The sequence below is a fragment of the Centroberyx affinis genome, unplaced genomic scaffold (genome assembly GCF_046629955.1).
Source record: "Centroberyx affinis isolate AG114_WGS23_722 - 3 ecotype Tasmania unplaced genomic scaffold, CSIRO-AGI_Caff_v1 ptg001395l_1, whole genome shotgun sequence".
NCBI lineage: Eukaryota > Metazoa > Chordata > Actinopteri > Beryciformes > Berycidae > Centroberyx > Centroberyx affinis.
The window spans coordinates 212,051-476,204 of record NW_027279877.1 but is presented as its reverse complement, the minus strand read 5'-3'; the positions used below and the strand labels follow the sequence as shown (position 1 = coordinate 476,204).

Sequence of the window (264,154 nt, the reverse complement as noted above, 5' to 3'; positions counted from 1 at the left end):
TGTATATATTTGAGAGACAAAACTACATGCTCAGTTGTATTCAGAGGACATCTACTTACATAACTGTCATTTCACTGGCTATTATTTATTATATTTTCTACTTTGTTTACAGTAATGGCCTGGGTGAGTAGGTGCAAAGGGAAGGAGGGTTTATGCACACGCGTACACACACACACACACACACACACTCACACAGATAACCAGTCTCGCCGGATAAATTGGGGCATTTAAGTGACTTGTTCAAGGGCTCCTCCATGGCAACTGTTAAGGGTGGGAAATATTTAATGACGAGCTAATATAAGTGTTCATACTCCATTGTCTGTTTTTATTCTGTTTTCCAGTTCCCTTTTTAACATTCACTTTTTTCAGGATTCATGTCCGAATAGGCAACATGTGAAACGATATATAGGCATAACCGTTGAAATTGACACCTTATTCATTGCTGTCCAAAAAAAATGTAAACATTACATTGGTGTACAACAAATTGTGCACAAAATTGTTGTGCTGAGAATATCAATGAAATGAGAAATCAAACTGTAGCACACACCCTTAATCAATGTGAAGTGTGGTGGAAATTTAGATTATAGCAGAATTCTTTGGTTGTGTATACTTAACTTTTTTGCAGAAAAATTGCCCAATTGGGAAGGAAATTCATCTGGCTAAAAACACAACTGGAGTTGCTGGAGTAAGAGGTGAGATCAAAAAGGCCACAAGCTTATGTATTTGAAAAAGAAAAAAAAGACTGTTAGCTACCTAAAATATGGTAATTAGGGATATCATACAACAAATGTGAACAAAGTATTTGTGATTATGGTTCTTCATTCATGGCAGGCATAGGTGGTTACAATCTATTCCTAAGTAGTGCTTGCTTAATAGACTAAGTCAGTGGCTGTTATTGACCAAATATGTAAATTTGTAAAACAACTAAAAATAGCACATCCAAATATTGGCAGAGGCATGCAATAAAGTTGACCTAATAACCTTGTAAAGTTAAAGGGGAAGGAAAATGTGTAACTTACAGTAACAATATTTACTTCAGTCAGTAGAGATAAAGTTGTGACTAGCTAAGGGATGTCGAAACAATAGAGCAGGTCCTTCAATCTTTCCCAAGAGAGTGAGGTAAAGTATATTATATCAGTATTCAATATAATAGGCATTAAGAAGACGGAGAGACGGAGCTGTTGTTTTCAAAGGTTATAACATACCAGGAAAGGTTCTGAAATTTATGGAAAAGGGCATACAAACTCGTGTGATGCAATCTGGATTTTTAAAACTTAAAAGGCAATGTTTCTAGGACAGAATTCTCCCTGCATTGTGCTCTAGCGACTAGAGGCGTCTGTTTGAGGGAGATGAGGACAGAGCGCATCCGAGAGACATCCTTTGCCTGCTTGTTGGTTTCGGTTGAATCGAGTGGTCCTGGTCACGGCCGGCACTCTTTTTTCTGTAGGCCGCTGTCCTCCCGGATCTGTCCGCTTCCGCTGGCTCCACTATAGACGCTCTACAGGAGGGAGGGAGACCAGGGGAAGACATGGATGAGTCCCAGTATGAGAGGCATTAAAGAAGAATTTCCACACCAGCAAACCATGTCCGAGCAAAATTTGGTGCTCAACCACAAAGTTAAATCATGTGAATAGCATCTTTGTGTCCGCTACACAATACGTTCATGCATTTCTTGCCAATGATCACCATACAACCCGTCAGAGCCACGTTCAATGGATGCCAGAATTTATGAGCACTTAGGCCTATGTTAGCATTCACAGTAATCAAATGCAAACCGTATCAAACAATCTTTCAAAAACTGATTGTGGTATTTTTAGAGCTGGGGCATGCATCCAGTGATAATAAGGAACTAGTGGCAACTCATGTATGTGGGGCATATGACATTAAAAAGCATAAGAATTCTAAACCTACACAAAGCCTATAACATCAGAGTTGGGCTGTTTGTAGAAAGCCTTGTCAGCAATCCTAGTACGCAGGCAAGGCCAAGAAAGCAGGAAAGAGAGGGAGAAAGGAAAACAGTTTCAGTGTCAAACAACAAGCAGAGAGAAGTTAGGGCCAGCTTGAGAAAAGGATGATGTAAGCAATTGAGAGAAAGATAGCTCTAATGAGATGGAAATAAAAACTGACTACGGTTTAGGACTAAATACACAAAGCCAATACTACTGTAATGCACTGCAGCTGATAAACAAGTTTGGATGGGCTAAGCATTTTTTTTAGCCGAAGACAGGATGTCTTATGCCTAGACTGCAAAGTGAATGAAAACAGCAACATTTTCATTCTGCTGTTTGCATTCCGCCTTGCTAGCTTATTTCCTGTTTAGTTTTCTGGGTGTATTGACTGGAATCACAACACTAGACTAATGTCTCATCAGGGAATTCTCTCTCAGCGCTTACAAAGACACGGAGGCAGAAATTGGCCTAAACTAGAGTGATAGATGCAGAGTGATACCGTGCCAGACTTGGGCAGAGTCTGTTGGAAAGCGTGAGAGAAGAAGGGGTTAGCCTGGTCAAGAAAAGGAAAAACTGCAACATTTTCTTAAGCATAATGTACAACATAGACTGCTAGCAGACTAAAATAACTGGCTTTAAGTTGAAGGCATTAAGTAAAAAATGACAGATTGTCTTTACATAAGCAATATGCAACTCTGATTAGCATATTTCTTGTTTTTAATAATTAAAAATATCCATCTGTTAAATAAATCAGTCCAACAAACCATTTGATCCCTTGATGCAGTGAGGCCAAATGTAACTGCTCCAAATTTCCACATTGCTCAATGAGCATTCAGTCTCCAAAATATGAGTATAAATAGGCCTTCACCTGATCTGATAAAGTTTATGATTTTATTTGCCTTATCCTGTCTTGCTTCTTGTTGATATAAAGTGTCTCAGTTGATGTAAAGTGTGTTTGAGTGACCTGAAATGCACTATACAAATAAAATTGAAATGAAATTCGGAATTATTATTACTTTCGAAGTTACGCAAGGCTGTTGAGCTAATTGTGTAATTACTAAACATTAGTGGAACGTTACCACTGTGATTACAGCTCAGACAAAATGGATACACCAACTGTAGTTATGTCTCAGCATGTTAACAGGGGAGGAATCAGACACTAACCTGTTGTTGGCCTTGTTCTTCTCCATCTGCTCATTCTGGTGCACGTGCCAGTCCTCCAGCTCCTTCCTGGCCTTCTCTTTCCACTCTGCCTCCGCGGCCTTGGATGCTGTGTCTTATTACAGTGCAACAGCACAGAATAACATTGTTAGTGAATTCCCATGGTTAATACACAACAGGGAAAAGAGCTGATAAGATGGTTATATTGACATAATTTTATATCTTCAAAACAATCTTTCTCTGGTACAAAGACTATTTTCAGTTCTAAGAGTAAGAACATTCAAGTAGATGTTACATTATAGATCTTAAAAAGGTAAATAATACAAATGTAAATGACAAAATCCAAAAAACAAAATCACAGTGGCTCATTACACCTGCTAAGTAGGAAGTGGACAGGAATCTTTGCTCACCTAGCTCCTCCAGGCGTGTCTTTTGCTCCTCCCTCCACTTGCGAAGACTCTCTGGCTCTTGCCTCAGCTGATCCACCTGGGCGATGGCTGCATAGCTGTCTGTTGGGCCATTGGACTCCTTTTAGGAGGAAATAAAAACAATTACCCCCTTGCAAAAAACTGCCAGATCAAAATATTCTGCAGGTGATACATCTATTAAACAGATCACTGCCACTATAAAAACGAGTAAGAAATTATTAGATTTTTCAAAAAGTTGTTCAAAGTGAGGCTCAGACACACACAGAAAGAGAGAGAGAGAGACTTACCTAATCAATGAACAATTATGCTAAGGATACTGGAGAAACTCACCTGGAACATATCCCCGTTCACAGTGGCAGGCTCCTCTCCAAAATCGTCTATCAGAAAAAACACAAAGTTGTCTTTTAAGCAAAGTTTCTTGACGTTTTGCAGTTACCCTTCCTCCTCGTCTACTGTGTCACTTTGACAGAGGTGTTGTTTTAACTATACGACCATAGAAATGCAGGAGCACCTGTTTGGGCACTGATGTGATCTGGCCACTGTTGTCTGTGGAACTATTTTCGTTGCACTACAACAGGTTCTCCGAAAGAGTGTAAACAGTTCACATTAGTTATGTTACTACTATTTACTACTATGCTATTAGCTATTTACTTGCTAGCTCTTCGAATAATCAAGAACACATGTCACAACATCTGAGATGTTGTGCTGGTGTGACCTGGTTGCGCTAAAAGGACAGAAGGACAGGCTGTCAAACTACGTTGTAGGCTACAGCAAACGCGCTAGCGTTAGCTAGTCAGCTAACTATATGAGTAATGTTATGGCAAAGTTACCATGAACGAAACTGTCTGATGTTAGTAACACTATTGTTACTATTATGAGTGAATTGAGCTAGAGTTAATATTAGCTAACTAGCAGCACTACAGTGCCCAAGTACCAGTAAGTAGGTTAGTTAGTTTTTTTTAGTTATACTAACGTTAGCTCGTCGGCTTGCTAGCTGACGTTAGCTCATTCACAAACTTACCATAGTTGGGGGGATGCGTGGGAGACTGGTGGCCGTCCGTTCCTTCCATTTCTCCAAATCCTTCGCCGTCATTCTCAATCACCGCTATCTCACTCTCTTGTTGAGCCAGGAAAGCTGCGGCTGGGTCCTCTTCAGCTGGGTGTGCTCCATTGTCAGCCATGTTTCACAAAAGTCAAGTGCGTCTGTTTATAAGTTGGCAGCTAGCTAGGTAGGTTTAGCTAGCTAGCTAACGTCAGTCAGAGGCAGCTAAAGACCCAGACTAGGCCCCCAGTTCACCAACGTTAATTCAAATAACAGTGAAATATTTCACTTGGATAACAGCTATTCCAAATGACTAGCTTTAGCAACAGGGCGAGCAACTCACTTGTGTAACCGGCTTATAATGTCTAGCTTCGGTTATGGTCCTTAGTGATGATTCATGATTTCTTCACTTGCTCAACCACTGTGAAATCAGTGATGGAGCAGGGTAGTACCCCGAGGCATCACCTCCCTCTGTTACACTTTGTCCCCATCTGCTGGTGAATACAATTACACGTCCGTCTGCCTCCAGACAATGAGATACTAAGTTTTTACTGTTTAATCAAAAGCCCCACACAATCGTTAAAATTGATGTAGGAAAGTAGCGTAGGCTGATGTTGATTTAATTGCCTTTAATTCATTTCATTTATTTATTTTTTTCAATCAAAGTGAGAGATTATATCCACAGATCAGACAATAGGCCTAGATGTTTTTTCCATGTGATTTCAGATTTTAATGATTTATTTATTTTTGCCAGAGCAGTGTGTAAAAACCAACATGTTTCTCTAAATATTGTCACACAAATATTAGCAGCTTTACCTCCTTAACTCCCATTTATTTATTATTAGTGGTGACTAAAATTTAGCCACAGGGATACAGCTGTTATCAGAGAACTAAACCATGCCTGCCAGTTTCTCCTGGCTCTTTGACTTCTCTCAGACCAAGGAAATGTGATGATTACTTAAAAAAGTAAATATAATTTAATAATATCCAAATATTTCTTCATAAACAGGCATAGAGAATGTCCATCGAAATGCAGGATTATATTGCTGCATAGACCTAATAGGCCTAATGCATAGCTTCTTATCTCCCTTGAAACCTGTGTTGCATCTATTAGCCTACTTTTTGTTGGCAAGAAAGTTTCTCCCAGAAAAAAAACAGTAGGCGCACAGTCAAAGAGCATCCCACAAATGAAGACACAAATGAAGACAGACTGCTGAAGGAAAAAAACATAACGCTCATACAACATTTCCTCAGCTCTAACTCACTGAGTCACTTTCAAATCCGTTAAGTACCTGTGACCAAATAATAACTGAGATATAAGCAGATATATAATATAATGTAAATATTAATTCTCTAACCCAGTAGTTCTCAACTTGGGGTCCGGGGATCACCAGGGGTCCTTGAGGGGGTTCCAGGGGGTCCCCAGCAAATTGATGAATTGTTAAACTTCACCATATATTTCATTTACAAGAAGTTAACACAGTTAGAGAATGTAGAAGAATGACTGTTTTGACCATAGTTTATCTGTTATCTCTCTAACTACAATACAGATAGCCATGGAATTCTGGACAAAATCATAGCTAACAAAAAAAATATTTTCAGATTCCGTGGCCCAGTCCGTGGCCCTAAAGTGGACTAAATTAGGGGTCCTTGATATGAAAAAGGTTGAGAATCACTGCTTTAACCACACTCATCCGGGTACTTATGGGTCGCTTAGCAACCACCTCAGGTGCTGTTCAAGAACCTGGCGAAGAACTACTATTACTACTACTACTACTTACTACTACTACTACTACTAACGTTACTACTACTACTATTACTACCTCTTCTTCTACTTCTTCTTCTTTATTATTATCGATGAAAAAATTATCGATGAAAAATAACAGAATTATTGGACATTTTCGTTCTTATTCTTTAGAAGCAATGGTGTATTACCGCCGTTTTATAAATGCAATAACTCCCTCTACGACGTTCTTTACAGTTGCTCCAGAATCGCTGTAAAGCACGGCCTCTTCTGGCTTATTCCTTCATTACCGCAGTATGAAATGAACCGGGGACCCATGTGACTTCTGACGTTTCGGCGGAGTCCTACTAAAAGGAATTTCAGGGAATGATCGCCGCTGCTCACCAAGGGATCGACGGTGGCTTTCTGACGTCCGCTTTAAGGAAGTCCGAAGTTAAGGCTGGTCTAGCCTACTTGCCGATAGACTTTTTTGTCCGGTACACCGATTCACGATGTCTGGCGAGCAAAGGGAAGGACAAGAGGTAGGCTAATTCATTTGTCCAAACATCTTAATGCACTCTTGCCTGTGTGGTGAAACTTTTTAAGTCAACTTTTCATGTGTCTTCGTGTGTCTGTGAATAAGACACAGTACAGTTGGGCTATGCTGGGCTCGTACTTGTGCAGTTTGTAGTTTTAGCTGGTGTGAACCACTATGGGCCTGTAGCGGTTCAAACCACTTTGTGAGAGCAGAGAGTTTGTCCAGTTTTTGCGTCTCATCTTGCTTCTTCCCCTTGGTGAAATTCAAGGTGTGTAAGGTTTTCAAGGTCTGCCTGCAGTCTCCAGTTTGTTTACAAAGTACCCTTTAATTATCAGTTTCAAAATATTGTTTCAAGTCCATTCTTTAGGTGCTCATAAATACAAATTAACTACGGTCAAGAAAAATAACTATGGTAATCCCTTGACACTGTCTTATTGTGATATGTTTAAACATAGTGTTTCATTATCACCAGTATAGTATAATATTATATTTTCCCATTACCTGTTGCTACTATGTGTCTTTCCATTCATTTGCTCAAGTATGTGATAATAGTTGAGACTTTTGTTGCTTTTTGTGGCTTCTGGGCTTCTCTATAGGAGTTGTAGTCTGAGTAAAGTGACAATGAACTAGGGTAATAAGTATCTGGGCTGGGAAGTTTCCAAGCAGTTCTGCAGTAAGTCTGCATCTATTAGAACTTTGACTATATGTGCGTGGTATTTTGATACTTAAAGTTTGAATACTGAATATTATTCTTGCAAACACCAATGAAATGTGATGAAATATTATGCAAACACATTTCATCATATGATGGAGAAACTTCTCCTATCTGTGTAACATTTATACATGCCATTTGTTTTTATAAATAGAACAGACCATAGGCTTCTTGTTGACTTTCTCAATAAAAATGTCTGTAGGCTTTTAAGAATCCAGTATGCTAAAGCTTTTGATGCCTTTTGATATCTTTTAATGCCCCCAAATCTATATTGATACCAAAAATTGATATGGTACTGCTTGGCATTGTGTTTGTGATACACAGCAACATTACAATTGGTAGGACTAATAACCTTTCTTCACATTATGATAAGGTCTATTTATGTTTATGAAGATTATTATAAATATCATTATAGGTGATTGTAATGTTATGTAGAGTTCACTTGGAAATCTTAATAAATCTAGACCTAAGTTGTTAATACAATAATACAAAGGTTTGTTTTACCGACAATTGCAGTCTTGCACCTGCATATTATAAAAAGCTTTTAAGGGATTTGACCCCTTATAATTTATAATAAATGGTCTGAATTCCATGTTTTCTGCATGGGATCATTTTGGGTGCTGGGTAGACCTATAACATGCAGTTGGTTGGCTGCTTTACATATTTCTAACTTTTTATTAAATTACTTGAAAGCATAGCCTGATGTCAGTTTTTATTTTAATTGCAAGCGAGTTCCCTCTGTTGCTTTAAGGGCTTGATGTCATAACCTAATTGCTGGTTTGGTTGTACTGTGCTTCATGCCCTCTGGAAGGAATGTCGTATCCCATAGGCTTGACTTCAGTCGTGGCCTTCTGCTTCACAAGTATACTTATTTTAAATATCCATTGGCTTTTATGTGCAAAGCTGGTGCCAGAATATACGGGTAGTTGATGTTCCCTCTCTCCCTCTTTCTCTCCCCCCTCCTCTCTGTGACTCATGTGGGTGTTGGGCTGAAATAGTTTGGTGTAGTTTTACATTCCTTATATAGCCTCTGAGGAGTGTGGAGAGGCAAGGGCTTGCCTGTGTCACAGGCGGTTGGGGGGGGTTAGGGTTCGGGTTTGCCAACAGAGAGAGAATCTGCTTGCCTTAGCTCACCAGCTCTCTAGCTTTCTCCCAGGTTTGGGTTACCAGCCAGCCGTTGAAGACGAGGTAGGTTTGCATGGCAGCGTCACAGGTAGCTGTGTGTCACGAAGAGAAATGATACCTGTTAGTGAGGAGGGGGAGGAGCAAGAGGTGGAGTGGGGGGTGCAGGTACAGAGGTCAGTGGTACGCCGGTAACTCACTTGGTGAGAGCAAGTGACATAGCCCTCGATCTCAAGTTGCCCTTGGTTCTTAAAATTACATGGACTTGTTTTTTAGGTGCCATGCCAACTAATGTGAAAAATTTGTTCCAGTGAAGTTTAAAGCGTTTCACATCATGTTCCCTTTGTTTTACCTTTTTGCCTATATGCAAATGATGTAAAATATTCTCAAACATCAAGGCAAGTTTGTATATTGTGGACATGGTTCATTATAATTCTCTTTAATGATAGAATGATGCATTTAATGTGATGTGTTGGAATGCCAGTTGCAGTTCTGGCATTGTCTTACCTTGTGAAATGCGCAAGTACTTACAAATTGTCGGGTAGATAGATAATTTGTACCAAAAGGCACTATTAATGAACCATTGTAATATGGTTATTCTCATAGCAGAATTTTACACTGGTTAAATCTCATTTTCTCTGGAAGAATCCAACCCAAATATCAATTTCTGCAGGAAATGTGTGAGTTTGCTCCAAGCAAATGCCGATAACCAGCAACTTGGCTGCTTGGATGAAGCAGAAAAGAAAGTGTGGCCTTGTAAACCTCTATGAGGCTCTCCAAGTAATTAATGCACTGTCTGTTTCCTCCTTTCTCCTCCTCAAGGCCATGAATATATACTGTATAACCCTCGCTGGCCCAGCACCTTGGGGCTTCAGACTGCAGGGTGGCAAGGACTTCAGCATGCCCCTCACCGTGTCAAGGGTAAGAAACTGTGTGTCAGTGATGTATACTTATGTATTTCTCTGCATCTGCGATCTTTGTGGTCCTTATACTTTTTGCCTTTAAAACCATCCCAACAAATCATCATGTTGCCATATGTTTGTATGTAAAATCCTTGGCCTCTTCTCAAGGCATCTATTAGTGTTCAGTACAAGCTTTGTCACCACATGATGACCCTACCTGATCATCTTTATATCACCTTTTGTTTAGCTTGGATAGTAAATAATTCTTGTATGAAAAATTTGGCGAGAAAAGCAATGATTTTAATAAGATCCATATTTCTCTTCATTCTCAAGTTTGCGTTGCCAATCACATTCTCCTAATGCAAGTCAACACTCATCCACTTAGTCTCATTATTCAGTGTCTTTGCATTCATAATGTTGAATGCTCACAAGGACACGCTGGGGTTTGTTTAGCTCTGCTTTGGAACGGTAGCGCGCTCTCCATGTTAGGTAACTGCATCATTGTCGAATGGATTTTCAAATACTCTATAAACTACTGTCGCTATTGAAGAGAGCAACAACCAGTTTCCAAGCCTTATAAGTGCAGCGTTTCTTTGCTTGACACACATGCACACACACACAAACACACACACACACATAGCCATACACACATGCGCACACATAAAATCATTCCAACATTGCTGCCAGCTATTGCGCACACAGATCTGGCATTCTATTATGCACTCACTTTCCGTTGCTGGTGTTATATTGCTACCTTACAGGCTGGGATGACCTATAAATGTTGCATGGATTTGCATTTCTCAATTTCTCAATTTCGTTCAATGTTTGCAATTTCCTATTTCAGAGATGATTAGGAGGGAGTAGGTAATTGTGTATTGTGAGTCAGTCTTGAGCTTAGTCACCCCACATATTTTCAGTCATTCAAACAATTAACACTAAATACATTTCCATGGTGACAACATTGTTCTTAATTTGAACTATTGATTCTTTGCTCTTTTTTTTAGCAGCCAAAAAGTCACAGTTATAATGGCACAGTCATAATGGCACATCAAGATGAAAAGTGACAAACATGTAAACACAGTATTATGCATTGCTTTGTGTAGTATGGCTTATATAACTCTTATAAAAGGATTCTGCTCTTCACTGTGTTGTAAGCAAGATCCCTTAAAGGTGTGTGCATGTGTTTGTGTTTGTGTGTGTGTGTGTGTGTGTGTGTGTGTGAGTGTGTGAGAGAGAGAATTGTTGACGTAATCCTGTGGTGAGGGCAGCCGTTATCACCAGCCTGTCGGTACACGTCCTGTACCTGCCTTACTCTCTGGCAGGCCACAGTCAGAAAACAGAATGTTCCTCCTGGATGCAAGAGAAGAAATATTTTCTTCTACCCAACAAGACTGAACAGATGTAAAAACTTAATGTGATGAATAGCCAAAACAAAGCAGAATTTTTTGGTGGTGGGATGCAGGGGTTGAGTTAAAGGAATATCAGTCTGGGCCAGGATGAATGTCAGTAGTTGAGTCAAAAGCAGTAGTTGAAATATGTTAAGTAATCATCAGCTAGTGCAGAATGTCAGTTTCCCCACAGTCCAGGTACATTACGCATGCTGATTACTTTCCTTCCTGTCATAGAAATATGTCTCACATTTTCTGTACTACAAAGCCTTTCCCCACCAGTCTCTGTGCCTTCATGCATTCGTATTCATTGTTAGATACAGGCTACTGTGAGTAGCTTGGAGGAGGACTGATAATGGCTGCCATTCTGGAAAACAGTATTGTTATGAGTGGAAGCTTAACGACTGGTTAGTGGCTAATATCTACCTAGCTTGCTCCAGTGGTCCCTCAGGCCTTGGGGTAGAGGAGTTGTAAAAATGTCATAGGTTTTCTGTCTTCGCCTCTCCAGAGCTGTTGACTCTCCTCTCGGATGTCATAAAGGTCTGGCCAGTGAATCACACAGGATGGAAACAGCCCATCTAGGGGATTTAAACCTCAAACAAGAACAGTATCCCATATTGACAGGGAGAAAGTCGTGCCGAGGCCTGGACTGACTGGGCTTGCGTTGCATGCATTTAGTGGGTGGTCTTGACTGGCATAAAGCCCGTGAGATAAGCATCTCAACCCAGACAGTCAGTTAAAAGAGATTACACAACAAAGAACATGCAGAGTGACAGGACAAAAGGGTCTGTGAAATGCTGAGAGGCAACGAGATGACAAGCGATAACGCCTGAAAGATCAATGTGTCTGAAGTGTTTTTTTTGTAAAGAGGAGTTAGTGTTATTTGAGGTTAGATGTATTGGGGGGGGTTATGGTTATTTTGTTCATTTATGAGTTTGCTCAGGCTGATTTACTCATCATCAATAACTTAAAATCTGATAATTTATCCTGTATATGTTGTAAACTGTAGTTGTATTGATTTAGAAGGTGTAGGGCTGTGTCTTGTTTCCTCGTGTGTGAGCTGGAATATAGGCCTCGGCGGTCTGTGAATACTGTTTCCTTCCTCCCCTCTCTGCGAGCCTGGAAAGCTATGCTTTCTCAGCATTCCTGGGATTTTTCTCATATCCATCCTGTCGCTGCCAACAGACAACCCCATTGTCTCCTTTCTACACCCAATATGTCCTTCACACTTCATTTTCTCCACCAGATGATGATGATGGCCTTCTCCCATCTCAAAGGAATACTTTCCCAGTGAAACCAGTGGAAGGGAAACACCATGTCAAGACAAACTTAAGCCTAGTCTGCTACAGCTGGAACCCCCCCCCTTCTCCCCCTGGAGACGTCTCTGCATATATCTGCCCCAGATCTCCTGGCATTGTGATTCCATTGACATTATAATACTATAACGCTGAGCGCCATCTGGTTTCTATCGACAAACACATGCCACACCACTGAAATCAAATGTGTCTTAGGAGGAAATTACAGATGATGTCATGTTAATAAGTAAGTGGTGAGATTTGTGAATGTCTCTCCCCCACAGCTGTGTCATGGAGTCTTATTCCTGTTTTGCTGTGGGTGTGTCTGACTCGCTTCTAGACCATCTGTTGATTGCTTACTTCTAGCGCCTTAAACACACACACACACACACACACACACACACACACACACACACACACACACACACACACACACACACACACACTCAGAGAAAAGAGGCCTTGTTACAGAGGTGAATTAATAATTCAAGAGTAACTGATAGATTGCCTGCAGGGGGGATTTCTTCTGTGGCTAGTTTGATGTGAATGTCTTATGTTGCCATGAGTGCAGCAGTGTTTTAAGGTGAATTTGTGTGAGGTGTTCTTACTGCAGTCATTACTGCAGGACCGCATACTCACAGGTTTGGCTTTCCATTTCTCCGAGGGATATTTATGGCTTTGCATCAGCTGTGCTGTGCAAGTGATGTAAGGGCAGACTATCTCGCAGCCCCCAAATAGCTGCGGAAAGAATAAAAGTGTGCTGGTACAGAGTCAAATGGCTAGTATTTGTATCGGCCTGGATAAACTCAAGTGCATTATTAGTTTAACCAAGAAGAAGTGTAGCCAGCCTAGAGGTAGAGGTGTGGGACCATGCTCACCTGTAGGGTCAGTCGAGGGAAGCGCTTGAAAGATGAATTCGAGACGCTGCATTTTGAAAGGTTGGCTACTGCTTTGAAATTCTATAGCATACCAAAATATCTCTCTGAACGGCTCTGCTGCTCTAGTCTGTGGAAATGCCTTGAAACAGATTAGGCCACTAACTATTAGGCTGACCCCTCAATTATGGATAGCTTCAGTCACATAAATGATGTCATGCCATTAAAAACTGTCCACAGATATGGTGTGAAATGATCTACAATCATATTTGCTCTGAATCATTTATGATGATGTGTGATGATATATGATGTAGCTGTTACTAGTTTGTTACGTGGCCAAGACGAATTGGCCACATTAAAAAGCCATCTTTATTGTGTTGCCGCTACACCGGACCAGCATGTAAGACCTGTGGTTGTTGTGAGGTAGGGTGCAGTGTGCCGCATTCAAGAACATGTTTTCCACTGTCCTTCGCTGTATTGACAAACTGCTGGGGGGGTATAGGGTTTCTGCCCGCCCCCTCCCAACTAAAGGTCTGAGCACAGCAACTTTAACTGCTGCCTTCTCAAGTGAGGGAGCAGCTGCACTCTGAACCTGAGCCAGGAGCGCAGGTGTCTGTGTCCATCACTAACCCAACACACACACACACATGCATACACGCACTGGCCTCTACTACAGTCTTTAGGGCTTCTTACACCCATATACACACAACCTCCAGTTTTTCCTCTTTATCTCACCTTATTTTTTGTTGGATTACATTGGTATCCTGAAATGTTTTTTCCCAGTCATATCAGCTCTGTTGGCTCTAAGTGCCTCTCTCCTTGTGTACGGCCACGCTACCCTTCTCCTCTTTCCATAGAGTACCTCTCTGGCAGTAGGCCAGGCTGTGCCCCCACTCAGAATATAGTCGGTTTTCCTCCATAGTTGTTTTTCTCCCGTCTAAGCTATTTGAACTCTTTGAAGTTCATTCTTAACTGGAGAAATTATTGCTTTCTTGGCCACCCTAATTGCTTCCAGTGAGGGCGAATCAAAGGCAATTAAACTGATGTTTGAACTTGGCCGTAGAATAAAGGTGGCTTGAATGTCTTCTTAGGAATGCATAAACTTCTTATTTTTATGTTTTGATACACTCTGGACAGCATAGTTTTGAGACGAGGTATATGCTTGAGCAGTGCCTCTTTGTCTTTGTGGGGTACAGAGTAGTTTTCAGCTTGAGCTGTCATCAGTTTACAGAATGTATTACCTCGCTGCTCACACAAGTGTTTATGTTTAATGTGCAAAATCAAAGCAGCAAGTGTGATAGCTTAGCTGAACATGGCAGAAAACTATTGATTGAAGCGCTGAGTCCTGTGAGCCTTTTGATGAGCTAACGTTTGCAGGGATCCATGACATCAGAGAGTAATCCTGATAGGGTTTTTGCCAGAAATCCTGGCGCTCGCTCACTTATCTGATGCTGAACACTTTGTACTCCAGTTATCTGAGACTTTGACACAAGTCTTGAGTTTCATTAAGCCTCGGGGACAAGCTGACTAAGCCCTTACTAAACACGTTTTGGCATCTCCACTCTGTGTATATTAGTGGTTTGAAAGGACATAGACAGTGTGGTACGTGCACATGTATAAAGTGTTATTACCTATATAGGCTATGCCCTGTTCTTCCTGTTTTGTAATGAAACTCCAGCTCATAGCTCTGACTCAACATGTCTGCCGTCTGCATGACGGCTCAGGAGGATGATGTCATTCTTTTGTCAGTCAAACTGGTCAATGACTTGCCTGTCTGGATTGGTTAAGTAGATGGTTTGTTCCAGTAAGTGATGTACATATTTGTAACATATGGTCCATGTCTTTGACTTTTGTGAGTTCACTTGATAGTCTGAATCACATCTGCAGTAAATCATAGGCCGATGACTGGTGATATCATACAGGGAGATGACTTATAGTTCCCGTTGCAGATAGTGTTGAGTGGAATATCATGGCTAGCTTGTCAGAGCCAGACACGCAGACTCCCCTGGTTGATTACTGAGTGTCGGTAACAGACACTCAAGTGAACCCAAATGAACATGGCCTTTTGTGTATTCAGTTATTCCTGCAGATTGCTGTGAAAAGGCCCCAGAGGTGGACCAGCTAGTGATAAGTGCGAGATAATAGTTGCTGACATAGTGATTTAATAGTTTGCACATTAGAATTTGAAGTACTTAATTTTACCACTCTGGATTTCAAATTGTTTTCTGTTTGGTGAAATATGACGTGCCAATTGGAGAAATGGAAGCAAAGGTGAAATGGAAGCAAAGCTTTGAAAATGCACATTAGTGTTTTGAGATTTTATGTTTCATGCTTGTATTCAGACACAAGCATGAAAATATAAATGTATTTAGGCAGCTGATAAAAGGAATATCGTCTCAGTGTGATTTCCTAGGTAGTAAATGTGCACTTCTTTGCCTCATGTGACTATGATCCGTCGTTTTCTCCTGTCTTTTATTTTGACTCAGAGTGGTGGATGATTATCGTCTTATCCCTGCATGTTCCTCTAACTTCTTTCCCTATGTGTCCCCTCCAGCTGACCCCAGGGGGAAAGGCAGCTCAGGCCGGTGTTGGTGTGGGAGACTGGGTGGTGTCCATCTCTGACACCAACGCAGAGGACATGACCCACGTGGAGGCACAGAACAAGATCAGAGCAGCAACAGACTCTCTCACCCTCACCCTCAGCAAGTACGTCACCTGACAATGCATGATGCAATGTACATGCTCGCTCACCGAGCACATATCCTACTTTACCATAAGAGCCTTTGGGAGATGAGATGCTGTAATATCCTTGAAATTCTGCCCAATAAAACAAAGTTAAAGCATTAAAGTTGTTATCCATCACACATACCCCATTATTTCCCTTCCCCCAAGACATAGATTAGTTTTAGATTTAGAGTTAGACTTAGATTCCATTTAACCCCTAGTTCACAAACCCACTGGTAAACACTGTCAAAAAAGTAATTTAGTCCTTATCATCCTAAAGAAGCAAGTGCAGGGGTGAGTCGTTTGCACTCATCCGTGCCCACCACTCTCCGGCTGATACACTGGCCTTTGTTCTGTTGAAACAATGCCAGCCATTATTCAAAGAGCCAAGGGTGCCTCACATGATGCCTCAACTTTATAATGAAATTGGAGAAACTCTTTCCAGGGGATTAAAAACACTTTGTTGCTAAATGGAAGCCAGGAAAATTTAATTTTGCCCGAGTTATTTTAATCAGTATTGGATAACTTTCCCCCAGCCAGCGCTCATACCTGCTCACATAACTCCTGCCAGAAAATTCCTGACTGATTAAGTATCTCTCTAGAGCGCGAGCCAAAATGTTTCATCAGGAGCTTAATTATAACAAAAGATTTTCCACCCACCGTGAGATCGAATGTAACCATATAAGAATAAATAAGAGGCTATTGACGTATGGTGAAGTAATGAGGATGCACTTTGGTGCTGTCATGTGGCTCATTTTGCTTTTGTGGTGCTCAAATAAGCACTGGGGTTGTCAACTCAGCCATAACACACAGCTACTTTTTACTTCAAGGGAGTTCACCTTGTTATTGCCTGCCAAGAGACCCCACAGTTGAGCTCTGATAAATCTACTTTGTTCACTTTGTTTGTTGAGAGCGACTCCAAAAGCAGAGCCAGAACCTAAAATGAATAGTTTTGGGTTCAGAGATCCTGGTGAATATTTGCTGCATATTCCTCGGCAATGCCAGGCTCTGGTCTGTCTCACTAGACCCAGTGAGCAATTCCTGTTTTCCGTGACCCTAAAAAAAAGATAGATAGCTGACACTGCAATAGCTTTTTTCCTCCACAGAAAGAGGTCACATACTATAAACCAACATAAATGCCCAAAAAAGGAGCGTGTGTGCAACAAGAGGCAGAGAGAGAGTAGCCGACTCATTTGGCTTTGTGGTGAGTGTCAAGAGTGAGAGGCGGAGAAGCGGAGTGAGAAAGAAATCAGGGGAGAGGGGAAGAGAAGAAAAGAGAGACAGAGAGACTCGATGGCATTGTGGTTAGGGGACAAGAGAGGAGAAGAGTGATGTCATGCTCTCCACTGAGGGATGGACGAGGGTTAGTGAGTTGTTACACATGAGCCAGATGTACTCTCTCTGTCTCTGTCTGCTGCCTGGTCAGGGATCAGACTCCACATCATTGTTAAGATGTGACCAAGTTCATTCAAAGATATCGTATTGTTTTAGTCAACTTATTAGAGTTTGAGAATCTGGGACGACATTTAGTTTGTGAGGTCGGCTTATGTGGCAGGTATGTTATGCCAAATCTTGAAAATGAATCATGCAAGCACACTGGTATTCCTGCTATTTCACATGTATGTGGAAACAAAACAATATGGTGGCAAACAGACCATCATTAGTGTATTTGGCCTGTGTGTTAGAATTCAGCATGTTGAAAGCTTGCTGAAGTTGTTTCCTTTATGTCCATTGTTCATCCATCCGGTAGTCCAAAAGTCTATTTTTGTTTTCTTCTTCCAAGGATCTGCCTTGTGGAAGAAGATGAAATTAGGGTGTGAATGTGTGTTAGGGGGTATTATATGCCAAAACGAACCCTGTTTATGTCAGAAGATATTGTTATTGTGCATATACTGAAAGTGAATTGTAGTAATTTCTCTTGAGGCTGGGTTTTAGAAATGGGAAAAAAAAACACCTACAGTTGTAATAGAGCGAGACATCTAGTCTGTGTTCGGTTTTGTGATTGGAGAATGGAGGCAAGGCGAATCTTGGGGTGAAGCCTTTTAATGAGACTGAAATAACTCCCGACTTCACACGCAAAAAGCATTGTATCAAATTAAATTCTTAAACTTTTTGCTTAATCTGTTGTGAGTGGAATTAAATTTGAAAACAAACACATTTAAGCCTTTTTACTATTAGAATTGATTTATTTTTTTCCCTTTAATCTCATCCAAGGGGAGTGGTGTAATTGGTTTGACAGATGTGTAATAGCCAGCATGTTTACTTAACATCAGACATACTTCTCTTACTCTGTGTGGTTTCCCTCCCTTTATTTTTCGTCTCCTTGTGGAGGCCGGCTATTGTAAACACTTCACATTCCTCTTCTCTTTTTTACCCATGACACTTCCCGTGAATCCCCATCCACTTCTCTTCATCTCACCCTCTCTTACTGTTATTATGGTGTAAGACAAGCAAATATTGCTTTTTCCTGAAACACTAAAATCAGAGAGGAGCTGTTGTCATTTTTTACTTCTCATCTTGGCTGCCATCCACTGTTTCTAAGATAGGAGGACAGCTCCACATTTATGAGATATGGCATATTGTTTGGTTTAGTGTCTGTTTCGTTCAACACCAATGATCATCTCTTTGTCTTGTTTTTAATGGGAAAGGTTTAGGCTTTCTCCACAGCCTCTTAAAGGAAGTGTAATCACCAAAAGATTGGCAGTATAAGCCTACAATGAAAGGAAGAGCTCCACCTACTATCCTTTTGAAATTCGGGCCTACTGTGTCCCTCTTGATTATAATGTTCCACTGCCAGTGGCTGGCCTAGAGGGATGTGGTTTGAGCATGCCAATGATGTATGCGACCTTGACTAGACTGGCCTGGGTGGATTTTGGTGAAATTTCTGAGATCACTCCCAGCAGCTTGGAAGCCAAGCGAGCGTGTATCAGCTAGAATAAGAGACTCTTGAAATGCGGGGGGAAATGATTGCAGAAAGGGTAAGCATATCAAATTTCAGCCCAGGTCAAATGCAGTCCATAAAGCAAACTAACTTATTCCCAGAAGCAGTGACTTAATCATCTCTACATGTTTTCATTTTGGTCCAGTTTGCCAAAAGAAATACAGCACAGAGCAGCGCTATCTTAACTGCTTTTCATGAGGCCATCAGACACATGCCTTATATCCCACACTTAAGCCTGGCTTGTCAAAATGTGGGTTAACTCTTAAGACAATAGTCTAGCTGAAGTGCAATGAATGTCACACTGAGTTGTCATCTGTTTCCTACAAGTCTGACACACACAGGCATGTCAGTCAGCCTTCCCTTCGCTCCTCTCTCTCCCTCTTTCTATATCTAACAGCCCTGTTGTACTTTGTTGTCATTCTGTCTCTATCAGTGGTTGAGCAGGCCATGATATGAGTGGGTACTCACTTCTCATAGTCACAGGAAGCGATGCCAATTGTGTGTGTGTGTGTGTGTGTGTGTGTATGTTTATAGCCTGAAACAATGGGTGTAACTGCTGGGCTGGTTCATCCTTGCCTAACCCCACTGTAGCTTTCTGTAAGGATACAAACATAGGACAAGGGATGGAGATGGTTTATATGTAGTTACAGTAAGTACCAGTGGCAATTTGAACTATAAGTTCCCGTTTGTATAAAGTGTGAAATGATTTTAATGAGCAGCCTCCTATGTGTTGTTCCAGTCAACAAATTCAGTAATGCGATCCCTGGGATTGGAGTTTAGAAGTGCACAACATCGTGGCACTTGCAGTATGCTTAGCTTGAGTGAATTTGTAGTTCAGTGCCTATTGGGGGGAAAAAGACAAGACTGATATTGCTGATGGTTTGGTGTTTTGTCATAATTCCACAGACCAAACCAAAGTTATAACTGAAGACAAATTGTAAACCAGTGTCATGTATAATTCCAGGCAGGTTAGAGCCAGCTATTTGTCCTTTATGTGAAATAAGAAGTTGACAATTTGCATCCAATATCCACTTCAACATCCAGTTCAACAAGCAAATATTGTGCCTATTCAGAACAAAGTTTTTTTTTATATACATGTATTTTGTGATTGTATTTTGAATTGAAGGTGCACAAAACTGACAAAACATCATGGTGCAGTTTTATTTGCTGAATATTGCAGTTGCAGCATGCTTACAGTTTGTTCAGTGTACATATTATTGGAGATTATCTTGGCTAGGCATTATGCATAGAACCAGTATATCTTGTTCAGAAGGCTGTCTCAAATACCTGATTGAAACATTGCAACTTCAGTACTGTGATTTTATTTTTGTGAGTTTAATGTAACTTTGTTTACTGTAACTTCATGTTCTAATTACTGTTTGCTCACTCCCTCTTTCTTCCAGAGCTTTCCAAGCGGGAGGAGACCAGAAGGTAAGGCTGGATTTGTCTTGCACATTAATCTCACCTCTGTATGAAGACTGTGATGCTTTGACAATGGGGTCAACATTTCCAAAGTTTTGTTAAACCCTTAATGAATTGCTCTCTGCAGTTTGTCTCAGCTTACCCTGTCCCGCTTTAAAGCAAGACTTCTCTGTCCTCCATGGTCTGCTATTGGACTACGGTGACAGATGATGCAATTTGAAACTCCCTTTAAACTTTGCTCATGATGGGCCTCAACAATGTATTAAGTCATCTTGTTGTTTAAACTCATACTGATTCAGTTACTTCTCAAGCTCTCATGGGGTCCATGCAGTATCCATTAGCAAAGCATCAGTGAGTCACTAGACGATTGGTTTGCTGGATGGAGTGGTGTGAATGTTGCATATCCCTCAATGCCTTGCACAATCCCAATCCCACAATTCAAGAGTAATGGTGATATATTTAGTATCACTCTTAGAAACCTCCAGAAAGCTAATATCCCTATTCATTACAGGTTGAATACTATAATGGTGTCATTTACTGCCTTGTGCTCCACACTGTATTTTTTTGGTAAATGAGCTGGAACATAATATGTCCACAAAGGCAAACAGTTCCATTTTAGTAGCTGCACCTTCGGCACAATGCTCAGTAAGAAGTCTCATTAGTGAAACATGTCATTCAAATGTAACACTTCACACCTGTCATGTTGAGCGTTTTTCACCAGCAGTAGAAGATTATTTTGGATAGTCCTTGGGTGACTGCCAACATAAATATTTGTCAAACAATGGGCTACGTTCACACTTACGAAGCACTTCTTCCGTGTGCCGAGCAAAGTCAGCTGGCTTTGACAGAGCCAGTGTTGCAGCAAAGAGTGATCATTTATGAAAAAATATTAGACTTCACGGAGAAGATGTCTTTAAGATAAAGCCTGGGATTGTGCAACAGCAGAAAGAACATGGACTGTATGTCTAAAATGTGTAACTGCATGTTGTGTGCTGTGCTACTCTGTCTCCTTTCTCACACCCTTATAGGATTCGCTTGCCCCAGCCTCCAATCAGCCAAAGTACTCCTTTGCCCCCAGCACAGCCATTAACAAGATGGCGAGGCCATTTGCGGCAGGTGGTGGTAGTGCCAACTCAGGTCCTGTTATTAAGCCTGTGGCCTACTCACCTAAACTTAACGCTCCACGCTCACAGGGCCCTGCCAGCATGCAGCAGCCACACAATGGGTAGGTGGAAAAACAAATAAACACAGACTATTGCCTTTGGAAGCACAACGTGACCGATGTTGTTTTCGTGGTGTTTTAGTTGTTTGACTAGTCTGGATTTGCGTTAAAGAGAAAACATGAAAAAAAGAAAAGATTTCCAAACTAAATTATGTTGAGAATCTAACTACTATCCAAAAAACACAGAAATGTTATAAAAAGGAAAAAAAATAAATCACTGCTGCGAAATATTCCCAAAGTCATGTCAGAAATCTTAACAACAAACATGGGAAATTGAGGAAGTGTATGTTTACTAACTATTGAGGTGATCGGAAATGAATCCACTCTTCACCAAGAGTTCAAAACGCAACATGGGAACCATATTGATTTTTGTCTACAATTACTCACTTCATGGCTAAGCACACCAGCAATAAAAGCAAGATGCCTGATGTGTGCTTTCTGTGCCATGACAGACTCAACAAGTGATGAAACATAATAATCTCACTCATCAACAATGTTTCCTTCGCCATGACTGGTGCTAACCTTTCAAGAAAACAAGAGGAAATTGTCAAAGCTCTTATCGAAAAAGACCCAAGAGGGGCTGTATTTGGGCTGAGACAAAACATCTGAAATGTGCTTAAATCTTAGGATACGCAAACTGGAATATGTTCATTTCCTTGAGTGATATCCCTGCAGACCAAGTGTCTGCCGTCCAAGCTGGCTTGTCCAAGCTGAAATTCCTCTGCTATGGATCACACAGACGATAAAAATTGTGTTTTCACAAAGATCAGTGGAAGATGTGTTGCACAAGAAAAACTTTTTGTTTTTCCTTTTTTATCATAGTGCAGTAAATATCACAGGCACCCTTCCTCCACCCCACTTGTATTTTAGCTTCTAAAATTACCCAGTGTTTACTCTTTAAGGTGCTATTATTGTTTGACTCTCGGTGATGAAAGCCTTCACTGTTAAAACACACCTTGTGGCTCCTGTGACATTAGTGGCTCATGTGGTTTATCTTTATACTCCATGTTTAACCACTCTGCGGGAGAGAAATGTATGAATGAAAAGAATTTGATGGATCAAATGTTAAAATGATATCTTGGCTTTAGAGAGTCCCTTTTTTCCACTGTACAATCGTTATTCCTCAAATTAACATTCGGGCGGGAAAAGGCAATCTTCTTGTCTTTGAAAACTCCAGGGGTTAATTTGGCTTCTGATCTCTTGGTTCTTCATTTGTTTTTGAAAGAAAAGTATCCTGGTTTCAAAGCTGATTGTGTGTTTTGAAGCTGCTGTGTCTTACTGTTTTATCATCGCTGAACAGATGTTAATGTTGACTATTCCCATGACCAAACTAGAGTAAATCTTAGAAGAAGCTAGAACAACATGAGACAAAAGTCCCAATTCCCAAGCTTGTATTTTACCACACTCCACCAAAACCTTCAACTTAATTTTTACAGTCACCACAGAGAGGAAAATATAAAGATTTTTACAAGGTTTCCTGGGACAGATCAAAACACAATTTTAAATCAACTGGTTTTGGAGCAGTGTGACATGAAATGGTCAGTTTTTTAAGCGTCCCCTTGAAGTGGACAGGGTGGTCTTTAAGGGTAGGGCAGTCTGGTTCCTGTAATTTGGGGGATGGTAGCGGTCTGACTATTTGCATTGGCTAGATGTTGTCTGTTGCTGTATTTAGCTCCACTCAAGACTCATAAAATCTGCTGAGTTCTCAAAGCGCTTTTACTGCAGCGGTGCTGGATTACTTAAGCAGCCTTACTTAGAGAGACCTCACATGGATGTGAAGCTCTGCTGTCTGGGGGCCGGGACTCCTTCCTCCTGCCATCTTTGAATGGAACAGACCCCCGTTATATTATAAATTCAGTGAAGACATCACCGGACGGCTCCAGACTTTCTCGATAATACAGTTGGGTACACACAGAATGTGTCTAATATGTCTGTGGTTGTACTGAAACAGGTTTGGTGTAATGTTATTTATTCAGAGCTTACCTTGTCATCATGGCGCATCACTGCTGTGACATTTACCATTATTGACTGGGTATTGGAGCACAGATTGGAAATATTTGACTTGTTCGGGTTGCACAGAAATTAGGCTAGGTTTCTTTGGCAAATGCCACAGCTATTGACATAACTTTGAGCGGGATTTGTTGTACACGAGTGAGAGGAACAGAATGGCAAAGGTTTTGTGCTGAACCTGCTGAGTCATTTTGGGTCAGAGTGACAATCTAAAGAGAATAGAAAACATTTGACAGACCCACAATGCCGTCTTTCTCTCACAGAGCCTGTTGACAATAACAGCCTGTCTCTTTTGTCACCTCTTGCATGTTTTCTGCATCCTAGAGAATATTTTTTCTCCTATTGTGCACATCCGCTGTCATATTTTTGACATGTTCTGTTTCTCTTGTTCTCCAAAGCTGAACTCTGATCCTTTTCTCTTTACTTTCCCTCTCTCTTTTCTTTTAACTCTGCAGATGGAAACTCTTGACAAGTTAGTAAAACTCTCTTTCATTCACCTCGCTACAAAATAATGAATGCTTGTGTGCCTGTCAAATTATTATTCACTCTCATATAACTTCCATCCTCTATTAGAATCTGTGCAACTATTTTCTAATTGGCGAATCCCCATTAGCTTCACATTGTTTTGGACAAATTTAGAGATTATATGCAGGCCTCCAGGCAAACCAGAAATATTCTATTAGTCCTTCTCAAAACTCTATTAACCCAGCAAAATCTCTTCTCTTACTATTTATTAATTTCCTCTCTATATTCTGCTTGTCCTCTGTTCACTCTCCTTGCACAATCTGTCTATACTTTACTTGATCTGTGGTCTATTCTACAGGGGTGAAGCAGCTTTCTATGATGACATGTACCAAGTGTCCAAGTAAGGGGCAGCTGCATGCAGGCTGGCTTGTCTGCTTACTAGGTTATTACAGCCATGCTAGATATGGTAGGACAGAAGAGCTGATGCCCTTGGGTTGGCTAGATGAAAGAGTTCATGGACAGGATAGAGATGGAGAGTCCATCAGTAACCGTTCATCTTTCATCCTCTGTTTGCTTTTGGATGAATGCATGCTTCAGTTGATCTGCCGCTGCCTTGAAACAACATGTTTGAAATGAGATTAGAGCTACCTTTTCCACAAATACAAAGGCAGGTACTATAGTCTGACAGCTTTTCTCGCATTGATTCTAATGAGAGTTAAGTATGTGATCTCTAATGAAGTAGTGTCAATTTGTGTGTCTACAGCGTGCCCATGAGAAATCTTAGTAATGAGCATCCATTAGCTTGCATATGGTGTGACTGTAATTCTAAGCAATCTACACAAGCGTTGCATGATCTGTTCAGGATGCCCTTTATTTTCAAGGTCACCTGATTAGCTCGGCTGTAGTGAATGGGTGGGATGGGATTGTGTTAACCGGGCCTGCCGTGTGCTGCTGCTGGGTGTGTGTGCAGGCACGGCCTGAGGGCGGAGAACATGCCCTGTTTCATCCCCAACGACCGCAGCAAGAAGAGGCTGATCGAGGACACTCAGGACTGGCAGCCTCGCACCGGCACCACCCAGTCCCGCTCCTTCCGCATCCTGGCCCAGCTCACAGGCACCGACTTCAGTAAGTCAGGGACGAGGCCTGGCAGATGCATGAGAGAGGCGGGGAGCAAGGGGGGGAGGGTGGGGGAAGAGGTTAAGGTGTAGGCAAGTGCCAGAACAGGAGCTGATCTGATGATTATAGGGATCATCAGAGAGAGTGACTGGAGAGTGAGTGACACAGGAAAAATGGATAAAAAAGGGTGTCAAGTTTTCAGGCGTGAAGACGACTCTCAAACTTGACATTTTGTCATTCAGATGCTTTCTTCAGTGACAGCACACATTTTTTTCCTCATGACTATAACCATTCTGATGACAAAAGCACATGTACTTTACATGATGATTTTCATGCCGAACGTTGTGTAGCAAAAGAAGAGTCGTCTATGAGAATAGCACCATTTTATGAATGACTATTTATAATATTATTTATCGTGTTTGGGTTGGTATCAGCTGTTTATTAGTCTGTTAGTAGGCCTGCAGAGAGTATGAAAGTAAGTGGAGTGTCATGTTAATGTAAAGCAGTGAGGCATTCTGATGTGTCTCTCTCCTGGATCTCTCAGTGCAGGACCCAGATGATGAAAACATGAAGAGGGCCAGGTAAAGACTGAGTGCCGTTGATTTGAGCCATCTCATGCTCTGTCTCACTTCATCACAAGCCTGTGTGTTGTCGTGTTTATGCGCTTGCGTGTAGTTTGGCAATTATTTGAAAAATAGTTAAACTCAACTTTTAAATCCCCGTTTGTTGTTTATTACATTTAGCTGTCAATTATAGCGGCTTTGAACACAAGCATGCATGTTGTGAGTTGTACTCCATCCTTTGTATTTTTAGTACATGCGTATCTGCTTTATGGCATCATTAGCAGATTTCTTCCAGATTCACTGGTTTAATGCAGATCATAATTGACTGTTCTTTCATTTTCCATTTCAAACCTGTCCTAGCCTTATTCTGTCTATGCTGTTTGACCTGTTTTTTTTCCTCTCTAACTTTTCCTCCCTTTTGTGCATTTTCCCTCCACTTTCTACTCTCTCTCTCTCTCTCTCTCTCTCTCTCTCTCTCTCTCTCTCTCTCTCTCTCTCTCTCTCTCTCTCTCTCTCTCTCTCTCTCTCTCTCTTTTTACTCATTGTGTCCCTTCCAATCTATTCCCCTCCCTGTCTATCTCTGCTTCATATCTCTGCGTGTGGTTAGGGAAAAGTTCCTCACTGAGATTCAGAGTCCCCGCTATGCCCGTCTGAGGGATTGGCACCATGAGAGGTCTGCTCGTGCCCTCAATATCAAATCCTGAGCAACATCCTAGACGTCACGGGATGCAGAGCCCAGCCAGAGCCTGCTAGCGATAGCTACACCACAACGACTAAATGACAAAGACGACGACGATAGCCAACTATCCAGCGGCAGTTAACAAATTCACCCTCCAGATACAGATGGGATGAAAATGAAGTTTGGGGGGCAAAAAAAAGAGAAAAGAAAACCAAAAAATAGAAGTAACGCGGCCTAGATGACAAAGCCCAAAGTGGAACCTTGCATACTGAGCCTAAGTGTCAGATCTCCCTCTGAATTTTTGACTTGATGAGTGTTGTCAACACTTTGTGGAACACTGTGTCTGAAGCCCTATTTCCCATGTCACTCTGCGCTACCTGGAGTAATCTTAACCGGGGAGGTGGGAGGAGGGGTCTCGGCAGTGGGAAGAACCATTCTGTTCTTTATTCCGCTTTGATTGTGTAGTTCAGACCCTCCTTTGATCTGTGAGCTCCCTCTTTCTTGCTCTCTCTCCCTCTCTCTCCCTCTCTCTTTGCTCTGTGTTTCCATGTATTGAGTTCTTCATCTTTCACTGTTTTCATTTCTAAACCCCTCATCTTGTAGGCTTCTCCAACCATTAAGAAAGAAAGGGAAGATAAATCTGTACTTTTGTTTTTTTTCTGCTGTCATCAAAAATATAAAACATCTGAAAAAACAACTCTTCTGATTCTCTGTCCTTTCCTCTGTGTTTCTTCTTTCTTCTTTAACAATAGTGTGTTACCTGTAAGGATTCAATATTCAAACTTAAAAGGATGCATCTCCTCATATCTGACTCTTAGTTGTAGCCATCCTCCAGTTGACTCACGGGAATCATCTTAGGCCAAGAAAATATTGAATGCAAGCTACCTAGTGTACCAACAAATATGATTATCTAGAAACAGGGCTCTCCCTAGCTTTTAAAGTCTTAAGAGGGGATGTTTTTTTGCATCTGTTTTTACTGAGGAAGGCTAGGAAAACTGCACTCCTGAATTAATGAGGAACCCTCTAATGGCATGCTGCACACAAGACTGGGGAAAATAGCTGCACTCGGAATTTGGATAGAGAATGACTTTTCATTAATACCTGTGTTTTGATGGACAGGTGCCTTATAAGTAACCTGTCCATCAACAAATTGGCAAAGACAAAGTTTCACTCCATCTAAGAGTAAGTCTGTTTCGTTAGTTATGTAGTCCTGGATCTGTTTTATCAGGGATTGGGGGTTGAAAACTCAAATGACTCAGAACATTTTGAAAGAACACATGGACATAAGGACATTTGAAAGCAAACCAAAGGATTTTCAGATGGTTTGAGTGAAAAAGACTACTAGATAATTCAGAAACCTTATGCATGGGCAAGGTACAAAATCTAGCTTTGCCTTTAGACAAAATTAGTTGCTGGTAGCATGGTGATAGCCTGATGGTTTTGAGATATAAACTTGTGACCAGAAAATTGTCAGGTGAAATCCCTAAAGCAGCAGTGAAACTCTGGGCAGTGGAAGTGAATGAGAGGCACTCTACCTTGCTTTGTTTGAACAAATAATGAATTTCATGCCAGCAGAAAACCTGTGGTCATTGTTAGGATCAGGCTATAACAATTTGAACAGATAATGAATTTGCCTTGGAAAATGGAAGTAGGCATTAATTAAACAAATGGATAATTTAATTTGGAAAATGGAAATTTGGATTAGGCTATAATTTTGGCATTGTTAACTCAATGTAAATAGGTATTTTTAAACAAATACACCATTATTAATTAAACAAGTGGCCATATGTAGTGAGTGAACATGTGATCGCAGTTGAAAAGCAGTCAAAGGAAAATCCAAAAGGCCCATCTGCAAGACAGTATTCTGCCAGTGAGCCCCATCACCCAGTTGGAAAAATTGTCAAGTTGCCTGGAGTGCAACCAATTTTCAAAATAAGATAAGATAAAAAAACAAAAACAAAAAAAACAAACTTTAATGATCCCTGTGGGAAAATTGGGTTGTTGCAGCCGAAAACAGTAACAGAATACTGGGCCATGTGAATTATGTACATATGAAATAAGTGAAAATTGGAAAAAAGATCAATATGCCAACTGTGCATTACTCCTCCATTTCAAAAGCTCCAGATGAAGTACCAACATATGTACAGTGTAACATATATAGTGTTGCATACATATATATTGAAATATAAAGTGCAAGCGCCATATAGTGTAGAGCATAGAAATGCAAAGGTATTCCCCTCCATTTAGGTTTGATAGACAATACAGGCGCCCTGCTTCATCACCCTCCTATCTGGCTGACGCTGTTTTGACAGGAATCATTGTACAGGCTAATGGCTGTTTTCACAAAATGGCACCTGAAGCACTCAGAGTTGCACCTTGGGGAGACGAGGTGGAGGAGGAAGGTGCTCCGTAGCTGCATCACCTTACAACAGAGGGGGAGGGAGGTGTTGTCTAGGATGGACAGAACGGCGCACTGTCCAGAACTCATTGATCGAGCATGTAGAGCAGTCTGTTGTATAGATTGAAAGACCTGAGCCTCGTCAAGAGGACCTGTCTGCTCTGCCCTCTCTTGTACGGTGCCTCAGTTTTGTTGGATCAGTCTAGTTTGTTGTTGATGTGCTCACCAAGGTATTTATAGGACTGCACCATCTCTACCTCCTCACTCTGGATGGTGACGGGTGTCAGTGGCTTCTTGCTCCATCGGATATCAAAACCAGATGGTTCTCATTGCAGCACCCGACAAAGCTCTCCACCAGACTCCTATACTCCTGCTCCTTGTCATCACAGATGCATCCCACAGTAGGGGGAGTCTTAAGAGAACTTCTGGAGGTGGCAGGAACCAGAGTTCAATCAGAGGTGTAAAGAGAGTGAACGAGAAAGGTGACAGTTCAGTTCCCTGGGGCGCCGCTGTGCTACTCTGCAGCCTGTCCCACACAAACGGCGGCCTGTCTGTGAGCGAGTCTGTAATTCAGTAAAACCAATGGCGCTGTCCACCTGCATCACTTTGAGCCTATCCCTGATGATGGTGCTGTCCATGACTGGTATACGAACTGGGGGGTCCTCGTGTCAAACTTGTTAGAAAAACAGGTTTAAGTTCTTCGCTCCATCCTTGTTTCCCCTTCATTTGACCTGGCTGCCTATAGCCAGTGATCCTTATCATCCCACGCCTCCTTCACACTGTTTTGTTTTTAGCCCTCCATCCTTAATTCTCCTCTTCTGCTCACTCTGGGCAGACTTAACTTCCTCCCTGTCCCCAGCCCCGAAAGCCCTCTTCTTCCGATTGAGAAGGGATGTAATGTCCTTTGTTATCCAGGGTTTGTTGTTTGGCAAATGGCAAACTGTTTTCGTTCTGCTTCGTGCTGCACAGCTCCTGCCTCTGTAACCTCTTCTTGTGTCTACTTGCTTTGACAAATAAGGGCTATAATTGATAGAGATCTAATCCTGATAAAGTGAGAATAAGAGGCAGGTGCTGCTGTAGAACAAAGCAGCTGCAGGATCATTCGTTTCACATTCATTTTCTTCTTTTTCTCTGCAAATAAGAAATGATTTCATCACCTTTCATTAGTCTATTGTGGATGGCACAGTAGATGATGTAAACATGATAGGAGCCTGCGGCAGTGTTATATTTTTTCCCAAGATAAGACATCTCCAGAACTCACTGTCTCGGCTCACAATTGAAGTTCTTTTTGTTCGTCTCAGTCATGGTTTGAAGATTTTCTGAGTTTAGTGATGCTTGCTGCGGGTTACAAACTGTAACAGAACTTTGACACGTAGGAACTCGTTTATTCAACAGTTCTGTACATGCAGGCTTGAAGAGTGAAACTCTTCTCCGTCCAAATCTGACAGGATGATATGTCTCATGACTTGCCCTCTCTATAAGGTGTGGCGTAGCTTCTCAGTGATGTCAGTCAGTCCATGGAGTTGTCCAGGCTTCTTTCATTAGTAGGTGCAGAGGCAAAACAGCCTTTTCAGATGCACACCATTGTGCCCATTATCCATCATTGATTGTTTGAATTACATTATTGATTTCTTGAAAATGTCACACAAAGGCACGTGTGATCGTACAAGATGACCCGCAAACACAATGAGATGTTGGAGACAGCCCGCATTTCATTAACTTGGAAGAAAAGTCAGTAACAATGTTTTGACAGTATTTTTTTTTTTTTTTTTCCACACATCAGTTTTCCTTGCCGCAGCACGTGAGACTTGCTGTGTTCAAGAATGCGACACAATGCTAGCTTATTGCTGATAATGATGATGAGTCACACAGAAGGTAATCCATGACACTCCATAACGGAGATAGCCATGACTGCTAGCGTCTAAACATGAAGTTTCCTGAGCGGCTGGTAACCATGGTGACTGAGACTTGTGTGTACCTTTTCTAATGAGTCATTTTCTCCCCACAGCCTTGAGCCAACTCCCTCACCTGCCAAGGCCCAGGCAGCAGATAAACCAGATGGTGAGTTTCTGCTCCTGCTGATGTGTAAAAGGAACCCCAGCAGCATCCGATGCTGCGCTAATAGATTTTTATTAAGTGTCAGTACATGAACGACAACATGACACCTACACAAAACTGATGTCACACCACACAAGTGGAGCAGAATGTGTGTGTGAGATTGTGTATATTACATTACATCTTGAATAGTGTGTGAAAAGTGTACCCCCTTTGCCAAATTAGTCAAAGATAGAGTGGAGTTCTTGTAGTTGGTGTAATTCCAATACGGTTGCCTTGGTTTCTCTGGCCCAGGCTCTAAGACCCCGGAAGCAGCAGCAGCAGCAGCAACAGCAGGCGGCTCAGGCCCGTCCTGTCGACCACCGTGGGTCACTGACCCTAATTTTGCAGACCGTTATCGCCCGGACAAGACCAGTACAGTCCTGACCCAGCACCGGCAGCCGGCCCAGCCAACGCCTATGCAGAACCGCAGCTCCATCCTGCAGGCAGCGCAGCAGGCACCTGAAGACCCTGGGAGGACCCCTTTATGTGGCGCCTGCAACAAAATCATCAGGTGAGGCTTCGCTGTCCCATCTGTGCTGACTCCCACAGCTTTGTTATTACAGATTCTACAAAATGAAATACCACCAATGTTTATTCCTTTGAAACTCTATTTAGAGATGAGGCAGATCGTTAAAGTTCAAGACAACTGAATTTGTATACGCAACAAAAGTCATTATACCACCTGTAAATTTACTGGAGACACCCCATCGTTACTGAGGCGAGGCCATCAAATCATTTCAATCTCATTTCACATATTTCCTTGTTTCAGAGGTAACTGATGAGAACATAATTCCTATTGTGGTATTTCAACAAGTGATGGCTACGAAGTTGCTTGTAGAACTCTGAGGATGTCTCCTGAGAGCGTCCCATGCACTTTTGCTGTGCGTTGCTAGTCATGTGTGCCTTTGTTGGATCTGACATTTCCATTACAGCCGGCCTTGTTTTCCGTGCTGAAGTGGAAAACCGTGTAGCAGATCTCAATCACGCTTCGGATGCGTTGTTTACTTTGTGTGTGTGTGTGTGTGTGTGTGTGTGTGTGTGTGCGTGTGTCTTTCCAGGGGTCGGTACCTGGTAGCACTGGGGCGTTCTTGGCACCCGGAGGAGTTTACGTGTTCGCAGTGTAAGGTGGTCCTGGAGGAGGGGGGCTTCTTCGAGGAGAGAGGCTCTGTCTTCTGTACCAAGTGCTACGATAACCGCTACGCCCCCAACTGTGCCAAGTGCAAAAAGAAGATCACAGGGGTAAAATATTTAGGTTTAGCCTCTGTTTCCTAGCTTCTTAAGACTCCGGTGAGCTAAGCTGTAAGTCAAGCAATTTACAACCGTTCCTCCCCTCTTTAGGAAATCATGCATGCCCTGAAGATGACCTACCACGTCCAGTGTTTCAAGTGCGCTGCCTGTAAGACTCCCATCAGGAACCAAGCCTTTTACATGGAGGAGGGCGAACCCTACTGTGAGAGAGGTGAGGAGTGAATCGCTGCAATTAATCACACACACTTACCACTCGGGCAGTCCAAAAATCAAACCCTAAATGACAACTTTCCTTTTAAAACAGTGGCTGAAACTAACACACTGTACCATCCACTGTATATGTTTAGTGAACGGTACAAATTAGCTTTTTATAATATCAAAAACACTGTAGAATGCTACAGGGCTGATTCAGTCCTTGACTTAAGCGCCACACAGTGGTGCTTGAGTTGTTATTTATGTTTGGGCCCACTGTGCCGCTTCAAACCATGGAGTTACACGCAGGATAAGATGCAAATTTGAGATGATGACTATGTAAATCAAGGCGTGTCCACGGATTCTGACTCTGACCTAAGTCCATTTGAACGGTGCTTTCCATATGTACTCAACACCCTGAAATATGTCAAGTGCTCCCATTGGGTTCCTGATGTAAAACAAGAAACCTGCATAATAATGAACACCACAGACATCAAATACAATACTGTTGCATTAACCGGTATTATTAAAATGAACTAAAGGTTTAAAAAACAAACACAACTATCTCAGTCTACTAAATCCTTTATTGAAGTCTCATCTCACACCTCATACATACAAAGTTTAATCTCACACACATTTTTAAGGGATTATAAAGAAGATGGAAAAAGACGTCACAGTACTGGCCACACTGTTATACTGACAACTGATCTCTGGGAAGTGCAGTGCAGAAACACCACAGCAATGAGCACTTAGCACCAAAGATGCCACCGAAATAAAAAAAAAATAATAAAGTTTATTTTATTATGTTTTTATCCAATCAATTTCCCAAGGGCAAGTATCCAATTAAATTTTTGTGTGCAGTCGTTCTAAACCTTTTAAAGGCAGACGGTATTTAAAGGTAATGCCTCAGCAGAAAGACATGAAAAGGCAAACGGTGGCTGCCTGATTTTCACCCATAGTAATGGGAAAGAAAAAGAAGGTATTGAATAAACGTTTGCACAAGCAAAGGCACAAACAAAATCCTCAGTGTGCAGAATGAATAGTCCGAGTCCAGACAGGAACAGCTGAAACACAAAGATCTCAATCTGTGTAAGTAACTTAACGCATTAATCATGAATCTGAGTCTGAATTGAGTCTCAAGAACATGAACGGACAAGATGAAAGTTAGTGAAAGAGCTTATTTGCCAAAAAGTTGGTGTATAAAGTAATCAGATATCTGTATGTTTAGAAACTACTAATGATGGACTTCCCTTTACTTTGAACAGATAGCAAAGTCAAGTATAGTAACATAAGGTGTGGTGCGAAAACAGAATAATGCACCAGGTGATTGATTCAGTGTTATTGTTGAGTCCGGTATGATAAAGTTGAGTTTTTGCTGAAAAAGTACCAGCACACTGCATGGTGTTTCTCCAGTTTCGCTTGAAACCATCTGTTGCGGCAACATTTTCCAAGTGATGTATCAGTTTTCTTTATGAAACTATTTGTGAAATAATCCATTGTAGCATTATTGCTGTGGGGTTTTGGCCGGGCTTGCATCATGAATCTCTTGCCGTGTCCCGCAGTCCATCAAGATGCGTGATGTTTTCATCTGCTGTAATCTATTTAGCCCCAGTTTAGTTTATATGTTTCTCTATTGGTTTTTATGAATGGTGTGTGCCGTTCTATTGTGCTGTAAATGATTTAACGGGTCAGCGTGCCTCTCCCCCACTACTGAGGCTCAGAAGTGGATTGCTGCTTTATCAGAGGCGAAGCCAGAACCTGAGTACTCATACTCTGAATAATGCCTTTAGCGTTGATAAACATTCTGCCGCCTCAGCATCTTTCAGGGATTGTGCGGCTCTCACCCACTCGCTCTTGAGTAGCAGCATTACAGCCTGACACTTTCCCCCGAGTCACTGTAATGAAAAAACTGGTACAATCCAGTTAAGTATCTGGAGCAATTTCCCCTTATCCTAATCCCTCCCTTATACCCAGGAAGCACACTAATGCACAGGGGGTGGACAAAATAATGGAAACACCTAACAATTTATAAGTACTAAGTAGCTAACAAGGAGAAGGGTCAACTTCACTCCTCCTCCAGTCTTGAACTGTGAGTAGCAGGGCTTTTCTTCCAGAAGAAAAGCCCCCACTTCTTTGAGGGATGAAGGAGGTGAAAATCTACTTCGCACTCTACGCTCCAAAAATCCCATAAAGGATCAATGATGTTTAGATCTGGAGAACAGGGAGGCCATGGAAAATGTTTGACTTCATCCTGATGTTCATGAAACTTCTTTTGAATTTCATTGTTTGATTAGTCTGCTCAGACGCAGACCTTGCGATGATAGCATCTGCTGCTGAAACTTATGGTTATCTCACGTCCTTCTCCTCCCCTCGTCCCTCCCTCCCTCCCCCTCTCCGCCCCGCCCGTCACCTCTCCTCCCCTCACCTTTCTCTCTACAGACTATGAGAAGATGTTTGGCACTAAGTGCCACGGCTGTGACTTTAAGATTGATGCCGGGGATCGGTTTCTGGAGGCCTTGGGCTACAGCTGGCATGATACGTGCTTCGTCTGTGCTGTAAGTCATTTTGATTGATATGGCTCCCTGTGGGCCTGTCTCTGCCCCGTCTCTCCTGGCTGTCCCAGCACAATGCCGTCCCAAAGATCTGCTCCAAACTCTGAACCTGCAGCATTTCTCTCTCCCTCTGTCGCTTTCAACCTGTCACCTGCAGTCTGTCACTCTCTCCTTCTCTCTTTCACTCTGTGGAGAATACAGACGGTAAATAAAATCAAATACATAATACGCACCTGCTGGTCAGTAGAAATTGTTTTGTACGTTCACATTGGCAGTCATAAGGTCTAATATGCACTCTATCCCTCTACTCCTGTTTCTCAATCTCCCACTCTCTCTCTGTCTCTCTCTCCTCCTCCTTTCATCTCTAAAGCTCTGCCAAATCAACCTGGAGGGGAAGACGTTCTACTCGAAGAAAGATAAGCCCCTGTGCAAAGGCCATGCCTTCGCTCCAGTGTGAGAAAGAGACAGACAGAGAGAGCTTCATCTTCTTCTTCAGAGGAAGGAACACTCCTCTCTCCATCCTCCTTACCCCTCTCTGCCCGCTGGCACACACACATACACACTGACTGCATCTCCTCTCCTCTGCCAACCACACATCTAGTTACACTCAATCAAAAACATCCAGTATTTTTTCTCTTTTAGCCGTTTTGTTTCTGTATTTGAGACTCGACACCAGTTTCACATACTGCCACCTCCTGTTACCTGTAATACCAAGTGCAGTGTCGGAGGTGGAACTGGTCAGTGAGTCATTTCAAGTCATCACTAGCTGTAATAAATCACCTGTGGCTTGTTGAATATTAAGTCATTTTTAGATGGTTATTGTCATGCTATTGGGCGTTAAAGGTGGCTTCAGTTCATCTAGATTTGCTCGTACTTGTTAGTAAAGAATTGTTATCGCTTGACTAATCCCATCCTTGTTCAGTAGTAAGTTGAAGTAAGTATCCTCCAAGTTGAATGAGTCATTTAGTCTCTAATAGTCAAACATATTACTGTAATGATCTGCCACTACTGTACATTTAAAGCCCCATCCAGGACCCTGGCCTACTCATTGGCTCTTACCACAGTGCCGATTAATGTAATGGGGGTCTAGTCAAGCAGAAAGAGATGTCCCGCAACTCTCCACATAAGCAATAACTGCTTCACGCATCACTCTGGCTGTGGCAAATTGGAGCACATGCTTCATAACAGTAATGTTGAGTCATGTAATAATCCTTAATTGATCCAATTTCAATAAGTGCCCATGCAATGTGGGTGACGGTAATAGTGTATTATTAAATATGTTTTACATTCCACTATGGCAAGGAGATTGGTTGAAGCTTAGAAAAATTATTGGACATTTTGATATTTACGTAAGAAAAAAACTACAGTATGAAAGTCAACTGGTGTGTGTATCCCTCTTGTTATTATAATATGGTGAATGTTATCCCTGAAAGTACCTTAATGTCATGGTTGAATATGTATTTATATTGTTTCTAAATGGGCCTGCAAGTTGCTGTTTTATGGCAGAGAAGTTTCAAATAAAATAATTTGGTAATGCCATGTGTTTGGGGCAGAACGATGAGATAAAGCTTTTTGGATGTGAACCCAGCTGTAATATTTTCAAGTGATAGTGATGTTTTGGCCTTCTCTGCTCTCATTAACACCTGCTCCTGAAACAATAGGATTATGATAGATTTATTTTTAGGTTTTTTACTTGTTTTTGTATGAAAGTACAGTATATTAAGTGCCTTTTCAAAATCAAGCTTTGCAATAAAGACCCTAGTGAATCCCTTCAGTGTGTACATGTTCTAGATGTTGCAAGAAATAATTTGTGCAATTTATAGACGTAGGAGCAATACTGGTAGAGCCATGTAATCAATAAAGTTGTTTTTGTTTGATTTTCAACAGCATTATTCTAATTCTCATTCTCATTAAGCTAAACATTTTATAATGCAAGGACTTGGCAGTTTGTGATTAAAAGCACTGAGTGATCTTGAGTATTTAAGCTTGGAAATAATATAAACATAAATCAGTAATCTATAATTTATCGCTACATATTTATGTCCTTAAAATCTATTTTTAAGCATTGCAATGATGTAATATTCCAAGTAAAAGATCCAGTCCTTGATTTAACAATATATAATTTATTTACAACAATTTCAGGTTGAATTACTATACATACCTTTCTGAAATTTCATAGATAGATATATATACATAAGGCCAAGTAAATACTTGAAAGCACTTAGAAACGAATTTCCAAAATTCTACCCACAAATCCATATCATTGTCCAAAAAGTACAGAAAATCTCCCTTAGCAGAAGTTTTTCCATTGCCACAAAAGTTTTGACAACAATTTACATTGACGATAAGGAACACAAAAGGTTAAAAAACAAAAAAAACAATAAAAGAATTATACAATTGCATAAGCGCTGTGGCATGTTATAAATACAGCATTTTTGACTTGCAGAAAGGCAAGGAACATTGAATCAAGGAACTAAATAGAAAACCATTCACAAGTACAGAAGTCTATTATTCTCAGTTCAAAAAGAAAACTCACGTCAGTCAGAGTGACAGGTGGGTATGCGCACGCATGGGACATGCGCTTACCCCAAAAACATACACATACACACACACACACACACACACACACACATCCTTGACACTGAATAGTAATGAGTGACACAAAAAGAAGTACAATTGTGAAATGTAACAGTTTTTTTCCGCCCCCCATCACCTAGGGGTGAAATTATGAACCCTTGAACAAAGCATGTATGTTACTGACACTAAGTCTTACACAGAACTATCTGGCCAGGATTCTCATGTAGGGAATTGTAGTCATCCTACATAATCGCAGAGTGTTGTGATTTTGTTAGACAGGTTAGGTCTGCAGATAAATGTTGAATGTCCTGGCAGCTGGTGAATTACATTACGGAAATGTGCTTAGACAACACATCCAAGACGATGACAGGGTGATGAAATTTCACACACAATCTGACTGTACAACTGTCATGGCTCATCTAAACGTGCTGCGTTAACACTGGCTTGTCAGTGCCGGAGAATTTGTGTCCTCTGTCTCCAATTAGTTTCCACATAGTTCCAGTGTAGTGATTCACTAAGCATTAGTGACAATTTCCACCTTGTATTTAAATGCTTACAGTATATAGAAATAATCAGGTAGACGTATGCAGAGTAAGGACAAACAAAACATGTATAGAAACTTCTTGTAAAACAGTCTCTAAACCCTTAACACTGCAAAAAGTCTTCACTGCTAGATCGCCAAAGAACAGTATATAGGCAAACACGTCACGGTTTAGACTTGACAAATGTTGCGCCAGTTAAGTGTCTTTTTTTTTTGGCTTCATATTAAAATATAATTTACATTTCTTTACAAAGTGATAAAATAAACTTTGACATATATTACTGCTTGAACAAATAGCACGGGCTTGCCTCTAAGACAACAGCAAGGAAACGAGATAAAGTAACGAGTTTGATTTAAACTGCAATATAAGCGAGACACATAGGAATGCTGATTTATTCTGTGCTAGTTGCAAATAAAAAATAATGCTGAAACGATGTTGAAATGGATACAATATAAGATGTAGTGGCCTCAAATGGTATTCATAAAACTTTGGTTACCAATTCTGCTGATATACAGTATGTAAAGTGACAGCACACAGCTGGTATAGAAAAAGTATTTACATATTACATGTGTGGATGATCTATTTCAACATGAAAAATGCAAGATTTAAGGTGATATCACCATGGTATCTGAAAAGGGCTTGATCCAAGGGTTCCTCGGAACGAGGAAGTAGAAAGGTCCGATTGGTAATTTCATGGCATCTCTACAACGAATCCTATTGGTATAAGTTGCAGTCGGTCAGGGGGAGGCGAGTTGGGTGGAATGGAAAGAAGCAAAGGAGCGATACAGTTCACAGGTGCTGAGATGCCACACAAAACCAAGCGACTTTCAAGAAAGAGAGACAGAAAGAAAGAAAGACCCAATACATATTTTTTCCACACTGTGACTATAAGACAATGAAACATAAATGTACATTCCAAATATCTGACAATCATAAAATACGCTCCAGTTAGTCTTTCGCGGTTCGAGCCGTTTGCACTGGTAGCATGGAGCAGGCGAGCTGTTTCAGTAAGAAGGGTTTAATGGAGAGGGCTCTCTTTGACAGACAACTTCACATGCAACCCTGAGGCAGAGGGAGAGAGAACTATGGCTAATTTGGGATTACTCACAACTTTTGACTGCTAGTAGTGAACTAGTGGAATTAAAGATACACTGTGTTGTTGGGATGCCGACCTGACAGATCCATTAATAAACCGTGACCGAGCAAATTAATGCAAAGTAGCAAAATATTGAGAGCAAATAGCTGCAGTTTATGCTTTGTTGCATAAATTTGCTGGATCATTTTTTGCCGTCTTGGCAAAAAAATAACAAAAAAAAGTAAAAAAAAACGTTCTAAGCATTTTTGTAAGCAGAGGCATGACATTATGAATAAGCCACTCGAACTTTCTCTGAGCGGCAGGCATTTCACCGGCGTTAAAGAAGTGCGACCCAGTCTGCCACACAGCAAAAGTGGAGTTCCCACCAACAGTGCTTTATGAATTATAAAAACAAAGCTGCATAACTAGTCTTTGAATGTGAGTTATTTGGTGAAGATAATTTGTTGTTGTCAGATTTTCAGTGGGAAGTGCTCTGCATTATTCATACAGGAGAATAAAATCTCCTATATACTTCCCTTTTGGCTATGTTTCATGTTTAACATCCTTTCTCCCACAGAATTAATGTAATCAGGGGGAAATGTCATTTTAGAAATGAGTTTTGAAGACATTTACTATTCACATATATGCAGCTGCGACGCCTTTCGGCCCTATGGCTCCTTCATAAACTGTGGAATTCGAAACGGAAAACACTACGATGAAGCATTGGGTAATATAAGATCTGAAATAAACTGGATGGATCAAAGTCACAGGCTTTAAATAGAAATGGCTTCTGAAAATATGACTTTAGTGAAGATATTACTCACTCCTCCCTCAAAAGTTCAACGAACCCAAACCCCACATATCGATTTAGAGCCGCGAAAGCTGCAGAGCGTCTCACAGAATCAAGATGTTACATTCACAGTAGTGATACCGGCTGGACTTAAAAACAGACAAACAAGATGAGACGGGTTCTGGGGCTCTGACATAAAATCTATTTAAAACCTGCAGGTCCATGATGTGCTACAGCTTTTCCCTGTGTGTGTGTGTGTGTGTGTGTGTGTGTGTGTGTGTGTTTCGACAGATAGCGACACACATGTGAGACACACACCGATACCACGCCGCCGGGTTTAGACCCTGATGACCTTGTTGAGATGCGTTCCACGACTGAAGTGATGTCATCTAACGAAGCAGCCAATTGCATAAGTAGCCTGCTCTCTTCTACCTGAAATGACCGGCACAGGACTAGGTTGCTGAAACTCCAATCACATCACCTTCTGTCATTTCCCTTTTAATATCACCGAATCTCAAATTATTCATGGGATTTCTCTGTAATAATAGCATTATTTTTTTGCATATTGCTCCTTATTGGCCATTTTGTATAAAATGCATGAAGATAATTTGAAGTAAATCTTAAATCTCAAGTAGAACCGGGGGCTTGGACTAGCTTAATCTCTCATTGCCCCCCCCCAAAAAAACCAAAATGTCTCTTTGTCTTTTGGTTGAACATAAAGGGCTATTTACTGTTCAGCCTTATTGTGTTGCTTTTCCGAATACATTTCACACACACACGCGCACACACACACGCGCGCACGCGCACACGCGCACACACACACACACACACACACACACACACACACACACACACACACACACACACACAACACACACACACACACAACACACACACACACACACACTATATGAGGGAGGACTTACAGTATCTAATTCCTCCCACATTTAGTCTGGCATTTTAAGATTTTCTTTCCCAGGGGAAAGGGGGGCTTGAACCTACATGACCTTCCCTTTAGCTTCCTATCCTCTCATGTGGCGTAGAAGGGCGTTGGGTCAGCTCTGCTCTTATATTCTTCCCCCTGCTGCAGTTATTGTTGTGTTGTTGTTGTTTCTGCTGTTGTGTACTGCACTTTACTCTGTACCAGTCTCTCCCGCTTCTGGGTTAGCATTCGCCGTCCGACACCAGGAATATCATGGCTTCCTGTTTGCCAATGTCAGCCATGACGGTGGCCAGCTGGTTGATGTTCCCGCTGTGGAAATGTTGTGCCTCCCACAGGTCCAGAATCACAGAGGTTGGGCTCGCTTTGGATGCAAAGAAATTCATGTGTCTGCAGACGGGAAGAGAGACGAGAGCAGAGAGGAGAGAACAGAAGCAACAGTGAGAGAACAGCGAGACACTTTTATGAAATCATGTTATGCACACGTATCAAAAGTTACGGTCACTTCGTTTTTTTCCCTCTACACCCACATGGAGTCTTAGAAAACTGTTTCATCTATTATTTTATTGTGCAACTGCATCTTGTAACACTCTGTCAATGCCAGGTTTTATTGTGTTATATTGCTACATCCCCAGATGTTGTGTTGAAGCACTAAATAAAAAAATCGTAAAGGTACACAGCCTGGCCCTTGAAACGACCATCAAATACAGACTCTCAAGCAATTTTCATGTGAAGCCTCAGTGACGTCTAAGAGCATAAGCTTCATTCTTTTTCATTTGATGTTGAAATTGGCCCTAAATCCCATACAGTAAATCCTATACGGACTTTCACAGTTAAGTCGGAAGTGACCTTTTCCGTTTTAGGGGCAGAACCTTTACGATCAAACCCAGTCAATGACAACAAAGCAGCGGGCCCAGCCAGCTGTATATTTGATGTTGAGCGGGACCTGATCCCCGCGGTACCTGAAGATGCTTGTTCGATTTAATGGCCTTTTTCTGTTCTCCAAATGTCTGTGGCCTTAACTGTTATGTAGAGCACACGTGACACACACAAAAGAAACCCTGTATGAACCCGTAGCACAAAGGTAGATGTGTGTGTTGCAGGGTTTTGTGGGGTTGTGAAACAGACAGCAAAGAAGGCACCGAATCCTTTGATTTCACCTTGAGAAAGGGCAGAGAGAGAGTACAAGCTAAGTCCCTCACTTCCCCGTATCTTCTGTTTGCCGAGTGAAGCGTTCTGTGACGATTAGAAACACGTATGGCCGCTCTGGAGGCAGACAAGTGCTGAGAACATAATGTCACTCAGCTATTTTGTGCCAATTGGATTTTATAGCGCACGCCGTCTCCCCTCCGCATCGAGAGTGCACAACAAAGAAAGCGCTGGTCAAAAATTGCCTGTGAACAAACCTTTCTGTCATTACCGCACAAAAAAGGACAGAGCTTAGCGTCCAACGTGTCAGCCTCAGTTATTCACATTGCTGTGTGAAACATGAGCTTATCTGCTGTGGTTCAGAAACAGCCATTTGCACAGTCTTCGGAGAGACAAATCAAATACAAGGTTCTTGGCATTTTAAGTTTTATTGATTGGTCACGTTCCACTCAGTCGGAACACTTTCCACACAGAAACACATTCTGTCATGCAGTGTGTGTGTGTGTGTTTTTACTGCATGACAGAATGCCAAGGCGCTGCTGCGTTTTCAGTAAAACATGTTGTTAAGGACGGGTCAAACAACAGAGCAGTTGTTCCTTTCTAAGATATAAATGAGAATTGATTATGTTGAGCAAAACATTGCTAATTAAACCTGCACTGCATCAATTCAATTCGTAATTAATTGGGGTAAATAAAGTTGATGGGACAAATGAAGTGTACCTATTTGATTCCATTACGAGGAAGAAATTGAACTGGAGGATGAGTGATCAATATTTGGCTCCTATCTTTTGCAGGTACTCTGATGATAATACAGCAACTGTGAGAAAGAATCTGTTTCTTTGTCAAGGAAACAAGTCCAAGGTCGGCACAGACCCAAACCTTCTCCATCTTTTTTGCCTCTGATGGGCAGCTAGCTCGCTATCATTCCAATTACAGCTGTTAAGCAGAATGTGGAAGAAAGTATGGCAGGAGACTTAAGCTGCTTACCTGTTCCTGAGGAAAAATTGAAGAAGCTAGTGTGTTTTCTTAGAGAAATGATAGCTGTAACCATCAACCCACATTAATTCTATAATGTTAGCTGTGTCAGATGGGGATTAGCTTGCTAAGGTAGAGCCTTGTTTATCTGAACCTCACACTTCTGAAACAACCACTCCACTGAACTGTCCTTAAATACAGTGACACAAATATTTTCCGTTGATTATGTATAATTACTGGAATTTCCTAGCTGCAACTTAACACATTCAAACTGCACATTAGTATAGTACAGAGCACTTCAGAATGTGCATGATTGCACATTTCACATTTTAAACAAGCTGTGGTCTGGAATTTCAATACATTTCAAGTATTCTGAACATTGAATACTCCCGTGCAACTTCCATTCTCTAGGGGTTTGGATAAATGAGATTCCATTGTATTTCTGAACAGCCTTTGCGAAAGCTGCCTGTCCTGCTGTACTCATATCAGATCAGGCATTTTGATATTGTACAGCTGATATTTACCTCTCCAGTTTAAGTCTTTGTGCTAGCATTCTCCAGTCGGCTCCGTTGGGACAGGGGGCGTCCAGGCTGCTGCAGATCTTCTGCCTGATGAGGTATGGGATCTGAAAGGCGCTGGGCCCTGCCAGGGCCGTGGCATTACTGTCCATTAACAGAAACTCAGAGTCCACGGCTCGGGTGTCCTGTTTGGAACAGTGGTCACACACCATGGGTTTGATCCATGCACCGATACTCTTGTAAACAAATTGTTCCTAAATATTTAATTGACCACAAGCCTTAACTACAAGATTTGGGCCCAGATAGCTGTCTGCTGCAAACCTTTATCTCAGCCCCGTATTCAAAATCAGCCATTTGTGAAACATGTTGAATAACGGTGGTTGCATAATCAAGTAATGGGCCTGAGTTTTTGGGTATGCTAAATGTTACCTTGGCAATGTTAAAGTCGAGGCTAAAGCTCTGTCCCTCCCCCTCCACCTGCCACACGCACAGCTGGCAGGTGAGCTCGCAGGTGCTGAGGCTGAGCCGCTCCAGAGTGAACGTGCAGTGCAGGTACCGCTGGGAACCGTTCCAGATGTGGTAGAACGGGATCTCCTGCAGGAAACATGCAGCACACACAAACGGCGCCGCAGCGGCACAGTCAGACTGCATGTTTGAAACGCAGCGTAACAGGACCGCCTGCCTAGAATACATAACAATCATCATTAATTACACTGACACAGCCTATCGTCATCTGGCCAACACGGCTAAATATATCTGAGCGAGCAGACTGACAACATTCGTATAAGTTCAAGGGAAACATTGGGCGCTCACTGCCAATAGTTTCTTTATAGGGAGTTTTGAGCTGTCTGACTGTCTGAGTTCATTACAGAACCGATCAAACTTAGGCATTGTAGGAGATAAAACCTCATCACTACCTCTGGCAAGGGAAACTATTTCTCTTCTTCCATATTTGTTATTCGATTGATTGAGCCTCCTTTTGTAGGCATGCATGTACATTTGTTGGAGTCTGGGCAGCGCTACAATTGCTGCTTATATTAGCTGAAACATGGGGGCTCTACTCTGAATGTAAAGTACTTCATGTCATGGATATATATATATATATATATATATATATATATATATGTATGTATAATCGCTGTACAAGAGTACTATCACTGTACAGCACTAGCTTCTATCTAGCAAACAGCTATGGTACCAGGGAGTGTTTGGTAGAATTTATTCAAGCCTGACAATTTCTACATCTCTCTCTCTCTCTCTGTTGCTCCATATTCATGTCTCATTTGCATATCCCAAGAGAAGGGGAGAGGTAACTCTGACAAAACCAGGGCACACTAACTCCTCACTTCACCTCGGGTTCAACAGCTGACAAGAACTAATTTTGAGGGAGGATCGGGGCTGTGGTACACCCTGCTGGCCAAACGGGGGCACTGTTACCCAGGCAGACGGGACGGGGGAGGGTGCCGGGTGGAACGCGGAAAGTCTTCACGAGGCCCCGGGGAGACTAAAGGCCTTTTTTGACCGCACTGCTGAGAGGGGAATAACACTTCCAAATGAACAGGCACAGTCCAGAGGAATAAGCCTCTGTTCTGGGTGCATTGTTGCTGCCGCTGCTTGCTTGGCACTGCCTGTGTGCTCTCTTTGGGGACCCGGTGCTCAGCGCTCACATAGTTACAGCCAGAGCCTTTTCTAGGCCTCTCTGAACAGCCCTCGTCTCTCTGTCGCCGGGCTGCAGTGCAGTGGGCCGGGCAGGTGTGGGGGGGGTGTGGGCGTGCGGGAGCGGGGGAGAGGTGGAGAGGTTCCAAGATTCAGGTTGTGAAGTTCCACATATTTATATACTGTTCTATATTTCATCTGCGCTCCCTCTGAGAGAAGGGCGGCGAGTATAATCAATCAGCTTGGAGCTCTGGGTTACTGCACACACTAACGCAACCAACATATGTACATATACTGTATATGTACTGTATATACGCCTCAAACGGATATGTGTGTGTGTGTGTGTGTGCAAATGTGCATGTTTTTGTCCATGTATGCATGTGGGAAATATACACACACACATATTTGCATGCAGCACACACACAAACGGTTCCCTTTAGTTGAAACAATGACTTGAAGTTGCACACATTGCCAAGAATAGAGAGGTTATTGGACTGAAAAGTCCAGCACTAACTAACTGAAAAAGAATGTGAATCTTTAAAGTGATCAACCGGAGCAAAACTAAAACATGCTTAATTAAAACTCAAACCCAACTAAAATTAAAACAACTTTCCAGAAAGGGAACTAGACCATGAACCCTCATTAACAATAAAAATTTGGTCCTGAGGAACGTCTCATTACTCAGTAACCCAACATTTGCTGACACCTACTCTATTCTTCTATAATTTTTTGGGGGTTGCTAGTCTAAAAAACACTCTTGAGACAACATGGATTTTAAATGAGTAATAGCATATAAACACAACGCATAAAAAAAAAAAAAAACTAGTTATACACAAATTCGACAAATCCAGCCAGGCACTTGTATTACATCTCCCTGCTACCACTCTGATGTGGAGCGACTCCCTGCCCCTGCAGCCCCCCCGGGCCAACCAGCACACCTGGTAGCCGGCTAGCAGCTTGCTCCTCCAGTGGGCCTGGGGCATGTCGTGGATGGACAGGCGCAGGTTGTGGTAACTGTCTTTGAAAAGCAGGACGTGAGGCTCGTCAATCAGCCGACCCCCGAGCTGCCGCTCCATCTGCATCACCTCCTGATGGAGGCGAGAGAGAGAGGGAGGGAAAGAGAGAGACACATGCACATTCACCGTCACAATCACACCAAACATCACACAGGCAGGTGCAAAGGCGCAAAATAATCCTTAACTGTGTATGTACACATTGCCTTCATTCTGTTTATGAGTATTTTTTTAGTCCATAGCACACACAAACACAGTATGGATTATAAACAAAAAACGAATTGAAGCTGATGTGGACTCCAATGAACAGACACACTAAGGCTTGCGCACAAGCATTCGCGTGTACAGGCATGCACACACACACACACACACACCCCCACACACACACACCAGGAACATGGAGCAGGCATACATCTTAGGACAAGAAGATAGTGTCTCTGCATGAGGCCGCAGCAGGTTGGACCGAGTTGTCTCAACAGCGCTTTAATGTCACTACAAGGTTACTTCCCTGACTCAGTGTGTGTGTGCCCGCTCTCAGGAATTGCATTAGCATGCAAATACAGCAGCCAGCCAGGCCTACTAGCTACCTGGGCTGTGATGAAGTAAGTGAATAAGCCATTAGTCAACTGCTCATTGTTCTCGCATGGCGAATCTCCTTAATTTCATTTTTGTTTTTGTGCCAGGAGAGATTTGTAAATGCATGCTTAATATTTTAATCTCTGTGGGACTTGCTCAGTGGACCATTTGTTGCCATCCAAATGACCATCTGGAATGGCATGATAATATCCGCCGCATTTTCCTCTGATCTATCAATTTATTTTGAGCTGGATGCTTTACGCTGAAGGGGTCCTCCAGAATCCAATACTTTGGATGGGGTTCACATACACCACCTCACACTAAAATCAAAGGAACATATTACAACAGAGAAAAACAGATCTCTGAAATTAGTAGTAAGGGAGGACCTTGAAAATCGGATATGTTCTTTTCATCTCTCCGAAGAGGGAAACAAGATGACAGCAGAGGGAAAAAAGTCTGTGAGAATGTGCCTTGGAGTTTAGGAGACATTTCTCAAAGACAACAGCTCCAAGAGGGAGATGTGTGCATAGATAATGGCCATATGTTGAAGAACACTCCATGCCAGCATGGCTGCCCATGGTATGATTTGAGCAAAGACATCTAATTAAGATGGAGAATGGCAGCGATTTCTATCTGCACACCACTGATTCAATTTTCTGCACTCTTTCCCTGGAATGGGCTAGACTGATTCCAATTATAATGGAAAGGAAGCTGTTAATTATCCTTTTGGAATCTCTACCTGCCTTTGTTACTTGATTTCATCTCTCTGTCACTGACTGAGCACTTTTCAGTTCAGCCTGAGAATCTAATTTCCACGTTTGCTTAGTGCTTTGCTAATTTCCATGTTTGCTTAGTGCTTATCTCCTTGTTCACATAAATATTATTCCCTGTGTGGTTATCTTGATTTCTTGCATTTCCACTGGTTTATTCTATTCACCCAAACGTCACGGAATGAGAAAAATGTACGAGGAGCCAATTCAAAAGTGTGGCTCGGCTGGAATATTCTCCTTACTGTAGTGCCATGCTGAAGCCTTGTGTGGTTACCCAGCCCACTTACCCAGAGTGGGGAGGTCAGACGATGGCTCTGAATCAAAGCGCTGAGGTCTAATGAGTTAATAACAGAGGGCAGTGCATTCTCTACAGAAATAAAAGCCCTCTGCTATTATGGCTCTTACTCAGACAAAAGGCACATTATGGGGGCTTCCAGAGAGGTTCATTTAACATAGTTCTTAAGCACAATCATTCGTTGGGGGTGATTAGCATTGCAAATTGGGACTGGTGGACTTTGATCGGGACTTTGACCTAGCAGCAGATCTATAGGCCTGGCAGCAAGAGAAAGACAGCTGAATGCCAATTATCCTATTATCAACATCTAGCTACTAGCATGAATACTAACTCTCCCGTCTAGCAGTGGTCAGGTTCAGGGCGAACACGGCAGGATTACGATAAAAACAAGGTCTAGGACACGCCACTCTACCCACTCTACTGCGACAGGACTGGACATGACTGAGCCGGCTGGGTTCAAATGAGGAGCTACAACAGAGAGGGATAATATACTTGGTCCTGTCCTTAGGTGCATCGAAATGCATGTGTGTCCTCGCTTTGAAACTTGTCCTGCTTGTGTATTGTTTATGAGTGCCTGTGTGCGTGTGTGTGTGTGTGTGTGTGTGTGCAGGATTTCAGCATATGTTCTGGACTGAGAGAGTAATGGCCCTCTTTACGCCCCATTATCCTGTTAACAAATGACAATGTGAGGGAGCTAATAGATGAGAAGCTAAATTTGACCATATTATTTACTCTTTCTGGGGGAAACGATGCAAGGTTTGAATTAGTATATCAAATCACATATTAATCATCAACTGAGAGCCAAATTGTCTTTCCATTCACTGAGGATGAGAAGAGCACTTCTCTTAGACACCGTGACCCTTTACAACAGTGGAAACATTAAGATGCATGAGATGGGCAAGAAGTCCAAGTACTGCAGGAGAAAAACCCCTTTTGTTCTGACGGAATTAAAGATAGCCTGTGGTGTGTGTGAAGACTGTGAATTTAGAGCCAGGCGAAGCCAAGACCACCCCCTGACATTCAATGAGGCTGGCAAAAGAGAGTGAGAGAGAGCGAGAGGGAGTGAAAAGAGCGGAAGCATGAGAGAAGAGAGACAGAGGCAGCTTAACATTTGTGTCTTCAGGTCACTAGAGTGGCCAGCTTTAGTAGGAGAGATAACAGGATTACTGCAATCATGGCCACAGTTTTCCACGACTTCCACCCCCCTTCCATTCTCACTCATCCTCCCCCCCTCCCCCCATCCCCTCATCCTCTCTGCCTGGCCCAAAGACGCAGCTCAGTGCTGGGACTGTGATGGACTGGGGCCCGGTTCCACCGGGAAACAAGAGACACTCATACAGCTAATCTCTTCGGGCTGGTGCTGACAGAAAGAGGTTAGTAACTGCACCAAACTCTCTCACAACAAAACAGCCAGCCAATGGATGCAGAAAAAGAAACATGCCCTAAACAAATCAAAGTATTAGCAGAAGCCTACATAAAGAGGACGGAAAGGGTTGGAAGCTACAGATCAAAATATCCTAAACCCCCTGATGTTGCACTGTGACATTTTTGTCACAGCAAGGTCGAGCATTCGCAATGTGCTGCGTCTATTGTTCTGGCTTGGTTTCTAATGATCTGTCTGTTCTTAACTGTGACCATCTTAACTAGATCTGACAGGGATTATAGTCAGGGTTTAATCAGCTAATTAGTCAAGGTTATAAGTAATCTGAAACATAGAAAGATACATAAAGAATCACCGAGCATTAATATCCCCATAAACTCGCTCTCACCCCGCCACCCTTAGCAATGCCGTATCCCCATGTGTTTAAAAATGTGCATTCATAGCAACTATCCATTTTCAGAGCTGCTCTTTTTCAGGCAAATGCATTTGTATATAGAGAGTAGCCTGGCTATGTGGGCTCCATAAATCTGTGTATTTGTCAGCAGGATGTGACAGGCTTTTCCTCTCTGACTGAGAGTCTATCAGTCTGAGCTCCAGTGGCCATGCCCGCTACAGTCAACTCTGATTAATAACTACAAATAGAAGGGACTTGTCTGCCTGGTTATAAATGGGAACTCTGTTTGCTAGGGAAAAGATGCACATTCTGCCTGATAAATCACAGAGCAGGAACGGAGAGAACACTATACAGGAACACAGAAATATAATACGGAAACAATTTCTCAGCTGCGCAGTGATAAAGCGGACTGTCTTGTTTAACTTAATGCCAGCAATTACCAGGTTATGCACTCCTCCTTTTTGCTGGAATTCTTTGCCAGTAACTATTGACGCAGGGATCAGACCAATTGTTTGGATTACATTCTGTACAAAGTGGTTTCCTCCTCTCTGATAGATGCAAGAAAAGGTTTCAAATCATCAATGCACATAAGTAGTTTGCTGCCCAGGTGCTACCTAGCAAACCTTATTGTAAGAAGACTGTAAGAAACAGTTTGTGAGCCCTTTCAAACATAAATAAGAATCATAGCTTGAGGTCATGTACTGTAAAAAAGAATCAGGAGCCACTATTAAACTGACTGAGGACATCTATTGAATACTCATTTAATAGAAAATACATTTTTACGATTAGAAGACAAAAAAAAAGCTGAAACAATTGCCCTCATTACATGAATATTGATGAAAGCATGACTTTTGTAGTCTGAAATACAATGCTGGGAGTACAAAGGGAATTAATTGAACCATTTTCTTTCCATCTGAGCCCAAATGAAGCCCTGGGAATGTTATGGCTATTAAACGTCACTTTAAACTCACTTGAATTACCTAATAATGATGAAATGATGAATGATGAAACAATATTAAAATCCCAAAGAATTATTCATTACCAACTCTGCTAAGTCCGTATTTCTGACGGCCCTTCAAGAAGTCTACTGCTCAGTACAGAAGAATGGAGCTGTGCTTGAACCTCTGTAAAAATAAATCTGACAGTGAGTAGGTGGTTTATCAGGCATCCTGCATATTTCTCTACTGTAAGGCAATGCCCAACAACATAGCCCTTATAAATACACAGACATGTGGGTGTGCAGAGTAAACATTTGGCTATCAATATACACTGTGATATTTTATTATCATTCCACTATTCCAGTATAGACGACACGCGGTGGCACAGCTATCGCACATTTTATTCCTGATAACGGGAGCTGACAGATTCTGAACATCACAGTTAATGGTGCTAAATATATATATATATATATTTATAAAAAGTAACTCCAGCAGATTCCAAACCAAAAGATCCTTTGTCAGGCACCCTTCCAGTTTAATTAAACACTGGTTTTATGTCTGCCTCTGTACTGAGCTGGAGTCTTGGTCCACTGCAGGTGTTTCATTCAGATGTGGGATGGCAGAACATCAGTGATGCTCTCCCCAGAGGTCTAGCTGGGAACAACGTGGTGCACAGTGAGGGCGCCACCAAACGCCGATCATGTCTCCTCTGCTGCTGCGCCAGCGTTGGCCGGGCCCATCAAGAGTGGGACACACATTAAATATTAACTTAATTGGTCCCGGCAGAGCCCCGCTAACATACGGCAAGCATCAGACAGAAATGTCACCGTTTCCCCAGAGCCCCCGCACACTTAGGATCAAAGACAATAACATTGGTTCTAATCTGCTTTAATTGGGAGATAAGAGATAGCATGGTACAGCGTGAGCGGCCTAAGTGTAGGGTGCATGCATTTGTGTGTGTGTGTGTGTGTGTGTGTGTGTGTGTGTGTGTGTGTGTGCATGCGTCATTCTAGCTGATGGAGGCTTGTCACAGGAGACTGACAGCCAGCAATGGGGCTGGGGAGAAAAACTCAGCAGCCCTTATGGTTCTACAGCTCCTCCTGCCATTGAACAGCCAACAGGCGAGGCAGCCAAATGCACAGCACCGTCAAAACCCACAGAGGCACTTTCTCATCCCCCATCCAAAGTACAGAATCTGTTTTATACAGGGCAAGCTGACTTCCTGTCTGAAATGCTTTGCAGTGTCCAAAATCTGTTTAAAAATTTGCATGGGCTGGAGGTATACATCAATAAAATACTGCTGTGCCACACCACGGTACCACCGACTGCTAACCCCACTACTGTTACACACTACAATTAACTCTAATGGTAGCTATAGTGAAAGTCTAATCATAAATGGTGCATTTTAAAGATAGTGATTAGTGATTAGGCTGAACCTCTCCAGGGAAGTTTAATCTCCACTCAAAGTGGTTAATGTACTTGCTAAATGAACTGCTCCCTCCGTAATAGCACCAAGAGCAGTGTGAAGTCGAGATTACTAAACAGCGTGGGCCACGTTCTAAATCACTCACTAAAAACTACAAAACCCTGGAGACGCCGTGGCTTACCACAGGACCAGGTTGTGTGAGAGACGGGGAGCTAATGCACTCAAGGGCGTCAAGGGAGCCGCAGAGTATGGCAGCACAAGTGCTGGAGTCAACAAGCTCAGATGTCCTTTTCCTGGCTAAGAGAGCAAGAGAATAGGAGAGCAAGAATGAGCCAGAGGGAGAGACAGAGAGAGAGACAGAGAGAGAGAGAGAGAGAGAGAGAGAGAGAGAGAGAGAGAGAGAGAGAGAGAGAGACTTTTTGTGCACTAGCAGCCTTCCTGCATCCCACACAGGACATACAAGGTCATTTCAACAAACAGTCACACTGCAGCAAAACACCGCCGGGTCACCTGATGATCTGAATATATAAAGAGAACCCCATCATTACAACCGCTTTGATACCAAGTAAACATAAGGTGCAGTGTCTATTTGCAAGAAATACCACTTCCTCTGCAGAGCCGCATACTTCTCAGTTAAAGATTTGCCACCTCTTCAGTTATAGTCTTTATCTCCTGTATGTTACAGTACATTAACATACATACATACAGTATATGCATACATTTGAGTACAGTTGAATGTCAGCCAACCACTTCCCTAAGCATGTCTGCTATCATGCGATAGCTGTCAGAAACAGAGAAAGATAAAGGCGGGGCAAAATGGAAATATGGAGAGAGGTAAGAGAGAAGAGGTTTCAGTAATTCCCACCCATCACTACAGCCTGTGCAGAGTCCTCATCTCATCTCAGCTCCCTGAATGTGTGAGTGCTAATTTCAGACAAAGCCCCTACCACTTTCCATGGTTTATGTCCCGCAGCCATCCATAGATTGTGCTGGTGGCCCACCTCTGTACAAGGAGGTCAGCCATTATGGCAGGCAAGAGTGGACTCGAATGGGAAGTGGCACTTGTGGCTGTGGGTGGTGTCAGAGGAAGAGGAACAGCTTGGGAGTGGAGGAGAGGTGGGGAGACGGAGAGGTGGGGAGAGGGAGCACGGGGGTTGCAGGAAAAGGATTGGGAGAGGCTCTCCTTTTAATTTACTAATTAACCATGCAAATGAAATCTTAACAGGCTACTCAGAGGCAGTCCTCGGGGGAGGGAGGAAGGCATTAGCGCTTGATTATACTCCGTCCGTGTGGAGAGCAAAAAAGAGAAGGGAAATATGGTGTTGTGCAAAGTGATGGGAAACCTCTTGGCCCACGGCAGCCAGGCGGAACCACTGACTGCATGGAATGAATATATACCTATATGCATGCACACACGCACACACACATACACACACACACACAGTGATTCTATACAGTGATTAAGGTGGACATATGCATTGTTTCAATATACTTGGGAGAGAACATCAGCTGCACAAATCACACATCCTTGAATTTCACATGGTGTAATCAGGCCTGCAATATTGTTCAATTTACCATAGCTATGTCTAACTCCGACATGTCTGTGCTGATTTCTGCTAACCTTCCAAACGTGACAGACAATGCTATTATATATAATAGTCTACCTATCACTCAGTTGATGTGAAACCGCTCAATCCTTGCAATCTGAGGCTAGGAAACTGCCAGCCAAACAGAATTACCGGCAGCACTCCCATTTGTCACGATTTACCTTGAAGACGTCCTGCGTGTCGTCCATGCAATAGACCCTGATGTTGTACTCCAGCGTGGAGCAGTAGGCGTCAGAGAAGAGCACCAGCCTCAGGCGCTTGGCAGCGCCCATGTGGAGGGACTCTCCCACCAGGGCGAAGCGGCCCAGCTGCTCCGAGAACACTCGACACGTCTCCGCCTCCAGCTGGCAGTAGTAGGGCTCCGACACCAGCTCCTCCCCCATCACCAGGACATCCTGGAGGAGGGGAGGGGGGGAGAGACAACAAGGTGTGGGTGGCGGGTCAAGCACTCGATATATGAAGGAGGGCAGGGGTGATGTGTTTGATTGGATATTTGATGTATACATGTATGTGTGTGTTTATGAGGGGTTGTTAGGAAGGTAGTTTGGGGCAGTTGCATGGGTCAGGCACATGTATACATACGTAAAGTGTCTGGGTAACGCTTTAGGGTCGGGAAAAGGGAATGCTTTGTTCCTTCCTCAAATTCACTTTTCACTGCAGTATGCTTACTCCATACTGACATATAGACACATATCTTCACACAAAGAAACACATCCTATAGAACCCCATCAATTTACTAAATAATGCATGAACGAGGTACTCGATTGACATGAAAGGAGACTCGGATAGATTCCCGACAAGAATAGATGGTTCTAGAGGGAAAGAAATGGCCCTGGAAATCCAGTAAATATTGGATTATGGGGATTTCCGTCAGCCTTTGTAATTCCTTAACAAAGGTGGAAAGAACTTCCCAAATCACCTGCAAAATAATTGCCAGATGCCGAAGAGTCTTAAAAATGTTACAGCAGGCAGTCCAAGAATTAACTGGTCCTTTAATTTGCCAATGAGCACACAAAGTGACGAAGGAGAGATTTCCGAACAGCACCATCTTGCATTCAGCTTGCATTGTAACAGAACTTAAGCACTGCATCTGCATCACTCACTGTATCTCTAATAAAGATGACAGAGTTGCAAAAATATCACATCCAGTCACAGCAAGGAGCAGTTTTATCACATAATTCCACTCTGCTTTCCAGTCTAATTTGATGGGGACAAATTGGACCCAAGGTGACAACATTTTCTCTAAAATCCCATCATGCCAGTTAACTGACTCTTCCCATTAGCCAATCAACCTGAAGAGAGCATCCTGCCTGCCAAATGCCCAGCTAGCTCCATCAGCCCCCCTCTAGGATCGATCCAACCAGACACCATCTACATCAATAGAATTAGTATTGACACAATTCATTTCCTATGCAACCACAATGGAGTCCCGCTTTTTCATCATCTTAATATTTCTTCGGATGTAGCAGGGAGAGAGAGTTGGCTCAATTACGCCGCCACTTACTCAACCTGCACGCAATTCATTTCCCTCTCTCCTCCTGCTTCTCCATGTCTTTTCTCCCAGTTATCTATTTTCACTCTCTCTTCATGTCTTTCTCTCATTACCTGAGACTCTGTCTCATTTTCAATGTCCCACTCCCTCTAATCATTTCTCTTATATCCCAAGATCTACGCTACCTGCTCTTCTGCATCTACACTTCCTCTCTGTCATTCATTGTCTCCCTTTCTTTCTTTTCTGTCTTTTTCTCTCTCTATGGATGTTTGGACTCTCATTCCTTTGTCAACCTGGCAGTTTTTCCTGTGGTGGCCACGCAGGCAGGCCGTTGGGCTATATTTGGGCCAGCCGATGATTAAAAGTGCTGGTCTAACCTCTGCCTCAGACAGGCCAATCCATCCCACAGACACCCCACCGCCGCCACACACGGGGAGGCTGAATAATTTATGCACAATATCGAACATGAAAGAAGACCTACTAACACTCCAAAGCCCACCAGCACCCTTTCCAATCTCTCTGGATTGTTGAGATGGGTATACTGCCTCAAACTGCATTTGTTTGTGTGTGTGTGTGTGTGCGTGCGTGTGTGTATGTGCAAGCATGTATACATGTGTAGACAAAAAAAGAGGCTCTGCCAAACTCCGTCCGATTGGAGTCTTGCAGCTCTGGGTGCTTTCAAATTTCATGGATAGTAAATGTGGAGGGAACTCTGTAATTGGAAGCAGCGGTCAAAGATGGTCAAGGAGCACTCAGAAGAGTACTTTGAGGATCAGTAATTTGCTTACAGAACTAACAAATATTTCTGTTTCGAGAAACATGTTGCCTAGCAACTCTGCTGCTGGAAAGAGGCAGTGCACCCAGGCTTTTGTTCCAGCCCAACAGAAACACACCTGATAGTCGATATAATCTAAGCCCTATAGAGCGGATGTGTGCTGGGCTAGAACTGCCTCTCTATACAGCACCGATAGCTTTCCAGTGCAAGTTTCAAGTTGCTGCTGAGCAAGTTTCTACTTTCCATGAAAAGATTTGAGCAAGTCAGGTAAGACTTTCCAAATTCACTGGGTTGCAAATTTCTATAGAGGAGTTTTGCTGGAGATATAGTGCTGTCTCACCTCCCAAGTGCCCTCGTAGTTCTGCTTCTTGAGGCGGACGGCCCAGTTCTCGGGGCAGGCGTCGGAGCAGTGGTCCATGCTGAGGATAACTGGCCGGCTCAGGACCACCCCCGGGGGGCCGCAACTCACAATGGGGCTGAGCAGGGTCTGGCAGCCGGCCAGGGGCAACCTGTCCGGGGCGTAGGGAACAAGGTGGAGGGCCGCAAACGGACCAAGATGAATGGTAATGGACGATGAGAGAAGGGCTTTTACTCACTGAGGTATTTGTGAGAATTTACTGGTCTCTTATAAGCAGGCTATGATACTGTCACCTCTGCAACTTATCTAGCATCTGTGATAGAAAAAAAAATGACAGCCTGCTGAGCCCACCAACTTGGACCGAGTTGTGATGACTGAATACTAACATTACACACATGCTACATGAACTGTGCCTTCTGAGGCTGAATGTAGCAAGCCAGATAAACAGTGTTTTCCAAACAATTCATTTAACTTAAATAGTACACATCCTGGTAAAAGGGTACGTTATTTATTTACATCCCTCCTCCACAGTACTGGCACAGACTCTTAAGCCTTTCCTAATGGAACAGTAGAGCATCAAAACAAACAGCCTAGCAGCATCCAGGGAAGACTGCCAGTTAGGCAGTGTTAAAGAGACCCACCTTAAATCTTCCTTCCTCTGAACAGTGAGATAAATCTCATAGATCTTTCCTCTGGGGATGGCCTCGGGAGGAATGAGCAGACTGATTCCTAATGCAAATAACAACAAAGGGAGAGAGAGAGGGGTGGGGGGGGACAGGCTCATTTGTTCTGACTGAACAACGCTTTTGTCATCCCACAAAGGAAGCCAGCCCACTCAACAAAACTGTATGGCAGCAAAAACAAAAACAAATCTAGTCTGAAGGTCAGAGGCAGCCTCCGCCAGGTACAGTAGATGCAAATCTCTGCACCGGCAACCAAGGCGGCGCACGTCCCCACGGTCAACAATTAGCTGAGACAAAAGCGCACACTGAGACGCGCTTTAAATGTCCTCCGTCTGCCACCAAGTAGATAATTGAGACCATGGAACAGACTACTCCAGGAAAATTGCACTTCCCCAAGAGAGTGGCGATATGCACCTAGGAGAATAGTGAGAGCTATCTGAGGTAGTTTGAGTGTTTGTGGCATTTGTGCTGCGATTCTCATCGCAAAATTATCCACTTAGAATCCCATTTAAGACATAGTACAAACAGTGGATATGTGACACGCTCTTAAGTGTCCCCGGATTGTTAACCGGGTCTGTTCGCCATAAAAGCATCTGTTTGAATATGGAAAAGGTGCATGAGTGCTCACAGCCATGTCTGTATCCATAAACCATGTCTTCCATGTGTCTGCTCTAAACGGCGGTGCAGGGAGGGGATATCTCTTGTGAGTGGATGCATGCTAGTGCTGTTTTTTGTGTCTCCCAATGAGAAGATGGGTGCCAATGCGTGGTGTAGTCTACATGGCTTTCACTTAATCCATGCATACAATATCTGTAAGAGAGCGGAAGAGAGTGAGAAAGAGAGATAGAGAGAGAGAGATGGAAAAAGGAAAAAGACCTTTTCTCCCTCAAGACGCTGGCATATTGGCACTGTCATCTGCTAATCTGGACAGCCTACAAAAAGCCAAGTGAAAACACTGTCTTCCAGTGTAATTATATAAGCGCAGTACTCAGCTAATGTAGAGTGGGGAAGCAAAAGAGGGAACTGATGATGGTGGACTTTTATCTTTTATCAGAAGAATCCTTAATGGACTATCTCTATTCTATCTATGCTCTTAGCACACAACTGACACTTGTCCAAAACGCTGTGGGCATCAGCTATAAATTCAAACAGTGCAGTCATAAGTGAGGGGCCTAACTGGAATAATTTGTTCTAGTTTTTTTCTAGGAATCCTTTAGAGTACCATGTGTTTGCCACCACTCCTCATTTTATACTGTAGCAATCACTGCACTACTTTGCGTTCATATTGCTTATTTATGTGATAATGTATTACATAATAGCTTGGATACAGTAAATGGAAATGCCTTGTTTTCTGAATGAAAGTGGGGTGGATGTAAACAAAAGATGAACTGAATCGAGCACTTATATCTTATATGATATTTCCATTTACAATTTGGATTTTCCAGTAGTAGCTTTCAGTGTTAAAGACTCACTTTTTACTGAACAATAATATAAACGTAACACTTTTGTTTTTGCTCCCATTTGTCATGAGTTGAAATAAAAGATCTAAGACTTTCTCTATGCACACAAAAGGCTTATTTCTCTCAAATTTTGTTCACAAATTTGCTTAAATCCGTGTTAGTGAGCACTTCTCCTTTGCCAAGATAATCCATCCACCTGACAGGTGTGGCATATCAAGATGCTGATTAAACAGCATGATTATTGCACAGGTGTGCCTTGGGCAGCTCACAATAAAAGGCCACTCTAAAATGTGCAGTCTCAGACGATCTTGCAGGTGAAGAAGCCGGATGTGGAGGTCCTGGGCTGGCGTGGTTACACGTGGTCTGCGGTTGTGAGGCCGGTTGGATGTACTGCCAAATTCTCGGAAACGACATTGGAGACGGCTTATGGTAGTGAAATGAACATTCAATTCACGGGCAACAGCTCTGGTGGACATTCCTGCAGTCAGCATGCCAATTGCACGCTCCCTCAAAACTTGCGACATCTGTGGCATTGTGTTGTGTGATAAAACTGCACATTTTAGAGTGGCCTTTTATTGTGACCGGCCCAAGGCACACCTGTGCAATAATCATGCTGTTTAATCAGCATCTTGATATGCCACACCTGTCAGGTGGATGGATTATCTTGGCAAAGGAGAAGTGCTCACTAACACGGATTTAAGCAAATTTGTGAACAAAATTTGAGAGAAATAAGCCTTTTGCATAGAAAAAATCTTAGATCTTTTATTTCAACTCATGAAAAATGGGAGCAAAAACAAAAGTGTTGTGTTTAAATTTTTGTTCAGTATAGATAAACCAGCATCGTCCTTGTTTTATTCACCTACAATCCACTTTTATTATTATTATTAAGTCATCAAATTAAAACACTTTGTGTTAATAGCTGTTAAGAACAAGATTATATCTACTTGTGACACCATAAACATAATGTATTAATTAGTAATATAGACCAAAATGTAGCATGTGCACTAAACTATTATATATAAAGACACTACAGCATTTTTATGTGTCTTATCACAAACCTATTAACAAAGCCACATGCACAAGGTTTGAAGGCTAAATGCTCTGACTGGGTTGGTCTAAACGAGATGGTGAGACATTTATGGGACTGAGCTGCTATTGATAAATTCTCCACAGTAATGTCCAATGAGGGACACCGTGTCGATAAAGCAGGTCTCATAAACTTACTGCTCTTGTATGCGTTTTGTTGTGTTTGTTTTTATGTAAAAGCAATAAAAGCGCATGAAATGTGCTACACAAATAAAATTTGACTTGACTTATTTCTGCAGAAATTCTCCTTTTAGGAGCAGAAGGTAAATTGCTCAGACAGAACTTTTCTTGTTTGTGTGCAGTATTGCAGAATATAGGACATCCAACAGAGGATTATAGCAATCTCCCAGTCCGTACACAACACAGACTTCCAATGCTGTGTCTATTGAAGTAATGCCTGAATGAAATAAAAGCGCTCTTATAACGTCAGTGCCATAGAAAAACAATGTATACACTACCAGTCAAAAGTTTGGACACACCACATTTTTCTTTATTTTTACTATTTTCCACATTTTAGAATAATACTAAAGACATCAAAACTATGAATTATGCAGTGACCAAAAAAGTGTTAAAAAAATCAAAACTATCTTATATTTTAGATTCTTTAAAGTAGCCACCCTTGAAGCCCGTGAAGGCATTAACTTCACTATTTATATTTGTCTAAGAAACAAATTTCAAGCATTTAAGCATAAGCCTTTAGATCAAAATGGCTTTAAGATGATGAAAAAACACAGTACAATTCAATCAGGCGTGTCCAAACTTTTGACCGGTAGTGAATTTGCCTTCTCATCTAAAAGCTTTGATAACATACATTTCCAAGTCGGCAAGCAGCGAATTACACATCCCCTTTAGAAACCTGTTTTCACCAAAGTGAAGCACCCACCTGTGCTGGGGATGGTCAACCTGCCACCCAGGAAGTTGAAGGTTCCATAGGAGGTGTTGGCCACATCGCGGGGCAGCGTTTTGAAGTAGCTCTGAGTGGACAGCCTGCTCACAAACTCAGCAGGGTCAGAGTTCAGCTTGCCGTTGTGCAGAGTGTGGGAGCCGTTGGGCAGCGGGTCCAGCAGAGGCCCGTTGGTCATGGAGAACTTCCCAGTGGTGTCGTGGCGAGAGCGCAGGGTTCCTTGGTAGCTGGTGGTAGTAGTGGTTAGATCGGGCTGGATGGTGAGCAAATGGGAATTCTCTATTAGAATAAAAAAAAAACAGACAAACAGACAAAAGCAAATGTGTGAATCTCCATCAATGGCAGGGGTTCATACATCTAGACACTCACACACCACACAGACAGACCTCACACTCTCCAAAGCTGTCATGACACACACAAAACACTGAAACAAACAGAAAAAAAAAACACATGGCCCACCAAACAGATATTCACTCTCACAGGAATACAAACGCTCACGCACACTGACAATACATAAACACAAATTCCACCCAAAAGCCAGTCAATTTTCTCTTCCCCCTCGCTCTCTATCGCTGTCTGTCTCTTTAGCAACCACACAATCAATTCCAAACAGAACTCAGAAAGAGCTTAGTACCCAGAGTGTATAAAGGCTTTTTTCATGGTGAATCACAGGCACTGCAACCCAGTTCCCATCTCCATCCAACTCAGACAGTTGTATTTCTATTACTCGCTGTTAAATCTCAGAGGCTACACAGAGGCAGTAAACAGAGTGGGTACATTTCCTGACAATGAGGTGGTGGCGAAACATAATGTGTCATGCAGACAAATACACAGCGCACACACATACACACGCGCACATACACACACACACACAACACATAATACATCTTGTTCAGAATGCAAACCACTGTAAACAAATTCACACCACCACACCGCCACAACCACAAACAAACACAGGATCAATGGTACATGTAGATGAGCGCTGCACGGTCACAGTGGGCGGACTGACAGACCGATGGATGGACAGGAGGAGGGTAGAACAAAGAACAGTGTCCTACTGCTGTGGGGGGGAGGCCTGCGCGGCCGCGGTGCCCACACACCTGGCTTGCTGGGCTTGATGCCCATGGGCTGGAAGCCAGTGGTGAGGATGGAGGAGTCCGCCACGTCGGCATCCAGGCCCTCCTTCTTACGCCGGTAGACCAGCACCACCACGATCAGCAACAGAGTCAGACACAGAGCCACTGCCACCATGCCCACGTAGAGCGCCACATCCTCCGCCCCGCTCGCCGCTACAGGCCCCACGGAGGGCAGGGAGGAGGGTGGAGAAGGAGAATAAAAAGGGATGTATGGAGAGAACGACAGATCGGATTAGAAATTAATAATCATGACTGAATTATTCCTTCAAGTGTTGAATAGCTGTGCTGCGGCAAATATCTTTTATTCCCTTCGATGCGAAGGTCTCTCTTTAAAAATGTGTAAAAAACTGTTTAATAGCATGAAATCACTTCCAAATTCCTTGTTCAATGTCTAACACTGCTTGACTGTGTCCCTGACTGTTTGATACAAAGTTTCAAGAGGCAACATTAGCAAAGCAAATATTAGATAACTATCTTGTTTTTAACCATCTTTAAAAGCCTCGGCCTCAATGTCAAGTTATGGACAAGTGAAGAGCAGAAAAACACTACTTTCTTAAGCAGCTTCTCAGCATTAGCATACTTAAATATCGGGCTTATTACACAAATGCAGATACTGCATACACATTCACACACTTCTCTCTTACACACACAAACACACACACACCACTCCAGAGAGAGACAGTGGAAAAATGAAGGATTTGCTTATGAAATTCTAGCACCTCTTATTGACTGTCTCTCTCTCAAAGGCATGGAAGCGTCTTTCTCCCAAAAGTACAGTATAAAGATGACAGCTAAGCCCTGACAAACATCACTGTGTGCGTGCGCGCCTGTGTGCCTGTGTGTGTGTCTTGCAGGAGAATGGGATTTGCTACGGCTGTCTTCCTGGGCTGGGGGAATTTGGTGGCGGAGGTGGAGGATGCTCCTGGGGCCTTTGTGGAGGGCCATTGTCCCGGGGAGCCATGGGGGCGTAGTGCTGTCAACTAAACACAGTCACGGAGGGGACATATTCACCAGCGTGGCTTTGAGGGATGGAGAACCACACCAAAGGTTAAGCTACTGTAGGCTGGTGTGTGGTGAGCCAACAACAAGGGGAAGGAGACAGAAATAGAGAGACAAGGAGAGAAAAGGGGGAGAGACAGAGACGGAGAAGGCACAAGAATGAGAATGAAAAGACAGCATGAAAAAGACTAACAGAGAGACAGCATGTGTCTGTGAGTGACAGCATGTGGAATTTGCATTCCAGCAATCAGCAGCACTAACACGTCCAAGGGTTTGTGTCAGAATCAACCTGATTAGCATTGAATGTGACATATTTTGATGAATATCTCAAGACTATGACGGTGTCTTTCTGCCACTGTATACATCCTGCTGCTCGACAGGAACTGTGTGCCTAACCTCAGATACACCAATTTGACAAGTTTTAATTGGTGTTAATAATCTGTGACATAAGAATGGCACAATTTAATTAGTAGAATGCTAGGAGTCAAATAAGGAAACGGGAAAACGGTCAGAAGCAGTGAATTCTCGTCTCTTTGTCTTTCTCTCTCTCTGACTCTCTCTTACTCTCATTTCATCTCTTTTCATCCATTTGTCCTTGCCTTCTCTTTTTCCCTTGAAAAATCCATTTCTTTGGACAAAGCCTCCTGACATACAGCGGTCTTTAAGAGAAACGCCAGAATCTATTTCATGGGTGATTATCTCAGAACAATCTGATACCTTAAGTAGCAGGATTATACGCAGGCTGGCTCTATAGCAGGCCGTCATAATGCCAGAGATCTCTTGACATGTAATCAATTGTGAATGACTGGTTGAAGATAAACACAAGATCGTGTGTTTTGTTCTTGACATCACATAACCTGATGCACAGGCCATACTTAAGGTATGAAGAGTCTTATGGGATACACCCTTCCCCCACATCTCATTTTGCCTTTTTGCCTGCCTGCCTTACTCCTCTCACTCCCTCCCTCCCTCCCTCCCTCCCTCTCTCCCCCTCTCCCCTTCTCTCCCCTTCTCTGAACCTCAGGGAAGCAGAGAGGTGCTTAACTGTAAGCAGTCTGCACAGCCTTTACACCTTCCACAATGAGCTCCAAAAAAGGGGGAGAGACTATGGCCGGACCTCTCATTAAAGTTCCCAAATCCAATTGTCTTGGAGAGCTAAAGGCCAGACGAGGCTGTGATATTTGGACTTCTACCAGCGCAGTCTGCTGTGATGTGCACTCCGGCTAAAGAAACACCCCTCAGCAAGGAGACAGGCCAAGTGGGCTCTGCTGATTGGATAAACATGGCCTTGGATTAGTCAGTTGTTGTTGTTCTTCTTCTTCTTTCTAAGGGCAAACCAAAGGCACCTGCCTAACCTCAGATGCAAAGATCCGGTATCTTGACTCTTTCTTTTTTTTCTCTCCCCCAAATACCATCCTTACTTAAAACAGACAACCAGACAAAAGAGTCAGTCAATCAGACAAGCCTCTCCCTCTCTCTCTGTTCTGTCTGTAATCTTTGGAGGCTTATCAGAGCATCGCTGAGTGAAGTTTTATCTGGCCCGCCAGGTGTCAGAGCGAAACGATCCTGATGCTCACTACAACCCTGACCAGCACTACTCACAGCTCCTTCTGGTCCGGACATTGATTTTCATGCTGCCAGCCAATAATTGAAAGGACGTCCATCACACTTTAATTGACACAGCTAATCAGGTTTTATAATTGGATGGGCTTTACTTTATTTCCCCTCTAACTCTCTCTCTCTTTTTCTGTCACGCACACTATCTTTTTTTTTACCTCTCTGGTGCTCGTCACTCCCATCGTTCTTTTCCATTTGACATAATTGGTAGCCAAGAACTTTTTATTCTCTTTGTCTGTGACCTCTCTTCCTGATTGACACCAGCCTGCGGATGATGTGTGGATGTGATGAGCTGTTTTCAAAGTTGACCCCGGGCCAAGCTCTGTTTGTTCCCCCTCCCTCAGCTTTGAGTTGAAGTTAGACTAGCTCCGGGGCTGGCTGGTTAGGGATCAGTTTCTGACTTGAAATGGACTTGTATGGACTTATAATTCATCTCCTCTGAGGCAATGTACCTGGCCTCTGTCGAAGTTAGGACTCTAGCGGCATTGGCAGTCAGCACAATGTCCGTACCTGATAGTCCTCAACTCACTATACCTGCTCCTTTCTCTCTCCCACATTGATAAATAAAAGCTTTGCAGCCTCCTGCGCCTTTCCCCTGGGCATTTATCAAGAGAGCTGAGAATATATTTCATCCCATGGCCAATCCCAGTCACTCGCCTGAAGATGAATAACACTGGAGTTCTTAAGGTCAGGGAAATATGGCTACTAAAACTCTCAAAGTGAACGTGACCATTACTATCTCCACAATACAGTCGTTCCATCCCTCTGCAAGTCCCGGTGAAATATAGCCCAAAATAAATGCTCAGCCATTTTTCACGCCGCCCGTGTAACCCCACCCTGACAAACAAACCTATGACGAAACATCAGCTGCTTAGCCATCAAATTAGCCCCCAAATTTAGAATATGAAAACAGACCAATGACAGATTAATAGTTGGAGGGTCTTTACACAATATTTAATCATTTCTAATACCCCCCAAAACGGGATGCTGCTGCAAATGAAGTTCATTAACTTCATTACGCACATTAAGCCAAATAATTGTTTTGATGTTGTCCTAATTTTGCGTGGCTGTGCATACGAGCACTATTATTTTTCCCAGTATCCTCTTTGTGCCCTCTAACACCTGGCTGTCATTTTGGCACTGGCACAATGCCAACCTATTTATTATTTCCCTGTAGAGATTTTGGGTAGCTCCATCTTGGGCTTCGCTTGTTTGCTTTATGAAAATGATACTGCCTGGGTTAGATCTGTTTGTTTTCGAGCTGTAACACTAAGCTAAGCTCACTGCAGCACATGGATTCCCACACATGCAATGCCCAAAACAATAACCTCATCTAACATATGCCATTTCCTGCTTAATGAGAGAGATTAGAGATGTTTGTGAGGTCCTCTGACAGAGGACATCTTTTGTTGGAGAATAACTATAGCTCACTCTGCAATTGCATTGTGAAATTACACTGGGAGAGAATGATGCCTTTTGTTTCAGGGGGAAGTTTTCCATCTCAGCTAATAGCCTGGAGACATGGTTGAAGTATGGGAGTTGCTGACAAGCCAAAACCGTCTTGCTATTTTGCTTATTATAATACTTCACACAGCAATTGTCTATGGAAACACATCTGCTGGGAACAGATTGGGACAGGCATTCTTCAGTGGCCAGCACTCTGCTGTGCATCGTCAGTGTAAATTTTGAGTGACTATGTGTGTGTGTGAGGGACAATGACTGGCATCTTTGTGTGTATATCTTGCCTCAGTGGGGAGGAGCTGGTGACCTTTGATGATGGGCCGACTGAGCTTACTGGGTCACTGCTCAGATGGTCTCCAGCCACACTCAGCTCTTGGTTGACACACACATACACACTGCATATCCATATACACAATGCAACATCACATAAAACTCACTGCTAGGCCTATCCACCCCCTCCACCCAACCCTACGCATAACACACATAAGTCTGTCTGATGATGTCAATCAGTGTATGATTCATAATTCATTTTATTAACTCGCTGGCCCATGTCAACTGTATCCCCATTAATCTGTGTTTACCATGCAGATCGACCAAATGGTATACTATTTATAACATTTTCCTTGTGAGATGCCACCCTGAGATGCATCATCTCTGGACGGGAAGCGGGAATATCATCCCGTCTTTGATATCTGTAGGGAACGACAGAGCTCTCCCTTTCATGTCCATCTGGTCGGCGGCGGACCCTGCGGTGCCACTTTCCACTCAACTGCCGCCTTGGCTCTATGAGGCTTGCTGTTTCTAATCCTGACAGTGCGCACATGCACATGCCCCATTAATGACACATGGGGAGCAGCAACACATCCTACTTGGCTGTTTTACAAGGCAAATGAAATATAAGTCTGGCGTGCCATATACACACACACACACACACACACACACACACACACACACATACACACGCACGTTGTGAACAATGGCACACACACGCACCACCTGTGTGTGTGTTTTCACGCCCGATTTGACCTGTGGTACTTAATCTGGCAGGTTGTTTTTTAATCAGAACAGAGAGATGGTTTAATTCTCAGCTCTATTAATAGGTCAGAGAGCGTCACAGCACCAATGCAGGTGAAAAGATTGTATATTATCTTAGCGCTGAGTTGTCAGACACTTGGCCAAGACCAGTGTTAATTAGAACTGATCCTCTAGAAGGTCACACGTGTGGTAAGAGCCGACAATGGTCTATAGAAAATTATGTTGTTAATACCGGTCCCTTAAGAGGTGGACACCCCCCCTTTAACTTATTTCATTTTTTAACTTATATTAGCAGATAGTCAACATCCCTCATACTGTTGGAAGTTGATGCCTTCGGAAGATAAGAAATGTTTATCATTTACCATTTATCAGCTGTGCTATAATAAAGAAACACTGTTCACTTGGCCCTATTGTGGAAAAGTGGTTAAAATGGTATCTTGTACTACACAGTAAAGTGTGTTGTTTATCCTTTGAGTTGTCTATCCTAGTTTGTCCTTTGATGCTGAAACTGTGGGTTGCAGTATACTCACTCTGAGGACACTGCTCACTGGTACAGTTGAGAGACTGGAGGTCGAGCCCCTGGCAGTCTTTGCCCCCGGTGCCAGGTGAAGGCTGGGTACACTCCCGGCTCCTCCACATCGAACAGTCTGCGCCGCACGCCGACCACTTGCTCCACTCACTCCAGCCTCCATCTACTGGAAACACACACAATGGAAAGCATGGGTGAGCACAGACACACACACAAACACACACAAGCACACACACACACAAAAAAACCTCAAACAGATTCACTTCACTTCTTATATTTTACTTCACAGGCAAAAAGTATCTATTGATCGGAAGCATGCTGAGCAGACTCGGTAAAACAAGCAATAACTCCATTCTACAAAGATAGTAAATAGTAAAATCTCTTCACAGTGAAGTCCAGATGCAACAGTGATGTAAAAGCAGTGGTGTATTTGCGTGCGAGAAGAGAACAACTGGTATCATACTCTGTTGCCATCCTGTGCAAATCCACTCTCTCCAAAATGGAAACCTGGTAGGGAAAGCATCATAAAGACATGCAAATCCACTTGCACACACACAAATCCAGAAGATGCACAGTGAAACCAAAGCACGCAAAACTGCTGAGGAGAGCCATACTGTCTCTATTCTGCTTTCTTTGTTTTCTTTCGACATGAAAATCAGATGGGTTATGCAACTAAGCTGAACCCCACTGGTACGTGGCTGCTATGAAGGTGCTGTGGCCTGGCAGGCCCAGCTGTCGACAAACTAAATGTGTACAGGGAGAAGATTCTGGCCCTGGGGAAATTGGTCCCCGACTGTATGACACAGCGTACACACTTAGGCAAACATGCATGCACACACATGCACACACACACAAATCTCCCATTTAAGAATTCTCCTACAAAATGAACATTGCGGAGAGGAAGAAATTTACCATGTTTTGATGTCTTTGGCAAGCAAGCTGCTACTGTAGCAACATGAGCAACATGAGCGCTACCTGCAGTCTATGTGAATGCAATAGAGTAGGTGTTGCTCTGAACACAGGCAAAGGCACATTACACCTGCAGCCTATTTCTGTGTATTGTATCTTTGAACACACCGCCATCAGAACAAACAAAATAAAACAAATGGTTGGTAATAGTGGTGAGGTTACCCTGCTGTAAGAAATATCAGCTGCTTTACCCCACGCAGAGAGAGAGGCCATTTTGTAAAGGTGCGGGTAATTTGGCATTGCGGCCGGGGGGTTGGTGGCTGGGAGTGATATTGAGAGTGACACAGTGCCAGGCCTGGGGAAGGTTACCATAGGGCTAATGGGAAAAAGAGCAGTAATGAGCTCTCATGGGGGAAAAAAAAACGCCACTCTCTCCCTCTCTTTCTCTCTCTCTCTCCCTCCCTCCCAAATGGAAGGGTGAAGGGGACCAGACAAGGATCACCACAGAACTGCCCTATGCACATGCACACACACACACCCACTCACACATACACACACACACACACACACACACACACACACCTGCATACCTCTATGACAGCAGCGGCTCCCCTCCTGATTGACCCATACGCAAGGAAGCTTTAGTGCTCATTAATCCTTGCAATATAGAGTGCAGGGGGCGCGACCCCCAAAGTGCAAGTCTGACCCAGAGCGGGTCAGAGGCTTTGGTTAATAAAACATAAGTGAGACGGTGAGATGTTATTCAGGGCGGAATACCTATTATTGTATAATGGTATGGAGTAACGATGTTATTTGGTTTCCGAGTAAGTCCCCTGGACAAAGAGCTGTCCTAATGGGTGCTGTGAGCCTATTAGGCCTGAGGTACAGGTGGGGAATGTGTGCGCTCGTGAATCAGACCCGGCTCCCACACAAGTCTGCATATTTGTCCATGTGTGCCCTCAACTGATTGCTAGAGAGTTTGAGTGTGTGTGTGTGTGGCGGGATGCTGACACAGCTCGGGTCTCTTTGCAGTCAGATCCATTTGGCAGAGAGAGCAGAACCAATCAGATAATTGTCCTTGTTTGGCATTGAGTGGACCCATCCGTGGGCCAGTGGGCTGATTATCCAGGCTGGGAATGAGAATGATTGAATAGAGAATTACATCCTAATGAATATATTATGTCGCCCCTCAGTTTATCCACACCACTGTGAAATAAAGAGATGAGATCAACATCTGCCCTGATGAGGTGATGAAATTCAACTTCTCTTTTCCACCACAAAGCAAGACTAATGACCATGCAAATGACATTTTCAAACAAGGAGATTGGAGAGGAAACAGGGTGCTGCTGATGCGCATTTGGATGAGATACAAACACTGTGACCCCAGGCAGAAGAAAATCAAAAGAAGATAAAGATGCATAAACAGTGTTTGATGGTCAGTCTGAACAGATTGCATTGCAAATATTTCAAGAACAGAGGAAGCTTTTACAAGACCATAAAAAAATGTAGACAGCAAATCAAACATAGTCAATAGTTACAATAAATGCAGTGAGACAGGAAAATAGACACCTTTTCTTGAAATGTTTTTGAAATTCAAGGCTAAAATCAAAACCAAAACCCATTCATGCCCTTACTTCTCCATAGCCCGCATTAGACAGTCTAACAAAATAAAGAAATTGCTGTCCGTAGCCACAGTTTTCCTTAACAAAACCCCAGAGAGAGATTGTTAGTGCCACTGCAAAGGCACCACAGCTGATTTTCAATCATGCAGCACAACAGGTTTTGGGTCAGGCAGGTCTGGGAGGAGGGACAGTAATACAATAGCCCAGTGGCAGGCCCCCATTTGGACATGTTGTCAAGAGGAGAAGCAAAAGGCACCCGACCGTTCTTTACAGACCGGTAGGAGGGCCCGTTTGAGGCTTCGCTGTTCAAAATCACAATGGCCGCTGACGGACACAGTCCGAGATCATTGGACACCTATGGCTGCTGTGTCCTTGAGGAGAACACAAGGAGGTAGACAAGTACCACTGAGATCAGCGGGCTGCCTCTCCACTCCCACTGTCCTGTCAACACACATGTGTGCACAGTAACCACCCCTAATCCCAGTGTTCAAAGGCTGATGAAAGAAGCCGCAGAAAACCACAGACCTGGCGAGGGGTTTGATGTCTTTGCCAAAATTGCCACAGAAACAGGTGATGCAACAGAGATTCACCACCAAACCTTATTCTGGCACGCCGAATACAAAGGAAAATATGATTTTGCTTGCTGGTTGATACATGTGATAGAGTGATCAATAACTGAAAACTAGAGACTGACAGGCACAAAACAATATCTCTATTCTTTCTGCGTCATAGGTAGGCTGATCACTCCACTCCACGCAGAAAAATACCTAAGTGGGAGACAGAATGAGATGTGGAAAGGGCGAGCCAAAAGAAATGGCACAGAATGATTAAAAACAACCCCGATGCAAGGCTCTCACCAGATGGCCACCGTCTTTTCTCAGCAAACTAATGTATTTCTCTTTCATATTTATTTAGCCCTGCCCTTTATTTATTCTTTGGGGAAAATGTGGAGAATACAGAACAACCTCCGAGATAATATTCAGAGACACATGAACGCTTGCTTCCAAGGTAGTATTAGACATTTGCCTGCAGTGCCTTTTTAGACAGCAGACACACGAGTGCTAACATGCATGCGTACAACACACAAATGCGCGCACACACACACACACACACACACACACACACACACACACACACACCACTACAAAAGTGTGTGCACAAACACACATCAGCCCCCGAGTCTGTTTATTTTCTATCTAGTAGAAATCTCACGACTCCTCTAGCAAGCCTGAGGGATGGGTACAATATTTAAATAATTCACACGTTAGAAATCTCTTCAGGTTGTTTGCTGTTCCCTCTCACATCAGGGTACAGTTTAATTCATTTGGCAGAGGCAGGTGTCACCACGCCGTTTCCAAAACTAGGGACTAACTATTTCCTGTTGGCTCAGATCGTCTCTCTTTGTAGGAAATGTTGGCGTGAACAAGACTTGGCCCTGTCTGACATTTTGCCATGTCTGTTGGCTGTGACCACAAGTCAATGCAGTGGCGAAGTCAATGAAAGGGTAAGGGAGGGAGTGCAGGATTATGTGGGATATTTCAGGGGGGTGGGATGAAAGAGAGCCAAAAAGAGAAAGAAAGATTGATACAAAAAGAGAGAGAGAGGGAGAGAGAGAGAGAGAGAGAGAGAGAGATAGAGAGAGAGAGAGAGAGAGAAAGAGATAGTGACAGACAGATAGTGACAGACAGAGAGAGAGAAATGGAGATAAGCTCTTGTGTAGTTTGGCTACTTGCTGTCTCCAGTGTTGATCTGCTCCGCTTGGAGCCTAAGGCTTTAGCCTCGCTCTCCTCCTCCTCCACCTCCACAGCTCCCTGTGTCTCTCCCAGCATGGAGCCCATCTGATCTGCCACACAGGCCTCCGCCAACTCTCATTAAACACTTTGGAGACTTAGACAAAAATACAGATGAGCCTCTCAAACTTCTCACTTTTCTGATGAGAGGCGGGAGCTCACATTTAGACATGAGAGTCATCGTGAATAGACAGAGCTACGTCATTGAGCAGACTGCTGTGGATGGTGTCAGTCGGTGGAAGCTATTTGATAAAATGGATGGAGAGGAAAAATGGCAATGGATGCCTCTGTGGCTGCATGAGCACTGCTCTGAGAGAATCAAAATATTACTTTTTGTAATGTGGAACAACACATGGCCGAGGGCATTATGACAGGAAATATATATAGAGTTAGCTGGGCAGTGCAAAAATTAATTACAGCCTTTGCATGTTGTTGGTTCCAAATTTAAATTGATTTGTTTCCAGTGTGTATTCCTTCAGCTGACAGCATCTCTTTATCCCCACAGGCTGAGCACTGCAAATCTGAGAGGTCATCGATGCGCTTTAGACAAAACAGAAACAGCCAACAACCACAAATTAAACAGAATCAGCAGACAAAATATATTTTTCTGTAACCCCTTTTACAAAGATCTAATGCCTAAAATAAGACACCAAATGCACTAGAGAGCTAATGATCAACAAAGACTCTTAGTCTGGATAATTAATGAACTCCTGCAACTAGACAAGCATTAGATCATGCATTTTTTAAAAAGCAGCTCAAAAACAAAGGCATACTAGAAGAAACACGCCTCTCAACAAGCCTATCTCCAAAAAAAAAAAAACACTACTTCTGAATTCAAATGTCAGCTGTGTCTAAATAAATAACATGATGTCTATCTGCAGCGTTACAGCTCTCTCTTCAGTAATGGTTTGAAATCACCAACTACTGTGCATCTTGTGGATTGGACCTGAAAAGGCTGTGAACAGCACTAATTAAAGTTGTTACATGTGACCCGGTACTTAAGGATGCTCTCTGCTCGACTGGTCTCATCTCACTGAACATGACTCCTATATGAGAGCCTCTATTCCTGCATTCAGCCTGAAAATAATGATTCATACATGTATTGATCATGTGTTTGATAAATCAAAGTGGGGACTCAGATGTAATCGGGGCCGTCTTGGCTGGGCTGTGTCTGTGCTTGGTGACAAATGAAGGGAGCAGTCAGTTCATCTCGGGGGGCTTCAGAGTCTCTGTGAGTACACAACAGAGCCGCGGTGCCGCTTGTTATTGGAAACAACACCCCATCATCCCCAGGCCCTGGTGTGGTGGACTTTGGCCTCGACGGGAACCCTCTCCTGGTGCGGACAGCTGGGTCTGTCTCTGCCACTGATGTTCTGTCTGAGACAGGTGACAGGTGGAAAAAAAAAAAGGAGGCAGAGACTACCCTCTGTTACCGAACAAAAAGACTGCTGGAGGTGTGAGAGAGGTCACGCTGCTGTTGCATCCCTCATCAAAAGAGCAAAAAAAAAAAAAAAAGGAGTTCTGTCTCTGTCCAAAGTCTCCGCAGACTGTGCTCACACGGCACAATACAATTCTGCCACAGCACCCTAAGGCTTGAAATTACACACTTACGCCTTGTGGTGGGGGTGAGGATGGGGGTGGGGGTGAGGGTGAGGGTGGGTGGGCAGGGTCTAACAATAGCAGCTTGGACTGACATTAATCTCTTTAAGCTCATGGAGGTCAGTATCATGCGTTGCTATGGGAATGTCAAGCATCCCTGGACACTCCTCTAATTCCATTACTTATTGCCCCAGCGCTAATAATTCCAAATCCGTCCAGATAGCGTCCTGCCTGCATGTTTCCTTTGTCTTTTCCCTCCTGCTGTATTCCAGCGGGCCATGTTACTTACACTCACGCTTGACGTCTAGTGATGTCTTTACATGGGAGACGTGTAACACAACACCCTGATTCACTGAGGTAGATAACCTCTGTTTTAGGCAGGGAGAAGCTGCCACTGCCAGAGGTGTTGGATTTCCCTCTCTGCTATTTACCGAGCGTGGGAGATTTCTCCTGCGGTCAGCATGGCTGTAGAGCGCCAGCTATGTCCACAAACTGATCTGCTGGCAGCACAACAGCCGCCTCTTGTACACACTCAGCCTTTCTCTACTTCTTTCTCAGTTTTCTTCGCTCTCTCTCTTTCTCTCTGTGCTTTGTTTCTGCCTTCCCTTACACCGCATCTTATTCCATCTGTCTCGATCCCTGCTTCCACTTTACACCTCCTTTTTCCTATTGTGCTCTCTCTCTGTGTGTGTGTGTCTCTCTCTCTCTCTCTATCTCTCTCTCTCTCCGTCTCTCTCTCTCTCAGGGGGATAATGTGGGCCTGCAAATGAAGCAGCATCTCAGGCTGCAAGAGATCGATATGTGCTGCTCAGCATCAGGCATGACGCTCTCTGCCTCTCTGACGCTCTCACAAGGGAGACCAGGGAGGCGAATCAAACACGCCTTAACTCCTCAGACGTAAACATGGCACACCGGCTGCCATAATTCACTTTTTTATTGCCCATATTTACTACATGGCTTGAGCGGCAAACAATAACAAATGTACTAGCTGGTTTGACACAGTGCTTTGGCTGGGACCGTGTCTCTTTAAGGAGACAGGTCTATGAAATAAAAGCGGGGTCCGCGTACAGTGCAGAAGAAAAAGAGATACGTGAACGAAGCTTGATGATAGTAAATCATTTTCAGTATGAAGCCTTACTTTGAGCGCTAATAGGCTCTGACATCGCTGTGTCAGCTGTCTAATTGCAGGAAACAACAAATGCACTGCCAACTAAGAAAAGACCTCATCGCAAACAAAGGTGCGGTACAAAACGGCAGCCAAACTAAAGATGGAACAGATGACTTCTAGATGCAAAAAAGCAAAAAGGAAGCCAGAGGAAGCCAAGCGCCACAGGACAAGCAGGTTGCCTGGGAGTTACCTGGACAGGTGGCCACGCAGGCACTTTTCTGGACGTTCTGCCCCTCGCAGGACGTGCCTCCGTTCAGTGGGGTGGGGTTGGTGCAGCTCCGACTCCTCTTCTGCCAGCCACGCCCACACACGGCGCTGCAGGACGACCAGGTGGTCCACGTGGACCAGCCGCCGTTGACTGTCCGACCCGCACCAGGGGGATGGAGGGATGGGAGGAGGGAGAAGGATGGAGGGAGGGAGGGAGGGATGGATGGAGGGACAGAGCAGCCAGGATTACCCGACATGCACCAAGAAAAAAAAAGAGGTGTGTAGCGCTAGAGTAATCGTGACTACCATTACACTCTTTGGTCCAGCACTGCAAGGGGAACTTAATGGAAGAGCAAGAGCAAAGGGGCTGCTTCCTGTGTTCGAGTTGGAATTACAGCCAACTGCAGTGAAAACAAAATGGCTTCAACAGGGAGCAGAAAATAACATGACAGCTTGCCATCTTTGACCTTATCTTTGAGTAAGACACAGTTGCTGCAAAGAATCTGTGACTAATGGACATTTGAAATATCCCTCTGTGTTTCACCAAAGCAATGTAAGGACATTATCTAAGAGTCATAAGATAATCATAATATAATAACTGTAAAGAAATGCCATGTACAGCAAAATGCTCATGGTCAAAAATGCATAAAACAACATCACCTAGTTCTTGGAAATTACAACCCCACTTCTGAAAGATAAATATGTCATGGCTGTTCCAGAAATTCTGATTGCGTCCTTCTCACATCCACCGTTGATTTCACGTTATTTCACGTTATTTCATGTCATTCTCAAATCTGAAGTATTCCTTGAATTGTAGAGAACAACACTGCATCATTTAATGCTCTTTTTATATTTGAGACTGAAAGGCCAGGCAGTTCAAACTCTGCTGGCTGAATCCCTATTATTGCAGCCACATGCTGAAATAATGCCCATGTTCCCAACCTCGGCTGTCTATTGGCACATAATTGGTGCTATATAATTGGATCATGGCAGGTGATTACATCAAATCAAGCTGGTTTAATTCTAATCAACTCCTTCCTGTATTCACTGTGTTAGCCTTCCAAGCTACCGAGATTCCTGATTTGTTGACTTGAACAGCAGTCTCATTCCTCCTCGGTACATACTCCCTTCCTAATTTCCCCCTAACTCTCCCCTGCGCTTGTCGTGGCTGAATCATTTCCTTGCCCTCTCTATGCGATTGATTGCCCACCACGGCGAGGTAAATTGCCAGGCAAACTCGGCCCCTGACTACCTCTTAGCACAGAGTGCAGTCACACCAGCCAGGCCTCGTTAAAATGCATCTCTGGCCCCCTGTTGAACCCCCCTTTGAAAAGGAGAGGTTATTATGACTTGCTACACCTAGAGTTCAGCTGGAACAGTGGACTCTGATGCTCTCAGCCAACTAAATTGTTCTTTCCTGGTACAGAGCTATGTAAGTGAACAGCAATAACAGGTCTTTTGAATAGAACCTCTTCTACTGTGAATTCACCTCAATTAATGTTTCAATGGCAATACATTTGTCATCTTGTCAAGTATGGCGTGATTGGGAAGAAATAAAATTGCACATGCAAGCACCCCTGTAATTTGTTCACAATTTATTGGGTCTAAGAGTGAAAACCATTGATTGACAATATAAGAAAGACAAACAATACAGTGCAAATGCTCTTGCCTCCACATTCATTTCAACTCCAGATTTCTACATCTGAAAATCCGCAGAGCAAGCCGCTCAATCATCTTTCAACAACAAATCTAATAAATTATGATCTACTATAGGAATAATTGTGCTCTCTACTTGATATGCTGGAGCCTTAGACAAGTGTATGATAGTGTGTATTTTGACTTCATGCTCCAAATTAATATATTCCATTTGAAACCATTCACTGTGAAAGTGCATGTGCCTCAGTTTTCAATTACATTCAGAGCCATACAGCCGTGACCCATGGTGTTTTAGCCACTGACACTTCAAATACAATAAACAACTACTCTTGTTCTGACCTAACTACTTGTCTTTTCTGACTTTACTTTATTGTCTTTTCTGGCAGCCTCAACAAACACAGACACAGTGGCAGACATTGCGCCACATTGCACATCCTTCTTGTATGCACAATGTTGCTTTCATGATGCATTCCCGGGGCGATTACCATCTCATGTTTGCATGTAGCCGAGAATTAAGCCGGCCTGTAATGTATGCAAACTTTAGTAGTGCCGGTACCCAGGGAACCCTCTGTGGTAGGAAATATGCTGTTCCTCTGCATTTTAATAAAGGTCAGTCTGCTTATCAAGCCAAGTCATTATTTACAGTTTGCTGTTAATTCAATTTCTCTTCTCATATTGGATCCACTACAGAAGCGGAGTAAGATCGCAGCCTCAAGATTGGAGACTATGCCAGCTTTGGCAGAATGGTTGCCAGCTACATTTTAAGTTGTGCTAATGATTGTGTAGATACACTGCATTTACATATTGGGTAATTCATGATACTGTAAGTTATTGCTTGCTGAACAATAGAACTGACTTATGCAAGTTGTCACTATATGTCACATATGTGTGTGACATATGTAACATTGCATATTATTATTATCACAAGTATAGAGTAGAAACTGTACATAATAATAGGGCCACTTGACACAGAATTGCACCCAGGTATCTACCATGCAAGAAAACATGCAGAGGTCCACTAGATATGTGGGATAAAAGTAGGAGGCCACATGCAAGCAAAACATGATTTATTTAAGGTGATTTCATCCCTGCACATTTTGAAGCTCCTCTCGTTCGCCTCGGTGTACAGAGCTTTGACATCAGTCTGCCCTGTTGAAAGAAGTCGTCACTTACCGTAGACTAGGACCGTGGCGGAGGTGCTTTTCCGGCGGGCGACAATGTTTTTGGCCACACAGGTGTAGTTGCCTGTGTCTGCCAGCCGGGCTTGTTTAATGATGAGATTATGGTCCGCTGTGATGAAGAAATTGGGGTCGCTCACCGGGTCGATCACATCCTCGTTTCTCTGCCACTCGACCTGAAAATATGTTTTGATGGTCAAAACCCACTGCAATTGGACAGGAATTCTCTTCCACTCTCATGCAACCCTTCAATGGCCACAGACCATGGTCACAAATATTTTTTACACTTATGGAAAGAAAAAGAAAACAGTGAGCAACTTCATTTTCAATGCAATCAAACACACAAAAAGGGGACAAAATGCAACTTGGCATGATACTGATGCAAGAGAGGGAATTAAATTATTTAGACATGAAATTGATTTATTTTTTGATTCTCTTTCAGTGTGGGGAGTGTAGCTTTTGTTTCGCAGCTGTTGGAGATCTCTGTAGCTGCTGGGGGTCTGTGAATGAACTGATCACACATTATATAGTTCTTCTACCCTCTCAGAGAATCCCAAACCAATGTTATTCCTTTTTCGGTGTACTCTCAGATTGGCTTGCTTGTTTTCTTGCTCTCACTTGACCCCTTACCGTCTCGGGAGTAGCTTCCGTACAGTAGTGTTGTTGCTGCTGTAACAGCCAGTTGCGATGCAGCTTATAATTGGGCTTTCTTCCTCTTGTGCGCCATCTCTGTTTTCTCCTGTGGCGACTTCTGCTCTGATGTTGTCTTCTGTTGAACTGTGGCTGGCACCTTCTCTCCCCGTTCCTCCGAACTGTCCCTACACTGTCGGACTGAGATAGGCTATTCTGCTGCTACAGGTCTCTGTGCTGTCTGAGTGGCTGGCCTAACCTCCTCTTGTGTTGTTGTTGGAGCAGTTAGTGCCTAGCTGGGACCGCGAGCATGCAGCAGACGAGGTGGAACAGCTGGCCCCGGTCTCACACACACCAAAGTTAGGGACAGAGAGAGAGAGAGAGAGAGAGAGAGAGAGAAAGAGAGTGAGTGAGTGAGTGAGTGAGTGAGTGAGTGAGTGAGAGTGAGAGAGAGAGAGAGAGAGAGAGAGAGAGAGAGAGAGTGAGTGAGTGAGTGAGTGAGTGAGTGAGTGAGTGAGTGAGTGAGCGAGAGAGAGAGAGAGAGAGAGAGAGAGAGAGAGACTTGGACAGAACAAGAGAGAAACCAGATACAGAGTAATAGAGAAAATAGAGAGAGAGAATCAGAGAGGGAGAGAGACAGAAAGCAAGTGAGAAAGAGGGAGAGTGAGAGAGAGAGAGACTTGGACAGAATGAGAGATAGACAGTATGAGAGATACATAGGAAGAGAAAAGATAGAGAGAAAGAACGAGAGAGGGAGAAAAAGAGGCAAATAGAGCCATTAATTATGGATAGGCCTTTAGAGATGCCAAACGGGGAGTGAAGCCTCGAAGCCTGTCCTGAGTGATGTGACGAGACGATGTGATATACGGCTTCCCAGAGATGTAAAAGAGATAATAAATCAATAAGGGGGAATAATTAGAGGTGTAATTTATCCGTCCAGAGGTGTGTGTTGCCTGGTATAGCGGGGAGTGACGCCGCGGGGCTGATCCTGAGCCAGGGTTTGCTCTCTGTCCTACTAGTGAAGGAAGGGTAAACGGATGCTAGATGTGAACCTATAAATAACTTCTGCCTTAGGTTGAGTATCTACAGTATCTGTCTCTCACCTCGGCTGGTGGCACTCCCTCGGGGGGATGGCAGCGCAATAACACCTCCTGGTCCAATGCCACCTCCTTACCCAGCGGCTCCTCCTCAAAGTTCTTTCTCAGGTCTGTCGGAGAAGAGATGGGGAAAACTTAACCCGTTAGAATCCTTGGGAGATCTTGTGAGGCTTACATGAAATACATGTTCAAAACTTGGCCCGACAATGTTTCCAATTTTTCACTGCTGAAATGCCCACCCATCCCCTCACTGAGCATGTCGCACTCCAATTGGCCTCTAAGTCACAGGGGGATCGGTGGCACCAACCATGTTGCTTATTACAGGCTGCCTGGCTGGTTCGAAGATGCTTGTCTGCTGCCAGAGGGGCCCAGCATCAAGCAAAAGCAATTGCATTACCCCCTCACTCCTACCTCCCACCCACTCTCCTCTCCCCGCCATCCGCCAGCCTCCAGCCTCCATCTGTATGAGGGCTTGGAGCAGCCACACGAAAACAAAGCCCCGAGGCGCCTGGACAAGAGCTCCTGCAAGCCTGGCTGACTGCATGGGGCTTCACATTACGTCTCACTGAATTCTCTTACTGTTGCGCCATATATTTGTCAGTACGCCCGGGCTGTGAATTACACAGGTAAAATTGGCAATGCTTATTTCTTACAGGGAGAAATAAACGCTGAGCTATTTGTATCTGATGAGCTAGACAGGCCGCAGATAGCTGGCGGGTTAAAGCAAATTTGATGTTGTGTTCACCCCGGGTTTTGACTCAGAGCTAAACAATGTGTTAGTGTTGCTAGTGGCTGAGGGCGCGGCTGTGAGCCTCCGGTGAATTCCTTTAAACAGATGTTGGTCCTGTCCCGGCCAATCACACTGAGAGAAACATTAAGATGAGCAGAGCGTTTCACGACATTTAATTTAATTAAAGCAGATACAATGAGACTGGAGGAGACTTAAGATTTAACAGTCTTGGAAGGCACAAATGCTTGTGTATGTGTATTGTGTGTGTGTGGGGGTGTGTGTGTGTGGTGTGTGCGCACGCACGTGTGTTTATTAAAGCATGTGTGTGTCCTTATCTTACATCTTACTGACTTTGTTGAGCTCTCACACAAGGTTGGATAATGAATGTGTGTTTTCAAAACGTCTGGTGGTTTGCAGACAGCGCTGCGTTTGGCTCAGTCTGGAATAATGCATATTTATGTGCAAATTAATAGGCAGAATGCTTTAAAATACGCAGACGTAAAATGGCTTCTTCTAATAAAGCTTTTGAGGCTGCGGCTAGGGATGTCTCCGTGTTCCCACGACAGATTTATGATTGCTGCACAGCAATAAATTTCAAATCTGTTCTTATTCCAGTTATTTTCATCATAGGGATCATTGCTGATATACTGTATCTAGTGAAAAATATGCTCATGAATACTCAAATTTAGTGCTCCACTTTTTTTTTTACGCTGTCTCCAAGTGGATGTATTACTCTGTCTTTTTCTCCTCGTCTTCGTCTGATATTTTTGTCTTATAAGTAGTATCTCAGAAACATTATTTAACTAAATTGCAATCATAGTAATACACTGTATGGCATCAAACCATAATGGCCTCTGGGCTAATTGTAGAGATGAAAGTTAGACTTCCCCCCCAAAACCCAATTCATCTGGCTAATATCCTCTTCTTAATACATACTGAAAATGCAATATATAAGCACCTTGTTATACAGCGATTGCTTTAGTAATGACATAGTAATAATTTTAAAGTGCACTTACAGGCAATCCTGATGTATGCTTTTTGGCTTTTCTGGGTTCCGGTAGTGCTCCAGGCAACACACTGGCACCAGTACTCATCAAGACCGAAGATCTTCTCCACCTGCTGTCTGGTAATATCAATCTTCACTTGCATAATAGGCAGCGCTGCAAAGCAAACACAGGATCACAGTCAAAATGGAGAACAGAGGAGTAGCAGGCTGTATAGGTTTGTCAGCACCAACTCATTGGATGGCTTTCAAGTATGAAATGACCATAAGTATTCCTCAACAGGAAGGAAAAAAAATAATGCATTGAATTGAATCCTTAAGTGCATTTGTACCCCTGACCCAAACCAACGAAGGAGAACTCATTTAGAGCTGGGCAGAATAAACAAGCAGAGCACCATAATCAAATATAAACAGAGTGCTTGTTAACTGGGAAGAATGAGAAGAAAGCCTCACAGCCATCCTTGGTGTAATTTGGGGGGCGGTAAAATAGCGACAGTTTAAACGTGGTCTCAGTCTCAGTCATTTGGGAAGGAACGAGGAAGTGCTCAACAAACAATCAACACACACAAACGCTCAGCCCGGCCTGCTTCGCTCTGAATATTAATCCCAGGAGGGGTGAAGAGTTCACAATATATGGAGCATTTCCACAACACTGTTAATATAAGTGATATTGGTGAAACCAAGGACAAGAATGAGTCTATCGCTTTTCAAGATGGAAGTAAAGATTTTATCAACCTCTCCGCTAACAAAGTAAAACAAAGCCAGAAACAGGGATGAAAACCATTCTGCTAAACCAACCAAACAATATAGTGTTGTCAGATTGAAGCGCTTTCATTACTGTGCGTTGTCTTGTTTGATATTTGAGAAGCAATCTTTCATTTCATTTTCCTTTGACCTTTTAGTTGGGACCTGTAAGCCAGAGGTATTTTCTATATATTGGGCAACGACCTTGATCCCAACCACGTCTCCCACTTTCCCTCGACTCCCTCCCTCATAAAGAGATTGTCATGTTTTCCCTCAGTTTCTCTCCCTGTCTGATCTTCCCTCTCTAGGGTCTTTTGGAGAGGTGTTGAACCTTTCATATGAACATGGAGGGTTTTTCACACATAGAGGGTACATATCAAAGCCTGACAGAGTAGTATATACAGCGCTGTATATTCAGGTCTCAATGGAAGGCAGCTCTTCAACTGCCATTTACCTAAAAGCACTTAGTGACACTCTCACACTTCCCTCACACACTTGATCTGACTGCGGTGATCATTTCCAGCTCCGGACTGAAACTGATTGAATCTCGTCTAAGTGGCACCTATCAGGGCATCAGACCTATACGGCAATTACGTAAAGCACTATACAGGGTATTCGTCAAAGCAAAACGGGAGTCTTTCGTAAACAATTTGAGGCAAACTGCGTGTGGATCTGCGAGGGCCTGTGTCAGCGCAGACTAGCCCCATGGTGACATGAGCCATCGGGGAGGAAAGCAGAGTGCATGCATAGCTGGCGGGCAGGCACAGGGTGATAAGTAGCTGTGAGGGTCAATGGCGGACCCCCCTCTCATGTATTAGCGTCTAAATGGGGTAGCTCTCACTACATGTGATTACCTCTGCAGTGAAACCAGCCCTGGAGCACCACTCTGAGCGTCAACAAAACCCTGTGTTGTGCGCAAGACTTCACCAACCTGCCCTCATACATGTTTCCCCCGTCACTCACAGCGAATATTAGAAACTTGATATGTACTGTACTGTATATGGAGAGCAGTGGAAGTGTACTGAGCTCTGAGCAGTTTACCTGTGCAACATAAATTTTAAAAATACGTATGAGTGCATACGTTTTAACAATTATCATGAGACACGTTCACCGTTTCATATGCCTCTACTTATCCTACATGTTTATTTAATGAACGCAAACCTTCATTTTGGAGCTATGGAGCAGAATGCAAGGAGTAAAGATCTATATGGAGATGCAAAGCATGAACAATAGGAACCTGAGGTGAGAAATCCTAAGAGCAATTTGAAGCTCCGCTTTCCTGGGTAATTGCATTCTGTTTCCTTATCTCTTCCTGTCTCCATAATTACCTGCTTTCTGTCTGTGACACCTTCCAGTAACACCGCTGTGAGTCACTCTGTCCAATTTCACTCCAAATAATAAGTAGGACAAAACAATCTCATCACTTTGGGAACAAAACAGCATTGTAATTTTACAGCAGTTAATAAAGATTGAAAACACCTTTATTTACGATTATTTTCCAAAGGCAATTCTATTTAGAAAACTACGAAACTTTCTTAAGTTGAGTTTGTTAATATCGCTCGCAGCAGACCGATACCGCACGCACTGTATCGACTCATAGAAAGCAACGTCTAACTGAAAAGAGTGGCACTGACACAACTACGATTCAATTCTGTCAATATTGATTCATAATGGTGATGGAATGGCTCAGTTGTCTCCAATGTGTCAAGAACTGAAAAGAGTCAGAGGAAATTTACACTTCCATTACTGGAAGATGGTGAGCCTGCACTTAACATCCCTGTTAAACGATAATTAAAACATGACACGACTCCCTGTGCCTTTGGTTTGTTCCGCAGCCCATTTATAAATCAGCTCATACCCCGAACCTCAGTGAATTGCTGTGAAAAATTTAGAAGGGTGATTATGTGATTGACACCACTATGAATTCTGGGCTTACTTGGAACCCAGGTGAGCGTATTTTTATTGGAGTGCAATAGGGCAACTTATTCAGCTGAACATACCCACAATGCAACACACAGTCACTAAGTAGTCTGTAATTGTGCACACTTCCAAGGTTTCTAACACTGCATGGAAATGAGTGGGGCTGACTAACAGACAGAATGCACAGTGCACAAAAGCACACACACACACACACATACACACACGCACACACAAGCAGAAACCACCAGTCACATACAGCACCTATACATTCAGCGGCTCCCTTGTGGTAACATGGGTGATTAAGTCAGACGATTCAGTCCTGCCTCTCAACATACACACTTCTGTCAATCACCAATCTGTGTGCGGCAGACAGAGCGCGTGCAGAGGTTTGGCTCTAAGAGGAGCAGCAGTGAAAATGTCTTGCCTGCAGACTCCCTTGGGCTCAGGCTCAGGAATACCAATGCAAACTCGCCGGTGTACATTAACACAGCCTGAGTTTTAACAGATGAGAGAGAAAGAATAAAAGAAAATGAATGGAGGAGATGAAGAGTGGGCAAGTTCATGAATTAACTGACCTTACTATTGTATGATGGACCTTGTTGCAAAGGTAACGCAGTACAGTACTAGCTTTTACTTGATCCATTCACACACACACACAAAGGAGGCACCGGCATTTACTAAAGCATGCTTTCTTCCTAGCTGTGGTAATCGGATGATTATTCAGATGTAGTCCATTTAAATGTATGAAAGGATCACTATCACTCCTAACAAAAGACAATCGCACTATGAAAGACAAGGGCACAGACATGTCTACCATCCTGCTGTATGTGTGCGTGTGTGTGTGTGTCAGAAGGATGAATCTCCCCCAGAGCCAACAGGGGCTCAACACACACAGGGTAAACATCATTGGACTCAATCCCGGGTGAGTCGATATTGGGCTTGTCTGACTGAGGGACTTTATTTTTCTCTGCCTCACTCTTGTTTTCGCAGGCTGTGACCTCAATTCCATAGGGGTCATTTGCTTATCAAAGGCAGGGACTGGAACTTGCAGGTTCTGAGTGTGTGTTCATTGTGACCAAGGAAATTCAATTAGGCGGCATCCCTACAGTGTGTGCGGCTGGGATTCATCAGTGGATATAGGAGGATTAGGGTTGGGTGACTCTACACCAGGGGAATGCGCCATTTGAAGGGGGAGAGTTCACACTGGTTGAGAGGAGACATCACAGATGAGCGCTTTTAAGAATGCACTGTCTGCACATCCTGGCAACCAGTCAAAAGCATGCTGTAAGTGTTTCATTTCCTCCCGTGGTTCTTCTTTGTAGCTGATGGCATCAATGTCATCGCCAGCACCGAGACCGGCCAGGAGTTCTTTTCATGGGAACAACAATGCGCTTTTCCCCGGCCCAATTACTTTACCTTCCCCCTATGAAAGAAACCCTGATATTAAGGTAGATATTAAAACAACATTTCTGGAGTTCAAGAGCCTGCTGTGCTGAAGGAAAGGTCGCCACCAGTCTAAAATAACTTGTTCAAAACTGCTTGTATTTCCATGTGTAAATAAACCAGAATTAACCTCGGGTCAGACAGCCAAGGGCATGACTGTATTATCATCAAGGCCCATGACTGAATCAAAGCTCTTCCCATCAAACTTCCATTACCATGTAAAGCAGTGTGGTGATGGGTGGCCCATGCTACCTGACATGGAGACTGAGGCATGAGAGGCATGAATCGCTGGTGCCGGCATCAATGTCTGTCTCTAAACAGGGACAACGTGGCCTTCTGAGTGAGGCATGGCTCTATTAGATAGTGACAGAGGGAGACAGAGAGAGGCGGGGGCAAGGAAGCCATGGGTTGATAGGGAATACAGTAGTCGGCTCCCCCATTCAGGGGTGTTTGGCGAGGTTGCGACTCAGTCAGTGGGACAGTGTTCCGGGTCAAGGCTCTGCCTCCGGTTATGACGAGCTTTTCAAGTGCTTCCTTTGATTGAGCTGTCCATTTTCCACAATGAATGCACGCTGCAAGGCCCCGCTGATGCTCTGAATGTCGTTACAGATTATTCATGGCTGACAAACAGGGGAGCAGGTAGCGCTCCAATCAATCCGACTAGGTTCAGTCCAATGCCACTCCAAGGAGACTCAGGTGGAGCCTCGACGGCAGCAAGTGTAAGAGAAGTAAATGGTGGAGGAGATAATGAAGGGGCAGGTCATGGTGACTTGCTGAAAGAGATGAATAAATACAAAACGACACACATTCTCTCCCTAAAGGAATGTACTAATTGAAGGAAGTGGTGTAACTGATGAAAGCGTTTGTGCCGAATCGTTGGTCCTTATTAAAAAAACACAGTAAGGAGGTAAGGAGTGTGTGACTTTCTTTTCCTTTATTATCTCCTGAAGGAATGGTTCAGTTCTTTGGGGCCCATCATCGTTCTAATTTGGTTTAAGTTTCTTTAATTTCCTTTTTTCCCCCTGTAAGAATATTGTGAAATCATTTGATAACCATAAACCTAGAAAGGCTGTAGCTGCATTTCTGTTTTGGCTCAATTATTAGAAATTCTGCTTCTCGATTTTCCAAAATGAGTGTTATGGCGAGAGAAAGGTTAATCTCATCAACCGGTTAAATCGCATCACATGTCAACACCTCAACATGAGAGGGGTGAGATTTTGAGCGAATACTGTATTGCCTCAGTAGTAATAATGAATGATGATTTACACACTTGGCATCCACCAGGAGAGTGAGATCTTCACTCTGCGAGAAATTTCATTCCATATTAGTCACAGACACAACACCATGCTAGTCGCGCACAGGATCTCACAACAGTGTACCACACAGTATACATAAATTAAGCTCGAATTGTGTTTTTGGTTGCACAGGTGTTCGCAGGTTTCCAATGTGATAATGAATTGATTTACAGAAGTTTAGAATAGCTTTTCCATGCTGCCATACATAGACATCACATGCAAGGGGCACATTAAAATCGGGTTTACATTTATTCATTTTACGTTTAAATCTGGTCACCAGCCACCATAAAAAGACCAGTATTGATTATATCAAATGAACATTAATTCAAAGCAATGGATTTTCCCATTTGCAGTGTCCCTCCATAATTAGTTTGCCTAACCTCTCCTTAATAGCACACACACACACACACACACACACACACACAGCCATGATGTTTCAAAGCTGTGATTTACCACAGCGCCCTTGTTGTAATTACTCTCCATCCAACACCCTGACCCCAATGATTGGCAAGAGCAGGATGTTCTGGATGCCACAGTCTTCAGGCTGGGAGTGACTGGGACCCGCTTCTTTATCTCCCGCACACACCTTGTCCTACCGCGAATGAGAACACGTCTGAGGTGAAGGCCTTGAGCACTTTGCTTCTGCTTCCATTACATTCTGCAGAGTGGGAGGATCTGATAGAATGTTACCCGCATGAAAGCCGTGATAATTTGCTCGGGCTAACATGTTTCTCTCCCCCTTGTCTGACATGGCCTTGGGCACTGAAGTAAATAAGGAAGGATGCTGCAGGTAAGTCAGCCTGGCTTCCATCTGGTTGCCGAGTGCTGTACGCCATACAAATTGCATTAGGGTTTTCCCCTCCCTCCTCGCGATCAGTTGGTCCCTCTTGGGCCTTTGGCCGGCAGTGTTGTCTGAGCTGGAAGGCAGAGGTTTTTTTGGTAATCCAATGAAAAGTGTGTGGGCGAATGTAAATATTCAGCACAACAACAAACAGCATTCAGTAAACAGCCCAAGGGAACACAGACTACGAAAGACTTTCTACAAAACTTTCAACATTTTTTTTTTTTTTTTTGCATTTCTGAGGTGCACTGATGTATTGAAATTCTGATCTCATGCCAGTTTTTTCATTCAATAATATATGAGTGATGACTCATAGTGGAATGATATTTAGACTGATATTCAGTATATGAATGTTCTAATTAACCTGCTACCTCAATGTTTTTTTTTTACCATATTATATCACTTTGCACATTGTCTAACTCTCTTTGGGTCCAGGCATGTTTTGGTGGTGAGTGGGATTTTAACGCTCTATAAATAAAGTATCTTACCATGAAACACAGATAATGTAGCTTTAAAAAATTACAGTAATACCACTTAAAAAATGCTATATAATATAGGCTATATCTTATAGTATAGGAAATGGAGTAATTCTGAAAAAATGTTACCTGTAAAATTGTTTAAATATTAATTTCTTTGTTCAGATGTAACTATTAATTATTTATAGATGTACAGCAAAGAAAAGTTCATTTTCTTCAAGATTTTATAACTTGCCTGACATTGAAAATTGAGAAAATGGAGTGAAAGAGGCCTTTTGTGATAGATACAAAAGCTTGAGCTCGGTTCAGTATCAATACTACCAGCTGTTGGGGGTTGATCTTGGGTTAATATGCAAAGGGTCACCAGGTGCAGAAAATAGCTTGACTTTTAGAGTACACAAAAAGTGATAAAATAATGATTCAAAAATAATGATTCTTCAGTCAAGGTTGAGTTCGTATAATCCAAAGATATACTATGATCACAAGAACTCCCTACAAAAATGTGTATTCTATCATTTAGTATCAATAACTTTGGATAATTGGGCCAAGGAGACAATTTCAATGATTTTGGCAATCTTGAAGACAAGCGCTTTTCCCTTTCAATAGCCTACAAAAATCCTTCTTACATTAATCCTGCATGGGCTTACATGGATTTACGTGGTGTTACATTGACTTGTAGATTATGTGTACACAATTTTAATGGGGCTGTGTTAATCTAAGAGGTAACAATAGGTCAAGAAATCAAACTGTGATACATTGGGTGCATTCCAAACCTTTCACAAATGCTCCTTTCGCTCTCCCTCTTGCTACTACTAATTTCCAAACACAAAGTAACTTGGAAGAGAAGTGTCAAGGACAGGAGGAAAGGAGGAGAAAGCGGGGATGAGTGACTCAGATTCATTTTTTATTCACTTTCTAAGTATATGCTATAAATTCAAGTGAGTGAATATAGAATCGTATGTTTCTATGAATGTCTCCTGAAAAACGCCTCTTAATATAGACATGGTGTGTTTCCTCTGGGAAGACAAAAAGAAGGAAAAATAAAATAAACATTGTATTCAGGATGAAATCATGTTCTCAAAAAAAGTTCAACCAAAAAAACGTGAGTGGATGAATTATTCATTTGGATTGCATAAAGATCCAGATCAGTACCTGATGGCTCCCAGAGTATTATCAGCATGCCTGATTAAACACTCGCTCCGATGAAAATAAAGGTTTCCCCACACACACGCAGCATCGCCTCTCCATGTTATTTTGTGCAGTCAACGTTTTCAGCACACAGTAGAAAATCCAGAGGTGTTATGTGTGGGCAGGAACATTCTTTACGAGGACTTGGGCACTTTGGGGTTTGATTCCCTGTAACATGAGAGAGAACACAGTTGTGTGCTTGTTATTCGCTCTCTCACCCACCTGACCCAAAGCACAGGAGTCTGATTGTCCTTTGTGGACTTGTGTGTGTATGTGTGTGTTTACTTTATGTGTTTACTTGAGACTAGTGCAGCGAATTTACGATTAAATCCTGCTAGTATTGTGTGTGTACAATAGGCTATACTGTTGTCGGTGCATTTGATTATGCAGACAGCACCCCTCCCTCCGCCTGCTTCTTATTTGCAGTACTTGCAGAGAATTAATGTACTTTTTCCAAGCAATTTCTTCTGTGCTCCTTTTCCTGTTTTATACACTACTTCACAAGAATATTGAAGCTATTCTTCTTTCCTTCCTCCTCACTGCGTAAAATAGCATTTTCACTATGGCACCACTATACCATGCCCAGGACACCCTGCAGCTCCTGGTTTAAAAGGAGGAGAACAGTGAGTTGATGTTTGTTCGAGCAGTGTGTAAAATGCCTATATTGAAAGTCTCCTTGGGGCCAAACATGCAAAGCATTAACTGTCAGCCACTGAGTTCCTCTGCCTATCAAAAATCTCCATGGACTATTTAGCTGTCAGCTCCCTCGCTACCCCTCCTGGCTCCACTATTTTTAAACGAATTTGAGCAGAGCAGGTGTTGATTGACACTGCAAACTCCCACTCTGTCTCCCTCTGTCAGCATAACATTCACTTCTTTCATTTCAGAAGGGGTGGGGAGGTAAGTTGAAAGATAAAATTACATTACAGTAAAACTGTAAAATGAGAAATTATCATGGTTCATTGCCCATCATCAAACTAGTAAGGCGGAGAGGCGGTTTACTGGCGATTCTCTACTCATTTCTGAACCTGAACATGTACAAACAGCATATTTTGTGGCCCATTGTGAAATCAAAGCACATTTGTAACTGTGGCCTCTATTTGCTGAGCTCGCGGGCAGTACAAGTGGTTTGGGTACTGTATGTGCTGCACTCCATTGTAGCACACACACACTACCTTTTATTCAGATGTCTCATTTAGGGCACAAAATGTTTAGAACTAGACATATCTCAGAAAATATTTCCACGCAGCTACGTGGACCAAGTTGCTTTCAGTGTCTAGCTGTAGTGTGTGCCTGTGTGTGACAAAAGCACAGAGACTATGAACTGCGCTTCAGAAATGTGCTTTAAAATGGATTTTACTTGAATATTTGTATATTGTAGTCATTCCTACTCCAAGGCTAAAATATATAGCAGAAATGAACCAGGAATCACTATATTTAGAAATTATGAATTCAACAGCCAGACAGACATTTGCATGAGTATGCACCGCATCACACACACAGACAGACAAACACACACACACAAACAAACAAATCCAGAGTTGAAGGACTGTATTGATAATATATCCGTCTTTACCACAAGGGGTAAATAAATAAATTCAACCAGTGTGAAAGAACCGCTAAGACTACTGAATGCTTTCCAACTTTCAGCAAGAGCACAGCTTTTGTGAGAGTGACAAATATGTAATTACTTTAGAGAAAGCCAGTGAGGGGCTGACGCGAGATATGTTTTGGTGGGAGGACAAAGGCTGCACGCGTGGGAGATTGGAACACCGGCGTTGTTGTTTGACAAATGGTAATTATCATTTTTCACTTTTGTTCCACTAATTGCAGTTAATTCTGTGATTCATTATTCCTGCACGTCAAGACCGACTTCAAAAGGAATAGACCCTACTTACTCTATTTCCAAAACGGAGTACAACTTACACCAAGTCGTAGATTTAAGAGTTACGGCCTTTGTATGGGTCCATCAGCTCGATCAATCAGCACAGCTGGGGTGTTTTGAATTCTGCCCGCCTCGCTTTACTCCCACTGAACCAAACACATCTCCTGCAGGTGTCTCAAGGCCAGGTAAACATAGGCTTCAATTAAATCCACTTTGACTCCCTTCTCACTTCGTCTAGTTCACTCAGTTGTGTGTTGCTTTGCTTTGAAAAAGGTCTGGCCTTAGACACACACACACACACGAGGACACAGGCACGGGTTTGTGCTGACCTGCCCGGGAAGCCTAATGGAACGCGTTGGCAGATGTGTCACGGGAACAATTCACCTTGCCATCTGTTTTTCGGCGCTTCATCGCCAAATCCTTCCCCCTCTGTCCCGCAATCAAGGACAGGATGAAATACAAGTCCCATTATGGGAAAGCAGCTAATAATGCATTATCAATTAGTCCCCTTGGCTATTGATCGATGCTTAGCAGGTGGTACAAGGCCATTTCGTTCATTTAGGACTATATTGTCCTCTTCCCTCTGCTTCTCCTATTTCCTCCTGTTCATTAGATCCTGGCTCGCAGGCCTATCAGGTTTTGCTTAAATTGCAGCTGGATTGTTCTTCAATATCCCATTAAAGATCATGTTTAATCACTGTTGAGCCATCCCACTGCCATTAGGGAGACTCTTAGCCTCTGTCCTAAATTTACCCGCATCTTGGTAACAACAAAATGATGCTGGCTGAGTTGGTCACTGCTGTTGCCCTTCACTAAATGTCAGTAGTCTTTTATGTAGAGGGACCTAAGTCTACCATAAAGGTAAAGGTATTAGAAGAAGGAGGTGTGTGAGACAAGGAGAGAGTGAGAGAGAGTGAGAGTGAGAGAGAGAGAGAGAGAGAGAGAGAGAGAGAGAGAGAGAGAGAGAGAGAGAGAGAGAGTGAGAGAGTGAGAGTGAGAGTGAGAGAGAGAGAGAGTGAAAGCGAGAGAGAGAGAGTGAAAGCGAGAGAGATAGAGAGAGAGAGAGAGAGGTGATTGGCTCCTATAATACCATGGATAAGTATTGAGGTATTAAAGTAAAGGTTAGAGATCATTTCAGCTAAGCCTGGCTTATCTCCCCTTAGATCAGAAATGAATTATGACATCACATTAAAATCCAGGATCTAGTCAATCAGAAAATACATATTTTATACAAATGAATCCTCGCTGGTTTGCAGACGCAGGGGTTAGCCCTGTGGTACCATAACACATTATTAGTTCTATTCAGAAAGTGATAGATGGTTTTAAAAGATTTACTGACGACGTAATATGTGGTATTTAGACTTCAAAGGATTGATGGGGGACAGGAGCTTGGTGCTGATAAACCCTCAGGTTGTAGGAAGGGGTCATATTCCCTTATAGGGGATGATATAGTAGTGTATAGTGATATAGGTCTGCACGTGTGGAGTTATAAAAGAGAATATTAAAGAGTCTATTAATATCCTCTATATGATTTCAGAGGCGGGTACCATGCACTGTAAGAAATCCACCTGCATACAGTACATGGCAGACGTGTAGCGCTTGATTATTTTCTCCACCGTCTTATGTTTTCATTGTAGCAGCCTTGTTGACAATCATTTCAATCAACAAAGAAAATATAATCTCTCCCCATCTTTATAAGGCGGTTGCCGGGGTTTTGAAATAGGAATGTGAAATGCGCGCATTTTCCACCTGAGAGGGTTTGCTGCAGGGGTGACAATGCGGCGCGTGGATCAAAACCTTTTCCATCAATGCTGGCAGATGAAATGCAAACACAATCAAATCAGGCTGCCCATACAACAATCCTCTGCTCAAATGCCAATCTCCCTTCTACTCATCATGTGTCTGATGAGAAATCATAGTGAGGGAGAATCTCCTAATCTATGCAAACACACTGTCAGCATTGATTTGTACAGATGGGATATGTCTTTATTAGGAACTGCCAGACATCTCCATGTCTCCTGTTCTATAAGGGATGACCTGGGAGAGACACTGAGCCACACAGCAGAGGAGGGAGTGAGCTAGTGCATTTGAAGCAGTCACAGCCACACAATTGAGATAAGTTACTAAGGACAGGTAATGAGAACCGATAGACTCTCTAGGATGGATCGATATCGGACATTGATACCAGAAGAGGAAGGACAAATTGCGACATCTCTTTCCCTCTCCACATTCAAAGGGGCTTTCGAGACAAGTGGTGGTGGTGGTGGTGGGGGGGGAGGGGGGTCGTCAAAGCAAGCAGACAAAAACAGAGGGGTGTCAATAACCCGGGAAGTGCAACAGTGGAGTACACACAGCCAGCTGGAGCAGCAAGGATGTCCTTTTGTCTTTTCTGCACTGAATCAGCTTCAATAAATAGACTGATGAAGGCAGAGGTCAGGTCTGGTCTCTATGGTTATCAACACGTCATGTATTCCACTGCCTGAGCCTTGAATACCGAACAGTCTGACTGAAACGTGTCTGCACTTCAGACATAGGTCAGTTTTATTTATTTATTTCTAGTTATTAATTTAAACCCTTTTAGTTACTGAGTCTGTTGGGGTGGAGTTTGCAACCTATCGCCTCTGTTCTGCCAGACCAGATCAGTTCATCTGTGAAAAGAAAAGACTCCATTTCAAATATTAGTTCAACCTCGTTCTGCTGCGCAAAGGTGGAGGGATTATTGATTACAGCCTCCACTGTCTTTGATCAGTTTGTTCCCATTTGATATTTTTTAGTAATGAAAACATGCCACAGAAGTCATTAGGACTGTGGGAATCCCTCGACATTCTCGGCGCAGATATCACAGCAGCCAGCGGCTGGCAGCCAACAAAAGGTTGCTTCAAGTGCATTGGCGATCAGCGGTGCATTTTGAAACAGGCAGTCTAGTTTGACTTTGTTCACTTTCAACTTATTTCACAGCCATAAGTCTCAAAAGGTCTATTTCTCACTCTTTTGCTCATATTTGCCACACAAGGGGATTTGTCACATGTCACATGTTATTTTTGTAGTCATTCAGTTGCTTTGTTACTGTTTAATTATTGCAGGGATATAAATTAAAATTGTTTTCTCAACGAATAGGAAAACATGCAGGAAAATCACGTTGCACTATTCCTACTTTGAATAAACAATGGATTGATCTTGTAGACATTACTTTGTAGCAATGAAAAACATTTACAATCACTCATGCTTCAGTATGCTGTATGATGCTGGATGATGATAGGGATGATTCATTTCATTATGTTCCATTGCTTATGATCAAAGCTGAAATCTTTGTAATAAGACCAGTTGTACTATATCTATACAATTCTGGTTTACGCTATGGTTGTAATTAATTCACACAGTCCAAGCCTACATTATTATGATCTTTGATACCATAAATATGAGCAGAGAAAATTATACTACTCTTGGGTTTATGAAACCTTTTCAAAACCAATTAGATAAACTCAGAAATGCATATTTGCCAAGCTAAAAACATGTTCATGTTCAATGTTCTCTCTCTTTCTCTCTCTCTCTCTCTCTCTAGATTTAGTAGAAAAGTTTATTTTATTATATATTCTATTTATAGTTTGAGACAGTGGCCCTCCACTTCTTTACATGTCACATAATAACATTTTATGTGTGCTTTATTGTTGATGGTCACTTATCCATCAAAGACTGAGGTTTTCATTTTGAGCCAAGGACACCAGAGCAAATGTATAAGTCATTTCCAGCAGTGATTCTGTTTTTCCAAGCTCTGATGTTTCTGCATGCCATTACCATTATTTTATTATTGGAATTAAGAGCATTAATGCCATCCAGAGCTCCCGACTCTTCATTTACATAACAAAGGAGCAAGGATCCTTGATGAGAATCCCAGTCAGTTTGAACAAGCCAGGCAATGGAACTGAGGGAGATATCTCCAAAGCCCCTTGACTCATGTTGGCTGGTCACATGGGTTTAGGGTATTTACATCCCTCCCTCTCTTTGTTCATGGAGAAAACATGCATGTCTGCTCTGAGCGCAGAGCTTGGGCAGAGACGGCCACTGCAACTCAGATAGGCATGTTGTCAAAGTTCCTCTGAGAGACGAGGGCTATTTTGAGCAGGTGATTTTTCACTGTTAGTCAGTGTAAAAATTGTCAATCAATTTTTGTCAACTTGGGTATGTCTCCAAACTCCTGATTTCCCCCTCCTAAAGGCTGGATGTTGATATCGGGCAGTATTTGGTGTGACAGAATTCCTGGTTGCTTGGCAACAGTTAAGAGTTTAGAGTCCACTGTGACTGTGACGACCAGGTTGAGAGGACAGCCTGACAAGCATGTACTATATGTGCACACACCCATGCACACACACACACACACACACACGCACACACACACACACACACACAATTTTAGCCAAGTTGGATGGTGTGCCTCATATGTTTCTCAGAGGAAGGGGGATTAGAGGGAGCCATCAGTAAACTCCTCGGGGCAGTGCTGACATTAAACAGCACAAGTGTTTGAGAGATCGATGTGGTACCTTGGAGCAGCCATACCTCTGGACATCCATGTGTCCTTCATAACTCCACAGCCCCACATATGACACATTCATCATCAAAGGCAGTGGGACCACAGAGTGATGCAGAGCGCTGAGAGGAGGCCTTGGAACTTCACAGGGTTTCTAAAGATGGAGGCCTCGGTGCTGCGGGGGTCCGTGGCACCCAGCGGGACAGATTTGTTTCACAGACAAATAAATGCTGGCTATAATGGCACATAACCACATGGCAAATGGCCTATCGTCATTTAACGTTGGCAGAGCAATGTTGCATTGGTAATGTGATGTTCCCATAAACTCTGCAGTTTATGGAGCACATCGTGTTCTTTAGCTATTGACTGGCTATTGACAAAACACAATTCATATTCGCAGTGGCAAATAGCTAGGCAGGCTACTGTAATGTTACTCTTTTGCTGGTTGCATAAAATCCTGCGCCACAGGTAACATATACAGAAAGGCATGAGTTTGCTGACTTAAAAAGTACTGAATAATTATGTTGCTTCTGTGTTCTGGACCAGCAGGGTTTGAAATGAACTTTTGGCTCAGTATCCAATGTGGCTCACTGGGTTTCAGAGTAACCGTAAACCGATTGCAGAGAACACCAATGCATTTCATTTGTATCAATACATTTTTTGTATTAATCCACTCAACATTTTTATATTACTAGAGCTGCAACGATTAATTGATTAATCGATTAGTTGTCAACTATTAAATGAATCGCCAACTATTTTGATAATCGATTAATCGGTTTGAGTAATTTTTTAAGAAAAATAAGTCAAAATTCCAAGATTCCAACTTCTTAAATATTAATATTTTCTGGTTTCTTTACTCCTCTATGACAGTAAAATGAATATCTTTGGGTTGTGGACAAAAAATGACATTTGAGGACGTCATCTTGGGCTTTGGGAAACACTGCTCGACATTTTTCACCATTTTCTGACATTTTATAGACCAAACAACTAATCGATTAATCGAGAAAATAATCGACAGATTAATTGACAATGAAAATAATTGTTAGTTGCAGCCCTATATATTACCCAAGCCTGTGTTTAATAGAGTAAATATACAGCAACACAGGAAAGATAATAGGGTTGTGGAATTGATCAAATGTTATCAATGCCGATTCCTTGCCGATTCCTTCTTATTGATCCGAATCCTTAGCCATTCCCTTATGTGTTCCTTTCATATATTAACTTTATAGCACCCCGCAAATACTAAGTCTGTAACTGAATTGATTGAAATTCTGCTACCATCCCAAAATAGAATAAAAAATACATATTAATTGTTCATAACTGCATTACTCACAATACCCTTGATTCCAAAATGACTCCAGCCTCCAAAACTGTACAAATATCACACAGCTGAACACGGTGTGTGTGTGTGTGTGTGTGTGTGTGTGTGTGTGTGTGTGTGAGTGTGTGAGTGACAGTGAGGTTGTGACATGGTGAACTACAGAGGGAGGAGCAGGGTGTGTTCAGTTCAGTTCTCCCTGCTGATACGCTCACAGCAGAACAGTGACAAAGAGGACAAACTAGACTGGAAATGTAGCCACATTTCGCTCTCTTCTTTCTAACGTTCGCCACGCTCGCTCTGCTGCTATGCGCTCCAGCTACAAGGAAACCGCTCCGGTGCCGCAGAGAACTGAAGCCGAAAACACTCTGCTGTCTGAGCCTCACTACGCTTCAAAGTCACGCACACAGTGGACCGGGGAGGAATGGAGAGCCAGACAATTGAATAGTGAATTAAAAATCGTGTATTTTGTTCTACTATATTAAAAAAAGAGCAGGCGGGAGAGGACACGTCACAGCGCACATCAATCAAAACCTCAGTATGGGATAATATTTGTGTTCACACAGAAATTAGATCAGAAGACCTCACCCGCCAAAGTGGCTAGTCGAAATGAAAGAGTTACCCAAAGCAGACAATTTTAGCCCATACTTGGCAGGTTGGCGCATGTTAATTTCAAGCCCTGTGGACTAGGCAGATAAAATATTAGCATTGTGAATGTTTTATCTAAAAACAAAGAGGCAAGGCGTGCTTATGCATCCGTGTGTGCACGTGTAGACATTGATGTTTAAGATTAAAGTGGGTGTGTCTATCTTTTTGTGTACCAATAGAGAGAGAGAGGGAGAGAGAGAAAGATAGAGAGAGAGAGACAGAGAGACAGAGAAACTCTGTTGATTTGTTTCTACTATACTTGTCAGTTTATGTGTCTGTATGTATTTGCACAAATTTGAGTGTGTGTGTGTGTTCCTGCTCCTGAGAAAACCTGTCATTTCCATGTTGCTTGTTCCCAATCAGTTGTCAGCCTGTGAATTGGCTGTTTGAAGTTGCAGATCAGCTCTGAATCACACCACATCGGTGTCATACATGTTTATCTTGGAGGCGGGGGATTGCGGCACAAGAGAGAGAAAAACAAACAGGTCTCCAAGGTGATCGGGGAGATTTCTGAGATTGAAACCAATGTGCTTATTACGAGAGTGGCAGCCTAAATAGACTGGAGGATGAGCCAAGAGCTTGATGGAGCACAGTAATCACTGGCAAATTGCAAACCTTAGCTTCAACTCGCAAACACAGACGCTTTATATGACGTCTCCATGAAGAAAGTCACGCATGGCACACATCCTTAATATCAAACAATCAGAAGCAGGTAAAAAATGACTACTCATCTCAGCAGTGACACGCACATCTAATATGTCATCTAGTTACCATCACACCCAGGGGCCCATAACAGTGGGGGGTCCCATCACAGGCCCTCTAAATATAAAATGGGCCCCCTGGCATTCAGATGTGAATTACTGATGAGTGTAGTTTGCAAAGCGTCTGTACTATCTTGCAATCTCAAGCTATGTATCATAGGCATATCACATGCTTTTTTATCATTGCATCAACGTACAGCTTCGATCATCAAACTGTATTGCAACATTTCATTGAATAAATGTAATTTATCAAAACATGTACGACACTTTAGGTCACCTCTGTCTAATTTCCCATCATTCTCGCTGCTACATCATGGTGATAAGAAAGAAGCACAATTCTTTACTAAAACTGTAAGATTTAAGTGTCAGACAGTATTCTCTTATGACACACACTTGGCACACACTCGCTTGTCACTTAGTGTGTGTTAGCTTGGAAGTCTTGAGACAACAATGTTAGCTAAGATGACTCATCACAAAAGTGGTGCCTATGAAACAAACAAACAAAAACAAACAGAAAAGAGAGATTGGGGATACAGGGGGCATTCCGGGGTTGTGGGGGGGGGGGCCCATAGCAAATTCTTGCACCCGGGCCCCTTGTGAACCCCTTGTTACGCCCCTGCCAGTTTAACTTAAGCCAAAATGAAACAGACACATTAAACTATTTAAACTAGATGGGACACAGAAAAAAGGAAGCATGCAAAATGTGAAAGACAGACAGTAGAGGCTAATTTGCACGTACCTGTGGCTGGGTCGACAGTCCGCTCAATCAGGTGGTCGTCCTGGTGAACCCACTCGCCGTTGCACTTGAAGTAGATCTGCGTGGCCGGGGTGGAGCGGCACGTCAGTGTCACCGGCTTGTTCTTCACGATGTACTCATCCTCCGGCTCCACCAGGAAGTGAGGTAACAGGTCCGAGAAGGCAGCGGGAAGCGTTGCCGTGGCAGCGTGCTCGGAACCTTGGGGAGAGAGAGAAGCAAGGGATTTTAGAAGGGAAGACAAGAGAAAAGCTGCGAGCTTTCAAGGTTTGATGAAGGGTTGGAGCTGAACCCTTCCTACTCGCTGTCATGACTGACTTTCCTAGTGTGGAGCGGAGAGAGGAGACAGCAGACAGCAGACACCAAATGTCTAATGTAGAATTTCAGTGTCCTTCGTGAATTGGAAGTCACATATGCATATGAAAGAGCGAGCGAGAAAGAAAGAGATACCGAGACAGAGAGAGAGAGAGAGACACTGTACGCGAGCGTTGGGATATAGCAGTGGTAGTGACAGAGCTTGGCCTTGTGTGCTCCTGGCTGGGTTTGAAGGGTAGTGAAACCCGTCTCTTTACCTCTGCTCTTAATCACAGCCTTTTAACATCACCACTGATGGACCGGCAGCCATAAATCCTCTGTTTCAGTGACTAGGCCACTTCACACTGTGTTATATGGCTCTTCAACCAGGACTCTAACTCTACCCGCATTAAGCAAGACAGGAGAAGAGGAGGGAGGTTGGTGGTGACTGACAGGTAGACAGCTAGTCGACTTAAAATCACATCCTACGGATCCCATTTTATTTCCCCAGAATCTTACATGACACAGGAGGCACAAGTCGGATGAGATGTGGGGGAAGAAGAGGAATACATCTCCACCGTGCCGAAATGGGAGCTGTCCTTCAAAAAGGGAACATGGCATGATTTACAGTAAAGGTTTATCGTTGTTGAAAGATATTCGCCGCAAACAATGAATGACACGACGGAGCCTGCAGTGCACACATCCTTTCTCCGTGAGCACCGTTTCTCTAGCTAAACATATTAGCCTTGTGAGTGAGAGAGGAGACAGAACAGTGTAGAAAGTGGGAAATAACCTCTTTCCACCACAGACTCTCAGGGGAGACCAGTAAATCCCAAAATAAAACCCCTTTAAAGGAGTGTAATATTAATTTACTGCCCTGAATCCAATATGGCTGACAAACTGGGCATTAACAACCTTCTCCATCACTCCCCATGCAGCAGGAGAGGATGGGAGTCCACATCTCTCATAATGAAACAGCAACACTTGCGCTGACCTTTCCCTCCTCTATTCCTCTCCCCCCTCGCTCATCCTTCGTTCATCCTTGCAGCTTACTGATGCCCGGGTCAGGGATAATATTAGGCAGCGTCATAAACACCAATCTTTGGATAAAGACATTATCTGTCAGTTCCACCCCCACTACACATTATATTAATGTCTCTCTTTCTTCTTCTTTTTCCTTTACCCCTGTGTGCTGAGTTGCTAATTTATCAGGATGAGATACAGTGAAGCACGCCACTGCTGCTGCCGCTGAACCCCATTAATGTTTCGTGTACGTGTTTAACTCTTAATGAAAACTAAATGTTCTGTGTCCAATGAAGGACATACATCACTCGCTGACACCTTGCCTTTTTTCCATTTTCCAAGCACATTTTCTTATTGCCATGTATTTGCAGAGTGAAAAAGATGTCATTAATATGGCAGCTCCCTATCCAGGACAACACAAACTGCCTGCCATTATTTACTATATGTGTATGTGTGTTTGTCTTGTCTTATGGTGTCGAGGAAAGGCCACAGTTCATCATGAATAGTGAGTATAATTGCTCTAACTGAAAGCCAAAACTTTGCTAATAAACAGCCTGGGACCAGCAGGTCAGGTTGTTTGAAAGTGTGCTGGTCCTAATGACGGCGGCTTCTTCTAATGGGCTGGCTTCCAGCTTTGTGACCGTGGCCATTAGCCGGCCAGGCTGACCCTCTGTTCTCCCCGCAGACTGAAGACGACAGCTCACTAAAACACTGGGCTGGACTCACCTCACACCTGTCAGGTTAATCATCTCAGAGGACAGATGATGTTGGGATGGAGAGCGAAAACCAAAGCCATCTGAGACAGTGACATGCCATGAGAACCGCTTGATGAACTCCTGATGTTGTTAACTCACCGCTGCCTTCTCATTTGCAGAGGTCACACTCAACGTGAACCCTCAACTTTTGATGATGTTGCCAATTTGTGTTTGTGTTTGTGTGTGTGTGCTTGTGTGTCACAAGGGGGTGGGGGTTAGTTTTCTGTTTTAGTACATGCACTTTAGGTTAATGAGGTTAAACACGTAATTTCTTTAGAGAAGTAAATTGTCATTTTATGGGGGGGTATTCCAGTCACGCACTGCTTTATATCAAGCCCATAATGGAGGGCTGATGCGTAGTAAATTGGCTTAGATTATTGTCACGACACACAATGTACTTCAAACAAAGTCAACGTGCACACACACACACACCCACACATACACACACACACACACACACACACAGAGCCACTTAACAGACTCCTTGCGGGTCAGTGCACAAATCAAATAGACATAGAGTAGCACTATGGGCACTGCATTAGAATCCACAGAATGCGATTGGCTAAGGCCGTGATTAATTGTCAGATGCATCTGAGCACATTGCCAGATCGTTTTGTACACGGAGGCACAACAAACACAGGGCGCTGTATGTTTCCCAGGTTAATCACGGGCCCAATGAAGATCACTTAATTGGTATAGTACACTGTATGTGTCAGTTAACCTCAAGCTCAATAACCATTAGAGAACTCTATGTCTTCCTGCATAGTTTCAAACATTTTCATGGAGGGATATATAGTAATTTAGAATGTACTTTGAATCTGTACTTTCCAAAACAGACTTATCGGGTGGTGACCTGATATTTGTCTGCAGCTGCTATTCTCTAGAGAGAAGATCAGAGTGACCTCAAGCACACACACACGTGCACACACACACACACACACACACACACACAGACACAAGGGTGCACCAGCTGTCAGCGTGCTGAGCCATGATGTCCAGGGAAAATTTACTGCAGCACGCAGACCCCATGTCTCATCTGTCCAGCTGACTACGTGAACCTCAAGTCAGGGACTAACCATGGCCACAAGAGGATGCGATAAAGTCCATATGGTGCAGCAGTGTTAAACGCACATGAAAAGTTTTATCCCTATAATCCCTATACATATATACCTTTTCAAATAAAATTGCCTTTTAAAAGCAGGTATGATTACATTCTTAAAAAATGTTAAAACTTTGCAAGTAAAGGTATTTTGTTACCTTATAACTTCGATAGCAATCCATAATGATTTTCACTTTTATGTCACCTATCATTTTCTAGGAGCAGGTACCTTTTTTTCCTCCCCAAATGGTCGATATCTCATTCTGGAATGACTGAAACTCTTCATATGTAGTAACTTCTCCTCTGCTGGTGTCACTGTTCAACATATACTGTATATAGACCTGCGGTGACTTCATTTGTAAAACACTCATCAATTTTTTACAGTTTTACAGTTTTTACAGTTTGTAAAGTATAATCAGTGGCTTTAATATCATGCAACAAAATTTGCAATGCAGCTAGAAATTTGAAAACAGAATTGCTAAACACGACACAGTATGAGGATGTCAACTGGGAGAAGAACTCTAGCTGGAGAGAAAATAACCCTCTTGTGTTTCTCCCTCATGGCCGCAACACATCGCGTGCCCTTTGGAGCCAATTACATTTTCTTTTTTTTTTTTTTTTTATCAGCGTCATGTCCCCGAAGGAAAGCATCATTGAGCAATCACTGGGCATAATTTACATCACAGTGATGAACGACAGCTATAACAAGTGTTTTATGACACCATCAGCGCCTTACAATGTCCTCTGAAATTAATTCAATTAAAATTACTATCCAGAATATTAAACCATTTCATGTTTAGCTGCCGTAAACAACAAAACCGAGATCAAATTCGTCACAACCGTTTTGTTGGTTGCTGTTTTTATTTGGAGCGCGTTCTGGGAACAAGAGCATCGTTTGTGTAATAACCAATATCGATAAGCCTCCGACAACATTAACATGGGGAATGATCAAATACGGAAAAATGCATGAGCAGAAATGGGGTGGAGAAGAAAAAAGCTCTATCTACGATAATATATAATCTGGAGCTGAGGCTGACTGATGTATGTTTGTCCCCAGATGACAAATATTTACTCCTCCACATGTCTGGGTTTCAGAATAAATCTTCCAATGAGACAACCATGCTTCAACAAGCACTCCTTCAACCACACTCGTGTTCTCTCTCAAACACACACACACACACACACACGCACATGCTCACATGTACACGGCTGTGCACACACACATACACACACATGCAGATCAAAAGCACACACAACCATGTAAAAAAAAAAAAATGCACAAAACATAGAAAACCTGCATGCAAAAAGACAAAGCTGCACACAAACGGGACACATAGACGCACAGAATTATGCATTTAAACAAACGCTGCTTTGCACAAGAATGCTCACACACACACACACACACACACAAATTCCTCAGAATCAACTATTTCCGATAGCTTTACAATATTCCCAGTCATTAACGTTGGCCTTGAAAATGATCAATCACTGGCAGGAAAATGAGCGCTACTTCACTGAATAAACAGTTGAAAAACATGAAACGAACATGTAGGGGTGATTGCACTCACGGCAAACCAAACTTCATCACACTTGTGCATCACCTCTGGGTGGCGGAGAGATGCAGAGGGAATGCAAAGAGGGACCAGGGAGTGGAGGACAGAAGGAGAGGAGGGGATTGGGCGGATGGGGGGGTGAATATGTAAATCACTCTCAAACACACATGCCAAGTGTGACATTATTACGATCTTCTTCCGCTTAAATGAATAGAAAATTGGCTGCTAAGCATGTACGCTGATGCAGGGCTGTACATCTGTGTGCATATGTTAATTCCGGATACTAATAACATGCTGTGTAGTGTGTGTTGTGTGATGAGAATATTTCCATGATAGATGCACTGCTGGGGCTTGGGTCGCATCGTCCAACGTTGGAAATTATCATCAAAAATTGGTAACACAAATCATCCTTATTCATACAGACAGAACTTTGAATAAATGAATACTGGTTTATGAGTTATATACAGTGTGTCTTTATGACTTGACTTTTCAGTGAGAGAAAAAAAGTTTTAGCTGTTGCTTGTATGACTATGGTGCACAGCAACGCTAACAAGGAACATTCCACCTTTGAACAGGAGCTTGCACATCTGCTCAATTCATTTTGTCCTTTTTTATTTGCTCTGTCTGTCATCTCACTGAAGCTACACCTCAGCAGGGGGGTCCAAGCAGGGAAACAACTCAGTGTCAGAAGCCGTCTACCTCTGCCACCAGCGCCGACACTCCCCGACACCTTCGCTTCGCTCCGCTTTTCAAGACATCTGTGAGAGCCTGTGAGCTTTCTGTCAACGCAAAAAGGACTGCCATTTTAAGAAAAATGTGCACGCATGTTTGTTGTGTTGCACTTTGCATGGGCGTAGCTTCAGCGTATGTGTGTGCTCATGGATGTGTTTGTCCTATGCAAATGTGAACGTGCGAGTGCATGAGCATGAGTGTGATGTTTAACAAGATCGACAGCAGAGAATATGGATTTGTATGCCTCACATGGTAATGGGACTTACATGTGGCGGGTTTATCTCTCCAATTTAAATGGTCATACGACCTGAGCTGCGATTCAAAATCTGTATTCCTATTCTTAGACATTTTATTAACATTGTACGGACTCTCCAGATTGAAAGAAATATCCATATTCATGACGTACGACAGCTGATGCTCTGTCCCAATTCATCTCCAGATGTCTCCATGGACAATCCAGTTTCATGGCTCTTATGGTGGATGACTATCAGACTTTCAAACAATCATTTCTATATATCAGTGGTTTAATAACTGGGTCTCCAATAAACTGTGTAGTCAGCACTGCATAACTTAGTGTCTTTACACTTGGGTGTTTTACTCTAGTTACATATGCTGTCCTCTTTAATGTGACATTTTATGGAATTGCAAATTAAGCATGTGAGCATTTAGCTGCTTTATGGTTAAAAAACCCCCTTTGATCGTGGTCTTATATTCTGTAGCATCTCCTCAGCAGATGAAGAGCTTATTTTCAACTGGAAATGTATAATAAGTCAAAGCCAGAGCATGGCAGAGATCAAGTTACATTATTAGATAGAAATGTAGCCCTCTGTGGACGCTTATGTCAATGAATTATTTCTGTTATTCAAGACAGCATTCTGCGCAAAAAAGAAAAATCTTTCATTTGACAGACAGAAACTTGCCAGACATCTCTGCTTCCATGAAGCTTAGTGTAGCCGTTTGATCATCGGTAACATAAGTGTGCAGTGTCACTAGAACCTGGCAAAAGCACTCAGCAGAAGAAGTCACAAAGACCCCTCTTCAGAAGTCTCTAGAAAAGTATTCATCTTGAGAGGCTACAACATATACTGAGAAATTCACTAAGCACAACGCACCGTAAAAAACAATTTTTTTTTCTGTCCTGTAAATCTTGTGCAGACACAAGAAACGCTTAATAGATTTCATTCATTTTATATGGAGATTTAAAATGTCTTGCTGTAGCAAAACTCTGGATGTAAATGCCTCAGCTTCAAAGCTTTACCTGTTTGGTGGTTAAGTGCATGATGCTATCTAAAGAGCCAGGGAGATTTAAACACATTTTGACTTAATAACTACATGCAATCCTCAAAGGAACTGAAGACATCCTGAGCTGTCAGGAGGGGCAGACGCAGTCACAGTCTTTGCCATCCAAGGCACGCACATACTCATGGATTTGTCGTCCCCGTACGCTTAGCCGGAAACGAGGTTATCCAAAAGCGAGTTGATTACCGAACTCGGTGCAGGCATGGAAAGAGCAGAGAGAGGGAGACAGAGGGAGAAAGGAGGCAGTCTTAAATCTTTGAAATGGATGTTAGGAAATAATGGGAGGAAGGAGGAAGGAAAAGACAAGAGACAATTTAGATTACCAAGTTAATCCTTTATCTAATTACCGGATATGCCCACAGCTAAAATGAGAGGTTTCACACAGTGCATTTTACAACTATGGAGCAATTTGAACTTAGCTCAGAGAAGAAAACTGCCTCGACATCTTTTGATCGAAACCCATAAGCTAGAAATAATGGAATGCCAGTATCACAGATATTCTATATTGTATCCCATACTAGAAAAATAAAATACTGTACAAATTTCAATTCACAGCTGTAATGAATTTTGCTCAATATCACATTTATCTTATTACAAAGAGTGTTACTTTCAGAGCTTTACGTTTCTACAAACTGTGGTCTTTTTCAGTTGTCCTTGAAGCACGTGATCTGCCACCGCTCCTCACAGCGTGTAAACCACCGCTTCTGGGACCATCCAGCAAAACAAATAAATAAATAAATAAAAACAGTTTCGCAGAATGACAAACCAGCCAAGGGAGAGTATAAGTGCTGATGTCGGCAGAAGATCCTTAATGTTATTCAGTCTTTTCCAAAGGCTTTTGACACCAAACGCTGTAAATGTGGGGCCCACTGCGACACTTGTCAACCACCTCAACCTGCCTCTCCTTTCTCCCTCTCCTCCTCCTCCCCCTCCTCCTCCTCATCCCTTACTCTCCTTCCGGTAAAGATCCAGATAGAAAATGGTAGAGGATAACTTGCACTATCTAATTAGTGTGACAGAGCATGGCGGCTCATCAGCATCAGACAGAGAATTAGAACACAACACACAGATATGATACATAACAAGGCTGAGATAAAGCGGCACCTGTTCAACTCTAATTACTCCAACACAATGCCAGCTCTGAGTTTCCAATTTAACAAGCCAACAGCATTTACTGTAGCAGTGACACTCTATGCCACTGGGCTCACACACTGTATACCCTAAAGATAAGGAGAGACGTGCTGTAAGTCAAGAAATCAAATTTTGCAGCAGTGTGGGTATAAACGCGTAATGAGAATTTGATGAAGCAGTCATGCTATGCTTTTAACTGGTTTTTAATTTGTTTGCTCATGAATGAGCCATGACACATATGTAAAGCAATCTCTAATGTTATTCCTTTTCCACATCTTCCATATTCTAAAGAATAATATTAAATGCCAGACAAAGACTCCGCAACCCGTTAATATTCGCACTGATGTGGCAGAAACCTGAAGAAATGTAGACTCTTCGGTTAAAAGTGTGCTTTCCCTGTGAAGTCTGCTAAAGTGTGACAGCAGCATTATCAAAAGACAAATGCTTTTAACACAAATGTCACATGTTCACAAGTGGCAAAGAATCGGATTCAGAGGCTATGGACCTGAAAGAGAAATATAACCAGGGATTATGCAGATAAGAGTGAACCTGTCTAGAAATGAAAGACAGTGCCGGTTATCTGATATGATTTTCCCTCCAAAGCAAACCAAAGCATATCTGAACTCTACGTGTGTTTAGGGTATCAGTCGACGGCAGAGGCGGCGAGCGGTGGAGGAAACTCATTTCAACCTGAACAGCTTTCTGATTATTCTCTCCATTTTTATTTATTTATTTATTTATTTTTTACTTCCCTCCAGTCCTCCTGACATCAGAACCAAAAGCACAGACTCTGGCCTCTCCGATTTAGCAATGCATGAATACAAATCGGTTTCGGAGAAGCACATCTTTTATTACTAAAAAAAAACTCCTCCCTTTCGGATTAATCTACCCCAGAAAACGAGTTTAAGGCTGGCTTAGTCCATTTAAGGGAGTAAATAAACTCTACATCCAGCACTATCTTTGTTGCATTATGAAAACGGGACAGTATGAATAAAACAAAGCTCTCAGTATGTGACAGTACATGAAACATTCACACCAGCTAATGACAAACCATGTTCATCATGATAATGCCCAGCCAAAGTCCCAGTGATGGCAGCTAGTTTCACAGTTTAGCCTTCCTAGTTGAATAAATATCATCCACTTTGAGACGGGCTCATGTTTATCTGTCCATTGGTAGTCACTCTGGCAATCTTTAATGACTCCTCACCACGTCATGTGTATTAAGAATGATAAAAATTTAAATTGTACCCCAAGAAAACAAGGCTTGTCAGAGTGACTGCACAGCTCACTGATAACTGAATAATAATGCAGACAAATGTACAGGCGCTGTCGACTTTAATGAGGATAAAATGAGAGAAATTGCCCATAATTTGAACAAAAAAAATGGGTGAAAGGAAAACAAGAAGACCAACTGTTCGCTAACAGATTCAAACAAAAACAAAACATGTACAGTGGGCCCTTTTTAAATTGGAGTTAATCTTGCCAATTGTTCTTTTCTGACAGTCTCCTCTTTCTGTGGTTTTAACAGTATGGAGACTGGAATTAAAAAGCTCCCCTGATGGCCAGCTAGTCAATGAACTAATGTTCCTACCCACATTCATATCAGACTTCATGATGACATGGGAACGTGTGTGTGTGTGTGTGTGTGTGTGTGTGTGGCAGGGGGGGAGTAATGTATGGTAATGTATGGTGTGAAAAGCTTTGAATGCATAATTGTTAGAAAGGGAAGGTAAAACGCTTGAGCACAGTGCTCATTCTGCCTTAACCCTGCAGATTACAGATAATTCTAGCCTTTAGGCTACTTTAGGCTCTGACTACTGATGCCTACAGAAAGTAATTCTCCAAACCTGTGAGTGATGGAAAGATAGAATGGCTTCCTAGCACTGTAGTCTTAAGAAAAAGTACATTCTTTCCCTTGACCTAATCTGCATTCTGTAAGAGACACTGAAATAAATTAGTGTGTTTAGAATGACTCTCCCAAAACATCTGATGAATACCGTGTCAGCGGGTTTAAAAATCACAATTTAAAACAACAAATCTTGAGGGAAATTAAGGAAGATGAGGAATTATGATTAGAAGGAGGAGCGATTGTTTCTACAGTAGTCAGTCACAGTTAGACATATGCTCCTGGTGCCTGGGGACTTGAATAGGAGAAAAGAGGCTGAGGCTGTCTGAGCCGTTAGCTGGCAGAGTAAGGAGCACACAGGGATCCTCCTCCTAGGCTACTTTATGGGAACTGATGATCTTCTGACAGATGATGAGATGAGGTGGGACAGCACAGCCACGCCGCTAATAACACCTCACTGCAAATTGGGGCTGAAGACATGCGCTGTCTGATAACAAGGGAGCCGCTCTCTGTGCGCAGAAGGTGTTGGGAATTTTTGTCTTTATCTCTCCCCCTCCCTGTTTTCTCCTCCACACTCTCTGTCTCTGTCAATCTCTCTGCTTTGCCCTCCCTCTCTCCCGCCCTCCCTTCCTGTGGAACAAGTTCATCTTATTTCTTTTTTTTTTATCACACAGATAGAGATGTTTTAGCGTAGCGTTTAGTGCATTTTGGCAGTACAGTGAAACTGCATGACAAAGCACAAGTCATGAGAATTCCCTTATTAATAAATACTGTTGTTGTTTAGTGTATTAGTTCCACTGTGAGTATTGGACATCTAAAAAGGGACAGTATTGATGTACAATAGAGTATTGCTGCCTTTTTTCTCCACACTTCTTAATCAGTCTACTTCTCATGAGACTACTCAAGTTAATTGAACTGACATTTTTTTCCCCCGGTTCTGTAGTAAACTAAAATGACATTTGCATTGTCTGAAAAATCCAATGCCGAAGTAATACAGCCGGCTTATTTCCATCATACTGAAACTGAAAAACATTTACTGGGCACCATTTTCTCCAGGATCAGCGTGCTAGAAATGGTAGGGTGTCATAATATTATATATTATATTTATATTTCCAGTTTTATTAAGTAGAAATGGACAAAATACAAAAATAGCACACAGTGATACTGCTTCTGCGATGCCTCCCTCAGTTATCACATCTGCATCGCAGTCTGTGCCATTCTTCTGCGGTCGATAGAGGCCTCACATCTACCTCACAGATCACCATGAATGTGCCTTTTTTTCTAAGGCCGATTAAGAGTTCACCATCCGCCCACATCGGTTCACACCTAGAACACATTGTAAGTGCAGAATACACTGTTTACAAGTCGCTGAAACACTCTGAATACAACCAAGACTTTGGCGCAAGCGGGACAAAGAGGCCAAGTTGAGGCAGGCTCAACCAATACCGAGCGAAATTGAATTTACCATCACAATGGTCAGCTTCACTTTTTATTCCCAGTCATATCTATGGAGGTAAGAGGGTTAGGACCTCATACACAATGCAGATATTCTTGCCATGCGGCTGTCCTTGAGATCTTCCCATAGTAATTTATGCCTTTCAATAAGTCGTTCATGTACTGAGACCACTGAAAAACACTATGAGAGCAACTGCAGCAGTTTTGCTTTGTTATCCATGTTGAGCACAGTGGTCCTTTCTCCTGAATCCCCCCAACAATGAGAACAATGGTGGTTCTGAGTTTTCCCTCTCCCTGCCTTCCCAACTTCATCAAAGAGCCTTGATGCCCAGGCTCTACATTACAGAGATGGAAATGGCTTTCACATTCAGCCCAATAACGTACATGAACAATAGCAAAACATTAGGTCACTCGCAATAAATATCTGAAAGGAGGCACTTTGCCCATAAAAAATATGCCCATAGAATTCAAGATATGGGTCCAATGGAGACGCGGGTAGCAAGCAGGCGGAGACAGAGTCTAAAATCCATCTAACTGTGTGAGGAATAGAGGGACATGCTTTAATGGTAGAGAGATGATTATGTAAATTAATAACAAAGCTTTTGAAAAATTGAGTCGGCATCACTTTGTTCTTACTTGTATAGCTTTTCTTACTTAGCTGCAGAACGATCATGAAAATGGGAGTCTCAAACTAAAGGGTCAGTCTGAGGGCATTTGAATGTCGTTTGGATAATTGAGTGGTATTCGAGGCTACTTTGGAAACTACTTTGAAATGCAAGGCAGGGTCACGACCCTGACAGGCTCTGTGCTGAGGAACCAACTGGCGAATTGTGTTTCAATGATAACTCAGGATCATAAAAAGGGGAAATGGCAAACAGATGAAATGTTCAATCCCACTAGAATTTGCATCGGCTGCCACTTACAACGGGTAAGTATGACACTCTCTGCCTTCTTTCCCTTTAAGAGACCTCTTCAGTTCCTCAGTCTAAGTAATGGGCCACTTCCTCCTACAGAGCAGCACATGGTTTTGCTTGCAGGTACCGCCTCACCACGCGTTACTGAACATGTGGGCGGACCACTGCCTTTCATTTTCAGTGTGTACAGTGAAGACAGGATTTAAGACAGTGGGGGAAGGGAGCAGAGACAAGTTACACCCCATCATTCAAATAAATTAGCTGGGTTTTGCATAAGCACCACTGTAGCGAATACTAATCAAAACTTAAAGTGCTGCTCCCCTACATGCAGCGTGGGGTTATGTGCCTTTCCATAGCCAACTGGAAAATGGCGTGTACAGTACGTATACATGTCGAGTGATTTGTTTTGTGCACTGTACTTGAAGTTCAGTTGTCCTTGTACCATGTGTGTCAGAACGCACTGTGAGTCTCTGCAAGCTGTGAAGCTGTCTCTGCACCAATGTCACCAAGACAAATTCCTGTACATTTATTGCACATAGTGAATAAAGCGATTCTAAATCTGACATGCTTTTTACTGAACTAATTTCCAACTTAAAATAACGGCCTCCTCTATGGCCAAATACAGTATGAGCAAACCATAGTGGTGCTACAACAAAGAGCACAATTAAGACATTTCAGACGGCATCACTTTCATGTTGAATGTTATTTTCACAAATTTCACAAGAGCAAGTATCAATCAATCAATCAACCGTGATTGTGTCTTCTTCCTCAGTTTTAGCATGGGAGGCTTTTTTTTCCCCCAGTTGATTAAACCACACCACCAGTATAAAAATAGACTGTGCTGTAGTATTATCTATTACATACTTTGCTGTTTTGGGATGGCAATTATACCCACATCGGTAAAAAATGTGCTGTGTTGTTATCCTCTCTAAAACCATTTCTGAATTTTCAGGCTAAAATGGCAAGGGTATAAGATCTACTCTCCAACTGTGCCAGTAAAACAGCTGAAATGATGAAATGATTGCTAGGTTGAAAGTAAAAGTCACTACTGAAAATATTATTGAAGTTAGTAGCTATCTTGAGCCTGTTATGTAGAAAATATTTGCATTTTAGAGGACATAATCAACTGTAAAATGTCAATTTCATGAAAGCCGAAGTGAATTTTAATCTTGTCCTCATTTTTTTCTCCTATTTTTTTTTTAACAAGAGTGAAAACAGCAAGACTTGTATTTATCAGCATTATGTAGTTTTCCAAAGACAGATACCAAGATGCTCACTAATAGTACAGATTATGTTCCTGTTCATTTTGTTTTATTCAAATTATACCCTGTCATACTGTACAGCAAGAGGAACTGCAAAGCTAACACATAATGGTCCAAACATAATAATACAAGGTCATCTGCAGGGTAACGTAAAATGGGTTTTCTAAACCTAAATGGTGACATAAAATGAGACAAAATATACCAGTAAAAGAGAGGCAGGCTTGGGTAAGACACAAATGGTTAAGTGTTTGTACACAAATTGCAGCAAAAAAAGCAGCTATGTAGCTTTGTGCCAGGAGGAGAAGTCATGTGAGACGTTGCATCCAGCGCCGAGGCTAGACACACTTAAATCAACACAGCCACCACCTGTCCAGTCCCTGTAGCTATTTCAGGGAAGTGCTGCTGGTTGAGGTTATGAATGTTTGTCATTGTGTAAAATAGCCCTTTTGTTCTTTGCTGTTGAAGGATCAGGGCTCTGATGTCCAGTGGCACCCTAACAACCCCACCCCCCACCCCGCTGGAAAGACAGATTGCCTATTTTTCTATCACCTGGACAGGGGCTGGGCCCATGACACCTGCTAGACGAGCGCAGTTTAGTGCTCTCTCTGTCAGCTAACGTATGGGTCTATTGATGTGCTGTGACTGGGCCGAGCTGATCCTACCCAACACGCATTAGAGCCAGCTGTTGTGCCTCATCTGTCTCTGTGTGTGCCCTGATAGCCACAAACAGACAGTAAACACAGGCTGCTCCAAACACACGCCCCATCTACCTTCACCCTGCATCCTGCTGCTCACAATACCATCATTTCCCAGCCCCTAACTAAATGACTGTAGAAGTGCCTGCTTTAATTGAGTCCAAGAAGCTGGCTGATGGGGAAAAAGTTGAATCGTTGAAAGTAATTGCAGTCTTGATTACACCCGTCTCTGAGAAGCTAATTCTAGGATTTAAGATTCAGTGAAGCTTAATAAAATGGTCCGTATGATCGCGGTCCAAAGAGTTAACAATGTGACGTAAACACTACAAATTGCATGCTGCAGTGTTTAACAATGATGATTAAGGTTAAAGAATTCAATGATGATTACAGTAAATACATGAAAACAAACAAAGGACCTTGATAAATACATGTGAAAAACAATCCAGACTCATCAAGCAATCAGCTGAAACAGTGGGCGCATTTCCCATTATCCAGGCTGATCTTGTGAATATCGCCACTATCATCAAGAGATGACTTGAGCCAACAAAATCAAAGACACGGGGAGACTCTAGCAACCCTGTTGAGAAAGATGAGGGAGACGCCCTTTTCAAAGTTTGAGCCCATGAACCCCTGAAAGGTCTGTACGTGCCCCTGCCGGCATGAATAATCACCCCCAGCTCCCCTGTAATGTGCAGTGGATGATATATTGGACCACATTTATTACTGCTCCGCTTCCACCTGGCTAGGAGCAGCAAGCCTTCCATTAATAAAAAAACCCAGGCCTGCAACAAGATTTCTGCACAGCCGAAGAGATCTACTGTTAAGACTGCATGACCTAATTGGCAGAAATTGGAATCACGGACAGCTCCCAATTTAACTATAACACAGCATGACACAGAGTTCCTTTTGGTTCTTATAGGGTGTATGTTTTACATTTAAGGCCACTTGCAATGCTAATCCTTGTCCAAATCCAAAGGACCTTGGCGCTCATATCGCAAGCTTTCTGCCATCTCAGCAGGGAGGGAAAGCAACAGTCCAGTCGAGACACTCCCAGGCTTTAGCTACTGTATAGCAGAGACACATACAGGACATGCTGTTCGTTACGATTGAAGATTATCTTATTTCAATGGTAATGTGGGATTAAAACAGACAGCACTTTGTAGTGATTGTAAAGGCTTGGATTAAAGCATTATTACATGGCATCATTTAGCCGTCAAATGACTAGAGCGAGAAGTTGGTGCTCAGCAGCCTTTAGACAAACAAGTCAGACCACAGACTTTAAGAACACCACCAGTGTTTTTGATATATGGATCATATTGGCATTTTTTACGACTACTAAATGGGTTTTAAGGTGTCTACGGAATATTGTAATATACTATGTAGGCCTATGGCAATGCTGAGTCAGGACAAAATGCATACCAAAGTGTAACAAATAGATCAACATGCCAAAAAGCAGTCTGAGGTATTAACTCATCAATACAAGAAGGGTAAAGGAGCTACATATCAAACTGTTGGCAATATCTTTTATTATTGTCTTTTAAGGGGTTATTATAATGAGCTGTTCATGTGATGTCAGACATCATCTGCTGCATCATCTTTCCCTCATCTGCTTGTTTAATTAAACTGGGATTTATTTAGATGGAAATTAATGTGCCATTGGGATGAATATTATTTTAGCAAAACAATGCACCTTTACAGTAAACCATTCCAACACTGGCAGTTTCACAATAGCTGTTACATAGCTCACCTTCTACAGTCCCAGAGGGTTATTAGTGGAGATTCTCCTGCTATTGCTCTCTCTCCCTTCATTTCTCTCTTGCTCTGAAGCTGCAAGTATTGCAGATGCAGGTCTGCAGTTGGTAAAGGTCAAAATAGTTAAGTTAAATGTCTATATGTGAGAATAGCCTTTAATATTACACTGCCTACTACTGCTTACTCTTATTCTCTGAGAGCCTCAGCATCCCAGCCACCTCAAATAATGCAATCACAGAGGCAAAATGTTGCCAACGATTGCACCTGCAGTGTGAGTGTGTGTGTGTATACATCTGTGTGCATACAGCATGTGTCTGGGAATGTACGTGTGTTGAGAGGTTGCAACACAAATCAATTTAAATCCATCTTCTACAGAGAAATTACTTATTTGTCCAATTTATTACACAGTGTTCCATTCTATTTTGAAAGGCCCAAGAATTCACACGCCTCTTGATTGAAATCATTGCCACTGGGAGAACCTAGCCAACACCCTCAGAGGAGCTGCTATTCTGAAAGTGAGTGAATCATTGATTTTCGGCAGGAAATCATCAAGGCGAATCTATGGTAAATGAGAGAGTGGAGATGGCAAATGGTCTAGTTCAGCAGGATATTCAGTTAGCACTGTATTCTTTTATAGACAGGCCACGGTGTCCAGCTATTTTCAGGCTTGTGGTTAAGTGAAGGCAAGTCACTCTCCGAGGGAGTTTGTTCCTGCGCTTCGGTAAAGTGCAAATGAAAAGCACCCTTGAGTGGACAAAACTGTGCAAGAAACAGTTTGAAAGAAAATTGGAATCTTTCCAAAAATAAAAATGAGACACGAAAGCAATAACATCCTGAACCAACGTGGAAATCCTATGGTGAATTCTACGCCAAAGGGTTGCTCTATGAAAATGAGCTTCTTTGATGTTTGATTAAAAATATCCCCCTTCTTTGAATCCCTGTAAGAATTGTTTGAAAATTAATAATACTTGAATTAGAAGATTTAATAAAGGGCTAACAGCTCAAAGCCAGTTCAGTAAATGCACAACACTGTAGATTCGTTGCCTTTCTTCCTAGAAACAGAACTGACTGCTTCATTAAGAAATAAACAGAATGATAGCCAGAAAGACCATTATAAAAACAGAAGGAACAATCTTCTTCACTACACTAACAATTATTCAAATAAAATGGCAATCTGTCCAGTACAATACACAAGTAAAGGAATGTCTCTACTGTGGTTGCAGTTGAATTCCAATTAGAGAAAATAATTTTGTGTCAGGATTCAACAGGTTATATCTCCACTTAACCACAATATTTCTTTGTCAGCGATTAAATTATAAACATTAGTGAGGGAAAACACATTCGGCAGTGACAGAAGTGCAGACTTGGGAATAGGCTGGCTGTCTGGCAGTGTTGCTGCTGAGAGGGAGAGATAAAGATTGAGGCAGGAAAACCTCCTTGTGCTCGGTGTGGATGCCCTTGGTATGGAAATGTTTTTGAGGTTAAAGCGCCCAAGATGATAATGCGTGTTTTGCCGATTTCTCTTGTGAAATGTTAGGATGTCAGCGGCTGCTTTGTTGCGATGTGTGTTTTCATCTGTCTACCCGTGTCTGTGTCTGTGTATAGCATAGTGCGAAAAAAAAACTTACAGCTATATTATAAAAAAAACAATACAAAAAAAAAGTATTGGGTTACACAACACAGAAAAACTCAACTTTCTTTCCCACAACCCCAACTGGCCACTCAGTAGGCAGCTTAGCGGACGTGTAGCCCGAGGACGACAGACTCTGCGTTGTCCGGCCTTTGATTATCACACTTCAAATTCAGCCGGCATCTTAAAAACAAACTCAGTAAAAGTTCAGTCGGTGATTGCAAACTGTGCAACCATCAGTGACGGCTTGAGCCAACAAAGCCTACCTCCATTTTAGAGTGCAGGAGTGTATTTCAGGTTGCTTTTCAGCCTGATGTAAAGGCATCCTAAGCCTCACATTTCAGATGAGTCCCGCCTCATCTTAAACATTCAACTTGGCTCTGTCAGCCATTAACACTTTGAGATTATACACCTTATGGAGCCGGCTGGCCTGAGGCTACTTGTTAGTGAGCTGTGATGGACCTGTGCCAGAGCCTGACAAGGGGAATCAAAGAAAACATCTGGCAGTTATGACCATACATAAAGTCCATATGCAGGAGTACATCACCGAGGTGTACAGTAAATCATTAGACGTCTTGAGGTATATTTTACTGTCAAAGACTTCAACCAGCACAAAGAACCTGATGCTGTACTGCACAGTGGTTTATTCCCTGCCTGGTATGAACAATAAAAAAAGCTAGCACTCTGTTATTATGTTGTTTGCATGTGTGTGTGTGTGTGTGTGTGTGTGTGTGTGCGTGTGCATGCGTACATATGCGCATGCTAGTGTGTGTGTGGGTGCTTGTGTGTGTATCTGCCTGTGTGTATGCGTCTGTGTGTGTGTGTGTGTCTGTGTGACTGAATCTCCTGAGCAGCTTAAGTGAAAGTGATAAGCAGAAGAAACAGCGTTCTGCTTCTCACAGGCTGCTTCCAACGATCGCTGGGAATTCATTGCTCTTTCTAACTGTCAAGCAGGAAGAGAAGGGGGAAAGTGTATTTAAAGGATTTTCACAGTCCTTAATGCTATTTATTACATCTCACCAGCTGCAGCGAGTAGTGGCTACATGTAATTGCGGCCATAGATCTTTTGGCCTGGAGACAACCAATCAAGATGGATCCCTTTCCCGTTACTCGGATTGACCGTGAGTGAATCCCGGTGACTTAGAGATGGGACATTATTTAACATGGACCCAGAGTGACGTTAAGGAGCATTAGGTTCTGGGGTTGTTAAAGCGCTTGTCACACTCCAAAGGCATCCATCTGCACAACGCTGGCTTCAATCAATAGATAAGTAATCGGCTGCAATGAGAACCAGCATGCGGCATTACTCACCGGCCCTGTCCTGAAACAGCCCCACCGCCCAGGAAGGGGAGCAGCAGGGAACATGCAGCTCCATCATGGAGGAACTTATATTTCAGCCGAGCACGACGGTATCGACAGCGCAGAACTAAGAGCACCTTTGTATTGGTACGATCACTCAAAGGGATTGTGCTTTCATGTTGCAATCTTTTCCTGCTACAAAGTCAATGCGACAAATAAAATGTGTAGTGACTTGCCTTCAGCACACTTCACATGCACCCCTCCTGTGATACAGTCTGTGCCATGTGCATCATGTAGATGCTGCATTATAAAAAACAATCAAATGATGCACCTCAATGTTTAGTGCCATAAGAGCTAGAGGCCAATAGCAGCATGGCCCTCTTAGGAAAAATGTGAACTTAATGAGAGTGAATGGCTGTACCTCTGTGAAAAAACAAAACCCTGACATGAATTTAACAATCAAAGCAGGGATATGAATAGGTTCTAAGGGAAGGTAATGGTTACTTAATGTGCTTCACTGCATAAGAATACAATCAGTCTTCACATGTTCTGCATACTAACTTTTTCCACTACAGAAGCTATTGCAGCAGGCTGCAATAGTCACGCCTAACACAGTGTTTCAATGCAGTATATAGTATTGACAGTATGTGTTGTACTTTGCAGTAGATGTTTCTCATATCCCTAAAAAAATGCTTAATCATACTGGATTAATTTCAAAATGCAGAGTAGACTTATTTTTATTCTCTCTGCATTTTTCTCATTTTGGTGAGAAATAGTCCCCTTCAAACAATGCATTAGGCATAACAGCATACGTCATGCCATAAATCATATTAGCTCCATGATGATGATGGGGTTTCCTGCTGCGATTTATCTGAACCTACATAGACAACACCACAGTTGGGAGCTGATATACACACCAATTTACTTCCAGCACAACAAATATATGCTGGAGATTCTCTCGAAGAAAATGGAATATTTAATTTCTCATTTGAGTGGATTACGAAGCCCCATGTAAAAATTCCCTCAATTATTCATGATGAGGATAGCGCGGTGTATGATGAGTACTGTTGCAAAATAAGCCTCAATCATTTTTGCCTCAAGTGTTTGTGTCAAAGAAAACACTTAAAAGTTTAGTTTATCTCCTACTAATTGCTCTTTATTTCTGAGACGTAACAAGTGTAATTAACTTATGCAAGTCCTAGTTAATGACTGTAGCAACCGGGCAGAAAGTATTTTTGAGGCTACGGTTCATGATTTTGACACTTGCGGTCAACTGGAAATGCAAGCCAAACACACTTTAAGACAACACACTTAAAAACAAACAAATTGTTCCTGCCATTATTAGCAAATTAATTTGGTCAAAGTTGCATCAGATCTGTGCTGTGAACAAAACCGCATTTTGACACTTTGGATGACATTTGTGTTACAGAGGGCAATACATAAATAATACTTCTGTTTTAATTACATCTGAAGACTTGGTTTGTAAGAAGCCAAATCATGAAACAAATTCAAAGAGATTCATTGTGCAATTTCTTAACGTAAGATAGCAAAAATGACCACTAAAACACTTTCAATCACACTTTGAACCACATAAACACAACATCTCTGTTTAAGAGGTCTCCTTAAGGCTAATGGCTTCTGAACCTTTGGAGTACAAAAAACTAACAACACTCAAATGGATTAGCCCTCTTAAAATAACAATAAGACTCTCAAATTGTTATCTGGCCCTGCTCTATTTGGCGTATTCAGCAGAGAAGCGTCATTCTTTTGGTGACAGTGGATATTGATTTGCAGGCTGGCTTGCTCTAAATATCGGCCTCATGCAATAGACTACGCACAAAGGCAATTCTCTGCATTCAACAATGGCTTGGTGCACTGTTTGACAAATTTAAAGGATTCTTGGCGTTGTAATTCTGAAAGCTATTCAGCGGGGCTGTTGTTGCTTGTCTAGATGTACGTACAGCTAATGTAACGGCAGCTCTTTTACCCTATGAAAGAGAAATATGATGTGCTAATGTACAGTGACGATCAACATAAGACATCTGAGACAGTGGCCTTGTGGCCTCACACCACTGATCTCCCCTTCCAGACCCCCCATGCTCAGCTAATAAGTCCTACCTTAGCTCTTCTTTCCATACATTGGAGAGATTTGATTACTTGCCATTTTCCAGCTCATTAATGAAGAGCTATGCCGCATTTGTAATGAATGTGTCCTGGTTGAAACGTGATCAAGTTTCTGGCCTCGCTGAGTGCTTTTTGGATGATTGCTTTCACCTCTGTGGTTGGTTTTACTGGTGTGGCAGGAGGAAGCCACTGAGGTGAAATGGAGAACAAATGGGAATTCTAGCACATGAACCTAATTACAAAAGGATTTTTTGAAATGCTATACAAAAAGCATAGAAGAGAGGTAAAAGTGAAAAATAATAAATCTTAAAGAAACAAGGTACTGCAAGGTGCCATTTTGATATTTCAGACTGTGAATGTGGTGCAACTGATAAGGAATGGAATTTGATTGCAAAAAAGGCATAATCAAAGGCTTGAAGCACTATGGGACATAAATATAAAAAAAAGGCTATGAGGCCTATTAAAACAGGATTTGATATTTTGTAATCACACCAGCTTAGGTATTGTAACATTTCTCTTGTGAAAGTTATTATGAACCAAAACTCCACCAAATGATGCTATATCAGGCTGCAACAAGAGCCCTAAACAGCTCAAAAGCCAAACATTCAGCTAAGCCTTTCAGCCAAAATCTAGCTGTATTCATACTCCGCAGATGTGACTGTTGATGCACATCAGCAGTATTCACTGGAGGCAGGATATCAATGCTGATATCCATTTACAGGCATACTCTCATTGCCCATCATTCAGAGTTTATTGTCACTAACATGTGATTACAGCTTATCCAAGTCATGACTTTTCACCATTACGACTTTAGTGATCTGATTTTTCCTTCTGTTTCCATGGAGCTTTTCTCCTTTTGTGAGCTACAAGTGTTTAAAACCTTTTATGATAAGGAGCTGGAGTTCAAAATTGGTTTTCTAAAAATGCATAATCCATTGCTATTTATGTCTGTGTGTCTTTCTGTCCATCCAGCTATCTGTCTATATTTTAGGTGTTTTAGGATATTTTAGAGTTTTTGTTGACCAAGTCTGTAAGAAACAAGGGCAGTTATCTGTAGAAAAATGCTTAGGGCACCTAATTTAGCTGTTTATTATTAAGAGTAGCATAAACTTTGAGCATGACTTCAAGACCACTTAAAGGAATAGTTCACCCACCAAAAATTTAAATGATCATTATCGGTCATTATCTACTCATTCTCATGCCAGTACAAACTTGGGTGAGTGTTTTTTCTTCATACAACTTACCTGGAGTTCTCCAGGCTCACTGCTGGAGGAGCTTCTTCCAGTGAATGGGGAGTGAATGGGGAGCTGGACGTTCTGCTTCAAAAAGGGCAATAAATGTCCATAAAATTACTCCATAAAGCTTGTGTAGTATAATCAAAGTCTTCTGATGCCTGACGATCGCTCTGAGTCGAAAAAAACGAAATTTGATCCATTATTTCATGAAAATTTGAGTCGATCGGCATTAAATTTACTTCCGCAGGGCCGCACGGTGAAGGCCACCGTGACCGCGCAAGGTTTGTGTGTGCGACAGTGCACGACCTCCATCTCGTGAGGTTTGGTAATGCGGAAGTAAATTAGGCGTCAGAAGGCTTTGATTATGCTACACAACGAGTTCTATGGAGTAATTTTATGGACCCTTTTATTTATTACCCTTTTTGAAGCAGAACGTCCAGCTCCCCATTCACTTTCCATTCACTGGAAGAAGATCCTCTATGGCATGAGAATAGGTAGATAATGACAGAATTTTAATTTTTGGGTGAACTATTCCTTTAATATCTGGAACAGGAAGCCTGGATATATGGGGTTAAATGATTATCTTGTTTCTAACATCCCTCTCATGTTGTATTCTTGGAACGCTCATTGACAACTTTAATTCCACAAATGGACTCCAAAGCTGTGTTTACCAGCCACGAGGCAGCCTTAGCTGTGACAGCTCAAAAGCAGTTTCCTAGTAATAAATAGGCTAATACTGCATAATCAAGTCACATGTATACTAATGTCTACTTGAAAACCCTTAAGAAATCATGTCATTACAAAGTTGTTTTAAAAATTTATTTCATGTTGTTTGTCTTTTCATCTCGTTACGTGTCATACACAAGGAAGCACAGCGGCAGACACATCTATTAAATTGCTTCATGACTGACACTGATAATAAGCTGTATTGGAAAATAGGTCAAGAACGTAGGGAGTTGATTGCACATGTTATTGTGTTTCCCTAACATGCTAAACCACCAGGTCTGCCCCTCCCCTCTCTCTTTTTACTCCCAGATACATGCTCCCTCATCATTTGCTGAAAGCTTACTGCTAGCGCCAGAGAATCATTTATTCTTAAGCTTTTGAAGAGAGTGGTCAGCAGAGGAATTACTCAGTGAACATCACTGTTAGTAAATATATCAAACGCGGCGGTGGCAGGCCCCCAAAATAACATAGGGCTTTTCTATTATGACTGTCACGTATGCCACCCCTGTTTTCTCACTTCTAAAAGCCCAGTGAGTGTGGGGCCGAGCCGGTGTGAAGAATTGCGTGTGGGGGGTTTGACGGTGGAGTGAGGCACTGGAGAGGTGTTGGCATCCCACGCCGAAAAGTGTGGAAATCTGCAGAGCGTAGAAAATTAGCGACTCCCTGCTGGGCCAACGGATGGGTGCGGAAGGGAGGGAGGAGAGAGCTCCATGATGGTGTAGAAAATGACCTCTGAGAGGAGAAAAGGAAGGAACGTGGGGAGTGAGAGAGCGGGGGGTGGGGTGGGGGGGGTCCACTGGGAGAAGCACAAAGAGGGATCCAAAGCCAGGTCACCTTCTCTAGAGAGAGCAGCTGTGAACACTCTGCCCCTGGGAGGAGGGTCACAGTCGAAAGCTCTGTATCTTATATACCAAAGCCCAGATTCCCTCTTGCTGCTTTCACCCTGCCCAGGTCTGCAATAACAAAGCCAATTAAGAAGCCCAAGAGAGAAGCGGGTGCAGTCTCACAGTCGCCTCTCGCTGACTTGGCAACCAGAATTATAGCTCAAGAGAGTACCTTTCAGTTGAACATACTGTAGAGAACGCCAGCAATTACCAGTGAATATCTCCATTCTCCAGCTCCATTTTGCCAACTGATGTGGTGACTCATAAAGTGACGTTTAATTTATCCCAGATGCATGCTAACCCAGTAGAGTGAAATCAAGGATAGGAAAAGAATAATACCTTGTGTTTTAGGCAGTAGTAACTACAGTAAAGGAGTGTGTTTTGTTATCGCCTCGTCACCAGAGGGTCGTCCTTATTTACATGGCACTTCTTAGGGCATTTGATTCATCTGTACTGTATGTCACTCTGCATGTCATTAATTCAGATTTAGCTGCAAGAATCTCTATATTGGTATTACAATTAATAGAAGTATTGCAACACCATGAGGCAGACATGCAGTACTCTAAGTTGACTTCTGCTGCATTTCATATCCTCCATATACTCCTTCCCACATTTGTGTTATGTACTGTAAAGAATCTTTGTTTGTTATCCCACTAGCTATTGCTGTAAAGCAGTTCAGGTCACAAGGCTGGTTATTATTCCCTGCTACATTCTCCTGTTCCAACAATTGCTTTCAAATTGTCTTTCTGTATAGTAGCAGGCTTGCGTGAGAAAAGTGGATGTGAACTGTAGATCTGGGCTTAAATCCTTTTCATGGGTGGCCAGGCTCTAGCTATGTGCTCCTCTGTAACTGTCATCTTGTAGATTTGAAATCCCTCCCCGATCGATTGTACTAAAAGCTCTAATCTGATTGTTAAAAGAGCTGATTTGACAAAGCTGTTATCAAACTGATTTAAGCACCAATCAATACTGCATTATGTGTGGGTGTCTTTTTTCTTTCAGGGTTGTGGCAACTTTTCCAAGGACAGGTTCGGGAATGTCTTTCACCTCTAAAACCACTCAAAAAACACACTTTTATACGGTGAATGCGCACACAGACATACACACTGATTCAGGAACTCATGGCTTATCTACATAAAGCAAAGAAAACCTAATAACAATGCATAATTGTTGAAGTGTGGAAATAGAAAAAACATCACGTCATTTTCTTGTTGGTGTTTTACTGTCAACATTAACTGGGTGTGTATTGAAATAGGCTCCAGATCTCCTCTGTATTCATGTGTGATTGTATTTTTCAGGATAGTGTAATGGTCCATAAAGAGTTGTGTAGTTCCACTGAAAGGATCATTTCTCAGGGAGAATGGGAATGCACATAAAGACAGCAATTTCAACTCTCTTTTTCAGTTCCATCTTTCCATGTCTTTCAGTATTCATTCCACACACGTATTCAACATTAGAGGGCAAATAAATTGATTGCCAGCAGCTGAAGACACTTATCTCCCAGGGAGTCAGCTTTGCACTGGAGACCCCAATACCAAAACCAGGAAGCACTTCGTTACGGTGATGCTTAACAGTTACAAAAAAGACCAAACACTGAAACAACACCAGCTAACTGTGGTTACCAACAAACCAAACACAGTAAGACCAAGATGGAGTGCAACACAATGATCAAGACCTCCGGGCTAAACTGTGTTCATTAGTGGCAGCAATGCAGAATGAATGGAGCTACTTACTTATTCTGCAAGCATCTTAGTAGAAGCGAGCAGGCAGGAATGGGGCTAGCCTCAGCCTCATGCTTGCCTGGGTAGTGATGGCCAATTAAGCCCCTCTCTGATGAGCCATGCAGAGGCCTGGCAAGCAATTAGGAGGCCAGGAGAGTCTGCTCATTACTGCCGCAGCCTATCGAGCATTGTCCTGCGGAACACAGATCTGCACCCATAAGATTCCAATGACGCCTATTAGATGTTGTTTTATATCATTCAAAAGGAATAATGGGGAGATTGTCCCGCAATTGTTGCTTTAATGTCATGACGTTACTGTAGCAACATCAACGCTTGATGATGGATCCTCTGTGCATGCACCGGTATGTTGTTTGTGAATAGAAAGCGTCTTTGATTTGACATTCAGTATTGTCTTTTCAGATGCGATTTGTCAATATGACGCTGATAACCGATGAAGGAGGTGACACACACTAATGCATCAGAAGTGATATTGTCGTTTGACTGACAGCTTGCTGCCTCCAGTATTGATTTAGTTCACTTCTCAGGATGTAACGCTGCTGCACAGGGACAAAATCCAGTTCTAATACAGTCACAGAGCCAACAGAGAGACAGTTATTATAGATATAGCCAAATCTGATAATGCAAAGTTTACTGTATAAGAGCTAAGAACAGAGAGTAGTGATTATTCAGTGTAAGGCAAACATAAGAGTACTTAAGTATTCTCATTCTGTGCAGACAATAAAATCTATCTTCATTTAAACTGGAAGAAAAAGATAATTTGAAGATACAGAAATGTATGCTTCCATCCCTTATCTCATCAAATAAGAAAACTCAAGAGAAAACATTTTCAACACATCTACTGATGACTGATGATAATGTTTTGAGATAAGAATCCTATTGTGTTTTTTTTTTTATACCAGAAACACAAAAAACACTCATTGTAAGTGAAGGCATTATATATCCAGATAGGAGTTAACTTTTATATCAGATGGCATTTTAGTATAAATAATTGCATGCTAAGAAGTTGAAGTGCAAATAAATATGATTCATTTTTAAGTGCTCTGTGTTTATACTTGAAGGGTATTATAATTGTTTGCTTTTCATGGGGTTGGGGCCAAAGACGGAATAAATGAGAGCCAAAGGTACATTACATAATAGTGGTGCGCAGTAGACGCACAAAGAATTGCATAACCTGCTAATGCTGCTGCAGACCTAAGTTCCCCTGCTGGAGAGGCTTGCATTCTTCTGTTCCAAAGCCCAAGCCAAAGCCCTCATGTGGTACGGTATCCACTCTCCAACAGTCAAACAGAAGGAGTCCATTAAGTCAGTTCAGAGCCTTTCTGATTTCCCACTCTCACGGCAGCCCAACCTGCCAGTCTCCCTTCCCCCTGGCATCCTATTCCCCACCTCCCCTGGTTAGGACCAGAGGCAGGTGGCACTAAGTACTAACCATATGGCTGCTGCCGTAAGAATAACAGTGAAGGATCAGCTCCAGTGGGCACCGAGTTGCACTGCGATGGAGATCAATGATAGGCATTTATCACCTGAGGATGAGCAGTGTGTGGGAGTGTTTGTGATCTACATGCACACCGGTTTACTATCGGGTGAAATATAGAGGGAATACGCTTGATCTGAAGGAAATAGAAGGAGAAAGATGCATTAAATAAGCTTGATCTGAAGGAAATAGAAAGGAAAAAGAAGCATTGGATATCAGTGTCTCGTTGTGTGATCGGGCCAAGACAACAGACAATGCTAAAGCAGTTTATCTGAATGAGAAAACCTACTTTGATTAGGCCGCAGGGACCAATATGTCCAGTGGAGCCATGTGCGAGGAGAGGAATGTGGCTCTTTCCACAAGAAATGAAATCTTTCCAGTCCTTCCTCAGATCTGTTCCCTCGAGGGCTATTCACTAATACCATCCTGTGGCAGGCCACACACGCAGGAGAGCGCTCGTGCACACACACACACACACACACACACACACACACACACACACACACACGCACGAGTGGAAGGAACAAATTATAGTACATTTACTCGCATTACTGTAATTGAGTAGCTTTTTTGTGTACTTGCACTCAAGTATTTTTTGAAGTCAATTTTATTTTTACTTAACCTTTTGACCAAATAAATAATTGCATGCAATATTTCACAATGTACTTCAATCGCATCCATTACAGTGTACAAATGTTGTAGGCTCTCCATAAGCATTGCACCATAAACTGGTTATCCAATCATGAAATGCATGTGCATCAAACCTACACATGTAGAGAGAATGTTCAGCTAACTAACTTGTAACATAAACAATCAAACGTATCCATGATAGTAGCTCAGTGAACAATAGCTCAAAAGCCATCCATCCAGCTACAATATTACTGCATTATCCAACTAGTTCACTGGCCTTGGTAGCTAGAGGAATAGCCAGTAGCAAAAGAAACAATCAAAGTGGTAACGCTATTGAATAAAGAGAGGGTCAGCATTTCACTATTTTTAAATCATAGCTCGAATGACATGAATTTCATTATCTTATTTTTAGTGATCCTTACCATAGTCTATAAAAACATGCAACAGTACATTTGTAGAGAATAAATAATAACTGTAAATAAAATTGTAGCAAATGATGGCAATTTAACACATCTTGCCAGCCTTACTGCGTGTTAATGGCATTATTTTGAACACAACAGCTGGATAGAGCTGTCAGAAGCTTTTTTTCATTAAGCATAACATCTTATGGATGGAGATGTTTTATCAGTAACATGATCAGGAACATGTTTTGTGTGAGATGAAAATCAAAACCTACACTGCAAAAAATATCCAATATAACAAGTAAAAATCTTATTTTTTCTTGAAACAAGTGAAAAAATATGCTAGCGGGTTGAGATAATTCCACTTCTTTCCAATGCAAAATCAACTTGTTCTTGATACTGATCCGCTGTGTTCGTGAGAAACAGTAATGTAAACAAAGTTGAATTATCTCACCTCAATGGTAGAACATTTCACTTTTTTTTTTGTTTTTTAAAGTATGATTTTAAGACTGAATGACACTAAATGACTTGTAAGGATGGATATATTTTGCATGGTACAACTTCTCAGTAGGTGTGTTTCTGTCATTATTTAGTAGTTTGAACAGGAAACATTATCTGGATTATCGGCAATTTAGTGTAGTTGACAGATTAGGCCAGAGAAAACTTTTAAAAAGATGCACATGCAGATCATTTTTTGCTACCAAAGCACTGGATATTGATCGATACGGAAGATAGTGGTAATTTAATGCATTTAATAAACAATTTTAATTTCAAGTTAACTGAAGTGTTGTATCACACAAATGAATACTGAATTTGCTTAACCACGACTGATAGGCTTTGATGGTAGTGTAATTATTTGGGTTTCAAAAGAGGCCATCTCATGATAATAAGAAGCTCTTTTCATCAAGCAGGTCGTGTTTATTTAACCTCACAAAAGAACAAAAGGATAAAATACAGTGGGCCTCGATTGGATTTTTGTGTGTGGAGATATTTATTGAAAATCGTTTTTTGGTGAAATGAAAAATATAGCAGTTCCATGGCACTCTTCGAGCAAAAACAAAAAAAAACACAAAACTGAATTCATGGCTAGTTCGAAAGAACATTCGAAAGAAACATGTGTTTCAGCCATGCTGTGGCCTTCATCAGGGAGTAGCACACAGAACAGCTTTTGTATTTCCTTTTTTCTTCTCTTTTTTTCAATAAACAGAATATTGATCGGTTTATTAGTCAGATTGATGTGCCTGAAAGTCCACAATCACCCATTAAATAAATAGTAATAATTTGCTGTTTACACGTTAGACATTTGTTTAATGTCCTTATGAAACACAATGTTAAACACAATCAATTTACACCATAAAACGGTCTGAAATACATTCTAAGTTGTAGTAAAAATTGTGTAACATATGCTACTCCACTGTCATCATTCATTATTCATCCAATCATTAGTAATCAACTGCAGACTGATTGCCACTAAATAATTTCTTACGATTTACTGTTTTTTGGGGGGGTTTTATTCAGCAAATGTAATTTTTTTATAGCAATCTGTACAAATACTGTAAATTTGTTAGTGTCATAGTGTTATATTAGCGTTATATTTAGTGCAATACCTTACTGTACAAGCCATTTACATGTTTCAGCAATGCACAGGGAACTAGCATATTATTACTATAATATATTTTTTATTCTTTTTACATTTTTACTGTAGAACTGTATAAAATCACAAAAAATAACAACATGGCCCTGTGATTAATGCAATATTTATAGCCATATTAAGAATTTATGAATCCTAGATATGAACAGGTGATTGTGATAAGATACTGTAGCTTCCAAAGTAATACTGGCACAAACAACTGAGCGGTGTATGTAATGTATATCGCTGAAAAAATAACGAGGCGCGGTTGAGGACGTGCATGTAGTGGAGTAGCCTGCGGTGACAGTGGAGTTGGGAAGACGAAGCCAGAAGTCTTGGGTGAAAAATGTTCCTCCGTAACTTCATCGGAACAGAGATTTAGTCGCGGCTAAAGATCTCTCGTAGCAAACCTTCCTCCAACACGGGAACAGGACAGCCCATGTCAGCGTGATTGCGGGGAAACATAACGACCCCGGCATTCTTCTGACAGAGATGCCACTGCTAAAACATTCTGTGCTGCCTACGTCTTCAGAATGCAGAGTTCTTGTCTAGAATGTAATATTTATCTTGTAAATGTCTTGCAGGCTCACGGCTTCCCCCTCTTCCCCCTCTTGATATGTGCGCTTAGCTATGCAGCTAAGCGCTCCATCCGTGCCACATTTTGGCGCTCCGTGCCACAGATACACCACCTTAAATGTAGACATTTCGTCAGTAACATCACAGAGACATCCATTCTGTTTTGCACTCACTCCCTCCGATCCTGTGGTATCAGCATTGCAGGATAAACAGATACAACCCTTGGGTATTGAAGTGGGCAGGAATATTCAGAAGCAGATAAAGGCAGAAGTCGGCGGAGGCCTCCTCAGGGCCGGCGTGCCTGATCCACATCACGCTGGCTTCCTTCCAACTCTGAATCACTTGAACCCTCCATGCCAAAGGGAGGATAATTACATTTCACCTCAAAGCACAATCACGAAGCACCCACACTTTCATCTGGAGATTTGGAGGGAGGTAGAATACTACAGCGATAGCGTTATTTTCCCAGCCCCACCGCACACAAGTTGTGAATGATCACGGCTACATTGTCGCCTCCCCCTAGTTCCCCCCGGCTCGATTGTTCAATCCCGCATGCAGATGTCGCTCCTTTCCCCCGTGTCACTGGGGTGTCATCCGATGTGCACCTGCACTTAGCCACCGCGTGGAGGGCATAACGAAATGCAGGATGTGATCCCTGGGTCCTGGTGCCTTTTAGATTTACATTCCATTAGGCGGCTTGATTGAATCCACCTGCCCTATGCACCCATTCACCCAGGCAAACCTCTGCTCTAGCCATCTGTAAGGGGACAGATTGGGCCCACTGACTGAAGCTAGAAGTGATGAACAAAGCAAATATGCTAGTGTTCAGTGATTCTTCTGCCACCCCTGGCTCCTCACTGCATTTATTTTTACCCTTCTTCTCCGCTGTGAATCAGTTTCTGTAATCTGCGTGTGACAGAACTCTGTGGGATATTCATGTGGGAGGTATAGGGTTCGTAAATAGTATCTCAAAACATTTTTTTTTTTTTTTGTCAAATTCTTGTTGGTCTCAGTATAGAGAGCATTTTTGTGGGGCCAAAATCCCTGTATATTTTGCAGAGGGATGAAATGGAGAGCGATGTGGAAAACCAACAGTCTCATAACATTTTGTGATATGAGCACCAACTCAAACGCAGATTACGTGTTGTGGACATGAATTATGGGAACATTAGATTCCTCCACTATGAATTGGATTACATGAATTTGACAGGCCATTTTCTCCTGTTCAACTTGTGGGAAAAATCAGATCACATGTCACATTTTGCTGCACTTCAGGGCTTCAACCTGGGTCGCTGGAGTTGAAGGTAAACACATATACGCCCACGCACCCCCACAGCAACCACAACGCCCTGACTTTCCACTGCGCCGGTTCAATGTCAGTGTTGTTTTTAGTTGTCCCCTCCATGTGATCCCATCATGATGGGAAAATCTAATTTCTCTTACTTTTCGGAGCACATATTTGCATTTTAAAACATCCAGTTCAGTTCAGCTCTTTATTTTAATCCCAGAGGGCAACAGATTTGCAGCCAGGTATAAACACATATGACACATCAGACAAAAAAAAGAAAGCAGGCAATGACAAGTAACACACAGACATACAAAAATGCCATTCCACAGTAAACTGCGGTGTGTAATAATAGCAGGATTTCTCTTTGTTATGTCCGTTCATCAAGGTGATGACTAAGGGAACAAATGAGTTTTTGTTTTTATCTGTTGGCTTTCATCGTGGGCAGCTCATTTCACAAAATTTCGAGAGCCCACGCTCTGGAAAACACAACAAGTTAATCCCCCTTTGGTGAGTTTTACTTTGTAAGGTAGCATTGTACTGTAAAATAGTTTTAAAATGATATGGTGAACATGCATGCAGCTTACTGATGCTTTCCTTCTTCTGTAAACTCTGACATATCTCTCATTCAACACTACAGCGGACAGTGAACAGCTGCAATGAACAACATCCTACTGTATACACTGACACTCATTAGAGGAGCATCAAGGCAAAATCATCTCAGAGCATCAAAATAAAAAAATATATATTGTTCAAATCCTCAGGAAACAGGTGGGGATTTGTGCACTGAAGAGTGTCAGAGACAGTCTTGACAGAAATCCTCCCTGCTCTAAGTTTCTCTCCTGCAAAACAGATTGTTTTCCCTTTGCCTGCGTTCCAACTAAACAGCCATTTGACTGAACAGACGGTTATTTCCAAGAATGACAATGGTGTTGTCTTTTCTGACTGCTCTTGCATGAAATTTGCAGAGAAAACACAAAGAGACGAGTCAATCTTAGTTCACTAACTTTAACCTCTAGAAACTTAAACTTCTGAATTATAGAAATTACCTTTTTAATAATACAAGATCCCACTTGCTTTTTCCTCTTGGGCCAGACTCAATTTATTATGTTCATGCACTGTTTGATAAGATATTTGATGGAAGGTTGGGACTGTGCCACCAAATCTAACCTTTTCAAACATTACATTGCTCTTCTTCTTAGGAATTCAGGAGTTGTCCTTGGTTCCACATTCTTTTTACTCTTATCTGGCTTATATGTTATCAAACGACCTCAGCTGAATTTTCAGTTGCTAACCTTGTGGGCATTTCAAGCCAGTAATATCATCAGGTGTCACAACATATATGTACATCATTATGGTTTTTAGCTGCAACCAGCAGCTAGTAGAAGTCACTCTGACGGTCGGTATGGTCGGTCTGTTGATCCCAAAAACTTTTAAAACAGGGTCCGGGTTCTAATCTCAGGGTTTGGCAAATTGGGCTTTTGTATTTGGTTTCACAGAGTCACATAAGTTGCAGATTTGTTTGTATTAATTATTTTATTTATTTATTTTGGGTGGGTAGGGGCGGTTCCTTCCATTAAATATTGTAAGATCATAGAGTACCAATATATGTTATATTCATTCATATTAAGTTCATATTTCATATTCATAACAGTGATAGCTAATATTTGTAAGTATTATCATTACATTACTAGTATTATTATTATTATTAGTAGCAGTAGTAGTAGTAGTAGTAGTAGTAGTAGTAGTAGTAGTAGTAGTAGTAGTAGCAGTTGTAGCCAATAGCAGTAGTAATACCAGTAGTAATACCAGTAGTAGTAGTAATACCAGTAGAAGTAGCAGTAGCAGTAGTATCCAGTAGTAGTATTTAGCCAAAAATGACAGTGATGTACAGATATTGCATTTATGAGCTTCCTGATTTCACCTCTTGCAAACCAGCTGAGCAGATTTCTATCAAAAGTTGCGATTCCTTTAGTGAATTCTACAAAAGAGAGATGATCTGATTTCAGATCGCTGGTGGTAACATGCCTCAGGCAAATGTGCAGGTATGAGAAGATTCATGATATTTTCTTTATGTGCTTGACCCATGTGCAATAAACACACCAGACAACTGTTCCCCACTGCAGAGGCAAGGCTCTTGTCTGGTGTACGTTGGTTCTTCCCATCTCCGACAGATGTAATTAAATAAATCATGAATACATCTCATGGATGCTCGCTCAATGCCCAGAATGAAAAGGCATATTACACAGAAGTGGTTAAATGGTTTAATACGTGGAACCTTGTTATATCAAATTAGGTTTTTATTTTACCTGACGATTTGCACTTGACGTACCTCGTTCAACTCAGATGTGACTGCCTTGATTAAGAGGTTAATTAAAAGTGTTGGCTTTATTCTGAAGCAATTATCTTTACTTCTGTTTTACGTCATTGGCTTTCTCCAATTCACTGAGTGCAATTTGACTAATTAAATAAAAAGAACATTATGAGAGATGGTGAACATTATGAGATAGTTGTTGAAATACATGCATATTGATTAGGTTAAAAAACAGAAGACATATTAGTAGTACTGTCTAGTATAGAGAGAGTGCCTTGAATCAAGGCAATGGGCCTTAAAGGAACACTTCGCAATTTTTTAACTTTATCTCCATATATTGGTCCTCATTATACATGCTATGAGATGGCACCATGTCTGTCTACTTGCTCTGTGTCTCGGAGACGGGCTGTGAGAAGTCCCAAAATCTCTCGGTGACACTACAACCGCTCTCTTCCTGAATTCTCGTCTCCACCTCAGGAAACCAGGAAGAGAGCGGTTGCAGTTTCACCGAGTTGGAAATCCCCACCGATTACGTCATCGGCAGGGATTTCCAACTCGGTGAATTTTGGGACTGGCGATGTTTTCCTTTAAAGCCCCAATACAGGATTTTTATCTATTAATTCAATGAGACGTCAATCAGTAGGTTTTAGCCTTAAAGAAAACAAATGAAACAAACCATTTGAAAATGGTTTCAAAAAGTGAATTTTAACCTCATGTTTATCTGTTACATCCTGTCAATATATGTATCAAAAGCTTAAAATCCAGATTGGGTCAGAATGAAATAGATCTTGATGAAAATCATTCTTACCTAGAAAATCAACATGTGTGACTCACATAATTCTAAAGAAATAAAGATTATTTTCAAGTATTTATTTGCTACTTCACACACTAAAAGCATCTTACTTTGATCGGGAGTGTTCATTCAGACATAAAGATGAATTCAAAGTCGAGGACGTCCGAGTATGAGCCTGAAAGTCAGTTTTTCAAAGCCAGAAATCTCGGCCTGGCCAAGTAATGGCTGAGTCATTGGTATTGATCAACAACCATCTCAAACACCCGCAGATGTATTACGGTCATTCTGTGCTATGGGACAGTAAAAATCTTACTTAATGGACCTTTAAAATAACAAAAACAAATCACATGCCTTTTTATGGTAGTGGAAAACATCTGCAGTATATCAATGTTAGAATTTATAAAACCAATTCAGAAGGGGGGAAAAATACGGCTGCTCTTCTCAATTGGTTAATCATTTTTTTACCCAGACTGCCTGAACATCCATTTAAAAAAAGAAAAAACTGATGACTACCATGTGAATAATTACATTTTCCCTGCTTCAGCATCAGTCTGACTTAAAAGAACCTCAAAAACAAGTCTATAAGGAGATTGAGCTAAACACTAGCACTGATGGATGTGAGTGCTAATTTGAGAGTCCAGGCAAAGTAAACACACAGAGCATCCCTTGGCCTAATAATAGCTTTAAGCTCAAACCCTTGAACCGGTTCCAGCAGCTCAGAGCAACCCCACTGAGGGTCCTGATCCTTGGTTTTTCTTCCTGGGAGAGGTGCATCATGGTCCAGGAGACCTGGGTAAATGTTTGTGCACAAAGGCCGAGCTAGATCATATTCATAACCCTGGGAGGGTCTCTGATTTACGAGGAAGCATTTACTACCTATTGAGCGCAATTACATGCAGCACGAGCAGTATGCAAACAAAGCCTCAGACAGCAGCCATTTTGTGCTCTAGATAGGAAGGGTAGTGGTACTACAGCGATTCAGATGAACAATTTATGGCTAATAAGGTGCAAAAGTGTAATCTATATAAGTCTAGAACTGATTGAAAATGGCACACAGAACTCCATGGTGTGACTGCATCGTTTTCTATTAAATATTAGGCCTATCACTCATGTCTCTCTGACCTCTCCTTTTAAGTAATTGCATGACCAGAGGAGACACAGCCCTGTAAATATGTATCAATAAATCAATACATTTCCACAGTATATGGTGTGGTATTCATATGATTTAATTGCCACATTCTCTGGTAGCATTGTGCATCAGTGATGATGTATGTTGTCGAACGTCTCTGGTCACAACTGAATAAAAAAGAAGACATAAGTGTGTTACATTTACAGCTCTCAATTTCTCTCATGGTTCAATTTCTGAATCATGATGCTCTTAGCTTCCATTTCTTGACTGGAATTTCCTTGAAAATGTAATGACAATGTGTGCAGTTCCTCCAAAGAAAACATTTGAGCGAGCAGACTGACAAAGTGAATCATGGCTAGAAAAACTAGAAGCACTTGTGAAGTACTTCCTCTTCCTCCAACTCTAAAATATGGAGGCCGCTGAAGGTAATCACGCTGAAAAATGCTACTTTGATATTTTAAAGAAGTAGCTATTTGAACTTAAAACAGGAAAGGCACCACACCATTTGCTTGATAATTTCCATTACCATCAAAAGCAGGAGAAAGAGGAGAGGGCCCTGCTCCTGATCCTTAAGCTGATTGAAATATGCTGCTCATTAGAGTCTATTCACAGAATTCATGAATCACAGCAAGACAGAGACTGACAGTTGCCTCACCTGAAAAAGGTCCCTTTTATTAACAGACAGATAGCCTAACTATTGTACCAAGAAAAATGGCTCAATTTATTACCACTTTCATATGAATGCAAATCAGGTGCAATCAATTTATGTCCACCAATTTCTGACACGTCATTAATAAATGGCCGAAGAAAAAGTAACACCAAAAGTAATATAAATGCCAGCAATTCAAATTATCAAGGTTGTAAACCAACATATCTATTTAAAATGGACTATTTTGTCAGTGGACGCTATCAATCACATACCCAGTGTAATAATCAGAGGATAGCCCGGATAAGATCCTAGCAATGCTTCTTAGAGCTCTGATAAAAGGGTCAAATTGGGATTGAAATGACAGGATAATGGCTCGTGCAATGATAGCTATTCTCTTATCAGGATCTGCCTAATGCAAACGATACCACCAGCTGCACAGAGCGCAGAGAAATAACAATAAGAAAAACTCAAAAGCAGTAACTAAAAGATGTAATTTTGGTCACTCTCCCCTCTTCCCTCTCCAGAGTGTTCCTGTGGCAGTTTGTCTAGTTTGTATCAACAAAAATGTGATTCCAAAAACACATCCAAAAAAGAAAAAAAAGAAAAAAAAGAAAAGCAGACAGAGACATCCCTCATTTATTCCATTCCAAACAAATATGATTGAACACTGCTGAAACTTCAACAGTAAAGAAAATGGAGATAAACCAACTGTAGTACAACAACAGGAGCGCATGAATGCTGGCAGATTCAAGGTGGCTGCAGAAAAGGAGGAGTGAGAGATTTATGCTAAACGTGTGCTGACTGACAAAGCAATGTCTTCTCAAGGCTCTGCAGGAGATCGGCCTAAATCCTTCTCATAAATTTTATATTAATGCCAGAGGTAACCAAGGTTGTTTTTCCCAGTATTTCTCTAGGTCCATTAAACACATCTAATATATTTCAACATTCTCCCATTTCCCCCATCTAACTAGCTCAGCTGAATTGCAAAACTTGTACATAAGAGAATGTTTATCCCTTACCGAGTCTGATGAGACTTCAGTAGCTGTGCTTCTCTGTAAGGTTGACTGGTTTAGAGATAAAAAGCTAACAGACTCACCTTCCTCTGCACCTGTAGGTACTGTAACCTTGCCATTTCAGGAGATAATAAGACGAGCTGTCTAAGTGGGGAGGGGGAAGCAATCTTTCTCAGATCTTGCAGACTTCTCTCTGTTGTAGTTTATTCCTCAGGAATAAGAATTCAACCTGATAACAAGTCAGAGAATTTCCATAAAAATGTGAGAGCTGTCTGTCAAAATTTAGCTTTGAGTGAGAGGAAGAAAAAGGTGGACTTGCACAATTTGTTAGCTTCTGAAGCAGCAACTGTCTGTACATGTAAACTGTGTCACTTTTTGACAGAGCACTGAAATGCCAGGTTTGTACTCCCATACCTTCCTTGACCGGTTTATTTGAAGATGTGGAGAACTTTCCCCTCTACTACATCTACAATGCAACACACTGTGGACACTGTGAAGCACACCACCAAATATACGAGGTAACATGGAAACTACTCTGAACTAATACTACAATAGTCTACATATTCCCAGCACACTATGTCATTAACATAATGCAGAGCATGAATAATAGGCCTACATATAAGTAATGAGCTCTTCAACCCGTAGTGAATAGATACTCTGTGTTCCACTGTTGTCCAATGACAAACTAATTTAACAGTTCACTTAGTCGCTGTGCAGTCTACAGCAAGCATTTTAACATTTTGCACTATAAAAAGGAAGGACATGAGCTCAACATCACGAGTGCAAGTACTCTGCAAACGGTGAGAAAAGTACAACATGAATTTCGACACACAACTGTCTCCTCAGTCAAAATGGTGGCTCACTCCTTCCACAATCATGAAAATGAAGAAAACATGGCTCCCAGCAAGACAGGAGCAACAGCAGTGGTTTGATCTCTGCTTGAGCTCCACTTTTCAATTGCTAGTCACAAGATGTAAGAGCATATGTCTGGCATTTAACAGCCATGAAAAATAGTCATGAAAAAGCTGGGGAGAGAGACGGTGACTTTATTCTTAAACATCACTGTCTCAGTTGTCAAAAACGTGCTGATAGACAAAACATGCTAATAGGCACGCGTACATGCACACATGCCCTCAAACACACACACACACACAATTAAAAAAGCTCTGGAGACAGCAGACTGATTGTTTATCTGCACCGTAGCATAGAGAATTGAAATCCACAGCCACAGATAAGACATCAATCTTCCTCAGTGGGCTGCGTAAATAAATCTGATTACGGACAGAATCATTTCCCCTTTAGAATTGTTTTATCTGCTCATTCCATGCCTCAGCACCAGATAACTCTGGAAGTACTTGGCACAAGGTGGCGGCTCGCCCCGTCCTTGTATCACATCAGTTGTCACAGGCCTGTCGCAGGTGGAATGATGTCATATTCAAATTTGCAACATATGTATTTAACTAAAAAATCTATTAACCTCCCAGTAGAACTACCACCACCATGTGACCAGGAGTCAAGGCTGGATCACTAACCAAAGCTCTAAATACCTTGTGATGGTTAAAAATGGAGCTGCAGGAAAATGACTTATAATGGGTGACAAATAAAGTAGCATGTTTAATTTAGTCTATCAAAGTGATATAATAAACAATATTGGGGTCAATTCACTTTCAAGTTAAAAATTTAAACTTTGCATATTAATTGTTCCCAATAATCTCACTGGAGACTGGATAAAACAGCATTTTAGGGCAAAAGATTTACAGGTTTTTTTTTTGTTTTTTTTTAAGGAATATCCACCGCCTGAACTGATTTAATTTGAAGTAAATTGATCCCAACCGAGATAATGAGATTTGGCAATGTGAAAATATATTCTGTTAATGTGAATGATTGCTGGAATTTGCTTCATTTGTGCATCTAAAATAATCTAAATTGCATGTATTTATGTGTCATATCACTAATAAGCTCTGGTTCATAATTTCAATGCATTTTAGTCTTTTGAATATATTATTCAATCAACAAAAACATTCATTAACAATGTGGATAAATTAGATATTGTAATACTGTAAAGTACTAAGCTTTTTCACACTACTCAAAAAATCCTACACTTTTGTTTTCATGTTGTAATGTGTTTGAATCCCTTCCAACCAAGAAATCTTTTTTGGTGTTTCTGTTAGATCTGATAAGGCATTAAAGACTAAGGTCAGTGCATTTGTGTGATCTGAATGAGCACAGACAACCACTAAAATAAATTTGGGGAAAATCAGCCAAGCCAGCAGCTGAGCACATCTATGTTGTACAAGCCTCCATTCAGCAGACAGGCGTGGTGACAAAGCAGTCCCTTAAAAACACACCAGATAAAAGACTAATTTGGTACAATTTTGCTGGAGGGATGCTTATCTCGGAATTCAAATAAGGTCAAAAGAGAAAACAGTCACAGAGCCCATGATAAGATAGTGGTGGAGAAGCAAAATAAACCCCGTAACCCCTCTAAAAAATGAGTTATGCTCGGGATCCCTGTAGATGTAGTTATGCCCCTTATTGCCATTTACCTCCAGTGAGGACAACATGAATCACCACAATAAAGGTAAATAAATAACTGATGAGAGCAATAAAAAAGGAAATGCAGAAGTTGTGCTTATCAGACAAAACCAAGAGCCAAATTTTTTGCTCTAGAGGGACCTGATAAGAAAACTGGACTTCAATGGAAATACATAAACACAAATCATAAATCATCACAGATGAAACGTTAACATACTGTACAGTACTTTGGCTTAATCTCATACAGCAGGCAATTGTTGCTTTCAGAATTTATCAGTGACATTGTGCTTGTGTGTGTGTGTGTGTGTGTGTGTGTGTGTGTGTGTGTGTGGGGCGGGGGTTGGGCTGCATTAACACCAGGAGAGGGTGTTGTTGCAGTATCCAGTGCCCTATGAGGTCAATGGTAGGCAACAACAAATTTTAACAGCAAAACCTGCTGGATGAAAAATGATGGAGCAGTTTAACATTGATCACACCACTTGACATGTGATGTCAAGAACAGGACAAAAACAGAGAGAGATTATAAAATAAATGACTCGGGGCTTGTATAAGCTTGGGTTCATGTCCTGCCGGCGATGAGCCGAGGCAGAGAACGGCACCCAGAGACAGTAATGGAAAAAGGTGCGATTCCATCAGCTTACTGCCTCACCTGTCCTCAGATGAGGGAGAAATGAAAGATTGCTGCAGCCAAACTGTCTATCACTTATGAACTACAGCCCGTCCACAGTGGAGGATTCCACTCAGAAGACAATGGTGGATCACACCACTTTATCGCAGCACAGTTCCTCCAGTTTGATCAATCACTGAAGTTGAGGGGTGGTTGAGTTATTGACAACAGAAAAGATGAGCCTGTAAGGGACAATTGATTGCATCTGAGTTCTTCTCTAGAAAGCAATGTTACCTGCAAGGTAATATGCAAAAGAGTTATTAAAGCAGCAACTGCCCTATGGCTATTACTATCTACTCCTGTCATCAGGCACAATCGCCAGTGCAACCAGTGCAACCAGTGCAGTTTTACCAGGACCATCAGCATCCAAAGACAGAGCGGGCCTCATGTAACAAACCCCTTAGCAAGTGACCAACCAGTCTGTCTACCATGGTGGTTATCAAATTTATCATAGGAGACATCTTCACTCCAAAAAGCTACAGTGACAGTAAACATATACCAGCAAATCTCCTTATGTACATGGTGGTATGGTGGTTTTCAACCTTTATCCAGTCACTGAGCATTTTCAGATTTTTCAAAAACAACCGACAAAATGGAACCTAAGTTCAAATTGATCCATTTATTTCACTTTGCCTATTATGTCTAGCCTTCTGCTGTTTACATTGACACTCGGTGGTCAGTGGTGTTTCTCTGGCCGAGGCTGAATAAAACATTTATTTATTTATTTATTTTCATTAAATTGGTTCTACTTGATTTTTTCGCTGGCCTTGTTGCATGCGGTTCTCTAGTGCCTCTCGCATGTTGGAGGCCGGCCCTCATTTTAAAGGATAATGGTTGATTGATAGTGATTGATTTTGATTGGCCATTATTTAAACACATATCAAGACGTTAAAAATATTGAATTTCTTCCCACAACACATTGTATTGTTTGAAGAATGCTGGGAAATATGCTAATGTGTTCAGTATAGCAATAGGTCAATCATCTCTGCCCACTGCTCTGTGTGACAATACAACCTACGCAGCCCACTTCAGTTCCAAGCTTCATCGTTAATCACTAGCTAGACAGTCAACCATATACAGAAGCAAAAAAAATAAAAAATGAAAAAGCACAAAAGTGGTTCACAGATGCAGAGGGAGCAAAGTGAGCAGCAGGAAGAAACAACAGCTAAACTCCCTAAGCTGGACAGTTTTTCACAGCTGCTGCTAGCTTGCATTACCGGCAACAAAGGCAGGAATTTAGACTTAAAGAGAGTTGTGGCCCATAGAGTAGATTTCTAATGAGTGAGTACAATTTTCCCTTGTTTGGGGACGTGCAAGCACAACATAATGATCACTAGGCCATATCGGTGCCAAATAAGCATTGTATTAGGCCGCCGTGCCGGGTATGATAAATGATGATAATGTAAATGACTGTGTGAACAGGTGCAGTAATGTTTTGAAGCCTACTGGAGTCAGTTGCGCCTGTAGGCCTATAGGTCTTATGAGATATGTTCTTTCCTTATGGTCATTTGTTTTGTTATTGTCATGGAATAATGAACAATAGGCAACCTGTGTGAGCAAGTCTGATTTGTTTTGCCCCGTGTGTCGCATTATCTGGTTGACCTGTCATAGCTGTATCAGAGGGAGGTTTATTGGATTTAGAGATCGGGCTGTCGCGGTTTACACCTACAGCTGCTGCCGTCCTGGGTGCTGATCAGGGGTTACTGTTGGTGGGACGTGAGTTGGCACAGTATCCTCTCCAGTGTCATTTTAACAATTGCCTGCTGTGTGACAGATACCTGCTAATGTTAACATGATGACGAATGTAGTGCGCAAATGTGGGGGAAGAGAGAGGGCCCAACAAAAATCCAACAGGGCCTATTACTATTATTACGCCTGTGGCTGTTTCTCCACTATTTGAAAGAAATAGTTGGCATACAGTACATAGCTTTTGCAGTACATTTGAATTACAATATTCTCAGGACAGCCGTATTCCTTCCTGGACCTGAACACTGCAGTCATGTATTTTTCAGGGCCATAGGTAAGCTGCTTACCTCCACCTCTAGAAGTAGGACCAGGGAGTGGGGGATAATTCAATAAGTGCAGCTCACAGAAAGATCATACCTTCTGGTATTTCCCCCTGCAAAGCCACGACACAGACTGAAATCTACAATGACAAAGTGGACAGCTGTTGACTAGGGACGCGGCAGCGAGGGGAATAAGGTCCCAGTGCCCAAACTCATCGCGGTGCTCCCGGCTCATCGGAGTGACAGGCCTCAGGAGCCAAGCATCGACACAGGAGGGAGAAGGGATGGGAACGTTAATGTATCATTCATCAGGGCTCCGCACTCTGCCTCTGCTGCGGTATGAAAACATAACTGTAATGAAAATCCTATCGATTGGAGTCGCTTCCTTTTAGACAAATTGCACTCTTTTCTCTGCCTCTCAACTGTTTGGAAGGCAAATGTTGTAAAAAGCAAAGATGAAACCCCCTGAGACATCATCGCCCATGCTCTATCATGACAGGGGAACCTCACAGCAACCTTATAGCTGCAGTCCTTTTCACAGACAGAGGCTTTTGTAGAGCGAAAAATACTAAGAGATTTTTCTAAACACAGAGATCACCACTGGAAAATAGCCAATGAATGAGGTATTTAATAAGTCAATTGACCAAATTTATACTATAGCGAGTAACTGGCATATGAAAAAACTGTAGTAATTTTCAAGGCTAGATGAGAATAAAGGTTGCAGTGTATGCACCTTTCTATTAATATAATCAATAGAAAGGTGTAGAATTTGAAAATGTATTATTCCTATGTGCTTTGCCAGTTTAGTCTATTTACATGAACATTGTCGCCCCCTCATTCCCCCCACCCTCAACCCCACCACCTGATTCTGGAGGCGATAGGCGGCCTTGTGGTTACAGAGACAATCCCCGCTTTGATCTACCACCAACCAGTGTGTCCATCCCTGCAGAAGTGTCCTTGATCAAGACTCAGCTCCAGGGAGGCGGCTCCTGGCTGCCCCCTCTGTGTATGTTTGAGCCCTCTGTTGCAATGTGAACATGTGTGTGTCGGAGGAATATGCAAAGAAGCAAATTCCACAATAACGCTGTGTGTGATATGGAAACTGAGCGCTCCAAATTCTTTTAAAAACCCTGAAATTGTTGGCTTCCTTGGTGAGCCCTCCAATGACTAATCTCAGAGGCCTTAGAAACGTAAAGATGGAAATCATTGGAAATTATCTCTGACATCACTGGCCCTATCAGTGGTCACTGGGGAAAAGGACGCAGGGAAGGAAAACTATTTTAGAGTAGTGGCTAGTGGAACGCAGCCAGATACGCGGTCCCAAAGGAGGCTATGGAGAGCTAACATGCATGAAGTGACGAGACAGACGCCGAGCCTGGATAACCATCTTCCTCATGTGCAGTCCTCCTGCATTTCTAAATTAAAGATAGAGAGATAGCACTGCGACAATCGCTGTGTGGGATCTCCATTCTGTGGCGAGGTAATGGGACTTAGAGGAAATAGATCAGCCCAGCATCTCAGGGGTCAAGGGTTTATTTAATGAAGTCATATCACTGATGTGTGCTCCTCTCTGTTATCATCAGGTAGGGTTCATGTGGAGGGGGAGGTTGTTGTGATGTTAAGGGAAATAACCAGTGAACTGTTGCAATGCTATTTCCATTGTTATAATTGTCACAAATGAAGAGATTCAAGGATTTGATTCTGTTATGCTTCAGTCTACACAAATTTGAAAGACGATATGAAAGACAATATGCCGCTAAAAAAATACCATTTACAGATATAGAGGTAGGCACATAGTGTATCAAAATGTATCATAACACAAAAAAGTCCCAATATTCCATGTGCAGCAGAACATTTACTGCACTATCAGTTATATCCACATCTGATATTCATGACTGGGTCAATCAATATCAGGATTTTATGCCAAAATAACAAGTCCTTTGCAACCAATTAATTCTTCATGTTATGGAAGAAACAGTTGGCCCAGCCTAAAGCTGTTCCATCTTACTTTGTTTGAAATTAAACTTCAATTCTCACATTGTGGCAATACTGTATTATAAATCAAGTATAAGCCGCTTTCTCACCTGTTGTATGCGGAGACAGTTAACTGAGCATTCCAGTTAATTATCAGTTGCTATTTAAACCCGTGGACTCTATGACAGACTTGGCCAACTGGGGTGAAAATTTCAACTCGGAAACCTCAATTTCTACCGCTGCGCTACCAACTGCTCATGCTGAATAACAAGTCGTGTGAGTGTGGGTGTGTGGGTGGGGACTGTGTGAACAATTCTGTTTCTTTCCACATATCAGGAACACAACTTTTAAGGTTGTTTTCAACCACAGCATCAGATAGCAAGTTAAACTGTAGAGGGCAATGGCAACGACTGAATAAACACTGGGCAACAGTGGAACAGAAAATGGACACGAAGAATACACAGTGCATAACAGTTTTTCCTTAAGTGATGAAAAATGATGCTACCAAACATCGGCAAGACTGATGTGTGTGTGTGTGTGTGTGTGTGTGTGAGAATGAGAGAGAGAGAGAGAGAGAGAGAGCGAGAGAGAGAGAGAGAGAAAGGGGGGAGGGGGAGTATTGAAATACAGCCCAATAAAGCCATCAGTAAAAAAAATAAAAAATAAAGCAGTATTGAGGATAAACTGAAACAGGAGCTTTGACTGCAATAACCCGACATGTAGGGGAATTAGCCAGGGTATTACAGCTAAACCTGTGGGACTCAGCAGCTACCGTAGGGAAAGTTAGACACATGGGCCAGCATACATGCTGTGACCCGGGAAATAGGGATGATGAAGGGATAATACCATTCTGGCTTTGAAGAAAATGCGGGTCTATGTTGAGGGCAAAACATCTCATACTGAAAGACACTGCAGCTAAGAAAGTCATCTTACCATTTCTTAGCATTTTGCCTAAATCTCAACCTGACATTTGATTTGCTTACATCAAACGAAACCTTTCCTTTTTAATATTGGCAGCGTGGGTTTTTGATGAAACATCATTAAATTATTAAAGAAGCTGCTTTTAATAGTGTTAATTCTGTCAGCATCATTAGCGGCTCTAGCTCTAGAGAAGACCTCTATTTCTTGACACTGGGTGGGCTTGCGTTTCCAGGCAAGTGTTATGACTCGTAGTGTCATGGAGACGGAGATATGGTGTGACATCACTGATGCTAAGCCTTGCATTCCTGAAATGCTTTGCACAAATATGGCACATACAACATTCTGACTTTTAATCTTCCACACACAATAACTGCCAAGACCTAAATTATCAAATTGAAAAAAAAACAACATTTACACTCAAAATAAAGGAACTAAGAAATAGGGGACTCATTTTTTGTCACACAGTTAGTGAGAGTCAACCTCGGACAAAAACATACTTTACCAAAGGCAGTAGAAATAGAGAATGTTGATCTCAACTAGGACTACGTCCTGCAGACGTTGACAATTGAAATGACCCATTACTATCAATCATTTCCCCCTGTTAGTTTGGGGCCATATATGCTGCTAAACTAATGAGAAAGAACAGTAATGAAGCAACTTTGCCAAATAAGCTTGTCTTTTAATCCAATTAGTTTTGCATGTCACAGCCAATGAAAATACGGAAATATCATTAGCATTGCTCCAAAAAGACAGAGGACCACCAAGGTAATAAAACATTCTGTTTTTGATTACATTTTAGTTGGATTCGCAATTATGCAGTTATGCTTCATCATTGTCTTAAGCGTTGCAGTGCACAGACTGTAGGCGAGACATGCTATGTGTTACTAAATACATTCAGCCTACTTCCCAGTGTGACAGCAACTAAGATGGAATGAAGAACAAGTAAATATCCCCCTGCTGCTAAACCCAGATATTTTACAGTTGGCAGAAACACATAAAATTGCCAGTGCAGATTGATTACTAAGCAGGATAATGCAAATTTGCACATAATAAAAATTAATTCGGAATGAGCAAATGATTATCAAGAAAAATATTCTGCTCATTCAATTGAATTTATTTATTTGCATAGCCACAGGAAAATTACAAATTATTCTTCATAACATTTCATTTTGTTGTTATTCTGCATAAGCTTTGTTGTATTAACACGCTCACCTTTTGGATTTAACCTTATGAATAAAACAACACAGAAAATGGGCAGCATAACACACTAGGTATTTGATTTCCCCAGCTTAACCTAGCTTAGTTTTGACAGGCTTTAATGGCCAAATACATGGAAGAATTGACCTTGCATGAGTGTGTGTGTGTGTGTGTGTGTGCACGCATGTGTGCTTGCTGGGCTATTCATTTCAACACTTTTTTTTGTTGATGGAACCGCCAGCTTAGCTTCAAGCACATCACCCTATAATTGTTCCTTGGTTCATATCTGTCATGACACTTCTATAGGTCTACAGCCACTGTCACAAATCTGTCTGGGAACACAAACCAAAGCCTGCAGTCTTAATGGGGCGGCTCTATTTTTTCCTTCGTATCTCTCATACAACCAGCCTTTGTTCCTCATAGCACAATCTGGAGACGCCATTAGTAGGGAGGGAGACAGTGATGTTTAGTGACAGCCAACGACTTCTCTGGTCAAGAGAGTGCCCTGGAGTCATAAGAGTGTCACACACACCCCTCCGCTGTGACTGAATGCAGCCTTAGCTCCCTGAGTTCACCTTTGTTCTAGCTATCTCAAAAGCAGAGAGCTAATTGTGTGACAGGGGTCGGGGTGGGGAGCAGCCACGGCAGCCTGAGTCGTGCCACTGCGTAAAGCTGCCAACCTCTCTTGTCAAACATACTGCAGGAGAATCCGACACAAAAATTAGACGAGAGGGGGAGGCACTCTCATTTTGCTGCAAGTGGCAGTTTTTGTCTTTTTGTTCTGTTCATGACTATTGTCATCAAATTTAGGGCTGAGCTCAAAAACATGCAGAAATTCTGCAATCGTGTAGCGGCTGGGTAGAATGATAAGAGAGAAGCTACATGGCCTGTGTGGAGCTGATAACTCAGACTCAGCATAAATCAAACACCTTCTGGCGATTCAAATAATTTGTACAGTTGGGCATCATATGTTGAGAGGGGATAGAAGAATTCAGAGTAAGAAAGTATCATGCCTCAGTGCCCCGAAATGAAATACTGCGGACTTGTCAAATTATGTCTTCCAAGTGAAATGCTTATGCTGTGGTTTACCGGCATTACTGTAAATACAGAACAGAACATTTTTTTACATACTGTACATTTTTTAACATACTGTACTTGACCAATTAGTTAACTACAACTGAAATGTTTCCGACTTACTCAACAACTTTCCTCAAGCATGCTAAATGACTTGAACAATTTTTATGTCATCAGTAAATGTCATTCAATGACATGTTGCCTCGCGACTGGTCTGTGGTTATTTGACACAGGCAGACAAACAGCTAATCAGCTTGTGGTTCATTTGTGGATAGCGTAGTGTGGAGAAAATACCACAGCCCACTCTATAGGCAGTTAATGGGTTTACTTGGCTGCCTCACACTTGTGGGACCATGAGCCCTACTGTTTGCTTTAGGCTCTGGCAACTTCCACCAGGCTGTGGAGGCTCCATGCATCAGCGCTGGCTTAACACTCAAAATGGCAGTCAGTTACAGAGGATGGGCACAGATAATGTCAACACCATAAATCTTAAGCATAGTTTGCTATTTAGCGCAGCGCTGCAAATGTATTTTAACACAACTATTTTCTGTAAATATATTGCAGGAGTTGTGGTTTTAGAGGCATAAAACTGACAAGGAAGAGCAGACAAATCAAGTTTCCAAATGCTCTACTGTCAGCTTCTCAGCCTCCTCCACTCTAATGAATGAGGATGGCTAATGTATGCCACTGATTAAGGTAATAGAATCTGAAAGGTAAGACATGCTTGTTAAAAGGAACGCTGAAGCCTGCCGAGGCAAAACAAAAGCCTTTGTGAGATCTAACACAAGTTATCCAAGTAAAGAAGGCCTTTTTTATACATGGGGATAGTTTGTTTCACAATTTCATCTTGATCCTTTGAACATGAGTGGGACAAATCCTTTCTTACAAATCTGGACAGGGACTTGAAGACTTTTCTAGCGGAGTGCACAAAGATAAAAGAGACATTTTTTGTAGCAAATGATCCTCTTAAAATGATTACTCCATTCTTGTCTGTAAAGGCTTAGGATTGCAGAGCACAACGTGTCGGCAAGAAAATAAATAAATAAAATAAAAAAATAAAAATATCTAAAGCAAAAGTTGAACAATGACATTTTGAACAATGATGTTCTGACTCAGCCAGTAAAGCTATTATTTAATCATTACTTCAGTGAAAATGGCAGAGCAAAGCCATATGCAAAGTATGTTGTAGACCAAGAAATTAGAAAATAAGCCAAATTACATTTGGCTTTGTGATGATTCAGCTTGAAACCAATCTGCCCAAGTTTTCAGTCGGGTAATTTAAAGCCAGAAATATGATTTAAATAGCTAAATATGGAATGTCCAATCTCACAGTCTGCGGCACTCGCATCGCACTGTAATAGTGTGATTTAGGGATGTGGTCTGATGTCTGATGTCTGATGTGAAGTAAAGAAAATAAGATGATTCACAAGAACACTCAAGCTTTCAACAGAGGACAAACGGCATCAGTGGAAAAGGTTATTCAGTCACAGACACGGTCTAACACGTAGAAACTTTAATTCTAAAAGCTGATGAATATCCACATAAAAGTCAACATCTCGCACTGTCGAGTTTCCCATACACTTTTAAGACGTTGATCCAAGGGCTTTTGGTCTGACAGTTTGTGTGTGTGTGTGTGTGTGTGTGTGTGTGTGTGTAGCCCTGATGGAAATACTCCAGTGGAAATGAAGGGATTCTTGGGCTCACTGGCTTGTGCGCTCCGACTTGTCTGACTGTACAGAATCAGGTTGATGTTTTCCTTTCTGACTACTGTAAGGCTGGGGGGACACACCAGAAGACTTTTGAAATCCTAACCGATTTTGAAAACAGATTGCATCACACGCATAACGTCAGTCAGCCTGTGAGTCATCAATATGCTCGCACTAGATGTTTAAGCTAGTACGGGGCATCACACACTTTGTGGTATAACTGAAACGATCCTACTGACTCCTGACGCTTCACTAAGGCTAATGTTAAGACCTCTAATCTCGCAGGAACACACGCGACCCAACGTGGCACCAATCAAAACAACCGAGGCAGATAGCCAGACCCGGTTCTTTCTGCCTCACCTCACTGCAATCTCGGCTCTCATTGGCTATCGCCGTCACCACTCTCGGGATGAAACTGTGATCCCCACATGCAGATGTCCAGACATAAATATCATGTGTGATATTACTGGAGCAGCTCAGATCAGTCTGTGAGTCAATACCCCGAAACTACCAAATACTTTTTTGCTGAGCATTGTACCTAAACAAGCCTCCAGTTGGAATTTCCCCTCTGATTAGATTACCAAATCTAAATCCACCCAATAATCCTCTAGTGTGTCCATAGCCAAGAGTGATGTGGCACTTGTGAATGACTTGCTCATTTTGAATCTATCCTTTTTACTGAATCAGAAGTAGAAATTTACTACAGTGACTTATGAACAAAGGATTAATCAAGTAATTAGAGGAGTTGTTAACAATATCATGTCAATTGAACAATGTCAGAGGCCGGCATACAGTCAATCACTGCTTGAAATTGGACACCAAGTCACATGAAACGAATAACTCTTTATATTATTGCTTATTGGCCACCAGATGTCTGCCCTTCCCACCTGAATGTTAAGCAACTGAATGAAATGAACAAGATGAATCAAGAGCTTTGTTATTTCTACTGAATGAGTTAAACAGCGCCAACTCCCAAAAGAGGCAGTGGCAAAATTCCAATCAATAATCTGTAAAGCACTTTCAAGTCTATGTACAGAGATAAACAGTACACCGGCGAATACATAACATTCAGCACCAAATTAAACTAAAGCAAATAGGTAGCATCTGTTAGACCAGAATGGAAGTGCTACGGTATGAGACATCATACAATCTTCTCGACAGGAGTGGCGTGAGCGCTGGCAGGAACTGCCATAGTATCCATGTCACAGCCACAAGAAATTTCATCTTAATCTCAATTAATATCTACTGACTGAGTGCACCTAACAGACTTAACCCAAAACCTGTGCACTACATACTGTTAGATGGGCTGGGGGGACTAAATGACATAAACTGGGCATTTACATGCTTTTTGAACATGGTTCATAGTTAAAAGGAGAATAACATTAATTCTTAGAATGTAATTATATTCTTAGAATGTAATTCAATTCAACATATGCATGCCTGAATATTTTCTACTAAAAATGAAACAGACTTTGTAGATTCATGGAATGGATGAATTTTTGCCTTAACTTTTACATCCGAATGTCCTGAAGCAATGCTCTATATCCTTGTTGCCAGAAAATCATCTGGTATCGGCATAGTTACGAATGTACTTTTGTAACTTGCATGTTGAAATTTAAACACAAAAAATATTCACACAATCATGTACTAAACGTGAATTCACAGAAAAGATTGACAGATGTGCAAGTCAATATTTGAACAAATGGAATAGCAGCTGTAAAAGTGTAATATGATATTTGTTCACTTTTTTTTTTCTTGAATATATTTTTCTAGTACAAGTTACAGCTTCTTGAATATGCCATTGCAACCTCTCAGATAAAACCTGTGTGGTATGTTTTATCACCTTTAAATAGTTCAAAGTTGAGAGGCTAATAGACTGATACATTCCTTCACACACGCAATTTAATGTTGCCTTATTTATCAGCAAACGACAGAACACTTAAGTTGTTATACACAAATTGGTTCACTGGCTATTCCCCCACTGTTCTTCCACCAACCTACAACATGTTGGGCGATAGCAGGCAGTGTTACTAATGTAAAAGTTAAGATTTTATTGGATCAGATGTATGCCGAATTCACCAGAACTCCCTAATTATAAAAGTTCTGAAAATACATTTTACCAGGTGTGTACCTTTGCCGATTAGCAAGGCAACATTTAACTGCCAGATTTTTAAATGGAGCTTGGCATAGCATACAAGAGAGAACAGCATGCATCGGGGCTATAAAGTAGAGATTAAAATACAACTGCTTGCTGAATCACTTGTATGTAAGTGATACGCAACTTGCTCCCAAGCGATATGTCTAAGGTCTTAAAAGGATAACACCGGAGTAATTTTAGTTTTTTCCTATTGCCATTATTGCCCATGAAAAGTCTGTTCTACTGCAGGTTTGGAAGTCACAGGCTCCGATGTTTTAAAAAATACATTAAAAATAGCACGCAGAGACATACTGCTGCCTTGACTAATGTACTACATAATCGTTTTAAACAGCATGTGTATTGCAGTTGATAAAGTATTGCATGACTTTATCATGCAGCTAATTATTGAGTTTAATGGGGACTATTTTAACTTTTTCCATTACTAAGGACTGTCAAATACACACTATGATCTCTGCACATTCAATTTGTGGCAGAACGGAGCTACTTTTGATACGACTGCAACTGCAGTGATTGTGGCCTTATAAAGACATAATAGGAAAAAATACAATACACGTGTTGTTCAACATGAGACATTCTCTCCAAGAGAACAGAACATATTGGATCTAGTCGCCTTTAAACTTTTAAATAACCAAATCCTATATGAATATCTTATGATAAATACTTGGGGGTGATCAAACATAACTCACTGGGAACCTTAAGGGAAAAGTGTATGTTTTTAGGTCACCAGGAAAGAAAAAAAGAGGAAAAAGCTGCTTTAAACAGCTCTTGTGATTGGCTACACAATCGCTGTAGGGCCGCCATGCCTCTGCCATACCTCTTAGCTGTCGGCTCGCAGTGTCTGGAAGTCACAGGTCTGTGAATCACTTTTGCATCAAATGCCCCTCGACAATTGTAGCAAAAGTGAGTGCTCGGATTCGCTATTTGTGTGTACTGAGTGGTACTACTGTCCTATAAAAATATATATACAAGAAAAAGTGAGCACATATTATGAGTTTGAAGCTTCTATTCCATTCATTCAAATACTGACTCTTACCAACACATTTGTAACTCGTTTCTGTGAATTCAAATTTAGGACACATGTATGTGAATATTTTCTGTGAGCTTAAATTCCAACATGCAACATCTCAGGTGTTTTGCTGCAATAATACCTTCATACACAGTCACCTTTTCCAGTTAATTCTCTATGATGCCATACCCACTGATACATGCTACTATGGCTATAGGATAAACTCTTCTCTCTCAGTTCTGGCTACGGTAAACCATGGTGAATGTCCCCTAATGCCGACCAAAATGCTCTATGCCCCAAGTCATATTTAAAAGCTGAAATTAAGTGTAATTCACCTAGAACTGAACACCTATCATCATAACAATCTCTTTCTCAAGTATCATTTGAATCCAATCCAAGTAATATCTTGGGTATTGATTCTACCCGAAACCTACCATGGTTTAGCAGTGGATAATTGACTTAACCAGCTGTGAAAAGCAATGCCAAACGCAAAGTGTACTGTAGACCTATTCTGTACACATCCTTTTACATCCAAACATTGGTGACAAGAAACTGCAGGTGTGAAAACACTTCACTTACTTTGATACAACATGAATGCATTGTCAGTGGACATTTAAATCCATAGAAGCCATAAGCAAGAGCAAAGCACACTGTAAAAAGGGAGCATCTAGCCCCAGTGCTACCTATGTTGTCATGATTAATTCTATTGGAGTATGGACTTGAATGTGTTTCCATAAGCCTAGTGTTCCTGATGGCCTTGCCAAGAAAATCTGCTGCTTTGCTTTAAGCTTTGAATCTGTAATGTTCAGACCCCATTTCCCATCCTGAAAGGGTTTGTGTGGGGAAAACAATAACAGAGGGACCTATATAGATCAGAGAGGCTGTTCTTTCACAGTTACACATTTTGGGTGGGTGATAAATGGTTCATGTTTTGTGGGAATCAACTCAGCACAGCATAAGATTAGAATAATATTGTAGATAATTTCAGGTACAAGTGAAAAGCGAGTCAGCTGAGAGAAGGAGCCTGAGCCGAGCCATATTACAAGCTCTGAGCTTGTTCCTTTACACAGACCTATAAGCAAAGAGAGCAACCAAAAGGTCACACAATTGACATTAGTAATGTTGTATCAATACTGAATTATTAACAGGCTTGCCGCTAAATCCTGCATATTCTAACCTTACACAACATGCTGTCTAGGGCTGAATGCACTCTGAGAGGCAAGGCTCTGTTGACTCAGTTGAATTGCTTGCCTAAGGCATCAGTGCCTGGACACATACACATAATGAGGAAAGGTCACTGTGCCTCCTGTCTTGTCAACAAAATCACTTCAAGATGACAAATCCTGGCTCAGTCTGAGCCAGACCGCCCTCAAATACCCTTGCCAATCAAGCACCAGCAGGGCCGTCTGGGTAGCCTTAGGTGATTTCTAATTATGTGTTTTACATGCCATGCTAAATAGGGGTAAGCATAATAATCAGCCATATATTTGGTTTGAGGTGTATTTTCTCTTCAAGGTTGAACTGGCAGACAAAAGTAGGCTATCAGTGTTTGTGTGTGATGAATCTTCCTACTAACTGCTAACCTGCTGAAATATATTAAAAAAATCATATCCGATGATTTCTCTTTAATGATGAATTGAGATGATCAATGATCAATGAATGATTAATTGAAAATGGTTACTAGGATTTTTATTTTTTTAACTATTAAAACAAATATTGAAAAATACAGTATTTTCATTAAGTAATTTTAGATAAATTAACAATAGCAATCAATTATATAGAATCATATTTGACAAAGAATCAAGTTGCCCTGCCAGTTCTTATCAAATGCCCTTCACGCTTTTTCAAAGTTTCTCCCTCAATGCAAGCCTTGCAGACTTTCCATCCGGTCCACTGTATGATGAAGTGGAAGTGGCTTTCACATCGCTCCCTGGTGGCCTTACTAAGGAACTATTAATCTACGGCTTTCCATATTGCATTCAGATCCGCTTTCCACAGCCGCCACCTGGCCTGAAGTAAAGGCCAGGAGAGGACCCAGAGGACTGGCCACTCTCTTATTATGAGCTGCACCTCGACACCTCTGGGTTCCTAAGCACTTCCTCTGACAGTGACTGATGGCCAATTAACCATTTGGAGAAGAGTATTGATCACTTGGAGAACGGGAAGGTCCTGGAAACATCTCCTAACACACATCCTTTCTCACTGTACAAGGTGACGCTGACCAGGCAGGCGGACCAGCGCATCATGCATAAGAACATCAAAAATAATCACCCTTTTCACACGAGTCTCACAGAGCAAACAAGCGTCCAACACAACACATCCAACACATCTGTATTCTGTTAAAAACAAAACGCCACGGCTAATATGGCATCTCGGCTATACAGTGAGTGAACGATATAGGACTTTATTCCTCACCTCATCATACACTCAACGCTCAGCCACTCCTCAGCACGTTGGGACCGAGGGGCGCGAAACTACCGCAAAGTGCCTGAGGCAGCACATTAGTACTTCTAGTGAGATTGACTCCTGGACATCAACCTCAACCTCCACATGTTCCATGTTCTGTGCCGAGGTGAAATCTGCTCCCAGTGAGAGAATACAGCTGCTTCCAAGGTCAGCATTATACGAGCTCTCCATGAATGGAGAGAGTGAGAGAAAGAGAGACACAGAGAGAGAGATGGCCCATGGGAGAGAACATTCGATTAGCCCCTCCAGGGAAAGACTCAGTTCAACAAGCTCATCCCGACTTCTCATTGGTTGCCCTTGGATATGAGGTTGGTTGCGGGCGCAGAGCGGTTCGCAACGACAGAAACCCAACAGTAGAGATGGAGGGTAATCTCCCAGCTGCTGATACAATGTCAGATACTGTGGCCCTCTATGAATTATGGTTCAGGTTCAGATTGAGAGATAGGGTAATCTCATCGCACATCAAAAGGTGAAAGGTCAATTTTACCCTACCTACACCGACCGGCACAGACAGTGACTACAGCGCACCGCATTTCAGGAGGGAAACAGCTCGGCTTCAACCCCTAAGCGCTCTCACATAGACCTGAATCATAGAAATGGGGTAATTGAAACAAAAGGGCAGAGTTTGACAGAGATGTAGTGCCTTTGCGGGGCCTCTGCACGGACTGCAGAAAATAACACCTTCTAACTCCTCCCCTCTCCGAGGTTCATCCTCCGCGTGTCCTCTCCGATGCCTGTGCCCTTCCCTTTCTCCTCAAGATTGCCATTTGCAAATGATAAGGAGAGGGTGGACATATAAAGCTTTCTGAGAGATAAGGCGTGTGGACATTTGTCACCAAATGGAGCGTGTTCCTCCATCGTTTAAAGCTGACCCGTGTTGACATGCACTGTTTACCTTTTATTCATTTATGCTGAACTATTATCTATGCCTCCATTAATCACAGTAACTCTAAGTGAAGAATTAAATCTTGCAAGACTTACGGAGTAAACAGTAAAAAGGATTTCATCCATCTGCATTCTTTCTTACAGACAGATGAATGTGAAGGCCAGTGAATGACAATACAATATTTGATCAGCCCAGTGCCGAAAATAAGCAATTCTGGCTCTCTTTTTCTTTTTGATATCATCCAATTCAAATTCTGTAAGCAGTACAAAATTCTAAATACTGTAAGCATGTGTTCTCCTGAGGAGTGAAATCGGTTTAATTTTTGCCTAATTTTTTTCTTTTCTAAAGTGCAATTTCCCCCCTTGCATGATGCATTCTGCACTTGTACATCATGCTAATTTATTGGGTGGGTATCAGGGGTTGGGAAAATAAATAATTTTATGCTAAATTTCCTTCCCTCAGTGCATAAGTCTTCCCATTGCATGTGTCATTTGAATTCATCTCCCACGACTGGAGGGAACAAAAACTCTCTCTTTTTGGTAGTAAATTATCACCGCCATGTGAAAGACCATATCCCTGCAAATACATGATGATCATTTGCCATGCATTAGCTATGGGACAGAAAAGAAGCGATTTTAAATTCCTTTGACCAGAAGGCAATTTCCCCCAATAAATTATGTTAATTCCAGCTTTCTCTCTCCTTATCACATTCTTTAGTGAGTCAATGAGGGGAGACAAAACTGGTTGTGAGTAAAACAACCCTGGGATGATTCAAATTAGAATTATGAGAGACAAGGCTAGCAAAAGAATCCCTCATGTGACTGTGCTCATGCAAGAGAGATGGGAAACCACAAATAATAGTATTATGCAACAGTTTTTTACTGGTTTTCTTCTAATGGCCGTCTCCTCGTATTGTATTGTATCAAGGTTAACACCCAGTAAAAATTGCTCTCAGGTGATTGTTCACATAAGTAGGAAGTAGTCTGATAGCAAATCCCATGCTCCCTTACTGATCCAGACAACAATTGCCTGGCAACGCTCTCATTGGGCAGGGGGAAAACAAAGGAAAACCCAGGATTTTTATTCTCTCTGCATGGATTGCAGATTTTTTTTGATGATCTCTTGACAAAGTAACAAGGGGACGATCTACACACACACATCAAACACACATACAGCAGATGCATGTATGCAAATCCTTGTGGAAGCACCCACCCACCCACCCACACACACATACACACACTTGTACACACACACACACGCTACACATACTGGAAACATCAAGTGCTGTGCACCCACCGCTGGAGTGGTACAGTTCTTTGTTCCTAAGGCTGAAAGCATACCTACCCCCTCTGTCCGGCCCGTCAGATCACTCACAACACAGTGAAAGGGAAAGTGCTCAGCTAGCTCAAATCTAGATTGACAGGCCTACCTTTATTACTGACTGAGTTATGTTTCCCTGCAAAAAAGACAAGTCGGCTTTTGATACTGACGAATGCAGAGTCAGCGCCTTCCCTCTCTACAGAGGATAGCGGAGTGATCTCGGCTGAGACTGTCCCAGCCCTGATGTAGAAAGAATTGGCTACTGAATTACCTTCCGATCCATTTCTGGAACTCTCTCCATCCTATAAAGGCAGCCTGTAAGCTGTGTTGGGAGCCTATAGGCATGCTTGTACTGACTTATTGCGTGTTGGAGCGCAACACAGACTGAAACACAGAGAAGGGGTGTGACCATTAAGAAGTGTGCTACAGAGGATAGAGAAGAAGCTAGTGCAAGTTGGGCGTTTTGCATATAACCCTGCAAACCAATCAGAATACATCGGTTTCAACATGCATCATAAAGTGTCTTGTAAATACCACCGCACTGCTATTTACCTAGCTTGAAATATGAGGTCCCTGGAGCATGACTGTTTATTTAATCTTAATATATTCATAATTATACACTAATTAATGCGAGAGAAAAGCCCTCTTAATTCATCATCTCATGTATTTTCAGTGTCCTGAAGCAAGAGACGCAATTACACAACTTTTAACATGTTTGCCTTCTGTCCACAGCAAGGTTAACAGTTGGGAAAACAAGCGCAAGGCAAATGAAGTGTGAAATTCCTGCAAAATGTTTTTTGGATACTCACCAGCGGCTTCCAGCTGAGTTGCATTGTGAGGATGATACTTAACATCCCAGCAAATAAAAAGATAAAGTCTTTCAAAGAATCGTTTGGTTGTTGTCCAAGTGCTAAACTGTGAATTGGGGCATTTTGGGCACCAGTACAATTTAATGCATTATTCAAGCCACTGGTTTGAATGTGAAATGATTGGTTTTAATATCTTCATTGCCTTCATTAGTTTATCATATTTTTAGGGCAATGACAGGCTATATGTCAATAACATGTTGGATTGATTTGGCATTAACATCAGAGTTTCATTATTTTTACCTATATTGCTGCTAAATAAGATTTAACATTATTGACATATATATGATTTTAAAAGTGAAAAATACAAATGAGTAATAAGGAAATTTGATCTTGTGGCTGCTGAGGCAAACTTATATTCTCTCTGAGTGATGCCTCAGCTTGGCTGACCCCTCTGTTGCTGATTGTTTTGTACATCAAAGCACATTTGCATGCAATCGGGAGTGTCTGGCCAACAGGCTACATCATAAAACGTAACTCATCAGTGCGAGTAGGTCGTCTACCAACTCCGTAAAGCTGTCACCATACTGCAAATGCAGCAGGAATGAGTCCTCGGCGGACAGAAACGTGGAGTTGAACGATCCTCTTTGCAGCCAGCACAGCACCCGGTTAGATGGATGAATACGACTCTAAATATGTGCTTTGCCCGGTTCAGTGATAAATGATTTAATAACAAAATGATTGCCGCCGTGATATTTTTAATCTACTGTAATTAGGCTCGCACACTGAACTGAATGCTGACTATATGAGAGTGAGGGGAATATAATGTTACTGAGCATTGCCTTTCACTGTTCACGGGCCCATCTGTGAAAGCATCTCTCATAGTGCGGCGTGGCTCTTAATCCATTCATGCATGTGTAGCCCTAACTTCCCATTCAGTCACAACTGGCGATACAAATCCATGCCACGACAGCACCATACAGACAGCACGGCGCCCTTCAAAATAAATATATTAGCAACATACAGCGTGTCAAACCTGGGGATGTAGTTGGTTGAGTGGAATGAGCCTGAAGTTAATGTTACACAGACTCTCTTCTGTGTAACCTTGAAGGTGTAGCTAATTGATGACTCTTAATGCTAGCAAATTATCGAACAATAACGACTGTCCATGCTATGTTACGCGCGGACGCCTATAGCAAAACCATCTGATATAGCCTAACTTGTCACGTGCAGCCTTCCTGCACGTAGGCTACTGTGTTTTGTCCCACAAAAAGATGTTTGCCTACATCTTAACCAAACCGTAGCTATGCGTAATATAAAATAACTCACCAATGCAGGTGAACCCAGCGAAGACGAGCCAGAGCGTGACGAGCGTGGCGCTGAATCTACAGCGGACAAAGGGGCCCAGAAGTAAGGGCATCATCATCTTTTTTTATCGCCGAAGTTTCAGAAGGCAGGGAGGAGAGAAGAAACACTGGCAGACTGGGCTTTTTAGGCTCCGAAGAGTGTCTTCTGTAGCACTGAACGCCGTTTCACAACGCCCAAGTCTTTCCTCAGCACATATCCTCCTGCCGTACCGTGGCCATCGGTATCCCCGTCGTGCGTCTTCGTTGCTCAGAACAACGCATCACAGGTGTGGTAAATAAACTGCCGCTTCGCTCGCCTGCCGCCTCGGGTTTCTGTATCTCTCCAAAAGCTGCTATCCGTTCACAACTCTCTCTCTCTTTCTCTCTCACGGGCAATTTCAGCTTTTCTTGTTTCTTTGCAGTCTTCCCGCGAAGGAATACCTTCTCCAAATGCGAAAACGGTATGAATTGGCATCAGAGAAAGAACATCTGCTTGCACAGCAATGCTGGAGTGATGAGAGTCAGAGAAGGTACAGCGCGAGGAGCGGAGCACCAAAACCAGGAGCGGATTCCGCGTGCTCGGTTGGAATGGAGCGACCTAAGCGCATCCTACTATTATATCCTTTTTCTTAGGGAAATTATTTACATGTTTTGAATAAACATAACTAACCATTTGTCTAATGCTGGGAATTCACGAGAGAATGGAAAAATATTTCATCCATATTCTTGCATGTTTTCCGGGTATATGCTTTTCATATTATCTGCATAAAATGAAAATGATGGATAGGACATTCAATCCTGTGTGATAGGAATCAGATCGGTGCTTTGCATACAAATCCATGCCGATCACATCTGCATGTCATTGAGTTTCAGATACATATGTCTCTGCTTTGTCTTGGGGTTTTCTCTTTTTGCTGCAGTATATCAACGACGGACAAAAACAGATGAACAACTGTGGGGATTAGCGCTCCCATGAGAGAGTACACCTGTCAGCAAACTCCGACCTGGATGTGACTTATGTTCCAGATTGCTTCTCCTCATTTCTGATGGTGACACCGGAGTGATTACCAAACTGTTCAGCCATGCCTTTTACATGCTGCCAGAATCGACAGCAGATTATTAATACACTTCAGAGGGGGATGGAGGAGAAGGAGGGAGGGTTGTGTCTTTGTTTATCTGTTTGTTTGCTCCCATATACTAGTCAGCAGAATAATAAGTGGAAGAAAAGAACTGGACCACTGTCTTACCAGCTAATTATGGGGTTCATGTAGATGGATGATTCCTCAGATAGAGCTCAGCTATACAAACTCATTAAGCCTTCTCTCCATCTAGCATCCCTTGCTAAAGGTCAAAGTCACATTCAGGATGACAGTACAAAGCGTGCACACACACACACACACACACGCATACACGCATGCACACAGACAGCACACAAACACACACACCCATGGTTCATAATCAAATCCTGACGGCCATTGAATGGTAAGGGGCAAGGGAGACGCACAGCAGCAAAAGGGAAGAGAATGACTCAGCCTCGGTCACTTGTGAGGTTGCACATAATGATCTCCCTCTATTATTCTCCTAATCTGCTCCATGTCCTATCAAACCGTGCAAGCTGGAGTGTGTCCTTTCCAGTCACACATCCCTGGTCTGGTTTCTGAAAAAAAAAAAAAGAAGCACCCAAGCTACATACATTTAAAAGAAGGCTCTGAGAGTCTATTTGCATTTGTGTGAATCGTCCATAGTTGAATAATCTTTGTGTAGTCTAGTCTGAACGCATGGTTGGTTGATGCTGTGTTATCATAGGGCATCTGGAGACAGCTGGTCTCAAAGGAATCACTTGTGTGTGATGTGCTGGAGTCGTGTTAATGTGTGTTTGTCGAGCGCCTTCTTCTTCCACAACCTTGCCGCTCTGCCACAGATTCTTTTAGGCCCGGCACCCTGCCCCATATTCTCCCTCAATCAGACTACAATGAACAATCGCAGCTCTTTGGGGAGTTGACACATTCAGTTGTTCATCGATTTGTGGTGTTGTAATTAATTTTCTCTCCGTCATTGGGTTGAGTTACAATATCCTGAGACTTCAAGCAGCTTGTTCTCCTGCAATCAATCACAAATCTGAGACAGAACTACCATTTCTCTTGTATCATCTTGAATTATTCACGGCAGTCACCATTCAAAGGGCCTAGATTTAGTGATCTATAAGTATTAAGAAAACATGAGGCTCATTTGTATGTTACGGATTCAATGTTTTTGTTCTTGTTGCCTTCCACAAACTGAGCAATTACACTCATAACATACAACCCATAAAGACAACTGATTCGCCTGGTCGATACGCATCGATCCGAAGAAGGTGTCCAGCGTGAAATTAATATTATTTGTTGTTTACAAACAACGGAGCAGGTCCCTCGAGGAGGATGCAGTGCAGGCTCTGACTGTCTGCATTCCAGTGCAGACTTCTGGAGAGAGACAGGGTGTATCAGCTTCCATCATGACCACAGCTTCACAGCCTATTGTTTTGTTTATATCAAATTAAACTGCAATGCTACTCCAGAGAGATATAATTGACCACAGTCTCAGATTAAATGACTGTAAAGATCTTAATAAGCCATCAGTGGATTGCATATTACATTGCAAACCACTTATGAGGATGCAGTCCAATGAGAATGAAATTGAGGTTCAGATTTGCATGCCACAGCATTTTAGCCATTAATTACCATGCATAATGACTCTATGATGATCAATAGTGTATCAATTTAATTAAATATTATTGATATGGGGGTTAGGGAAATTAATTAGAAGCTAAACAAATCCCAGTAATGCACAATGCACATATTGAACCAGTAGGTATTACTTTTACAATGATAAGATCTCCAGTGGGTCCTCCATTCTCTGTAATAAATTAGCGTTGCCTTCCGTAAACTACAGAGAGGGACTCAATCAAGTCCTGCACACTGTAAGCTCTTTTGAACTGACACTGAATATAGATGCCTTACTCAGAATTTATGATAAAGTTATTAAAGCATGTTTTACCTCTAACCATTGTAAAACCCACCATCGTCGTACATTAGATACAAAGGCCTTTAGTGCGTGCCAGATTATTGCACCCATTGGCAGAAGTCGCACTCAACACACCAAGTAGAGATTTTATGATCTGGATATGCCGCGCGGAGCTGTGACTTTATTTAATTAAATTATTTCACACAAGTGGAGAGATAAAGTAGCCTCCATGTGATCTCACCTCGTCTGTGCAGTTGAGTGAGGAGCAAAAACGAATGAGAGTGAAAGATGGAGAGTTTAAAAAACAGAGAGAAAGAAAGAGAGGGAGGGAGGGAGGGAGATGAAGGAGCCTACTGAAGGTCTCTCATTTCAGCAGCACAGACTGCTGATGAAGCTGAACTTCCAATATCCCACTACTTCAGCTCTGATGATTTCTCAATTTTACAGATATGGCCTGAGAATGTGATTTGATGAAAATGTAAAATGGGATAACCACCAAATCATATGAAATGGGCTGTATTTTATTCCATGACTATAAATCAAAACCAGACACTCCAAAAATTAAAGTTGATTCAGTGTTTTTGATTCAAAGTACAACTCCTGTGACTTGGAGGAAGAGACGGTGTCCTGTCATACCCTCAAATTAAGTCTTTCTTTCCGATCATTTTTACATTTGTTCTTTAAGCCACTCTTTCGACTCTGCGGGTTCAAGTGGATGCTTACTGGTTGAAAGCAGCTCAGGCTCTATTTGAGGGTTAGTGCTCCGCTAGTTGAAAAAGGAACGCAAACAATTTATTCATAGAATGATTTTTTTTCTATCCCAAATAGATTCCTCTAATCTAAAACACTGCGTGAGTGTTTGGAAATGTATGATGATTTCATTTTCTACCAGTCTCAGGGTCATAAATAAATTTGCATTCTGTCAGCAAAATGGACTAACTGACTTGTAATTCATCAAACCCGCTGCTTAGCGCTTAAACAGTTCAGCACATGGTAACTGGATTTTCTTTTACAGAATTGCCTCACAGCTGTGTTCTAATAGGTAAGGAGGAAGAAAAGGGAACACTTACATTTTAAAGACCCCATAAAACAATAAAGGAAGGAAGAGAAATGAACTCCAAGATGACACATTTTCAAGTAGACTCTGAAGAAAATGAGTTTTGCATATGGAATACAATTTGTTTATCATTTTGAGTGTAAATGTCAGCGAAGCTCAAAGAGAGGCAAACTCTTTTCACTTTTGGGTTGGCACCTAATCAATCAAAATGAGATGTGATGTTCGCTCAGTAATAGCAGTAAAAATTTGAATTAGGAAAAGTATTACCCAAAAAAAGAAACTGTGCTATCGCATTAGTTCTGTATTCTTTTCACACTGAAAATATTCTATCATCAACTCAAAATAAGCCTGACTTATAATAATAATATGACTTAGTTGGAGCTGACGTGAAAATGTGAATGTGCCATTGTGATTGTGCCTGATACACCGCTTCACTAGACAATGGGTGACAGTAAAACTATCATTTCTAACCGTTTCCCCCCCCCCCAGGTTTTAGTTCCTCTACACGCTTCATTCTTCTCAAAAAACATTTCCTGAAATATGTTTCCTTGACCGACATTCCCTTGTTGTTTTGAATGTCACATTGTCTAAGTGTGCATGGGAGAGGGACTTGAATGATGTTGAATGTTTTATGACTCCCTGCTTTTGTGTCAGTCTTTTCCCAGAACCGCCCTGAGATTCTGATGTGCGAGCCTTGTCTAGCACTATTGAATCTGACAGTGTAGGATTAATGAAATAATATATATATTCCCATTTAACATTTGAGGAGTGTCATTCCAAAATGCTGCGTATCCATCCTGGGAAGAATGTTACCTGATATTTATCACCCAGTATCAAAAATACAGGTAATTGCATCCTCAAAAATGAGAAGTGTACTATTCCAAAAATGCTACATATCCATTTTTTTGGGGGAAAAAACTGCCTGAAGTTTGAGGACTATCCTTCAAAAAGTCCCATAATAAGTTTTCATTGTTTTATATCAGTCATTTTGCAAAGGAATGTAAATGTATGGTTTATTATTACAACAACAGATGCAGGGTGCAAGGACAATCTGCCATTGCCAGACTGGCAAGTAACTGTTCATTGCATTGTGCTGCAGTAGTTATAGCTAATGTTAGTTTCCAGTAAGCGTCCTTCTTGCAGCAAGCTGGCACATGTGTCCATGCTGTAAGGGTTAGGTGTCTTTGCACACAGGCTTTTTGGCAGAATGGAGCACTGTTGGTACCGTTAATGCCATTATGTTGGCATTCTGTACAGAAATGTCTTAAAATAGCTAATAGCTCCAATAATATTCAATAATGTGTTCTCCTTTCACACCGGTAATGATTCTGTCATATTTTTAAAGTGAAAGGTGTCACATTTTTTTTTTTTATAATTTCATTTTCAAATGTAATGAACCGTTTAATTATCACAGGAGATGTACTGTACCGCTTTCTTCTGGTTGCATATCTCACGCCCTCCTTTCACTAGAACGTCTTCACCCATCACAAAAATATCAAGAGAGAATGACATTCACATGATACATGAAAGATTACACCCTCAAATGTAAAAGATGTAAAAAATAGTTTGAACCAAGCCTATCAAAACAGAAAAACTACAATCATTATAGTTATGACTCAAAAGTAATGACCTTCAGAGGCTGAGTCCCAGTGTTTCTCACTATCCGTTTTACATGGGGAAAGGAGTCATGTAACATGAATAATGAGACATGTATTTGTCATATCAAAACTCAATACTCTCTGACATTTGACATGTAAATAGATACAGTTACTAGGTTAATGGAAATGAATGGATTTTTCTGTCACACAACCCACCCGGTTCAATGACACTTTAATTAACTAATATTTCTGAACATGTAGGTATGAGCAAGCCTTCGGTTAGATTTGCACTGTAATTATAGTCCGGCAGAAATGCATTTCTTGGGAACCATGCAGGTTCAACATATTGTGACATTGCCTACTGTGATCCGTTTCTGCCTCTTACTGCTTTTATCCAAAGGGAGAGCCAAATAAACACAAGCGGTGGACAACAGATGTATGTGTTTAAATCATTATTTTGCCTCTCAGCCTCTGTTTGTGTGATGTCCAATCTATTTGTCTGAACACATTCTTGGAGAGGTGTCAGAACGGTATCGACAGAGACCAATCGGGAGGCAAGTGCACATATTGTTCACCCCACACACATCCTGCTCATTCAATTCTGGGAAATTGCTCTGCCTCAAAAAAGGTTGTCATTATTTTGTCACTCAGCGTCCCAGGTGACATTTACAGCAAATAACCTCACCAGCTAAAAGAAAACGCCACAGAGAAAATATGAAGTCATGTTTTTAGCTAAAAAAAAATCTGCCTGCACTGAAATGCTCTAAGGGACCAAAATATTATCTATAATATGATACATGTAGTATAATGTGAAATTTTGAAATGTAAATACAGCGGTGAGACATATGAACACCCAACTACTGACCAAGAGTTTTATATATTGTATCAAGCATTTCAATATACTGTAATTTAACATTTAAGTGTATAATATCCTATAGGCTGTTTCAAGAAATATATTTGTTTCAAGAACATGAAACAACCATTTACATTAATTAAACACCTCAGAAGAGTACAATAAGCCTCTTATATGCAAAATGATTTCAATTGTGTGGAGTAAGTGGCTTGCACTGTACTTAAATTCCAACAGAAGCACTTATAAACCTTAGATAAACATTAATTCTCTATCAGTGGAGAAAGAAGTGTCTTGTCTTCCATTCAGCTTTCTTCCATCTCTGTAGGATAAAGATAAAAGTCATTAGAGCTCTTTTAAAAAAAAAGTGACCTATTGCCATTTTCCTTTTTGCTTCTTCTCACCTAAACTTGCTCTTCAAGTGCTTGAAAAAAATAGAAATAATATAATAATAATAATGTCCAGTTGTACGCTGCTTCCTCAAAGCCGCATGATTTTTATATCCTGTATAGTACGTTTTTGCAGGTGCTATTCATTGTATATAGATGACGTCATTTGTGAAACAACCATAGATTCCTTTTGAGCGTTGCACTGACTGTACTGCGCCTGCCAGGATGACAGATGGCTGCATTACTGATCAAGCCAATTCAAAAACGCAGCCTTGAATTCGACCAAGGATAGTGGTGAAGGGTATGAGCGAGTTTACCTGACTTCTTCTACTATGTTAGGAGCGAGTTTACCTGACTTCTTCTACTATGTTACCCCCCGCCTCCCATGCCTTTATCCTGCTAATGGTGGATCTCAGATTCCTAATTGAAGATTTGAGCTTATCCCAGCTATTACACACTGGATACAGCACTTACAGCCCCTAAACAGAATAAAAGAATATCAATGTAAATGTAGAAAACACTCTGACCCGAGCTGAAGAGCTTAATCACATGGTCCAGGTCAACAGGCACCGATGTTCCAGGCCTCATTCATTAAACGAAGCACTTGAGCCTCCTCCTGGGGTGAGGCTTGTCCCAGTGTTGAACCCATGAGTCCTGTGCCTGTCAGTATAATAGATGGCAGTACTACCGATTAAGCCATTTCAAAAGTGCATTCTTGAATTAGATGAAGGATAATATTTCTGCTCTATTACATGCCCTCATATGTTACTCCATTAAGGCAAAGTGGTCTAAATAACAAACTGTGGTGGAAACTGGCATGCCACCAATTGAAGGGAATCGAGATGCTTATTTGGTGTTTTTTTACCATCAAGCAAATATCTCAAAACCCTCCTTGCTGGTGAGTGTTTTATGTTTTTGAAAAAAGGCAAATGGCACACTGAGACACTTCACCCAAAAAATTCAAAAGGTAATGGAACACCAGGAAAATAAAGTGCTTTATAATAATTGAGAACTCTTATCTATAAAACTACTCCTTATTTTTTTGGGTAGATGTATATTACAACGATGATGCACCATCACAAAATTAGCCGAGCAAATTAGAACATGCAATGGCATATAGTAGATAGTATAAACATTCAATCAGGAATAAAATAATTTCAGAAAAGCACATTTGCACTATAGGGCTCTAAATAATCCATCCAATTTATGCCCAATTGGTGTGGTGCTCGATTCAATAACCTTTTAAGATATCGTGTGCTGTGAAATACTCTGAAAAAAAATCTATATCATAAAATAATATTCAGGTAGGGAAAGAGAGAAGGGGTTGCAGAAACAGAGGGATCACAGTTGAAAATGCCCGGGGCAATCGAGAGGCGTTTGAGAGCAAACAGTCTCAAAATGTGTCTGTGTCTGAAAAGTAGATATATTTCCATAACTGTTATGTTCTGATTCAACAGACAATAACACACTGTTATATACTGGGTGCTGATTTAAATGCAGAGAAACGTTCATGACATGTCACCCTTTCAAATCATGCTTTCGCGTCCCCTCTCTCTACTCTCCCACTTGTTACGATTGGAGTAGTTTTGTTTGTAAAATTGGAGCCATTCGTCAGGTTAATTTAGTGAAAGTTTGAGAATGGGATTTTAGAATTATGTTTTGAAGTAGATGATCTTAAAACAACAACAGGACAACGAATTCAGCCTTTCAATTATCACACCATAGTACACAGACATCCAAAAAAAGTAAACAAACCACACCATTTTTTTCTAAGCCTGTTCAGAAGGGTTGTCTTAGAGGAGTTAGACCTCCCAGCAATCACAGAAAATAAGACAGCAAAAATAGTTCAAAGAGCCATAACAGCGGTTCTCCGAGAATCCCTTTCATCATTTATCTGCTGAACCTCTCCATCAGCAGAAAGTGCTTTGCCGGTACTGTACCATCATCACAAACAAAGACAGATTTAGCCTCAAAAACTGTCTGCCTTAGCCACTGGAGTTACATGTTCACTAGCCAGGAAACAATAATGACAATACTGCAAAGCTCACCTGCAATAGATGTTGATTAAGTGCTGTCATGGTAACAAAAGTATGTGATCAGCTTTGCTCAACGCCTTAAAAGCTTGGTGTTGTCAACATCTAACGCATTGGATTAGTAATTGCCTTAAGTGTGGGTTGTCTAAGAGCGCCGTGTGACATATTGTTAAATATCTGCCAGCTATTGAGCTTGTGGGGTATCATCTATAGCCACAAACGGGGTTGAAATTGATGAATGATGCAGCTTGAAAGGACTTGTTTAGAGTTCAGTGAGACAAGCCGTCCCAAATAGATTCAGAAGATCACATGTCAGCAGGATACAGAGATATTCTTACTGGACCAAGGTTGTGTGTGTCAGAGAAATCTTATCCAGCTTCCTGATGGAGTTCATTTTTCTCTCTCCAGCCTCTGCTCTGCACCCCTTGATAGGGATGGGGAATTTATAAGAGGGGATGACATATCAGGACAAAAGTTACAATGGTATTTTATACTGCTAAATGGAAAATAATATTATCATGTTAACCTCTATGAATATATAATTCATATTTATACATCTCAAGTGATGCATTTTGTTTGTGCGAGGCTCACGCTGCAGTGTTCTGAGGAAATGTGAAGCTCAGGGAAACTCAGACGCTGTTGGCTGCTTTACAGGCAATAAAATCTGATTGAGTTCATATATACAGTATATATGAGAGAGTTAAAGAGATAGACAGATAGATGATGATAGATAGAGACATTTGCATCTGAAATGACCTGTACACATATGTAGATTTATCTATACATGTAAATATTGTGGTTTTACCTTGATGGCGGCTATATAAACTCAAACCTGTTGGAGCATGGGGGGAGCACAGTGACTCAGTGTTTAGCACTGTCACTTCACAGTGAGAAGGACTTGGGTTTGAGCCCTTTCTGTGTGGAGTTTGGATGTTCTTCCCGTGTTCGTGTGGGTTTCAGTTTCCTCCCACAGACAAAAGACATGCCAGTCAGGTGGGTTGGAGACTCTGAATTGCCCCTAGGTATGAATTTGAGTGTGATTGATCACTTTTTTGTTTAGAAGACTTGACTGCAGTCCAATGACTGCATTCAAAGAGACTGTTTTTACATTTCATCTATAACGCCACAGTGGAAAAGAAATAAAGGCCTAATTCATTCCCAGTAATGTTGACTGTGAGCAAAGCAACACCTGAGACCTGGAGGAGTAAGAGGCTTTAAATCAAAAGATTCAACTGTTAGAGACAGTTCTCAGTCTATTACAACCAATATATGCCACTTAGAGGCTAAGTTACAGCCCATCTGTGTTGCATTCTTGTTGCCTGCATTAACTTGGGACCTCATAAATCACATTGTTACTGTTCAGATTTTAATGTAACTGACAAACTTTAGAGCTGATTCAGTCTTTATTGCTAGTGCTGCATATCACCATGACTCATTCCTATGGGTGATCCCTCAGTATATTGAAAATACTTTATCTGGCACAATAGTTCCTGAAGTTGGTTTATTAGTGTGGAAAAATACTGTGTGCATAGGATTGTATGCATAGATTAACGCATAGTTTATTATGGAGTTCTTTTAGTAAATTATTGCACTGTTTAACAGTGTTAGAGTTCAATATAGTATTAACAAGGAATTAAATTTTAAGCTGGTGACTAGCCAGTGAAGTTTTAGAGGGCAGCAAGCAGAAAACCCAGAGTGACTGTTGAGAAATGCATGGTAGATTGTCAAACAGCGTGCGAGCCACCACTCATCTGAGTTCACTCTGCCCATATATCAGCAGGGAAGGGACTGCGCTCTGCACTCTGGTCATCTCCAACACTGCTATTGCAAACACATCTTTTGTCTTGGTTTAAAACTACAAAATATATAAAGAACAACATCATTTGTATTCATATAGCCTGAGGTTCTTCTTTTATAAGCCTATTTACATGAGAAACACAAAGGACAAATGCTGTGTAGCACTGAGAAGAATACAAAAGGTTTTCCAAATACGGTCATTTTCACATTTATCGGCCAACAGGCCGTCACCCGTGTCTCTCTCCATCTTTTAGGCTCACAAGGTTTTTAACTTTGATTCTGTGAAAGAATGCTTTGTTGTTTTGGAGAAATTAAATTATTTATTATATTCCCATGGTTGTCTCAGTTCTATTTATTAACTTAATGAAAAGCTAAATTATGTCTGCAATACGCAGTGTTACATAAACACTATTGTTTTATTATTTTTGAGTTGTTGTATGATTGAGTGACAAATATAGATAGCAGACTGAGTTTAGAGAGAGACGTTTTGCAGATATCAGTCCCTGTAATACGGTACAGTGTAAAGTATTACTGATGTCTTGCCATTAAAGGGGTTGTTGACCGAACAAATCTATATCCAATTAAAAAGGTATTTAGGTAGCAAGTATCTTTGTTTTGAAATCAAATTAGTTTTGTGGGATTTAATCATATTTGTAATTATCACTATAAATCGTATTTTTAATTAAAGTTCCTTGTTCATGTGATTAGCAGGAGTAAATAGCACTGAAACTTAATGTGCTTGATTGTTTTAATCTACAGTCTATGTACTCTTATCACCCAACTTGATAACGGATTAGTGTACTGTAAGGCAACATATTGTACTGTTCAATGTCACATGCAAAATGACTCATTTCAATGGTGACATACAGCGTAACTTGAACATTTTCTACTGGAACTGTACGTTAGAAATGTAAGAAGAGATGAGATTAAACTTTTATGCTCCCTGTGGGGAAACTGGTCCATAGCAGCAGCAAACAGTAACAGGATACAGCAAAGAAAAATTAAATGTAAATAAGAATAGGGTTGTATGAACACGCGACTGACAATTTCAACATTAGAACATGTCAAGTAGAAATGTAGCAGAGATGAAGAAAAAAAAGAAAAATATTTTCAAGATGAGAATATGCCAAAAATATGCAATATGTTCAGTATGAAATATGTTCCAAACATATTAGTATATATGCAGTATATGCAGATGAGATGAAAAATTAGAACATGAATAAAAACAACATGTGAAATTACAGCATATATACAAAGTGCAAAACTGGTATTCACATTAACCGGTCTGAAGAGTACAATACCTTTAGACAGAAAGTGTCTAGACGTAAAACACTTTACACCTTATCAAATATATTCAAATTACCGCTGTAGAAAACATGTACAGACTGTAGGCTGTTGGCACAAATTAGCTCCTAAAGTGCTCTTCTTGCACCTTGGGGGGATGAGGTGGAGGCTGAAGGCGCTCTGTAGCTGCATCAGATCAACATAGATGGAGGGGTGGGGTGGGGATGTTGTCTAGGACGGAGATTATTTTAGTCCTGTAATCAGCCACACTGTCATCAGTAAAGGAGGGAGAGTGTGTTTGTAAGCTGAAGGGTGGGGCGAGCCGGCCTGTCGTCTCTGTGTTAAACCTGTTGAAAAAGAAAACGATTTTGCTTCTTTCCACATTTGCGTGGAGGAGAGGGAGGGAGAGCTGCATGCCATAAAGGCGCCGGGGTGTTGAGTCTGTAATCCTGTGACAGCTGAGTGAATGGCATCACATGCTGCAGGCGGGCTGTAAACAACAGGTAATATGGCTATAAGCCCACAGCCAGCAGTTCACTGTCTGTGCTGCAGAGACTAACTTTCACCATTCTGTGTCCCGGATTACACCATGTAGAGCTAACGACACAAACAGTAAAGCATTTCGATTATACAACACAGTACAAATAATTGCCCTTCACATTAACCAAGAGCATGAAATTATATTTACTAAAAATATAAGTGGAGAATATTGCAAAGTTATGAGATTAAGGGCTTTGGACAGCATCGTCTATTATCCAAAGAAAGGGAGTTAAGTAAACAGAAAAAGAAGTGCTGTTTCAAGCCAGCCAGAGCCAAGCCCAAATTAACTACTAACAGTTTGACCTACTTCATACCCAGTGGGGCTGATTTTCTCATATTTGCTGATGAGGCCAAAGAAGAAAGTAGCATTAAGTGCAGGGAATGAGGCTAGTCTTTGAAAAACAAATAAGTGAAAAAGTAAATAAGCAGAGCTGTGCACAACTTGCTTGGCAGCCATAAAAAAACAACAACCTCCAATTGCCCTCTGACCTTTGCCTTATTGCTTTAACTGATTGGCCAACATCTTCCATTTTGACTTATTACATGAGAATAGAATGTCAGTATGTCAGTATGATATGAAATTGTATTGATTATATGGTTATATTGGCATTGGTCTTGGCATTGGCATAGGCATTGACATTAGCACTGACATTGGCATAGGCATTGGAATTGGTATCGGTATTGGTATTGGTATTGGTATTGGTATTGGTATTGGTATTGGTAATGGCACTGGCAGTGGCATTAGCATTAGCATTGGTATTGGCCCTGGCATTATGTTTATAGCACTGGCAGTAGTGTGATCGCCAACATCACCTGAAGTAAAACACCTGACACAAACCTTGTCACTTAGTCACTGTTAGTGAGGATAATCTATTTTTCATGAATTGGAATCTGATAGGGATTTCATAAATTATATTACTGCCAGACTCCCAGTTTCAGTGGCGGATCTATGAAAAAATAATACAAACACAAATATGCACACACAACCCTGAAAGTAAACAATGTTAAGGAAAAACAAACACCCCCGCAAGCCCAGAGAGGAAATCGAGGCTCAGTGCTAAATTGTTGAGGATGTGGCGCCTTCCCTAACGGCAGCCCAATCTGCTGGAACCTATCCCTATGGAGGATTTCTCATGAGCCATGTGATCGCACACACACACACACACACACACACACACACACACACACGCACACACGCACACACATACACACACACACACACACACACACACACACACACATACACACACACATGCACATTCTATATATATATGTATTCATCAGACCATGGTGCCATCAAGACAAACTCAAGTTAGCTTTTTAGGCCATCAGTACAGGCAGGCATCCATGAGTTGTTTGTTATGCACACCTCATTGAAAGTTCCCAGATGAAAACTACTTTTTAAAATTCATTTTTGCTTCAGGACATGAGCCACCAAGTCCTACATTAACCCTCTTAACCCCATAGCAGCCAGGAGCGGCAGTGCTCTTTGTATAAAAAGGATAGTTCTGTTTTGGCACCTGTGACAGCATACCAGCTAATTTAAACATTATTGCGCTGACCGAAAATCACCAGTCATACCGCTACTTACATTATGTGTCACTTAGCAACCGTTCTGTTCAAGACCTATATTGCTTGGTGGAAGAATAACAATTATTATAATTATTGTAACCTCTGCTGGCAGACATCTTTGCAATACAAATTACACATTGATTGACCACAAAAATATCCACTTAAATGTGACATTCTTGGTGAAAGGATTACACCGTGTCATTTTAAATTTTTGTATTTTGCTAAATAAAAACAAGACAGCACATAAGCTCTAAAATAGCACAAAATACCAATAGAGATTGTGGCAAATCTGCTGACCTTGTCGCATAATTTGGCAACAGAGTATAGAGAATATGAGAACTGGACAAGCAATTTCACCTTTTATGTTATCGGTTTATGTTGCAAACCTAAAATGATTTCATTTTTAACCAAAACACTGGACAGCTTTTAGTCAGTTACCACTGCAAGCTAGTTAGGTTGGATATAAATTGTGATTTACAGTAAGTAAATGTGCACAGTATATCCAATACACTACTGTACAGTATATCCAATAGTATTTATATTCAAACAAAGGAGGTGGGAAATCTCTACTGATATTGTGGCATAGTGAAGTTGGATGCTTGTCAGTTATAAAGTTGTCACAAGCGTTACCACATTTGGATTTCTAAGTCACTTATCACAATACATATTGTGTATATTGTCTAACCTAATATTTATAGTGTAAAAATAGATGACTAGTAAAAGGCAATTCCTGGTAAAGGGCTTTTCTGGTCATCAACAGCAACAAACAGGAATGCAAGGCACATTGCCAATAGCTGTTTTTGAAGTGATTTTTCCCCTTAGTCTTTTAGAGTAAAAACCAAGAAAGCAAAACTCACTCAGTCCTTAGTCAGAATAAGTCATAGCAAGATGGCCTTTAGAAAGTGCCTTAAACTTTTCACCTCGAAAAGTCCTGCTTTGGTAAAATGTATCTGCATGCACTATTTTTTGCACCCACAGAAATTCCTATCAAAAGAACTTGAAAATGAAGGAAAGGAAGGAGAGAATACAGCAGTCTTGTGCAGCAAAGACGGCTGCCAAAGTTCTACAGGGAAGCTCTCATTTAAGTAATTGATGTTTTCTGAGTGTATATTTTCTGTGCCTCAAGGAATTTAACATTTCTGTCACTCTCTGAGCTGCCAGTGTGCAAGAGGAAATGGAGATGAGGCATAGTCAATGAATTGTAACCTTTTTTTTTTTTATTGAGCTAGTTAATAAATGAAACTGAATTTTGTCAACAAACATGATTAGAAACAGTGGGGGTGGGTGGCACTGCAGATGGTCTTTTAAAGGCTTAAAGAAAATCTAAACTTTCCACAGAAATTTTTGACCTTTTTCCTGCCTTTCCTCCATTTTCATTTTTGAGACTTTATGGAAGCCTTGTACAACTCCGAGGAATTGTCTCATCTTCTCACTGTCTGCCAAATGATCCTCGCTCCGTCTTTGATATGAGTTGTATTCAGAGTAGAACCTGATAAATCTGAATTCCAGGGCAAGCTCACTCCACCTGGGAATTCTGTTCTCACAAGATGCAGTTTTTCAAATTTAGATGAGTTTTCCCCCCTGAAATCCGGCGGAAGGGGAAGTGTAATGTTTTCAACGGAGTGCGGGTTCGGGATGAGTGATGATCACCTGGGGAATTTCCCATATGAAGGTAAAATGGCTGGCCTTAAAGATGGGATCCCTGTACAGTAGGGCCTTGAGACTGGAAGTCATCACTTGGGGGCTCATTAAAAACATTCTTCTTCTGGGAATCAACAAGCCCATACAGCACACTATAGGCTGGGATACTGAAACATGGCGAAGGCATTTTTTCTCACCAAGTTATATTATTGGAAACAAGCTCCTGGGATTTGTTCTCCAATCTGCATTCCATGTTGTGTGCAGCAGGAGCTTGAATCCTTTGGAATAGCTGGAGTTTTTCAGTGGGGCATGTTCATTACTAGATGACTTCACTGGCAGAGCCAAGAAATTCACTCTGTAATGCTTCTTAGGCTAATCAGTTCTGTTCTGCTTTATATTTGCAATGAATGAGCATAAAGTGAAGCAAAGAAGATGAGTTTTGGCCTTGATGTGTTTTGCTGTGAGTTATATAAATGCTTGACCCACAAAGCTGACCCACTATTAGAAGGCAGTTATGCTACTGGCTTGATTTACATTTATTGTGCCGCTCAAGTATCATCGTTATAGCAACACACTCATGGTGAATATCGAAATGGATCTTTGTGGCTTTGTCCTGTGTCGGAGGTGCAGGGGTACACAGTGTGAGGTGCTGGGCAGTATACTACTGAGCAGATCTGTATGGTGCAACTTCACCATCCATATAAAGTATCCAGTCCATGGTCTTTTCAGCAAATAGACCTGAGAAAGAGGGTGTTATATCTGCACCTGGCGAGTGACCGCGTTACTGATGCTGGTCATTCCACACAAAGCGAAAAAACCTGTTTGTGACGGCCGCAATGTGCTCGCACTATTCTTATAGAAAAAGTGAATTTCTGCTGGAAGTTTCTGAAGTGGGAGGGATGACTAAACACTATCATTAGACTCTGCTCACAAACAGAGACTCGAGAACTGGGGAACTCAGAACAACAAACAGACATGGATCCATGTACTGTGGAAGCGGCATTATTCCTTTGCCTCTTTCGCAGCCAACCACCTGTTCCTTTGTTTACTTGCCAGACTCTTCATAGATGGAATAATCTTTGGAGACAAGAGAGCTTGTACTAGCAGACATGATACTCTAGCTAGCGCCTGCTGAAAATCAATCTGCAGCCAGACTATTACACCAAAGAGTCAGGAAAAACAAACAAATACTTATTTCCATAATTAATCAAGTGCACATGCAAGTGCTTCACTTTTTCCGTGTCGACAAAGATAAGCTTCTGCTGGTCGTTGCTGAATTTCAATTTTGGCTTGTAGGTCGAACTGAATGCACTCTATTGTTGGCTCTTGTTAATATTATCCGGCATCTATTGTCTGACTCATGTTGTGTTTTTTGTTTATTTATGTAAAAATAGATAGCTTTGTTAAACATATCATGACATGGGTAACTGAATAAATCAAAACAAAATATTAGCCTAGTTTTGATAACTCAAACTTTATTCTATTCCTGTTCTACTACTACTATGTTTTCACCCAAACTACCTTTAAAATCCAAGCCTGTCTAAACAGCCTCAGACCTTCATCTCAAAAGAGAGTGGATGACTCAACGGCAGATCAGTGCTCACCGCTCCCTCACCCTCTCTGTCTCCTGTGCAGTTTAAGAGTTTCATTCAGTTTCTCACCTGCCATGCCTGTGTGGCTTTTGGCACTGAACAGTTGGGCTGTGATTTTCTGGCAGGCATGCATCAACACATCTCCATCTTTAACTTTGCGACTGTTGAGTCTCGGGGACGGTGTGTGGAGAGCACCCTGCAGGAAAAAGACTTGGAGCTTCTACCTCAGGCAACAATGGATTGATCCGCCCCTGAGTGTGACTAACATGTCACGATGCTCACACGATCCCCTTGCCATCTTTAAGAGACAGCTGTGAAGATTTCAAGCAACTCTAGCTGTCTATCAGGATTTTTGTGGACCGTTTGCAGGTTTGCTTTTGAATTCTGTTTAAATTATGCTTCAGGTTTTCCAATGTGGCTTTAGTGACATTTTTGGGGGTACAACAGGTTTAGAATGTCTTGCCAACGTGAACATGAGTCTAAACAAACCATAACTGTGGAACACAATGTTGAGTTTGCACAAAAGCCTGACAAATGCTCGCTGTAGTCGGCAACCATTTGCATGGATGCACTGCAGAGAAGCAACGCTGATACAATTTCAGAAATGCCCGGGAAAAATGTTCTGTACATCCTTGACTTATATTTGGACCCAGGCAATCAATAGGAACAGAATTATGAGGCAGTGAAGCGAGTGATTTTAATCTGGGACTAAATATCCAGTAGTGGATTAGTCTCAGACAATTTCATACCTCCAGAGCTCTTCATGAAATATGGATAAGGTAGGAGAGAGAGAGGGGGGATTATGAAAAATAAAGGCATTTTCCCAAACCTCCTCCTCCGATGGAGGCCAGATGAAAAGTTTTGCAGATGGGCAGCTGGAGGATTTCTAGCCACTTTGCATAGCAGATGCACAATCTCCCACAGCCTTGGTTTGGGCACCAGTTTAATTAGAAAGACCCCCTGGTAAGATACCTTTCAACACTGACAGTGGAGTTCCTAAACATGCCCAGATTTTCCCTCATTGTGGGGTGTCTCATGGCCATTGCCACTGATGAGCATGGGGTGTGCAGAAAAACAAAGAGATGAGATGCAAAGATGTGAAAAGGGTCATTTACATAAGGGGATCATTAACACCACCAATCCATCCTGTTCTGCAGTTGTTTACCTTGAAATATTATAAACAGTGTGATCTTGCAGAGAGACACATGAAATAGTAAAGAAAAACAATATGTTTATTGCAATAGTACTCAAAATTCATGCACATTTCAAAGCAAGACAATACTTTTATTTAATTTGGTATGTAAATCTTGTTCTCATGATCCCTCTACTGTGAGACACTATCTGTAGCTTTGTTATTAAATGGGAGAATCACATAAAATGAATTCTTATGTTACTCACGTCATGTATAATTACCTCCCAAAGCTATAACTCAGACAGAATTTAATCTGTGATGTTATGCTGATGTTCAGTCTGGATAATGGACAATGAATAGGACTGAAACTTCTTCAAGGTTGGTGTACAACGCTTGTGGAGTGAGTTTTAATTTATTCTTTGGCTAGCAGTTCTAAGTCAAAACATGTGCCCCGATCCCCAGAAAACTGTACTGTCAGAATTATGCATCCAAGTCACCTCTTCAACTTATACAGTTTTTATTCCATCCTTTCATTAAGAGTCTTCTGTTTGTTTCTGGTGATGGGAGGAAGTATGCCCACCAACACTGGCCAAATTGTCCTGGGGCAATTCAGAGCTATAGCAGTGTTCCTCTTCAAAAGGCGATGGGCTTGTGTAGGCAGTCGGTAGCTGCCTCTCGCCTCTTGGATGCAGACTCTGTTTTTCTTTTACTTCTTTTACTTCCTTTTTATTTTGATCCTCATGCTTATGTATCAGTGTCACCCGTTAGTTTGAAGTGTCATTACACTCTGTCTGATCATCCTTTCATTGCCATGCTTCAAAGCACGATTCATTAAAGCACAAATCATAAACTGAGCTCACATTAGTCCTATTATCTTAGACAGTTCAGTTAATGTTTGTGATCATGAATAACTCTCTGGCCATGCTCAACCCAAGGGAACCAAGGATCTAATCCACAATATTATTGATCGACAAAATGTGGAGTTGCTCCGCTGTTCCATTTACAATGAATTGGAGACTAATCTGTGGACTCATATTCACTTAACTGTTATTATCCTCATGAGGTTTCGTGCTAGCAGTGCTAGCAGTTATGAATCCAGAAACTGTGCTCATGTCTTTCTGAAATCCTCTTGGGTATTTTCACAACAGCCATAGAGTTGGCCTGATTGTTATTAACAATGGAATGGTTACAACATTTCTCCATGACTGCAGAAATGATTGTTTCTAGATTGGGAAATTACTAAAATGAACTGTCTAAGATGATCAGAATAAGGCGACAGCTGACTGTGATGGGAGCTATCACTTAGTGCTACCGTAGAGAGGAACTCAACATTGCTTTTATTTATAGTTGTCCTTATTTTGGCAAAAAATAACCTTGCATTAATGGATGCTTGTCAAACCAATTCAAGTCCCCTTCAAGAACAAGTGCGTTAGGGCTTTCTGGGTGCTCAGGTGGAGGGGATGGGTGGGGTGGTATGCATGATTGGAGTGAGTGAAACTACTTGAATTTAAAAACTCAACCTGTTAACACCAAAGTGCTGTGGCGGCACAGTGCTCCAGCCGAGCACCTAATCGGCACAGTGCTCCAGCCGAGCACCTAATAATGTTAAGAATCAAACGTGAGTGACATTCATAGGCTTACCGAACACTGAGATCATAATGGTTGATTTGGAAACAGACTGAAAGTGAAAATCTCCCTAATCTTCATCCGGCTTTGCTTCTTAGAGTGTGAGATTAGACAGTAATAAGATCCTTTGATTGTGAACATGAAAATATGTCTCCCTGACACTTATCACCAAGCGACTGAATGCTACAAGATTGCAAATAGAGATATCAGTGATAATCAGGGAGTTACACTGATAAGATTAATACATGTTAAAGGTCTCATCATATCTGGAAGGATGCTGTGACACATATGCTGCATTGTCTTCTGTTTTCAGTTTTTGCATTTGTAGCCTTGAGGAAGAAGTGGTAAGTCCTTCAAATAATTAACCTAGCTGACTTTTTTTTTCTTGAAACAAGGGTTTCCTCCCACTCAATACCCCACCCTCATTGAGCAGATATTTCAAACTGGCATCTGTATTCTGATCTAGGGAATGTAAAAAAGTGCAATGAATAGAAATGTGGGGGTAAAGTTATACATGAGAAATGCTGTATGCTCCCTTCAGATTGATTTTGCATAATACTCTAAAAAGGGTTATCTCAGGTTTTTCACTATAGGCAAGTTCACCGGTGTTGTAATATCCTCATTCTGCTCACAGGCTAATGGCTGTAGTGAGTAATAACAAGATTTAAATTATGGTCATGCTTATTCAATAAAGAGCCAAAATGCTGTACTGGATTACCTATAACTTCATGGAGAGAATAACTAAATTAGCACCTATTTATAGCCTGTGTACTGCTTGTGTTCCTCAGTGAGTCTGTCTACCAGCATAACTTGCAACTGTTCCTGATACGGCCGCTAAAATAAAAACTAAAACTCTTTGTCGGGAAAAAGAAAGCCATTACCTCCCCCCTTACTCCTTTGAACACTACAGGGAATTTAAAGGCTCCAACTACCATACCATGATTCCTGTAGTTATGTTGGCACATTTACAGCTGACCTTGCTCGAAAAATTTGTCAACTGAGCTAACAAAATCCAAAATGGCAGATTTTGTGAGATGTGGGTTTTTCTTTTTAATTAATATTTTTCAGTGTTTGGATATACCTGCCCCAAATTTGCTATAAAATATTATTGGACTGACAGGTATAAATGATCTACAAACTGGACCAGTTGGAAAACAACAATTTGGTCATGACTAACAAAGAGAAAGGACATGGTCGATTACAAAATTGTCCATAACCCCAGGACAATCTGTCCAGTCAACATGAAACTTGGTATGTATTTTGAGGGCAGGTAACACACTGCAGTATATTTGTGAAGACATTTTAAAATTGACCAATGGTTGGTATCACACTGAAGATTTAAGATTTGTAAACCCTAATCTAGCCCACACATTTGGTATACATGACCAGGGCAAAGTATGTACCAATATCTCAAGTTTGTTTTTCATTAGTACAGGAGAAAGTGGCTTATAAAATACATGCGGATACATAGGATGCTGCAATTTATTGACTGCTTTTTATCTATTGTACTACACTACCATTAGCTGCAACTTCTGGAATGTATAATTCAACACTTTTATTGTGCTATAAACATGCATTTATTCTCACTTATTTTAAATCATTACAATCAATTAGATCACTGCAGTATCTATAGCCATGACATTAACCTCTCCTATTTCCAAACGATCACTGCAAACTTTTGGAACATTTATTAAATGACTGAGATGAGTCCAGATTTTTTAATGCCTCTGCAGTAATGTCCCAGGTCTTATAGCCTCATCTATCTGTTATTAAGGGGATCAGAAATTATACTAGATGTAGGGTCTAATGTTTGTTAGTGTGAGCGATTAGTCACCTAAACTATTAAGCATTTTAGGGAGCATTTTCCTAAACAGCCTGTACGTCATTAGTTAAACTAATTACAGTCAATATCTCTATCTGTACAAACACACATTATAGATGAGCTCACAGGTCACCAGGGGACAAGTGCTGCTTTCGAGTAGAATCTCAAGAAAAACGTCTTGAGGTTTCTGATTCGCCTTACCAACTTCTTGCAGAATAAATAATTGACAGTGAAGCGATTTAATCATGCATTAGCTAGTCTAGAATATTTGGTGTTTACTCCTCTTAGGAAAACACACGAGCATTTGGAGAAATTCGGTATTAGGTGGGAAAGAATCATTTTCGGCGCACAGAAGGGAACATCCTTTTCTTCGCTCCGGTTAAGCAAGGCAATTCAGCTCTTGTCAGCGGTGCATAATAAATGCCCTTGATAAAAACGTACACAACTGTGGGACTGCTTGTGATGAGAACTCCCCTGACCTTAATTAGCTGTGTTCATGGCATTGCATGAACCCATTACAGTGACTTTAAAGCATATCCATTTCATTTCTCACCATTTGTCTACACCCCTGCACTAGCTAATGAGAGCCAGAGAGAACCAGAGGGGGCTATTTGGGGGCTGGAACGCCGTCGCCAACCGCAGAGGTGAAGAAACTGGAATAACCTGGGATTACTTCTTCTACGAAATGTTTTAAAGGCATTTAACTTTCAAAAGCGCAACGACACTTAATAATGTTACTACAGCTGCGAAACGCGCTACAATATTTACGAGGATTAAATGACACTCCAATTTGTTGAATATTAATGTTTGTTTGTATGCCTTTTCGCCATTCCTCCGAGCATGTGAACAAAAAGTACTTGTGCATGTGGTGTGTGTGTGTGTGTGTGATTTGATTTGTGTAAAACAAGTAGGATAATTTTAGACTTTACGCTCTGTAAGATTCCCTACTAAACCCACTTTTAGTACATTATGTGCACATGTAATGACTTGTCTGGATGCATGTGCACACCTGTTAGTGTTACCATGTGTCTGTGGATGCAAGGCTCCATGTTTTTGGTGTCTGCTGGAAGCGAAAGGCAGATGCACTTGAGCCATCCCAATATCAAAGCAGGTAATACTTCAGGTGGAAATTTCTCCCCCAGGCCATAGTGAACAGAGTTGACCCTCGAGTGGCCATCCAGCGCCTCCCTTTGAGTACACTTCAGCCGTAATAACACTTCAGCACCTCTCTCATCTATCAGCGCCGAGCTATGAGGCTGCTAACTTTGTTTTCTGCTGAATGCCATTGGTTGTCGGAGTAATATCCATCGCACAAAGCATAAATTCACTCGTATCAAGGTGCTTGTTTCCACTAGATGTTTAGCTCTGTTTGGCAAACAACTGTTTTCACAAATAATAAGCATCGCCGTAGTGAGTTGTTGAGTTTGCAGTGATGACCTGCAGTATGATCAAAAAAGTCAAAAGTCCCCCAACAAAGAGATGAAATGGAAAAAAATGTATTGTTTGGCATTATTGCTCAGCATTGCCACAAGGACATTAACAGCTGTTGATACGCGGCACAGAAGTCAGGAATTTTTACCGTCTGCTCAAGCAAGGAAATGATCATCAAACGTGCGAGCCCACATCTTGACAAAAATTGAGCTACATTGACTGTAATGGAATATGACTGACAGCACATGATTTTCTGATTACATGCCTGACAGCTTGCACTTATTGAAAATGATGAGGACAGATGTTTGCTCTGACTCTCAAGCAATTAGATTTTGACTTCATGAAAATGAGAAATTAATTGAAAATGTAATATGGTACAAAAAGATTGTTTTCTGCTCCTTATAAGTGTTCTGGGTATACTTTAGTCTGTAGGATATAATGGTCCAGGGGTTTCAATGACTCCTTAACACCGCACATAGTTTAGATTAGTTACTTTAGTGTGAAAGGTTTCCTCTTCATAAATGGTGATATTGTCTTTGCTTTGAATGAGCCAAGATAAAGCCACTATAATAGCTTAAGTTATTGTCACCAGATGGAGTTATACATTAAACTTGCAAATTATCTAGCAAAAAAATACAATCAAGTAGCATATCTGGCCATAAAATTTCAAAGCTAGTGTTCCCCAGGATTCTTCAAAATTAAATGGTGCACCATTAAAACAAATAGCATGATATGGGAAAATGTAATTATTGCACCTTTATCTTCAAATGTCTGAAATAAAAAGGAATTTATGTCACCTATTTAGACGTGAGCAGTTGTCTTTACATGAGAAATTGTTATCTTGATATGAGATCCTTGATAAATTGTCAGAATAGGAAATTAATGTTGCGCTAAAACCCACGACTCCTGAATGAAACTACCACAGAGAAACTTTTTGGCTAATGACCCCTTAAAACGAAGCGATGCCTTCTTGCGACATCCATCACAGACTGCATATGCAGAGTGATGAACAGTTCACCCAGAAATGATTTCCCCTTTTCAGATTCATTTGATTATCAGAGGAGGCCTAGAGGCTGAAAACTTTTCAGTATGAGGAAAAAAAAAGCAAAAATTAGAGAAAATCAGACAAATTACACATGATAATGAATCTTTATAGTACAAATATGTTTTTTTTCTATCCCATAAATCATCTTGCAGCCGACAGTTTGAAAACCACTGCCACAGAGGATGTGTCCCTTCACGCACACAGGCAGCAGGAGAAAGTGAGTGATGCTGCTGGCTGGAGGCCTTTGGGCTGAAAAGGGCCGAACGACACGCCCGACCCCTGGCACAGCGCTGCTGGACGCCTCCAGTCAACGCCGCGGCTCAAGGGCCCAGCACCAGGAAACATCAGACAATCAATGAGGATGGGGAAATAAGACGGTCGGTGTCAGCTGGGTAATTTTGTTTACCTAAGAAGTTTGTGTGTGTGCAGTGCTGCTGTGATGATTATGGGGGTTATGATTGTTGTTATCCACAGAGTCATTGTGCTCAACCCGCTGTCAGTTTCAATTACCGCTGTCTGTGCCTCCAAATCCTCACACAAGCTCTACAGCCCCCCTGACAGTCTTATTACCGTTAAAAGAAAATCCATACGCATCAGGTTCTCTTTGTGTCTTCGCTCTCTAAACAGAGCATGACAGAGAGCGAGGGTAAATTCATGTTATGCCTTGTGGGTCATCAAGGTTTCCATCTGTGAATTGAGCCTCTTTCCTTCAGGTTTTGAAAGTCACAAATGCCTCTTGGGCTAAGGATGGGCAATTCAAGTCCCAAGTTCAAGTAGCTTTGATCTTGTGTGCCGCAGTGGCTTTGCCAAGGTAGCATGGGCCAGGAGTGGCAGACGCAGGTAAGTAAGCTTATTGACCTCTCAAGAGAAATAAGATCTGCCAGCTGTAATTGTTCTCTATTCCATTTATTTTCTTATCTATTTCACTGCCAGTCTCTTGACAGCTGAGGAAAAATTATTGATCTATGCTTTAAGGATATAAAGGACATGTAATCTAGCAACAGAAAGGCAGCACACAGTATGAGCTCTATATACAGCGAATTGCATAAGCCATACAGGTAATTCTTGTTGTTAAGTGTATCAGATAACTCATTCCTTAAAGGAAACACTGGAAATGACTTGCATACTAATTTGTTACCTCATACAATGAAATAAGAAGGAAGATAGCCAAATGTTTCTGTATTCTACTGGAATAAAAATCAACAAGACAACAGTGTCTGTGCAGTAATAGCTATATTTTGCGGGCTTACAGTACAACCCTTCTAGGACACTTGTAAACACAGGTATAAAACAAGCTTTGCCCTAATTAAAGGAAGGAGCATTTTTCTACTCATCATTTGTTGAATAATGAACTTCACTTGCTCTTATCCCACTTGGAAGATGGCAAGCTTTTTGTTCTTTCTCCAAAACTGTCTACTGTGAGAAAACATGCATTTTTTTTCTCCATCGAAATTAATTTAATTGCATTTGTGTATTTTGCCTTCAGGCAAGGTTCACCCACAACGGTTTAATCCTCACAAGGAGTGGAGTGAAACATACATATATAATGCATGCACTTTGGATTGCACTTAATATGGAAAGTAATTAAAAAGAAATCATTTTAATTCACTACTCTTATCACAGCACTGGTTTGAACCGGGCATAGACGGGGATGATGGAGGGGGAAGGTGTGTGGAAAAAGGGTGAGCGAGGGAAGAGGCAAAGGAAAAGAGGACTGATAAGGTGGGATTGGTGCTGTCAGAGTGTCTCATATGAGGCAGGTGGAAATTCACCTTCTCTGAAACCCAGAGACACCCCCGCAGCATGCACCCGGCATGGCAGCGCGGACAATTTCATCATTAAATTCAGGGAGTGACAAATCCTGCTGCTCTAACCAGCTGTATTTAGCATTCTGAATTGAAATTGATGAACTACCATTTCTAAAACAAAACAGCGTACCTGCCTCGGCTTGTTAGAGGAATCTCAAATGGAGGCACAGCTAAGAACGGGCCTAATTCATTTCTGACTCTCAGAACAGGGCGGTTTAGACAAATAAATGTGTTTGGTTCCCCCAAGCAGGTCTTAACTATGCCATTATTTTTTCATCCATTCACAGATGGCTGCCCTCAGCTTCCCTGAGAGGATTGCAATTATCAAGAGGTGCATAGTTTTATATTCAGACTCTTTAGGAGAATTAACGCCAGGCAATAACTCAAACATGTGTCACACAGCAACCAATAAGCCAGTCCCCCAGTGCATACCTAAGAAAAGGGACTGATATTGAAGTTACTAAATATAAAGTTTATTTTCGCTGCAAACAAACCAAATTTGGATCACATTAGGGAGAGTAAACCATATAAGCTATAAGGCCAAGTTGGTAGCAGATATAAGTGCATGATTTACCAGTAAATAGCCCCAAGCTAAAATACACAGGAGATGTTAACTGGATCTGACACTGTCTTAGTCCAGTGAATTTCAGAGCAATTTTGCTTGTAATGCTTAGTAATGTTGCTGCACCTGTGGCAGCCATGGAGCTATAGGAAGACTAACTTTCTCTGTCCACACAAGGCTGAATCCTAATATATTAAAATGATGTTGATACCGCATTCCTCATCTTGATAATGGATATCCTTACCAGAGCCATAGCCTTGTTTGCTGGGGGAAGTTGTCCGTGCGCTTGCTGATGAGTCAAGCAACAGCGAAAGGGAATTACAAGTTCAGATCCCCTGGCAGTATACCTTGGCCCTGTTAGGGAAGAACATGCTCCACTCTACTGCCCATTTACTCCACAGATATGGGCTGCTCAGCTTTTACAGAATGTTTACTCCGCGGGGGATTGGCTCCATCCTGTTAAAGTTCAGGTCACTTCTTCCCCTGCTCAGCTGCTGCTGCTGCTCCTCCACCACTCCAGTCACCTTTTACACACAGTACATCCGAACCAGGACAACATCAACATTACCCTTCAGATTTGGTCAGGGGGGAGGCTGATCAGAGTCTCTATGTTTAAAATGTCTGTATGTGCAGATATTGTGTTCTAACACACTGGGGATGTATTCACACTGCTCACCACAGACAGAAAACATGCACAATGCACCCATTCACTGCTTTGTAACCTTATGTGCAGCAGCTTTTGTGAGTCCTTCAGCATCAAGGTTGTAATACAATTAATTTCCATCCATCTCTTCAAATAAATTGCATGTCATTCTGATGAAGCAGTCACATCTGACAAACTAGTTGAAATTTGAGCATGTTACTTATCTAGTCAGAATCAAAATTGCTTTATTTCTCCAAGTACAATGGGTGCACAAGGAATTTGTCGTGGTTAATTGGAGGTGACGCATAAGAGGATAGCAGACAGTAGGCTAAGTGTAAACACTTAAAGTGTACATTCACGGGTGAAAACTTGTTTCAGCATTGGAACAGTCACAGAAATGCAAAGCACAACTATCTTGATACACAGCAAAAGCTGCATTAATGACAGCCTTGTTTTTAACTTGATGACAATGCATTTTTTTTTTAGTTTATCCATTCGGTTCTGAAAGGGTTTCATCAGCCTAAGAGGTCGGAGAATTTTCTCAAGGAGCATGTAATCCTTCAGCTGAAGTGAAAAATCACCAAAAGTGCAGTTATGAGGTTTTCACATGACAACAGCGTTATATTACTGTCCATGTACAGATTAGCAGGGTTCAGTCCATCTGACAGTCTAGGGTGGTGTGTGTGTGTGTGTGTGTGTGTGTGTGTGTGTGTGTGTGTGTGTGTCTGTGTAATTGTTGAAATTAACAACCCACACCAAATTCTCTTAATCAAGGCAATAACTAGCTATCATGGACAGGCTATTACAGCACCCTAAGACAGAGAGAGGAACCAAGACACGCTCAGCAGTGTTCCACAGTGACAATAAAAGAAGCAGCAAGGGCTATACAGTAAGATCCAGGCCCTCTTGCCCCACAATCCTGACACTGATCATGTGTGAGAACATAAATTCATGGTGAATCCAGAGCCTCCCTTCTTGGCCCCAGCAGGGAGCACATGTCACATAGGCTTTTCACACAGCCTCCTGGACAGGACAGTCAGGCGCACAGCAAATCTGCTTAGTTACTTTATCATGCCATGAAGTGTTACTCATGGGACAGCAACACTTGTCAAAGTGGATATTGTAAGAAAACTCAGCCCTGCAAGGCCATGCTCCCATGATTTTGTGACCTTTCCAGAATGTGCCTCTTTTAAATGTAAGGGTCTTTTTCTTACAGTGACCGCAAAGTTTGGCTCCATTTTATATTAACAGACCAGCCAGAGAATATTACCATCACTGCCCAGATGTACAGTACTGTGGGCTTTTTTCATGAACTAACTTCATAAACATAAGACATCTTAAATTCTTCAGATAGAGTTACATATTTGCAAACAGCTCTGTGACAAGAGGGCTAAGGGTCTCTAAATCCAAGTCCACTATTCACACGTTTTGAAGAGAAAATAAATAGACTAAAATAAATAATAAATAGACACAATGGCCCTAAGTACACTCAGCCGACCACAGTAAAGGCAGTAAAGGCTAATGTAATTTGACAGTTGGCTATGACTACATTTCTCCCACCCTCCTACGTGGTATGATTCAATTAGCCAGTGTGGTTAGATCATCTGGCATGTCCTTGAGGCAGCACTCTGACACTCTGAATAGATCAGGGTTATGAATATCTTTGAAGAAGAGTAAGGCTCATAGAGGTAGGTAGTGTGTGGGGGTCAAGAGGGTAAATCATCTCTGCTGATCTGCTTCTCTACCTGGCTCCCAAGATAATTTTCAGGCAAGGGAGGATTGATTCTCAAAATTCTCAATTGCTATCGACAGAAGAATCAATTAAGAAAACCGCAGTGCTTTCCACAAACTGGCAAGGAGCAGTTTGGAGCCCACTCTCAAATGAAAGCTGCAGCAAACGCTGAAACCCATCTCCAGTGGAGCTGAAATGACCTCCCCAAGACACAATGGCTCCCTAGCACTCTCCAAATGGCATTATAACAGGAGCTGCACACAATGGAAACACAGCAAGGGCCGTACTGCCGCAATCAGGACTTGAAACCTATTCTGTCGTCCAGCTAGCCATTTAAGTCAAGGAGCCTCATCTCTTTCGCTGCATGAATCCACTGATGACAGCCATTATGTGTGTTGTTATATAGGAATCACCTATATATTCACCATCGTGAGGTTCAAAGGTGTTTGATTATCATAGGTATCATCTTCGTAAGTATGTTTGTCTGTAATGGCTAGACATATAGTATTTACATTTATTCCATAGCCTACCTTGATCTAATTTGAGGAATGATTTCATCCATTTATCTTTTTTTTCCACAAACAGAAATATTGTTTATCCAAAAAAGTTTTGCTGGAATTCATTACTAAAGTTATTCACTGGAAGTCAGATTTCAAATTATTTAGAATAAAGATCAGCTTCTCCCTTACCTCAAGTAAAAAAAATGTCTCACATGGATGTCTTTATCCATACTTTTTCTATTTGCCGGTAAATTGTGCAGCTTCTGACGCCAGCTTTATCTGAATGCCTGCAGGTTCCCTGAATTTAAATTTGCTGTTTGTATCTCTCTGTTGTGTTGGTCTATGTCAGGGTTATGTTAATTGACTTTCAGCAGGTGGTTTTGTGCCATTTTCAGATCGGAAAAACAGACTTTCAGCATTGCGTTCGGTGGGTTTCTCTTATGTTTTCTTCCACTCTGAAGTAAATCTTCAGAAATTTTCAGAAATAGTTTAATTCTGTATGAACTTGAAGGTGCAGTGCATCACTGAAGTGGAAGGCTATGCTATTTAATTTCAAACTTTGGTGCAGCTCTGCAGACTCATCATCAAACAAAACCATGTAAAGCATAATTATAGTCTGTAGAACATGTTAAACTGATCTTAACCCCGCCAATGAGCATGGTTATTTGAGGTCATTCAATTAAATAGAGACGCTGTTTGGACAGAGCGAGCTGGAGAGAGGCTTGTTGAAGGAGGAGCTGAATGATTAATGTGAGAACAAATAACATGCGAATATGGCATACGAGGAATAGTTGACACCAATTACTCATTTAAGATTAATACAAATAAGACTATATGAGAAGTGACTTAAGCAGATTGAGTGAGAAGAGAATTGATACCTGTATTCCACCCATGCACTGGGAGATACCTGGTCATGATGATAAGCCAACTGAATGTGCAAAACTGTTCCTCCCTAGTCTCCTATAGTGGCACCTACTTATATTCATGAAAGGAAGTGTCCACTGCGCCGGGCTGCTCTGCCAGATCCAATGCATTATCGGACTGTGAAGATGAAAAGACGGGGCTTGGGGTTGGGAATATTATAGATATGGATTGTGCGTTGAGATGATTTGGACTGGCTCTGGGTCCTGGCCTGTATACAGCTGTGCAGCTGATCAGTGATACTGACAGTAGGGAGAGAGCGTGAAAGCAGGCTGCAAAAGGTCAGGAAATAAAGTATAGCTCTCGCTCTTATTGTACCACCAATCAGCTTAGCTCAGTTGCCCTTTCCAGGCTGTCAGCCGTAGATCCAGGTTTGTTTTGATATAGCAACCTTTCATGTTGTGAATTACATGTACTTTTGGTAATGGTTGTGATGGTGGCTGCAGTAGCAATTACCATCAAATTACAACTGCCGTTTGAGTCGAGTTAATGGACCACAACAAAGATGGAATTACCTCTGATTAAACAACATCCTGTCTCTGACTGTGGCCGTGCGGTTCTGTAACGTTAAAGGTGGTATTCGCTCCGTCAAACTCGCAGTATGATGGATTACATGTCATGGATTACATGTAGGCCCTGTAGAGTAAAATGAGGATTACAGAGCAGTGATGATATTTGGTTGGTTGTTGTGAGTCATGTCTCCAGAGGTATAATCTTGACAATTTACATGCAGGGTTTCCAGTAATTACTGTGCAGGAGAGAGAGAGAGAGAGAGAGAGAGAGAGTGATAGACTGTTTTAATTGGGTATTTGGCCCCTCTGGATGTGGACCGAATCGTGGTTGGAGCAGCATCATTATAATCTCTCATCAGGTTCTAATTCGACCCCTGAATGCCCACTCCCCACTGTGCTCCATGCACTTGAAAGTGCAGGCAGATTGCTTAAATCTTTCATTTTTTGCAACCATAATGGTAAAACTGATCTTTTGAGGATAATACAGATCTAAATTATTATAAGATGCATCTTATTCATGCTCCATCCATTTTTCATGCATTTCTCACATGACACCTTATTCAAACGCAGGCTAAAAGTGCTTTACGGTGTCTCTGCCATTATTGTGGCCTCTTTAACATTTGAATAGCATAATTTTGTCACATTTACTTTCCTGCAGACAGTGGTAGCAGATTTGTAATCTGATGCATACACTGAACTTTGCCACTAGCAAACGGCATGCACACACCCACATTGCCCTTACTCCGGTGCATAAACAATTGAATTTCACCCAGCAGTCGTCCTACTTATCTCCAAACCACGGAGCTGTGAGGATGTTTTTGGCTGCTGGTTGCAGACGATGCGGACTCACTCTGGGACCCTCAGGCTGTAAGAACACAGCTCAGATGAACCCTGTCAACTCCATTACCTGCTGATGTGAAACGACCTAATGACCTTTGAATGAACAGACAGGTTTAAATCTAGCACACAACTGTAGACTCAGTCACAAATGGCAATGGCAATCAGCAGCAGCAGCAGCAGCAGCAGCAGCAGCAGCAGCAGCAGCAGCAGCGATACCTTATAGAAACATATTGAATGATATGCAGACTGTAAACATTCTGATCATTTTTTCCCCCCTCTGTTTTCATTGATTATTTTCCATATGCATCTCTAAACTTCTGGTTCGTTCTGGGAGCTCATTGCAAAATGAGTTTTTATCAAGTTGGAGACGAGGCAGAATGCAGACAGCTTTTTCAAATCGATGCTATAGGTCAGCCTAGAGTCTTGTATCAGTGCAATCAATACTTGCACATCAAAGGAGTATGCCATTGTACACACTTAACAAGTGCAAAAAGGCCAAACCCTGGAGGATCAACCCAATAAGTAGGTCAGAAAAACACTCCAATTGGGTCAAATGATAATGTGCTACTGGATAAGATTCCTTCTAGAAATGCTGTGTGTGTGTGCAAAACATTTATGGTTAACAATTACTTGTTTTGATAGTAAATGTTTGAATACCTTTTCACACTATTATTGATTCAAAGAAAGTTGCAACCGCATCTCTGCGAGGGAACCACCTCATGCTGTATAAAATCTGCTATTTTTCACCGTTCAGCATTTCTTCACAGGAATTCATGTGTAAATTAATCTACTCAGCTGAATAAGTGCTGTATTAGAAACCTGCAAGTATCTTTGCTAGCCAAGCAAGTCAACATAATTGATGCAACAGCAGTAATTTCATCGCCCATGAAGCAGCAGAGTTGTTCTAAATGTAAGATGTTGTGAGGAGCCAGTGGGTTCAGAAATGATTATGATATGTGTTTTGTCTCCTTGGATGGGCCTAACAGCTGATCAGCAGTGACTGATAGGAAGTAATCATATTGAAATCTTATCTGAGCGCTGTGTATTGCAGATACTGTAGGCCTGGTCTGTTATCTGCCCACAACACAGAAGAGCAGAGTATTTGTTCCCCTGCGTTGTCTGTCTGTGCACCCTGGGCACTGAGATAATTTCACTTCCCTTTGAGGATTAGTTGTAAACGTCTAAGTTTTAGGCCTGTGTAGGTGTACATGTTAACATTGTCAAAGGTTGTGAGTCAGGGTTTTCATGCCTCGGAGGCAGAGTGAGATAAGGATAGTCTTGAACATGTTGAAATACAATGTCTTACAATGAGGGGAGCAAAATGGATCTGTCCATTTCAAACAGCAAATAACAAACAGCCTCTGTGGGGCCACTGCTTCAAAGTACAAGTACAAGTAATGAAGCTGTGTAACAGCATAATGGCAACAAACTATTTATCACAGGTGGAAAGTAATTAATCACAACTGCTTTATTGTGCAACTCTTGAAATGATTGTTTGACTGAAGTGTTTTCCAAAAATCTGTGCCATTTCTCTCATGTTCTTTTTTACCAAATGTTTTCTCCTACTGTTTAATTGTATTTTTGTTCAAAAAAGTTGCGTACAATGGGATCTGTCATATACAATACAGCACATGCCTCCCATTGTTAGCAGCTCTGTTGATACTATATGAGCAAAGGCAGCAGCACTTTCACACTCTGTGCTGAAAGAACATGGGAACAATAGGTTAATGACGCAAACACATTACAGTAGTATTGTTTTTACAGGAAGGAAATTTTGTTTAAATGTAATTTATACCTGAGCACTTTCTGAAAGCTTCTTTTTTAGTTTGTACAATATGTACTCTTACATCTGCTTGATAAATATTTCACCAAATAATAGTTCTGCTCACATTAAATATTTCTTAGCACTTTCCCTTCTGGATTACTAAGCAAATTTTAGGCAACTATCAGGTAATGCTAAGGTAATGTTAAGCACTATATGATAAAATACTGAAATGTGTGTGCTGACCATATGTAGGTGTTTATGAGTGTGTGCAAGTAGGAATATTAGTGGATCCTTTTCTCAGTACTTTCCATTCTTTTACCCAACCCACCTCAGGCTAGAATTACTCTAACCTCCTTCCGCTCCTCACATCATACAACATATTTAACACAATTACCAGTTGCCTTCCCCGCTGTTTAGCCTCTAACTGGATGAATAAATGTCATGCATGATGAGACAGAGTCTTGTAGAGGTTGAAGAGGACAATGATATTGTAGCCAAAAGCGAGTGGAGAAATATTGGTCTAATTATCTGATAGAGACTTATAGAACAGTTTACACTTTACTTGGTAACAACCTACACATTATGGTCTTGCTAGTTTGCTAGTGATATGGTGTTACTTCAGTGCTGTCCTTTAACAGTCTCTCAATGTATGTTGTCTTTGACTGTGATGAAAGAAGAGTTCAGAGAACGTCTAGATTGGATTTCACCAGAACAGACAGCAATCTATAGTGTGACAAAGGAGGGACGGCACTGTTTATTTTTCTTTTCTTACTTTCATCACTGATTGTGAAGTTAACTGTCCTTGGATCTCTATGCTCAAAGAATCCAACTGGTTATTCACTCACAAGGTTGCTTTTTGCACACACTCCATCAAATATGATCAATCACAATCTTCAAACATTCTGAGCAGGCAGGAAGGATGGAGTTTCGAAATGATGGGGTCGGGAATGATCCAGGGCAGATAGAAAAACCAATAGATTGGGATTTTAGGATTTCAGGGGCTCTGTGTCCACGGTTGTGTCACAGATTTTTTAGTAGGCTATTGACTATTGTGACTTTAGTATTTGGCTTTGGTGCACCAAGCTGAGATGTCAATCTCCCAGTGGCTTGCACTTTTCATTTGACTGGCTGAGCCAAGCCAATGAAGCACAAGCCACAGAGGCAACACCATGGCAATGGTATGCGGCCCTCATGCCAGAAGAAATTTTATAATTAGGGGATCCAGGAGATACTGAGGACTCAGTAGCACCTGACATATGGCTGGCTGTGTTACCTGTTAGAGCTCTGCAGAGGATCTATAATGGACTCCCATCGCTCCTGAAGCTGCCCTGCAGGCTGTCTTCTTACTTTATTAGCCTTTCTCCCAGATAGTTGTATTCTGTAAGACCTCAAAAATAGCAGATATTATAGGATATAATACATACACAGCATAATAGCCTCATACTTATCTGCAATCAACAGATAGAATATTCTTCTTCTTAATATGTAATGATATTACTTAAGTACGTGGGTTCAGTAATGAAACCACCATTAAATTTGAAAAATAAGGTCATAGAGTGAATACACCATGGGTAAAGAGATACCCTGTCAACCATGAGATGATCATTATCCTACATTGTTTGATTGGTCCCTAAAAATGTTGTGTGAGAGAAAAGATATTGTTACTGCCCAGTTTTAGAAAGACCTTAATAATCTAGTATAGTAGGCCCTGAGGATAACCTTTCTTCCATAATGGTGTTGTTTGAGGTCTGTTGAAATCCTCTGCCAATACTAGAGGTTGTAAAGGCTAAGGTATGTGTAATTTAATGCACTACATTTCTCTCCTAATACTACCTCTGGTGCTGTAGCTATGGTTACATAAGGTTTCTGGAAATCTAGATCGGCAGTCGCAGCCCTTAAGATTGCTCAAGGGAAGCATTGATTCCTTAAACCAACCCAATGATAACTGAAAATTAACATATCTAGTTAATTACCTTAATCAGTCAGCACTCATTTATCAACCTAAGGTCTAAATTGCTTTTTGTCAAGGTAAATTAATTTTAATTGCCCTTTGACCTTTAGTGCTGCGCAGGCTTTTTTCAAGTTTCTATTGCTTCACTTGGCCTTGGCAAAAGATGTCAGTTTGCAGGCTGCAAATTTAAGGTGGATTGTTTATATGAAAACGTCTGATACTTGTGTTGTACATATATGTTTATTGTATTACAACTGTGTTAGGTTTGAGATCTCTTCATAGCTTCCTGCTGCTATTTCTTCTATATGAGAAGATAATTACTTTTTAACAATGTACGCTCAGTGCCTGCCTCCCCACATGCCCAGCGGCAGTCTTGCCTGGCTGTTTCTGGCTGCTTCTGCTTATAGCTCTTATGTGCCAAACCCTGAAGACGGTCTGGAGGAACACTAATGAGTCCATGAGTGGCATTGCTGGTCCAACAAGGATTTTGGAGTACAGGACAAATGTTTACCCAATTGCAGTTTCATTTGGCCATGCATTGTCGATATTTCTATGTTAAAAAAATATGTTTAACCATTATTGCATGACAGAATGAAGTATTATTCATTTATTCTCTAACTTACTATTAGATAAACGATCAATTCTATCAATCTTTGGAATCTATTGGATGAAATTCTATGTTTTTCAGCCATGGAAACTGCTGAAGCTCCATCTAACCAGAAACACTGGCAACTGTGTGAATAGATGGGTTTTTTATGAATGGCTACATGCCAGTCACTCAACCAAGATGGCTCACAGCTATGAAATGCATATTGTGTGACCCAGAGTACATCTAATCTGAGAACCATTCCAGGCCAGGCATGAAATAAAGCTGTTATCTGACAATAAGAGCTGCCTCTCTGAGGCATTTAACATTGACATGACACTTTCTTCTTGCCCGATTCAAGGCACAAAGAGAGAGATAGTGCAAAAGAAACTTTTTTTTTTCTTTTTTTCACATAAGCACATATGTGGAATTGAATCATTTGATGAATAAACGCTTCCTTTTAGCTGATAGTAGCTGTTTAATATCTAACTCACCCACTCAGTTCTTTCAAAAAAACTCAAGCAAACTCAACCCAAGCTGCCTTTTGAACAAGAACAGAAGTTTGAGATATTCCAACAATGAAAACCATCTTATCAGCATTTGTTATTCTAAAAAACTCCTAATGGATTATGTGGAGGGTTATCACAAAAATTTCATGAGATCTATGGAGCTTAAAAGATGAAAGAATTTGATCGTGGCTAAAATTGCAGAATATAATTCCATGTATAGGAATAGATAAAGTTATGGAACAGTTTGCTTTCAGTAATACAGGCCTGCATGCTATTAATTATTTAACATATATACTGTATGTCATTTGTGTATTATTTATCATCAAGAAATAATTAACAGAACAATATTTGACAGACATATATAGACTGAACACAAAAATCACACATCAAATTTTCATTGTAATATCATATATTATTTAGGAGATTGCCTGTTACATTACAGTACATTACATCACAGACCATTACAGAATAGAAACAAGGTCTTTAAACTGCAGAGTTGAGAAACATCACCTGATAAACACAACAGTCCACTGGAAAATGATTTTAAAAAGTCTTTGCATGTCTAAACAATGTTAATTCTAACAGTTAGCTCCCATCTCCGTTCTGCCCATGTTTAGACTGAATAATTTACAATGCGTGGCGCTCTGTTGACGACAGCCTCGATGATGACTTTACACAATCCAACAGCAAGATTTTGTTTTTCTCCTGGAATAAAACTTTGTGAGCCGAACCAATGCAGCTTCTTAAGGTTGGGCAGCTTTCTGTGTGCATCGCTGTGCTGTTGGCACAAAGAGGGCAGCATCTTGCCCATTGACAAGGATTATTTTTGTCAAGAGAAGCACTCATGGGCCTATCTAAAAGCCATGCTAATAAATGTCTGTCACTGCGGCTATCCATCACCACTGCCCAGTAACGCGGCAGCCTCCGACAAAGTGCTTACTGTACCGCTGTAGAATTAAAGTAAACAAGCTCGTCTGGCCGGGAGATGCATGTAAATGAGAGGCGATAGATAGTTCTGGCATTAAAGGGGATTTATTAGAAAAGGTGCTTGGGTGCAATAAGCATCCAATATTTTCTGCTGAACATATACAATGCCAGTATTTAAACAGAGGTACAGTGGTGAATATATATTTATGCCCATGTGTGAATGCCACATACACACTAACGCGCGCACACATTCGCATGGACACATACACACGCACACACAAATGCATACAAGTCTATTTATGGACCTATAGGCACACACGCAGAACTCACACAGTCGTCATTACAGCTATTTCCTGCGAATGCGAGTGATTGCGTTGATTAGGATAATTGGCTACCTCACCCAGTCGATCCATCATTACCGGTTATTTGTTTGTAACCGCAAATTCAAAGAGCTTACTGAAGTTACTGTGCCTGTAGCCTGCCAGGGATTGTGCACTCTCAGCAGGTTATTTGAAAGGCTTTAGAAAGTTTCAGCATTGTTCAGGCAGCAGAGTGGCTCCATGTAATCACAAATGGCTAGGTTATTGTTTTACTGACAGAAACGCTCAGATTTCGAGATTTGTGCATTAAACATGCAGCCTAATAAAATATTAAGGCGCACTGCAGATGCCATGCCGTCTGAACCTAAAAAAAATAGATTCTGATTTTTTTTTTTCTTACCAAGTACCTCCAGACTGACAGAAGTTATAAAACTAGCTTGTGGTTGGTTTTCTCTTTGTTTGCCATTGTGGTTGAGAAACTATAGAGTGAGGTGGAAGACATTATTTGTTAATATTTGTGTATGTGAGGGGAATGTTGGGGGAAAGTAATGTATCTGGTTGACTAGTGGCGGTACGATTTGTCTAACCAAGTACCATTCTTCCTCTGAGATATGTTGACATTAAGAGATAGACAGCTAGATACATTAGCAGAATGCACCCTCGAGTGACATACGAGACGGAGTACCTTGCCCTATTTCACTCAATCAGTCAGCAAAACACATCCCCATGGCAGATCAGGAGTATCTACCTATAAATCCAAGCTCCAGCTCACAGAACATTTGCAAACAATTTGAATGTGACAGCACAAAAATATCTATTCAAAAATCAGCAGTTTGTGGCCGCAGCTCTGGGTTTTTAGCTTTGAGGTGTGACACAATCTTTCAAAAAATATTTTAGCTATGCAACCCTTCGTAGTCTTGATAATTATAAAGGCATTTCAATAGCTGCCTTAGTTGGTCATTCAAAGGATTTGTACTTATATCTTTCCAGTGCTGGACCAATGGTGAGGTCCATGGAGACTGCTGTTTCCATCCTGTAGGAATTTACTTATTGTATGATGAACGTCGGTGTGCATGTGGGAGTTTTGGCCTGCATGCATGAGCTCTGTTGGAGCCAGGTTCACAGGAGCTCCTCTTGGTGACGGAGGCGATCTCCACCCAGTACAACCCCTCATTCTGGATGAATGATCTACACTCCCAACTGCCTGGCTCCCTCCATCAAACCTGGCCAACGCTCATAATAAATGATAGTAGGGGACAATGCCCTATTTTCACGGCAGAGTCATCCGTCATGCCAGGCCAGACAAAGCCCCCAGAGTTTCATCATTTTCAACTATTGCTCACACCACGTCTGACTGCTGAAAGTAACAGAAAAGAAACCTTCATCTGTTCAGTAATGGCTGTGCAATGCCTTGGAAAAGCTTGAAAACCTGTAAGTCTGAAGCCTCCACTTAAATGTATTTACTAAATTTCTCAACCATGAGCTTCTTACATTGTGTCTTCCTAGGTCCAGGTCTAAGATTATGAATCTCATTTAATGTTTCCGATGCCCTGTTTAGTGCCTATATATATTTTTTTTTCTTTGTGTGGAGCTATTTGTCTCTTTCCCTAGTCAACATCCTATTACATGGGTCCTACATCCAATTTCACATGTAAAATGCTTAATTAACCCCTGGATTATATCAGGTGGCATGCCATGGCAGAATCTTGATGTTTAATGTCAATTTGCAGGTTAATCAGGTCACCTTCTATCATCTGCCAAAGCAGCAGAGGCCCTGTGGTCTTGTCATAATTGTACACCAGAGACCGGCTCGACAGATTGCCGCTCAAACCCATCTCATCTCACACGCTGGCGATAGACTGTCATAACTGAAGTAGGTATATTTCATTGTTGGAATGTTAATGCTGGATTGGACCGGACTGAGTCGCTGCTGAATTGATTCGTACTTGATGGAACAAGGGGAAATTCTCCTGTCATCTTCAAAGCTGCGGCAGGAATGGAAATGGCCACAAAAATATAATTCACGGTCCATTTCACACGTATGAATATATCCGCTGACAATTATTTATATTAATTATTTCATATATTATTATATTATTTTTCATTAGTATGAAATTTCACAATGAAAACGCCAAAGAAAAATAAATATGTGCAAACTGATTTTAATACCTACGCAAAAAACAATAGATAAATGGCAATGTTCAAAGAAAAAACATACTAAAGGCTACATTCTAATAATATAAATATCATCATAATGTAGATAATATAAATCTAAATTATGATCTCAATAGAATCTGAAAGACCTGTTACTGATGTGCCGAGCTATGTGTTTCTATAATAATAAATTTGGATGTTTATATATCAAACATTAGCAATTTTTTTTTTTATTTGTTGTGGTTGGATGTATGACTGGATAAAATGACTGAACAGGCCTGTGGCCACAGATATTGGAAGTATCTAGTCAGCTGTTTTCTTTCTTGAGAAAACAAAGGATTTAATGGCTGACCAGCGTGCAGAGTGACAGAGGCCTAATGTAATTTACGGTCCATTTCACACATATGAATATATCCGCTGACAAAACCAAACCATTTTTCATTAATATGAAATTTCACAATGAGTGTGACATTTGATCTCAGACAAAGGTGTAGACACACACACACGAACACACACACACTTTCAAAAATCATTTTCAAAATGCATATGCAAAACACCAGTTGGTCTAACCAGATAAGCATATGAAATAAACATGTATGCACAACGTTTATGTGTAATCTGACAGAAACCTGGTTCTCTCTCGTTTCAGCGACCTCCCCCACTCTACGTTTCTACCTGTTCTCCAGGTGATAGATGTTATTTACATGGCAGAGGAAGCGCTGTGAATGCTATGAGTAAGGCACCTGGATGCTGGCAGGCAAAGACAGAGTGCCCTGAGATAGAAATGTAACAGCGCTATCTATCTGGGTTATTAGAGTCCCCCCTCAGGATCCCTTTCAACAGAACACTGGCCATTATGTAGGCCACAGAGAAACAATACAAGAAAAAGGCCAGGCTGTGGTAACACAGCGGAGGAATTAACTCTGGAGCCCCCAACCCTCCCCACCCCTCTACACCTCTGCCTCCAATAGATAGGATAATGAGAGAATGTGCAAAGAGTCAGGGTATTTGTTAAGGAGCAAGGCAAAGAAGTGACAAATCAATACATCAGCACCCATTACACAGGTTTATCATCGCGGCAAACCTAAGTCATTATTACTCTGTCTTTTGCACGATTGTATAAAAAGCCAGAAAAAATGACTTGGCTCCATAGATTGAGGTAAACTTTGGATTTGCAGATTTTTCTTACCCCCTTGAAAAATAACTCAAAGTATGCCACTGGCAAGCTTGAAGAAAACACCTTTTTCATACAAACATATTCCAGACGGTGCAGAATTACAACAACAAAGTGCTATTCACGTTAAAAAGAATGAATTGAATTGAAAAGGGAAAGGTAGAAAGACCAGAAAAATGAGGCAAGTGGTGGCAACAAAATGAATGTTTGGGAGTGTTTGTAACAATGTTTGCATGACATAGTAGACTGAGACAGCAGCCGAGAGTCTGTAATTGATCATGTTGCCGCCTTCCTTGCTCTTGCTTTGAATGTTCAAAAGGATTAGTCTTCAGGTTGATGGATTAAAGCAAGGTGGGAGGGAGAGGAGGGCCCTGTGAGGAATAGAGAGAAATGAAACATGTGCACACTAATCCTCAGTTGGTTTTGTGCTGTAGAATAATGGCACATAGCTAATGTAAGAGTGATTGTGTGCATGTTCCCTAGCTAGCCAGCTTCGCCCCCAGCGTTTTTCTCTCTCCCCAGCTCCTTACTGTTTACTTTTGACTATTGAATTAGTGGGTTAAAATCTCATTAAGTAGCCTCCCTCTACCCTCCACTCCCAGGTTTGCACACCTCCTTTTAATCAGATGGTTTTGGTGGTTCATATAAAGAGTCTCCACAGTGAGCGAAGCCCTAACTCATCTGCAATGCAATTACAGACATGAGGGTTAATGAAATAAAGGGGATAGAACAAGCGAGGTGTGTGGCTGGGATTTTCACGCAAACTAATACACACACAGATATGTTGGCAAATACAACGATTACACACCGAGATAAATATTGTCATGCAGTAAACACAGATAACACCTTACATTCATGCCACCTCCCACGTGCATGTATACTGCACTGCACTCGCCCATATGTACACGCTCACAAATCTGTACGTGGGGACACATGCACTCTCATGTATGCACACGCTTATGCACACACCTGCAAGTCAGCGAAGCTATGCTTAGACAGGGAAGTCATTAAGGGTGATGTTAGTCTGGAGCATTTAATTAAGGCCGAGAATAAGGTCAGTGTTGGAAGGACAAACATATTCTAATGAACTGGAAGTGTGTGTTGCATGAGGATCCGGCAGCGCTCTCATACATCAGCCTAGGCTGTGAAGACCACAGTTCAATTTCGTAACCCAGCTATTTCTATGCAGATTAAAAACTCATTCATCAATTCCCCAGCACTCTCCCTTTGATTGCCCATGGCTTCTCCTCTCTTCTCTTGTCTTCTCCGTTCCTTTTTCCCGCTCCCGTTAGCGTTCCCTTTGGGGTTTATGCTACCACAGGAACACACGCGCACCCATATCCTTGATTAAATCAATCTGCAGGGGGCCAGCAGGTGCATCCACTCACCTTTTCTGTGACTCACTCAGGTCAGCGCACTCAGGCTGACCTTGATCATGCTAATCTGTCGCTCCGTGCCTGCTGGACCGACGGACAGACACGGGCCGAGTGGAGTCAGGTGTCAGCCGATGACAAGAGGGTCACAGAGGACCCGCCGCCACGGCTCTATAAGAAGAGCTGACGAGGAGAGAAACTCCGCAGATAGCCTACACTCACCTCCAGGACCAGGACTGTTCGTCACAGCCATAACACTACAACTCAGGCTGGCTTTGACAGTAGAGTTATGCTAAAAATTGTCTCTTGCTAGGAGTTTATACAATATATCTTGCTTATAATGTACTCAGTAAACAGCTCAGCTCTAACTCCTTTAGCCTCAACCTTTACGTCAAAGCACAACTTAAGATAAACTCATTTAACCTGAACAAACAGTCTTTTTCGGGCTTTGTTGGTTATAGCTAACTAGCCAACAAGCTTATTTAACAAAGCAACTAATGTTTATGTTAATACTACCACTAGCTACATAACATTAGCTACTGGGCAAACATACCACATGTGTTTAGGGTACAAGAAGATAAGATGGTTAGCTGCAGATATGGTCAGCAGGCAAACAAGCTGACTTCATGCACAGAATCCATCAGATGTATCAGTAAAGAAATGATCAGTCCCCAGTCAAAAACAACACAGAAATGAACCGTGTCTATTCCATATTGTTGAGATGGCCGAGTTGCAAGTCTAGCAATGCAATCAGCTGTTGTTCAAATCAGCTGAGGACTCAACATGGCCACCAGATCTAGGGCACGTTACATCACCTGAAATCCTTCTGTATCGCGTCCAGACTGCTTGGGGAAGGAGTTAGAATAGTTCAAACATTAGAATGGTTATGACAAGAACAAATGCTGAAATTAACACTAATATTAAGCTCATGAATGGCATTAAAGGATGATTATAGGCCTTATTTTCCTAGACGATTTATTGTGTTCAAAATTTCATCACTTACTTCACTGCAGAGCTTTACCTACTATGGTATAAAGAGCCCACTGCGCTTCTGCCCTGCTTGAACAGTGAAGAAGACTAGCTGCTGCTACTCTGAACTTAGAATGCAGACAGCTCCTTAACCCAGACAGTCCAGAATAGACTGTCTATGGATAAAACGACTCAGGAGCACTCTTAGATCTGCACTTAGAGGTAGGATTTAATGGGACCACAAACAGGCTGACATTTAGGCAGCATATCTTCCTCAGAGCCTATGAGCTTTAGATACCTCCAGTTTGCCAGGAGCAAGACTCTCCTACACACCAAGGGGGCCTCCAACAGTCAAACTGAAAAGTAAAACATGTCCTTTCAAAACAATAACACCCACACTGCAGCCACACGTCTTCTAATAAGCTAGCTGTGATTGAACAATTATCACATTTATAATATGATATGTTGCTCTCACACCGCCTAGTTTTGTCTGCTGATCTTCTGCTGTTTACTTTAGCTTGTTCATTTCATCATCACAAAGAAATGAATGGGCCTATGAGTAGCTAGGCTACTTGTAAAGATCACATAAAAGGGAAATTGAGCATAACCTCATGGATGGGTTATGATAAAGCCTTTAAGCTGAATGGACCCACTACTGACTGATGCTAAAATGAATAAAAAATGGATGACTAGAGTAAATTGGATGAAAAAAAGACAACTCATCTGACTTCTCCATATGCTTTGAGAGTAGCTGTTTAATTGCCTTTTCAGTGATCTAGGTCTGGAATCCAATTTATGTAAGAGCTGTATGTCAAAATTGCTAACCTAGATTTAGTTCAAATATGCAACCAGTTTTTAAAAGGTGATCCAGCCTATCTACACATTCTTCGCATGGCCGGCATGAAGCTTATACCTGATGTAGGCTACATCCTGTGAAAGGGGAATGCCGCCTAGGGTAGTCGAAGGTTAGGTCGCATGAGCAGCTTACGTACCTCGAATGCTAATTTGTTGCGCCCCCTTTCCAGTACAATGCAATGTCAGTGGGAGTTGGGGTCTACGACCTGAAGGCCACAAGCTGCAAGCTTATTTGAGTGTCTCCATCCAAATGAGCCAAGTAATTCTGGAGTGTTTACTGTTTTGTAAAAGAAAAGTTAATTGTGTCTCATGAACATCCACCAATATTCTCTTTTCGCACATATTTCACTGCAAAAGCTATTCATAATATATAAAAAAAAAGTATTATAAATAACAAACAAAAGTATCACTAAGCCACAGAAACCTGTAACAGTAAATATTGATTATTTGAGTTGGAAAGAGCAATGTTCTAAATTGAGAATTGAGTGGGATTTTTTGTTTATTGGCCACTTACACTTGGGCTGTTTTGGGTTCAGACATTTCAGTTCAGTTGACTCTGATCCGGTCAGGGTTTCAAATGTGTCGACATTCTGGCATTCTGGTTGGATTAGCCAATTTGTGGGCAGGGCCTTGGCGATGGCGTAATCAAGCAGCGCAAAGGAAGAAATGCCAGAAGAAGAAAAGCAATGGCGGATGCACTGTACACGCAAACATCGATCTTTCGATAGAAGCCACTATTGCAGACTGAGTATACCTGCTCTTACAGCCAAGGGCAGTATTTGCTTTTAAAAGCTTTTTGTTCAGGGGAAGGATGCTTGCCAACGTGCTTTGGTAAAAGCTTAATATATCAAGTAGTCCCGCTAATGCATGAAGAGATGGGTCCAAATAGGCCTATTGTTATAGTCGTGTCTCCCCTCGGAGCATTCACGAAGGACCCAGAGAAGGAGGTGGCCAAGCTCGGTATAACAGCGCTGCGGCTCAGGGTCAGCAGAGGGGACGGTATTTTAAATGGACAAGGGTCTCTTTTGTTCGGGAGCCATGAAGCGTGACTGCTAAACAGTAAGTGAAAGCAGATGTTACATTCTGAGCCGTACCGCGGCAGACTGTGTGGTATCACCGTGGATGAAGTCCATGTAACATATGAATGGTAAATACAGTACATATTATAATGCTAATGTGTTGATACAGAGAACTTTTTCGAGGCAATGGAGGAGGTCAAGCTAACGAAGCTAACTCAAAGTGTAGGCAAAGCGTAGTGTCAGGGACAACACACCAACTGGAATATCATTGGCTGGCGGGACAATCCAATCACTGCTGGATTCCTCTTGCGTACCCACCACCATATTGATGTCAGGCAAAGCAAATACATGGATGTTTCCTGGGCGTGGTTAACATGAGCGATTCAGGGTACTGGTACCAGGCAAAGACCATACCATCGTACCTATTTTGCAGTATTTCAGGATAATATCAAGTAAGGAATTTGACATTATGATAACTTTCTTTTTGACGTGTTATCTCAGTCATGCCAAAAACAAATCTACACACTGACTAGCAAGCACAACCGCAATGCAGGGAAGTCATAGAAACAAGTTCATCAGTGACAACTGAGGGGGAGGAGGGCGGGACTCGCAGTATACTTTGTTGCCTCAAGACGAAAAGTTGCAGATTGTAGCTTTAACACTCATGAAATATGAACATTCCAAAAAAACAGTGGTCATAGTGTAAGCTGCAGCATAACACATGCAAACAGCATTGGAAAATTGGCATTGGCATAAACAAATCAAGTTTTACACGATGTAATGTGAGCAAGAACTCCTCAAGGAGCCTCCAGGGGATCCCTAGCAAGTTGATGAATTGTTAAACTTTAGCATATATTTACAAGAAATTAATACAATTAGATAATGTAGAAGAATTATTATTTTGGTCAGAGTTTCACTGTTATCTCTCTACCAACAATGCAGATAGTCTTGGAATTCTGGACAAAATCATATCTACAGTAACAGTAAAAATATTCTCAGATTTGGGTCCGAGAGACAAAATCTCATCAAATGGGTGTCTGTGGCCCTAATGTGGACTACATTTGATATGAAAAAGGTTGAGAATCACTGCCTTAGAGTATCACCAGTGGAAGAACTCCCAAAATAAGTCAGAAAGCACCAGATTTCCATATTCCACACAATGTTATTAGATATTAGAATTCGTTACACCCTAAGATATACATGCATGTAGCTGCAACATGTACATCTATGACAGAAGGGCCAGTGCAGGAGATGCCAGAAGGAACAGAGTATGAGCAGACACAGGCTGACTGTCTTGTTGAGTGACACTCTAACAAGGATCCTGACACTCTGTACTGAAGCTTGGAATTTTGAAATAAAATGTTCTCAACTATCAAGTACAATCTACTGTCATATTCTTGTATTGTGTTAGGAGGTATTCAGTCTTTGAAGCGTTGAACTCTTTGGTTCGAAACAAAATTCTCTGTCTCTTTCTTGTTACAGGTATGCTTTCTCTGATTGCTTCCTTTTAAATGTGGCTGGGTCGAAGTTGGAAGATTTATTTTAATGAAGTGATTATACAAGGCGAGTGCCATACGTTTTTCAATGAAGTAACAAGTAAGTGTAGGTCCTTTCAGAAAAATAGAAGATTTAAAAGTAGGATGCTGAAAATACTCAAGTATATCTCTGCTGTAGGCTACTTAAAGGATAATTCTAGTTATTTTCAACGTGGGCTTTATTGTCCTAGTTTTTGCTGTCATGACGATTGATTGTGTTTAAAATTACTTTACTGTAGAGATTTTGAATGCCCACATTCAAAATCATTTGTATTTCTGAATTTAAAATCAACCATAAGAGAATTGCAGCAGACATTTCTTACTCTTCGTAAGTATAGTTGATTGTATTAGTGTGGATATAATAACTTTGATCTTTAAAACCTTGGAATGCCGATTCCCTGCTATATGTTTACCATTTACGCACTTCCACACTTTGTAATGCCAGGTGGGAGATATCAGAGCCTGGAAAAAATCCTGCATATCCTACTTGTAATTACCACTAGCAGGTTGATGTGAACAGGTTTTCTCAGTCAGCAGCTTGTATTTACAGAACATCCGATATGACTTGAACGCAGCATCAAAGTGTTTGTGCGGTCTATTTACCAATTAGCTCACACTAGTTAAAATGACATATCTAATTGTGCAATAGACACAAGTTTCAGGCAATGGATAATGGGAAAATGGGATGTAGGCAGGTGAGTGTTACTGTTGAAGAGATGTGTTTCAATCACTTTTTGGGTTCAACTGTTGGATTTTGCTTCAGCCCTGTGGGTGTGTATTGGAGAGAAACACTCCCTGCCAACTGGAGGAATGTAAAGCTCTACAGTGAAGTAAGTGATGAAATTTTGAACAAAATCATTCGTCACGATGGCGAAAAATAGGAAATAAGGCCCAGGTTGAAAATAACCAGAATTATCCTTGAAGTATACTGTACTTGAGTACTACTTCCTATCCTCTATAAATACCACACAGCCTTGCTGCCTGACTACAATGAATTTATTGAAAAATAAATGGAAGTTGATGACCAACTCCTAGTTTCAGTGTCTCCCATAAAATTCTCTAAACATTGACAATAAGCTGAATTGGAGGGAGAACTCATTAGGTACAGATTTATAAGACAGCACAATCTAAGCTCTATTTCCTTAAGAAACTGAGGTCTTTTCATGTTAGTGACAGGATGCTTTTGATTTTTTTATCATAGTATTCTTGTTACTGCTCTCAGTTCTGCCCTCATTTAATGGAAAGGAAACCGATCAAAAGAGAATGACAACAGACTGGGAAAGATAATGAAGAAAGCCGTTTCAACTATTGGATGATCTTTAATCAGTAAATGTCCTGTAATAGGAAAGTCATGTCTAAATTTCAGAGTATCAACACAGATCACTCACTTCACAATGTACTGATTCAACACAGAAGCTGCTTCACCAACAGGTTTATTCTACAGAAAGGTTCAAAGATCTGTTCCTATTGCGATGAAACTGTGGAAAGATCATAATGGATTTGTGCCTGACCTGTCTGCTTAGTATAGATATGGATGGTTGTGCATGTATATGCTGTTTGGTTTGTGTTCGCCCTGTTTGTGTTTGGTACTGAGTCTTGGATTCCTTGTGATGTTTCTGTGATAGAGAAATGTCCCAGTGTGGAATTAATAAAGTACTACTACTAACATAATAAATCCTTAAATATACATACAGTAGGCTCTCCTGAGCATACTGTACATACACTACACATATCTTATGTAGGGATTTCATTAAAGTTTTACCTGGGCAGGTGGGGAGGCGGCAGCCCCGCTTATTTATCTGAGGGCTAAGACAGCTTTATGTGCCTCACGTTTCTACAGTACTGCATCCGAAGACTGAGCTCTCAGCAAGCTGGATTTCAAGGTTATCATTGCATAACAGCTCTCAGATGTGCCACTTAATGTAGGCTAGGGACGCTACAGCCGGACAGTTTATCCAGTGACAGGGTTTGCACTTACAGGGAATCTTGCAACATTTCTCTGAATTAATAAATTGAACTCTGCCTGAGCTGCGGTTGTGTAAAGTATTCAACATCCGCTCCTTCATCCTCTCTCAGCCTTTGTTCATTATTCTTCTCACTTTGCATTCAAAGTCATGGCGAATTTCCCACAGCACACTCCTTGAAAAGACAGAAACAGAAACATTTTGGCTCAAAACAAGGGGAGAACATCCATTTGTAGTGCCGGTGAGACTTCCAGGGATTGGCTGGATCGGCGGCGGCGTGGCGGAGTTAGCCTGCAGAGAGTGAGCAGGATGTGAATGCTCTAGCAGGAGCCTGGACAAAGACACACCATTACAGTTAATATGCACCCTCCTCTGCCGCTTGAAAAGAGACATTTGGAAAACTGCAGACTGCTGTGATAAGGGTGGATATGACAGTTCTTTCTCTCTCTCCCTTCCTTTCCTCCCTACCTTCAATCTCTCCCGCTCACCCACTGTCTGTTACCTTTCTCTCTTTCTCTAACCCCCCCTCCCCTCCGTCTATCTCCCTTTTTTTGCTCCTTCTATCTCTCCTTTCCTCCACCACTCTGCCTCGTCTCTCGGTGATGGCTGTCCCCGACACCTCTGTTCAGTCAGCCAAATGTCACATAACAGAAACTGAAATATCAAGTTGGCAGTCGATATGGCAGAGAAATGATCGGGAGGAGGGAAGGTGCTTCTGTCTTGTTGTCCTCAAAGGTGCTGTGAGCGTTACCAAGTATTGGACTCTCTAGCACCTAGTGTGGTGATGACAGCCAACCAAGTAAGGAATAAACGCAGGGAGTTTTCTGTGCAAAGAGTGCATCCCCCTCTATTATTGCAATGATCCTGGTAGTGAGTCCCATGCTTGGTTTCTCAGTAACACTACAGTCATCTGCACCAGCTGTTAACTGATGAGGATGTTACATCTGCATATGAGATGATTTCCCGCATTCCCCCAGTTTGGGTTAGGGTGGAGATGGCTAATCAGCTGCACATTTATGTCTCCACTAATAATGCATTTTCTTTCTTTCCGAAGACTACCACATTCATATTTCATATCATTAATATTAATTCACAAGTGGATCAGATCATATCTTCTCAGTCTGTGCATATGGTTAATATTAAGAAGTGGAAAATAAAGTATTTACTTTCCTTGAGGAATTGAGAACATTCTACTGTCATTCAAAGTGCAGGCACTAACTTTGTGCATCTCTCTCTCTCTCTCTCTCTCTCTCTCTCTCTCTCTCTCTCAAACTAGTTTTCTACTGTGTTTAAATAAACCTAAGTACACAGCTCACATGGTGTCATGGTTACATCAATTTCCACAACACTTTGCATAGCATATGACAGAAAAAACATTCAATTTCCCTTATGCAAAGTTAGCGCTGGAAATATATTGCTCAAGTACAAGTCCAAACAAGGCAGAAAACTACTGGCCAATACTATCTGCTATACTTCTAACTGTTTTATATTAAAATGCATAAATATATCTGAAATATTACTTGGCTGCTGTAGAGTGCTTTGCGTTTATACTTTGACTGCTGGAGATCGCCCAAGACCTAGACAACAACAAGACAGGGTCCAATCAATACTGGGAAAAATCATTAATAATAATCAGAGCATTTATTGGCATCCTTACGTGGGCTATTAAGAAACCCTGCCTTTTTCACACTGTCTTCATTTGAGGATCCAATTTACTCTGACCTTTAATGACACAGCATGTAACGGCTGGCTCTGGAGAAAGACATTAATAGACATGAAAAAAGTATTACTAGGCCACTCTGCCTAATGGTTAATGGCAGAGAATAGGAATCCTGGGCATAACAGCCTTGCAACTCAACGGCACCATGTCAGATTGCGACTTTTCCTGTTAAGGACTCGCTCACGTACCTATTATCTCATGTACCTATTATCACTTTTCTTTGTCTAACTTTTCTTTGTCTAAAATGCATTTGCTATCACTTCATGAAGCTAGAAAGGGAGAGTCTGGACATGTAAGAAGATCTTGCAGCATGTAATATCGCTTCATACAGTGAATTGGAACCTGCCTTATCTTAATTTAGACTGGGTACTGTTATAGGGAATTATGAACTACAGTATAGCAAGCATACATATAGTCCATTACAAGGCATGAATATCCTGGTATATACTGTATATCAGATGTATTTTTCAACTAGAATACACATTGCATTTATGGTCTAAGCATTTATGGATAATACCAAATCATATGAGTGTGAGATTGCCACAACTGCATAAAAGAGCCAGTGTAATCTGATGTGAAGAGTTCAGATGATGAGAGGCAAACACAGTGTTTATCAAAGGACTCGCCGCAGCAGTGAAGGTTTGTTTGTCCTGACCCCTATCAGAGGCTTTGTCCACCACCGGATCCTCTACATGCTAATTACGGCCGAGTTGTTTGTCGTGGAGCAGCTCTTTCTCTTGTTTACTAATGAATACCTTGTGTGTTGCTGCTGTAAGGTTGATTAGAATGGATTAGGCAACCTCTCTTCCTTCCATTTGCATCCATGAAGAGAGGACCGAATGCTCATCCAGTCTAGCTATCTGTACCTTTTTTAAGTGCATCTCTATCACATCCAAAGGGACCCAGCTCCCTCATCTACCTGCTTGCTCCTTTTACCTGCTGTGATCCATCTGTGATCACTGGGAGCCTGGAGGTTCTGGACGGGGAGTGCGGAGGGTGAGAGAGTAGCCAAAGTGGATCCAGCCTATTTAAAGTGCACCGCAGTGGGATACCTGAGGGGAGAGTGTGACCCCCGGGGTCCTCCAATCCATGCACTATTGTTTTGTTCTGCTAATTAAGGAGCAGTGTTCAGGCTGATTGGTTTCCAGTGTGTAATTACTAAACCGTCTGCTGAGAGTGCTTTCCATCTGAGCGCCAGCCTCTCTCCCTCGACCATGAGGAAACGAAGGGAGAACTTGGCCATGCAGAAACCCAGGGTCGTGAACCTCATTTACCCAAAACAGTCTCAAGGATTCTAAACAGAGATGAAGGACAGGGAGAGGCGATGGCTATATGGAGGAGCAGACAGTATACCAGACAAGTGTAATTTCCTTTGCATCTCTGGTTGTTGGGTATTTCAAACAACCCATTTTTATAAAGGAAAAGTATGACAGCCAAAGTGCACCCTCTAAAGGAGGATTTGACTACTGAACACAGCACACCAGAGAGGGTTTAAATATATGGGGAAAAAAACTGTTAGCTGGAAATTAACTTATTCAGAACTCAGAAGAAACCAAGACTGTATGAATCAGGAGTCAGGTCAAAAACAACAGTAGATTATGACAAAAACAAACAAATTAGCAAAACAATCAGCCAGACTCTTGAAATAGTAACACATTTACAGTGACAGGGACAGGTTGAATATAGAAGTTAGCTTTCACAATCAAAATGTAAATGAATGCATACCTGTAACGCTGTGTCTGACTAAATAGCTAAATGGCTGATTTTCATTTCAATAAACATTCATCCCACCCATCAGTGCGCAGTAATAATGACACAATGCAGATGTCACAGTGTCAAACACATTGCTCTCCACTGTGCACACTGGAACACCACATTCGTTCTATTTGATCTTTACAATGCCGTTCAGTATTCATGAACCTGCAAAGCGGAGCAGAATATCTCTTCCAAGGATGCTTGCCATGAACTACTTCCACAACATCACTGCTTAGAGGGACAAGCCGGGAAAGTATGCCTTCCAAATGAACAGTGAACAAAGGAATGCTTGATTTCCAGCTCCCGGTTTTAAACCCACAGATGAGGCACAAAAGAGAAAGGGAAAGAAATGCACTTATCAATCCTCAGAAATAATGAGTGTAATAAATAAAAAAAATAATAATAAAGAGCAACCTATAACAATAACCATCACGTTACAAAGAAAATGAACAATTCAAGGCAGTTGAATTGCTGTTTAATCTTCAAAGACCCTATGCTCAAAACACTCATGGAAATAAAATATCCAGACTGTGTTTCACTTCTGGTCCAGACAAATGAGAGCTACCTAGAGAGATCAAAGAGACACCAAATCTTCCTCAACCGTAAGGAATGTGGTATATATTATTTTCATGTTTAGATATCTTTCTTTCCCTGCAAATACATAAAGCCTAAAGGCTTTTTTTGGCCTGTGAATAAATGAAGCCTGAAGAATATTTAGCAAAATGGAAGGGAGTCTGTGAGAAATTCTCTGTTTGGAGCCAATTAGCACATGAATTAAACTAGGAATAGATTAATTTACATTTCATCATAGAATAACACATTCTAAACAATCCTCACAAAAAAAGACTAACTGTGTTTATTAGCTTAAACTCATTACATTTAAGGAAACACCAGAGTGTAAATCTTGGGAAAGGGCTTTGCTATCATGAGCAAAACAACTCTTTGTAAAATACTGTTTTGAGAAAGTGTTGCTTAGATTTGAAGGCTGTCACTGATTGCATCATAGACAAACACAATGAGATGTAAAAACCGAGGTAAGGCTGCAACGTCTCTCTCACAGCTGGTGGCTCGGATGTGTGTACACCTCCGAGATTGAAGATGCTGCGCACACTTTCACCACACAAATATGAAATGAAATGGTTCAGCATAATAGTCATCTTTCAGCACAGTTTTATTATTGCCCCCAGAGGGAAAAATGATATAGGTTTGACTAAAAGAAAAGGTTTGAAATAGAGAAAATGATATCTGCCAAATAACATTTTCAAGTACACCCATCAGAAACGTCCGTAAATGAAAGTCTTCGGCACTTAAGAGTCGGGATGGAATGCACGCCAGATGCTTACCTTCTCTCACATGCTTGAGTGATGGTGTCATAACCGTCATCAGCCTTGGTGTGAAAGATCTTGAAAATGAGGTGAAAATATGGACAAGTTGCAGCACTGGCTATACATGCTGAGATGCATAGAGTCTAACACCAAACAACACCAGATGCTAAATGAGTCAACATGAGGTTGTCAAAGATATCACTCACACGGTAATACATCGTATAAGTGTGTGTGTGTGTGTGTGTGTGTGTGCGAGAGAGAGAGAGGTTGGATGGAGACACTATCCAAATGGCTTCTCCAACCATTCTGATATAACTGAACAGAATTGTTTGGACTGGCATGTGAGCCACAGAGTTAAAATTTTCCATAAAAGTCTCACAAGTGACAGCTTGTGCTAAATGATATTCAAAAGAACCCTGCGACGGTTCATTTAATATTTTCACCAGTTGAAAAACTTCAAAGTTTGTCTTAGGCTCTGGTCAACTCTTTTCAAGCTGCATTCAGTATGGTAGCAACCATTTGCGTGACCCATAATCACAGCTATATTGTACCAGATGGCTCACCAAGCCACTCACCATACAGCATCTCATGTGGGAAATGGATGATGCTGATAATTGACCAAAGTGAGGCCCATATGACAGAGGTTGTCTAATGATGAATGCAAGAGAAGACAGCAGGTGGACAGCATAGTTTGATATCTCGTTTCTCTCTTTTTATCTCAGCATGAGGCTTGAGCACAACATCCCTCCAGTGCTCAAGGGAATGGAAAACATGAATATCTTTTCTCCCTTTTCCCCCAGTCTCTCTCTCTGTCCTTCCTTTGTCTGCACATACTCAACACAAGTGTTCCATTTCATCAGTTTTTAGCCCTGCAACCCGCTTAAAAAACCCAAAACAGGATTTTGGCTACCATTGTCCAGGAGACATACTGTGTTGACAGCAGACATTTTTCATGCAAGCTGCTGAAAAGCTTGGGATGCAATCTATAACAGGAGGATACAAGACAAATCAGTCTGCTATGAAAACAACAAGAATGAGAGCATTCAAAAGTGAAATAAGCAGCTCCAATTTCAGGATCGGTTGCAGCACTAATGCGCGCAGCATTGTGTGTCATCTACATTTCACCAATTACTCTCACTTCAGTCTTGCCACAACGCTCCCAGAGCCATCTGTAATTCAAATGAAACATTTTCAACACTATCACCCCAAACACGGAAATCTCACAATTCACTCCACGGATCCCCAAGCCAGTATATCATGCCTAATTCGGAACGAACATGTCAAGTGAGATAATTCAGACCTCAATGCTTGAGGAATTCCCCTCTGGCCTATTCTTGAGTTTTGAAAGAGGCGGTAAAATGCAAATATGAAGAGGGACAGTTATTATACATTGTGGAGAGAAATTAATGCATCTAATGGCCTGTAATTGCCATTCATTGGATGAAAGTGACTGTGGGATAGAAATTATGCCAGACTATAAATCCCAATGTCCCTCAGCTTGGATCCATTGAACGGGAGCCATATTGGTCTGCATCAGCCCAACTAACACTGACAGCCCACCAATGTAACTGTCACTGCGAAAGGTGGTCCTAACCGGGACAAAAGGACTTCGAATTTGATTTGGATAGAAGGAAGAAAGAGAGAGGGGAGGGGAGGGTAAGAAAGAAAGAAAGAAAATGAAAGGCTATCCACCATCCGTTCCTAATTTACCTGCCTTGTTAAATAATTTGCGGCTGAATAAAAAAAAAAGAAATGCAGAGCAAGTTGAAGAGATAGCGAGGGTTGATTGAGAGATAGAGACAGGAGGAAAATGAGAAAGAGGGAGGGAGAGTGAGGGAAAGAGAGAGAGAGAGACAGAGAGAGAAAGACAGAGAGAGACAGAGACAGACAGACAGAGAGAGAGACAGAGAGACAGAGACAGACAGAGAGAGACAGAGAGAGAGAGAGAGAGACACAGAGAGAGACAGAGAGAGAAAGAGAGAGAGAGGGAGGCAGAGAGAGAGAGAGAAAAAATCTTACCTGCTGGTTGTTTCCTGATTTTCGGACCTTATAGCTGCAGTGGCTGTCATTTTCCCATCAGAGGGAACAAAGTCACCTTGGCCTGCGTGAGGACAGGTGACAGGAGGAGCGGGGAGGCTGCGGCGGCGCCGGCCCCTGCTGACGAGGGCCGGCGTTAGTAGAGGTGACAGGAGCGGGGAGCTGCTCACCGGGGGCCCCTGACACCACAGCACCTGCCCTGGGAGGTGCCGCATCAGCACTATTTTTTCCACAGGAAGTTAGTTGGACGGGAGAGCGGGGGCGGGGAGGGTAAGAAGTTATCTGCTTCCTTCCTCTCTCTCTCTCTCTCTCCTTTCTTTATTTTGTTATTCCTCTACTCCAGCAGGCCATGTGAAAGACAGACTGAGGCATAAAATATTGATACGACCTGGTGTGTCTCGTATTGCATTTTGCTGTAAGGGTGTAAGGGGCCAGAGAGCTTTCATCGATAGCCTTTATAAATACACAGGGATAGAACTTCTGGACTCGTGGAGGAGCGCTTTTGATCTCCTGCAGAAAGAGAAAGTCGTTTATTGACATGATATTGGAGGGGAAAAAACATAAATCCACATGAATCTGATATTAAGCTGCTGATGCGCTTACTGTAGCATCATTATTAGTATAATTTCAATGATATACCCTTCTGCGCTGCCTCAAATCTGATGCCTATCTTAGTCATTATTGTTCTTCCTATCTCCTTAAAGTTTGAAGTGACAAAGAAACGAATCGGGTGATGGCCGAGCGAGCCCCCCTCCCCTGCCTCTTCTCTTCTCTTCTCTTCTCCTCTCTTCTCTTCTCTTCTCCTCCTCTCTTCTCCCTCCCAGGTCGGCATCCATCACCATGCGGGAGGCCACCTCTCCTCTGACAGCTTTGTCAATGTAAATTACTGCAGTCTGTCTGGAGTGGTCTCAGCCCGGGGAGAGCAGTACCTGCAGGGCCGGCCATCGCCTGCAACGAACAGAACTCAGAATAACCGCCCTATAGGGCCGCTCCCTCTCTCTTTCCCTCTCTCTCTCTCTCTCTCTCTCTCTCTCTCTCTCTTTCTCGGTTTCTCTCACGCACGCAAACATGTTTTTTCCACGCAAGCTTAACTCCTAACTCCCGCACCTACATTGATCCCTTCTAAGGAGTATGTTATTTTATTGATCTGAATCTTCCCTTTCAAGTTTGTAAACAACCAGTGGAACATGTGTTTATAAAGACTGTCTGTGTGGCAGAGCGGCTGGCTGGTTATCTCCCTCTGTCCGACCAAAGACCAAAGATTTCAACATATCTTCCTATGAATAAACAAGGTTGTGCAATGCTTTGATTTCCTCCATTACATGACTGATTTGGTTACATATTTCCTCTATGGGACCTTTTTTTTTTTTTTTTCACATGGTGGTTTCTCCACTTAGAAATATGGCCTATTTCCTGCTTCAAATGAGCTCCCTTGGGATTTATTTACTAAATTGCAAAGGACGAAAGATAATTCATATCTCAGTAATTAGGCATGCGAGAAATACATCACAGAACCGAATACGCCTTGTTATTAAAAAAAGGAAAAGCCATGGTTTGATATTATGTAGATTTTAAAAGCCCCCCTCAGGGTTTTTATTCATTAATTATTTCAGCTTTTTTATTTATTTTGTCTGTGAATAGAAGACCAATGTGAGCTGGTTTACACCCACAATGCCGAGCAAATTAGGAACAAAGATGACAGAGGAAAAGAGGTGTATCCATTGTTCTTCTCATCCATGTTTCTTTGAAGAAATGCAACGCTCAAGGACTCATTTGTACATTATTAGCACACAACAGAAGAAATATGATTATGTGGGTGTAACAACCTCAGATGACCCAGTCGGTTCCATGATAGTGATGAAACGCTTTGCAGGCAGCACGCTTATCCTCCTCGATGGCTAAATCTCCCCGAGGTCTGAGGAAACCACAGCAACCTGCATGCATAGTCAAACACACTCCCATTCTATCAGGCTGGAAAATTAGAGTGATTGTCGGAGCTGTGTTTGTGTTTGTGTGTCTGTCTGTCTGTCTCTGTGTTTGCTTTCATGTGTGTGTGTGTGTGTGTGTGTGTAAAAATGTGTGTTTATGCAAACTGTGATGTTTCACTGATGTGCGGCTCCATACAGATGAATTTCAAATGATGGAAAACATGTCTGCGACAGTTTTCAGAATTATTTTCTAGGGATCAGGGTACATTTTCCGCTTTGAAAGTTATAGCACTATCAATATAAAGCTTGCTTAGATGTATAACTTCAGACAAACATTGTGCGAGTACACAAAGTCAGTCTCCCATTCATGGTCAATGAAGCAGCTCCAAGCTGTAGATCAGCATGACATCACAGATTAGAGTTTCACTTCTTTGGTTTCTGGCTTTGAATTGCTCACAATTCCACTGTTGTGGACCGAACAGCCTGTATGTGAATTCTTAAAATGAAAATTACTCCTTGCCATTTCTGACTGTCTCAATTATTTGAAAGCCAATCACTCTCCAAACAAATATGAGCCAGTGAAACTGATAAAATTTCAGAAGCTTCACAGGAACAAACATACCATATAATTACCAAAAAGTAATAAACACCTAAATAAACATAATGCCCAGAAGTACAGTATAAGTGTCAGTAATATGTGACTGAAGAACTGTCCTGAATTCACAAGGAAAATATGATTGCATTTTCATTAAATCATGCTTGCAAATTAGAGCAGTTGGTGCGTCTTGCATGCATATACATTCAAACATCCTGAGTGTCCAGTGAGATTGAAATATAGCTGTTCATATCCGCCCATAAATAAGTGATGATGTTGTGAGATGTTTCCTGATCACAGCAGAGGAAGGGGCACGCGAGTGGATGGCAGGAGTCAGGGACTGGATTGAGTAGATTGGCTCTCCTTCAGGCTTGGGAGCACAACCACCTGTCACTGCTCTTCAGCCCGAGCAAGAAATCATCCAATTTCATCCACACGCCAGCAGAAGGTCACTGGGATGGTGGTCCATACTTTCATAGAGCAGAGAGAATCGCTCTTACTTAGAGCTCCGTCTCCTGGGACCCTTGTTCCTCTCAATCACCTCCCAGACTCTGGACACAGAGAGCCACTTGGCTGCCATCCTGGCCATTACGACTCTTTGCTGCATCACTAGCAGAGAACAATCCGGTCTGACTGGTACTTCCGATCTGGTCCAAGCATGCTCAGAATTAAGACTTTCAAAGTAGATTGCTGCATCGTTATGCTTATTTTCAAAAGGTTTTTTATTTAATTTTTGCCGTAGCAAGGTCGCGTTTGTCCCGCGAGTATTGGGTTTGCGTGAAGCACTGACGAAGCACTAAAAAATACTGCAAAGGGAAGAATCATCTTGTCTTTCTGTCCTGGTGTTTCTGTGTCGGATTCTCCACGATTCAGGCATTCAGCATTTTCTTCTGCGCATCTGTCACTGCTGCTTTGTCCGGCAGGTGAAACGGCATCAATAAATAAAACACTGTGGTGGGGTATTCGCCCTGCTCTAAAAGCACTGATCATGGAGTTTATTGCATCAGTGTGGAGTGAGGGAAAACATGATTTCTTATCACTCTCTCCTCAGTTGTTCTGTGCTTTGAAAAATAGATCCATTTTGGATAAGATGTGGTTTCAAAGACTTAGAAAGCAGATAACAGCTTTGGACGGTTCCTAATCAACAGATGTCAATCAAAAAATACCAAGTGAGACTTTGTGATCATATGTTTTAGTAATCCAGTGCTGGTCTATGAAATATTGAAAGCAGAGGTGTGTTGGTGTTGACTTTGATCCCTGTCGGCCTCGCCTGTCTTCAGCAGCTCTCCTCCCCCATCAGCCTAGATCAAAGCGCACAGCAACATGTGTTTCAGGCCAGAGTTTTTCCCAGCACTCAGATTCCCCTGGTTCTGCTTATCCAGAACAATGACTTCTTAAAATTCAGGGTGCTGCGTGGACTTCATTAATTTATTTATCAGCCTGTCTCACGCTGTGTGTCACTCTGAGGAGAAACCACCGGTGCAGTCATCTTGACACTTCGATACAACTTCTGATTTGTGACACAAGTCGTTGCACAAACAGAGACGGGAAATTCCACGCAGGCAAATTAAGCCATGCATTGTAAGGCAAGCTGTTCTCACAGAGATGTTTTGTTGCAGAAAGACTCAGACAGGGATTTAAATGACAGGAGCTTTTCTGTACACAGGTGCTGCAAAAGCATCTCTTCCAACACAAAATAACTTGCACATCAGTTTTTGTTTTTTGACCAAACAACAGATTTTGGAAATTTCTCTGCAATATTGAGAAATAAGTAAAGGAGTCCTGCACCGTTATAAGAAAATACCTTGAAACACCATGCTTGATGATTTGAAACCAATAAAAGCAGTGTAGGCAAGGCAAGGCAGCTTTATTTGTATAGCACATTTCATACACTGGGGCAATGCAAAGTGCTTTACAGAGTAATAAAAATACAGTAAAGGTAAAAGATTTACAATTAAGAAGTGCAAAAGTACAGACAAGATATACAAAAGATAAAAGACTTAAAAAGTAAACTAGTGCAGTTCAAGTGCATCAAGTGAAATAGAAAGATAAAAGAACACAACAAATACTCCCACTTTTAGATGCACATTGTGAGTGAACCCATATGTTTTTCTTGAATTTTCTTATCCCCTGTCCTTCCTGATTCTACTCTTGAGCTGATATTTACATCAGATCTCGCTGCCTAAGGCAGACGAGAATTATAGATTCTCCTCTTGGTCAAAAACCTCACCATCCACAGATGGATGAGAATCATACAGGGTAAAGCTCTGTCCCCCCCACATATAGTGTTCACTCATGCGCAAGTAAGCATTACCTGGACAAGACGAATGAAAATTCGTACTTGCCCGTGTCAGCTCTGTTGGGCTCCTGAACAGAAACAGTTAAAATTAAGGCTATTTAAAAGCTAAGCTAAAAAGATACGTTTTTAGCCATTACAGGGTAGAGTAGGCAGTGTAAAATAGGAACGTTTTTAGCTTTGACTTAAAAGTGGTCAGAGTCGGGGCTTGTCTAATATCATCTGGGAGGTTATTCCAGGTCTGTGTTGCATGATAACAAAACGCTGCTTCACCGTGTTTTGTTTTAACTCTTGGGACAGCCACAGAGTGATTTGTAGACAAGCAGCAAGATTTTGAAATCAATTCTCTGAGTGACTGGTAGCCAGTGTAAGGATTTTAGAACTGGTGTAACGTGGTCCTATATAGTGTAATCACACTGACAACTGGTGTTTGCCCAGGGATCAAAGTTAACCCGATGAGTGTATTGTCACAGACTAAATGTGTGATTTTAAACACTGTTCAAGTTCATTCAAAATACTGTAAATGTAATTTGGAATTTGGAAAATCCATTATGCTTATGCAAGAGTACAACTAAACAGTGAAAGCTGTCTGTTTTGCAGTCGTCCAAAACAGCTCCTGTTTCATGATATTAACCGGACAAAAATATGCATGATGGTATCCCTGGTCACTGAGTTGATTGGTACTCTTATTTTGGAAACCACCCATATGTTTAATTTCATGTCAGAATGTCATTGCACATCTCTGTTCAAAATGGCAAATTAAAAAAGAAAAGGCTGACCACCCACCATGTCCACTACTCTATCTGCTCACCTGTTATGCTCTGTGTACAAAAGGCACAGTGCATTCAGTGACTGATACTTTCAATGTCCAGAATTCACCTGACTTGGCAGACTTATGGTTGTATTGTTGTTTACATTTTTCATAATATTTGACAAAATACAATAACCACCACTCTAACACCTCTCCTTCCCTTCATCTATATCTCCCCTTCTTGAATGAAGTGGATTTAATGGGTGAAATCAATAGGAGACCTTAACTTTCCACTGGATTTGGTCTGTTTATTTCAAAGAAAAACCAAATGCTTCTAATATTTTGTATGCCCAGTGTGAATTCAAGCTCCAGAGAAAACAAAAAAGGACACTTTTCACTGCAATTTATAGTAATTTATTCCAATTTGACGCTGAAAGGTGTTAGCAAACACTGACTTTGTAAACACCACAGCATCTATCAAAACATTTAAACTTGAGTCTCAGTGCACCAATATCACAATATCTCAAAAGAATGAAGTTGCCCATTTATGTGCTGATTCAATACACTTACTTTAAATTAAACAGTGTAAGTTACTGAAGAGAAATATCTTGAATGGTTTTTATGTGTGAAGTATAGGCAAAATGGATGCATAATGATGCGGTAGAATGATTAGTGAAGAGAGACGCACGAAAATATGAATTTAAAACATTTATTTGCAGTCTATGCAATGCCATCGGGCATTAGTTGTCAAAAGTTCCTCTAATTAGCACCAAAAGAAAAGGTCATACATTCCTTCCAAAGCTCAACACAATCATACTCATTGACTTATAGTTGATTTAGATTCAAATCACACCATTTCCCCAGATTAGCTCCCTTCTTCTCTTTAACCTTGTGAGATTTAGAAACTTTTCTAACACAAAGACAGTCAGAGAGGTTGTGGAATCTAATTTTATGGCATCTACAACCTGTGATGGATTAAAATGTAATATGACATACTTTGCTGTAGACACAGATGGGACCTAAAGCGCTCTTTAGACTTTAATTTTATTGTTATGAGCCTTGTCTGCAAAACTAATACTTGATCCACAATGTTTGCTCCCAAACAAGCTGTTTACTTGTTCTCAGTCAACAAACAACAATCAATCAACATTTCAACTAGATTCTACTATAAATCCTAGGATGGCGTGGTATTAGGGTTAGGATCAGCTCCTTCTTACCTAAACTTAGCACCACCGTCTGACTGCTGTGCCTCTTATCAGCATGTTTCAGCATTTTGTTTTCATGTTGATGACATTTACAAAGATGTGGAGAGGTGACAAGGTTTGATAAAGACTCTGGAGGAATAGCTATAGGTCATAATAAATCAAAAGACAATACTTTCTATTATTACTCAATTTTTCTCACCTTCTGTCCCGTTTCCCAGAGTCATGGTGACGTTCACCAGAGGTCAGCTGAGGAACATGGCAGGATACACCTTGGCAGTTTGTCACACGTAACCCCCATAATCTGCCCATTGTCTTAATGACGCTGTCAATGGCCCCTAATGACCCAGCTCAGACGTCGCCCGCTGCACTGTATTAATTTGAGCAGGCCCCGCACTGGGAAGGTTATTTTTTATTGTGTCTGTCAGGCTCTGATAAACCTCTGCATACTATCCATCCTTCTGAGAGCGAAAGGGAGACAGCCAGAGACAAAAACAAATGGAGAGACAGAGGCATCTTACAATTCTTCCCTTCCCACTCTGTTTTCTTCCTTCCTTCTGTCTCGGCGCCGTCTATTTATTCCCTTTGTCTTTATTCCTTATTTCTCTCTCCCTCCTCCACCGACTCACCTCCCCCTCACCCACCTCAGTCACCTCACGCTTACACTCATGCTATTTTTTTTCTGCTCCACATGGAGGCCCTAATATTTTCCCGTGGGGCGCCCACTTCTCTCAAACGGTGATAAATGGCTCTGGCTCACATATCGATTTCCAAACTGAAACAATTTGGAGACAAAACAAGTAGCAGTTTATCATATTGATTTTCCTCTGAATTCAGTTTCTCCCTTTAAGGTGACACTGTGAATCTGAATGAATACATGAGTGAATGGGTGGATGGATGCTTAACACTTCCTTCCGTAGTAACTGAGATTTGAGGCCATTCTCGCATATACACCTACATGACTGAATCTTCTCAAAGTGCTTTTTAATTGAAACGTTGCTGTAGCAAAAGGAATATGTTTGTAGACGGGTTGCCAAATAAGGAGCACATCCTGCCTTGAAGAGATACATTGTTCATTGAAGCATTTTATACGGTTCAGTATCAAAGAGATAGTGGAAGAGATAGTGGTGCCTGGTCTGATGTTAGTATTTCATTCACACCCGGCCTACAGTGGAAACTATGTAAACATCAACATCCACTCCTGCCAGTTCACACAGAGCATGCTCGCTGCGCTGCGGGACAGATCGAATGACAATCTAGCAGGCCACTATCATTAAACCGCTGGTTTATTGACTCTGTCCAGAAAAGTCTGAATTTAGAGTGCAATCCATTTGAAGTTCTGTAAGGCGACCAGAGGCAGGGAGATCGCCAGGGACTTGTCCACAATCACATTACACACACTAACTTTCCCTGTTTTCTTTTGATGGAGTCAAGTGTCAAGATCGTCTTTTAATACCAGATTGGATTTGATTACAATCTGCTGACGGTGCAGCCTGCGACACACCTGAAAAAGCATGTAGCTCTGCCCTGAATGCATTAGTGCTGACAGTGGAGTCACAGGCGGGCGGGCATGCCCTTGGCTACGGTGATCTTAGCATCGCCCCGAACAGTGACCAGCACCGCCGGCACCGACATGTCTGGAAATTGCCTGGGAATGAAACGGCCCATCAAAACACTTAAAACAAACATTAAAAAGAAATAAAAAAAATACCAGTGGAAAAGCGATGGATGACAACTTGGTATTGCAAGCACATCACCCGCTTAACCTTTTGTCCTTTCCTCATGCCGCTTCTTACTCCCCGGCTTTAAATTAGCTTGATTCCCATGGTGCCTGAAATAGAAATTACTTCTACATGACACACTGACAGCAGCAGGGAGCACGCAACTTCAGACCTAGCTTAAGATAATCTATGTTTTTTTTTAAATAATGCTAATGGCAAAACACATTATCCTCCATATGATGGAAATCATTGGAAAATCAATATCAAGGAAATGGGAAGAGGGTATTGCAAAAGTAGGACCTGTAAGTGCGGTATATAGTTTCAGCGTTGAATATCTGCAGTCTGTGCTCTGAGTAATTTAAAAAAGGCACCCACGTGCATCAAATATTAAAATACATAATGTGACACAGAACAAAGATGGAACCAGAATAATGAGAACAAAAACAATAAATTTGTAATATCACCGAGTAATATTTTGTGGAGGTGTTCTACTTACAATGAATGAGAAACTTTCTGTTCCAAAGCAATGTTTGTTTGACCTTTTAGAAACAAATTAAACTAATATAGTGGTAGTGATAGTAACAATCTGCCAGAAAATGCAACCTGTAATGAATGATTATACACTTGCTGCTATTGTCAGTTGGGGCATCACTCTTTGACAAACCAAAAGTCAGGCAATGAATGATGAAACAAGAACAGAACCACTGCACTTAAACAATAGTATATCTCAATTCTGTATCATGGTAGACCTGCACACATTACTATATGGAGAGTAGCCCGAGTCCCTGAGTTATTGATGTTTCACCAGACATTTAATTCACTCTCTCTCTCCTGGAGCATTTACCAATACGTCAATATGACAACACAGGCATCGACAATTTTCTATCAGGGAAGAAAGGCAAGAAAAAGTAATGCCAAATTAATATTTACTGCATCTTAGTCATAAAATGATCACTTCTGCTGACTATTACAGGTGATAAATGCATGCAGTGCTATGGATTTGCTATCCATTTATTTTGTTAGTTTGATCTCTCTCTTCTTATGGTCTTGCTTAAACCAATATTATGCAATATACAGTTGAAAAAGTGTATATATAATGATTGATTATAAGTATCTGAATAAAAAGAGAAAACATATTCTATTCTATTTTGTTCATTTGATTTATTTTTAGTGATAAAAACAACATGAAAATACAATTGGCACTGATTGCTGTTGATGAGAGTAGCCAATATCATAATATAAATTATTCAGTTTTTGATATATATTTTACAGTACCAGCATTGCACTAATTAAGTAGAAGACACTTAGTTTAGCATAATTTCCTAAGTAGGCCTGGCAAGCAAGCAAGCAAAACCTTAGAGGAAAATTCCACCTTTATACTTTTAAATATCATCAATAAGTAATGTGCTCAATCCATTCCAGAGTGTCCCCACTCTCCCTCAGCCTGCCTTGTCTACTTCTACTTCAGTTACTGATTTCATACATTTCCCAGAATGCCTTTCGACAACCTCCAGAGAAGGGGGTTCTCTGTGCTGTATGTGTACCTGGAGATCGTGATGAAGAAATTTGTATCTCTGCCTCTTCTACAATGGATTTCTCCCTGTATGATTGTTGAACGCTGATTCTGAGGGACTGACACTAAAACCTGACGTTTACTTTTTTTTTAGCTAGCTGAAAAATGATCTTTTATCGAACTCCATTGTAGCTGCACTTGAAACATCTCAATGTGACGTTCCGTTGTCTACGTTTGACCAGTTATCCATGGGAAAGTACACTACCAAACAACAGAAATGCACAGTATTTTGCCAATAGCTGTTTTTGAAGTGTTTTGGGGTGGATTTTTCCTTTAATGTTGCAAACCAATGTAGAATTTGAATTTGAATATGTAATAATAATTTGAGTTACTGTTAAACAAAGAAGGGCAAAACCCCATGTCATTGTACAGACAAACTGTTCAGTGATGGAGCTTGATGGGGCGGGTGGTCAGGCTAGTGTGACCTTTAGAAGAACGCCTACAGCTGTGGCCCCAGGCTGTTGTCAGGCTACTGTTGGCTCAGACTGACCTCTCAGCACTCTGCGGCACCTTCCCACACCGGTATCTGCAGGCCCTCATACCTTTGCAAGTCAAAGACAAGACTGGATATTATTGTCCTCAAGAGAATGAAATGTACTGCGTGTGTGAAGTAAAACGGAGTAGCCGGCGCTCTTAGCTGCTCTCTGAACGGTGAATAGAGCTCTTTGGGACAAACGCTCAATTAAGCGCTCATTTCCAGGTAAAAGGTTATTATTTGTCAAGGCTGCACAATGTCATGTAGGTACTCTGTCATTGGTGTCACAGGCTCTGCATCTTAGATCATTACTGATAAATTGAAAATGAGAGAATGAACAGATGGATGGGAAGCTGACCTGTCTTGGCTGCGATTATGAGCATATCAATGACATGAAGTGAAAAAAAAACATGTTTTATGGTGCAAAAGGACAAAGAGGTGCATGACACTTTCTAAATGAAATCATGGCTCGATTGAGTGATTAATTACAGACTGTTGATGTGTTTGACGTGAGAGCGTTTTCAATTCAGTGGATGTACTGGGAATCAGCATGCATCTCAGTCAGAAAGGTTCGATGCTGTATATGGTTTGATGTTAGGTGAGCGCTGAGGAAACTAGGTAGCCCTAATGCACCCACACCTATAGCCTGAAAGCACTACATGGCACAAAATGTGAAACACGTCCTTACTACTGAGCATCACCCCTTTTTTCCCTCTCAGAATAGCCTTAATTCATCAGGGCGTGGGCACCACTAGGTGCAGACATTGTCACGCAGGGATGCTGGCCCAAATTGCAATGTAACAGAACTCAAAGTAGGCTACTGTGCCACTTTCTTGGAGAGATGTGACAAAAGCCCAGATGTGGATGTGGAGTCCTGGCAGACTCCAGGCGCAGATCTTAAAATTTGCATGTAATCTCTTCTCTTTTCTGTTCTAGTTTTTATTTGTATTTGTGCACTTTGCTTGTCTACTTTTTTTGATAAACCTTTTCTGTTGAAAGTGCTTTACAAACCGGTTGGACTTGACTTTGCCTTACTTGTTTATATCTCTGTTGCTGGTCTGCTGCCTTGTGTCCAAAATTTGCTTGCCAGTACTAATGGCCTGCACAGGGCTTAGTGGGCAGTCAGAGGACACAAATCAATTCATCTTTTTTTGCAAGAGGCCACTGCAGATCACAGCGATGTAAAGTCTCATGTTGGCCAATTGCTAACTAGCTAGCGAGTGTCCTCAGTAGTTAAGACACACTGTATATTGTACAGGGATTCTTGGCTGCTGGGGCTAAATTTTCTTAACTATGTATAGACAATCATAGAAAATGTTGATGAATAAAACATTTTTGAACATATTAGCATGGGACAGCCATTAGAGGACATGATGACGGACATGATTTTTTATTTTCATGAGTATTTGGCTAGTGTTGTGTAATGATAAGCTCTAGCTGCTTCACTGATCCACATAATGTCAACCCACTAACCAGTTTCAATTGACCTGGACCAGAATGTAACCCAGTTGGAAACCTTTCTGCCCAAAGAATCCTGTCATTTCTGTAGTCTAGTCTCTCTAACCACTTCTGTAGCCTCCAGTTTTCTGAAGTGTTGCTTGCCCTTCTTTCTCATACATATATGAACACATTCAGAAATTGCATTTGAAATGATTAAATGTATACTGGAGTCCTTCAAAATATATGTGCATGTACCAAAATACCCTTTCCAGTCTAGTTTGCAATTTATAGTTGCATGAAACGACAAGGAAGTTTCAACAGTTGCAAAAATTTCCAGACTATATTTTCCCTTTTTACCTGTTCGGTATCTAAGGTTCCACTGTGTATTCTAAATGCGGGTTAGGGTAGATATATGTATATCCCTCAGTGACAATGATGGATTTTCTAAGTTACAGAGCCCGGCCCTTGCATGTCAGCCGCTGTTCAATATCCCCCTAGCACCCTCCAGGCAGCCCATACATTCTGCTGGCCTCTGTGGCCATGGGTCCGGGGTGCAGCGCTGAGCTTTAAACTGAAACAATAGATTATTGTCACCTCAGCCATGTTACAGCCAACAGTGAGAAGAGCCTTCTGAGAAGGACAATAGGGTATGAATTGATTTATGAGGGTTCAGGGGGCCATAATGTGCAGTAGTAACAAGGAATCAATGGGCTAGAAAAATGCTAACAGCAGCCCTTTATGTCCTAAGCCTTTGTCTCATCCAGAATTTAATTAATTTCATTCTTTTTTGGGAGCTGGTGGAGTGGTGATGGAGAGGTGCATCATTCCCTCTCACGATGCTGGTTCACTGCAGTTTATAAACCAGCTCAAGCTGGCCCTCATGAAAAGTGAATATGACAGATGTGATGGCGTTCCTTTGAAAATAGCTCACCCCGTAAGGGCAGAATTATGTATTGTTGTTTTTTTTTTAACTGAGAAAAAAATACAAAAGGTGAGAAACATTGTGCTGTTCTTACCGTGGGTAACAATGTGATTACATCCCTAAGGAAAGTCTACCTCCAGCTGCTACTGTCTGCCAGATCACAGTTAGATATACCAGAAACACACACACACACACACACACACACACACACACACACACAGTTGTTCATTTACAGGTTTGAGGTAAACTGCTCTTTATCAGAAACAGTGTCACATTATTATTATGATCATGTAGATCATTGATCAATGTATAGTTTTTACCAGACAGTGGAGAAAAAAGCCACAATGTTGCACATGTTAGTGTGTCAGCTGATATTTATTACCTGATATTTATTACCTTCAGCTATAACTAAAACTGATAATGTATATGTTATCATTTTGATATAGACACACTGCAGAGCGCGTCATACTTCAAAAGCCACGCCCACCGTGGGGGAAAAAAATATCGCTAACAAACCAGCAAAAGCGGCGATTGGGAGGAAATCTTAACAGATATGGACAGCCTGACAAGGTTTTTCCTGTTTTCGAGTAGACAAGTCTGTCAAAGAATTATTTCAGCACACTGCCTCCAACAGAGAGGAGAAGGTACACTGAAAAAATGAACTTAATTGGCCTCCATCAATGTCCTTTTTCAATAAAGCTGGATAAATGATCACACACAGTGGCCTGAAGTGAAATACTTCGACATTTACCACTACTTAATTTAATCACCAGGTAAGATAATAAGTTGACTTTGAATCATTTCGCTTCATATTTAAAAATTGGAAATACAGCTATGCTTTTCAGACCATATGTGCGACGCTGACGTGACATTGGTTGTTAAAGTGGATTGTTGCTAAGTTAACTAAGCTAACAAGTCAGTGAGATTTCTCATTACTTTTGCACCCTGTCAATACAGAGCAAAATATCCTGAGACCCACACATGAACACAACTCATCTGTTGCATAAAGAGGAATTGGCTCAGTAATGTTAGCTTAGTAGCAACCTAATGTTAGGACAGCATGCAGCTTTTAAACACATTTTAAAATTCAGGTTATCTTACAAGAATATAACTAGATAATTACTGGTAAGTTACCAGTGACAAAATACTGGCCACATTATAAGTGTACTTCCCCCCTCTTCTACCATGTACCACTGTCAGCGCCTCTCTCCTTACGGCCTAGATCCCCATTTATCTTCTCAACGGCTCCCTTGTTTTACTCGGGAGCCCAAAAAACTGTAATTCGTGGTTTTTAAGTTTGTTGGCTGTGAAGCCCACCACACAACAGCTTTTAGGTATGTTTAATTTGGGGAATAATGACAATGATGTACATTCAGTCACACAAGGTGAATGGAAAGCGGTGCAGCGGTTTCCACCACGATGGGCGTGGCCTATTTTATGCACTGTCTCTATAGCAGCTGCCAGACAACATGATCAGAAATGGAACTGAAGAAGTTTCGGCACGATAGCATGATGCATTGATTTGACTTCCATCTCTAAAGCATTTCCACCATCAGTATATGTTGATCCCATTTTTACTCTTGGTCAGAAAAATTCCTACACTTGAACTGTGAAATAAAGACACATTTCAATTTCTTTGGAAGCATTGCTGTTGAAAAGCACAGCCTAAACTGACTGTTTATATTAGAAGTACACTAACTAGAGTCCGCTTCATAATTACAGCATCATCCCACGTACGTATGTAAAATACTGTTGTGGACAAACTGAAATCTACCTCCAAATTAACCTTTCCACCTACTTTTTGTTAACATTGTATAAGCTCAATTAGCATGCCCAGTAGGCCATGATGTGAGAGCTGCTGTGATAGTTAGCAAACTAAAACTCTATCCTCAGCTCTACAAAAAACCACAGCTGATATATTGGCTTTCCGTCTGTATGTGTTAGAGTCAGGATGGTGTGCTGTACATTGGATGATGTGCTGTATATTGAATTAGTCGGTGAGCTGTCTCTAAATATTACATTCAAACACATTATAGTTCAGCCTCTAGGAAGCGGTGTGATTTGTTAGGCAGTGACTATTTGATCACTGTTAGTGGGGAATGGGATTCACAGCGTTTGGAGGGAGAAGGGAATGGCAGAACATTTTATGAATGAAAAAGATGAAGCCACTGTCATGGTGGCTTCGTAACATGGTTGTCACAATTTGATGCCCAACGATCCGCAGCAAATCTGCCTCCAATTTGTGACCAGTCTCATAACAATCTCATTCATACAAGTTTGGAAGAGGATGAAGTCAGAGAGTCAGAGAAGAGGTGGAAACTAAATACAAGACACAGAAAGACAAGAGTTGGACAGACACAAAGCAGGTGGAGACGCCACAGAAAATGTAGGAGAGTATTTTTCCCAGTTTTTGGCAACAGGACTAGAAATGGGACATGGTGCTGGTATTCTGGCTGATTACCAGTAGGCTTCAACCTTGTGTCATGACACACAGTGTTGCATATCCTATTTGTAAGCTTAGACTATGATCCTGTGAGATCAACTCACAGTCTTGTAACAGCACAAGGTTAAATACAACTGATAATCCGTAAAAATACCCCCAACAGCAAAGCAACGAAAACTGATAATCCTACATCCAATCCATTATGTATTGCACATGGCTTCCCCACCTCCACACCTGTGTGAGTACTACAGATGTCCTTCTTTCATTTGAGCCATTGTCCTTCAAGTATTCGCTGCCCTGACTCATCCTCTGGTGTATTTTCATGATGAATTATTCTGCGTCATGACACATTTTAAGTGTCTAAGTACCCAGCAAGTCTAGCTGGTCAGTTCACCAAAACATGGAGATAGAAAGCCATCGTTGTTGCTTCAAAATGTGTGACAATATGAAAATATTTTTGGTTTTGTTGGCCAATAAAGCTTACAGCTGACGATCAGATTTGGAGCAATGTACTGGACACACCAGAGCAATATACACTGAATCATTCTTATGATGAATTTGTAGCTGATGACTGCATTTGCACACACATTAATATTCCAAAATTATTTGGGATACTCAAGTATTCAGTTTACGTATTAACAAATGTGAACACTGTATCTCATTTACAATAAAAAAGCTCATATCTTGAGTAAACAAACCCCATTATATAAACACCTACACCATTTTTGCAATTAGAACAAGCTCAGTTTCCACGGAAATATTTTTGTAGTAGAGTATTGTGTTTGTTCATGTATGAAGGGTTATTTATCACCAGGATATAAAGGTGCACATACACAGCATATCCAAAATAAGATCATAGCTGGGATATGAGTTCGTATTTGGAATATTTTGTGCATACAAATGCACTAAATGTGTGCATGGCTTTAAATCAACAAGGAATGGTGAATGGCTGGATTTTTTTTTTTTTTCTCTGGGTTTGATTGCTTTGTAGCCTAGTTTGTTATCTGTCTTGTCAGCTCTGTGCCTAGAAATGAATAGATAGCCTAAAGTAACCACTTCATTGTGCCAGGAGTTCAGTTTCTTGATTGAAGCCACAGGCTGAAACGAAAAACATGATTTGTAGAAAATTATTTTCGCAAGTGCTGTAAACCGTGATGAAGTGCACAGGTATTGTGAAGTATCTGACACCCGATTGTCTGATCAGAATTGAAAATATATTGACTGCTTGCTGTCTGATAGCCAATATGTCAGTCCGTGTGTCCAGCTGGTTTTGAACACCGGTTGGTTGGCTGTTAAAGTGTGTAGTGATGCGCACCAACTGGCCTATGTGTTGCCAAGAGCATTGGCCTCCCAACAGAATCTAGATGTGGGCCAGACTGTCTGTATAAAACTCTCACATCCATTACTGTATTGGGAATCCATTACTTTACTGGCTGGCATAATGATAGTTATGGTTTAATGATGCAAACAGCTGAAAATTACCCATGATACAACAACAACTTACTAATTTGAGTGCCAATTATGTCTAAATGATTTAACACCTGTCCCAGTCCCTGGCATTTGAGTTACATATGACATGGCAAGAACATTGCTTTTAAATCAAGGAGATACTGAGACCTGAAACAGACGGTGCTTAGGGCTGGGTATTGTTTAAAAAATTACGATACCAGTACCAATACCAGGACCCTTAAAGAGTACTTCATTCAATACCTTTTTTTTTTAACGTTTTGGTGGCATCTCGGCACGCTGAACTGCCAACTCCGTCACACCGCGCTCGACTTCACCTCCACAGACTGTATGGGTTGTAGCTGCTGCGGTAGTGGGCCAATCACACATCGCATTAAATCGAAGAACCCTTGCGGTGATTGGCTGCGAGCAAAACCATACAGATAGTCATTTTTTTCTAGATCTGTGTACAAAAAGTATCGAATGCAGGTATCGTTTGACTGGAGAAGTTTCGATACTACTTGGCACTGGGTTATTTCGGTCAATACCCAGCCCTAACGGTGTTTATATAATGGAATATAATGGAACAATACTAACTCATTCCAACAGGATGTAGCCTACCAGCCAACAAAAGCTACCTTGGTGATGAAGACTATGCTGGCCTATTATACTGCTATTAGCTAATGTTTGGAAACAGATAGCAGGTGAGCGAATGCGGAGCTGCTAAGCGGTCAGGATTTGTTGTGCTGGCCAGGTGGAGAGGGGGAGAGGCAGAACCGGTGCCCCGGCTTCCCCTCCAGCTCCCCCGCGGTTGGCCTTCCTGGGGGAAATCACAGCCTCCAATCAAAACATGTGTAGGTAAACAACACAACCTAGCTCTTTTTTTTCCAGACGAGACTGAGACGAGCCCCAAGTCCATACACACACGCACACGCACACGCACACGCACACGCACAGACACACACACACACACACATACACACACACACACACACACACACACACACACAGACATACACACACAGACACGCACACAGAGCTACCTAAACCCTGCACTCTGGGTACCAGGTAACCCTGTGCCAGCCAGCCAGCTAAATCAGCCAGGCGTGTGGAGTGGGATGTGGTGCAGGGAGACTGGAGATATTTCTCCTCTATTTTAGGCAGCTTCCTAACAAGCGTCCTCAGACAGGGCTGTAGGGGAGCAGGGTAACTGCTGAGCCTGGCACCACTCAAACCCCAGAACAGAGCAGCCAGCGGGGCTAACTACCATCAGCAGCCCAACCAGCTGCCGCTGAGTGCCCCAATCCAGGCACACGCACCCCTGGGAGGACAGCGATCAATAAAACCCACAGCCCTGGAAGATATGCGGGAAGAAATGTGTTGAGGCAAAACAGGCTCATTTAAAGCTAAACTGTCCTATCAGTGGGGTTGGAGGAACATGGTGAATATCTCCCGAGAGAGGAGGGAAGGAGGGAACATTCACTGTGAGAGGTTTTGGATGGTCTCTGCAATTTGGAAGGTCAGAGTAATTGGCCAAATGAGGGTATGGCTGAAATGCGGTGTGTGATTGTGTGTGTGTGCATATGACAGAAAAAGAAAGAGAGAGTGAGAGAGAGAGTGGCAGAGAGGGAAAAGCAGTGAAGAATTGAAGTGGGTGCAAACATCTGTTCAGTCACATGGGTAATTTGACAGTGAGAATGATAAGTCTCACTCCCTGATGAAGGTGCTATGTCAAAACATGTTGGGGGTTTTAAATGTTTCAATATGAATCGGCATTTAATTAACCTTTTTTAAATAGTTACCTTGGTGCAGTTTTCCATTATTCCTTTGCCTATTTTGTGTAACACTTTAGTCTGCTTTCTCCTTCCTTAGCATAACTCTTCTCTCCCCAGAAAGACAGCTCTATCAGAATAGTTCTGATGAAAATTCAAACATCTGCAATGGTTGGATTTCTGAAATGTTTTTAATCACAGCCACACTATGAGATACTTATAAGCTAAGGTGGGAAGCTACAAGGCCATCTTTCCAATCCTGAAAGAATTTTTCTTTTGCAATATCAATCTTTTATGCTCAGACCTTTTGTCATGAAGGTACTTGTTAGTGTCTGTGCAGGAAAGTCAAGCAAACTGCCGGAGCAAAGCTGGAACAAAGCCAAAGGAGTCAAGCGTCCTATGTGTCCTGAGTACAGTAAGAGGACACATATGGTTCGCATTGGGTAAAATGGGTATTTTTGTGAGTGTGTGGAGAGAGTGTGTGTGTGTGTGTGCACGTGTGTGTGTGTGCGCACGTGTGTGTGTGTGTGCAAGCAATGCGTGCGAGATGCAGCACACTCATGGCACGTCTGCCAGACCACAGACCTTGTGCTGTCATCCTCTGTTGAGGAGGCGCGACTGAGGTGACATTCACGTCCCCGGTAATTATCAGGACTATGATGTGGGAACATTAATGATGTATGAGGGGCCCAGTGAGGGGTGAGAGCCGTGGCTTCACAGGGCCTCATTACTAAGAGATACCGCCAACGAGAGGAGCCCGTGCCGCCACGCCCCGCCCGCACTCCACCGAGCCTCCAGACCCCGACGCTTCCCTCTCAGTTTTACTCTGAATTGTTCCAGTGTCATCAGTGTTGTTGTTGTCACCGAGTAAATTAGAGCCTTGCTTCCAAACAGCGACGCTAACATGAATCTATGAATATCTTTTTTTTTTCTCTCGAAGGGTAATCATGTATGGTTTGTCGATTGCTCAATTACCTGTTCCGTACAGGGCGGGAAAAAACAAAACTTGGATGTAACAATGTTGTCAAATTAAAGAAATTAGAGCCAGAATGTCAAACTGAGAACTTTGATCCTCGCAGACCTGGAATTTGCCCTCTTGTAACTAGAATAGACAAGATGTCTGATTATCTCTAATTAAAAATGATTAAGCACCTACTTGCTCCAGTCAATGGCCATTGATTGAGGGGAATGCTGATGTGGTGAGTGTGGCCCTGTTCTGGGCTAACTCCAAAGGGCCTTCAAATTTCTCATTTCAAATCAGAGAAGGTGCTCATTGACTAGATTTAAATCATTAAAGCCATCCACTTCTCTCCTGTAGGGGGATTATGGATCTCTGGGCTCCCTGCGCTGTCCGCTTCATGCATGCTGAGCAGAGGGAATAAGGATCGGAGCCAGCGAATGTGAAAAGTGAATCAAGGATTTAAATGGAGAATAAAGAAAGAGGGAAAAGCCGAGTGCATCTCTGGATTGTCAAACATTTGATCATGAATCGAAGTGGGAGATCAACAAGAGAGAAAGAAAGTCAACATCTCTGTGCATCACTGGGCGGCGGGAGGAGTAAAACAGGATAACAGGCGCTAACGTGTTTGCAGTGTGATTAGAGTGGCATTATGTTTTGTTGTCGTTGCTGTCGTCGTCGTCGTTGTTGTTGTTGTTTTTCCAAGCGGCACAGGTTCTTGGTGAGAGCTGTCATCCGCCTCGTCTCGCTGTCACATTCCAGAGGGCACATGCATGACTTCATATCTAATCAGGTGTGGTAACCATGGAAACTGAGGTAGCGGAATGTCATGTACGGCATCTCATCTCATAACACTCCTGGCAAACAGCGTGGCCGCAGGGCTTATGGCCCACATACAGCGTGTCATCTAAGTTCACAACAACACATGCTTCCACAAACAAACCAGCAAGTTGACTTCCTTATCATGTAATGACCCCATTAGCTAAAATTGTGGCTGCTTCTTCATACTCTGCAGCGCATGTAAAACATTTTCATGACTCCATCACACGTTTTAAACCCACACTAATGACACATATAGTTTTGTTTTTCCTTGACGGCATTTAATCTGTAATAAGGCTCACTTGTAAGTCCAAACATAAAAAACAGAAGATGTTCTTTTTGAAGAAATTTGAAGGTCAAATTCAGTGAAAGCAAAAAGCGAGGGAGGATAAAACCCCCCAAAAACAAACACAACCTATGCAGCTTTCTCTAATGTTTTATTAGGCTATTCTGTATCAGGCTATTTTCTATTCTTCTATTTGGCCATATTTTCCCCATCAAATAGAATAAATTCCAGCAGTACAGGTTTGAAAATTAGTACAGTAAAATAAAAAGTATAAAAGCAAGTATTGAGTAAAAGCCTAAAAACAAAAGTGCTATAGTAGCATCTTTAAGATTCTTTGGTGCATTCCTAGCTGGAAAACCCTTCTGTTTAGAGCATCTGGCCACTGTGCAGTAAACACATTATAGAATTCCTATAAGATGCAACAGTTTGGGGAAATAGCGTGAATCCTATTTTGAGAAATGGTCTCAACAAATTTACTCTCTCTCAGCAAGTTCTTGGTGCAACTCTTTTTCTCCGCAACCAAGTGCAATTGCTTTTTGATTGTTCTTATCTGCCCAAATGAACCGAACTAAGGCGGAAACCACTGCAGGGTTTGAAATAACTGCTGTAAACAAACTGGAAAACACCCTAAAGTCTACAGATACCCATGGTTCATCTGGGTACAGCTAACAGACTAGCATTTGTTCCAGTTTACAAAGTTATAGTTTATAACACGCAAGTTGACTGAAATAAAACTGAATAGTTAGTTCATTGGTTGTTCTAATGCTATGAAATACTTTAAACTCAAGTTCAAGACAAGTTCATTCATCAAATATCTAGTCATGTTGACAAAATGTTTATTAATTGGATGCACTACTTCATTAACTGCATTCCTGTGTTTTGACAAGTAAGGAGGATTTTAGTGTCAGTCGTTCATGTGTCACAGGATTATAACACCATCTGGTGAAAGTAAACAGCTGACTCTGGAAATTAGCTTCACCTTACAGAAATCTAAAATTTGTGGAGTGTCTGGGATAAAGATTGAACTGGATACTAATTTCCATCATGGTTATTATTTTCATCTTCATCAAAAATTGACCTATGATTCACCTAACATGCATGCTTAACAAGTCTCCATCTTGTAACTTTATCTAAACTAGATGAAGGAAGGGATTCTGGAGAGTTAACTCAAATGCAATGCATGCTGGGAAGTATGCTAAAAAGCGCAATCACCAATTAAAACTAACAACAAACAAATAATTAACAATTACAGCAATGTTTCTTATTCAACGGTTATTTGATCAGTTTAGTGAATAAACCCTAACCCTAGTAATAAAATATTGTGACTTAAAATCACAAGAAAATTGTCTTTGGTCATGTCTCAAGTACAATAAATCACATATAACATCACATTCATTCAATTACATTAAACAATCGTAAAAACAAACCTAATTGCATTAGGAACAAAGGATCTTTTGTACAGATTTTAAAGTGACGGCCAGAGGGGAGAAGCTCAAATTCAGGATGAAGAGTGTGGTTAGGGTTGCTGACTCTTGCCTTCCTGCGTACAGCTGAGCCATGCAGGGCATCTAGCCGCCTCTGCTGCCGGCCTGTAACCTAATACTTGGTAAGATGTTCTTTCAACTCGTAGTAAAAAAGTCACAAGTCATGAACTTGGTGACTAATTAACGATTAAAGATGAGTTGTTTTCACTAAATTGCAATTGTTAATTTTTACAGTCCATGTCAGGCTAATACATTTTTGGATTTGGTCGACGGACAATCTAAAAGTTTGTGACTTTAGAGTCTGTGAGTGGAGGAAGACTGTGGGCCCCGCTGTGCATCTTCCCCGCTCAGCCCGGCTCTCTGTGGATCTGGTGTGCTGGCGAGATACAGAGGCTTACTGTTGGAGCTGGATTCAATAATAACATCCTGGTTTATTGTTCGTTGTTGCAGAGATGTTTCTCTGTGCTCAAGTTGTCACAGATATCACCTTCTGATGTAAAAAATCCAGGACATTCACATAGACAACAACAACAACTAAATATCTTACATAAAAAGTTGGCATGGGCATATAGGTTAAAGCTGGGAAAAAAATCAATTGATCACTATTGATAACAACATCATCCTGTCAAGGTTTTCCATTCAGCAATTTGAGTGCTAGTCCTGTAATTATGCCTACTAAAGTTCAGATATGTCCAATTCACACAACGGACTGATTGCTTTGGATTCAAACCAAGTGACCAAAGCTTACTTTTCACTTAAAACCATTTTCTCTCAGCTCATGCAGTTCTAATTTGGGATGATGCTTAAATTCCTACTTCACTTCTTTTATCTGTATTCCTACTTGCCTCTGCCCTACTGGGTTTAGTTAGGCTGTAGCATTATCATCCTCCCTCTGTAGGTAGTGATTTTGTGGCAATGGTTAAATGTCCTGGGCTGGAGCTTAAAAAATTGGATGTAAATCACCAAGACATAACCGTGGAGAGAAGTGAAGATTGTACTAAATGAGTTTTAGCCCACAGCTCCTCTTAATTGCATCTGTGTGGACAGTATGTAAAGCCTAAGGCTGGTAAAGTGCCAGGCGCTAATATCAATTAGCATGCAATATCAATTAGCTACCAATCTCACAGCACATTAGTGGGGATAATGGGTTGACCCCTAATACGACCCGTCCACTTCACTTCAGTGGATCCTTCTAGACTATTCACTATAAACACTGCATGCTTGAAAAAGTATGAGAAATATTTGCAAAAACACTGTGGTAAGAGACATTAATTATTGAAATCATCTTCTCCTGAGGTGAGAATTTTGAAATGCAGGTATGACGGTGCAGCACCACAATAAGGAATATTGCTATTCTTTTTTCCCCTGCTTACTGCAGAAGCCTGCCTGGGTCTGTATAACGACTGAAGGGTCTATAAATGTTCCATGCTCTGCGTCCCGTGAGTTACAATGCTCAGGGCAGGCAATAACTCACACCATTAAACATAACGAGGGCTTAGACAGGGCTTAGTCATCGCCAACAACGAAAAATAATGTCTAATCCTGTGATGATGTAGTATAATATTCCTTTCCTAAGTGTTGTCAACCAATGACAAATCCAGACAAACTCAGAAGACAATGGTTGTGTCGAAAGATAAGGCTGCAGGTGCTGACAGTTGCAAAGAAAGTAAGATAATCTAGTATTGAGTCTTAAAATCTTTTTTTTACCAAGTGAAAGAAATCCTCTTATGGGGTGAGATCATTCCACCTGTTTTAAATACAAATCAATTAGTTTCTTGTACCTTGATACTAGTGGAGTGATTTGCAAAGTTTTTCCAGTATATTTTAACTTGTACAGTATCTTTCTTTTCTACTAAATTCTTGAAACAAGTGAAAATGCATTGGAAAGTGAAATCATCTCATCTCATCTCTTGATATCTTCTCTCTTGTGTATTTTAAGCAAAAGAGATTTGTGATTGAATTACTTCAAGTGGACATTTTTGCAGTTTATGAGATTAAATGATTTAAGATTCATCTTTTTGCAGTTTGAAGTCACACTGAATTCTTTTTAGCTCATTCTATCATACTATACACCTACTGGACAATTTATGCCAAAAAAATTAGGGCTATCATATTGTATTTTTATATCAAAATCTCATTACTTTTACTTCTTGGAAAATTTATCTGAAATCTGTAGTGGTGACTTCATCGTGTCCCAGGAAGCGAACATAAATACTCCAACCAATAGAAACATCACAGATTTTTGAATAATCCCGCCCTCTGACCCTCCCATCCAATAAAACTTTCTCTCCCTAACTGACATCCCATTGGTTTACACTTTTGAATGATCCCTCCCTGTGTAATGTCCTGTTCCAACGGGAAATACATCACATTAAGGAAGCAAGTTGCTCTCAAAATACCATTTAATTGTGACTTTAAGCAAACAAGCCACTGATTATGGTGGTAAAACATTGCTGACACAGCTTCTTTTTTATGTTCATACCAATTCTTACAAAGATCATACATACTGTGTCTCTTAAACTGTAACAGAAATTAAATAATGAGTTCAAACTCTCATCAAAACACGAATTATAAAGTCCCACGGCAGATAGCCATAAAAGTCAGGCGTATCTTCAGTATTTGTTGAACCTCAAAAGTCCTAGAAGTCAACGTTCTTTGATGTATTGGAACATACAGTATGAATGTACTTTTTAAATCTTTGATCCTGATTCATATTTTATAGGTGGGGCACTTCAAAACCCACCACCTAAGGAATAGGTGAGTTGGTTTAAATTTATCATCACGAGTTGAGGATGATGCAGTTCATTGAAGTCATATGTGTCGAATATTTGTCAAGCAGGAAGGAATTAGACTATATTATTACTCAACCCTGATATGTAGATTTTTGTGATTACTTTTCTCTGTCATTAAAATGATCATTTTGGCAGTGGAGAGCAATCTGTTCTCTATCTGGAAACGCAATAGTTTCTCCTCCACATTCATCTGTTACAGCATGAAAACCCAAACTCACCAATTAACCTGCTCTGTCACCCCATCCTGAGATGGACTGCTGGACTGCAGCTGACCTTCAAGAGATGCAAATGAATAGCAGAGGGAGGAGGAGGGGGGTGGGGTAGGGTGGGGGTGCTGGGTAAGCTTACAAATGAAAGCTGGCATGCCACGCTCAACAGATACAGTACAAATTTTAGCACAGACATGATAAGTGAAAGATAATTTAAAGATGCTGTGAAAAAGCAAAGGTCAGCATGGCTTCTCACGCAAACTATTGCTAATATGTGTAAAAATCACAAGTTGATTATAAGGAGCAAACACAGAACTTATTGTGATTACTATGTAAAATATGTCATATGTTGATCTATCTATCTATCTATCTATCTATCTATCTATCTATCTATCTATCTATCTATCTATCACTGCTTCAGATTCTTTTAATAATAACAGTTATAACTGTTGTTAATGTATTCTGTTAGAGGATTTGTTTATGTGCGTACTAAACTGCAGCACTAGTTAGAATATTTTTTCCCTGGTCTTGTACTTTCCTCCTCTGAGCCTGAGCCAACACGATACTCTTATGCTCCAGACAGTTTCATTGGCCAGTGTTCAGGTGTTTATTTTACTCAAACAAGTGTGACAAATTATAGCTTCCCTCAAAGAATCTCTGTTTGCCATTTCCTAATGCATTCTGCATTTTTTCATTATATAAATATACATGAGACCTTGACTTAGAGATCTGGTCAAAGAAGTTAGGAAAAATGCTAAAATCTGTGTTAGTTTTATTATATTCCTACACACAAGCACAGAAATAACCAGTTAAACATTTGTTACCGCTATTGCCAGTGTTAAGGATACAGCAGACTTGGTTTCTGGATGAACGGCAGCCCCACAGGGGCGGCGGTGGAGGCTCAGCCAGCACTCTGTATCTGTCATGGCCGGGTCTGGCCTCTTCATAACCCTGCATGGTGGAGAGGAGGCAAGGAGGAACCTGAGACTCCAGCTTGTTCTCCAAGCACCGTTTGAATTACATAATGTGGGTGAAATCCAATTGTCTCCAATCGTCTCAGGCTCCCATGTTATCCATCATTTTTATTAGTGCGGCAGTGAGATAAGACTTTGTTATGTTTCTGGGGGAATCCATTTTCACACGACAAAGAATGTCGATTAAATATGTTTAGCAGAGAGGTTACTTGGATCACAAGCTCAGCTGGACCTCTGTCCAGATTGTTACTGCTGAGGCGGAGAAATACAGCAATCAGAGAAGAACAGATATGCTGATTTCACCAAAGTTTCTGTATTTCCAAGTGCCGAATCTCTCTGCAAAAGCGCAATCGGGATGACATTAAGTGGAGAGTAGGCCTGGCATCTAGGCTGTTTTACAGCACAGGGATTTATGAAATTGAATTTCAATGGCACATTGAGCAGTTCATTGAGAGCGTGCCAAAAGTGAGAATCCTATGACGGATTGAGACAAATCACTGCCCAAATGAGCTGACAACAAGATGCCTGAGGCATTGCATTACTATTCAATTAGCATTTAAGAGGGCTTTGGGGAGAATTGTTTTGTTCTATTTTGCAGATAAAATATGAGCATCTCCCACAGATTTCTCATTAGGGCCACTTTGAGGGTAACACTCACCCCATTTATCTTCCCCAATGTGGACCCCTGGTGAATTACAAGCCTCAGATATAGGAGGAGAAGAGACACACTATTGAGTTATGCTCATTGAACTGTACGGTGATGAGTAGTTAACTACTTTGCTTTCAGTTCTTATCTGGATTCGCTGAGGTTAAATATGTTGTGAATGTCTGTAAACATGATTATAGCTATAACAGCATCATTGCAAATTAAATTCTTTTAGGTTTTGGTGATTGGCCACATTGGTGTCTCATGTCTCTTAATTAAATCTCTCTGCTTGATTTGATGGGCCAGGTACCACACCATTATGCCATTTTCAATTTGCTATAGAGGACAGAATATTGTGTGAAACAATGTCTTATTTAATAATATAATTTGCTCAGTGTTTTGTGGCCTGGAAAACAAAAACACTCTAACCTGCAGAAATGCCCACTTTTACATTACAAGCCCTCTCTCATCTCGGTCATCAGCTCATGGTTCTTTCATTTTGTTTTCCATAAATCCATTATGAAGGCTGAAATGCATGAGATACCTTTCCTTCAGTCTCATGGTGCATTAATCACCAGCGCTCTAACATGTTTTTGTTCTGATTATGTTAGTGGCTAGCCCAGAGCTGGTAAACACCTATGACATCTGCTAAATGTCCCTCCTGGGCTCCTGTGTGACCAAGAAGCCAAATAATAAAAGAAAATCAACACAGCAGTGTCAGTTAAAGCAGACTAGAGAAATGAGGCTACTAGGAACACACAGCACTTTTCCATCCTTACCTGCATGCACCTTTTTTTCTCAATCAATTTGATTTTCTCTTTTTAATTATGGCAGGATGGTGATGTATGCTCCACTAATAAGACATGAATGGGAAATGAAAGGTCGGTGAGAGCTAGATAAATGACTCCCATTATTTCACCAATCGGATAGAAGCCCCTCTATATGTTCTAATTTGAATGATAATAAAATTCTGAATTGCTTTGTCCTAGCAGGCCACTTTCTCCATGATAAGCAGCCTGGCAAGGTAACCTTGTCCTGTAACCCAGACTCCCGTTGGCTTCTGAGACCTGTAATTGCTTTAAATTAAAGGCACAGAAAATATACACAGTTCAAGGCTGCATGCAGTCCAATGATTATTTAACTAGACTTCTTTCTTGATTTTGCATTTCTGCATCATACTATAACAAAATGAAAGTTTTATGCAAAAATATGCATTTCCCCCCAAGCAAGAAAGGGAATAGATCAACAGTTCTCAATCAAAGTTAATTTAGGAGATTTGGTTGGGTTTATTATTAAATAATATATTATATATTCACTGTACTTCAAAGCGCATTATGTCTAAGATGACAACACCAAACTGGATAAAGCACATAGCATCCATTATCTGTGCTTAGGAGTCCTAAATGAATTGTTTATTTTTAGCTGGCCCATTGGCAGAGAAGGATAAGGTGGCTTTGGGAGTATAAATAATAAATCACATTGTCCTTGTCTTGGAATACGTTTGAAAAGCAATGAAATGTGATAAAGTGTCTCATCCGGGTTGTCTGATATTTGTGGCAGTCACTTGTGAGTTGACATGCGGTGCTGTATAGGTTACTGATGGCACAGCAGAGCAGGTCTCAATGGGTCTATAGCACAGGAAGGGAGGAGGCAAAACAAGTCGATGTCAGTCTGTAACTGTGGAGGAGGGCCGGTCTCAGGAGCCGCAGCCGTCTCTATTTAGCACGTCAGAGCAAACACTAAGCACTGAACACACTTAAAAGTTCAACTTTTTTTCCCCCAAACAACAAAAACAAAACTATTACAGTGTTATAATTTGAGCTTACATTGAGCTTATATAAAACTTATAATGAGTGAATATTGCCAGTGAAAATATAAGTGATTTCACAGGGATTTTAGAGCAGCGCAGAGGTGTTGTTAGGCATGAGACGTTGTTTTATAAAGGGTACCATTGTAATGAAAAAATAAAGAAGTAAGAATTAAATATAAAGCATCTTATTTTTAATCAATAATAATAATAAGGGAATCTTATTCTTGTGCCAAGTATAGGTCTAGTACCTGCAAGTTCATCTATCTGTCTGCATCTATCTATCTATCTATCTATCTATCTATCTATCTATCTATCTATCTAAAAGACATATCACTTGTGTGTGTGTTTGTGTAATAATTGAATCTGCATGACTTTCCACCATGGCATCTAAGGTAAGGTGTATTTTGGGGCCTCTGTCATGCTTATTTAAGTCAGAACATGCTGTATCAACAGTGCTGTTGGAGCAGCCTTGGCTGTGATATGCCAGAGCCAATTGAATGGCTAAGTTGAACATAACTGGATATGTCTTTTAATTAACTGGGAATAACAGGTCAGCTCGTGGATATTGGAAAGCATCGTACAAAACTGGAGAAATTTGTTTTTATAATAAACAGCAATGATTTGGTTTTGTGCATTCATTTATTTTGATTAGGTCCAATATTGTTCCACTTTATGAAATTAATTGAATTCTTCATGCGTTTGAGTAAACGGACAAACGAATTAATCAAGAATTGGCAAATGGGTCTTCATTCAGCTGTGTTAGGAATTTCTATGTTTTCCATTACGTGCAAGTGGACGTGCCCTTGTGTGTGTGTGTGCGTGTGTGTGTGACCAGTGCATGCATGCATGCATGTATGTCTGGTTTCATAATGATGTGCTAGTGTGCTTGACTGTGTCTGAAAACTCGATGAGCTGAAATGAGTCTGCTGTCTGACAGTGACATCAGAGAGGACAGATTATCTCATAGCTGTGCGGCATTGTTTTGTCTCTCACATGTACGTATGCTCATAAGCCTCGTATTACTGCAGTTCATTCACTTCAATACAGAATCCCAATTGGTTGTCAGTGGTGTGACAATGGGCAGTCTCTTACTTATTTCCCCATCCCATCTCTCATCACACTGTTCATTTTCACAATGCAGTAGTAATATTCAGCTGTGTTTTAGGAAGAAAAATGCTACAGTTACTGCCATTTTTGCATCACTTTTTCCTATATAGAGTCTTCTTTACAATTAAAAATGAATCACGTTCACAGTTTTTACATTGTTTCATTAGGGCTGGTGTTTAATTGTGAATTTGTCTGAATTTCCAGCTGAATTTGATATTGAATTTGAATTCAAATCAGTTAAATTCAGAGAAATTTAGGAACCTATACCTTCCTACACTGTATTTAGTTATAGTATTATAGTTTTTTATAGTAGTATAGTTTTTCAGAGGCTCTCAAGAGGAGGATATCATAACTTAAGTGAATTAATTCACTCAAATTGTATTCTGCTTCCTTTAGATCAACTTTCAAATTCAGGTTCCACATGCTGTTTCATTTACAATTCAAATGCAAACTCACTGAATTTGTTAGAATTCACAAATTCTGAACCGACACCAACCCTGATTTAACATTCGCAGAGCAACACATTCTGTCATTAAAGAAAAAAAAAGGAAAGAGGAAAAGGTGCAGTCTTTGACATCAATGGATTCTTTAGAGCATATCAAAGCACAGTTGCTCTCAGGACATGATAGGGTGGTACACCTGTTTTTATCTCAGAAATGCTGCCCTGATGTTTTCTGAAGCCTGCCTACCACTGACACAGCCTTCAAACTATTATCTCCCTGCTTCCTTCCTCCTCCTCCCCCTCCTCCCTCTCCACTCCCCAGAACATAAAAACACTCTCTGCAAGTTCCTGTCTCAGCAGAAAATATTGTGAGATATAATGATGATGCGACACAGGGAGCAGAAAGTGGTAAAAAAAAATACACTTTGTACTCCACTGCTCGCAATTTGTTCAAAAAAAGCCATTTAAAAAACTGTTGATTTCTCACACCTCTCAAAATACAAACAAGTATATGAGACAATATAACCATCTCAACTAAAGAGGAGAAACTGAAGAGGAACAGAGGTAGCCTATATTTTAATGGAGGCAAATTTAATCTCGGTAAAGTAGCGATTATGTAAATTCCTCCACACAACAATAGGATCATCAATAAGGCCGGGATGTTCATTAGGCTCAGCAAGCTTTAATATATGGATGTTTTGGCTAATACACAGAGCAGATTGGTAAGCAAGCTCACTCATGCATGATTTCTCTGTTAATCGCTCGACTCTATATTCAAATGTGTCAGACGCAATGGGATGTTACATCTTATGCTCTGCTTACAAATCACATCACCGGCAAGAGCTTGATGTATTGACCAGTGAGTGCACGCTCTGCGGGAGACGGTGTGGTGGGAAACTTCTTCTTACTTCTGCAACCCTATAGCGAACACCGGTGTTACGGTTTTGTAGAAGAAAAGCACGGCAAAAAGTATTCATCTGCAACCTTTTTACACCTGGGGTGGAAACAAAGCGACGACTAAGCACCATGAAATTCAGATGGTAATTGGACTAAACTGACGCGTCACTTTGTTGATGAAAAAGTGATAAGACAAAAGTTATTAGGAGATCAATGAACATTCAATCTGCTGAAACGTATTTGAACATCATATTTGGTTCAGGCTTTTGCCCTTAGAGAAATGAAAGGGAGCAGCACTGTGCCTGACTCCTCTCTGTGTGTTTCCCTCCACCTCTTTCAGGTCTCGCTGACACATACACACGCATCCAATATGATTAAAATGGATGCGGTGAAACTAGATTAGAATATCAAGAGTTTGAACAAAAGCTTAATTTGATGAAATAATGTGATAATGATAGTTTATTGATCCCTGTAGGGAAATCCACAGCTAGCAGCCAAGCAAAAACGAATTAATATATCTCACAGCATATGTCTTTCTTTCAGACAAGCTACTCCAGGCTCCCTAACACACCTGTTTGGCCTCTAGACGAGTTACTTCAAAAAAGTCAACTCTACACATTAATATGTCTCTGAAAATATGCTTTATCTTCCAGACAGTTTGCTCAATGTAACTGGCTCCATGCATACATTTCTAAACTTGGGTTTTGGGATGAATATATTGCATGAGGTATTAATATTAAAGGAAAAATCCACCCTAAAACATTTAAACACTGTTTTAAAAAACAGCTATTGGCAATGCACCTTACATTTCTTATTCCTGATGATAACTGGCCAAATGCAGCCATATTTCCAGCACAGCTACAATGTTTGATAAGAGAAAATGTTTCACCTGTCTGACACATCAACAGTAAACAGTTTTGGTGTCAGTCCCTCAGAATCAAAGTGCGACGGGGGCTTCTTTCCAGACTCACCGTTTTGCACTGACATTCAACAATCATACAAGGAGAAATCCATCATAAAAGAGGCAGAGACACCAATTTCTCCACCGGCAGTAGCTTCAATAGACCAGAATGCAATGCAGCCACAAGACATGTTGCGTTTTGAGTAAGGGGCCCAACTCTCGCTTTTTCCTGATTGGAAAACCTTTCGCTCCGTTATTGCTATTGCTCTCTCCACCTACACATTAAAAAAAAAAAACACAGTTGAAAGCAACAAGTTCAAGCCTGTTTTCAGGGGCTTGTGAAAAGGCTTTCTGGGAAACGTAGAAAATCACTAACTTAAGTAGAAGCAGACGAGGCAGGTTGAGGGAAAGTGGGTACATCTAAAAAGTCCTGGAATGCATCATATATTGATCATATTTAACAGTGTAGGAGTATCTGAGGGTGGAGATTGTCTGCAATACATTTAGCTTACTTACTTAATAATACAAAGACATTTCTTCAGCAGCTGAGTGTTAGATTAGGACACATTCATCTTCCTGTGTTTTGGGGGAGGAGTTAGCAAGTTAAATCGATGTGGATAATTTAGAAGGCTTTAAAGAAGAAGAGCGTGATGAAAAAATATGATTCATTGTTTGTTATTCATTGTTTCTCAGCAATTTAGCCATTGCAGTTTACTACGGGGAATGTTTTCTTTTTCGCTCAAAAATAATCGACAATATCATGACAAAATTACCCCTCTGTTGTCTCACAGCCTCCAGAGCTTGACCTCTCTTACTAAACTTGCAAACATTCATAGCAGCAAAAGCAGCGTGTGGTCTATTTATTTATTTATTGTCACAAACTGCAACAGATCTCTCTCCCGCAGTGTTTTAGATTTGCACCTCTTAAGGAAAAAAGGGATAAAAGAGACAAGTGAATTCAACCAAAGGCCTGCAGCACCCGCCGCTGTTACTGCTGTCTCACTTCTGACCAGCGACTGACGGGCGCGTGTGCAAATAGGCACCGAGGAAAAGGGAGGTAGAGGGAGAGGTTGTGAACTTTCCCTCTCTGTTTTTGAGTGGCAGAATGTTCCCCCTCCCATGAATATCAAGGGCAACCCGCTTCCATTATTCATAACCCAGCTGTTCTAAGGTGCCCATATTTACACTTATATTGCAGAACCAGCAAGTGGCTTCCCCCTTTTTAATATTGTGGCTGCCAGCGCTCTCCGACTTCTCCAGCTGAAGGACCAAGTCAGAGTTGCTCTGGGGCAGAAAGTGCGCATTTATGGGTGGCAGGGTGGTGAATTCATAAACAAGGCCGGTAATATCATATTTGCTATTTGAATTATTGAACAGAGTTTTATGATGCTTCTTAAACTCCATGAGAATTTGATTATAATTTGATTATAAACCAGCTATAGCTCCTGAGGATGTAGACTTGATTAGGTTATTCATATGGTTTTAACCGCAGCATTGTGCCTCGCTGTGGGACGCCTGAGGAATAATGAACAGCGCAGTTTACCAGGGTGAAAATCTCAATCCGGAATACAACTGCACTGATCAACAGTCATTACGTGGCTATGGGCCAGCAACCCGAGCAAATGAATAACACATGAATCCCTGTTGATGAAACATTGGAGACCAGTTACCAGTACCCAGCTGTCTCATTGAGATAGTATTCATCGCCAAGACGCGCAGCTCTGGAATACAAGCCGAGCTGGCGGTGTGTGAGCCTCATGACGCCAGAGGGGTGACTGCTAACAGGTTAGAAAAGGGCCTGGTCCAGCATCCACAGGCACATTGTTTCAGAGTGTCCATTTACCTAATACTCCCTCACAAGGACAGAGGGAGTTTGCCGGTGTCTCTTACAGGCCAATCAGGGGTCAGATATGTTCTCCTCAGAAGGCTGTAGTAGATACTGTTGCAGAGCTGTCCCCAATGGCTAATAAATCTATGGCCAAAGACTGCAGTGTGAATGAGTTTATCCTCTGGACTGGTCAGTCTGCCAGGGACTTGGGTTATACTCCCCAATCCTGCTCCGCTCCCCTGGGATTCAAGACGATAAGATGGTTGAGAGAAATGACAGGATGGAGTTACGGAACAAGACACATATCTTATTCATGTGGTCAGGCTGCACGGGGGATTTGGGGTCGGCTGGAAATAGCCATTTGTTGCTATTGTTTTTCATCGTTTTCCACAAGGGACACCTTGGGCTGACACCATCGCAGGTGCTGTAAACACATTTCGGCGTGAATTATACACCTATAACACACAGACAAGAGACCTACCTACAGTAGTTCTATATGTTTTCCCCAAGACACACTATATTGCATCATTAGAAAGAGTAACATTCAAAAGCACTGCGTGTAACCTTGGCTTTTGTTGCATAAGCCATAGTTTGACACATCTGATAAATACAGTGAGGAGCATGCATACGGTGAGGTAGGTGAGTTATTGATTAAAATCCTAACACAAAAGGCGATTCAGTATGCCTTATTGATGTGTGCTGTATGCATTACGATGTCAAACATCTCTTGCTTTCCTTAAAGAAGTCACTAATGGAGCTTCTGTCTGAGACTCTCAGGAGTAGATGGCTGTACGTCAACTTGTCTGCACAGGTAAAGCCAAGGAGCTGATACATGAAAGATAAATGGGTCACTATTACTCACAGAGAGATGAAGAAGCAGATATAGAGATGAGGGCGAGGAAGGTGTGTGTGTGTGTGTGTGTTTGAGCATGTGTTTTGGGGGAGAAGATGGGGGAAGGCTACACATTATTTGCATGACTCCAGCTCAAGTTTGTTGTTGTACTGTTGTTGTCGATGCTGTTGAGTCACAGGAGAGCAGCGGAGGTGATGATGTCACGGAGACAGCCCGGCATGTAGGGCAGCAGCTGCCTCATTTCTGAGCCGTTCCACATTTTTGCGCATCGTTGTGAAGGAGATGTCATCTGAGCGGAAACCTATCTGACAGCTGAGAGTGAAATGAGGTGAGAAATCAAAGTCACATTCTATTTGGGAAACGTCTCGGCGGTGCCTACCTGCAGGCTGAGATCACCAGCAGCCTCTCGTCTCCCTCTTCCCCCTCTCTCCACCTCTTTCCCTCTGGTTCCACTCAGGATAGGTCCCAGTCCCTGCTCTCTGAATAAAAATAATAACAATATAATAAACTTTATTTGTATAGCACAGTTCATACAGAATTGTAGCCCAAAGTGCTTCACATAATAATAAATAAAAGCGAAAGAAATGAAAGAAACCAAAGTTAAACATAGATTCTTAACAAGCAGTAAAATAGCTGATGCTTCAATAAAAGTTGGTGATTCAATAAAATAAAACGGGATAAAGCAGGTTATTAAGACTAAAAGAATAGAAGAGGAGTATGAACATAAAATCCTTATGTACATAGAATAACCTTAATTAAAAGCCAGATTAAAAAGAGATATTGTCTTAAAAATAGAGCTTGCCATTGGTATTTTTAATACAAATTTTAAAGACATACTGTATCTTTAAGATGTTATTATATGCAGAGGAGCACACATAAACACACAAACACACACATACACAGGCACATCCACATATATGCATATGTAAATAAATATCAATTGTCCAATTCTTGAATTTGGGAATTTATTCATCTGTTGTGCCATGTACCACAAACACCAGCACACATGAAAACACAGACAAGCTGTTTGGGGGATCAGCAAATGCGCGATAAGCAATGATACCTGTGGGAAAGCTGTGGGAAATTTCACAGTTAGACGGTATCATGTTCTGCTCCTCAAGGCTGTCTTGCCAAAATATGTAAAACAGATTAAAACACAGTGAACCCTATATTTAACACCGGCTGTGCTCTACGTCTATATTTAGGTGACATCAATAATTAAAGAAGTCTTGTTCTGGGCTTGTTTACGTTTTAAGTGACTTTCCCCAAGAAACTTGCATGTAAACACTTTATAGCTTTACCTCGCCACCAACAGGAAAGTAACCCGTTATTGGGCGGGGAAACGAGGAGAATGGATGGCTCCTTTCACAGCCTGTCTATTAGTTTTCATTAGGCTGCCCAGAGAAGCCTGGAGATTTATAGGGCACATTTGCTTTAAATTCAGCCCTGCAGGGTTCCACCTGATTGCTGCATGGGACAGACAATGATCAGCTCCCATCCATCTCAACAATCCGTTTCCATTTCCATAAATTCTTCCTGTCTGTGGGAGAACAGGAGCCTGTCATAGTCTACAATGTCACAGCGGAGACATCCACCCCAGCTGGACTTCTAGTTGCTCCAATCCCCGGCTTATTCTGCCAGGGCTTAGCGTGGATCACTGCTGACAGATCCACACCTCGAGTTGTTCAAGTCTGAAGACATGTCAATCATGACTGTTCAGGGCCATTTCCCGGTGAAACAAAAAATGCCTTTTTTTTTCTTCTTTAGTAGAGGTAATATCCGGAAAAATTTCTAGCATGGATGAAGCCATTGATTTGCTGGGTGACCCAGCGAAGCCAACAGGCCACTGAAAGATGTTTGTCACAGAGAAAAAGAGTAATTTTCCCTCAGTGAGAATAATCAAGCCACTCACCACATTTGGCGGAACATATTACATATTATTCTAGGCATCGGCACATCATGATAGAGATGAATGCCCGTTATTGACAAGACAAATAGTGAGGTGATACGGGAGATAGAAACTCTAGAAATCATTTGATTAGTTTTCCACATCCTCCTTCCATCTTGCTTATATTACTTTGAACTGACTGGTAAACACATTTTCCTTTATATTGGCTGCACTTGTTTTCTGACTTTGAGTCATCATTCCCTAATTATTATTCCATACTTCTCCCAGAGAGGGTGTGATCACCGTCGTTATGCAAAGCGATGTCATACAGCGTTTCCAATGATTAATCTGAACTGGCATGGTGATATAGGATTTCCTCCCCACAGTGGGATCAATAGCTCCTTCCTCAGCTGGGTACAGTCTGAGATTTCATTAACCCATTTAGAAAGACTTGACCATCTCTTGTGAGTTATTGTCAAAGGGGACGAAGGCCAAGTGCATTCTTTAGCCTAGATGACATCCTCTCAGGTAGGCATTTTTTTCTCCTTATTGGCTGCAGCCTATAGAATAGAAATGATGATGATGATTTATGTGCATTTCAGCCAATGGCAGGTAAATCCCTGTGTTTAAGCAATCAATAATGCTGTGATCCATCAATTGTATTTCACTATTCCTGTCAGCGCCCCTCTCCTCCTTTAAACAACATTCTGCATTCACTACATTGGTCATGAATAAATGTTTTGCTTAGATATTCCAAACCTCCCATTCGGTTGGCAGCCATGTTCCTTCAGACTTCCTCCATGTTTTATTCATATTTCCTCTGTCCAGACACCCCAACTTAAAAGCAGCAGACCTGCTGTATTTGATCCCTCTGATGTTTTGATGAGATCACTCACACTCCAAAGCATGTTTTCCACCTCTCTGTCTACTGTTTCATTCAACTCTGATGACTGAGCTCCATCTGTTTCCACAACATTAGGCTACAACACATTAGCATTAGAGAAGTCTATCCGTTCAAGCCCAGCAGCCTAGTGTGGTGTGAAAGAAGCAAGCTGCAGCCGCAGACATCATGTGCGTTTGAATGGCCCTATCTGTGAGTCATTCTGCCCAGTGAGCTGCTTCTTACTGCCTGTTCTCAGGGTAACCAGCTCTCCTCCTTCTGATTGTTGCTCCTATGGAGCTGAACCGCCTGCTGTTACCAGGCCTGAGGGACAGCCTGCCTCGGTCGCAAAAAAAAAAGAAGGAGCGAAAATCAATTCCTCATTAAACAAATTTGTAAAGGCTGCATCAGGAGGTGTTCAACATTTGCTCTGGCACAGCTGTCAGTTTGATGTGACCTTGAGAATGCTATGCGTCGCCTGACAAATAGTGCGCGGGCCTGTTACGGAAAAAGGTGTTACTTTTTTTTCGCTGTTGATTGATAGTTCGGTCAACGCTCCCTTCACTTTCTAACGCTGAGAAACAACGGCTCGGCGACTCACAACTCAGAAGGCAAATCAATGGGAGGGTATGTGTCCATGTGTGTGCATCTGTCTGACTGTCTGCCTCTCCTTCTGTCTGGCTGTCTGGGTCTAAGTCTGTCTACTGGGGAGTGTGAAGGAAAGCCAAGGAGCAATTGAGAGATAGAGGATAAGTGAGAGAGAGAAAGATGGAGAGAGAGACAGGGAGACATAAAGAGGCAGAAGGAGAAACTTTCAAGTCCCGTCACAGGCCAGAGGAGGGAATGTCATCCACTCTTCGTCCTCTCCTGGCAGAGGAGTGGAATTACCCATCCTTATGTGCTCATACATCTTTTCTTTTACAGATGACCAGCTTTCCCCTTTGGAATTGACACCCACAATTTATACTCATTCCACTTCTCTCCACGGGCCGCGCGAGGGCTCGTTGCTGAGGTGTATCTGCCACGGCTATCAATAGAGTGAGTCGTCATGGGCTGGCTAATGCGGCCCACTCCCACTGAGGTAATCCTTCAGCGGCGTCCCGCGGCCTGAGAGAAATGTCAGAGCGCTGCTGTGAGGATCAGTCCATCCTAGCACACGGAGATGGAGATATATCTTATTTAAGCCTGATTTAATTTGGGCTGCTTGGCACTGTTGTGAGGATGTGTTGTGTGTAGAGCGGGGGGGGCAGTGGGGGCTGTAGCTGGGGATGCGAAAACTCGATCTCTATTTAGAGAAACTGGCTACGGTACAACACAGGCCAGATGCACCGCAAACTCAACTGACAGATGTGGTGGTCACAGATATTTCTCTTCTCAGATTACCACCTGTATGGCCATATGAATATTTACTGAATAGAGAACTATCTGCTGTAATGCCGCTGCCAGGAGCACTCGCAATCTACTATATTCCCCCATATTCTATATGGGGAGCGCTGGCAGTGGTTGAAAGTATAACATTGATAATTCATTACTCTCAATGGGGGATTGGCTCAAAACATATGAATAAAACTTGGTGAAACATCTACAAGTTGGTTCCCTGCACTAAAAAGGTCCTACTGGGGTCTAATGTGGGTTCCCAATAGAACATTTTCTTGTTTTTTCAGGGCAATGAATTCCTGGCTAACATATACATTCATAATCACAGCCTGTCTTTGTATTCATTATTCTGCCATAAGACATGGGCTTGAGATCCAATGTGGAACGTGGCTTACTCAGATGTTCCCAACATTTCTTGACTTCATATTAAATTCAGAAATTCACTCTGACTCAAGCATTTCCAACACATGAACACATGGCACAAAAATTAAGTAGATATCAAGGTATGTTTGTTTGGTGTCCCCACTTGGTATAGCTTGGTAAATCCAGGTGTAATATTTATTTTTAAGTAGCTCTCCATCTCTGTAAAGTAGACCCTCAAAGACAATGTGCTTCTGAATGCACATATCAATGCACACCTTGGGTGTCATTAAATATGTATAACCAATATTGAAAACAGCCCTCTATCTACTTGTATGCATGGCTGTGGATATTTTGTGAGTTTGGAGAGGCATTGGTAGGTGATGTTTTGTTTCAGAAGTTTTCCAGCTCGCTACTCTCTAATCCATACTGACAGAGGAAGCTCTACGGGAAGGCAACGCAACAGAGGCCCAGCTTCCACGAATCTGTTCTCTACTGGGAGAGTAAGGTTCTTTCTTTGTATGTGGAATTTATTTATTATGCACCGATAAAGAATACATTTATTTCTTGCTGAATGAATAAATCAATAAAAGAATTCAGTTTAGAAAGAAAATACTTTCTTCAATGATGTGCGGTGCCTTGTGCGCTATTTGTTGATGTGGGACGTCTCCATTCAATTCTTGTGGCTGTTTTTTTTATGTCTGAGGCGCCCACTCAGAGGCCACTAAGAGGCTGATCTCTCCATGTCTCCTGTCCTCTTAATGACAGTGCAGAGGCATTCACCCGCTATATTGACCCTCACTTCAGAGCCTCACCTATGAGTCTGCAGAGAGGGGAGATGCTGCCTCAATGCAAACAACAGACACAATCAGCCATTTAATAGCCTTTTTTCCACTGAGTCAGCCATAGAAGCAATCCTTTGTAATAACTACTGTTACAGTAGAGCGAGCAAGGGGAGATGAAGAAATTTTCAGCAAAACAAAGAGACTGTCAGACGATGCAGTCATCTACGGGAGTGAGGACGGGTCAATAACAGATGGAGGGATGAATTCATGGCCCTGTTTGCCATTGAGTGTATCTGAGGCGGGGCAGAGCGTTCACAGTGAGGGAAACACATTCCCGGCCATATCCAGTAAAAACGCTATTTGTTTCACGCAGAGAGCAGCGTTTTGGTGATGAAAAGAATCCAGCTGGCAGTCTCACAATGTAACGAGTAATGGAATTGTCTCATCTCGGAAAGCATCTGGTTAATAGTTTTGAGTGAATGGAGCCTTGACTAAATAGATTATCCTATTATTTCATATATTATCATTCAATTTGATGGGAGGGGTGTACTGTATTATGTACTGTACAGTAAATAAATTAATCAAGGCACAGGGCCGCGGATCCCAAGAGGGAAATGTAGGAGAAAAATACCACACTATACTCACACTAGACTCTCTCTCTCTCCCTCTCTCTCCCTCTCTCTCTCTCTCTCCCTCGCTCCTTTTCCTCTCCTTCTCCGTCTCTCTCACCTCTTTGCTCACACACACACACACACACACATACACACTGTGATACTTGTGGTACTTTCAGACCTGTTGTCTGGGAGACCATTCCTTGTTTAGATGTGTTGTCAAGGAAACAAAGATGGAAAAAAAATCTGTCTGCTGAAATTTTTAGAAAATCCATCTGTTATGTTGGAACAAGGAACAACTAAGGCTATCGCCTAGTTGGATGAATGCTTCAAATAAAAATATCTTCTAAAAGGATACTGATTTTTTACTGATGTTGTTACTATGTTATTAATTTACAAAATGGATCTTGGTTGTTGTAAATAAGCCTGGTGGGTTCATTTTATTACAGTTCTTTTCCTTTCTAATTGTTTGAACCAGTTACCTCTCAAAAACATGCTACCTCTCAAAAATTGAGCTATTTAACAAGGATTCATTTTTTCACCTATTGAGCTGAAAATTGTGTGGGAGAAAAGTCAGATAACCCTTCCCCCTATTGAATACTGACTAGTGGCCGCCCCTCTCTACAATACTGAATAGCAGGATGTCCAAATGCTCATAATCACCTATGATTACTGGTGAAAGGTTAAGCTGATTCAATCCCTCAGTCCAATTTGCTACAAAACCCGGGAAAATACCGTGAAGACTGAGGGATTTCTAAGCCTGCTTGTTAGGGACGCTGAATGATCAGATTGTTGCTTTGGGAAAATAATAGCATGTTCTGCATAAGGAGTCACAGCATAATTTGATTGCAGTTGCGCTACCCAGGAGAATAGAAGCAGCTGGACATCTGAGGTAGCAGACACGTTGCATATTGTGCAAGCGATTAAAAAACCCAGTGTGGCCTAAATCTCTTCCCACAGCCTGGTTTTCTCTCTTTTCACACATCCCCTGAATCTGTCACGTCTTCACTGTTCTCCTCCGTTGCCTCCTTCCCTTGCTCCGTATCTCTCTGTTTCACATTGTATGTTCAGAAATGTATGTTGCAGTCATTCAATAATCATATCCTGCTGTTACCCGCGTGCCGATAAACCTTGCAAACACAATTTTCCATCTTCCTCTGACATTCACAAGTTTTTATAGAGGATGAATCATTTATTCAGCATGAGAATTGCCACTGAATTGCCCGGTTCCAAGGTTCAGGCGCTTGGCATTTGCCCGTGCCGAGGTTTGGGCTCTGTCACGTCCCTGGTGTATCCTGGTGCTGATCTGCAGCAATCAAGACTGACAACAGCAATCAGAAGTGGGACAGCCAACACGCTGAAAACCCTAGACTGTACCTCAGCGCTGTGACAGCAGCACATCACAAGCCATCAACACGGCAGCAATAATTGTTCGGGAAGGCTTTGAACAGCCTTCCTTCCTTTTCATTCTCTTTCCAAGCGGCACATCAGGTACTCCTGCGGGTTTCCGTTAAGAGCGGGGGCTGAGGTGGCGTCGCATGCCGTGATGCTTCTCTGCGGCCCGGGACACATCAGCGTCCCCCTGGCTGCATCCGAGTGAGAAAGCCCTGTCAACACGCCCGGCTCCAGGGGCTTGTCTTAAGGAGACGGGGTGAGGGAGACAGAGGAGAGAGGTAGAGGATGACAGAGGCAGGAGGAAGGAGGAGGGGCAGGGGGGGAGGGCAGGAAGCAGGAGAAGTCCAGGTCATTGTGGGATCTGACAGTGGAGGGCAATGCCAAGCCTCATTTAGAATTCACTCCCTGAGAAGCAGCTGTTACATCTTTTATTGGAGGAACAAAAGAATGCCGTGCTATTTTCATATGAGAGCTATTTTCTTAAGAGCAGCATCTAAAGGACAAGAGGGAGACAGGGGTGTGCGTTGAGGAAACAAAATTCTTTCAGAAATACAAAGACAGCCAACACACAGCTCATTACTCACTGGTTCGGTGCTTATTGTGTGCAGTTCAGGTTCTCACCCTGTCATTGTTGCAAAGGGTGCAAAGCCGCCTCAGATGGACAGTCTCCAACGCTTCCAGACAAATCAATATCCAAGTCCATTTTTGTTTTTGCCATTTTCGCCTTTATTGGACAGATCGAAGTAGATTGGGTGAGAGAGCGAGGTGGCATGCCACAAAGTTCCTAGACCGGTTTAAAACCCATGACGTCAGGTTTACATGGTACACACCTTAACCCACTGATCCACCAGGATGTCCTGCCTAGTCCCTGTTTGATTTCTTTGGTAGTCCTCAGAATCCTTATTTCACCAAAGTATACTTTTGGCGCACTTGTTCAGTTTGAGTTTCATTTAATTAAAGCAGAGAACTGCTCAAGAGTAAAGCCTAATTACTGTAAAACAATTTCTTAGATACAAAAAAAAAATGTTCTCTTATATTGCATATTAGCTTAAGAGAGAAGGCATTTCTCTAAGTCTCTGAAATGAAAATGGAAATTGCTGTTGCAGCCTCCTACTTTTGGCCAGTGTTTACCAAGAGAGCAACCATGAGGAGGAAGCAGTGATTAAAAACCTTATTATGATTTTCATTACTTGCCATTTTAATACACTGTGGGGGTAAATAGTAGGTTGGTCCACCACTATTTGGATGGCCAGTGGCCAAATTCATGCAGTTAAAAGTTACACAAACACACACACACACACACACACAGAATTTAAGTTTTCATTCCACAAGTGAGCATAAGGATAAGGAGGATAAGTTATTTCTGTATTTAAACACAACAATGAGGTCGGCTGACTCCTCTTTCTGCCACTTCAACTGACTGCTGTCCTACACGGCTCCATCCAGGAGAGTACTGGGATAACAGTAATCATTTTCAGGTAATTTCTCACCCAGTTGAAAAGGCTGCCCATTCCCATCTGCGGTGATGAGCGCTGTAACAAATTGCTATTTCAATTTCAGTGACAATGTTACAGTTACCTGTCACGAAAACAAGTCATTACATCTGTTAGATTCAGATAGAAGTTGAATTATCCAAAATCTATATTCCACCCCCGTCCCCATTGTTTTCCTCATCATCGTCGTCCTCTCAGGTGACGCACGGCAAGTTAGCTGAAAAGATAGATGGAAGATGAGAGAAAGAAAAGAAACATGAAAAATGGCAGAAAAGTTTACTCTCTCTGGGTTAAAGTATTCCCACTGCTTTGGGTTTATTGAGCCAAAGGATGACAAGAACATCAATGACCTTTGGTTTCCTTGATCATTTATAGGCGAGGGAATTTTGTATGAGAGGAATCCATTGCCAATTTTGGGACTGTAACTAAAGAGTAATTACATTAAATTGAAATGAGCAATGAGTAATTTATTACTTTTTTGAGTAACAAGCCCAACCATGTCTATCTGAGACACATTTCCCAAGATGTTTTCTCATCATACAGTGGCTCTGTCTTTACTGAATGCCAAAGCCTGCGGACGCCCACAGGTTCAAAGGCAAAGCTAGTTAGCCTTTCTCATCTACCGCTCACAGTAGGATGGACAAGATCAATCAGAAGCAATTTTAGAAATGTCAACCTTCCATTTTGCGTTGCCCCAACAAAGGCTACGCAAAATAATCACTGTTAATTATAAAGCCCATTAAGTTTTGATCTCTGTCAAAACCCTGTCAATAGAAATGTGCCATTATCACCCATGTAGCTTGTTTTCCTGGAATTACAGTAATTTATTGGAATCTGTTGTCAAATATCCCTATACACTGTGAATAATAACACATCACAGAGCTCTAGCAGCACATATGGCAGGAAAATAAACAAATATTAAAAGATATTCAGCAGACAGATTGGACTATTGTAAGTGTTTGTGTTCTGGCTGGTAATAGAATAGAAATAGCCGCTTGTCAGACTGGGTGGTGACAGTGGAGTGTTGGTGAGAGTGTTTCTACAGGACATATTTCAGAGGTGCCTTTCATTTGAACAGTAAATCATACTGTAGTAGTGAGCAGCATCGTCGGTATTATACAGTTTTCCTCAGTTGCACTGAAGAAAGACAAATGTGCCAGAAAATGGAACAGAAAAGAAATTATTCATGGAAAATGGAAATCAAGTGTTAATGTGATGATATTTCTCTGCCTCTCACAACTAAAAGACACAACGATACATCATTCCCATCCGCACGGCACCTTGGATCTTCTGTTGGGTCAGAAAACATGGAGAAGTGAGCGCGGGATGTTCTTTGTTTGTGAGGGATTACCATTCGTCATCCACCAGGATAACAAGATTATGTTTTATGATTAGTTTTTTTCTGAAGTGGTGTCAACAGGTTCTGTAATAGTGATGAGCAGTAAGTGGATTAGTGCATCAGGACTCAGGAGAGGTGGAGGGTCGGGCTAGAGGTAAAGAGGCCGCCCAATTACCAGTGTTGTCAGTTTGATCCTTGCCACTAATAGCTGGTTGTAGTCCAGCTGCCACCTAGTTACTGGAGGTCAGCTGGTATTCATCTACATCCCCATCATCACTGCTGGAAGGCCCTTGAGCAAGGCACTGGAGCCCTAACAGCTCCAGGAGGGCCAGACTACAGCTGAGTCTGCCCTCTGACTTCTCTGAAAGAAATGCATATGTGCTGCACTGCAAAAAATCTCCATCTTAACAAGTTATTTGGTCTATTACTGAGTCCTAAAATCGTAATTTTCTTAAAATAAGTGACAAAATCTGCCAATTAGGTTAGATAATTTCACTTATTTCAATCAACAGACATTTTGAAGGCTGAATGTGAGACTAAATCACTCGTTGAGATGGATGTTTTTTTGCAGTGTGGCGGGTAACAAAAAGACAACATTTTTATTGACTTATGTAAATTGGGCAATAGCACAGCTCATCTTGGAACCAGAGCAAGGCCACCAGTATGTGCTGTCATCTGGCCACCAGCTCTAAAATAATTTCTCTGCAGACATAATGAACTATATTTGTCTGTATTTGTCTGTTACACAGGTCATTTTGAGTTGTGGACAAACAGATATGCAACTATAAAAGAAAAGGACAGGCCTTAGGTAAAGAATATAATTTGGATTAATGATTTATCCACACAAAGTCAACAACTCAGTTAACAACCCTTGGCTAAATAACACTGTCACTTTATTTGTGGAATTTCCTGAGGGGGAAATTACCTTAAATCACAAAAGACCCCAGTACAATGTTGTTCTTGCCTCCTGTGCAGCTGAAGCATTTAGCTTCTACTAATTGTTCACGACACCATACACAATGCACTGCTGTTACATGACAACTTGATAACATGTGTTTTTATTTGTTTCTTTAGTTTTTTTTCTTGTTTGAATTGAAAGTTTAGAAAGGCCTCCCTGTGCCAAATGTGTTTCCTGACCTGAGGGCTTAGAAATCCCATTCAAAACTCAGTGGAACCAAAGTCTCACTTGGTTCATTTGTTCCTAAAGGATAAATGACTGTGAGTTAGGTCAAATCAACTTTTCTCCTGAAGCGCTGCGAGCCGCAGCAGGCAGTGCGAGGGCAGCGAACACGTAAAGCCTAGTTAGGACTCAGTGGATAATTGTCGTCTCTGAACTCGTGAGCATGTAACAACACATGGCAGAAGCTTTATTTTCATCCTCATCCTGTTGTTGAAGGATCTGTCACACCTGACTGCTCTGTCTCGTCCCAGATGAGCAGACGACAACATCTGGAGTCTTACAGAGAGGCAAGGCTCTGAGGACAAAGAGAAGCGCAGAACAAACCCTCCTCACACACACACACACACACACACACACACACACGGGTGAAGCATGTTCGAGGTCAACAAAAGGTAAATTGCACTCCCTTGGAAAGGTTGTACATATCACAACCCATCAGTGTCACTTTTTTTTTTTTTTTTTTTGGGCAATTTGGGGAAGATAAACAAGTTTGCTGCTGCACGTCCTTACTGAACTGTTGGGGAACTCTGAACGTGGCTGAAATCCTTTAAAAAGAATCACTTTCAGATAGATGGGAGATTATACTGCAGACAGCATTATGCAAACACACAGGGTCGGAATGACAATCCATTATTCTTTCAGTCTGAGCAAACTCTTGAAAAATACGAATGCTGTTTATGGTTCAAAGCACAGATAAATAGAGAGGGGGAGCGAGCTCTTTGTCTTTAAAGTGTTTTACAACTGGAATGCAAAGCAGCTCATTTTGAAAGGGTTTTAAAGGGTTATCTCTTCATTCTTATCTATCTATCTATGTATCTATCTATGTATCTATCTATCTATCTATCTATCTATCGACCACCCATTATGCGATCATGCCATCTCATATCATGCACATACATGCAGAAGAACGACTCGTAACCAAATGCGACCCGTCTAGTTTCACTTGCGCTCGGTAGTTCCAGGCTCATTTCAGTGAGGCGGTCCATCTGTTTGATGGGACCCAAAGCAAAAGCCAGTCATTGAATGTTGCACCAAGTGTTTATGGTTGCCTGTCACTTAAATGCCATGTTGACTTGGTTTATTTATATCTTGATCATTCTGTGTGTGTGTGTGTGTGTGTGTGTGTGTGTGTGTGTGTGTGTGAGAGAGGGAGAGAGTGAGAGCTACCATGATGACAGCCAATTAATTCAGCTCTTGGGGACTTGGGTGAGGAGAAACAGTGACTCGCAGGCTACATTAGTCATGCAGTATGGCAGCACCGGCATCAGGGAACTCTCATACACTTTAAAGGTGACTCTGTGTGTGTGAGAGAGCGCGCACGTGCGTGTGTGTGTGCGCGCGTGCCCACATTAGTTGTTTGCCTCCACTGCTATCCTGTCATCTTTCCCTCACCCATGGGGGCCCAGCATGAAACACCCTCATGACTTAAGGATACTGTCGGCAGTGTTGAGTTCAGCCTGAGAAGTATAGTGTCAAACTTCCAACAAAGCATTTAACAAGCACTACTGTGCATGGCACTAACAGCTTGTTCAAAGACTATCGCAGAGTTTACCCCACACACACACCCACAAACAACTTTATTATTATGTTTCAGCTGATGTAATGCCGAGTCCAAAGGGGATGCGAGGGAAGTTGTAAAAAAGAGTTGGATTGGTTCTTAGCAGAAAGCAACAGTGCAGTGATATAATGATCGCACCAAAGTGGGTCAAAAAGCTATGAATGAGTAATTTAAGGCTCATCAGAGACAGATTAACAGCATGGGAAGACTGTAACTGTATCCTTGTTGTTATTGGAAAATTATTATTATTGGACCAAAGAGTCGCACCAGGCAGAATACCAAGGATGGTAAAAATGGAATCTGAAGTGAGTGTGAAAGCATACAAACATGAAGGACACATGCACATTCTCTGCTCATTGCTTACATTTTATACTCATAAGCATCAATGCCGACCATGAATAGCCTGTGTGACATCTTGAAAAGTTCAATTCTAATTATCTCCACACATAAGGAATCACAGGTTATATATTAGCCTTGAAATTAATTCTGTAAAGGTTTTTAGCTCGTAGTGATAGTGACAAAATTGTGCTCCTGGGGGCCTGCTTAACCTTCGAAAGCCGAGGAATTAGGACACAGGTAATAATGCATACCCCGAGTTTCCTGTCATCCAAAAACAAAACACCACAGTGGATGAACAGTTCCACAACATCATCAGTGAGTCGTACATTTTGGCTGGATTGTGCACCTCTGAGTGTGTGTGTGTGTGCTGTATGCATCCATATGTGCATGCATGTCTGTCTTGTGTTGACGTGTGTCAGTGATCTTGCGGGATATCTCCATGAGAAACAAATGATGAGGGGGGGCCAGTAGGTGGCTGCCGTGCCGCCTCAGCCAGCGCTCTGCTTACAAAGGACCATTAGCCAAGGTCTGTAGCTGACAGATGAAGGCCCCCTAATGGTGCAGGATCATGCTGTGATTTACAATCTTTATATTTAACCAGAGAGAGATTAATTATCGCCGGCAAATTGACAGGGCCAGGGAGGTGAGGGGGGTCTCTGACTGACACCTCCATTCCTCACACAGCCTCCTGCCAGAGGGCTTCGCTCCTGACCTTGGGATGCCAGGATTCTGGGGCACCCCACCTCCTCCCAGCACCTCCTCCCTGCTCTGTATTTTTTTTTTTTATCTCCCCTACTTTACTCTTTGCAGGGATTCCCACTGGCCCACGATGAGGTTAACCCACCAACTATTGTCCAATTAAAGCGAGAATTCACTGTCAAACAGAATTCAGAAATGTTGTTGATCCTGGGTGGTATATTCTAGATTTGTGTGTGTGTGTGTGTGTGTGTGTGTGTGTGTGAGAAAGAGTTTTGCCCTAAGCTAGAAAACAAAAGTACCAAGACTCTAGTCTGGGTTTCTATCCTCCTGGTTTACTGATGCCCTGCAGATGTGCTCGGCTACTTTTTTATATTATTTAATGTATTGTATGTTGTGTGAGGTTTTCTGTCAGATGCTGCGGTTAGGGTGCTATCTACTGTGTGATCATTCATGTGGGTGACAGGCTTGGCCCGGTCATTCCTTGTGGTGTATGTTTTACAATGGGATATGAAATCAATTTTCCTCTGTGAGCACAATGAAGAACATATAGAGATATATTCACAATGTGGCCAAATAAAAGCCATGCCACTCAGCATCATGGGATGTCAGTCAAGCCAACAGCAGACTGCAAAACTAGGCTGTAGAAGCTTTCTCGTTACCAAAGAGATTTTGTTAAACAAGCAGTTTGAACGTACACTGATACAATAAAAAATGATTTGTTAAAAAGTATTGTTTGACTTTTCATTTTCAATATTTGATTTAATTTCAAAATGTCTAATTTGGTTATTTTTTTTAGAACTTATTCAATATGAATAAGTAAATAGGCAAGAAGCCAAAATAGGGAACTGGAATAGCCCAGCCAGACAAAAATTTGTCAGTGTATAATTTTCTCCAAAATGGACAGAAGAAGAAAGCACTTGCTTATTCACTTTTTATCTCCATTGTCTCCTCGGGACAAGAAGAGTACTTACATAAGCGTGTGTGGTTACATCCATTTTGCTAAATTTTTCAACATCTGTTTTGTCTTACACCATGGTAGAGGGCAGAACTTGGCTAATTAAGTTTGACGTCTGTCAGCAAGTTGTGCCTGCAGGCATAGGCAGCTCTAATGCCAGTGTTGGTGGTTTACCGTCACTCATTCTCCTATTGAATGATCATTCAATAATCATGTGGTTCACCAAAATTCTCCATTGACAATGAATACAAGATCAAGTTTGTAGAGTCTCTGGCAGAACTCAGGCCCATAAATACTGTATAGGAAAATGATCTGATTCAGAACTGTTATTGCGACAAAAGGGTTTGGTTTTTGGGGATTCAAACTTTTGGAAATGTTCATGCTCACAAATGACTGAACAAACTAACAGGAATAATCCTTTACACCTCTCACTCTCACAAAATAGCTTCCACCTCCTGCCACTACACCTTCTATTCTGTCTCTCTCTTACCCCTCACCTTTGCCTCCCCAGCCTCATCCATCTCCGTTCACGGCTTCCCATAGCCAAGCACCTCTCGCCTCTCACCCATGGCACTCTCCCCTGGCACCCTCACTTGCACCTTGCAGGCTGTGGATCACGATGAAGGATAAGGTGCTAATGATTTTCACATAAGAGCCGGCGTTTGGCTCCATTCAGTTTGGCCTCAGGCTCAGGAATCTAGGTCCTGGATAAATCCTGAGATTTATGACATCAACATTTCATCTTCTTCACCCAGTCCAGTTGTGCAAGATGGCAGAGTGGAGGGCAGCGGGTTTGGACGAGGAGGACCATGCAGGTATCAGGACTACCTTTACTAATCCTTGAGCACCCACACTCCCCCACATTACCGATGGAAAACACGAAAGGATTAAAACAGTGAATCAACTGCTCGTTCTACGATGCCGTTTAGCCTCAATAATCACACCCTCGCTCCCTCTCCCTCTCTCTATACCTCTCTTTATTCCTCTTTCTCTCTCTCCCGCCCCTCTATCACACCTCGCTCTATCTGAGGTGGGTGCTTTAAAAGGAGAGATCACACCAATCCCAAGTGTCAGCATGGGAACAATTAGCAGGCAGGTGCAGAAAATTGCTCTTTTCATAATGAAGGTTATTTATACATG

At 41.6% G+C, this 264,154-nt stretch overlaps 3 protein-coding genes across 5 annotated transcripts; 1 reads left to right on the top strand and 2 right to left on the bottom strand.

The window, feature by feature from the left end:
- Positions 1-1,892: 1,892 nt before the first annotated feature.
- Positions 1,893-5,016, bottom strand: cltb (clathrin, light chain B). Its single transcript, XM_071526222.1, has 6 exons — positions 4,560-5,016; positions 3,869-3,915; positions 3,521-3,638; positions 3,114-3,225; positions 2,449-2,469; positions 1,893-1,965 (listed from the first exon to the last, which is right to left on the bottom strand). The coding sequence occupies exons 1-6, from the start codon at positions 4,717-4,719 to the stop codon at positions 1,908-1,910; spliced, it is 516 nt and encodes a 171-aa protein (XP_071382323.1). The 5' UTR covers positions 4,720-5,016; the 3' UTR covers positions 1,893-1,907.
- A 1,691-nt stretch (positions 5,017-6,707) lies between these two features.
- pdlim7 (PDZ and LIM domain 7) lies at positions 6,708-36,643 on the top strand. 3 transcript variants are annotated; one of them, XM_071526219.1, is made up of 11 exons: positions 6,708-6,845; positions 9,498-9,596; positions 15,690-15,841; positions 20,204-20,231; positions 21,251-21,447; positions 30,684-30,736; positions 31,025-31,283; positions 31,831-32,011; positions 32,111-32,231; positions 34,652-34,767; positions 35,135-36,643. In XM_071526219.1, exons 1-11 carry the CDS (start codon positions 6,816-6,818, stop codon positions 35,219-35,221), a joined length of 1,323 nt encoding a protein of 440 aa, XP_071382320.1. In that variant the 5' UTR covers positions 6,708-6,815; the 3' UTR covers positions 35,222-36,643. The 3 variants fall into 3 exon arrangements, with proteins under 3 accessions (XP_071382320.1, XP_071382322.1, XP_071382321.1); XM_071526220.1 differs by lacking the exon at positions 6,708-6,845 and adding an exon at positions 8,638-8,741; XM_071526221.1 differs by lacking the exons at positions 21,251-21,447; positions 30,684-30,736; positions 31,025-31,283; ... (2 more) ...; positions 34,652-34,767; positions 35,135-36,643 and adding exons at positions 23,910-23,926; positions 24,278-24,319; positions 24,890-25,044; positions 25,580-25,616; positions 26,206-27,056.
- Positions 36,644-40,912: 4,269 nt separating this feature from the next.
- On the bottom strand, positions 40,913-157,794 carry unc5a (unc-5 netrin receptor A). Its single transcript, XM_071526228.1, has 16 exons — positions 157,704-157,794; positions 98,294-98,509; positions 80,524-80,667; positions 78,784-78,887; positions 77,046-77,226; positions 74,200-74,367; positions 66,923-67,087; positions 61,203-61,433; positions 60,124-60,423; positions 56,653-56,740; positions 55,994-56,162; positions 53,548-53,781; positions 45,925-46,074; positions 43,760-43,924; positions 43,337-43,515; positions 40,913-41,078 (listed from the first exon to the last, which is right to left on the bottom strand). The coding sequence occupies exons 1-16, from the start codon at positions 157,792-157,794 to the stop codon at positions 40,913-40,915; spliced, it is 2,751 nt and encodes a 916-aa protein (XP_071382329.1).
- Positions 157,795-264,154: the final 106,360 nt, after the last annotated feature.

Bases quoted from the DNA above. Each gene is read 5' to 3' on its own strand.
- cltb (XM_071526222.1), bottom strand. From the start codon at position 4,719: ATGGCTGACAATGGAGCACACCCAGCTGAAGAGGACCCAGCCGCAGCT. The intron at 3,226-3,520 runs GTGAGCAAAGAT...CACTGTAATAAG, and splicing joins GACACGCCTGGAGGAGCTAG to ACACAGCATCCAAGGCCGCG. The intron at 2,470-3,113 runs GTTAGTGTCTGA...GCTTTCCAACAG, and splicing joins AAGAACAAGGCCAACAACAG to ACTCTGCCCAAGTCTGGCAC.
- pdlim7 (XM_071526219.1), top strand. From the start codon at position 6,816: ATGTCTGGCGAGCAAAGGGAAGGACAAGAG. The intron at 31,284-31,830 runs GTGAGGCTTCGC...GTGTCTTTCCAG, and splicing joins GCCTGCAACAAAATCATCAG to GGGTCGGTACCTGGTAGCAC. The intron at 32,012-32,110 runs GTAAAATATTTA...TCCCCTCTTTAG, and splicing joins GCAAAAAGAAGATCACAGGG to GAAATCATGCATGCCCTGAA.
- unc5a (XM_071526228.1), bottom strand. From the start codon at position 157,794: ATGCCCTTACTTCTGGGCCCCTTTGTCCGCTGTAGATTCAGCGCCACG. The intron at 78,888-80,523 runs GTAAGTGCACTT...CTTCTCCGACAG, and splicing joins AGCATACATCAGGATTGCCT to ACCTGAGAAAGAACTTTGAG. The intron at 61,434-66,922 runs GTGAGTATACTG...TGGGGCCTGTAG, and splicing joins CAGTGAGCAGTGTCCTCAGA to CGGCGAGCGGGGCGGAGGAT.